Below are 288,358 nucleotides of genomic sequence, written 5' to 3' on the forward strand. Positions count from 1 at the left end.
AATGCGGTTAAACCTGCTCTGCTGTCAGAGCGCATGTAATCCAGTAAACACAGACACAGAGCTCTAGTGTTTTACTTCGCAGAATAACTATAAAGCAAAGAGGAAGAGTGCAAGATGCAAACTGTATTAGATGTATTTTCATAAATAGCCTTGCATTTAAATGTATATACATATACATTTATTTGTATAAATATATTTTATAAATATATATATATATATATATATATATATATATATATATATATATATATATATTTTATAAATAAATATATATTTGTTTATTTATTTATTTTATTTTTTTCTGTTGTCTATTGATGCTTTTACTGGAAAGCGCCTTGTGCACCTTTTGGCTGTTGTAAGGCGCTATACAAATAAAATTTGATTGATTGATTGATTTATGGTTAAATATTGCATTTGCACTAATGATTTCACCACTTTTATTTAACAAAAACCAACTGCATCATAAAAGACTCAACAGAAATATGACTTCACTGGGGAATGGAGCAGTCAACTTTGCAGTTTCACACACACCATTATATTTAGATATAGATATCGTATGACGTCATCAAAAGTTCCTATGAAATATGCTTCAGAGATATTGGTACAAAGGATTTTAAAAATGTACTTTCCCCCCACAGGATTGATTTCGCAAAGTTTATTTGTCCAACACTAATCCCATTTGGCTTGGCATTTTTTTTTAGGATATAAGGGTTTATAATGGATTTGAGGTCTGGAGGTGGAATAGGGCCAAAAATTCACATCACCAAAAAAATAGACGGGATGAGGCCTTCTTGATTGCAATGCAATTGAACTTGCATTTCCCATGTTAGCGCCACATCTCAACATTTCAATGTATGGCTCGGACAGAAACGGGCTTGTTTTGTGATCCATACACAAAGCTTTAGGAGGATCAGTCTTCCTGCGGTATGGAGGTAATCGGGAGCTTACTGGGAGCTTGCTGGTGACCTTGTTGTCAGGATTGGATGTGGGATGAGAGTTGTGTCTCTCATCGGAGACCATGTTGACCCCGAATAGCACCCGCACTTCAGTTCCTGCTGACAACACCCAGGGCCCTTACTGTGAAGATAACGAGACCTGAGATCACAGCGGGATGTTTTGCATATTTGCAGGCGGAAAGAAAAACAGTGGTGTTGCAAGTATGAGAGCCGTGTAGATGTTTTCACGTTTCTGAACAAGGACCAAATAGCCAGGGTAAGAGAATGTGCGTGGCTTAATCTTTTAAACATTATTTGCTGCTCTTCCCAAGGGTTGAAGCTAAACCAGCACAATGATTAATGTTTAAAAGACCCCTTCTCTTATTTAAAGTGTGCTGTGCCACTGCTAATGGTGCTGGCCTCTGTGGATCAACAGGATCATTCAGTCCTGATGAGAATGCTAAACACTCAAGACCTCTAAAACAATACAGGCATCTTTACACAAGCCTAGCACGTATAGCATGCCATAAAGACTAACTAGAGCATAATCAGAAGCATGAAACTACTACAACAATTACCTTATTTCTCCCCCATAACACCATAAAATGTCAGCTGTGCCGAGGCATACCCACCATATTTCAGCCAAAAGTTGCCTCGAGGATGGGTTAATGAGGTTTAGCAAGGTACATTAACATTAAAGCCCCTACACACTACAAGCCATGTCAGCGAACGTTGCCAAATCTATTGATTTTAATGGTGCGCGTTAGGGCTGGGTAAAAATATCGATTCATCAATGCATTGCAATTTTTTGCTTCTCAATTCAATATCGATTCATCAAATCCTATGAATCGATTCAGCCATCCAGGCCAGTGGCGGCGCTGTGGGCTACACTCTAGTGAGAGCGTTCTGCGTTGTACAAGTCGCGCTTTAGCCCTTAGCAAAACAGCGCGATGACGGACAGCAGCAGCACTCCGTTCAAGCCTGATTCAAGACTGCACCGCCAACAAGCTGACGTTTGGGCTCATTTTGGATTCCACTGTAAGCCGGGAACTATGGAAGCTTGTTTCCGCCACAGAATGGAAAATAAAAAAGGTAATTGCGACTTTTTATCTCACAATTCTAACTTTTTTTTTCTCACAATTGGGAGTTTACCTCTCGCAATTCTGACTTTATTTCTCAGAATTGCAAGATATAAAGTCAGAATTGCGAGATATAAAGTCACAATTGCGTGATATAAAGTCGCAATTGGGTGTTATAAAGTCAGAAATGCATGATATAAAGTCAGAAATGCATGATATAAAGTCAGAATTGCGTGATATAGTCAGAAATGCATGATATAAAGTCTATGAGATATAAACTTCTGAGAGGGAAAAAGGTTAGTATTTTTTCCCCCTTAGAATTGGCCTAATAACTCGCAATTGCTGTTAAGTGTGATCAGCTATTAAGTGTTATTGTTTACAAAATTATAATTAGAATATAATATTGCACTTTTTTGAGTATGCACATTTTGTGCTTCTGTTTACATTTCTTTTATAACTTGTATGTATAGGAAGAAATAAATATACTTTCTACTACTTAGTTACTTGCACTTTAGAGGTGTTGTTAAAGCACTGTACAGTGCTTGTCACAGTTGTGTTTGAATTCAACACATACAATATTGTAAATTTTTATTCTGCTGAATAAACCATGACAGGAAACAAACATGCTGGGGTCAATTTGTTCTTTAACATTGGTAAAACTGCGCACATTACTTAAAAAATATACTCAGGCACTTAATTACTTGTGTATTTACTTATTATTGAATCGATATCGAAGTTAATAAGTCAATATTGAATCGAATCGAAATCGAATCGAAGCCTCAAGAATTGAAATCGAATCGAATTGTGAAATACCTAACAATACCCAGCCCTAGTGCGCGTAGCAAGGATACAGATGAAAAATGCAAGGGTTTGTGAGAGCGGTGCCGATACACATCAATACAATATTTACACCATTTTCAAATAAACCCGATTATTGGAGCAGAAAATAATATTTCAGTATTTGTACTTCAAAGTCTTGTAGTTTCTTTGTAATTGTGCAAATTAATATTAATTTCGGTTTCTACTAAACAACAAAAAAAGTGTGGGTTTGTTTTTTTCAATAAAAAATGTTTTGCTTTCATAGTGTAAAGCGCTCATGTGGTCAAATAAAGGCAGGATTTATCGTCCGGCCGATATTAGGCATTTTCCAAACCATCATTATCAGCAGTTATAATGGCCGATAAATTAATATTTCAAAAATAAAATAAAAACGGACGAAACGCGCTTCAATCATCTCTCCTTGGCCTTTTATATTGAAAATGTATGTTTTACAATTTGCAGTATGACGTTATCTATTGCTAAATTATGGCTCATCATAGACTAGCTAACCACAAAGCTAGCCAACACCACTTTTTCTGCCTAAATAAAGTAATGATTACTGTATTTATAACTAGCATATCTCTAGTTACAGTCCCTGCATTGTAAAAAGGAGTGAACATTTAGACATAGAGAAAAAGTATCAAACGTATCTTGTGCAGAAAAGTTAGTTTGATGTAGCTTGATGGAAAGAATGGTTCCCACGTCAGCAGAAACAAAAGCTGATGCTCTCAATATGTTTTAGTCTTCTCTGGTCGCGTTTATACGTGAAATTTATTTTGTCCATTAGATAGAAATATCTGGAAAAACCCCATACATTCACCCCCCCATAAAATAAATCAAGACGGAAGTGGTTGAATGTGGACAAGAGGTGGAATAAAACACCAGGTATAAAGGTGTATGCGTCTCCCTCTTCTACTTGTGATCTGATCGACCAAAGCGAAATCTTAATGGTTTTACGAGTGTGTAAACAAGTTTGATTATGCAAACGGGGGGTGGGGACGTCTTTAACATGCGAGTGATTGAGGTTGGGCGACTCTGATCCTCAAAGGATCCAGTAACGATGTAAGCAGGATTAGGCTGGTGTTTATATCTTTAAACTGTGCATCATTTGAGGATTTTTTCCCAGCCCAAAATAAATAAATAGATGTCCAACTACTGGAAATAGTCGTTTGTGCTGAATCATTTTGCCGTACTGTAAACATTTCTTACATCTGGCACTCATTCATCAGCACTCTCCACAGAGGAACTATAAATATCTATTTTTGGAAGATGCACTTATACTAATGAAAATGAGGACCTGTCATAATAACAGACTACAGAAGCTAGCCTTTCCAATGGGCCGGCTCTGTGTCTTACATAAGCGGCTCTTCTGCATTCAGAGGCCTGTGCACGGTTTACTGCATCTTACGTAACAGAACAGCCAGAGATAGAATGGAAGTAGAGAAAGTGTAAAAGCCTGAGCAGATTTCTAGTCCTAGACAGGTGCTGAGGTGCAGCAGGGGTCGGTGCACGACCCTTTCTCATTCTTATATTTCCGATTCGGGATTAGCTTTTTTTTTAAATTGGGCTAAAGGAGAGTTGATTTATCCTTTTCATAAAAAAGGATCTTCCTCTTACAAAAAAGTAAACCTTGTGTTAAGAATGAAGTTTAATGTAAAAAATATCACCAAACTCTCGTTTTTAGACCCTCTCAGCTTCATGCTGGTCTGTAACGTCCCCTTGTATCAATCCAATCATTATATGAAAGATAAATCCTAGTTCTGCAAACATTTAACACAAGTTAAATACTCTGTTTCATTCATAAACATGCAAAATGGCTTATGAAGGTTCTATGTTGATTTTAAAGTATGCATGTTACACCATATATTTTAGGTATATTACCGCACCATTTCAATGCCATGTTACATGAAAATGGTAATCAAATGGTACTACCATTTTGTTACAGTAACTGAATCATGGGACTGTCACAGTACTGCTGTTTTTTTTTCGAGGCACAGGTCAAATCAGCCCCGCTTGTACCGGTTTCTAATGTGCATGTGCTCTCATGAGCCAACTAACTTCATCATAAATCATCACTTAGGTGCTCTGAATCAGTTTTACAGGGAAGTATGTAATATCATGGCTGCAAGATGTTGACGCAGTTTCAAGGATAACAAATCAAAAATACCAGACACAAGACAAAAAGAGAAAGACTGACTTCATGGGCATGCACGATTCCGCTTAAAAATTCCCTGTGGGGAAATTCATGTGGCTTCGGGTTTTTATTTGTATGAGTGTGTGGTAAACACATGGCACAACTCACTGCCGGTCGATGGGCAGAGGAACGCAGTGACGAAGTAGGGCAGAGGTCATTGCACAAACAAGGTTAGAGAACATGACCCTTGTAGCCAGAGGCAGGGCCGCATCATGCATGCATATGCGCGCACACACACAACAGTGCCAAAGAGAAAACAAAGGACTGTTTTCATGTGATAGCAGCCTGTGTTACACTCAGAAATGCCAGGCAGCCATCTATTTTTTGCCATGGGCGTCACTTTTTCTATTTAGTCACTTTCTCCATTTAGTCCAATACAGTTTACCAATCTAAAACCCTTCATGCTTTTGTGAGTGTTATTTAAAGGAATGCACAAATATTACAATTCGGGCTGATGCAATAAGTTGATAATTCTTTTCAAATGGCAGATGTCAAAATTTTATACTATTTTGTCTAAATGCATTCCAAGTAAAACAATAAAAAAACAAAAAAAAACATTTAAAATAATACAATTTATCACAGCATTACAAATGTACAGTACGGAAACACCAATACTGATACAAACAAAAACACACACACACACACACACACATATATATATACACATGTATACATATATATATACATATATATGCGTGTATATATGTGTATGTGTGTGTATATATATATATATATGTACATTTTATATGTGCATACATAATTCATAATTATGTGCATTTGCTTTTTCCCAAAAGTCCAGTATGTGTATATATATATATATATATATATATATATATATATATATATAAAAATATATATATATATATATATATATATATATATATATATATATATATATATATGAAGAGCTCTTTTCCAAAACGCGTTAAACGACATTTTTAAAAAAAATGAGTTTGTCGTGTCATTCTGCTGCGGACAGAACCCTTTCACTGCTCTATCAACGTTTCATGCCGAATCGCTATATTTCCTTGTTTAAAATGTACTGCAAGATACAGTTTCTTTCCAAACCACGATAAGCGCCAGCCCTGTTTTTAGCCTAAACACGATAAATCCTCAAATTCAATGAGCGCTCTACACAATCCAGCACGGCGGCACTCTGAACAGAGGTTTATTATGTTCATTCATTCCTCAAAATGAGTCCTAGTTTTCTAGTCGACTAGTAGTAGATCGTTTAAGCCATTTGTATTATCAGTAATCACATATATTGATTTAATTAAATGGGAGAGAAACCATATGAGCGTTTTTAATTGCATATTCCGCATCTCAACGTATGCATAAAGCTTGCCACAAAGAACCGGCAAAAGTAATGATTATGCATGAAACATTTGAATTGTTTATTAATAAACTAGTGTTTTCTGTCAGTGTCAGCAACAAAGATAAAGTTGATGATGCTTACTCGCCATCTTCGCAGTGAACGCGCATAGAGAAACGCATACTTCGAATTAGCCTACATACGCAGAGAGTTGCCAATTTATTTTAGTTTTTAATTGTTTTGTTTAAAAGTAGATATTTAAAGCTTTCTGTAGCTTAGTTCTCAGGCCTGTGTGAGGCAAGCATCGCGGTGTTTCGGTTCATATTATGAGACGCGCTCCGGTTCACCTGCGCGCCTCTGTGTCCTGATTATATTGTCTGATATTTACTTCTAATGTATTAATCCAGTCAATTTGTCGATGAAACATTTATTAAAATGAAGATACAATTTATATGAAACGAAATTTACAAGCTTTCTACAAAACAAAACTTAATAAGTGGTCAAAATCATGTCTGACGCACTCCAAATATTTTCCGATATTGGGCAGCTTTTGAATTTTGATCCTATCTTACTCATCTCATGCGGTTCCCTTTTCATAGCCTACTCAACATAGATGAAATAATAAAAATAAGTAATGTAATATTATTAAAAACAAATGTGAAATGTTTATTTTGTTTTTTTGTTTTTTTTTAACTTATATTTAAGCGTCATGCTGCTCCGCTTTGCTCACATGTTATGTAGCCTGTGTGTGTGTGTGCATGTGCTGGAGGGGTGCCCATCCCTTTTTTGAATATCGTTATCATATATTGATCATTTTTAATAATTCGTTTTTTTCATGCATATGTTGAAATTGGTATTAATAATTTGTTTTTTTCATGCATATGTTGAAATTGGTACTATTTGTTTGAGGTTTATTTCGATTTATAGCGTTTTGGAAAAAAATAAAATTAACTTTTAAATTATCATTAACAATATTGTTGTTTGATTTAATAATTATTGTTCAAAATGTTCAGACTGAACCAATAAAACATTTAAACAGGATAATTTGAATATTCACAAAATGTGTGGGTCTAGGTAAAAAATGTAGTTTTCCTGAAAACTATTGAAATGGATTTATAGCGTTTTGGAAAAGAGCTCTTCATATATATATATACTGGACTTTTGGGAAATATGTATATATATATATATATATATATACTGGACTTTCGGGAAAAAGCAAATGCACATAATTATGGCATGTGAAAGTGTAGCATACTACAGTTTGAAATGTTTCTGGTACTAGAACTACATATTTTCCAATACATGTAAGGAGTGTTCAGTGCACTGCACAGTTAGCAATATGCTAATATTCCATTCCGAACAGCTCCTCCCATATATACGCCGGTGTTCATTGTTATTCAATACGCTTTACATTTCCTCAACCAAATATTAAATCTCAGCCCGATCAAAGCTTTGCTCTCGTCCTGATGTCGGCTGATAAGTCTCTAACTTCCGGCATCTCAAATTTTCCAAACACATCTTCACACAGAGCAAGATGTTTTTGTGCCCATTTAGAAGGCTGTCCAGTGTGAATTAACAGCTTGAATGATATCACATGCGGAAGCTCTGGGGGTGTGACGTCCCCCTCATATCAAGAAATCTTGCGGAAAGCACCTGTAATTATTACTTGATTATCCCCCCACCCCCACCAAAAAAATCCTACCATCCACCATCGGTCAGTGACCCCAGCTAATCGCCCTCAGGTCACCAGAAGGCCATCTAAACCAAAAAAAAAGTGGCTTTTAAATCACAAAGCCTTAGAGAAGGACACTATCCAGTAACCAGGAAACGGAAGCAAGTGCACATGCACACGCTGCCCTGCCAGGGATTTTCTGCCCAGAGGGCGCATGGCTGTGGGAATGACCGCGGGAGCTGGCACGCAAGTCCACTTCATTTTATTGAAAAGGACCCAGCAGAGCTTGGAGCACACAAGCTCTGGGCTCCAAAACAGGACAGCTATCAAATAACATCACACAGCAGATAGCGGAGGAGAGGGTTCACTGTGGGCCTGAAGTAGTAAACACACACAAGCTGAAGCTAATGCAGTACGAATGAGCAGGTCACGGGAAACCCTATTTATAACATCAAACATGGAGAGAAAGTGGAAAAACAAGTCAACAAAAATGTTAACACCTGTCTGTGTCACTCTTTGTCAGAGACAGACATTTGTGGGACCAGCATCCTGACAAAAAGACTTAATTTACATGACAAGAATTCTACCCACTCAATGCTGACTGCAAGAGTGCTTAAATACATTGGACTGACAGCTTAATTTCACTGTTGAAGAACTTAAAGCTTTGGATGGGGCTCTGAATTTTATTTCCAAAGACACATTACATGTTAACAAGACTAGTCTGACCTTGTTAGTATGCAGACTGGGCCAGGGTTAAAATGCAAAGCTTTTATTTTTGCTGAAGCACTTGTATTAATTCTTACTATTATTATAATACTATATGAATTTTATTATATAGTAGTTAGTCTTTTTTTAAATCTTAATTTTAAATTTTTTGTCATTGAAATTGTAATTTTTTAAAGTTTAATTTATAGTCATTTTTTTATAAGTTAGTTTCAAAATTATTTTTAATTGGCTTTAATTCATTTAAATAGTTCAACTTAAACAAGTTAAAAATGCTGCTTTTGCAAATAACTGAAATAAAATAAGTTTCAATTATTTAATTTTATTTCTGGTTACCACTATATATATATATTTGTTTTATTGCATTATTTGTTTTTTTGTTTTTATATTGTATTATATTGAGTGTACTGTCTTGTCTGTCTTTTTATCTGGACCGGTGAGTCTGTAATAAAGTTTATTATTATTATTATATCAAATTACAAAATATCAGTTTTCCAAAATACATTTTATTTGAGCTTTAAAGACTTTTATGCAAAAATTCTAGTTTGCCATATGCATATGATTGAATGCATAAACTAGAACTCACCGTCTTTACATTGTCATGAAAAGAGTAGAAAATATATACGATATAACTAAACAGACAAGGATATCGCACTAGTCTCATCTTTACATATCCCGCATGTGTAATGCTTAAAGGGTAAGTTCATCCAAAAATAAAAATTCTGTCATCATTTACTCATTGTTCCAAAACCACATGTCTAGACTTACTTCTGCCAAACACAAAATAAGATATTTAAGGGAAATGTCGCAGGGTTTTTATTTTCGTCCATACAATGGAAGTCAATGTGGTAACTTGTATCCTTTAAGCTGTGCTCCACATTTGTCTCAGACAAAAAAAAGTAACAAAACTCTACAGTCAGAGAGTGAATAAAAGAGCATGATGTGGTGGTGGGGACGCTGCCAGTTCAGTCTCTGTGGGTAGGAGTGTTTGAGCAGCAGCAGGAAACGTGATCCCCCTGCTCACAGTCAAACGACCTATAGTAACCCTCAGGGAGCAGGGTTACTATAGGACAAACCACTGTACTGAGAAAAAAAAAAACTTTTACAGGCTACTGTGCAAAGTGCTCTTTCTCTGCGCAAGACACATGACTACAGCTGATGTGAGGCTGAAAGAACAGCCATAAAACCAGCATTGTTAAATGAATATTTAATATGTAACTTGCCCTAGATTTTGCTGTTAAATCTTAACACAGGCATACTCCAAAAACAAGATATAGCTCAAGTCGAGCATGGAATTTACATTAGACACAGAGAATGGAAGGAAACGCGCTTTACTTTCAGTAATCTCACAAACAAATTCACACACCCACAAGCTCTTGCGTTTCTTACTGCCGTTTTTCTGACATCTTGCACTGTTTTGAACGGAAGTCTACACACAGACGGCGATGAAATGCTCTCAGCCACAACTTCGTCAAATTATATGCGTTTTCTATTTTGCTGCTTCTACATGTGTTTGTGTACGTGGTACGTACCTTGTCTGCTCCTGCAGAATGAGGTGAGGCTCCACAAAGAACTTCACCCGGAGCCGTAGTCTGCACGGCGTGAGATTGTCCATCTGCTGGGAGATTCTGTTCCTCAGGTTCAGCCACAGGTTCTCCCCCTTACTGCCGGAAAACTGCAGCCCAAAGTAATCCACCTCAATAATTCCCAACTTCCGACATACCTGTCACCAAGAGACATATTTCATACTGTTAAACATTTGTTTTCTTGTCCCCATCAGCTTTCATTGCATGGCAACGAGCAGCTTGAACATTCTTCCCAAAATCTTTTGTGTGCCACGGAAGTGTCTTTTTTTTGTGTGTGTGTAACATGAGAATTACTCATCCTTTTTTGTTGGCGAGTAAGTCTTCAAGTTGAAATAATCTGTTCTACCACATTGTGATCTTTAACTGAGTGAAACGGCTTTTCGAACAAGAAGAAAAAAAGAGACAGAGAGTAGAACGGGACTTGATTTTGTCCACCGGGAATCGATCGTTGGATCGTGTGATCTCATGTGTTTGACAGGTCGTCCCATCCTTGCGCCAGTAAACATGTCACCAAAGAAGATGTGTTGTTGCAAGTGGGATGCAAAGTTATTTTAATTACTAGGACATATGAATTAAAAAAAAGTGATGATGTGCATGGATAATACTGAACTGATATATAATATAATACTAAAAAAAAATAATTTATGATCACATTACGCATAGACTTTACTAAATGTAGGCTATCTATTTATTTTAAAATTTTGCAAGCATGATCTTAAGATAAATTATAAGATGAAAACAAACTAAAAAATGTGGTTTAATTGAACAAACAAGATAAATAAATGTACTTGTTACTTGTAATACTTATTACTAATTATAATAAAAACCATTTTAAAGGGCAAATCGGAATAGGAAGAATTACACCTTTAAAACACTATTCAATCGTCATCTGTTTGTTTAGTTAACCAACTACCCTGCCTGTATTCATTGTGAGAAAGAGATTAAATGATTAAAATAGGTTTTTAGATTTTATCTTAGATAAAAATTCTAAAACTAGATCTGGTCTTAATTTAATTTTTTTTTTAATGAGAGTCAACTGAAAAATAAAGAATTCTAACATAGTTCAATCCATCACAGTCCATCAAAATATGCTTCAGTGATAATGGATTCTGGCATGAGGGTCTTTAAAAGAGGATTGTATGGTGTGTGTAGGTAATACAAATAAAATTTGTAAAGTTCATAAAAATATCCTGAGATTCATTGAACAAGAGTAATTAATTAATTAATCTGAGCCTCGTTGATATGAAAGGACAACTTTCACCTCTTATGCCAATTTGATTTCTTAGTTTTCTAAACTGATGCTAGACTTAAAACGTTTAAGTTGTGTAAAAATCAGATAATACAAGTTCAGAGATGTCCCTAAAACATTTTAGGACAATCATAAAGTATAAAATCTTGAAAAATTGTCATTTGCGTTGGAGGAAATGCAGAGCCTCCACGCACGAGCCAAACATCTGCTGCTGCAGCGAATGAACTTTAGTAACCTCGAGCATGCCATCACACATACACACTGTCATCTCTTTTTCTTCGAAAAAATAGTAAATGTAAATGTTTTATTTTAAACCTTCAACATACTGTCCCTGTTAATCACCATGCCAAATTATTTTGTTTGTTTAGGAACGATTATATATATAGTCTACCATTTGATTATTTGGCTTATACAGGCACTATTGATTCCAATCATTTAAATAGAGAAATTAATGTGACTCAAACACTCAAAGATTTTAAGAACATTCCAAATTTTTAACCAAACGCATGCAATCAGATTGATGTAATGATGTTGATATATTAAGTTTCCACGCGCCTCGAACTCATTCATCCAGCGCTCAGGCTAACTTACAACTTTTGATTTTCAACATTTGTGTTTATGTTTTGTGGATTAATGCACGAGCGCTAAAATTTCCGACGCGTTTAATAACAACCATCACAGACTTTCATTCATGATCTTACCTTATTCAGACAGTCCTCTCCGTTCGCCTTTGCGTCCACTTCAATCTCCATCACCACCGCATCCGGTCGAGTTACATGGCAGAGCATTTTGGAAAGGTGTTTTATCTTTGGTCTACCCGTCCTGTATGAAAAAAAACAATAAAAACAGCTCTCACTGTTGTCCTCTCTAAGCACCCTACATCAGCCTTCGCTCACTTTCCTCAAGCCTTCTGTTATCTGTTTCTCTCTGTGGCCCAGCGCTTCCTGCCCTATATAAATGAAGCACGATTTAAACCCCGCCCACTCCCACCACAGCCAATCACACGAAGCGTAACAAAGAGCAACAGAGATCCCTGCCCTGTTCATTTAGTAGTGAACACAATAGACACCACTAGCGTCCCCTACAGGTCCTTTACACATATCATGAGGATGATAATAATAATACATTTTGAAAAAAAGATAAATTAACAGAATATAAACATGAGCAGTATGCACACTAGAGTAGGCTATATTCAGTAACATCACATTACAGATCACATAAACACTACTTTCATCTGATATTCAGGGAATTAATTAAGGTACCAATGATCATTTATTTATTTATTCATTTATTTTCCTAATAGTCTAGGTATGAAATATAATGTTCATTGTCAGATCTATATTTAGTAAGAAAGTACGTAGCATTTAAAGGTTTTACCAAAAGCGATTTATAGTAGGCCTAGTTCAAATCATGATTAAAATGATCAACAATTATTTTCATTCACAAAACAAGTTTAACAAAATAAATAAATACACATATAACAAATACATATTTAAAAAATAATATATATAATAATAACATATGATATAATAATGTAAAATATATAATAAAAATATATATAAATATAAAATAATTCATAATATGTTTTAATAATAATTATATGCTCCATAATAATTGGTTATAGCGCTTTTCTGGGTATGTGGAAGGGGAAATCTCCTAAACCATGTTGGGGAATCGCCTACATGTTGTTTAAGAAAATAACTTATTTGCTTGATGCTTGTCCTTCTGATACACCATTTTCACTTGAGTGAGTAGCAAATATCTCTCGAGTGAGAACACGGCCCTGAGCCAGAGCCTGCAGTCTTGTCCGTCAGCGCGTTACTGATTTACACTTCACATGTACTATGCATGTTTGCCTACAACCCTCCCTTGAGGAGCACATTGACACTGTGAGTGACACATCAACCAAAAAGCTTTGATAATGAATATTTAAATTGCAGGGGGACCAGACCAGACCAGAAACGGTCCTCAGGTAAGTGACTCCATTTATTTTTTTTTTCAGTTGTCAGAATGACCTTGCAGTGCGAGACAGCCCCGGGACAGGCACCCAGCGTTCCGACACCTGTCCTCAAACTCCACACAGTGTTCACTGAATACATCAGGAAAGCAGTGTTCTTGAGGCTGGTGTGTAATGCCAAGACGGATCTGTTCTGCTCACTGTAGCCTGCCCACACGTTGCCAGTTCAAACCTCTTTCTCCCCAAGCATTCACAGATTTGACACCAGGATCACGAAAGTTAGTGCAAGTCTGCAAGCCACCGTTTATGCATTCTTAAAGTTGTCTAGAAGGTGATTCAATAAATAAAAAACAATTAAAAAATCCATTCATATAATTATAACAAACAGGAGACCGTGGTGTTGACGGTCCAGGTTCTTGGTATGACATTATATGGAGCCCTATATATGATTTTGGAAGAAAAAGGAATACAAATTTATTAAACGTTTCATAAAGGTTTAACAGTATTTTTAACCGAGATGTAAAGATGTAAACAACACTGGTCCAGAAGCACTTCCTGTTTCAGTTTTTTAACACTACATAAAAGCTGGGATAAAAAACAACCAACAGAACATTTAAAACTGAATCAAAAAGTTAAACAAACATCTTTAAGATGTTTTCTTTACATGTGAAATAAAGAAAACAGTTACAAACTGAAACAGGAAGTGCTTCTGGACCAGTGTTGTTTACATCTTGTGAAATGGTCTATAACCTTTGGTCACTTCACTGGGAGACCCGGGCTGTCTCTTAAGCAGGATTCTTTATTGAGAACACAAGCTGTTGGTAGCTGTACTCAACGAAATCTGGTCTCGAGTCTAACTAAAATCAGTATACACTTGGAGTTACATAGAGGAGGAGTCATTCTAAACAATGCATGTAAATGATTCAGCTGGTCACTTGAGTTCATCAGCATTGATGGTGATCCAATCAGCCTGAGTACTGTAGATCACTCAAATAACTATTAACACTATCATATAGAGACAAAAGCTGAGAAGTGACCAAAGGTTATAGTCAGAGTCTGCACTTTCTCAGTTAAAACTACTGTTAAACCTTTATGAAACATTTAATACATTTGTATTCCTTCAGTAGCCACAAAATTAAGAATGAACTACTAATCTTTTCATGATTAGAAATCACAACATTTCCTTGGTACCATGGTCCAGAATCCTTAATCTGATGCTAGACCACAGGGGATTTGGCAGTATTTTCTCTAGGGTTAGGTTTTCAAAATAAATTATTCTAATTGGCAAATGGTCAAATGTGCACTGAATGTCACAGAATGTCCAGTCCTCAATTATGCTTGCACAATGTGATTAATGCAGCACACGCTCCTGGCTCAACATTGTGTATTCAATCCGTCACTTCCCACTCATTTCAGGGTTAGGGCTGGACTCGTTTGCTATACACTCCCATTAAAAGGTGAACGAGTTAGTTCCATAGATATGTATATAAAGGCTAGATGTGTTACGGCGGAGTTTCCATCGTCATCACCGGCGGCCATCTTGTCACAGACAAGCTGATGTAAGATGAGTGGTCAGCACGAACACAAATACTCTTATTTCGTTGAAATCTTGACGGATTTACAAACGGTTTGGTTTCTTACAAACGTTATTAACGTGGCTATAATTATCTGGATGATTATTTATTTATACACTTTCAACGCATTCTCACCCCAAGGCGTCACCTTTGACCATGCTTCAATATTTGACGTTTTAGGCGCCCTTTAGCGTCACTTACATGACGCGATCCTACGGCGTCATCTAACTGACGCTAAAGGAAAGCGTCAGTTAGAGGACGCGGTTAGGTTTAGGTGTGGGGTGGGGGTAGGGTACACGCGATCCTAGGGCGTCATCTTACTGACGCTAAAGGGCGCCTAAAGCGTCAGATATTGAAGCATGTCCAAATGCTTCCCAAGGCGTCAGTTAAGTGACGCCTTGGGGGTGAGAATGGGCTGACACTTTTTATTCATAAGTATGCAGGGTCATAACTACATCTCTGACGTTCATAACAAAACAAAACGTTTGAAAATCAGTAGAAAATTGAGCAAGTTATGGTCATTTAAATAGTACATGTACCATTAACACAATGTTACAAGTGAGCGAGCTGCCTGTGACAAGATGGCCGCCAGGTGCAGACGTCGACCTCCATTGGCCAGCAGCATGGACAACATATCTAGCCTTTATATAGATATGGTTAGTTCACCCCAAAAAAATTAAAATTCTGTACTCACCCTCATGTCGTTCCAAACCGGTAAGAATTTTGTTCATCTTCGGAAAACACACGTCATTTTAATGAAATCTGAGAGCTTTCTGTCCATTGACAGCCTAAAGCCCCAGAAAGGTAAAGCCATTATGAACAAAACATCTGAGGAAAGACTTCTCCTCATGCTCCTTGACATTGAGTTTGTCTCTGTGAGTCTCTGATGCATCTTCTTGTGACAGTAAGTGATTTCTGTAAAAGCCTTTGGGGTTGCGTGAGATATTGCAATCCTATGTGCACAGATCTTACTCATATCATTCTGAGTTATTTTGACAGGGATGAGGCTCATTCTGACACAACGTCATATTTATCGGAAAGAAACACACTTCCTATGTAGCGTGGCTTTGCAGATTTACAAATAAGCTCTGAGGAATTTAGACTTGCTCATCCCCCCTCTGGCTCCACACTTCCAGCTTATTGAAAAAGATGGTCCTCTGTGTGAATGCAATTTTAGTGACAAACAATAGGGGGAGAGTGTAGCTGTGCCACTTTTTATTTATTATTGATTTATTTTTGTCCAAGGAGAATGAGACTGAGGTAAAACCAAAACTCCTAGTCAGGATGTCAATTTATCAATTAAAATAAAAAGAAAGTATGTGCATAAAAAAACAACAACTCAGCATTCATAAAGTTTGTAACGCATCTGTCTGTGTTCAAGGAAAGACCCATCCTTCTCTGCAACTTTATAGGCCATAATATATCGCAAACTAACCACAATATCTGAGCAGTTGCACAGAAAACATCACCTCTCTCCTTCTCTTGTTATACACACACACACACATATATATATACAGTATATATATAATGGTTTGCAGTGATGAACGCATAAATGTGTCTTGCATTTGTTAAAAAAGCATACCACCAAACATTCTCAACAGAATGGAGTATTTATATTGTGAACTGCATGAATAGTTTCAGTAAGACATTTCCCACAGAGTTATTTTTAAACCATGTTACAGTTTTTCTCAGTCGCTTTGGTGCATTACTCACATCCCTATTTACATTTGCACAACAGTTAGTTCAACCTCCACAACATTTAGTCATTTGTGCACATCATAGTAGCAGTTTCTCATTCCTTCCAACAAATTGCAAATGCTTTTGGACATGAATCAATTGCTTTCATACAACTCTCTGCTGTTTTATAGGATTATCATTTGCTTATGTCATATCAGTCCAAATGAACTATACTTGTGAATGCTGAATAGTCATTCCATATAAAACTAATAGTCCTCATTTCATTGCTTGAGTCATCACATACAAAAATGTTGAACTAGTTATCAAAATCTGTCAAGCAATTTTTTTTATCTTTAAAAAAAACTTTTTTTATCCTAAATTGAACAATTTCTCACAGGTGAACCTCAGCTTTCACTGATGAGAAGAGATGTGCATGAATGATTTACAGTATATGTATGTTCAGTTCCAATATGTACTGTGATATTGTTTACAGTTGTGCACCGATCTACCCAAAGGGAGTTTACAGTATGTTTGTTGTAAAAAAGGGTGTATTTTTTCTTTTGCACAACGTTGTGAACAAATTAGAATTGCAAAGAGCATGCAGTAAAAATGTGAAACATACATATTCAGTGTCTTGTACTCAATTATTGTACCTCACTACAGTAAATACAGTAATGTGAAACTTTACTGTAGTTTTCAAATGGCTGTGCAAATAGTTTATACCAAAGGAATGTCTTGAGCATTAGGTAGTGTCACCAAGATCTGACTTTTTTTGTATTGGCAAACACTTACAGAGGAAACTGTCATAATGAAAACATGACAATCATGTTCATAAACACTGGTGTTAGGACTTTTCATCTTGACGACACTGACACTTTCAATGACATGAATACTTGCTTTTGAGGAATGAGTTATCCATTTTGAGCAAGTGACACACTTTTGCAGGTTATCAACTATTTTACAATTTGTACTAATTGTTTTGAGAACTGCATTAACTGTTGTGCAAATGTAAATAGTGATGTGAATGCACCAAAGCGACGGAGAAAAACTGTAAATTGATATTTTAACAAATTATCGATATATAGTGTCATGCTCATTGAAAGTTCATTAAAGAAAATAGTAGGGCCACTCAAGTAAATGAAAGTCCATATACTTAACAGTATAGTCAAATTGATTAATATGTTATGTCAATTTTAAATAATTAAATTTGATAATCTTTTGTCATACTAAACAGGTATTTTTATTTTGATGTGTTGACTTGCATACTAAAGCACAACATACTTGATGATAATTTTATACATGGTATATAACGTTCAACGTATACTATAAAGTGTTAAGTATATTATTTTATGTTATTAGCCAAGTAATGTTCACTGATAATAAGTTATAATTTGTTAAATCTTGAAAGTTTGAGTCACGATGGTGGTAAAATTTCCCAGTAACTTGATTTACTTTCTTCTCAATGCTCATCCTGGAGCACATTTAAAAATGCTTTTTTGAAACTGAGGCACAAACTAATCAAATGAACTCTGGAGACAATTGAATATCTTACACGTGGCATAAGTGATTTATGCGTGATTCATACTCTGTTTAAAATTGCTAAATTATTCCCTCTAATTATACCTCTTTATGAGTAAAATGAAAAATCATAATGGTGAAGATCAGCCTGTTCTCATTAAATCGTATGCACATTTGTTTGTGTGTCTGTACCTGTGCTGTTCAGATCGTGTATTGGCTTGTGTGAGTTTGCCTGAACTTGTTAGCAGGTGCTGTGACTTGCCTGTGGCTGAACAGTCATGTTCCCTCAGGCCGTGCACACGTCTGCTCCTGCCTAACACCTGTATCGATCTGCTCTAACATGCTTCCCTTTGTTCATCTGTCTGTTTTTTGCTTATACTTGCCCAACACACAAACCTTACTCATACACACTTACTGTCCATGCCTACAGATTGCTGCATGGGCAATTTTAGCACTTATAAACAATGAAGATCATGCAGTTAACTGGAGCTCAGAGCCCTGATCTTCTTCAATTGTGACATTATACTTTCAAAATATCTAAATATCAATGTCAGTATTTGGTCAAATATACAGGCTTTTAAAATACAATCAGGGTTTTATATTGACATTATGAGAGATTTAAAGGGGCATGTAGCAAAAACATCTCTTCGGATTACATAAGAGTGACCAATAAGATGGCTTTGAATTTGACATGAGCAGATTCATTTTTAAGCCCATTACATAATCGTTTGTCCTAGGAGGAATTAAACACTCAAGGTGAAGAAGGATGTGGTTTTCTAGGGTAATTACAGAAGATGTTTAAACAGGTTTAAAATGGATTATGCTTCATTTTGAGCTATGATAGATAGATAGATAGATAGATAATACTGTGGATGGTGAATTATCTGAGATGCATGAATCTCTCATCTTTGCATTCTAATGCTTCTGCACTCAGCAAAAAAAAAACTTAGTTGCACAGTCAGGGGTTTGATATTTCATGTGCAGGTGAGTATTTGTGCAAAGACGCACAACACGGCTCAGCGAGACAGATGATCTGGTTTTATAAAGTGCTGACTCCTGACCACCAATAATAGCACAAACGTCACAAAAACTTACACATCACAAAATGAGAAGATGCTGAATGCAAAGAAAGCATTTAAACAGCTGTAGTGACGCTCGCCGAAGCTGACTGTCTGTTGTTATTTCTAGAGGCTAATTACTATTGCTCACTATATAGTGCTCCTTACATAGGGGGTAGGGAGTAGTGGTTTGAGTGGAGATTTCGGACACAGCAACTAAAATTGTGCTAACATAAAATTTCATCATGGCTGTGAGGTAATGATAGCACTATAAAAATAAGTTAAATAATCTGATAGTTCACCGAACAACCTTCATTTTTTCAAATTATTATTATATTTTTGATAGAATTCGAATCAGCATTCAAGTTTAGGTCTAGAAAGGCAGTAAAGACATTGTGAAAATCGATGTGACTACAGTGGTTCAACCTTAATGTTATGATGAAACAAGAATACTTTTTGTGCACAAAAAATTCAACAATCTCTTCTCTTCAACGCAGTGTTGTAGTACTCGAGACTCGGACTCGGTCTCGAGAACATATTTTAATGGTCTTGGTCTTGTCATGGACTCGTGTGCATTTGGACTCGGAATTGACTCGTACTCGAACATTTTTTTTTTAGGACTCGGACTTATTCCCGAGTCCACTCGTGTTCAATTCAAAATATTTTTCATGATTATTAATGTATGTTAATAAAATATTTCTTTAAATTGATTGACACGCCCAGTGATTGGTGATTTTCTAGTGCGCAACTGCGCATGACAAATTATAATAAAATTACTTTTAACACCACCTACTATGTGGCCTTTTTACCCTAAACTGATCATATTTTTTAAACTCTAAGTAAACTCAGTAAAATAAAAAAAGGATTTCACTAAGTAAATAAACGTAAATTAGGTAATCAACCCTCACTGGTCTCAGTCTCGACTTGGACTCGACCGTCTCTGGTCTCGGACTCGACTCTCTATGGACTCGGTCTTGACTCGGACTCGAGTGAGGTGGTCTCGACTACAACACTGCTTCAACGTCATTCTCCTTCACTGTTCGCGTAGTAAACATAATCCAAGTTCCACGTCAGAACGCCTACTCATTATTGGCCGACGCTGTTCACGTGAGCACCATGATGCTGACGCAGGAGCTGGCCAATAATGAGCCGGTGATTCTAATAATAATCATGAAGTCGGTACTCAAAATTAATATTTTATTATTTTACTAAAATAAGTAATACGTTTAAAAAGCCTTTATTTAAACTAGGCTATCCATTAAAAAAACTGAACAGCACCAAAAAGGAACACTTTCTCAACACCCAAGTAGCACTCCTATAGTAACTCGTCTGTGTTAATAATGCTCTAATTTTTAAACCAACCATCACAGAAGCCTTTATTCATTTTTAAATGTTTATACTTTATTTATGGTTGTTTATGGAGATCTACATTGTTCTTGTTTAGACTGTTGGGTTCAGGTTATTCCAAGTTTTCTTGATGTCTTTGTTTTCCTGATGTACTTGCTCGCAACCCAAGAGGAGCCACTGAGGAGCATAAATAATCAGGGACGTGTCTTTGATTTCACATAACTTATTGATAGAAGTGAAGTACAGTAACTTTTTTTCCATTAATTCACATTTAATGAGCTCTTGATCCTGATTACATGAATATTGGCAGTGTTTCATCACATCTTTATCAACTTTAAAGGTAGGGTAGGCAATTCCGGAGAGGCTAGTAGCTAGCTAGCTTTGAAAACACAAGATCCCGCCCTCTTTTCAGAGCGTCTCCAAAGGCACGCTCCCTCAAAAAGACATGAACCCACACAGCAGAGTCTGTAAAGCATCACAAGAGACTGCGCTAAATAAAGCACATAACATTACAATAATAATGAACATAAACAACTTATAGCGCTGATTTACACAGCTTGACTACTGCAGACTTGCCGTGAACGTAGCAGTACACATGTGACATGAAAAGTGAAATGGACCTGTAGTCCTGCTCCCCACTTAACATAAATCAGGGTTTGGATAAACCACAGCAGATAGTGTTACAGAATGAGAATGAAGCAGAGGGGAAAAAATATTCCCATTTGGGTATGTGATGAAGAAGGGTTAACAAATTGGTTTAAATGGTTAACTTGCATAATGCTGCAGGAACAAGTCTTAAATAAGGTTTTTTTGGACAGTTGTCAACAGTCATAAAAACGAAAACTTAAATTAATCCCTGGCTACAGTCTTAGAAGAAATGGTTCTATTTAGAACCAGAAATGGTTCCATCCCCCGCTTCATATATGGAACTCCAAAATGGTTCTATATAGAACCATTTTTTTTTTGGTAAAAGGTTCTATTGGCCAACTACGGAACCCCAGGGTTCTATATAGAACCCAGAGGAACCCTTTTTTAAGAGTGTATGGAACCTTTTAGAACCTTATCCAAATACATATCGCTGATAGAACCTTTTAATGATAGAACCTAGAACCTGATAGAACCTTTTCTTCTAAGAGTGTATATTTATGGCTATATTCAGTGTTATTTCCAAGGCTCTCCACAAATGATATAGTTATTTTCTAATCACCTTGAGTGCTGCTTCCAGAGTGACTGAGTAAATGCTAGACTAGCCTGGCCAATGGCCATCTTTATCTCACTCAGCTGGGTATCATACCCACTGCTTCTGCCAACACACAGGTTTAAAACACTTCAAAATAGCCCTTCATCTTGTTATGGTGCTCTGTCTCAGCTCATGCATGAAATAAATCATAAATATTCCTGTGTGTTTGTCTATGATTGCTACACTTGTCAAACTTAAAGAACAATGTCTCTTAAACATACAATTACTCCCACACATGCCTGTACTAGAACGCAGGCTGGTGTGGGTGGCTCTTTGCCAATGCTGCTGCTGTGGTGGCCCCACAGGAAGAGCACAGGCCCCTGGTGTATGGATGCTTCCTCCTGTCTCTCTGCTCGAGCAGATGTTCTTCAGACGTGGAGATTTGTATGACGCACCTCTCCAGAAAAGGATTATTTATAGCTCACTGGCAGCAACAACGCACTCTTAAAGGAGTTCACTTTTAAAAAAAAACTTTTGCTGTTAATTTTACTCAACCCCATGTCATCCAAGATGTCCATGTCTTTCTGTCTTCAGTCGAAAAGAAATTAAGGTTTTTCATGAAAACATTTCAGGATTTTCTCCATATAATGGACTTCAATGGGAACCAAATGGTTCGAGGTCCAAATGAGAGTTTCAGTGCAGCTTCAAAGGGCTTTAAACGACACCAGACGATGAATAAGGGTCTTATCGAGGAGTCATGACTCGAAAAAAGATTTGTTCATTTTGATGAACGAGTTCAAACAGGAGAGTCACGAACGCTCATCACAAAACAGAGCAAGGCAAGCATTTGTGCTTAAAAAACTTAAACTTTTTTATTTATTTTTTAAATGAGCGATCGTTTCGCTTGATAAGACCCTTATTCATCATCTGAAATTGTTTAAAGCCCTTAACAGTCTGCACTAAAACTGTCTTTTTGACCTTGAACCGTTTGGTTCCCATTGAAGTCCATTATATGGAGAAAATCCTGGAATGTTTTCATCAAAAACCTTAATTTCTTTTTAAATGAAGAAAGAAAGACATGGATATCTTGGATGGCATGGGGTTGAGTAAATTAACAGCAAAAGTTTTTTTTTTTTTAAAGTGAACGACTCCTTTAATTGTTAGGTTATTCCAAGCAAAAAAAAGACTCTTTTATACTTTTCTTTTAGTAATATAAATAAAAAGTACATACATCTGAAAGTAATTGTTAGGCAGTTAAATTGGTCATATTGTCTTTGAAATGTGGTTTAAGTGTAGTGCTGAATGAACCTGATAAGCATAAAATATACTTTAAACTGCTATCTCAAGGTGGATGTCAGGGGCCGTTTCAATGATGAGGTTCAACCAATCATTCTAATTCGTACAATTAGCCACCTCGTAAAATTCCCTTCTGAACTTTTAGAAGTTTATTTTAAAATGAAAAGTATTGAAAATCAAAACACTTTGTGCAAACACTTGCATTTTTGTGTGTCCCATCGGGTAATCAAAAGTTCTACACACACTTGCACACCTACTTGAACACTTGGGCTAAAACAGGAAATATGTCATGCAAGTAGACAAGTGGTCACGTCAAAGACCGATTTTGACAAAGATTTTGCCATACAAAGTTATTTTTTATGTTTTTATTTTTATTTTTTTCACTTATAACAAAAATCTTTTCTTAAAACCCATGGACATTCAGTTCCTGTTGTAAATAATAATGAAAAATCAATTTTTAAAACTGTTGTTACATTATGACCCTTTGAAGATTTTGAGTCATTTTCAAGTGAAACGGCTTCTCGAATGAGAAGAAAAATTAGGGCGGGACTTGGCTTTTGTCCATCGACAATTGATTGGATCATTGAGGTTCGATCTCATTTGAGTGACAGGTTGTCCTGCCTTCAAGTCGGTAAACAATCTATATTAAATGTAGCGATCCCCTCCAACATCATGCCTAGGAGCATCAGATGAGATTTGCATTCTCTAAGTGTTCTTGTTTCTAGGTCAGTTCAACAGACATCCAACCAAGCTGAACAAAACACTCATGCTCATCTGCGTGGCTGAGCGGGTCACGTATTCGTATACTTTATTCAAGATAATCAGACTACACTGTGGAGGTTTGTGTGTTCCTCAAAGGCATTTCTTATTTATCCCAGTTAACCACATATCTTATTTACCAGAATTAAATTGATTCATGTACCCTTTACATAAGAGTGTGCATTCAGATTACCTGAGGAATAATGCCCATTGTGACCACACATAGGCTAATGTTGCAGTTTGGGTCACCCTCAGGGAACAGACCTGTGCAACAGTACAGGCAGATGGCATAACTTACGCTATAATTAATTGTCTAATCAGAATCCTAATTAAAAAGCTGTCATTGGAAAATGGTATAATTGAATTAGCTCTCCAAGTGCATTCATCTGGAATTTTATTAAGTGGGCTAGATTAAATGTTTTTTTTTTTTCCTAAGCGCATAATGAGTTTGAAGAACTTTCAGAAAAAGCTGAAATATTTGTTCCTCTTAGACACAGAACACACCATGAGAGTAAAGGCACATTATGATACAAATTATGTAATTTCTTTTTTTTTTTTTTTCAAAATGAACTCATATTTTAACCGTTTAGATACTGTATATTTTGGCCTATTTTTCATGATAAGGTAATTTTGTATTCTTAATTATTAAATTCAAATTTATTTATTTATTTATTTTCATTACAATAGCATAGGATGAACTTTAAACCATTTTGTTGCTTTCGTTGGAGCAGATTTCTGAGTTCATGCATATATATATATATACATACTGTTTTAATTGGTTATAAATATAGCTTTTTTCTACGCCCTCGTCATCACTTTCCACACTAGTAGACACAGTGTTAGTCTTTTGTAAAATCCCTTTAACTACACAAGCACAAATATCAGTAAATATTATATTATTATAATATATTATTATATATTGGATGACTTCTGTGATGATTTGTGATAATAGCTGTTTGATAAAATTACCCAATTTAGTATGATAACAAACAACAAAAATTCAGATGATATCTACAGTCTTTAGCTCTTTTTTTATTGCAAGTTAACAAAACATTATAATTTATACAAAAAATAAGAGATCAGTGAATTATGTATACATACAAAAGAGAGAAAGACGTACATGGAGTACATACAAGGTAGGCAGAACAAAAGTAAGCAAAAGAAAAGAAAACAAAAGGAAAAGAAAAACAAAGACAAAAACATGTATGCAAGTATATTGGTATGTTTTAAGCAATGGGATAATTTAGAGATTTAGATTGAAGCAATATTGAGATATTCCTGGTAGTTGTGATAGAATTGTAGTAGAAGTAGAGGCAGTATTCGTATTAATAATAATAACTATAACATAGATAAGAATAGTAGCGATAGTAGTGGTAATGGTGTAGTAAGAGTAATAGTAATTATAATAATACATATTACAATTATTAATACATATAGATTATAGTAATTATAATAATACATATAGATCAGTAAATAAAATTATTGTGAATATACACTATTCTCTAGCTCTTTATTATTATTATTATTATTATTTTTTAACATTTTCATTTTCTTGCTATTTTATAAATAATCAGGTTTAAAATGTGTAAATCTGAACCTGAAAGAGTGCTACCAGTGTTCACCAGAGGCTCCTGAATTCTGAGTGTGTGCTGCCCTCATCAGGCGAACAGCCTCCAGTGTTGTTTCAGTGTGTCCTCCACAAATTCACAGATTGTCGCTTTTTTTCTTGCTCATGAATTGTGCATTTCATATTAAGGATCAGAGCACATCAGCTTTTGGCTACAAAAAGAGCTTAAGCAATCAGGTTTAAATTGTTTTTTATTGAGCACAAATCAAGCGTAGAGTCAGTTCTGGCAGGTCATGAGTCAATCTCGCACCAGCCAATCAATGTATCCCTGTCAGTATTATCTATTGTGTTTCTCAGGAGCTAATTACCCTCCTCCATCCCTCTTGTCAGTCAGGATTTGGCATTCTGATTCCCCTTGAGACAGAATAAATTCTTGAATTATGTTGTACTTTAAAATCATGACATGCATACATTCTTGCTGGTTCTGTTCTGTTTACCCTAATTGCTGCTCTTATCCATGCTAGGCTGCATGGATGTGGAGTTCTTGCCCAGAACAGAACCACTCCGCCAGTCCAAACTGTATGCTTTATTGTCAATCGTATTTGACGAAAGTGGTCCTGACAGAACTAGGATAGAATATAGAATGTATCTTGAGGATACTGAGGATCAGTCTTTATGAAATTCCATTACATTTCAATTTATTATAATTTTCTCACAATCTCAGAAGGCATAAAACCCATTAAGATAAGTGAGCCAACTAAAATGAATAAGAAGGTTACATAAAAGGCAGTAGTCAGAATTGGAAAAGGTCTTCCAGTGGAGGCTTCATGCATGTCTTTAATATTATTTTTGACCATCTCAGTCACTTTGATATTGACCAATGATGTTATACCGCTGAGGCAGTGTCACAAGATGGTAGCTTTGGTATGGTAGCTTAGCTTTGGAAATATATATATATATATATATATATATATAAAAAAACACTGGATTGATTTCTATTATTATATAATGATTGTGTACAGGCACTGCCAACACACATTTCAGTACAATCAACTAGTTCATGAACCATTAAATGACCCCTTTAAATTCGAGTGTGAATTTTACTCACCACAAGATGGCATAAAAGGCTGATGAATTGTGTCCTTTCACCTGCCTCATATATTCTCTAGAAGTTGATCTTCTTAAAGCGGCTTATAACATGGCTACTGAAACAAGATGCTCACATGCTCTGCTTGTTTTCTCATTAACGGTCTTGTCATTCAGATAGTAACATTGACCCAAATAAATCCAGTTTGAAGACACAAAGATGTCACAGGACAGCATTTCTGAGTCTGTTCAACACCATGATGCAGGAATCTAATTAGGGTTGGGTATCGAGAATCGAGTATAGATTGGAACCGAGACTAACTTTTCGTTTTTCCCGGAATCGTTCAAAAGTTAAAATTTCGATTCCTAGTTTCGATATTCACAGTCCGCCGAGCGGAAGAAGAAACCGCTGAACAACACCAACGAAGAAGCGTCTACCGGAAGTGTTGGCATAACCACGCGAGTCGAACATGAGTAGCTTACGTCGGCGATCCAAAGTGTGGCTTCACTTTTCTAAAAATAAAGAAATCTCGGCAAAATGCAAAATTTGTGACAAAAGGAGTATTTTTACAGAAGGAGTATTTCCTTCAGAAAGGCCGTTGGTTAGCAAGGCTAGCTAAACTTTTTTGACCCTGCCTCTTAAAAGAATCGGAATTGAGAATCGTTAGGAACCGGAATCGAAACAAGGAATCGGAATCGGAATCAGAATCGTTCAAATTCAAACGATACCCAACCCTAAATCTAATAGACTACAAAATAGAGAACATCTATTTTGACTTTTTCAAAACATAATCACATCTGAAAGATGCAAAGTTAAATATCAGAGGTAGTATTAGCAGTGTGTTTATTTACATAGCAACAAGACAAAAGAACACTATCAATGCCTAGCAACCAGGCCCAAGCAAGTTAGCAATGTTCCAACAACCGAGATCATATAGCAACACCTCAACCTCAAACTTAAAGATTTTCGATTAATTTTAAACTGTGAGGACAAGCTTTTTCCAGCCAGACCCATCCGTAACCCTTCAGCAAGGGCACATTACATTAACAGTAAAGACAATTATAATGTTATAAAACATTTTCATTTCCAATAAATGCCGTACTTCTGAACTTTCTATTCGTCAAAGCATCCTGAAAAACAAAGGATCTCGTTCTTTTTTTGTAGGCTTTTATAAAACTTAATTTACATGCAATGATGAAAGAGTACATTTCCACTTAAATACACCCCCAGAGAGTTCTGGAAGGTAAAGTATTAGGAAAACTAAACATCTTTAACCCACCTTCTACATGTAGGCAGGCCGTGGTTTCTATGCTCACAGTTAGATTATTATCATAGAGATTGGGTGATCAGGGCCATCACATCAGTGCAATTTAGCTTCCCATAGAAATGCATTAAATAATTTTAAATTTAATAATTAATGCATTATTAAAAACAATCAGGTGAGTGTTTATGGAAAAATACAGCTTTTTAGAAGTACCAGTTTGCTGCATGGTCAGTTGTTTCTTAGGTGTGGGTGGTGGATCATGGTCAAAGAGATAGATCCAACCAATCATAATAACAAAATGCTTCATAGAGCAGGATTTTGTATGATTTACACAGCAAAATCCCCAGTGTTAAATTCACACTGAGAGTGTGAATTATATAAACTCTGAGTTGTGTATTATGTTAAAACACAACCAATACCATCAGATCACCTCGTCCATGGCCACTTGGTTAATTTGTGCCAATTAGTACGAGTTCGCCGTGAGATAGGGTTGGTTTGACACAGCTTCCATCAGCATGTTTAGGTTACACAGACTCCCTGATGATGTGTGTAATTTAAATTTGCAATATGTGATAACAAAACACACGTAAAGACTGAGAGAGACTAAAGTCTATCACTGTTGAAAAGATAGAGATGCAAGAGTTAAAATATGGTTTAAAAAAACTAAACGTGTTTCCTGTGGTAACATCTAAATTAAAGCAGCACTTTCAACAATATCTCACGACCAGTTCGTACGAATTCGTACGAGTGATTAAAAAGTGGCTAATTCGTACTAATTCATACGACCTCACGGTTTGTCTAAACCCACATGATTTGTAGGTTTAGGGGTGGGGTCAGGGGGAGGTCATTCGTACGAATTCATACGAATTCACCAATTCGTAAAATATGAACGATTTAGCAAAAATCGTACTAATTCGTACGAGTGAGGTCGTACGAATTCCCGTGAGATCGGGTTGGCACTTTGCAAGATTTCCGTTTTTGTCAAACTGTGACCCCTAGAGTCGCTGTGGAGTACTGGTACTCCGTACATAGCATGTCTCTGCACTCACGGCCTGCGAGACGCACAACATTCAACCGGAAAATAATCATATAACCATTGCAACTCTGAAGCTATTCAGTTAAGGGGAAAAAAACTGCATAGAGCTGCTTTAATAGATTTTATTCAATACTGACTCAACCTGTACATTAGATTAGTGATAACATTAGACATTAGATAACATTAAAACATTAGATTACTGATAAAATTAAGTTCAAAGGTTATATAGGGTAGAAACAGCTTGCTAAGAGTTCAATTAAAGTTTCCCTTCTTTATAGTGTATATACCATAGATTTGAATATGTGTGTTTCCCAAATTAAAGTGTGACCAAATGCTCTACACACCCATGCTTCAATGATTGTTTTGTTTTTCTTCTAAAAATCCTAAATTTATGTTAGAACATTGCATGAATTTATGTGAAATTGCATCCCCGTAAAAGTTCTCATAAGATCAAGTTGGAATCTCTGTTTTTAGTTTATAAAATTTGTGAGCAGAGGCAGAGCTAATCTGCCTTTAATCCTCTAATTGAGTTCAGCAACCACTACACATGAGATTGAGTCTAATACACACACACACACACACATTCACACTCCTTTTAAAATGCAGCAGGCAGTCATGTGTATCTCTCCGTCTCTGTTGTAGTCTCTCTTCGGCATGCACTTTCTCATCTGCTTTCACCCCACAACTGCCCTGCTCTCTCTCCAGTTTCAATTCCCTCTGTCTGCCCCCTTCAGTTTAACTCTCACTTGACCTGTCAAAACATTCCTTTCATCTGCGTCCTGCCCTAGTGTCACCATTTATTCTTGCTCCTCTTAAAGGAACAGAAGAACAAATCCAAAGCCACCAAATAAAAACGAAAGTCATCATTCACAATTATAATTAGCAGGATATTTATGCTGCTCTTCCCCAAACTTTGAAAAATGATTGGCCACTGGACTGGTGTGTCTAAAAAAGCCTTAAAAGTAATCGCTATAATTTTCACTTATTCATCAAAGACCCTTAAATTGCAATCATAGTTCAATTCTAGACTGTTTAAGAGTGTGTTGATTCAAGTGAGACCCGTATGATGTGTGAGAGCCATGGTTTGGCAATGTAGTTCCAGACTGAGATTTGATCATGGCCGGCCATCAAAGCACAGTGTGTGTCTGTCTGGCTGAAGATGAAGGTTTTTGCTCCAGTGCTCCAACGGATCTATTTCTATGTTATCATTACAGCATACATCACACTCTCCTGTTCAACTAATGCTTTTGTGAAGGATAGCAGATGCAGTCACATGTTATCAAGCCCACTGAGCACAGTCCTGTTGTGCAACGAACAGAAGGACAGTGTTCACTGTTTTGTGAAATCCAAATGGACAATTCTTGTTTTTTTATGAAATATTGCAGCGCTGATTATTAATGATTTATCCGTGCACGTCATTATTTTCCTTTTACACTCATGTGCCCTTGTAATCTTCAATGCTCAATCAAAATAACTTCCCTGTTAACACACAGTGCAGCCCAAATCTCAGATGGCCGCATCAAATATACAGCCCTAGAACTTTTTGTAACCCTTTTGCTACATAATATTAACAAAACAACTTGTCTTAAGTAGTAATGATAGATCGAATCCAATGAGCTTTGAGACATTTACCCAGCAAACACAGAGCGTTCCCCTAACGTTCCCGAATGGTCCCATGAGGTTATTTTTTTGGGAACCAAACAAGAACGTTATAGGAACGTTGCGTGTAGGTTATTTTTACGTTTCATTTTTATAACGTAAGGAGAATGTTCTGGGAACGTTCTGGGAACCAAAAACTAACGTTCCCAGAACCTAAATTTGTTTGCTGGGTAGAATCTGTTGATGTGTCTTGACTAGCCCTGAATATTGTCATTTTTAATTATTTTTTTAAACAGTAGATTATTATAATTTGTGACAATGAAACCATTTCGCATATTCATGAACGCAAATATGTAGCCATGTCATAAATCAACAAAATCTATTGATGGATGCTTTGGTGTTGCCACCCTTTATAGTCCTCATGCCATCTCCTTGCCACCCTATAAATACATTTCTAGATCCGCCCCTGCAAATATTTTATTGTTTTTTTTATTATTTATCACAATAAATGATTCTCCCAACAAGTAATATAATTAATCAGCCAACACACATTTCAGTACAATCAACTTGTTAAAGTGCATAACCCTTTAAGAAAGAAACTGGATGTGTGTCAGTATATGCATGCGGTCTTAAAGTGACAGCAGCATAATATTCCTGCTGTTGTCTGTGTAATTATTGTTAATAAAATGAAAAAACAAAAAAACATTATATTATTATAACAACCTTATATTCATCATCTACCATGTTCAAGAGAAGATAGCGAGGAGAGCAGTCAGGATGAAAGTGATGACAACAGCTTGTAGGTTAAGTGTTGCCCGTAAAGTGTGTGTACCAAGCACCATCTTCAGGTGCTCCTTTGAAATCAGTCCAAAAAGGTTATGTGCACCCCTGACCATAGTCTCTTTATGGCTGCCAAATTTGGCACACAGACACAGTTTATATCAATCTCTTTAAATGGCTTCCAGCACGGCTCAAGCAATCAGAGTCAAAGCTGTTTTCCTAAGAAATTCTGGTCATATCAGGTCTGATTGAATTTCCACAAAGTCAAGAATAAAGCTGGCCATGGACATCATATGTTATGAACATTTCATCCCAAGCCTGGTACAAAGTGTGCATGTGCAGTATATTGAGAAGCAATTAGATTGCTGCCACACTGCATGTCTGATCACTCTTAAGCCTGCCATCAGCTTAATATGACAATCCTTGCAGTGAAGGTAAATGAATCCGGAAAGGCAGCTTTGCAGCCTACATAATTTTAGCTCATTAGTACTTAAAAGATCTGAAACCGTTTGCAACACTTGTGCAACACTGTGGTATTCATCAGATTTGTGATTTTGACAAAACTGGGTAACTAGGTTAAAAATTGCCTTAAGATGAATTACAGTAAGCCTGGCTTTTAATGTGGGAGACGCAAGTTAAAATTTAGCCTGTCAGTTCAGCAATCTTCTCCCTATACAGACAGTTTCGATACAAAGTGCTAAAAAAGTTGTTACAGTTATGTATGTTTTGACTGTTTCTGTTATTAAGGCCACGATTACACAAAGCCGGGTATTTAGCAAAACAAATATTTTCCGTCTCTCCGTTTTCAAAAATAACATAGTTTACACACCCGCATAAATACGCCGTCGAGTCGAGCGCCATCATAACTATGCCAAACCTATTGGCGGCAGTGTAGGGGTTAAGGATAAAGCCATTCAAGCCAATCAGAATCCTCAGAAACAACAAGAGAGAACCTAAAACGCCGTTTCTCCCAGTTCACACGACAACACATAAACAGCGTTTTCAGAAATCTCCACTTTGGCCGGAGTTTTTAGGAATAATCGTTTTCAGTGATAAAAAAACGGCGTTTTCGTGTAAATGAGAGGGAAAGCGCAGAGAAATATCTGTGTTTTCCCATCGTGTAAACGGGGCCTAAGATGTCAGGATCTATCATACTACATGACTAATATTTTCGCGTGAAAACCAGCCCAAATTTTTTCAATGTTCAAAGAATTGAATTATCCCCATGTAACTACTGTCAGACAGTCTGAAAATTACAGGCAGCGCAATACACAGAGCCATTACAGTTCATGATTTGCAGTCATGAAATTAATCTAATAAAAGCGAAAGAGACACTGTTTCAAACAAGAAACAAACAAGGCTGGTGAGTTACCCTGAAATGTATTTCTGGGTAAACCTGAATCACATATTCATTACGGCTAGTTACTGGTAATGTTGATAATGTTGCTTCTGCTAATGTTCTCGCCATTATTGTTTTTCTTGTTTTGCTTTTGTGCATGTGTGTTTGTTTGTGTGTTTCCAACCACTGAAGTTCCAGAAATTCAGGCCGCAAAAAGATGGAATGGCTTACCATCACAGTAGAAAAATATTCTAGACGTATACATAAACATCAGGGCGCAAATGACTTTGTACACTGATTCATACTACCACACTACATTTTTATTCATACTACCTTTTTAATGGTCACAAAGCAATGACTTCTTCAAAAGAAGTATACCTACTCAGAGAGTATATGCAATTTTAGGATTACAACTATTGTGTAAACATGGTTTTCTGTGGTAAATGACAGTATGACCAACCCGATCTCACGACCAAGTCTTACGAATTCAACGAATTATTAAAAAGTGGCTAAATCGTAACAATTCATACGACTTCACTCGTACGATTTTGCTAAATCGTACATATTTTATGAATTGGCCAACTCGTATGAATTCATACCAATGACCTACCCCTGACCCCGCCCCTAAACCCAACCATCACGTGGGTTTAGACAAATCGTACAAATTCGTACGAGTGAGGTCGTACGAATTAGACACTTTTTAACTATTCGTCGAATTCGTACGAATTGGTCGTGAGATAGTGTTGGTATGACACATATCTTGCCAATATAGCTTAGTTTGTTTGGAACTTAAATCAATCCCGTCACAAAAACACAAATATGTGTCTTATACAACTTTATAGGGTAGTAATGGGATGCACAATCCTATTCCTGGAGATCTGTCTTATCAAACACATCTGAACCAGCGAATTAAGAATTTCCGGACCACTTGATCATTAAAGACGTGTGTTGGAGGAGGGTTTGATCTAAACTCTGCAGGTATGTAGATCTCCAGGAACAGGATTGGGCACCCCTGGGGTAGAACTAAAAGATAAAAAAAACGTAGGTGGCATTCTGCATCTTTGAAAAGCAGAAATTCGTGTCTCTTCAAGAGGACTGTTGAATGAACAGATGGCCTGCAAGAGATACTGCAAAAACTTTCTCTGTGTGTGTGTGTGTGTGTACTTCTCATCACATGGCAGGAACACCTGCTGAGGAGTGTTTGAACTAACTCTGTCACCTGCTGCTGTAGGAAAGTCCATGTTTTCCTGATTTCATTGACATCAGTGCAGTACTCTTGTACATGTAACTGTAAAACCTTGTGCAAACTCTCGCTCACCTCAGATTCTAAGGAGAAGCCAAAGGGAGCTATGATTCAAAATTTGAAAGTTGCCCAGAGCATAGTGTTGCCTAGCAACAACCTCCTACCTTCACAGCCATGTAGTCGGTAGAAGGTTTCAGAGTAGTTCAACTTCAGGCCTGGACACTGTTGGGACACATGCCTCATTTTCATTTACTTTTGCTTCAAAACCAGCTATGTAAGATTGAGATGCTATATTCAAATCAGTATCTCACAAGCTTCTTGTTTCATGGAGACCTAAGCAAGGGTCTCTATGTTCAGAGCTCCAAATATTGCATAAAGAGCATGCATCATTGCACAAGTTTATAACAGACATCAAGTCAAGTGGAATTTATTATCCTACCAGCCACATATGTAATTTGTAATATGTATTTTATTAGTAAATTAAAGGTTGGGTTTAATTCACGTAAACAAATATTTGATCTGTCACACCACATAACATGTCACATTAGGTTGAAATATTATCTTACAATTCTGCATCTATATTATCTATGAATAATAGATTTAGCATTGCTGGGTGTAGTTGGACATTCTATTTGATCAAACATGTTTTCCAATATCTATCCTGAGGATGAACTTCTTAGATCTAGCTAGACTGTGTCTTCAAGCTTTTTGATCTCCAGAGAGACAGTGAGGTTGATCATGAGTCTGAGCTCTCTGAATAAACAACCCCCCCCCCCCCCCCCCCAAAAAAAATCAAGAAAAACAAGTTATTTTTGTTCCTGCAGACTTCTGGTGATCGGAAACAGCAGCGGGGAGGATATGGGGTTGTACATCAAAAGCCATTTATAGTGCCTGACTGGATTTTGCATTTCACAGAACAACACTTGAATGGGAAACGTTTTGTCTGGAAAACAAGAATTCATAATGAGCCGTTTGTTTCATTACACAATTTATGTGTTTGGCCAATATCAATATCATATCGCAATTCTAGTATGACAGCTATTGAATGATATTACTGTATGTTACACAAAAACCTTTGCTCATATGGTTTAATATACAGTATATCCCAGATCCCTCTGAGATCAGCAGTAGTTCTAATGCTATGGATGCAAGCACTGCAGACTTTAATGTTGGCTGCACCTAAAGGCGATTGAGAATCATAGCTGCTGAGGTCATTATTGACATTATGGTGATTGAGAGGCATTGCTTTTGCCTGGAGTGCAGCATTCCTGCAGACGTGGCTATTTTCCACAACTGCTGGGATTAGTTTGAGTGAATCCGTTGCTTCGCACAAATGACGCTTTCCTACTATAACCCTGAATGACCTCTGTAAGATAAAATAAGAATGTATTCTTAGTGTTAAGTTAGCATGAAAATAAAATTCTTTCTTCTTCTTTCTTCATTCTTATTGTGCAAAATTGATCAGAGCAGAGAAAAAAATGGCTCAGCTATGTCAGCTGCTTTTGTCTTGAGAAAGACGTAAGGGAGTAGCCGACAAAAGGGAGAATATCCAACTCGATCTCGTAGCAATTCGTATGTATTTTACGAGGTGGCTTATTCGTATAAATTCATACAACCTCACTCGTACAAATTCATAGGATTTTTGCTAAATCTTACGTATTTGACGAGTTGCCCAATTAGTACGAATTCATACGAATGACCTATCCCTGACCCCGCCACAAATGCATTATTATGGGCGCATCGAATTCCCTCGGGAGTTGAATAAGCTCCCAAAGAGAGTTTATACACACATACAAATAAACGGCTCCTGAAGACAAAAAAAGTACGTCATTGACTGTCATACTCCTGCTGATACCGTTGCCCACAGTGTCAATCCAAGACGCAGTATCACAGTTCTACTTCAAAAGGGAACATATTTATTATTCTTATTATTAAGACTTATTATTTTACACTCTTAGAAGAAATGGTTCTATTTAGAACCAGAAATGGTTCCATTCCCCGCTTCATATATGGAACTCCAAAATGGTTCTATATAGAACCATTTTTTTTTGGTAAAAGGTTCTATTGGCCAAGTACGGAACCCCAGGGTTCTATATAGAACCCAGAGGAACCCTTTTTTTAAGAGTGTATAGAACCTTTTAGGGGTTCCAAATACATAGCGCTGATAGAACCTTTTCTTCTAAGAAAGAAAGCATGAAACAATTACATATAAAAAAAAACATTTTATCTTTCCTACAACCTTATAGGACAGTGGTTTAGAGAATGGACTGATTTCATCTGTTTATAATACAACTATATGTTTCATGTACATGACTGTTTTGAATAACAGCAGATTTGTGTTTAGCTGTGATAATCTAATCTTCTGCTTATTGAGCTCTCAAATGATTCACTCAGGGATGGTGCTACATTTGGCGTCCAATCATTTGGAGAGGCAATCAAGAAGAGATGTGGCTCCCTGCCTCTCAAATCAATTACATGTATTCGTTATGCTATCTAATTAGCTTCATATTGACGGCCAGGGTGGATCATTCATGTCGGATGAAAAATAATAGCTAATCCATCTAGTACTGGCAGCTTTCATTTTTCACACAGTCATGCCATTTTTAACTGACAAATGTAGTGGCATTTTTGTGGTCCTTTGACAAATGAAACAAACTGTTGTGCAGAAGTGTTCAGCAGGTTAAAGGTGATTTAAAACTGTGAAGGCTCATTATATTTACATTTTGTCATTATAATTATTTTCTCATGTAGATGCTTGAGATTTGGTTGTACTCCACAGTCAATGATGAAGGTTTGATTGGCGTGAGCTTTTTAACTCCTGCTGGTAAATGCTGAAAGTACACCTTTCTGCTGCCAAAAAGCATTTCTCCATTGAAGGCTTTTGAAATACAGTTAAAAGTTGCTTTAAAAGCATGAGATCCCACCCTCCCTTTAGTGCATTTACAAAACCATGCTTCCTCCAAAAAACATGAACACACATAGCAGAGTCTGCAAAGAGACGAGAGACAGCGTTAGTAAGAGTTGTGTTGCTTGAAATGAGTTTTGCAGGTGATGTGAACGGTTTAACTCAGTAACTGTAGTTAGAGTTTTAGAGATGACCAACGAACACGATTTTCTTCGCACCGCACTTGGTCGGACCTTTGGGTCGGACCCGTTACGGACGCGGCCTGCGAATCTCCATAGGAAATGAATGACTTCTGGTCATTTCGGGGCCGTATCGGAGAGGATTTCAACTGCCAGTGGGAAGCCGGCGTTAAGGCCATTGCACACTGAGTGCGAAATTTTCGTATGCGTTTTTTCATGTTCGTCAGCCTAAAAATTCGTCACGCACAGAAACCTTGCACGCTGAGTCCGATGCGTATTTATTAAACATTTGCGGAAAAAAATTACAAAATGGATTTGTCAAGCAGTGAGGATGATTTTGTTGCCCTCCCTCTTTTTTAAGAGAGAAGAAAGAGAAAATATTGCGTGGGTCCATCCAATCCTGAAAGGAGTTGCGAATTTATCCCGAGCGATTCAAAATTTACCTCAGAATGTCATGGGACAGTTAGATGCTTTGCTTGTGATTCTGGAGCCACATATTAAAAACAAGACCTCCAATTTCCATGAACCAATCGATCCTGAACAGACACTGGCAGTATGTCTATGGACCGCATGGACACACACACACACATACGCGGCCCAGTGGAAGCGCTGGGCTGTTCAGGTTATATATTGTATCCAAATAATACATTAGTTATCGAATTGGCTGCTGCAATCACACCTTAATCGATCCGAAATTTCAATCTGATTGCGTTATCTCGATTTCATAATCCAATTGAGAGAACATATAAACACTTGATCGAATTGAAAACGAAAACTGAAAGCACTGCACATGTGGAATGATGTGCGGAACGAGCTCCTCCCAGTCCTGAATTGTCAAAAAACCTCTCAAAACGCTGGCTGTGGATGCGAAAAACCCAGAAAATGGAACCCAATCCGAATTTTTTTATGACGGACGAAAGTTTCGGAGGCGTGATTGACATAACGTGAGGTCGAATTTAGTTTTTAATGTGCGAAAATTTCGGATGCGAATTTCGGACTCAGTGTGCAATGGCCTTTAGGCCGTGTGTCCGCCAAAGCGGTTTTCCACGCGCCTAGCATATGTTTTCAATTGTTTTCAATGGGAGCGCCGCGTTTTTTAAACGCCATGAGCGTACCGAGGCGCCGAGCGCCCGGCATTTTTACTGGGCGCTGGGAGTTGAAAAATTTTCTACTTTGGATAAAATGCAGTGCCCATCACTGTCACTTTTTACCCAGCCGTCCAATCACAGTGGAGGAGGGGCGGGACCAATACCACACCGACCAACTGTCAACATTCAAACTGCTGCGGATATTCTGTATCATAGCAACGAAACGTCTCAACGGAAAAAACGCTGCGCTGCCAAAACGCTCTCAAGCGCCCAAAGCACGGCGTCTTCAGCAGAGCGTCTAGCGTTTTCAGCTGGCTAAAAACGCTTTGGTGGACACACCGCCTTAGAGTATGTTATGGTATTATTATTTTCAGATTTAAACACATTCTCTAGAATGTTACCATAGTAACTAAAAAAAAATACAGATTTTGACATTGTGAGTGTCCACGGGTGTTTGCCTGATGTGGTTGCTTATTGGCCCAATTGAAAAGGTTCACAGCCAAGTGAATTGAACATTGCTACTTTCTATTTGAAATGTTACTTTATAAAAGATTTCCTACCTACTAGCCAGTGGCAAGTGGTATAAGTCATTCTTAGTCTACAGACATTTGATTGGACATTGTGAATATTTTTGGTTTATTTCTCTACTTCAAGAACTCTCACTGTTTCTTTTTATCTTCTGTGTTTATCTATTTCTTCTATTCATGATTTCCATGCTCTATTAATGCAGTCTGTTTTTTCTCTCCCCTCCTGAGATGCTGAGTGGTACATTCCTATCTACTACTCACTGCTGCTCTGCCTCTCAGTCCATCAGACAGCCGAGCGCTCGCTGTACGCTGCTCTACAGCATCACTGGCCATAAGTAAGTGTGTGTGTCGAACCCTTCAGTGCTGCTCGTCTAGACGTTCAGGATGTGTGTCAGGTGGCTTGTGCTATAAACAAACAACAACACCCCCTGCCAACTCTGGCTCTCCCACAGTAAGACTCCTGGTCAGACTCAGCAGCGGCTCTGGGATGGCTTCCCCAGGATCCACCAGTGGCAGCAAGAGAAATTCCTGTAAGTGGCATCTCTCTTTCTTTCATTGCGGATGGCTTTTCTGACCTGCAGAATGGGTTGTTTGTAGATGTGCATGCTGGAACAGGGCAGCTGTTGATAAGGATCTCAAATAACGTTGTTTATTTTGGTGGAGTGCTATAATGTCTTTATTATCATCACTAAATGGCTTTGTTATAAGTTTAAAGTAAGAAATAGAGACGGATGTTTTAGCTCAATATCAGAGGTTCTTCGCAATTGATTTGGGCTTCAAGATCCAGATTTTACACTGGACTTCAGGTGGTGTCATATTGTCTAAACAAATGTGTCCTTAAAATCAAACATTGAAATTTAATCACATTACCATGAACTACATTTGTTTTTTATTATTTGCAAATTTCTGTGCTTCTTGAATTTCGATGCTTTCCTGGTTTTAGCAGCAGAACACTCTAGTTTGCAAAAAACGTGTTTATCCTTTAAGCATGAATGTATAATGTAGCTTGTTAATTTTGTCATCTGCTCAATTTGGCTAGCTTCTACCAAATACAAATTCATTTGCGATAAAGTTTAACAGAATTTGATTGGATGCACAGCCTTTGGCATCACAAAAGGTGTTGCTGACTGCTTTAACGCAACAATGACTATTAAAAATAAAATTTAAATGTTGATCAACCTAGTTAGCTAACAATGTATGCATTTTGTATTAGCATTTAACATTGTTTCTCCAGTTTAGAAGCGCTGATCTTATAAAGCTTTGTTGCAACCGTTTCCAAGCTGCAGCTTTATGACTTTGTCCAGTGCTATTTTTCCACAAGAAAGAACTTTAGTTAATATTTCATTGGGTTTGAAGATATTGGTGCAGCAGTGAGTGGAATAATAGCAGCATGTATGAGTCAGTGTGAAAGCTGTGTGATGGAGAATCCTCAGGGGACGAACTTGAGTACTGAGTATTGATGGAGCACAGGGGCACACCGTGATATCGCGCACACACATGCATAAACAAAACCTTGCGTCTCTATGTGCCATTTTCTAGTGCCTTTGAGTCTGTTTGGCTTTTTATGTTGATTATTACTGCAGGAGAGCTCTCGAAGTCTCGTTATTATGACAACCCCACCCATCCCCCCGTCCATCTCTCCTCCTCAGGATGTGATTTACAGTCAAGGCTCTCACAGACCCTGGAAACCGCATCCCAGAATAACATTAATTACTAAACCAACCAGCTTTCATTGACCCTCAATGTATTTAGACTTCAAATCAGTTTCAGATGTGATTGTTATTTGGTCTCTTCAGTGTTTGGATGCAAATAAGGCCATTCAGTTAATCTATTAATTTGGATCTTAAAGGGATAGTTATCAAAGAATAAAAATTCACTAATGTTGCTTTGAACCTGTATGACTTTCTTTGTTCCATGGAACACAAAAGTGAGAACTTTGAATGTTCATGCATGCACACAAACTCTTATTCTTAATAGAGTATGGTACATCAACAGCCTCTTTCACACAGCAATCCTGGGAAATTATCGTAATTTTTTATTTTCAAATATGAGACGTGCATAATAATATACAACGGCAGAAATGCAACGCTGATGGATGGAAAAGATGGCTAGATGGCGAGTGCGACACGTTGAAAAAGTACAATGGTTAAAGATGATTGTCTTGTGCATATCTACATAGAAAAACTATTAAAGGGGTGGTTGATTAATTATGATTTCACTTTTCTAACTTTAGTTAGTGTGTAATGTTGCTGTTTGAGCATAAACAACATCTGCAAAGTTACAACGCTCAAAGTTAAAAGCAAAGGGAGATATTTTCTTTCAAAGAAACTGCTTTTTAAGGACTACGACAAACGGCTCGTTGGGACTACACGAGCTTCCTCACTGGTTAGTGACATCACAAGCCATAAAATGTACAAAAACTGACCTCATTGGTGGGTACCGCTCTTTAGATTAGCTAATATAGGGGTAATGTCCCTCTTAACAGCGCTGCAAAACATAAAAATGATTTATTTACCAGTTAATACTTTGCAACTTAAAAAGTAAAAAAAAAAATCAAAAACACAATTTTACTGAATTTTTTCCCCCAAATATTTATTGTTCCCTGGGAAAGTGCCCAATAGGCCCGTGTGTTAATCCGTGCTGTGAGATGACGGAGGTGCTGATTAAAAGGCCGAGAGCTGGGCTCTAATCTCACCGTCTTCTCGCTTGTCTCTTGTCTGCATTTGACTCTATGCATGCCAGCAGGTTCACTTGCTTTTACATTAAATATTAATATTGCTTAAATTAGCATGCAACCGAAATGATTTGTGTGTATGGAGCTAATTTGGCAGTGTGCCGTATAGCCTTTGCTCTCTCTATCTCTTTCTTCCTGGCATTGCAATTATGTCATAAGGATGACAGCTGCAGACATGGGTGATTGTTTACCGACGTGTTTTTGACAGTAGCACTTCAAAAATTGAAATTACAGGTCAAGCTTCTCTTCATAAATAAGATGTGATTGTCATGTTTATACATTATCTACTATATGAGTTTTATTGTAAAGATCATACTCGTATAAAAAATCTTGCACATCTATGGCCCTTAAATCTTCTTTATCCAGTACAAATATTCTCTCTGGCTTGCTATATAATTTTGTGAGCCACACACTGTTCAATGTTTTGAGTCTTGGTTGTGTCTCACTAAGATCTCAGAGCAGATCTGACTCATATCATTCATCAGTGGGTTGCCAGATAGTCTCTGCTGCTTACAATGCTACTGTTATAATCAACAAAGCTGTTTATGTTGCAAGCATGTATACAACCACAACAAAACCAGAATGCTCTTGTTATAATAAATAAACAGGGAAGATGTTGCAATTTTTGAAAATTGAGTGTAATGCTACTAAGCATAGCCCATCTAAACTAGAATATAGTGCAATGCATTACCTAAACAGTAGTATATTACATTTTGGTCACATGCCCTCGTCATCTTGCATGTTTAATGACATAATAGAGTACATGGTCTCAAAATACTTTAATATTTGTAAACATTGCAAAATATTAGGGCGCGGCACAAGCCATTGAAATGAATGGGTTTCATAGCGCAGCGCCTTCTGCATCCTGTCTGAAAGGGTCTTTACAGTGTATCTTGGGTAAAGAATACTGCAATTACTGTAATTGTAATTAGTAATGACTGTAATACTGTAATTATTCATTATTAATCCTTGCATTGCAAACAAGCAGAGATGTGTGCAGCACTTTATTCAAGATTGATATGGATCAGTTTGAGGATCTTTCAAGAAATATTTGCAAAACCCACAGACAGACATAAAGGATGACCAATAGTAGTGATTTATAAAAAAATAAATAAAAATTAGCGTGAGCGACGTGATACCAGAAAGCCATAATTCTCCAGTCACAACAAACAAAAAAGCAAGAATGCAATGTCGCCTAAGAGGAAGGTGCAGGGAGGATGTCTTAATGTACCAGTACTATTATGTTCCCCTTTGTTCTTTACATAAAGGAGGATAATGTCTTTACAACATCGCTACAGGAGCAATCATGATGGGAATACAGCGTTCAGTGTCATGCAGCAAGTACAGTAAACAGTCTAGGGAGGTTGTCACACTCGGAGAGCACCTGGTTAAACAGGTGCTCGTACAGAAGCAAACAGGCCTGTGCTGCTCAAACTACTTAACCTCCGAGTGAGCAGTGAAGTGTGCTGACGGTTTCCGGAGGTTAAAGGGGCATGCAAACATTTGGGAATAATGGACATGGATGCTCCGAACGAAAGCTGGAGGTAAAGGAGCAAAAAGAGAGAGTGTTATTTAGATGTAGAAGCTGTGCTGCTGCTAATTGGTGGCAGATGTGGCTGAGAGCGCAAAAGGAGGACTCTCTCAGAGGGAATTATTATATGTGTGTGAGTGTGTAGAAGACACACATGGATATCTAGATATAATAGTTGAACTGGGACCGACCCATTTTCTATAAGCAGCTTCATATGGGGATAAAATGGAACTGGAGTGTGACTTGTGAATGAAGATGTGACATGAGCTATTGGTGTTAGCAACAGATAAGTCTTTTTTTATGCCAGTATTACAAGTCAAAGCATTTTTTATTTATTTTTATTTGAAAGTGTATTGTAAAGGGCCACAATAAAAAGGAAACATCATTAAAGGAGGATGGTAAGACTGCTGAGCCATGCTTTTCACAGTCAGATGAGCTAATGTCCCTCAGGCTTAAAAAAAACACACACTCTACTTAACTGTATCAATGTCTTTTAATAATTTAAGTATAGCTAACACTTAGGCACAGTGCTCTAACTCCTGTCCGAGAGAAAGAGAGGAACATTAAGGCTCTAGACAGGGATATTAAATAAAAGTACCAAGAGTGGAGGTTTCCTCCCAGTGGAGGTCAGTACAGTACATTTCCATGGGGGCAACTGTACTTTGTCAAATAAAAAAAAATCATAAACACGCAAAATAGTCATAAAAGATCACACATCAACTATAGAGGCCACATAATGGTTTATGCCACACTGAATCTCAGTGTTGTTGTTGTTGCCCCTCCAGAAGCTACAAAACCCCTGTCAGACCAACGGCAAATCCAAACTGACACCCGAGTCCCCAACATCTCCCTGAGCCTGTCTTTCTCAAAGACACGCTTGTATTTTCATTTCTGACATGCTCCCCTGTCAGCCGTCCCACTGACACCACGGCTAATGGAACGAGACTGAAGCACTTCTGCAAAAGGACAGGGATGAAGACTTTTTTTTCCAGATTAAATCAATGCTTATGATGTATTTCTCCATAATAGCTAAAGTATAAGTCAAGGCTTCAAGGTCCTTTTGAATTACCAGTAAGCTTAGCCATTTTGTGATTTATACAAAACCTCATTGTTTCGTGTTAATTCTAATTATTTTATTATTTCAGGTTTTTTTTTTTCATTCATCTGCTAGTAAAAGGTTATGCAAGTAAAATGAATATTTTCTGAAACATTTGTTTTTGATGTTGTTTTGTTAGAAAAAAAATGTGGAGTTATGACTGTTTTATAAGCTTATGTTAGACTGGGAAAATTTAACATTTCCATTTATCATGTAGGACACAGGACACATCCTATTATCTTCTGTAATTGCAGCATGTGTGTGCTGATGTCAGACAACATGTCAGACAACAGCCCTCCGGTGTGTGTCAACCGGGAGTCACATCTTCTGTCGTGGATGAGTAGGTCTGAGGTCACTATTGAACTCACCTCACAGTGAATGTCAACGTATGATCAATGAACATAGCACTGTGAGAATTTATTTGACCTGTGTGAGCTGAAATGGGATTATGAATCAAAATTTCTTTTAAAAAAAAAGCACTGGAAGACTTCTGTTTCAGAGGTCTATTTGGAGATTCACTCCTTCTTTCTTTGCATTGCATCATAGGTTTGACTCTCATTCAGCCTGACGTAAAACTCTTCCACTCGTTTGCACAAATTCCTTCTTTATCTAGGCCGCCTCATTAATAAGGCAGCTACACTAAACATAATAGGTTCAAATGTCCAACACTGGACTTTAATTATAACATTTTACATCACACTGGTCAATCTCATTATTTTTCTCATTGTTTCCATTTCGATGGCAGTTGTTTTAACTGAGTGAACAGTTTAATGGATTCCTGCAGGGTGTTTCGTGTGTTATTTGTTAGGAGTAAGACACTGGAGTTTATAGATATAATGAATAGTGGCATTTTCAGTGGGCAGGAATTCTGTGTATTCTCAACAACAGCCTGGGGAATCAAGGCCTTTTCATGTGCACTGATGTTCATATTGAAAACCCTGCATAATTCACTTTTTACAGGAGTAGTTCACCCAAAAATCTAAATTATATCATTGTTTACTGATAAAATACAGTAAAATATTAAGCTGACGCTATCATATTTGATGCACAAATTTTGGTCCTACTTTTTTATTAAGCATCATATACTCTCAGAAAAAAAGGTACAAAAACTTTTCAAAAGATACACTTTTGTACCCAAAGGCTGCATATTGGTACCTTAGCATATAAGTGGTATAGCACCTAAAATGTACATTAACTCCTAAAATTTACATATTAACACTTAAAATGTACATATTAGCACCCAAAATGTACACATTAGCTCCTGAAATGGACATATTAGCACCTAAAATTTACATATTTACACCTAAAATGCACATATTAGCACCTAAAATATACATATTAGCACCTGAAATGTACATATTAACACCTAAAATGTACATATTAGGCCATAAAATGGACATTTAGCTCCTGAAATTGACATATGAAGGCCTAAAATGTACATATTAGCACTTAAAATGTACATATTAGCACTTAAAATTTATTAGCACCTAAAATGTACATATTAGGACCTAAAATTCACATATTAGCTGCTGAAATGAACATATTAACACCTAAAATGTACATATTAACACCTAAATGCACATATTAGCATCTAAAATGTGCATATTAACACCTAAAATGCACATATGAGCACCTAAAATGTACAAATTAACACTTAAAATGTACAAATTAACACTTAAAATGTACATATTGGGACCTAAAATGGACATATTAGCTCCTGAAATTGACATATGAGGACCTAAAATGTACATATTAGCACTTAAAATGTACATATTAGCACCTAAAATTGACTTTATTAGGACTGGGGCTGTACTTTTTCAAAAATTCTTTTGAAAAGGTACAGCCCCAGTGACAGCTTTTGTACCTTTTTTTCTGAGTGTACTTACATGGAAATTAATAATTTGATAAAATTTACTTATTGTGTACATACATGTTTTTACATTACTTATATTTTGAAAACCCGCATGTGATTACAGCTGTATTTACATCGTAACCCATTCCCTTACACCTTAACCCACCCTTAAAACCACTCATACCACCACACCTGTCCTTAACCTTACCCGTATCACACCTTAATAGCAGCAAAAGTGTTTTACAATACAACCTGAACAAAGTACACTGTACATATTTTTCGATGCAAGTACATTCTTAAAGCCACTAAATATAAAGTGGGACCCAAATTTTAAAGGCCTCTAAATTATCAACATGATTAAAAGAAAAACATTGTTGTCTGATTGATAGTTTATACATTTTCTTAAGTAGCCTAAGTAAAAGTATTTTTAATAGAAATCGGAATATGTGCCCCATAATAACGTGTATATTGTTATTAATATTGATGAACACTTACTAAATTGAAGCAACTTAAGTTTACTTAATTAAAATAAGGGGTTGAGTCGTTGCAAATCATCCACAAAGCTAGGTTATTTTTATTTTAGGGGATGCTTCCCTACATAACTGGGCTGGCCTTGCTGTTTTATGGTTGAAAGCACTCTGATATGCTCATACCTGGAGAGAAGTGACAGAAAGAGGATGTCTGATCAATTTAAGGGAACTCTCTATGTTTAGAGCCTTCTTATCTAATCATCATCTTGTCAGGCTGCCCAGTCCTTTCAGACAGGCTCTCATTGCACCGTCAGACTACTTCTGAGACGATTATATCATATTTCAGGGTTAAAGTGGTATTTATAGCTTCATCGATACTAAGACACATGGCAGAATGCAGACAATTGTAATTGATACCCACTATGAGACATGCGTCTGATTTAGCCAGTGTTGTGCTAGCAGTACTCCCACAAATGGCAGTGTTTACTAATGACAGCCTCAAAGAAATGTATATGTTTTCTTATATTACTATTATTACTATATTATTAAAGTGGACTGTAATTACAATTTTATGTAATTCAAATATTGTAGCTTCAATGGTAAGACTAAAATACAGTAAAAACCTGTTCATTACAGTAAAATACTGTTACATGTATATTGCCAAAGACGATGGCAAACGTTCAAACATATCTGTTTGCTGAATGCCATTTTATATGTGCAATTAAATGTGCAAATGAAAACTTGAATCATTTTGTACATTCTTCAATCCTTCGTGTTAATTTGCATCCTTGACCTTGATATGTTGGGATTGTTACAGGTTCCTCTAACAATCACCCTGGGACATGTGTGTGTTAACATACCTTTATCAAAGGGCAAAACACACCTACAAGCCCATTCAGTCAGATCAAATCAACATAAGATGTACAAATCTTAAGGGTATAGAAAACACGACCCTGAGGATACACTTACATAAATGCTTGAATCTATTTTCATCCTTGTGTCTTCCACCCCCTTCATTCTCTTTCTCATGCTTGTGGCCAAAGGCATTTAATGCATAAGTGTGGCCTTTATTCAGGAGCTAGTTTGGGGTCAGAGCACAAGGCAACTACACATTTCTGCTAGCCTTGAAAAGAGAAAGAATGAAAGAAAGAAGCCAAGAAAAACACACACAGACACATTTAGACATTACATAATAATACCAATAGAGTACAGAAAGTGAGTGACCACATACTGTTTCAGTAGCAAGTATCTTTACTAGTATTTTTTCATAGAACTGTCCACAAATTATTTCAGTAGAGACTATTTGTATACATACACATGCATTACATTGCATAGAAATATATATCCTAGGGGAATGTAGTTTCATGCAATTTTATAAATTTATTTATAGTAAGATGTAAAATGCATGGCCCGTTAGATAGCCTACATTTCTTATGGGTATGCAGTTCACCTATTAAAGCCATTATATTGCCATCCATTGTTGTTGTTTTTAAACCATACACTCTCAGAAAAAAGGTACGAAAGCTGTCACTGGGGCTGTACCTTTTCAAAAGGTACACTTTTGTCCATTTTAGGTAGTAATTTGTACGTTTTATGTGCTAATATATACATTTTATGTGCTAATATGTACATTTTTGGTGCTAATATGTACATTTCAGTTACTAATATATACATTTTAAGTGTTGATATGTAGATTTTAGGTGTTAATATGTACATTTTATGTGCTAATATGTAAATTTTTGGTGGTAATATGTACATTTCAGGTGCTAATATGTACATTTTTGGTGCTAATATGTACATTTCAGGTGCTAATATGTACATTTCAGGTGCTAATATGTACATTTTAAGTGTTGATATGTACATTTTATGTGCTAATATATACATTTTTGGTTCTAATATGTACATTTCAGGTGCTAAATGTACATATTAGCACCTAAAATGTACATATCAAGTGTTGATATGTACATTTTAGGTGCTAATAGGTGCTAATATGTACATTTCAGGTACTAATATGTACAGTTTAAGTGTTGATATACGTTCATTTTAGGTGCTAATACATACCATAAGGTACCAATATGCACCCTTAAGGTACAAAAGTGTACCTTTTGAAAAGGTGACTGCCCCAGTGACAGCTTTTGTACCTTTTTTTCTGAGAGTGTATGAAGAAAATTAATGGAATTTTACTTCCCAAAGCCGTTCTGTACCACAGAGAGTTTCCTTCATTGAACAGAATAAAAAAAATAAAAATAAATGGCAAGACAAAAAGAGGATTATTAAAACTACCATGTCTCCACTTTTTTTTTAAAGCAGTTTTGTGCTGAAATTGCCAACACTGCATGGGATAATCAATTTGGAGAAAAGAGCAGACTATTAAAGAAATATCTCACACTGCTAATGAAAGTCCCAGTTGTTTTGTGATAAACCAATATTTATTGGTTCACTTATTCTCGTCATTTAATAAAATTGCTAATATTTGTGGGAAACAATTTCACACCTGCATGCATAATTGTAATGTTAAGCTTGTGTGTAACATCATGCATCAGGTTAGTGCACTGCACATACAATTCTCTATTGCTGTCGCACATCATCGGCTTAATGTATGATGGAAACCACCCCTGTCTTTCCATTGGTATAGTCTAATCGTATTGGTCTGCCCAGAGCTGACACCTCTGATTTTTCCCATGTGGATGTGGGAGGAGGATTATGAGTGCCGCTAGCTTTCACTAATGCACATGATTGATTGACAACTTAATGTCATTATCAGAATATTGCAGTTTTTATGCCATTGGATTTTCATTGAGCACGCTTACTCATGTGTAAATCTGATTCACACCACATTTGATCAATACATTAAAAGGAATCCCCTTTTCTGAGCTGTTTAGAAAATATCAAAAGACTTAGTAGTATTTTATAATTATCTCTAATGTTTAATATTGGTAATGTAGGTAAGGTAAGGTAAGGTGAGGTGAGGTAAGGTAATTTATTTATAAAGCACAATTAAAACAACGGGCAGTTGACCAATTGTAGAAACATGCATCAAGCGAAATGTACAGAACATTTATGCAGTGTAATACATATATCTGACAAATTTTACCAAGTAAACAAGCTACCAACATATCAGCAGACATAGAGTTAGACAGAACAAACACAGAACCAACATAGAGTTAGACAGAAAAGCCAGAAAAAAAAGATGAGTTTTAAAAGAGATTTAAAAGATACCAATGAGGAGGCAGTTCTAATATGCAAAGTTTCGGAGCCAACACTGAAAAAGAACGATCACGCCAAAATTTACATCTACTTTGGGACAGTTAAGAGTTTCTGGTCAGAACACCTAAGTGATCTTGATGGTGAGTATAGACCCTTTTTCAGTTGGTAAACATGGTGACGTTTTTATGTGGGCGGAGCTTAGGTGGAGGCAGAACGATCCCTCTGGCCGCTTCACTAATGCTAGTTAGCAAGTTTTATTAGCTTGTTTTTTAACAATGACTGAAGAAAATCATATTTTATCTTAATGTGTAAGATCACTCACTGTCCAGGACCGCGATTGTTATTTCCAAAAGTTATTTTTAACGGACAGAACCAGATTGGCCGACCCGTAGCCGCCTACACGCTCACTCAATGCATGGACGATCTGACAGGATTAACTTTACATTACCTCGGGTGAGTGGCCTGACTTCTAAACCTACCTTCGTAAAGACAAACTGAGGGCATATAAATCTTTAGATGCCTATAACTATGTGCTGAATGGCTGCCTCCAGTTTTCACTTTGTTTTGCCTCCAGCTAGCGCCGTGACGTAACTGTGACGTCGGCGCAAAAGGGGTCTATAGGGTCGTGCCATACCGTTTAGAGATTTAAAAACAAACAAAATCAATCCTGTAATGGATTGGCAACCAATAAAATGAAAGCAAAATCGGAGTGATGTGGTTCCGCTTTCCTGTCAGCAATCTAGCAGTGGCATTTTGAACAATTTGCAAGCGTGTCAACATCAGCTGATTAATCCCTGCACACGGGGCATTACTGTAGTCTAGACGTGAGGTCACAAATGAATGTATCACTCTCTCTAAATCCTCAAATGAGAAAAATGGCTTGACTTTTGTCAAGGTTCTTAATTGAAAGAAACCTGATCGAACAACAGCGTTAACTTGTTTGTCAAAGAGTTATCAAAAATTACCCTTACCCTTTTCACATGGTAAAAAATTAAGTTTTTCACCATGGATTTACCATAAATAGATAAAGGGCCTAAATCAACACAGGGGAACTCAGATACATTAGACGGTGCAAACACAATAATCTCGCTTTTGCATTCATTTAGATGCAGAAAATTAGCTACCAGCCAGGTTTTCAAATCATTCAGACATGCTAAAAGAGGCTCTATTATCATTTTTTTTTATGGCACATTAAATAACACTGATCGAACACTGATTAAATTTTTATACCCGGTTTAACCGAGACTTGTTGCTTGCATACATTGCTTGATGTATGCAACATCAAAGTTAAGGCTAAGATATCAGTTATTTGTGTGCAACGCCGTTTTAACAAACTCATAAGGGTATGATGAAGTGGGCGAGCGCAGGGGCAGCTCGTGGCTGCTGTGTTTTGTTTTTTGGTCGTTGCTTGGTTACCTGTTGAACATCATGCTGTCATTCCCTGTCTCTCTCCTACTCAAACCTACAGAATGCTCTTCAACAGCCTTGAAAGCAGTCAAAAGAAAAACATCATCTAAAGTCATGGCAACAGATGCACCTGCAAAACGTAAATGCTGTGACAAAGTCAATTCGTATTTTTGGAGATTTCAATTCAACTTGTAGTAAACAACGTATCTTTTTACTTATTTGTCTGTCTTACATTTTGTTTTAGCTTTTCATGGCACTGCCCTTAATGCTACGTCATTAATGATAATGATACATCAATTGAATAGTCCGCTAATCATTGGTAGCTAATACATTGTGTCGAAAGTAAATGGGGTCAGAATTAAAGTTGAAACAATTGCAAACACTGACAAGAATCATGAGAATCAAAGGACCTTAACCTTCCAAATGCATTTAAAAACTTGCATTCCTGGGTCATTTTTGAGAGCTTATTAACCAAAACTTTGAACTAAAAACACATTGAAAATGATCAATAACTTCATTGTTATTATTAAATATAGAAATTCTGTGACATTTCAAATTTTACATGAACTACTAAACCACTAACTCAGGATTCCCCCTCCCCCTCCTATAATAGTTTATAATGTTTGTAATATGCACTCTTTTAAAAGTATGCTAAAGTGTTCACATTTCTACTTTTCATCCTTTCACTTCCATTGTAAGTGTCTCACCACTATATAAATTATATATATTGTTTTGTGGTAATCAACATTATTTTTCAAATGCTGTAATTTGAGCTTAACCTGTATTGAAGCCAAACTGTTTCCTTAATGGTTGCACTCACATGATTTTGCAAAAGCAATGCTTACAGCTGGAGGCCTTATGATGAGAAGTGTAGCAGCCAGTAATTCTGAGGGTAGGGAAGCTGTCGTCCTAAATGTAAGCAAATTATTTGTTTTGTTCTTTCTGTTCCTCTTCAACAGCCTGATACCTACTGGCTTTGGGGCAGGCATCATGAATCCATTACACATTTAGACATAACATGCTCACCGCTTGTATAGCTCTGACAGAAAGGTGAAGTAATAGTCTGAGGCAGTCCTTTGATCCTGGGCGGAGGCGTTTACAGCTGTTCGGCATGGATAATGCATTCTCTCAGAACGGCACATTAAATAACTCTGATCGAAGCGCTAGGCTGTTAAATTTTTATACCCGGTTTAACTGAGACTTGGTTAAGATGTCAAAATCCATTAGCATAGGTGAGATGTTACATTTTTCGGGTGGTGCAGGCAATTCCACTTCATATTTTGAAAGACTTTGGTGAGTTATTTGGCTGATGTAAAAGTCTATGATACTCCATCAGAGTAGAGCCCGACCGATAAAGGTTTTGAAGGCCGTTACCGATACAAATATTTTTTGGTTTTAAAATCCGATATGCCGATATATCGGCCGATATATATATATTTTTTTTTCGAAACGCGCAACAAAACATTAACAGATTTCCTTAACATAAGTTATTTGTAGTTATTTATGAGTTTTAACTAAAATATTATGATCATGCATTTTAAAAAGAAACTTTTTTTCTTTTATTGTCACAACAGAACAGACTGATGATAGTGGCATAAGCTAGCTTTGTGATTAGCTAGTCTATGATGAGCCATAATTTATAATATAACAGGCCAAGGAGAGATGATACGTCTCATTGCTATAACTGTCACGTGCTATTAAAGAAATACTTCAGTCACATTGTCAAAAGTTAAAAGGACAGTCAGTCAACTACACTGTAACAACGTAACGTAATTATTACTAACTAATTCCGCTTCACTTTCGGCTTATTTAACAGCAGCAAAACTGGACATGATAGTCACAAATTTTGTCATGCTTATTTGAGTTACGAGAGCTGATGGGGATGTTCTTTTAATTGTTATTCAAGCAATTTGTCTCGTGACCAACTCAACAAGTGTTGCTAACAGGAACGATGTAGAGTGCCCTCTGGTGGACAAACTATACAACTCCAACACTCATGACATGGTTCAAGCATGTTTCGTCCGTTTTTATTTTATTTTTGAAATATTCATTTATCGGCCATTATAACTGCCGATACCGATAGTTTGGAAAATGCCAAATATCGGCCGATAATATCGGCATGCATAAATATCGGTCTGGCTCTACATCAGAGTGATTAAAGGTGCTCTAAGCGATGACACACGTTTTTTGTCACATACAGCAAATGTCTCCTTACTATCCGCTAGCTGCCTGTTCAATGAACACACCGTAAGAAATGCGGTCTCTGTAGACACCCCAGGTTCCACAATTGGCAACAGGGCCAAACCACACCATGAAACATAACAAACAGTGTTCCAGCCAATAAACGACAAGAAGGATTTTGGTGTGGGGTTTGGATGGACGGACGGATAGATAGTAATAACTACAATGTGGTCAATACACCTGCAACTTCTTGTGTAGTGTAAATGGTGTGCTTCGAGTGGACAGTAATGGTGATTTTGTGTTCTTTGATGGAAATCAAGCTCTTTCTTCAAGCAAAATCTGAGGTTTCTTGCATGATGTAAATGAATATGACCTATTTCTCAGCACTAGATGGAGAGCGGTCCAGACAGGAGCAGTGTGACTCAGTCCGCTATGCTTCACACTCCTACGATCCTACACTGAAGAGTGCTGGCATGCAGGAATGCTGGGACACAACAGCAGACACATCAGGCTAAATGAACAATGGCAAGATGGAAAATACAGCCTGTGGACTTCCTTGTGTGTGTGTCCAATAAAATCTAAAGTTTTGTAGGAATCTTATTGGTACAGATCTCCCACTCGCACTATTATGGTTAATTGATGTGTGAAAGAATCACAATATGTCCATATATTGACAGGAAATTAGTACCGTGCTGCAGCTCACCTGGGAACTCTCTCTGCATAGACTTCATTTATTAAACATCTTCTATCTCTGTCTGGAATCATTAAAGACAAGAGGACAAGAGGAACAGCAGCAGTGAAATCCGGAAGAACGCTTTTATTCATTCCATGAGGAAATAAAATCAGTTTTTTTTCTTATCATTTTTCATCATTTTCTCCAACATCCATATGTCAGCAATTAGTGTCACTAACACCATTTAATAACCTTTTCTTTTCTTTATCAGAACAGTTGTATCAACTTTTTTACTTAACTGCCATTACAAAAAAAAAAAAAAAAAAAGAGGAGGCAAGGCGGAATCCAAATGAAAGACCGGTCCCACTTTATATTAAGTGGCTTTAAGTACTATGTACTTACATCGAAAAATAAGTACAATGTACTTATTTTGTTCAGATTGTATTGTAAAACACTTTTGTTGCTATTGAGGTGTGATACGGGTAAGGTTAGGGTTAGGTGTGGTTGTATAGGTCGGTTTAAGGGTGGGTTAAGGTGTAAGGGAAGGGTCAACTGTGTAATTACAAATGTAATTACATTTATTAATTACAGCTGTAATTACATGCAGGTATTTTCCAAATATAAGTACAATGTAAAAACATGTATGTACACAATAAGTCCATTGTATCAAATTATTAATTTCAATGTAAGTACATAGTACTTAAAGCCACTTAATATAAAGTGGGACCGAAAGACCAATAGTTTTAATAATGATAATAAACGAACAAAAGGGAAATCCCCGGAAAACAAAGAAACTAGAAACAGGAACTCGGAACAAAACTCAGAACCAGAAACTCAGAACAAAACTCAGAAACAACGCTACAGTGAAACATCGACCGACACCCAACAACTGAAACACAGGGATTTAAATACACTGACAAACAAGCTAAACGAGGGAACAAGGGGGCGTGGTTAGGGTTGGGTATTATTTGAATTTGAACGATTCTGATTCCGATTCCTTGTTTCGATTCCGGTTCCTAACGATTCTCGATTCCGATTCTTTTAAGAGGCAGGGTCAAAAAAGTTTAGCTAACCTTGCTAACCAACGGTCTTTCTGAAGGAAATAATCCTTTCTGAAGGAAATACTCCTTCTTTTACAAATACTCCTTTTGTCATAAATGTTGCATTTTGCCGAGATTTCGTTATTTTTAGAAAAGTGAAGCCACACTTTGGACCGCCGACGTAAGCTACTCATGTTCGACTCGCGCGGTTATGCCAACACTTCCGGTAGACGCTTCTTCGTTGGTGTTGTTCAGCGGTTTCTTCTTCCGCTCGGCGGACTGTGAATATCAAAACTAGGAATCGAAATTTGAACTTTTGAACGATTCCGGGAAAAACTAAAAGTTAGTCCCGATTCCAATCGATACTCGATACCCAACCCTAGGCGTGGTAAATCAGAAACACCTGGGGAAACTCATAAACAAGAAAAACTACAAAGGACTACAAAACATGGCACAGAACAGGAAATAACTAAAGTCCACACAAGACAAGGAAAACACAAGACAGGAATCGTGACACTATCTACTGACAAAAAAAGTAGTCCTAACCCTGAAATCCTACTGGTTCGGTATTGTATTGTATTATGCAATACAGGCCTAAAACCAACCCTCATATAGTTTTATTGATTTGCAATTATTTAATTTAGTGGTGTAAAAAGTCAGATTTGTCACAGTAGGTTTGCTTTGCTTTAATTTCTCTCTTGAACAGCCACACTTTCCCCCTCACTCTACCTTAACAGTGTCAATCCTAGCCACTTCACACTTAAAAACCCCTCCCGTATTATACTAAATGGCTTGCGAACTCACGACGAGCCATTACAGAGCTCTGAATGAGGCTACATTAGATGGAGCATGGCGTAGTAAGAGACGCAGGTGTTGCCTCACAAAGACTGAGACGTGAACTAAGGCTGGTGTGAATGAGTCTTTACAACAGCCATATGGCAAACCAAGCACATCGTCTTCCACTCAATAGTGCTCACTCCGCTTGCAGCACGAGTATCTGTTGTTTCCACATCCCTACAATCTGTCATTGCAATTACACACAAATGAATCCATTACAAGAACACAAACCAAGATAGATGGAGTGTGTGTAGGGGTATCTGCGGGCAATCATTCATGTGCTCATTGGGGAATGACGCAGTCAGTAAGTGGATCCAATTAATCGGCATTAAATCACACAGCCAGATGACTGCCATCAGAGTGATGACTATTAGGCGTCCTTTGCTCTCCATCTCCCTTTCTCTGGGGATCATCACATTATAGTCTTTAGGTCAGCACCTGCTCGCTCATTCCCTCGTCTCACCTCTCGTCTTTTAACAAATGTCTTCTATTTATATGGCCACAAGCACCAGCACACAGAGAAACGTCATGGAAAATGACGCTGAAAATTAAACATCCTTTTCTGAACAGTTGAGCATTCACAGCCCTGGTGAGAAAGAAGTACACTTAATTGTATTGAATATACACTTGTGTATTACAAAACTTACAAGTACAAAGAAAAAAAGTGCAGGCTACTTAAAGCGAGTACACCTTCATGACTAGGTTTCTTAACACACTAAAGTACTTTTTTGAAAAAAGCGTATTTGTAATAATATCAAATGCAACTTTTTACTTTAAAGTACATTTTAAATCATGGTTTTAAATAGAGCCAGACCGATATATCGGCCGATATTAGGCATTTTCCAAACTATCGGTATCGGCGGTCATAATGGCCGATAAATTAATATTTCAAAAATAAGATAAAAACGGACGAAACATGCTTGAATCATGTCATGAGTGTTGGAGTTGTATAGTTTGTCCACCAGAGGGCACTCTACACCGTTCCTGTTGGCAACACTCGTTGAGTTGGTCACAATATATATATTGCTTGAATAACAATTAAAAAAGAACATCCCCATCAGTTCTCTTAGTCACAAATATTGTCATGCTTATTTGAGTTATCATGTCCAGTTTTGCTGCTGTTAAATAAGCCGAGAGTGAAGCGGAATTAGCTAGTAATAATTACGTTATGTTGTTACAGTGTAGTTGACTGACTGTCCTTTTAACTTTTGATAATGTGACTGAGGTATTTCTTTAATAGTGCGTGACAGTTATAGCAATGAGACGCATCATCTCTCCTAGGCCTGAAAATGTATGTTTTACAATTTGCATTATGACGTAATCCATTGCTAAATTATGGCTCATCATAGACTAGCCAACCATAAAGCTAGCTAATGCCACAATCATCAGTCTGTTCTGTTGTGACAATAAAAGAAACAAGCTTCTTTTTAAAATGCATTATCATATTATTTTAGTTAAAACTCATAAATAACTACAAATAACTAATGTTAGGGAAATCTGTTAATGTTTTGTTGCGCATTTCTGAAAAAAAAATTTAAATATCGGCCGATATATCGGATTTTAAAACCAAAAAAAATATTTGTATCGGTCTTCAAAATCCTTTATCGGTCCGGCTCTAGTTTTAAAGAAGTACACTATTCTGATGTGTTGAGCTATTTTTAGCTATTTTCCCTTGGTGTGGATAATATGCAGCTCTCAAGGATTAGGCAAAATGAGATCTCAGGACGACAAAATACACTCATAAAAATAAGAACCAGAGTTCCCACTGTCTTGGAAAACCTAAAAGGGATACTTCAGGATTTAGCATTAAGCTTTGAGTTAGTAGAATAGTTGTATTAATTGAATTTGATTTTTTTTGTCTGGAAAAAATCCTCCGATGACGCAAAAATCGCCATTTAAAAGAAATAATAATAAATTACAAAAAACGCCACAGCGATCTGCATTGATTTCTACGGAGAACACTGAAGCCCGATTATTGCACTTCCTGCCTGATGTTTGAGTCAGTCTGTTGAATTTCCTTTTATTGAAACAAAGCACATAAGCACAAACAAAGACTGTATTCTCGTACTCTCGAAACTCTTTATTATATTTAATATAAAAATAAACAAAAACCTCTGGAATCCTGAAATGTAGTTATTTTCATTTTCTTTTAAATTTAGTAGTATTTAGTATTTAGAGTATTTTAGTAACTTTTGAAAATAAGTTTCGAAAACAAAACTAGGGCTATGGAATCTTTGCATTTTATAGTGGACAATGAGGGGCGGAGTCAAAAAGGTTGAGAATCACTGCAATAAAAGTTTAAGTATTCTCTAGCCCCGTGTCATTAATGTACTCTCAAAATTCTCTGGCCCTCTTCAAGACTCAGTATAAACTGGGGAGGAGGAGGTTTGGTCTCAGGTCAGTGCATCTGGACAGCAGCAGCAAAGACTGATTCATCTCTCAGGAGAAATAACAGTCTGAAGGAGATCTACACTTCAACTAGACAAGCTGAACTGTCTTTCTGAACAGCGCTTTTCTCAGGCGGCATTTTGGGTGCAAAATCAGCATGGATAGGCTGAGAACCAATATCTCATGTTTCTCGTCACATCACACAGACTTCTTCAATTACTCAGCCATAATCAGATTACAACATCATCTAAACATAATATGCACAGAGCATCATTAAATTAACTGTAATGAGGCATGACATAATACTAACTTGCATTAGTATGAGAGAATGAATGTATAACAATTAGTACATGGAAACAGGAAAGATTGATCATGTCATACACATGCAAAATGATAACTGTGTGGTATGTGTACTCTCATGTAAACCACTGAGACTGTGAGTCTAAACAGAGAAAAGTTAAGTCAGAAGTCAGTGTATTGCTGTGTGTGTGTGTGTGTGTGTGTGTGTGCGCACGCTCTATGAACAGCCCTTTGGTTAAGGTAAAGAGCATGTGTGATGGAAAATGAAGAGAAGACATGCATGCACTGCAGCACAACTCTTTGATGAAAGACAAGAGACCAGAGCTGCTTCCCTCAGGATGACCACAGGCATTAATTAATCCACTGACAGACCAAACAAAAAGACACATACACACACGTAGACACGTGCAGTGCTTCATCTGTGCTTTATCCTAGCCCGAATGAGTCGGTCAGGTCTCTGGCCCAATAAATGAGCAATAGCTTTCCACATTCACTCAGCCCACAGGGAAGCTAAAAGAGCCAGTGAAATTGATGGAACCACAACAGATCATGAGAAATTGAGACAAAGGATAAGAGAAGCATACAGATCCCTGGAATTTCTGGAATCTGGTCAATGAAATCTTCACAGAAACACTAAACCAGCACAGTCATGAGATATTAATGAATACGTGGTTAATTCTTACAGTTTGCTGGACTGTAAAAGCGCCACTACTGTAACAATGATCAAACTAAAACAATATGTAAATAAACACTTTAAAAACAGACCACTAAATGTCCATATTAAATATCTAAATCAATTTTTTTAAATATAGTTAAATATAACCACAACACACGCACACACATTGATCAATTCCACTAAATTGTTTGTTTTATTTTTTTTAGAGTTTTGTACCCTTAGTTTTTGTCTATTCGCTAAACTGTAAGTTAAAAAAAACATCTCTTTCTTTGTTTATGATTTATCTTGCAATCACAGGCATTACCATTTTTGTTATTATTTATTGCAGTTTCTTTGTTATTTCAGGTACATTTAGTAGTTTTTAGCTACTTTTTACCTCAATAGTGTTAAAGGGATAGTTCACTTCGAAATTAATTTTTGATATGTTTTAGCTTACCTCAAGGGCATCTTTCTTTCCACAGTATTTTCAATCTTGACATTTTTCAGTCAAACTGTTGTCTGTCAGTCATCGTATAATGCAGGTATGGGTCCACCTCAAAGAGCATGCACAGAGAAGTCCAAATTAAACATGATTTAATGACTCGTAAATGTAAGTACACATTGATTGCCCAAGACACGAAACGACCGGTTTGTGTGAGAAAACGAACAGTATTTATATAGTTTTTACCTCTTGTTAACAGCTATGTGTCGAACTCATCTGAATCAGAAGTCCAACTGAACCGAACTGAACCACGTTACGCCGGAAGTGATCTCTCGCGCGTCTACGCATTGTTTACACGGAGATTTCGGAAGTTTTACCTTTCACTAGTTTAGTGAAAGGTAAAACTTCCGAAATCTGCATTATATGACTGACAGACAACACCAATCATATAGTAGTCTTCAGTTTACACGATTCAGATCACTCTTCACAAAAACACAATATTTCTTAATGTGCAAATCTATTTAAATTATCCCAAAATACTCAATTCACCTTGAATAGGCATATATATATATATATATATATATATATATATATATATATATATATATATATATATATATAAAATATAAATATTTTTTAAAAAAAAGCTATTCAGTTATTATAACCATTAGACCCATCAGCAAGATTTACAGTAAATAGCACATGTCACTGGGCCATATGACAGCCAGACCCAGTTTTAGGAAATGTGAGCTATAGTTATGTCCTGTCAGGAGAAAACCTCTTTACTTGTGAATATGCTGATTGCTGATTCAGTTCAGTTCAAGCTGCGTAGAGATCTGAAAAATCACTGCTGGACAGCCCTGACAACCCCCTACTGTCCTGTCCGGGCCAGCATGCTCTTGGGAAATCTCACAGTGTACAGTTACCCTCAGAATTTTGCCTCATGGTTGTAGCTCAGTGCGAGCTGACAAATTTGTACAATGAAATAAAAAAAAAAGACTTGTGATTTAATCTGAACCATTGTTTTTTATATCCTTTGAAGCTATCTTTGAGAACAGTTTGACACTTTTTATGACAGGGTTGTGTTTAATGCAAGTCTTTTGAAATGCTAGTTGACACCCCTGATCTCTAATATCCTGCCAGGTTGACTAATATTATCACCTCTTTCTTCTTGTCCTCCAATCACAGCGGAGATGGAGCATGCTCAGAGAGTACCGGAGGCGGAGCCTGTCCAAACACAGGTAAAACTAAAGGACAGGCAAAAGTTCTTTGAAGAAGCTTTTCAGCAGGACATGGAACACTACCTGTCCACAGGATACCTACAGATTGCGGAGAGAAGAGGTGAGCTATGCCCATGTCCTTGGCTCAAACCTAAACCAGATCAAAATGTGCCAGACACTAATAAACAGCCCATTCTCATCCCAAGGCGTCATATACGACGCTTTTTCCAAAGTGTAGACATCCAACGCACAAAGCACCCTTTAGCATCAATATGAGACGCTGATATATATATATATATATATATATATATATATATATATATGACAGAAGGCGCCTCCTAGTGGTCTAACCCTAAACCTACCCATACTCTGCTTGTCATATTAACGCTAAAGGGTGCCATTTGCCATGTGCGTTGGATGTCTATGCTTTGGCAAAAATGTCGTATGACACCTTGGGATGAGAATGCATTGTAATACAAGCAGATGCTGTTTAACAAAATGCGCATGTAAATTTGCTCTATCCCTATGTACAATTGAACAGACCTTTTATATCCCTGGGAAATCTCTCTTTAGATGATCTGGTACAAAAAAATGAGCTGTCATTATTACAAATGAGAGTGCCAGCCCCACAGCACCCAACATATTCGATTGGGAAAGCCGTTCCCAGCCCTGAAGAGTTGCACCCGGTCAATTTGTCTAAAATTACTCAGGAGATAAATGGTGCATGGTAATGTACAAAAGCAGCAGAAGGGAGGTGGAAGAAGAAGTCCAGTGGGTAATGCTAATAACGGTAGATAAACTATAGTGAAATAGCAAATGGAAGGATAGAGAGGTGGGAATAAGATCAGCCAGTGGGTCATTTAGACTAGAGGGCGGGCTAACAAAAGCCATCCCTTCATTAGGTGCGTTTGACTTCATACAGCTTTATCATTTTGTCCGACTTGAGTCAGCGCTGACACCGTCACTGAGATGTATGCCATCAAAGTACCACAAAAATGATTTGTAAGTCTTGGACTGGTTCAGATGCAGATGTTTCTCCAGAGTGGCCACACAAATCTTGGCCACATTTACTTATGACAACAATGACATTGGTTTTGTGTTTTCTGACACCTTCTGATCTCCTACTGCTCACAAATCTGTATTTTTATACCAGCAAAAACTCTTTTCACGTGCCAAAATAAAACTGATATAAATATAGATGCCACTTAATTATACAGATTGAAATCATTGAAATATTAAAATATTGACCTTCTTGGCAATGTATTAAGCATTGGTCAAACCCAATAATATACAGCAAACCCAGATATAGTACTGAAGGAAAATAAAAATTTAGCGGAAGTACGTAGGAGGGCGGAGCCAGGCTAAGATCACCAAGCAGATTATTAACAAGGCAGGGCTAGAATCAGCCAGTAGATCACTTCCGGTATGTTTATACAACCACGATATGCTTAAGTTTTTCATTTGAGTTTTCTGCATTCAGACAACGCCATTGTCAAAACAATCGCCTTTCACATGGATTAGAGAAAACGAATAAAAACCCTGTATTCTGCTGCCAGGCCATTAGGTGATGATGAAACACTATGACATGTAAATTACGCATGTGCGTATTTTTGTTGTTTACATGGAGACTGTTTTCGAAAACTTGCAGTTTGAAACCAGTTTCCGAATGTTTGCGTTTTCAGGCCACGAAAACATCGTTGTTGTATAAATGGCCAAACGGCCAAAATGCATTGTTTTCAGTTGAAAACAGTGTCGTGTAAACAGCCTCTCAAAAGGCAGACAGAAGATCTGCTATCGGGTCATAAAGGAGGCAAGGTTTGGACCAGACAGTGGGCTATTAAAAAGAAAGTGCAAGGATCAGCCAACAGATAGAAAAGAAGGTGGAGCAAGGATAACCCAACAGGTCAAGAAAGCAGACTATAATTGGCTAGCAGGTCATTTAAAAGTGGGACTAGGATCAGCAAGTGGGTCATAAAGGATCATCCCAAGGGTCATAATGAAAACAGGTTTTGAAAGGGGTGCAAAACTCAGTTCTTGGAGGTCCACAGCCCTGCAGAGTTTAGTTCCAAATCCTGCACCAAAAAACATCCTTGAAGTTTTATTTAAAAAAAGGACTTAGGAACTAGGAGTTTTGCACCCCTAGGCAAGGATCAGCGAGTGGGTCATTAAGAAAGCGAGGTAAGGATCAGCCAGCTGGTCATTAAGAAAGTGGGGATAGGATTGGTCATCAGATCATAAAGAAGGTAAGGATAGGACCAGGCAGTGGGTACTTAATAAGGCATGGCTTGGATCATCAAGCACAAAATAAAGAAGGTGAGGCTAGAATTGGCCAGGACGATATTAAGAAGGCGGGGATAGGATTGGCCATTGGGTCATTAAGAAGGTGGGGATAGGATTCGCCATCAGGTCATGAAGAAGGTAAGGATAGGACAAGGCAGTGGGTACTTAAGGCATGGCTTTAATCATCAAGCAGGTAATAAAGAATTGGGAAGGCGGGATAGGATTGGCCATTGGGTCATTAAGAAGGTGGGCTAAGAGCAATCATCAAAGGATCAGCCAATGGGTCATTAAGAAGGCAGGGCTGAGGGCAGCAAGGTGAGAATGTCAATCTTTATTTTAAAGGCTATTGTTTTTTGAGTATGGGCTGGAATTGTGTTGGAATAGTGCTTTGGTGGAATTTCTCTCAAAGTGAGAGTCTGAGTGTGCAGTTGTGTTTGTATCTCAGTACTGTAAAAGGGGGCCTAACATGTCTCTCTCTTTGTTGTCCATCTCCCTGTGCCGCTGCGCTCTTACACAACCTTGAGGTACGCAGCTCACCGCTCTGCTTACTGATGTCACGCTCACGCTCACACACGCACATGTGATGGGCATGCCTCACGCTGCAGTCTGTGTTTGTGAAGCATGTGCTAAAGACATCACAGAGTCGACATGACTGCAAGGTGACGAATCCAGGACATAACTCACTGCATCAAATGAGATCTGACATACTGTAACCAAATTTGCTGTTCTATCTGACAAAAGTTGACTCGAACTCTTTCCGCAGAAATGGAAACTTCTTGTAACATTCATCCTGGACTCAAATCCTTGATACGTATTAATGATTGAAGTGTGAGGTTGCAGTTATTGATGCTGTTGCTCTTCCTTTGGTTCACAGAGACAATAGGAAGCATGTCATCAATGGAAGTGAACGTGGACATGCTAGAGCAAATGGATCTGATGGATATGTCTGACCACGAGGCGTTGGACGTCTTTCTCAACTCTGGTGGCGAGGACAACAGCGTAGCCTCACCGATGCTGGGTATAAATACACAGTGATATTTCACAATCATCAATCTTTAGATTTACTAACTCTGTACTGTATGTGTTTTGTCCTCTTTTGGTTTTCAAGCGGGGCCCGATTGAGTTTGATAGATCTAAACCAGTCAGCTCATGACGAATGTGGCTTCTGTTGTGGCAGATTTAAGTCTCTGTTCAAGTCTGAAAGAAATCTTTCAGAGTCAAATTTCCAGTACATTCGTCTAAGTGAGATGCCAGCTGTTCATCTGACTTATGGTCAGCCTTCAGGTCTTATACCTTTTTCTTATCGCTTGGTAAGAAATGAGCATCTGTACAGTTATCTTTTTCTTTTTGCTCTTCCTCGAGATATCGCTACCGTTAGAAACATCTTCCCGAGGCCTTCTTTCTATTGGTGGAGAATCTCCGAGCATGCACCTTTTTAAAAAACATCTCATCTTACATATTTTTTAGTGCCTTCTCAATGAGAAGACATGCATGAGAAGTTCTCATGCATGTCCACCTTCCGTAAGATATATTATACAGAGCTTTTGGGTACTTTTCCATTCTTATATACCCTGTGATCTAGTTTTCTGTTTGGTATTACAGCACATATGCTTTTACATGAGACAGATTAAATTCCAAAACACTTCATGGTGTGGTGTCCTTGTGTTTAAATAACTCTTTTGCTTCACTAATGCTGAGATGCTATTAAATTAGAGCTGACATTTACCGCTACCGTCAGCAGAACACGCTGAGATGATGTCTGTAATGATTTGATTGCATCCAGAGAAGAACAAACAGGTTTAACGATTCTCGCTAATTACACTTAGCCGCACTGAAAGCCAAGTTCTCCTGACTATACAACACCAATGTAAACACCTTATATGACTTTATATAAATACCAAAATAGACTTAAAACAAAGAAACAATTTTCAAACAGTGTTACAAAAACACCCAGCACACAAAGATGTATATATATGAGTTAAAGTTCCAGCAATACATACTTTCAGTCCTTATAACATTCAGCATTGTAGAAAGTTAAGGTGAAAGTCAGATGCAAGTCTTAACTGTCTTTAAGGAGTCGAATTATAAGGAGGTTTGATGGAAAATTAAATCCAACAAAGCATGACCTTGTCAAAGCAAGTCCATAATGGTAATCCAACTGTAGCTCCAACCATGAACCTCGTATAGTACTCAAATGTGGAACAATCCCAAACAGGACCACAAAGTTGGCACAGATATTGATTCAGCAGATTCTGAAAGTCCTTCTACAAAACACTAAATGTCTCCTTAATTATCTGTATTATAGCCACTATATTCGATAAGCACAAAAATAATCTTTCACCAGATTGTAAACTTCAACAAATACATTTTACTTACATGAGCTTGAAACTGGAAGTTTCCCAACTACTTTGACCGAGAATGTCAACCATGATAATTTTGTTTTATACTGCTCACCTGGCTCTTTATCTAAGCACATAGGTCTCACTAATACCCCTAGTGGTGAGGAGTGTAATGGCAGATAAAAACTTCCTGTTCCAAAAACAAGTGCACTGTCTCGCTGTCTACCATCTACTGTATGCAGCTGCCTTTAACTCACCAAAATAAGACAATTTTTTTGTTATGCAGGATTCAACTCATTTTTTATGTCAGTAATGTTATTTAAATTGAAATGACCTAAACATCCAAGTTGATTGTACTTTAATTTAAGGCAGAATCCTTTTGTTTTGTTTTACAGTGTGGGGTCTCACCTACAGTATGCATTGCTGCCTTAAAGTCCTTGCAAACTGAGCTCGAAATTTTCGTATGCGTTTTTTCGTATCCATCATTCGGTGGGTCTGAATTGTCAAAAAAAAAAAAAAAAACTCAAAAAACTCAAAATGTTTGCTACGGATGCGAAAAATGCAATTTTTTTTTTAAAGATGGACGAAAGTTTCGCAGGCAGTTTGTAAATATGATTGACACAACTTTTTTTTTATATTTATTTTTAAATATAAAAGGTATTTATTTTTTATCGTGCGAAAATTTCCGACAAGAATATTGGCCTTTATTGTGCGGTCACATTTACCTTTGAACTGCTAAGATTTCAGGGGTGAAATGCAGTCATCCCATCAGGAATCTACACTATTTGGAATTTTGCGTGAGGGACACATAATGCAAATGTTTTCCCACATTGTTTTACTTTTAACATGCAAATTTTCCGGGTTTACGCGTATAAAGCTACTGGGTTTGGCAATGACCACTATAAGCAAGCTTCATGCATCGATATCCGAATGACAGTGGAGAATGGAATTTGTGCTGTTTTGTAACAGATCTCCTGTCTCCCAGAATCCTGAATGTTGTCAGACCAGTCTCATTTTTAAAGAACAATTTGAGATTTTCTAATCCCTTCTGTTCTTCCTGTCTAAATGATTCTCTCTCAGGTCCAGATGTGGAGTCGTTCACTACTGAGATCACTCTTCAGGTGCCCACACAGGCGGACCTGAGACACAAGCTCGCATCGCTGTCCTCCACTTGCACGGACTCGGCCAGTCAAGACACAGAGGCGGGGGAAGAGGAGGAGTACAACGATGATGATGATGATGATGATGATGAAGATGACGAGAGGGAACAAGCAGCCAACCGTGGCTCTCTGCTCATCCAGCCAGATTTAGAAGAGGTCGAGGAGGATGCCAGGTTACTCGAAAGAGAACAAAACTGGCCAATCAAGAACTGTGAGAGCAGCAGCTCATCCTGAAAACACGGAGGATGAATGACAGACTGTAAGCGGAAGTGACGTAATTAGCAGGAGTGCTGTTCATCTGTTTTATGACGCCCTTTTGGTTTTTGTAAAAAAGTTCTTTGTCGTGTGCTGTGCAGTATAAGCCCGATCCTGTGCCTGCCCTCACAAATCAATAAATATCTTTTATTCTGTTCTGCATATAGCTGGTCTACCATTTGCCCCCCTCTGTGCCATTGTTGTCAGTCACAGCAATATAAAAAATGCACACTATAATCTAATTATATAGCTTGCACTCTACAAGAGTATTATTTTATGATTAAAATGATTTAATATTTTAAAAGAGAATAATTATTTTTATTAATTTTATTTTTAATAATACAACTACTTCTAAAAGTAAAATACTAGTAAAAAATTAATATTTTTAATAAGTATATAATTTTTACCAATTGTTTTTATATATAACAACATTATTATTAATAATTGTCATTTGTAAAATGAATATTTAAATGTGGTTAATCAGTAAAATCATTTTATTAGAAATGTATAAAAAGAAAACATTCCAATGAAGAGACATTGACAGTGAATTGTCCATGAGTTTTTATTAAACCTTAAGTACAAATTGAAAAAGTAAAAAACAAAATAAAAACAAAATAAAACTGGCAATATAACCAACATGAAATCTTTCCTCGTGAGAGGAATAGCTGAGACGCAGTGCTAATAAATTAACTCATCGGACCGTGAGCAAATCTCTCATATTGTAGAAAAAGGAACCAAAAACAGCAAAAAATTCTGAGTAAAATACATTGTAAGGCCATAAAAACTTGACAACCGCCATTTTTTTGTTGAAAACACCAGACTTGGTTTTCATTAAATACTCCTAAAACAGTTCAGTCTTCTGTTAAGGACAACAACCAACAAACTGAATTATAGTTTTTTTCTTTTTCTTTTCTTGACAGTCACCACTGGCAAGCTCAGTGCAACATGAGTAGCTACTACAATGTTGAATTTTCAGTAATGAAAATGTAAAAACCTTTTTTCTTTTTTTTTTGTGAAAGTATTTTCCCTTTTCTTTAAAAAAGTAAACCTAAAAAAGAAAACTAGGGGGAAATCGCGACTCCTTATCTTAGTCCTCAGTGATGTAAGCAGCACTTAAAATGTATACACATTACCAGAGCAACCCTGTATGCATCAAACTCCCACAGCTGAAGAAACTGAAATGTAAGGCTTTTCTTCATCTGACATCATCCATCTATCTATCCTTTCCTTCCGTCACTCCAACAAAGGCTCAAGTATTAAAGACATTTACAGGATTATGTACAAAAGGTGATTTTCTTAAGTTTCTTTAAATCAATGATACTTCCGCAAAAAAATGAAGAGACAACAATAATAATAACAACAAAAAACTAAAAAAACTTGGACTTGCATTTCACATTTTACACCCTCTGAATAGTGGCTCTAATTTGAGATAGCACATCAGAACAAAAGATCAAATAAAAAGGCAAAAACACAAAATATAATAATTACAATAATATAATATAATAATTAATGTTAACTGGTACAGATGAAAGTCTGGAAGAATGGAATGTTGACACGATTGCACATCTAGAAGCGGAAAAAGCCGCTGGGCTCTTCCGTCCTGTGGGATAAGAAGGCTAGCGGACAGCACTTCTTTCTTATTACCTTTTTGTATTGATATACAATAAAAGGAAACGAAAAGAAAAAAAAAGCACCAAAAATAAAGAAAGATCTCCCCGCTAAACATCAGGCACAGTTATCGCTCGTAATCGCTCGTCAGCGTGGGAGGAACCCCTCTCACTACCGGGACCGGACCCACTCGTTCATTCCCAAACACCCACTTCCTCAAGTACAGCCCGACCCGCTGCCATGGAGACCACCGTTCCCCGAATCCACAGAGGAAAGTGTGAAATGAAAAGCAGATAAAATAAAAATATAACAGTACTTCCTCTTAAAAAAACACATTAAAACAAGACAAATTTCAAGTGTTTACCATCTTTAGAGCTGCGTCTTCCGCAGAGGAGCTGCATGGGGAGTAAATGAATTGAAATCAAATGTCATAAAAGCGAACAAAACATTCTTGGGCAGCTCCATCAAGCACCAACATTCAAAGGAAAGGGGCCAGGACAACTGAGGAGAGAAGCACCCATTTTGTCCCAAGGTTCACAGTTCAGGAGGAGCATGTGTGCAGTCAATGGGGCCGGAGGCGAGGGGGAAGAGGGTCCAGGCAGGAAAGATGACATCATACTCACACCTGTCAGTGAAATGCACACCTGGGACCATGTCTCTTAATGCTATCAAACATCTGGTGAATAAAAACTAGTGCGCTAGTGCAAAAAAAAAAGGCAGCCTGCTTTCAACACAGGAAACTCTGCCCTGCTATGAGGGTGATGAGAGACAGAAATCAAACGGGAGAGGGAAAATGGATTGTTTGACGTAGGCAACCGGGTGGCGTTTCTCACGAGACGGCAGCGGCGGCACTTTTGGACAGGTGGGTCAGGGACAGCTCCACTGTGGCTCTCTTGCGGGGGCCGCGCTTGCCTGGAAGTTTGGTGGGGCTGGAGCCGTTACAGCCGTCTGCCACGCTTCTCACCACGGCTTTACCGCACACCTGATTCACCAAACTGTTGATCTGCTCCTGAGGGACAAACACGGGAGACCATGGTGAAAAACCTGCTCAATCCTTTAAAAATCCTATTTAAAAATATATATAAAAGCAATATTCGAATAGTATTGTTGTTTTTTTTAAATATTCGAATTATATTCGAATTTTGGAATTCGTTTCAACAGCCCTAATTTAAACATTTTCTTCAATGACTTTTTGTCAAGTTTGAATCCCTTAGGAGCCTATGTAGCAGTGATCCACCTCTCAAATTGAATCAAAAATATCTTCATTTGACTTCCGAAGACGAACGAAGGTCTTACGGGGTCATTTTTGGGTGAACTAACCCTTCAGATTCGAGCGTGAATGGATCAAGGTCCTGAACTGACACACAAGTGCAAAAGAACAATAACAAGATGGCGCAACACGGTGTCATGGGTGTAAACATGGAGGACACTAAAATAATAAGCAGGTCATCGTATTGCATTATTCATGCAATAAGCAGGACAAGGATGAAGAGAAAGAGAGCACGTTTTTTCTATTTTTTGTTTATAGTTTGCGATCGCTCTTACAATAAAGGACTTTGGAAGTTGTGAAGAGCTATGACAACTGCAAACCGTTTAGATAGTGTGCAAATTGTAGACATTTGCACATATTGTACTCTTTTGCACACATGTGCTAAAATTAATAGGAAAAGCAAATCTGGTGAGAGCAATAAACTAATTTTTAAGAGATCTAAACATATTATGATTTTGAGGAGGAAAACAAAACAACAGTGATTAAATGAAAACTGTAACAGAACACTGAATCCACTGACGCTCATTTGCATGTGGAAAATATATGAGCTTGCATCAGATTCGTGGTAATGTTTCCCCAAGCGTGTGTTGCTAGCGTTTGCCAGAGCACAACGTTTTATGAAGGGTAGAGTTAGAAGGGTTGTTGAACACTTGAGGGTCCTCTAAGCAAAAGCATGACAACAGCGCCCCCTGCAGGTGTGCATGTGTCTTACCTCATCGTAGCGGTACATCATCTTGAGGCCGCGGCAGCTTTTGTTTCTCTCCACATAGCGCAGCGCACACTCCAGACAGAAAACAACATTTTCATTCTCCTGCACCACCTGCAGAATTAACAACCATTCGCTACATTAAGATCATAACTTAAACTCTCAGTAAATTTAACTGAAAGTGAATGATCAGCATTGGAAGTAAATTACAGTTATGACTGAACTAACTACATTGACAAATATACTACTATGACAATTAAAATAGCGTTATACAGTATACAAAGAAAAAATAATCGAACAAAACTTTAAATGACATTAATTATTAATGACAAAACTGCTCATTTTAATTTGAGCAAATTCTAATCTATAGCCAGAACTCAACAAACCATCTAACTGAACAAATCTATATTCATTATTATAAAATTGCCCATGCCTTTAGACAGTTTTATTCATTTACACGGTTTAGAAATCTCCCTTTTAAAAATTCCTCACAGGTTTTTCCAAGATCTTGAGAACCAAAATGATAGTTGTAGAGGGAACACTCTTTACATTGCATTTGAGATGTTTTAGCTAATTTTAAAGTTTGTTTCGTCTTATTTTTAATCATTTAAAATGAAAATTTCTGGTTGAGAACGACTGGCATGACGTACAGAGCGCTAAAGTATTGGGCCCTGTCCCAAATGGCAGACTTCATACGCAGTTTTGGTTTTGTGGACTTGCAAAGGCTGCTGATTGCGGATGTCCATTGAGAGTCCATGAGACCGTTGGGTATCCCATTTGTCAATTTAGGTGTCTTTCCAAAAGTGCAGGTCATAGGAAGGCTTCGAGTGTTTAGGGATCCATTTGGGACAGGACCTTAATATTATCATAGTATAGATTGTACTGACTGCTAAAGTACAGTATAGTTTTTACACTACGACCCAATAAGATTACAATTGATTCTACACTGTAAAAAAATATTGCTGGTTTAACTTAAAAAAGTAAGTAACCTAGTTGCCTTAAAATTTTAAGTTGATTGAACTGGAAAAAGTGAGTTAATACAATGAAGGAGATTGATTTAATCATTAGAAACTCAAAATAATAATAATAAAATAATAATAATAAAAAAACTTAAAATAATAAAATAATAATAATAAACTTAAAATAATAAATTATTTAAGTTGATTTGACAAAAGAAAAAATGTTGTGAAAACAATTTTTTTACAGTGTAAATAGCGTATGAGAAATTAATTAATGCATCCCAGATCAATTGGGCTGTCAAATGTGCCAAGATGATACAGTACACTATGATGGAAGTTTTTGGGCTTGATTATATGGACTAATCTGGGAGTTTGTGATGGTTTCAACTTCTAAAACACAAAACAAACATTCAAATTCAGGAGTCAGAGCCTTAGTTTGTTGGTATAGCATAAACTACACTGAGCTTAACCGAATCTCACCATAGATAAGTAGCAGAGGTGCTGGCACGTTTGGCAGCGTCTCTCGGACGACTCCAGCGCCAGCCACTTGCGTGGTTTCTTCCTGGTGTCAGCGGGCGATTGGTTGTTGTCGTGAGTGCAGTAGCGTGCGGAGGAAAGCAGCCCTGCTTCATACAGCTCCTGCCTTTGCTTCATCTCTATGTTCCTGTGGGACACCAGCACACTCTCTTCATCTTTCATTGGTTATAATGTTTAACAAGGCCGTATTATGCCCTTTTACAAAGTCAACTAGAATAGGTTTTCATGCTTGAATGATATAAAGGCGTAATGGCATATTTTTATGAATGAAGTCCCTAATACAGCTACTGATGTCTCGTGAAAATGTCGTGAAACATCTTAAACATCAATAACAGCCATTCAACATTACAGTGTGATGGAAAGATATCTTTTTTTTTTTTACATTAGGCTTCAAAAATATATGACAAAGCCTAAGTTCTTTTAATTTCAGTGAACAATCTTCACATAAACCCATAATAAATGTCATATTTACCTGTGCCCTTTCTACCGGTCTAACAAGTAGGACATAAGAAATTGAATAAAGTTATCAAACATGAACAAACACATCATAAATAAAGCTAGACAATAGCGGCGCGTAAGCAGAGAATAATTTACTGACAGAATTAGTGGCTGCTGTCACTTTAAGACCTGCCGTTGCTGACAGAGACGCAGATCTCACGTGGAACTCGTTACGCTCATTTAACACTGCTCTTATGAGGAGAGTCGATAAAACAGATTTTTTTTGTGTTATTTTTCATTCAAGTGTGAAAGCGAACTCGATTCTGGTGCGCTGTCTGCGCAACACTGGTGCTATACTTTCTGTGTGTCGTGTGTTTGTTGCATACAGCGCGTTCTCTTTTGTATTGTGTTTGAATTGTTTAAAACATTTGCATCATGTAATGCTAGCCAAAGGATGACAGAAAATATGGATGCTGCGGTAATTGCATTAGATATTCTAACGAGTTAAACTGGACGAAAATGTATCGCATGCATTAATGTGTGTGTGTATATATATATATATAAATATATATATATATATATATATATACACACACACACAGTATGTTTTACATTGCACCACCTCTCTTCCCAGTCTGTCTGTATCTCTCGGTTTAGTTTCTGTCTCTATGAATCCCCTCCTTTTGAACAGTGCAATGTGCTCTTATTGGTCGGCTGGACCAGTTTGTGATTGGTATTCAGTATAAACATGCCGTTTCAAGCATGTTTCAGAAATGTCCAGAGATGTATAAAGTACTAGAAATCCGGACTTGAGTAAAAGTACAAGTGCTCTATCAAAAAAGTGACTTGAGTAGAAGTTGAAGTGCTCTTTAAGCACCACACTTAAGTAGAAGTACTAAAGTATTAAACATTTTTTGTACTTAAGTATTGCAAGTAGTTTATTTTAAAATTCACCATTTAAGTGCTAAAAGTAAAATTACAAGTATTGTGTCATGTAATTATTAAAGAAAGCAGTCAAAAGTATGAACTAGCAATCAAATAAGGCGCTTTGGCGGGATACAAATTTGCTTTGGCGGCCGCCAAAAAAAAATGTCATTGCAGGAAAACCCCTGCATTAGTTGTCAATGTGTGTGTCAATCAATACCATTACCCTATAAAACTGGTGTGTGATTTAGGCAGCATGAAAGCCAACTTGCAACAAATGATTCGTAAAACTTTTACAATTGTAACGAGTAACTAGCAGAACATTAAAAAAACATTGAAGTAAAATTATTAAATTAATTGAAAATATCTACTGAAGTAAAAGTAGAAGTATGAGAAAAAACAATACTCTAGTAGAGTACAGATACAGCATTTTAGTACTTGAGAACATTACTTAAAGGAGTAGTTCACTTTTCAAAAAAACTTTTGCTGATAATTTACTCACCCCCATGTCACCCAAGATGTCCACGTCTTTCTTTCTTCAGTCGAAAAGAAATTAAGGTTTTTGATGAAAACGTTCCAGAATTTTTCTCCATATAATGGACTTCAATGGGAACCAAACGGTTCAAGGTCCAAAAGACAGTTTTAGTGCAAACTGCAAACTGTTCAAAGGGCTTTAAACGATTTCAGACGATGAATAAGGGTCTTATCAAGCGAAACGATCGCTCATTTAAAAAATAAATAAAAAAGTTGAAGTTTTATAAGCTCAAATGCTCGCCTTGCTCTATTCTGTGATGCACGTTCATGACTCTCCTTTTCGAACTCATTTATCAAAATGAACAAATCTTTTTTCAAGTCATTTGGTTCATTCAAAGAACGAAATGAACGAGTTGACGTGGGAAAAGATTTGTTCATTTTGATGAACGAGTTCGAACAGGAGTCACACAGAACAGAGCAAGGCGACCATTTGAGCTTATAAAACTTAAACATTGTTGTTGTTTTTTTTTAAATGAGCGATCGTTTCGCTTGATAAGACCCTTATTCATCGTCTGGAATCGTTTAAAGCCCTTTGAACAGTTTGCACTGAAACTGTCTTTTGGACCGTCTTGTGAGTAAATTATCAGCAAAAGTTTTTTTTTAAAAGTGAACTACACCTTTAAGTAGTTCTACTTTGTTACTATACATCTCTGGAAATGTCACACCCCTTACCATAACCGCAAGTTTCAACAAACCACTTATGCAACTCAACCAGGACTCGTCCGTTTTTTGTGCATGTTTTAGGTGGGAATTATTTAAAATGAGGAATATTGTGATGTGTACATTTCCGGAAGAAAACTCAAGACTACAATTGAGCATTTCTGGGAGTTCAGAAACAGCGTTTACTGATAACAGTCCCTCCAATTGGAGTTGGAGTGGCTGCTCCCCCATTGGAGTGACTGTGCATTGTAATTTAGCAGACCTTTTTCAAGGTTTAAACAGGAACACAGTTTTTCCACAGAAAATAAAAACATCCTATATTTATATAATATATTTATATAGAGGTAATTTCGGAAAAATCATGACTTGGCCGTTTCCACATCAGGATGGGATGTGCAGTGCTCACCTGAGATCTTTTAAAAGAGAAGAGATTGTACCAAGCACAAGTCTGTTTTCTCGTTTGGCCTCGGCTGTGGCGATCTGGTAGAGGAGCTTCTCCATGGAGAAGGGTTTTGCTATGTGCCTGCATTTCAGGTCCTGCGAGAGAAGTGCTCTTAACATCTCGTATACGTCTATATGTTGTCCTGCAGGTGGATGTGGAAAATGTGAAAATGCCTCACCTTAGCAGCCTCATAGCCCAGGTTCATCCACTGTGGTGTGGCAAAGTGCACAGTTTCTGACACACTGTAGCCACAGCACACCCTGGACACGAACGCACCGGGGAAGATCACCACGAACTGCCCGCTCTGCTGGACCGTACGGTGGACCTTTATCCCCTCGCGACAAAGCACCTCCGGAGAAATCTGGAGAAATACACACTCCTAAGTTCTTTGTGCAAGAGAGCATTACATTCAATACGCAATGTCAGCAGACTCAGCAAAAAGGAAGTTATTTTTCTTCACAATATCTTACCATAACATTCTTCTCCAGCATTTCCAGTCCCGGCGTGCCGTTGGCCTGTAGCAGTGTATGCACCACTTTATCAAGCTTTGTCTTTTCCTCAGCAGGAATAGAATACCTGTAATGGGACAGGCAAAATTTCCTGTTAGTGTCAATGTTTGGATGACATAACACGACAGCCCTGTCTGCTGGCTCCTTAACCAGCTTTGTTGCCATATTGAGTCATACATGATGTAAAAAACAAAAGCAAAACCACAGCTGACACTAGTTTGAGTTGAATGCACACGGTGATAAATGATGTGTTTAACAGAGTACAGCACCCTCTAGAGGTGGAACATTATAATACAGCGGAGTAAGGAAAGAACATTACACTTTTACACTGATTATCAGTGTAAAAAAAAAGTTAAATTACTAAAATCACTAAACTGAAATACAAAATAAATCAAATCTGCATAACAATATTAAACAAAAGCTATGTAGAAAAAAAATACACATTTAGAAAAAAGGTAAATAGCTATACAAATAAATATACAAACAGAAGTGAACTCAAACTATAAACTAAATAAATTATTATGAATATATACTATAATAGTAGATAAATATTAAATCACTATTTAATGCATCTAAATATATGTTTCAAAAGAATTCAAATTCACTCAAAACAATTGTATACAACAGGATGTTCTGTTATATTATGAAATATTTTCAGATTTTTTAATTACAAAAATTAAAAAAATATTTGCATTGTTAAAATAACAATTAATTATATAATAAAACATTTTATAGTGTAAAACCAGAGTAACATGACCCATATATACATTGTGTCCACAATTTCTTCTTTTATTTTATATATATATATATTTAATTTGAACCTTACCAAATGCAATCAGCACCAGTGTGTAAGTAATCAATGTATGGAAGGCGGTTTTGGTCTTGCGACCAGCATGAGGTAGAAAAGACCATGCCGATGTTCAGCCAGGGAATAGTCACCCCTGAACAAGAGAAAGAGAGATAGAGAGGGGGGTGATGACTTATTCAACAAAGGAACTTTATATGATGTGGGGAGAAGTGTACTTCCTGCTACAGACGACAATAGTGAACTCACCAGGCACAGCACCAAGATGGCGCAGAATGGATCCAGAGTTATTGGGAAGGACAGTGAGGTTCCATCCATGCCTGCAGCGACGGAGAGAAATAGAGATTACGGTAGTCTCATTCTTATAAACAGTAATACATCTTCCCATCATGCCTGCTAATTCATCTCAAATAAATGCAATGCTTACTTGGAGAAGGGTTCAGACTTGCCCACAGGGAAGCCGCTTCCATGTGTGTTTGTGTCCACTTTCCCATAATGCACTGCTACATGGCAGTCCCTCTGCTCCACTATCCGCCAGTAATCTTGCTATATAAAGAAAACCAGGACAGATGGAGATAAAGAGAAATGGCAGGATGAAGGTAACAAGGAAATATGACAGAAAACAAGGATGCAGCTGTCATGGGACATGCTTATAAAATATCCAACATGGGAAGTGCATGCTATTTAAAGATAGATTAGTAATAGAACATCTATTATTATTATTATTATTATTTTTATTAGGGCTGTCAAACGATTAATCGCATCCAAAATAAAAGTTTGTGTTTGCATAATATATGTGGGTGCACTGTGTATAATTATTTTGTATATATATATATATGAAGAGCTCTTTTCCAAAACGCGTTAAACGACATTTTTAAAAAAAATGAGTTTGTCGTGTCATTCTGCTGTGGACAGAACCCTTTCACTGCTCTATCAACGTTTCATGCCGAATCGCTATATTTCCTTGTTTAAAATGTACTGCAAGATACAGTCTCTTTCCAAGCCGCGATAAGCGCCAGCCCTGTTTTTAGCCTAAACACGATAAATCCTCAAATTCAATGAGCGCTCCACGCAATCCAGCACGGCGGCACTCTGAACAGAGGTTTATTATGTTCATTTATTCCTCAAAATGAGTCCTAGTTTTCTAGTTGACTAGTAGTAGATCGTTTAAGCCATTTGTATTATCAGTAATCACATATATTGATTTAATTAAATGGGAGAGAAACCATATGAGCGTTTTTAATTGCATTTTCCGCATCTCAACGTATGCATAAAGCTTGCCACAAAGAACCGGCAAAAGTAATGATTATGCATGAAACATTTGAATTGTTTATTAATAAACTAGTGTTTTCTGTCAGTGTCAGCAACAAAGATAAAGTTGATGATGCTTACTCGCCATCTTCGCAGTGAACGCGCATAGAGAAACGCATACTTCGAATTAGCCTACATACGCAGAGAGTTGCCAATTTATTTTAGTTTTTAATTGTTTTGTTTAAAAGTAGATATTTAAAGCTTTCTGTAGCCTAGTTCTCAGGCCTGTGTGAGGCAAGCATCGCGGTGTTTCGGTTCATATTATGAGACGCGCTCCGGTTCACCTGCGCGCCTCTGTGTCCTGATTATATTGTCTGATATTTACTTCTAATGTATTAATCCAGTCAATTTGTCGATGAAACATTTATTAAAATGAAGATACAATTTATATGAAACGAAATTTACAAGCTTTCTACAAAACAAAACTTAATAAGTGGTCAAAATCATGTCTGACGCACTCCAAATATTTTCCGATATTGGGCAGCTTTTGAATTTTGATCCTATCTTACTCATCTCATGCGGTTCCCTTTTCATAGCCTACTCAACATAGATGAAATAATAAAAATAAGTAATGTAATATTATTAAAAACAAATGTGAAATGTTTATTTTGTTTTTTTGTTTTTTTTTAACTTATATTTAAGCGTCATGCTGCTCCGCTTTGCTCACATGTTATGTAGCCTGTGTGTGTGTGCATGTGCTGGAGGGGTGCCCATCCCTTTTTTGAATATCGTTATCATATATTGATCATTTTTAATAATTCGTTTTTTTCATGCATATGTTGAAATTGGTATTAATAATTTGTTTTTTTCATGCATATGTTGAAATTGGTACTATTTGTTTGAGGTTTGACTCTTTACTAAAAATGACTTTACTAATAATGATACAAAAAATGGATGGATTTATAGCGTTTTGGAAAAAAATAAAATTAACTTTTAAATTATCATTAACAATATTGTTGTTTGATTTAATAATTATTGTTCAAAATGTTCAGACTGAACCAATAAAACATTTAAACAGGATAATTTGAATATTCACAAAATGTGTGGGTCTAGGTAAAAAAATGTAGTTTTCCTGAAAACTATTGAAATGGATTTATAGCGTTTTGGAAAAGAGCTCTTCATATATATATATATGTAAATACACACACATGCACGTATATTTAAGAAAAAAATATTATTTATATATAAAATATTTATATTTTTATATATATAAATCTATATACAGTATATAAATGAAAATATTTCTTAATATATACAGGTATGTGTGTGTATATATAAATAATTATACACAGTGAACCCACATATATTATGTAAACAAACTTATTTTTTACTTATTATTAAATCAAATTATTACATATCCCCCCCCCCCCCCCCCCGAAATATATATATATATATATATATATATATATTTATTAGGTTTTAAATTTTGACAATAAACACACCAAAAAGAAACTGAACAAACAACAACCTATCTACAAATCCCTCCCACACACCCCGCGGTCTCTTTAATATATATATATATTTTTTTTTAGCATGGATATTTGTCACCTATGGGGATCAGAATCAACATTTTACACTGGTAATAAAAGTAACATACTAAACCTGTACACATTTATCTGGTGAATGGTTAAAATACAGGAAGTATGTGTGTACCTCAACTTCAGCAGCCCCAGGCTCTTTGTTGAAGCACATCATCATAGTATTTCTTGCTATTCTGTAAAAGGTGGTCAAAGATACCGATCTCCCCTGTAACAAAAAAATAAAATAAATAAATAACAGTACACAGTTGCAAAAAATAATCTGTGACAAGCTCTGTCTGTCAAATTGGTAAAAACAAGTTTACGATTCAATTGCCTGTTCTTTATGTCAGTCCAGTTAAACGCACATTATGTGCTTTTTGACATACTTTACTTTAAAGGCATTTCCTTATCCATATCTATTCCCCCCACATTCCTAAACATAGATATCAAAGTAAGAGTTGCAGTTTACTCATTCATTTTTATACACGTTGTCTATTTCCTCAAGCACTACACACACAAGTGAGAAAAGAAAAAAAACCTCACTCTCCGACCGCATGACAACACAGATAACTATAGACAAAAGACAATTGCCAGGTACCGCACTGGAGATGAACAAAGTGCTATGTGTGTGTGTGAAGCTGAGCTCTGACCTATATTCAGGCACCTTTCTGTAAAAAGACCCACTCTCTCAGTATCACCCAGTAGAGAGTGTTACCTCAGACAACAACACACAGACAGACAGACAGAGTCAGCGGGGTATTTTTATAGGGCTAGAGAGGCAGACGGAGTCACCTTACATCGACTATGGCTAAGAACTCAGCCTCACGTTCACCAGGAGCTGAGGGCCTGGGAACAAGCCCTCTCACAAAACAGACACTCTCACCGATACCCACCCACCCACAGTTATAGTTCTCTCTTTTTTAACCACCAGTCCAGGAACCACACTAGTTCTGCCCCATAATCACTTTCTACATTAGCAAGCCTTCTAGAGCAGCATGCAAACCAAAATGAAACGAAACCTCATGAGTGACTGACTTTAAACGCAGCATACTAGACTAGGCAGCAACTGAGAAATCTAGTTTTTTTTTGTTTGTTTTTTTGCTGTGGTTGAAGAGCGCATGAGAAGCGCCTTTCACATGTCTATCTTAATGCAGTCAGATGCTAGCATGTTGCTAAGCTAACTTGATACTCTAATAAAAACAAATGCATAGCATACACAGTTGCTGGGTGAAATTGTGTTTTAAATTCGATGGAACGATTTTCTTTTGACATGTTTTTGTACTGAGGAAAAGTCTTGGCAGATAATTGTAAAAAAAAAAAAAAAAAAAAAAACGAAAAAAATCGAGCACAGCCAACACTCCTGGGATCTCTAAGCACCATAATTTAGCTTCAATTCAGGAGCACATCTAAAATATTGCCTAGGCAGGCAGCTCACTAAAGTTTGAAAAATATCTACAGTGTTGAAGAGCGCTTGAGAAGTGCCCGTGGTCTATCTCAATGCAGTCAGATGCTAGCATGTTGCTAAGCTAACTTGATACTCTCTAATAAAAACAAATGCATAGCATGCACAGTTGCTGGGTGAAATTGTGTTTTAAATTAGACTGAACGATTTTCTATTGACATGTTTTTGTACCGAGGAAAAGTCTTGGCAGATAATTCTTGTAAAAAAAAAATAATAAAAAAAAAACGAAAAAAAACGTGCATAGCCTACACTGCTGGGACTCATTTTGGCCAGAATGAGATCTCTAAGCACCATAATTTAACTTCAATTCGGGTGCACATCTAAAATATTGCCTAGGCAGGCAGCTCACTAAAGTTTGAAAAATATCCACAGTGTTTTGTACCTGTAAATCTGTCTGAGGAACAAAACAGATGCTCATACTGGTGGCTTAGCAAGTCAAAAAAATAATACATGGCTCTGAAATAAAGCTTAGATCTTTGATGCAGAGACACATCCATCACAACATCGGCAGCATCAAAACCCAAAACACATCGCATATTAAGCTTTGCTCCTTTATTCCCAGCGGTGTGGCACTGTGTTCAGTTTACAGACAAACATAGTCATCAGGCTTGATATTCTGGCACATTCTCTGGCAGCTCGGTAGCGCTCTCTCTAAACACTTCATTACCTGAGGAAATGGCACATCTGCTAGTCTGACTGAATAAAGTGAATAAAACAAGTTTGACACATATTACTGCCGTTTCAGAAAGGAAACAATAACGTTAGCTTGCAGATGAGCTATTCTCGCTATATGTGCCTCTATTACCTTGTATATACATTTGTGCTGGTCACTGAGAACACCTTCCTCTTCTTCCACTTTTGCCTCCTCACTGTCCACTTTTCCCCCTTTCTTTTCCTGAGCAAACAGTCTGCGTCGGCCGGCCTGCCGCTGGGCGTCTGGCTCTTTGTTGTGATTGTGGAAACCGTTGCGGTGGTTAAGGCCGGTGAGTCCATTCTTGGGTTCGAAACGGGGAACAACCAGAGACCGCTGGCCGCTGTCCGAGTGGCCCTCCAGGGGTCCCCGCTTGCGTTCCAGAAGCTCCTTTTCTCCCAGAACCTCTTGCTCCAGTTGACGGTGCTCATCGGGAGAGAGCAGGTCGTAAGAGAGCAGGTACTGGAGGTAAGCCTCCTGGAGCTTGGCCAGACGATCCTGTGCTGATTTGGGAATGCGAAGCAGGTCCGCCAACCGGCTCCATTTTTTCAGGTCCATAACCTGCTGCATTCCACCCATGTCGCAAACAAGCTCAGAAAAACGAGCCAGGTCTACTTCACAGCCGCCTAAAGGAGCGACAGAGAGAAATTATTGTTAATGTTGAACGCAATTTTGGGTCAAAACCAGCCATTGGGTTACATTTTTAAATTACATTTGAGTTTGTCCATATTTGACCCAAAATTGGGTTAAAACAACCCAGCATTTTTAGTTCGAAGTGTATATTAACAGTTAATGTATCGTTTCCAAACATAACTCTGCACCTGACCCACTGAATCATTTGCTGCCGAATGAGTATCGACAGTGCCAGAATTCATTTAATTTCACAGCTCATTAATTCTCTAAATATGTTGAAGGAAAAATGGTGACCTATCTTTATTTGTCTTTTGAAACATAATGACTGGAGAAAGTGAGCTAAGAAACCGACAGAAAGTGAGCACCAAAAGAGGTCAACAACTACGTTTAAAACACTCAAAGGAATTATTGCAGCATTCTAGCAAGCTCGCTAAACATTGTATTCAGACTGGATCCTCAAACAGAATTCTGAAGCAAAGCAATGGCTCAAAGCTGTTTTAAAACCTTGTCACGGTGCTGGAAAAGTTCTGGAGAAATGAGCAATTTTCAAAGGTTACACTTTATTTCGATTTAGACGCTTTAGACGTTCTACTAATTATAAGTAACTTTTCAACTACATGTCAAGTAACTCTCAATAGAGTATTAGTTAATTGTAGTAGACTGTTAGGTTATGGTTAGGTGTTAGGCTTTGGGTTAGGAGAATAAGTTTACTTGTAGTCGCCAAGCTACTTCTAGTCAGTTGAATGTCTGTTGGGGGACCAACAAAATAAAGTGTTAGCAGATATTAAAGGATAATTCCGGTATTTAACACCTTGAGTCGATTTTGTTGTTTGTTTTGAATGAAATAGAGTGGTGGACGTAGAAATTTTGACATTGGGTCCTGTCTCGACTTTTTTAGAATCGCCTGTGACAGCGTTAGACTGGGTGTCTATGGGCATGCACAAACATGTCCATAAAACAACCCTTAACGTTCATTTTCAAAACTGTGCAACTCACCGAGTGGTTGGTGGTGTTCGTTGATGTTCTGAAACAAGTAGCGTAGTGAAATACCGTTTCTGTCGTGTTTTATTTGTCATTTTTTAAAATCGCATTGATGTCTGCTGGAGGACTCAGTGCTCGTTGATATTACTGCGCTAGCTACCGGAAAAGGAAAGGGGTCTGTTTACATTTGGTTGTAGTCTTTTCGCTCAGAAGGCTAGCGTGAGCAGGGACTTTTTTTACGGTGCGCTAGACACCGTGTTCCGTACAGCGTCCTGGTTGTCGCCATCAAGTGGTCGGGAGTGTGCTAACGCTTCAGACTCAAATATCGAGCGGAAGTTTATACGCGTTTGTTTCATTCAAAACAAACTACAAAATAGACTCAAGGTGTTAAATACCGGAATTATCCTTTAAGTTGATAGTCTACTTATACTCAAATGACAGCTAGTTGACATGTAGTTGAAAAGTTACTTATTGTTAGTAGAATGCCTAAAAGGGACTATCGAAATAATTACCTTTTCAAGCTACCCTGATTAAATTGTTCAGGTGTGTTCGCTTAGGCATGGAACTAAAATCTGCGGCCATCCATGGCCGGATTTGAGGAACTCTGGCTTATACCGACAACGAAGCAGTGTTCAAAAGATCCAGAAGAAAGGGACTCACCTATAAGAGGCGGCTCGTCCATTGAGATGCCCTGAGATTTGAGGTGCTTCTTAATGCAGGCCAGTTTCTGAACATTGGGGCCCCAGCGCCGACCCAGCTTGTGGATGCGCTGAACCTGCGTCACAAAACGCATCTCGTCGTTGAGTTTGCACTCCGGCCTCCAGTCAGGAGGCGGCAGCACTCTGCACAGTCCACACGACTCGGCCCGTTCCCGTACCGAGTCGAGATAAATCAAAGGGTCCTGGAACTCTCTGGAGCTGGGCTTAAAAATGGGCACCTCCTCCCCCAGGGTCGCCCAACCTGCCTTGTTCCTTTCGCGCTCCCTGTCCGGCCGTGTCGGAGGTGCGTGCGTGGGCTCTGCTGGTTTGAAGGACTTGCTGGCTGAGGTAGTGGATGTGGTCCGATTGAGGGCGGGGTTAGTTTGGGCCCTCTGCTGTGCTTGTCTGATGAACATCAGTTTGCCAGCAGAGGCACGCTTGGGCCGCTGGCGTGCCGGCTCAGGGGTCGCAGGGTTCTGGGGCATGCCTGGGGAAGCAGGAGCAGCAGGGGGAGATTGAGGAGGGGCAGAACCCGTTTTCTGAGTAGGGGAGGCAGCCATTTCAGTGATACTATGTGCAATAGTGACAGTGTTGGGGAGCTTGAACTGATTCAGGGCCTTCTTGCTGCGAGTTTCCAGTGGGCTAGTCTGCAGCTTAGCTTTCTTAACCTCATTCACAGGCAGCTTAGTTTTAGCCTCGTCGCTCTCAGTTCCAGCTCCAAGGACCGTAATGGCGTCACTCCTGCGTTTCGAGTTCCGCAGTCCCTGCCGCAGTTGTCGGCCATCTTCCTCCTCTTCCCTGGCACTGTGGCGTCCATTAAGCCTGCCGTTAAGCCGGCCACCGTTATGCACCCCGTTCGATAATAGCACCTGTTTGCGGGTTTTTGCATTGATACTTTTGGCTTTTCCTGAGTGAGAGAGCTGAGGCCGGCCATGGCCGTTGCTGGTTGGATGATGAGAATGATGTTGGTGGTTGTTGCTGTAAGCACGGAGGCCAGCCGAAACAGCGTGTTTGCTGTGGTTGAATTTGGCTTTCTTTACCAGTTCTCGTTTTGCTTTGGTGTAGGTGACGTGGCCCTTGGTCACGGTGGCTGTGTACTTCACAGTTTTGGACGGCAGACGGAAGTCTTTCTGCTTTTTGGCACCGGCTGTGTGCGTGCCGGCTGATGATGCCCGTGTGACTCCGTTTACTTTTGAGACCTTAAGTGAACAGAAGAAGAAAATTGTCATCGTCATGATATGTAAAAAAGTGGTTCAATGCAAATTTAAGGAACTGAGATTCTCAAACTTGACCGCAAAGAATAAGCTCCTAACATCTATTTGCATACTAAGACACTCAACAGTGCATGTCTCCACAACAGAGCTCCAAAAAACCCAAAACAGAGAAAACAGCAGGGGGGAAATGTACTAGTTGGATGGAGTAAAAAGAGGAATGTTCTTATTCAGTTCCGACAGATGCAAAAAAAAAAAACTTTAATCATAAAACCTCATTCAAACACCAATTCATAGTTGGCTTTATACAGGCACACACTACACTAAAGTTCTTCAAATTTGGCTTTAATGCCCAAATAAAAGGATTTGTGCTTCCAGCTGATCTGAGGCCCCCAATAAACTTCACAGCAGAGCAGATGCAGCTTGGGTTACGCCCGGCCTCTCATTGTTTAACAGCCACCATGGGAATTAGACTATGCCAGGCAACAAACATAGTCAGCCTCGACTTCTCTATTCACATTGTTTTCTTTGGCTCTATTTTTTCTGGCAAGACAGAAAGGGTTTCGTTTCCTATGTGTGCGTTCTCACAGAAGCAAGAAAAGAAGATGCAGCCGGAGGATTTTAGTAGGCTAAAATAAATGCATTAGAGGAATCTCATTGGACAAGAAGGATGAGTCCTGCCATTAGGCTTAGAGTTCTCAACAAGCCTTTAATCAAAACAATGCAATAGCATAGCACATGAATGTTGCAGGTCCTGCCACTGACTTTATTTCTCAGAATTGTGTGATATAAAGGTAGCAATTGCGCGTTATAAAATTGGATTTGAGAGATATAAACAATGCAGAATAACAAGTTTATTTCTCACAATTCTGACTTTATATCACGCAATTCTGATATAAACAAGCTTCCATATAAATCCAACCTATCAACTGAAGAAAAAGTTAGAAGCTAAGAAAATGTGATGATTTGTTATAAATTTTCTCATCTTTTCTTAAAGAATGTACTGCAGATGTTTCACTCCCTAATAAAGTTACAGATATTTAATAACGTTTTCATATGCATTTATATGCCATTTGGCGAGGACTAATTTTGTATTGCGTCTTACCGGTCAGTTATTTACCAAACAAAAGAAATGAAGACCTACACAAAGAAAAAAATTAGCTTTTGTCAGTCACAATATGAATTTTAACACCTGCTCTGAAGGGGTTTGTTTAATAGGCTTTATGCACAACTTACTTCCGCATTCTCTGTAAAACAGGTCGCATTTCTTCCGGTTCAGGTCTTTTGTATGTGCTTCATGAAATTTTTTGCGGTTTTACTCAAGATAACTTAAAAGGAGCGAGCAAAGATTAGCATAAACAATATCCCTCACATGTGCAGATTAATATTTAAACGTTTTATATTTTTTTATTCTTCACAGTAACGTTTAGATATTTAAATGGAATAAAACGCCAATAACAAAGTGAACTAGTTAGGTTAGCTGATTACCTTAAAGGGTTAGTTCACCCAAAAATGAAAATTAAGTCATTAATTACTCACCCCCATGCTGTACCAACCCCGTAAGACCTTCGTTCATCTTCGGAACACAAATAAAGATATTTTTGATTAAATTTGAGAGCTGTATAACTACCACATTGGCTCCTAAGGGACTGCCTCTTGACGGCCCAGAAAGTCAATGAAGAAAGTGTTTAAATATCCCAAGTGACTACCGTGGCTCAACTATATGTTTATCAAGCGACGCGAATACTTTTTGTGCGAAAAAACAAACAAAAATAACGAGTTTATTCGACTATTTCTTTTCTTCCTTGTAGGCCAGAACGAGACTTCCTTAGATTTCCACGACGCATGCGCGAGAATTGCGATCTGAAGTGGTGTAAGCTGGTGTAAGCAGATCGCAATTCTCGCGCATGCGTCGTGGAAATCTAAGGAAGTCTCGTTTCTGGCCTACAAGGAAGAAAAGAAATAGTCGAATAAACTCGTTATTTTTGTTTGTTTTTTCGCACAAAAAGTATTCGCGTCGCTTGATAAACATATAGTTGAGCCACGGTAGTCACTTGGGATATTTAAACACTTTCTTCATTGACTTTCTGGGCCGTCAAGAGGCAGTCCCTTAGGAGCCAATGTGGTAGTTATACAGCTCTCAAATTTAATCAAAAATATCTTCATTTGTGTTCCGAAGACGGTCTTACGGGGTTGGTACAGCATGGGGGTGAGTAATTAATGACTTAATTTTCATTTTTGGGTGAACTAACCCTTTAAATATCCATAGATATCGTTGTCAGTTCTTACGGCCGTTAAGACTTTCTCTAACAAGCGGATGCGATGAGACCCGTTTTCCGGTTTGGTCACGTGACGCACGGCAAAAAAGCCTATTGCTCGGTTTGAGGCCTGTTGTGATAAATTCATTCTCTGTGAAAAGGTTTTTAGATGTTGTGCCACACCCTCTTCCAACCCTCCCCATCTCTCTCACTTTAAAATCTCTGAACGCTCTAAGTTGATGAGAGGCAGTGTTGTGGGGACTGCGGTGATCTCTGGGCCAGAGGTTCGCTGTCGGACAGAACAGGAGATTGCTGAGTGTCTTTGAAATAAGACATCGGCTGTATTGTATTCCTATCAGGTGCAGCGGAACAACAAAGAGAAGCTATTAAAAGATAAGGGGGACTGAAATGTGACCTCCTTCATCAATCGCTTCCCCTTGTCGACGGTGGAAAAAAAAAAGCAGCAGGAGGGAGAGGGGGAGAATATAAAAGAAAGAGACAGACTCCAGCCCCAGAGGCAGGCATGATGGATGCTCTCTGCAGGTAGAGTAAGCAAATGTAGCATGATGTCAGCTGCGGCCATCACACCCGCCCCCTTTCGAAAGAACACGTCAGTGGTCTACGGCACGCCCAATCCCGTCTGCAGGGCTCTGAGAGTGCAGAATGTGATTGTAATGATAATCCCACTCAGCATAATGTCCAGAGTGTGCTGGATGCTGAGTAGAGCTTGTGCGCAGCACAAATTCCACGCCCGGTTCGGTGTAATGAGCGCCATGACCACTAGAGAGCTCACTGATCCCAGAACACAGCCCTGCCGGCTATTATCTCATTCTCTCTCTTCCACCTGAATAGAGAGAATGAGAGAGAAACCGCGTAGGCGAGAGAGCACAGGTCACTGGACTGTCTCCAGTGGGCAACCCCTCGAAAACAGGGGAAATGGAGGAAGAAAGCAAGGACAGGGAATAGAAGGAAGGATGAAATAGTTAAAAGGCCGGCTGGCCAGAGACGTGCAATTAAACCCGCTTAACAGCCAGAAAGGAAAACAAGAGACAGGAACAGACAGACAGAGGCCGGGCCAGCTCTCTGAAGTGGATCTCGTTCACGTGTGAGCGTGAGGGAGGACAGATGACATCATGTGTTGCTATAGGCCAGCTGCAGCAAAGCAAAATAATTAACTGAGGACATCTGCAGCCGGCAGATTTGTCGTTTTTGTTTTGACAATATATCATTTGTTTTATTTGGTCTATAGATTTATTTACTGTATATTTATATTTGTTCGAAAACATTACATTTCAACACACTTTCTCTTTGGAGACAAAGTACCCACAGCCAAGTACCACAAGAAAACCACAAAATCAAAAAGACTCCATGGATACAATTAAACAAATGAATATAGCTGTAACTTTGGATAACAATTAACACAAATGTTGTAAAAAAATCAGTTTAATAAAAACAACGCTGCTGAACCTGGCAAACTCTCATAATAACTAAATTATAGATTTATAACTATAAAAACCTAGATTCCACTACTTTTTCTTTTCACAGAATTAGTTGCTGCACAATAATGACGTACCTTACAAAGACTATAATGCCGCTCATGATGGAAGAGTTTATGTAAATAAATACTTTAAAAAAGTGTTTTTTAAATGTTGTTCAGCACAAACATAGATGCCGGCATGATAAACATTCAGCTCATGCGCAAAGGGTCAAGCACAGGCCATAGCTCTTCAACACCCAAATTGCCTTTTAAAGAGAGACAGAGGTCAACAGCTGTCTAATAGATTCTCAAAATAGTGGGCTATGTGGCATCTGTCAGTGTTGTTTATTGTTTTAAGTAAATCAGATGAGTGCTAGTGTGTTTATGTGCATGTCACAATAATAACGGGGTTTATCTGACCAGGTGTCACTGCTAAATGAGGATTCATCACAATGATCTTTGCCACATCCACTCAAAGCCAGAGCTATCCCTATCCGATCGGTTTTCCCCGCCGTTTTAAACAATTACGTAAACACGGCGTCGTCTCAAGAAATATCTGTGTACACATGAAAACGCTGAAACCTCAAAACACAAAACAATGTAATCTACATGCCAGACCAGTGTATGGCACTGTAAGTAGGCCTTTGCCACAGAGATGCGCTAAAAATGGATAAGATGATTTTGGAGCAAGTGCATAAACCTGGTTCGCTGTATACAATAATAATAGGCTCAGTAGTTTCTTTCTCTTTTTTTTTTTACCAATAACTTCACTGAACAAAATAAAAAAACATAAATGGCCTGGTACAAATTGTGAAATGTCTAATGCTACGTTCACAGAACTTCACACCGGACGCAAATAGCACGTCAGGCGCGAATGATTTCAATGTAAAATCACTTTATGTGCGTAAAAAATTCCTGCGGCGCGGTAGACGCGAATATGCCTCATTCACGCATCAAGTTCGCACTAATGGCGCGAATTGAGTGTCTGAGTTGAGATGTTTTTTTCTTGATGCGCCGCGGGTGAGCTTGGAAAAAACAAGCGTGTCGCACCGCAACCGTGTCGCTTCCATTATGAGCGCATATACCACACACCTGAATATTAAATAACGAACTTGAGAGCGCAAACAACGCCATATGTGAGCAGGCCCTTAATCAGACAGGCGGCATAGCATAAGAAAAAAATACATAAATAAATAAATAAAATAAAAATATTTTTTTTGACACATGGGAAGATGACATCCTTGTTTCAAACAATATATGGATTGGCTGTACAAATGAAAACACAAGGGTGTCATTTTCAAATGTATCCACTCTGGGATCTGTTTAAAAAAAAAAAAGCGGTTGCAGGCTCCCAAAACGCTGGATCCATCTGGATGAAATGTCAATACAAAACAAAAATTTTAAAGCTACACTGTGTGATTTTTACCCCCATCTAGTGGTGAAAAGGTATATGACCATCCAGTGAATATTAGTTTCTGTTCCTCTCAATTCCGATTTCGTTTTAAATCCTACGGTGGCCAGTGTAGTCCAAGATTAACATGGCTTCCAGTTCGACCTCGTCCATGAGTGTTAACGTAAATGTACACGCGAAAGGCGAAGCTTGAATTGAACAGGTATGTCCCCTCTTTGGCTAATGTACTTTCAAGATGGAGGGGCAACATGGCGACCGCTTACCCGTATGTATTTTCAATGGCATATTACACACTCACGAGAATACTTTATTACTTGAACGAAGTAAATATACATTAATGAGCACATATATTTTTGAAAGAACTAAGTGTTTTTAGCTAAAAATAAACTAAAAGAGTTACAGCTAAACATGTCTCCGTGTCTCAAAGCTAGCCCTACACTTCTCGGTTACTACAAGTCATTTTGCAAGAAAGAGAGGCTGATGAGCAGATCTGTCTCTGGGGTTCATTGTTCACTTAGTCAGTTTTGCTCGTTAATGCGGGAGATGGTCTGATTGTCTGAGGGCCACATCAGGATCGATGTTCCCAAATGAATAGCACATTGTCAGCGTGCAAAGCCACTTACATGGCCAATCATTGTACAATCCCTTGATCTTACTGACTCTGGGATGGACAGAAGGGTGGTACCTGCTTGCGGAGTTCCTCTGAGGCTCTTCTGTAGTTGTGGCCGTTGGTGTTGTGGCTCTTGGCGGTGGCCGCCGTGTGCTTGTGTGAGATGTCACCGGACGCATCACACCTCTCGCTGCAATCTCTTCCCAAAGCCAACTCTCTGCTTCTTGTTCTGGGAGTGAGCTCTTTGTCCTTATGTACCTTATGGCCATTTAGCACTAGGGGACAGTAATAACAGGGTTATTAAAATACACACAAATATTCTGTAACATTATTTTACAGTGTCACTACAGAAATAACTATAAATTATCCATTTCTGGTGTAAGGGATGAACCAAATAGATGGCCAAAACGGACAAAAGGTCATAAATAAAAGTAGCAGGAAACATTTATCATAGGCGGAATAATTCCCTATTATTCCCTATTCTATTAAAATAAATAAATAAATAATATACATATGAATGTACTAAACACTAGCATTCTATTGTGTAAATAGCTACTTTATAAAACACCAAAAGATGCACAGGCAGTGACAGAAACAAAACCATAACAGAGAAAGAGCCCTTTACAGACATGTGAGTGACAGAAAGTAAAAACTATCAGGAGAAATAAATTCCACCGAACTGTCAGCACTTTTGTACATATGAAGAGTTAAATGCCATTTGAAAATTTTCTTCTTTAATGATGATTTTTATCAAACTTGTATATTTAAGTTCAGTAATTACACTTAAATGGCAATGATAATTACCTATTAATTGTTATTTAAGTGAAATTACTGAACTTAAATATACAAGTTTGATAAAAATCATCATTAAAGAAGAAAATTTCAAATGGCATTTAGAGGCTTTTGCATCTAAACTGTTCATATAAACATCTACAGTAAAAGTAAAAAAAAGGAAAGAAGGCAAAGCAAAAGTAAAGCATAAAACCAACCCAACACAAAACTGGAAATACATCTGTAAGTTTGTTTTTAATATGCATTTGCAGATGTTTTCTATAGATGAGGCTGTGGACAGGGTCGTCTGTCTCTGTCTGTTATCCAGACCGTCTGGGCTGCTCTAATTAACACACATTCAAACTGCTCTCTGTATTTATGACTGCTCACTTTAATTTTACAGTGTTTAAATATCAACAGGCAGCAGAGCGTGTCAGCGAAGGGGAAACGGACGGGCTTTCGCGCTGTAAGGCTTGCACTTGGAACTGCTACCGACAGCTGAACTCAATAAAAGGTGTTTAATTTAGAAATGTAAACACGCATCTGGGTTACTGAGGTTCAGCGAAAGAAAGCCGAGCACTGTGGTTTCTCTCGCTCCGAGACACACACACAGAGAGAGAGAGACTAGAGCTCTGCCTGTGCTCCATATTAATGCGTCACATTTGACATGGGACAGCTCAGACAACGGGATGTCTCCAGTCATCGGATAAGCTGAGGACAGAGAGAGAGAGAGAGAGAGAGAGAGAGAGAGAAAATCCTTTTTCTGAACATGGGACAGTGCATTTCACGCATTCGACCACCTCAGGCGGTCAAGGTGCTCTACATACACAAAACTTTAGGACTGTAATGAACAAGGTGATAAACATCTGGAGCAATAAACATCAATTTGGATAGGAATAAAAATCTGGACAGCATGTAATCAAATCAGTGACGCTTATACGTGTGCGTTTTAAATGTTTCAAATAATGATTTCATATTTTTGCAATTGAACAATTATGTCAGTCTATTGTTCTAAAATTACAATACATAATAGTATTAGCATTCGCTCAAATTATTTCAAGTGCATTAATGCATTAAATCGAATAGTAAAATCAAGCATTGTGAAAAATAATGAACTATATGTGGCATTAAAATGACTCAATTTCATCCCATGTGCTGAACACAAATATAAACGTCTTTAGATCGCTGACAAAGCCGTGTCTTTCTCGGTTTGGATGTGGAAAGGTTGAATAGACAAGTGAAGGTTGTGAATGAATGATTTGTAGATAATCACTTGGATCACGCTGCTCAAATTGGCCTCATATCAGAAATGTTCTTTCCTTTCAAGACGCTTGATTTATTGATTTATTTTAATTGGAATTAGGGTTTTCATGAGCGTATATATATATATATTTATTTATTTTTTCTCAAGGGAAAATTACGGAAAAATGATAGCTGCTGCAAATAACACACAGTTTGCTTGCTTATGCATTAAATTCTGCAATCATGAAATCTTGGAGGAACTGTTCAGACTATTTATGAAAAATAAATTAAACTGTGAGCTTGAACTACAATACTTAGAGACAAATGCTTCCACAACTAATGTGTGTATTTGTGCTTATATATAGATGGCAGCTTGATCCTCTGATTGCCGTCAAAGACACTTCAACACACTAAATGAAACAAGCCTTTTGGCTTTCAATTATCTACTGACAGACTATTTTTGTTTCATTAACACACATGCTCCCCCAATACCTTGCCGCCCTTCTTTAAACTCACACAGCATCTATTGAGAGTCTCAATAAAGTGCTCAAACTGACTTATAGGACTGTTTTTCCTTCATTTGATGGGGGTGTGTGAGAGTGTGTGTAGCGAAAAGCGACACGTTGCCAGCCGTTACTCGGCACAGCTGTGGACTGAATGCATAAACACCTTGTTACCGCCTTTCCTACTAAAGTGATAATTGGAGTGGAAAGATGGAAGCGTCATGTCCCACTCCAATATAAGATTCCCGTCCGCATACAAGCAACAGCAATTCTCTCTCTCTCTCTCTTTCGAAATTTGGGGTCAAAAAAATTTAATCTCTTATGCTCAGCAAGGCAGCATTTATTTAAGCAAAAATACAGTAATAACAGCAATTTTCTGAAATAGTTATTAAAAACTGTAATAAATGTTTTATTTTTTAATATATTTTAAATGTAATTTATTCCTGTGATGGCAAAGCTGAATTTTCAGCACCATTACTCCAGTCTTCAGTGTCAGAAATCATTCTAAAGGCCATTGCACACAGTCCGAAATTTGCATCCGAAATTTTCGCACGTAAAAAAAAAAAAAAAAAAAAAAAAAAATTCAACCTCATGTTATCTTAATCACGCTTGCACACCGCCTCCGAAATTTTCGTCCATCATAAAAAAAATTCATATCGGGTTTGATTTTCTGCGTTTTTCGCATCCACAGCCAGCATCCGCAGCATTATTGCATCCTGAAGGAAATTATGAATCGCTCGGGATAAACTCGCAACTCCTTGATGAGGAGGTGGAACTCTCCTTCCTCTCGGCACAATTTCGGGATTGGATGGACCCAAAATTTTCTCTTTCTTCTCTTTTCAATAAGAGAGAGGGCAACAAAATCATCCTCACTGCTTGACTAATCCGGGTTTTTTTCCCGTAAAGGTGTAATAAATACGCTTTGGACTCAGTGTGCAAGCTTTTTGTGCGTGACGAATTTTTAGGCTGACGAACACGAAAAAACGCATACGAAAATTTCAGACTCAGTGTGCAATGGCCTTAATACGCTGATTTGCTGCTCAAAAAAACATTTCTTATTATTATCAAAGTTGAAAACAGCTGCTTAATATTTTTATATTTCAGTATTATTTAATGAATAGGAATAGATTTATTTGAAATCTAAATAATTTATTTAATAAATGCACTTACAAATCACATTTGATTTTCTTTTTGCAAAAATAACTAGGGTTGTCAAACGATTTATCACGATTAATCGCATTTAAAATAAAAGTTTGTGTTTACATAATATATGTGGGTGCACTGTGTATAATTATTCTATATATATATATATATATAAATACACACACATGCTTGTATATATTTAAGAAATATTTTCATGTATTTACTGTCTATAGATTTATATATAATTTATATTATATATAAATATAAATATTTTATATGTAAATACTTTTTTAAAATATACATGCATGCGTGTGTATTTATATATATATACAAAATAATTATACACAGTGCACCCACATATATTATGTAAACATGCGATTAATCGTGATTAATCATTTGACAGCCCTAAAAATAACTTATAAATATTTGCTAAGAGATCTCCTAAATTAAGATACTATTAACCAGACAACTAAATGCAATTTATAATAATATTGCATATTTTTTCATGCTAATTAATCATGTAATTGCAAACTATAATCATAAAAACAACCACACAGTAAGTTACAGACAAAGTCTCTCTATTTTGCTGCGATTGTAATTCATCCTCTGTTCTTACCGAATCCGTTGATCTTGCCAGGAAGTTTGCCCTTCTTCGGTGTAGACTGACATGACGTGGATGCCACACTGGGTGCTTTCTCCTCCTCAATTTCATCTTCATCATCCAGTTCCTCCTCATCCTGAGAGGTGCCGAAGTAGGCCACGTTACTGGGTAATGCCGGTGAGCCTAGGAGAGGCGGGAAAGAGACAGAGAGAGAGAAAGCGTTAAGGGCCGTTACATAGTCAACGCGAGCTACGCGAGCAAGCAACGCGAGTGACGCGAGCGACGCGCTCCCTTTCATAGTGTAAAAGCAGACGCAAGCGTCACGGGCGATGCGTAAAATGCAATACACGGGTCACGCAACAGGGGGTAGTAGATTTTTCACTGCAAACCTGAAAAAGCGGTGAAGCTCGTGAAGGCGTGCGTGGCTCTCCACAACTTTCTGGCATCCACTGAACGTGCCAGATACATGCCCGCCGGCTTTGTGGATGCGAAGTCTGACACCGGAGAGGTCCAGCCTGGAGAGTGGAGGCAGCACGTTGTGGGGGACCAGAACATGGTCGACGGACCACGGTTTTCGGTCGGCAGCAGCAGACCCTCCCGGAGAGCGGCACTTGTCAGGGAGCAGTTGGCTGATTACTTTTTATTAGATGCTGGCGTGTTTCCCCACCAGTACAGTGTGCTACGATTGGGTGGCACTGACAAATAAATTGATAAAAGTTTGATTTGAAGCTTGAGTTTTTTATTATTATTTAACACTTTACACATTTTAACTTATTTGGTATTATGTGAAAACCATTACACATTTTTTTTATAATTTGGTATTATTTAACTTTGTAAAAACCATTACACATTTTAACTAATTTGGTATTTTAATTCATTAATTCATATCCATAAACCATTAATTCATATAACCAGGCTGGTAAATTTGTCACGGGCACTTTTCCAGTCCATTTTCACCCGTCTTTCCCATCGCGATTGCAACCTCTCTCCAGGCATTTTCCAACGCAATTTTATTTGAGTGTACTAATTGTGATGAACTGTCGTATAAATGCGGATGAACGCGTATAAGCTTGTATAATTTTTCTTCCTCGCCCGCCATTGTATTCAAACCTTCTTCTTCTGTTAACATGATATATTTGAATTAATGTACAATTCTTGCAATGTCGCCCCCACCGATACGCATAGTATTGCGCGCATCAGTGCGTCGCGTATCAAAAACTAGGACGACACATTTGGCTACGCATCGACGCATAATGGCGGCCAAAGCGTAGCGATGCATAGCCTTGCGGATGCGTATGCGTACCGATGCGTTGACTATGTAACGGCCTTCAAGGAAGCCACAGGCCCAGCAGATTTACCGAGAAGTGGCCGAAGAAAATGGGATAAACCCAACCGACAACTCCGTAACCTCAGTTTCTATTGCAGCTGTAGGCCAAATCCTCTGAAAATCACCTGCTGCTCTGGGTGAGATTAGTCGAGACTGTCGCAGCCGTAGGAACGCTCCTCAGAAGCCCGAGTACATTACACTCTGTTTCTGTCTGTGCTGAGAGGAGATTTGCAGCCACAAGTGACTGTGTCTGACTGACGTTTCTTATTTCAAGAGAAACTACACTTCAAATCACACCAGAAGCACACTGAAAGATTACAGCCCTGTGTGAAGAGCAAGAGCCACATAGTACACCACTGCTCCTGGATCAGACAAAGCCTGACAGATAAAAAGTTAGGCACGGTATACAAAAAAAAAAAAAAAAAAAAAAAAGGAATGACATGAAACCTTCAGAACAAAACAAAAAAACACAAAGTTAGGCACGGTATACAAAAAGCACTGTATACAAAATCAAGGAATGACATGAAACCTTTGAAACAAAACAAAAAAATAAAAACAACGGAATGACGTGAAGCAATGAAAAAATTAAAAATAAATAAATAGATGTAAATAATTCCAATGTATTGATTATTGATTTGATTTCCTTTATGAAGTTATTATAAACATCTTAACCATACTGTAAAAAAAATGTTGGTTTAACTTAAAAAAAAAAAAACCTTGTTGCCTTAAAATTTTAAGTTGATTGAACTGGAAAAAGTGAGTTAATACAATGAAGGAGATTGATTTAATCATAAGAAACTCAAAATAATAAGTTATCTGAACTAAAAATATTTAAGTTGATTTGACAAAAGAAAAAATGTTGTGATAACAAATCTTGAAAATATATATTTTTTACAGTGCACGGTAAACTCACTAGAAGGTTGTTGTTCTTTTTTTTTTTTTTACAAATTTCACGAATAATTACAGAAGCAGCAAGTAACACCGAACTCAACAACATTTTAAAGTAGAAAGACTAAAATAATATTTTCTTGTAAAACATACTGTAATAATCCTTGTTTTATTTACAGCTTCAAAATAGTGTGGAATGGATATTATTTACAGTGACACCACATTACACAGATGGTCCAGCAATAGCCACACATGCATAGGCAACAATAACAGTGCAAGTGACGCATGTCAAATGCCTGTTGCCCATAAGCTGCCAAACATGCCCTCTCCAGCCCTATCAGCGCACAAACCTGCGCTACTGCACGTCCGCACTACACCGGGCAACAATTATCATTATCTAGTGCTGTTCTCCGCCAGCCTCATGAATGAAACATGAGTGTGTCAGCCACGGCCCTGCAAATGTGCTCTCATTAGTTCTCTATTAACGTGAAGCTGCAGCCGGCGTGGCTGCGGTGATGATGTCACTGCATACATGTAGCATTTGACATGTCACATTAATGGTTATGGTCCGTGTGACAACATTTATAATAGCAATTGAGACATGTTGACTGTTCGGGGAACAAATAAAATGACTGAATGAAGTAGAAATCATAACGAGATAATATTAAATGAATTCTAGTGTTCACTTCAGAGTGGTTAAAAGGTTTCTTGTTATTGGCAAACTACAAATATTAAGAAAATATTTTCAGAAACTGCAATAAAATTAAACAAATTTTACAAAAAAATTCAACTAAACATTGAAAATAAAAATAGAAATGTATCTTTAGTAACTAATTTAAATAAGCTTCAGATTAAGTAATACAATTACTAAACTTAAATGATTAACCACGATTAATCACATCCAAAATAAAAGTTGGATGAACTGTGTATAATTATTTTATGCTTGTAAATATTTAAGAAATATTTTCATTTATATACTGTATAGATTTATATATAATTTATATTATATATAAATATAAATATTTCATATATAAATAATATTTTTTCTTAAATATACATGCATGTGTGTGTATTTATATATATACAAAATAATTATACACAGTGCACCCACATATATTATGTAAACACAAACTTTTATATTGGATGCGATTAATCGCGATTGACAGCCCTACTTAAAACGTAAACTGAAATAAAAACTAAAGCAAAAATAAGAATAAACAAAAAAAATCTAGAAAATAAAATAATGAAAACTTAAAATTAAATTAAAAGGAAAACTGATAATATTAATAAAAGCTAATAAAATACAATAATATAAAAATAAAATATGTGTTTTTGGGTTATTAGCATGTTAATGCCAGTGTTAGGTCTGGTGGAATATTGATAAATAGATACAATTTTGAAGTAAAATAAAACCCGAGATGGTGGGGTAGACGGATATTAATGGATGGATATTATAATACTTTGAAATATTGGCTCTAACAACCTCACATTTACAAATCACATTCTCCACTTCAAGGATTATTAGTCATATAACCTGCATGATTGATGACCTTCGTGATATCCGTGAGTTGCAGAAAGAAACTCCTCACAAACACATGTATAATGTGACTTCTATATGCTAATGTACAAAACAGGACTACAGCTTGTTTCGAAACAAAGCATGATGGTTAATCCATATGGAACTAGCCAAATTCCTAAAATCACAAGCAGAGATTGAACAAAGGTGCCAACAAACAAACAAACCGGGTCACTTAATGTCAGCTCAGCTAATTAAGAAAATGACTGCCATTATCATTATCTTGCGCTCCCATGCTGTGGGAGGAAAAGGTCAAAACGCCAATAGCTCACAGACTTGAGGGTCAGCCTGGGTCATGAACGGGGGAGGGAGACCGCTGGCATTGGAAGGCAGCCATTTTTTCCTAGTTTTAGATGCTCTGCAAAAATGATGTTATTGTCATGTAATCGGTTTCAGGCTCATAAGGTTTAGAGATTGCTGGGTAGGGAGTAGCCCAACTATAGCTCCCGGTCACTGGCGTCAGGGGTGCACAAACCAGATTTTTGATCGCAATCATTGCGCCGTCTGTCACGGCTTCTTTCTTTGGAGCCGAATCTAAATCTATCATCTCCCAGAGAGAAAGAAAATAAAAAACAGACCTTCCTCAATCCCCAATTATATGTGCTCTCGTATTCACAGGCTGACACAAATCATAATTAAAGATGAAGGCATCCATTACAATTGTCAGATATAATTCAAGCACAGACATAATTACAAGCAAAGTGTTCTACTTCGGAAGCTCTGCTTTTGTCCCATTTTATAAATCAAAAGAGATTAAAATTGAAGCTCAAGGAGAGCCAATCAGATCTGCCCGAGCAGATGTCCTCACTCTGATTGGATGTTCGGTTGCCGTGCGGACTGTTTTGATCAGAAACATGGTTGGGGGGAGTGAGGAACTATTCCTAAAAGGATCGTTCACCCAAACTGAAAAGTCTGTCATCACTTACTCACCCTCATGTCGTTACAAACCTGTATGACTTCCTTTCTTCCGTGGCACACAAAAGGTTAGAGCTTTGAAGTACTTTCCGATCTTTTTCTTTCCATACAACTAAACCACACCCTTGTGAAAATGTATATTAAAACAAAAAACTGTACTTGCAGATAACATAATATTAAATTATTTTGATACATGTAAAGAGCTTGATTATAATTTTAACTCTACACTGTAAAAAAATATTTTCAAGATTTGTTATCATAACATATTTTCTTTTGTCAAATCAACTTTATAATAATTTATTTAGTTCAGATAACGTATTATTTTGAGTTTCTGATGATTAAATCAATCTCCTTCATTGCATTAACTCACTTTTTCCAGTTCAGTCAACTTAATTTTAAGGCAACCCAGGTTACTTACTTTAAGTTAAACCAACAATATTTTTTACAGTGTAGTAATCACATTTTTTTCTCGTCAAATCAACTTAAATAATTTATTTAGTTAGTTCAGATAACATATAATTTTGAGTTTCTGATTATTAAATCATTCTCCTTCATTGTATTAACTCACTTTTTCCAGTTCAATGAACTTAAAATTAAGGCAACCAGTTTACTTACTTTTTTAAGTTAAACCAACAATATTTTTACAGTGTAGTGTGCTCGATATTATTCTATTATTAATTTTAAAATGTACTGAATTGCAAAAACATTACACATTTACGATTATTTTATTATATGACATGCACGTTTTAATAGAAGTTACATTAAAGTATGTTTTAGTTTAAATGCTTGTCAGTTCATTTGGCAGTACACACTGTAAAAATGAATATGCTTTATCTAATCAATAAAATTGTGGCAACAAATTATAAGCAATATTATTTATTAAATGTAACAAATTAGAATTGATTAATAATGAATTAATAATATTGCTTGTAATATGTTGCCACAATTTTATTGATTAGATAAAGCATATTATTTTTTTCAGTGCATATCTCAAAAGACAATAGAAGTAATTTTGAAATTCCATATAAAAATGTACTTAAAGGAATAGTGAAAATACGGTCATCATTTCCTGAATTTCTTTCTTCTGCTGAACACAAAAGAAGATACTTTGAAGAATGTCAGTAACCAGACAGTTGATGGACCCCACTGACTTCCATACGATTTTTCTTCCCACCTATTCACTGAAAAAGTTTCCATATTACAAGTTAATCCATTATCCTTATTAAAATTTGGCATGTGTGGCATGTGTGGACTTTCTGTGAACAACTTCAAAAAAGCCATACCGGTTTGAAACAGCTTGAGGGTGAATAAATGATGAGAGAACACATTTTTAGCTATCTTTTACAGCTTGATTTGTACGGGTCGCCCATCTTAACCCAATGTTGTCAGGGTCCCTGTCAGGTTAACAGGTTTTCAAACAGGTCGAGGTGCATGTCAGTTGAGTGGAGAGATGTTAGACAGTTAGCAGCCCCCCTGCCTGGCACTATATCCCCTCTACGTGACAGCATATGGCACTATGGAGTGAGCTGGAGAGCGGCGAATAAGAGCGGACATTAAAAACATTGTCTCTGGGCTATGGTGACGGCAAGAATGCGAGGGGATTATGGATTATATCTCCACTAATTTACATTCCTGAAAGTCTGCAAATCCATTAACCCAGTTTTACCCTATGCTTGAGGAGTCAGCGGGTGAATTTAATCAGCCTGCTGCCCCACCGCCAAACCACACACGTCAGCGCACTTAATTGAATTGAAATCAGCTATCTTTGTTCTTTCGTAGTGCAACAGCTTCACGGCTGTGGCTTGAATGCGGCGGCTGTGGCCTGAGAGACATAAATAAGGACTTTAAGACAGTCAACGATATCCAAGAGACACTGGAATTGAACTAAATGCTCATGAGGACATTCAAATCCGCATTAAAATACAGTTACAACAGCCTCTTATGTCACACGGGCAATGGGGTACATTATTCATTTACCCATATCTCCTTACCATATTATGACGAGAGGTTCTGAACAAAATTTAATATCACTTTCTAATAAAATGTTTTATTTTTGAATGTATTTATCACATTTTTTTTTAAAGAATTTAGCATATACACTCTCAGAAAAAAAGGTACAAAAGCTGTCACTGGGGCTGTACCTTTTCAAGGTAAACTTTTGTCCATTTCAGGTGCTAATATGTACATTTTAGGTGCTAATAAGTACATTTTAGGTGTTAATATGTACATTGAGTGTTAATATGTACATTTTAGGTGCTGATATGTTCATTTTAGGTCCTAATATGTACATTTTATGTACTAATATGTACATTTCATGAGCTAATATGTCCATTTTAGGTGTTAATATGTACATTTCAGGTGCTAATATGTCCATTTCATGAGGTAATATATACATTTTAGGTGCTAATATGTCCATTTCATGAGCTAATATGTCCATTTTAGGAGGTAATATGTACATTTTAGGTGGTAATATGTACATTTTATGTGGTAACATGTACATTTTAGGAGCTAATATGTACATTTTAGGTACTAATATGTACATTTTCGGTGTTAATATTTACATTTCAGGTGCTAATATGTACATTTTAGGTGCTAATATGTACCACTGAGGTACCAATATGCAGCCTTTGGGTACAAAAGTGTACCTTTTGAAAAGGTACAGCCCCAGTGACAGCTTTTGTACCTTTTGTTCTGAGAGTGTATATATATATGTATATATATATAAGAATTAAGGCATATTTTGCATTGTCCTTAACGTAAGTGAATCTTTTGAATAGTCTCAAAAAGTTTTTTCTCCATGCAATGAAACACTCATCAGGTGTGAAATCAGAAAACGGTTAAGTCAGAGGATAATTCCTGCATTGTGTGTTGTACTTTACATTGCATCAGAGCACATATTTAATGCAATACTGATCCATAGAAAAATCCATTTAAAAAAACTAAACCATGCTTATGTCGTTTCAAAAGGCAGACTATAAATTACACCTGTTCAAGACTCAAACTTTCTTTTAAGAAGACCGTCAGACACATCACATCACCTTTTACACAGCAGTCGCTCCCAGCGGTCCGGTTAAATACTTTTTCTATGCCAGATAAGAGCGCGTTTCACTGGCAGTCAGCCATAACTGAGCTATTGTAGGACTGCCCATTTGACCCTGGCTATATTTACCCAGAATCCATTGATCTGTATTTACCTATCCTCTCTACCTCCACCCCCCTGAAAGATCAACACCGCCTGCTTACGACCGCCTCTCCTGATGGCTGGAACAGACATGCCAAAGTAAAGAGAAAGTCAGGGGTTCTTTGAAGGATAAAACGACACATGGCGTTACGACAACTCTTTACTTCTCATAACACCACTGTATTGTAATACCATTCGGACAACATTACGCTCCACACACGCAAATATACACACTTCAGCAGGGGAGTATCATCTATAAATAATGTCATGGCTGGTGCACAATTATTGAGGTGCAGCCCATCATCTAATTGCCACTGTGGAAAAAACTGCTAAGAGAGTCACTGAGAGTTGAGGCTGATACGCAACACCCTCAACACGTGGATTTGGCCTCTCCATGAACTCCAACACCAGGCCAAGTCAAGTTACGGCCAATTCTGAGGAGACCTGAGCTGACCACACCGCTTACACGGGGCATAACGCATCTGATACAACTAGATAACATTTCACACTGTACCAAAAACCGTGCCCAAGTGATTAAAAGGCTACTTTTACAGAAGCAGTGAATGTTCAAAACCATATATTTTGGCTAATGAATGTCTTGTTTTTTGGAAAACACTGTTAGAGGATAGTTCTGGTTGCTATTTTGAAATCCCGGTGAGGAAAGAAAGTTTATAGGGAAATAAAGCAGTCTAAACCCTCTCCCACAAGGTTTAAGTTATTATTATGCTGTAAAATCTCCAGCCAGAGAATAAACTCAAAGTCCAGCAAGTCTTTGACTTTCTGCTTCCACTTTTCCTACATTTTACACATCTCAGGACACGCATGAAACAAGAGAGAATTTTTTCATTTTTGGTCATTAAGGTCTGATACTAGTAAATGAATTTAAAGTTAAATATTAATGTAAAATAAAAAGGGCCACACAAAGTCTACAGACAGAGCTAAGGGCAGACACAAAAGTGTCAAAAAAAAAAACAAAACAGTGGAAGGCAATCCAGCAAGTCCAAGCTAGCCAAAACAAACACTTGCGGTCAAGGTAACAACTTCGTTAATAATGTGGACATTGACACCAATGTCTCTCAGTCATTGGGGTGTGAGGACGAACCTTCACCTACACTCTTAGAAGAAATGGTTCTATTTAGAACCAGAAATGGTTCCATCCCCCGCTTCATATATGGAACTCCAAAATGGTTCTATATAGAACCATTTTTTTTTGGTAAAAAGTTCTATTGGCCAAGTACGGAACCCCAGGGTTCTATATAGAACCCAGAGGAACCCTTTTTTTAAGAGTGTATAGAACCTTAGGGGTTCCAAATACCTTTTAAGGTTCTATATAGAACCTTTTCTTCTAAGAGAGTAGGGCTATTCTTTCGGCCATTAGAAAGATGGACTTTTTCATGACTGCCCGGTTTAACGACCAGGAGTGAAATCAGCACTGTCGGCCAACACATCCTGTATCGCTGATCTGGAGGAGGCTAGCACTGACTATGAAGGCCGCATTTCACATTTGGGGCAGCTTTGCTCCAATCTATCGCAGAAGAACACGTCTCAGAAGACCAAGGTAACAGACTTAGAGACCAGATCCTGCAGACGAAATATCAAGATGAAAACGCTGAGCAAAAATCTGGCCTGTTGCCTTTGCCACTGGGCGAAACTAACTTTCCGCGTGGTGTAAAGGTTGACCGTTGCTCACCGCATTGGCCCCATCGTGAACAACAGGCCGCAAATTATGATTGCCAGGACTCATCAGGATGCTGTTAACACTAAAATACTCCCTTTTATTAAAGATAAAGCAGAATACAAAGCGGTACATGGATCGCACTACTCTTGTACAAAATTACATTCTATATATCCCCCTGTCTCGCATTTGTGTATCAAGTGCAAGTCTAATGAGGGTATATTGGCGCATTTATTCTGGTTCTGCCCAAAAATATGTACAACCTGGTCTGAGGTCTTTTGTTTTTACTCAAAGGTACTTAAGACTGATTTTCCTCATGATCCCAATCCCAATTTTGCAATATCAGGCCGGGCCCCTTCTTTAATGACCTACAACCTTAATCAAATCCAGACTATGCAATATGGGATGACAATAGCTAAGAAGGCAATTTTGTTGATGTATACCTAAATTTGAGACGTGGATTGCAGAGGGTAGCAGTGTGTTACATATGGAAAATATCAGATTCGAAATTGCTGATAAACCGAAGAGATTTTTGCAGATTTGGTAGTCCTTTATAGAATTTCTGGAAGGGGATCATGGAATTGAACATGTTGGACATATGTTCTAAGAAGTGCGGAACTGTAGATTATATAGCGTCTTGCAGGGTGCAATAACTCACTTTATTTCCATAATTGGGTAATCACTGGTATTGGCATTTAATTTTAAACATACTTTTAATATATGTGTATCTATCTAGATATACATGTAGGTATGGGTATCGTATGTTTGTGAGTGTATGTACTTATACATATGTATATATAGGCATTTATCATTATTATTTATTTTCTTGTTACTTATATGCTGGCATGCGGTGGGGGTTTGTTCTGTAAAAATGTGAAAAGCTTTAAATAAAATATTTAAATGAAATATCTTTCTCTAAACTCAGATTCAACATGAATAGGCTATGAGGCTCTATTCTACCCTGGAGCCTTTAGTTATACCTGTTTCTGTGGTAAAACTAATATTTGAGATTCACTCTATAGAAACACTGTGTACCGACCTTGAAAGCGAGAGGTACCCATAATCTCTTGTGAAAGGCATAGCCTGGTTCACAAAGGTGGGTGTGTTTGTAAAAGTGTGTGTTCATGACACTTCAGGCTGATAACACCATTTTCAACATGAAACAGTTGGCGTTGATACCTCCAAGCTGTGAGAGTCAACATTTGTGCAGCATTGGAGTTTAGATGCCAGCCCTGCCATGACCCCAGTGCTACGGTTCCTGGGCACCAGGTGAGCATGCCAGAGGTGTTAGGTGAAGGCTGTAGGAAAGTTTATCAAGAAAAAAAGACAAAAACTAGCAATGAAATAACTAAAAACTAAAGTAGCCAAAAGGAGAAAACAAGAATTTCATTTTTATCTTTAATCAATGCTGAGTGGTTTGATTTAACTAATTTCCCATGCTTGAATTCTGACTATTGCCATATCGCACGTGACACTCAGGGGCAGGTAAATCTGACAGTGTCAAAACCACAATAAGTAACTGTGAAAAGCCAATGCAATACAATGGCTCAGCTTACTTCGTAAAACATTGCAAAACTAACACAAAACACATTAGTCTTCTTTAGTTAATCTGAACTGCCACGGAACAAAGTGTATAAACAGCCTCAACATCAACTACTGAATATTTTCCAAAATGGCATGCCGTAACTTGGCAAATTCAGCAACTAGTTGTTCCTCTGACAGGATGCAGTCCATGCGGCTGGATGCCCTATAATGATGGTAGTTACAGTTAACTGCTATATGTAGAAGCAATTACACATGTATCACACTTTTAATTGTTCACTTGGACTGTAGTGTGCAGTGTTAAATCTTTAACTTTGCATTTAGTGCAGTTTCTAAAGTGTTGTTCGTCATCATAGTTAGCAGTTACTAGAGGAGGAAAACTAATCCTGAAACTATTTTCAAAAAAAAAAAAAAAATCATCAACCTAATGCACCTACAGACTAAATTAAAAACCAAAAATACAAAAGAAAATTTAAAATAAATAACAAAGTCAAACTATTTTAACTCTGTGAGGAATGGAACTGAAAAATGAGGAAATACCTCGAAGGCATATGAAGGTGAGGAAGTCTTCTGTCTTGGGTTTGCGTTTGGAGAGGAACGTGATGTGTGTGAGCGGCGTGGGCAGAGAGGGGTCGGCCATCTTCACTGGAGTGGTGCTGGGGGAGTTGGGTTGAGACTGTGCAAACTTCCTCTGTGCATGCAGTCTGGGCCTGAGAGAGAGAAAATAGAAACAATAGACTTTAAATACACATGCATTCTATCATTTAACAGAGATTTTATGGATACATTATAAAAAAACGTTTCTTCTGCAAATCCCACTTGGCACTGGGACTTGGATAACGTTGCCCAGAGCAATACATTTCTCTTAACGCATTTGCTCTCGTGATTGTAAAACTTGCTGTTGCCATGACTTATTCAGTCGCTCTGGAACCCTTTCAAACACGATTTTTTGTTCGATTAGCACACAAGAGCTGCTATTTCTGATGGTTATTCAAACTCTGATAACTGGGCTAAGTACTGGAACAGTAAAAGCTACAAGGAAAAATCAAATCAAATGTATTCACCCATATTTGACCTTGTTAATGAACTGATAGCGGGAAAAAAATGAAAAGGTGCCCTTAAAGGAGTAGTTCACTTTAAAAACAAAACAAAAAAACCTTTGCTGATTTACTCACCCACATATCAGCCTTCAGTTGAAAAGAAATTAAGGTTTTTGATGAAAACATTCCAGGATTTTCTCCATATAATGGACTTCAATGGGAACCAAACGGTTCAAGGTCCAAATGAGAGTTTCAGTGCAGCTTCAAAGGGCTTTAAACGACACCAGATGATGAATAAGGGTCTTATCAAGCGAAACAATCGCTCATTTAAAAATAAATAAAAGTTTAAATTTTAGAAGCACAAATGCTCGCCTTGCTCTGTTCTGTGATGAGTGTACGTGACTCTCCTGTTCAAGATCTTTTTTTGAGTCATGACTTGAATGGTCCAAGATAAGAGCCTTATTCATCGCCTGGTGTCGTTTAAAGCCCTTTGAAGCTTCACTGAAACTCTCATTTGGACCGTTTGGTTCCCAATGAAGTCCATTATATGGAGAAAATCTTGCAATGTTTTCATTTCTTTTCAACTGAAGAAAGAAAGACGTGGACATCTTGGATGACATTGGGGTGAGTAAATTATCAGCAAAAGTTTTTTTTAAAGTGAACTACTCCTTTAAGGACAAGGATTGACTTTCAATTTTTTTACTAAAAACTGACAGTGTTTTAAAAAATTATGGAAACAGTTGTTCATTTTTGCAATTAACCTTTTCTCTGTCAGCACACAGCAGTAATTAAAAAAAATTAAAAGACAAACTTACGCATTAGTGTTCTTAGGGACATTAGTGATCAAGTCATACTTAATTATAAAAAAATAGCAAACATTTAACCAAATGATATGGTTAATGTGTTACACACTCTATGGTGGATAATCTCAGATTCATTTCAAAGTGGAAAAGCTGCTATTTTTGTCACATATCTCTAGAATCAGAGTAGACAGTCTCTATGAGTGAGTGACTTGAGACGACACTCGTGCTTCCTTTTTTAGCACTTGCAAGATGTTGTCTAACTCGACCTCTGAATGTTGATTCACGTCAAGGCTTCGAAATGTAATTAACTTCTCCATTACGTGCCGCGGAGACTTCAGCAGGAGCTGATGACTGATAAATAGCACTAAGGATAAATCAAACTGACAACATTCAAGGCCTCACGCTCACTCATTACGGCTTCTCCTTTTGGAGACATCCAGCTCACGGACTCTACATTTCAGTTCGACTCTCCACGGGAAACAGCATGGAATACTAAAAACAGTGGAAAGTTGTACGTCTCAATTCCTCCTCCACCCTCCGTGCGCTGCCAGAGGAGGCACGCGTGTACGCACTTTCCATTTCAGCTGCATTTCATCATTTTACCCACACGTACTCCCTTCGGTCCACGCCTGATGTTTTCTGCCAAATATGTTCTCCCCACACAGAATTAAAAGAAAATAACGGGGGATGGGTAAAAGACAAACATCATTCACTCCTGTACAAATTAATCTCATTCAATCAGAGGACCGTGCCTGAGATGGTTTGCCAACCGCCAGCAGCTTTGACGAAGCTGCAACGGCATCGCTAATCAATTTTCACCAGCGCTATGTTTTGCAGACAGATTGTTCCTTCCATTTTTTTCTTTTCCAGTCTCTCACGACTGTGACTGATGGCACGGGCACCTCCATTATGCCGCAAAATAGGAGAAATGCTGCATCTACTGTTCAAGTCAATTTTGAACAAGGTTACTAATTTGTAATCTTAATTTTGTGGTTCCAAAACCATTATTGAATCACTTATGAAGAATTGTTCGGTTATCTGCTCATTAAATCTGTACTTTTTAAAAGACACCCCTTCTGTAATAGCAAAGACTCCACAAATATAGCAAGGACCAAACTGTGATAATGAACCATGAGAGTCGAGCAATTAAATGTGCTTAAGTCTGAAAGAAGACAGGAAGGAGGAGGAAATAATGAGACTGAAAGCCTCAAAGACATGGATATACTTAAAGTGAACTGTGGTTTATTTACAGAGCAAACTAAAAAAAAGTGGACAAAATTAAAATACAACATGTGTTATGTTTCAAAAAGACACATAATCACCCTCTAAACCAAATCATCTGCACAAAAGGGAACTCCAGCTCCACACTGACATTATTTAATGGAGATTACACAGGGAAAAAGTTCATAGAAACATTTGAGATAGCTGGGGGACTAAATGACAGCTGAGTGAGATTTCAGCCAAAACACACAAGTGTAAAAAAAAAAAAAAAACCTTGGCTTTAAAACATTGCAGCTAGATATTCAACAAAACACTTACAAGCCGGCCAACTTCCCCATTATTTATTGATTGCTAAAGTGTTTCAGGCAGAGGTTTAACCTCATTTAGAATGGTCCAGGGGAGGATTGTTACTTCGCAGGAGAAATAAAGAAAACAATCTCCTTTTCTTGCCATGGTTTTCATAAGAAACCTAAATATTTTTAGGAGCCGAGAACTGCTGCTTTAGAAGTATTAACGCAACCAAGTACCAGAGTAGTTCTGATGCATTAAACCAAAGAAGGATGTCACAGTTCATCGAGTCAGTCTAGACTGCTCTCCTGCTTTTATTGGACTATTTATCCTATCTGTTCCTCATTAAAGAGTATAATGGCCAACTGTTTGACATGGAAGTATCCAGTGACATGCTGGGATAGGCGACATGATGTAGTGTAATCCCTACACATGATGTAGAACGCGATTTTACAACTTAATGCACGTTTCTCACCACATCTACAGTCTAAAAGCAGACCTCACATGATAAGCGGACAAGCGGTAAACTTAAACAGATGAGAGAGAAACAATACAGTGAGTCCAAACAGAAATGGGAATAATCCAAGGAAGATTCTATGGAAATGCCTTCATTGTTGCCTTCATGCAAATGTGTGAGCTCTCTGAAAATATAATGGCTGTGGAAGCATTAGTTTTAAGTCTAATGCTCTTAAGACTCCGACTCTAAACATTAATAGCTTAATTAAGTGAATTCGGCTGCCTGGCTTTTAAAAGCATTGAAGGCACACGAAATGCAAAAGCTCTTTCCAAAAGGTAGGAGGGGTGGTGATGGCGCAGTGGGTAAGACACATGCCTTTGGTGTGAGAGACACTGTGAGACACCAATTTGTCCCTGAGCAAGACACTTAACCCCTAGTTGCTCTAGAGGCGTGCGACCTTTGACACATTTAGCAATTGTAAGTCGCTTTGGATAAAAGCGTCAGCTAAATGAATAAATGTAAATTTGTGTCGAGGTGTGTCACCAAGTGTCGATGGTGCCTTGCATGGCTGACACCGCCGTCGGTGTATGAATCAGTGAGTGAATGGGTGAATGTGAGGCAGAATATAAAGCGTTTTGGTGGCCATTGGGTCTGTGAAAGTGCTATATAAATGCAGTCCATTTACCATTTAAATGTAAAAGGTAGGACACAATATTATTCAGCCTTCAGAATCACATCTATCTTTTGGAGGGAAGACAAACCCAGAATGCATTGCATCAAACTCAGCGAAAAGATATTTCACTGACCGAATACTGAAGATTCTCTATAGAAATAGTGACAACTCATTAAATATTTGTTCACAATGCCTCCATGCTAATGTCAAACTGTATTGGAATCATTCACGTTAAATTCCATTTGTGTGGCATAAGGTATTGTTGCATATATACAGTGTTCCAGTTCAGCAGCTTGTGAAGGTTCATGACATTTAAGATGTTGTCCTTGAAGGTAATTGCCTAAGGCAGGAGACAGCACATAAACTTGTTGGGTTCTAGAGTTCCAGAGTTTTGAAGCTCTGCATATTTTCCCAGGAATAATTGCAGGAGTTGTGGCTGCCCCCAATTATAGCATGTCTAAACAAATTAACGACACACTCCAAAAATAGCCAGGCTCGAAAGGAACTTAGTTCCAACTTCAAGACACTCCTGTCAACCAGGGAAAAATAATATATTAACACAGTCTCAATCTCCATATCCACCGTCTCCAAATTTGCCTTCAATCTCAATGTAATTACCTTCAAATCAATCTAAAGATTTCAAAGTCTCAGTCTACAATGTATCCATAACGTATCAAATTTGCTTCAAATATATCGAACAAAAAGAGAGTCTTTAAACTGCAACATTAGTGATGGAGAGTAGGAATGGGATCCAACCACTTCCTCCAGACAGGATGGGTAAAGAGGGGCCATGGGATTGACTGATCTGGGCATTCCGGTTCTGCTGGTATTTCCCTTCCTCAATGAGCGAGAGACACTGCAACACAATAGCCCCATGGAGCTTCCCAGCCTGTGCACTCCTTAATGGGACTGATATGGGTTCTCTTACAATGCCAGTCTTTTAACAAGAGGCTCATGCATAATTTACAGCTGATAAAAACCACAGCAGGGTAAGGTCACTCCAGGAACTAGGGCTATGATCCAATTACCATGTAGCTCAGGGAGGCCAAAAACCTATGATGAAGAGCTGTGACTGAGGTCAAGTTTAAAGGGTATTTAGTGCATTTATGTAAATCTAAAAATGGAGCAGACTGGTATAAACAGAGATCACTAGAAGGCATCTAGGGGTTTCGATATATCTGTCTCTAGTGTCCAAGGCCACTAGAGTAGAATTGATCTCCGTCCACATTAAAACGACTGAAACACGGATCACGTGACCATTCACCAACACTGGGCATGCCAGTGTAAAAAGGTGGCTGACGAATCAGGGAAAGATACGTCATGACTGTTGACACCCAATCATAGAGCCGAGCGTCAGCCTCTGCGTCATCGTTTCTAAACTCCTCCGTTTTGTCCCATCTTCACTAAAACGCCCTCCGGAGATTCAAAACGCAAAACGGAGATGTAGCGTTTCTAAAATTCTCCGTTTTAGGTCTTCGTTTTTGCCGTTTTAGTCTGGACGGGAGGTGCAAATGTAGCAAAAGGTCTTCGTTTTTAAACTAAAACGCAATAGTGTGGACGGGCCCCAAGTCTCTACCTCCAAAACAACCTCCAGCTTAAAATGCATCTGCCTTCAAATTTTGTCTCGGCCTCCAAATTCGCCTCCAGTTTCAAAGTATTTGCTTTCAAATTTCAGTCTACATCTGACGACATATCTATATTCAGATTTGCCTCAGGTTTCTAATATATCTGTATACAAAAGATGCCACTATTTTCAAAGTATCTGCCTACAGGTGCTGTCAAATCTTCTTGCAGTTTCAAGGTATCTGCCTCCTAATCAATCTACAGATTTCAAGTTACTACCTGAATATCAAATTGGTCTACAGTTTTGGTCAAAGTACCTGCATCCAAATCTGCTTCCAGATTTAATGTATCTGGCTAGTACTCTCTCTCTCTCTCTCTCCTCCACCTGTGTGTGTAAGGGTGTGCTTAAGATAGAGGGACAACAAAGAGGTCAGAGCAAATTAGGCCCCCTGGAGATCAGCCCAGCTGGCCAAGATGTGGAGAGAGCCAGACAGAGGCGGAGTGGAGGGGAGAAAAAGTGAAACCAAAAGGAAAGAAAAAAAGCAAGGGGTGAGCACCTGCTGGGAGGCGCGGAGGGAGGGATTATGGCAGGATGTCCAGATTCATCCTCTTCTAATCCCTGTGCCTCGCCCTTCAAAGAATGCCCCACTCTGATGTTACATGTGGAGCTCTTCTGTGTCACTGATTAGCTTTTAGGACAGCAACAAGAGAGGAGTTGTGTTTGCCCCATCGGAAACGAAAGGAAAAAGCGATCGGATCCCTGGGGCTTAATGGAGGTTCGGAGAGGAGGTGAGGGAGACTGACAAAATGCTTTGGTAACCTTTATGTTACCTTGCTTTACAAGCAACAGCTGTTGCGAGCTGGAGTGAAGGGGACACAGGTGTATTTCACTGAAATATATGCATGGAGTCTAACATGATGGTGGCATGTGGGAAGGGAACATATGCGCATGCACAATGAGATAGTGTTGCAGTACTCGAGACTTTTTGATGGTCTCGGTCTCGTCTCGGACTCAACCGCATTTGGTCTCGGCCTTGGGATTTTTTTTCAAGACCATACAAGACCATAACTGTGAAAATATCACTAATTTGCCAGCATATTGAATTATTAAATTCTTTGTTAATATCCTTGCTTTTATTGTATGTAAAGCGTATTGATTCAAATCCAATCAATAACGTGACTCATTGGTCATTGCTAATTATGTATTTTTGTTACAGCTGCTTGTCACCCATGTATTCATGTTCATGTATTGTTAATAAAAGGCGGAGAAAAGTGAAGACTTGTTTTACATTCTGTTCTAAATGATGGAAGTCATCCAGGAGTATTGAATAAAGATGGTTTATTTCCGCTATGAGTGTTAAATATCTCTGTTTTTATGGGAATGTGGATCTTTCAGATCAATCTGAGAAGATTTCAGATCAATCTCTTTCGATCATGTTTCACATTTTATTGTGTCACGTAGTGTGGGGCGCTGGTCTTGGTCATGACTCGGTCTCACCCTCCCTCAGTCTTGGTGTTGTCTTGGTCTCGGCCCCTAAAAGTCTTGGTCATGAATCGGTCTCGCCCTCCCTCAATCTTGGTCTTATCTTGGTCTCGGCCCCTAAAAGTCTTGGTCATGACTCGGTCTCGCCCTCCCTCAGTCTTGGTCTTATCTTGGTCTCGGCCCCTAAAAGTCTTGGTCATGAATCGGTCTCGCCCTCCCTCAGTCTTGGTCTCAGCCCCTAAAAGTCTTAGTCATGACTTGGTCTCACCCTCCCTCAGTCTTGGTCTTATCTTGGTCTCGGCCCCTAAAAGTCTTGGTCATGACTCGGTCTCGCCCTCCCTCTGTCTTGGTCTTGTCTTGGTCTCGGCCCCTAAAACTCCCTCAGTCTTGGTCTCGGCCTCTAAAAGTCTTGGTTTGGACTTGGTCTCACCCTCCCTCAGTCTTGGGCTTGTCTTGGTCTCGGCCCCTAAAAGTCTTGGTCATGACTCGGTCTCGCCCTCCCTCAGTCTTGGTCTCGGCCCCTAAAAGTCTTGGTCTTGACTTGGTCTCGCCCTCCCTCAGTCTTGGTCTTATCTTGGTCTCGGCCCCTAAAAGTCTTGGTCATGACTCGGTCTCGCCCTCCCTCAGTCTTGGTCTTGTCTTGGTCTCGGCCCCTAAAACTCCCTCAGTCTTGGTCTCGGCCCCTAAAAGTCTTGGTTTGGACTTGGTCTCACCCTCCCTCAGTCTTGGGCTTGTCTTGGTCTCAGCCCCTAAAAGTCTTGGTTATGACTCGGTCTCGCCCTCCCTCAGTCTTGGTCTCGGCCCCTAAAAGTCTTGGTCTTGACTCGGTCTCGCTCTCCCTCAGTCTTGGTCTTGTCTTGGTCTCGGCCCCTAAAAGTCTTGGTCTTGACTCGGTCTCGCCCTCCCTCAGTCTTGGTCTCGGCCCCTAAAAGTCTTGGTCATGACTCGGTCTCGCCCTCCCTCAGTCTTGGTCTCGGCCCCTAAAAGTCTTGGTCATGACTCGGTCTCGCCCTCGGCCCCTAAAAGTCTTGGTCTTGACTCGGTCACGCCCTCCCTCAGTCTTGGTCTTATCTTGGTCTCAGCCCCTAAAAGTCTTGGTCAAGACTCGGTCTCGCCCTCCCTTAGTCTTGGTCTTATCTTGGTCTCAGCCCCTAAAAGTCTTGGTCAAGACTTGGTCTCGCCCTCCCTTAGTCTTGGTCTTGTCTTGGTCTCTGCCCCTAAAAGTCTTGGTCTTGACTCGGTCTCGCTCTCCCTCAGTCTTGGTCTTGTCTTGGTCTCGGCCCCTAAACGTCTTGGTCTTGTCTCGGTCTTGATGCACTTTGGTCTTGGTCTCGGGTTAGGTGGTCTTGACTACAACACTACAATGAGATAAAGTTAAGCTGCTTTTACTGGTTTACCTTAATCATGTTAATGCTTAATCATTTGCTTGTTGAGAAGTTGTCTCTAGTTTCCTCCACTTTCAATGTATCTGCCTCCAATCACAGGGTGCAGTTACAATCTCCAACATTAAACAAACGAAGCTGTCCCATCTGGATACTAAACAAACCTCTTTCTGGCAGGGTGGCTAGTCACATTCTGTGATCTCTGCTGGCGTTGTGTGTAATCTTTGGTAACATGAGCTCTCCTCAATCATAAGCGTGCAGAATGACAATAAAGTAACACAGGTAACTGCAAGAACTCTGGGAATCTACCCAATGCTTGTATACTCTGCATTGTGTGATCGTTTTGAAGGACGGCGCTCCTCTTAAAGAGCATCAAATCGTGCCGAACAGGAGGAATAGTTGGAGGGCTTCCACAAACAAAAGCACATTGGCGGCGCCATGGGTAAAAGGGACAACCCCTCTGGTGTCAGCTCCTCCCCCCCAGATCACGGAGCATCAAAGCATTCCACAGCGGCTGGAGTCACTCCTAATCTCAGCAGCAGGCTCTGGCTCTCTCCGGATAAGATGAGTGGAGCAGGGGAGAAGCTCACAGGGAGGGAGAAAGAGATGAATGATTGCAGGAGAGAGATGGATGGAGCCATGAAGAGAGGGCAGGCACTGATAGACCCCGGGGGCAGAGATGTTTGAGTTTTAAGAGGGAAGAACGGGGAGGAGGGGTGTATAAAAACCCTTTGTGTGCAACACTGATTCATTCAGCTTTTCCGGCATGTGCATGTATTAAAATGGAGGAAACTTTAAAGGATTGCTATCAGACGAGAAGCACAGCCCTCGTGGATCCAACATAATGATCTGTAGAAAAAGAATGAACTGGAAGACACAGTTAATAAAGGTATCTTGTTGATGTGTTGGTATGGATCATATCTAAAACCTACGCTAGGCTAAACATTTTCATTATTATTATTATTAATATATTTATAAAAACTCAATCTAATTAAATACCTACCTTAAACACCTAGCCCACAAATAAAGACAGAACAGCCAAGTACTCTGTGTCCATAGAGATGCATTTTAGCATTTTAACTTAAAATATATATATATATATGTGTGTATATTGTGAAAACTGTAATTTTAAGCCTAATTTTAAGCCCTGCTTGACTGACAAATCCTTTAATTTGTTGATATTCTGATAATGACCATACCATGATGTCACACTATGATGTGACTGCAGAACAGACACTCATAATTCTCAGCATAGAGCATGTGTATGTGTAACGTGCCATCTATTTGATTTGTATTGTTAGAGATAAACAAGCTCGGTAGATTGACTGTGATCTCCAACATAGTTTACTTTGAATCTACTCATTCAAATCTGCTCAGTACATATCCCGTCATTGTTAAATCCATCTTCTGTCATGCCCAGCTGCTCTAGGCTTCATTAAAACTGCCTAGAGGCACACACAAACACCTGTCAATCAAACAAATTAACGGCATACAAAGCATAAAGATAATAAAATACCCTTATCAATAGAGTCATGTCTCAGCATTTCAGTGTAGACCTGAAAAAATTGCATGTTGCTCTGATGGCAAGTAAATCCCTTATTGTGGTGGTATGATTAATACCATTCATTTTTAAATCACTTTATTTTATTTATAATTGATCACATTAAATAAACATTTCGTGGTAAAATAACAGCTGTAATTTAAACTATTCTTACTGCTATGCTACCAGACAGAGAAGGGAGAAAGTAATGAATGATAAGGAGGAATGGCCGGTTTTTCCGTAAAAGTCAAACATCTTTCATTTTCTCGCTGGCTTCTAGTATACATGCTAACTCTCTCTCTCTCTCTCTCTCTTTCTCGCTCTCTGCTAAAACTAAACAGCTCCAGATGGGCCACATGGTCCTGATAAAGTCTCTCAGCAGCCTCTGCCAGTGCGGAGCAGCTGGCTCTGAGAGAACGGTGAGGAGCCAGCGGCACATGTGCCGGGCAGCCAAGCGCAGGGGGATCCCTGATTCTGGGTCATTCATGAGCCTGCTCCAATAAACTGTGCTGAAATGATAATTGCTACAAAATGGTGACAAAGCAGAAAAACAAAGCATTGGGTTGGGTTAGATGGTCAAAACAAAATAGGGTAAATATTTGTAAACAAATTGTTCTTTCAAATGAGTACTTTTTAATTTATTGAGCCGAGTCATTTTGCTAAACATTTCTAAAATCACTCAACTGTGAAAGTTTTATTTGAGGAGTAAAACGGTGAAGTGGAAAATGTTCAGCAAGTTACATGGATGTGTAAATACATTTTATATTAGCATAAGTGAAAATTAGCTTCAAGACATATTTTTTTAACAAAATGTTTATTTTATTTGTGGCGATGTTCAATAAAATGAGCCACCTGAATGAACTGATTCACTAAAATGAATATAAAATATTGTGTACAGTTTTTCCTTTTCGTAGAACGTTCAGTTTTTAGGCAAATGGTGAAAAAAAGAAAAGAAAAATACACTAACATACAAAACTTGGGGTCAGTAAGATTTTTTTAAGTGTGTTCACAATTTGCAATTATTTGAAACATTAATATTGTGAAATATTGTTATAACTTTAAATATAAAAATAAATGTCTATTTGGATACATTTATTCCTGTGAAGGCAAAGCTGAATATTCAGCATCATTACTTCAGATCCTTCAGAAATCCTTCTAATGCTATTTGCTGCTCAAGAAACACTTATTATCAATGTTAAAAATAGCTGTGCTGCTTAATGATCAGCATTTATTTGAAATCAAAATATTTGTAACATCACTTTCACAGATAAGGTAAATGAATGCAAGTACACATTGATGGCCTAAGTCTAAGACACGAAACGAGCAGTTTGTGTGAGAAAATGAACAGTATTTATATAGTTTTTACCTCATGTAACCACAGCCACAAAGCGCCCAGGGCCTCAGAGTACTTGGACGTGGCTGTGGTTACAAGAGTTAAAATTGATATAAATACTGTTAGTTTTCTCACACAAAACCGCTCGTTTCGTGTCTTAGGCCACGTGTACTTTTTCGAGTCATTAAATCATGTTTAATTTGGACTTCTCTGTGCATGCTTTTTAAGGTGGTGACCATAGACCTCCATTATATGACTGATAGACAAACGGTTTGACTTAAAAGTATTAAAATTTAAACTATTGCAGAAACAAAGACGCTTACATCTTCGATGCCCTTGAGGTAAGCTAAAACATACCAAAAATTAATTTCAAAGTGAACTATCCCTTTAATGGGTCCTTGCTGAATAACAACATTGAACATTCATTTCATTACTGACCCCAAATTTTTGAAAGGTAAAAGAAAATATTAATTGAATCTCAAATAAACTTTGTGCTAGCCCTCTGAGAGAATACAGAGAGCTAAGACAGTAAAAAGACTAGTGAAAGATGCTCTCTGACCCTGGGCTGGAGAATAAATGAATGTGATTTTGAAGACTCTCCCTGTAGAGCGCTCTACATCAGAATAAACTGTAGACCTGCAAATACACCCCAGTATTTGATTTCTTATTGCTTTTCTGCCTATCTGAGTCAAGTTCTCTGCTCAGAACCATGAAAGATGGTTTGGTATTGGATTGATCTTTCACCTTGCACCCTACGGCTCTGCCTTCATACATCACCACATTAGTCAGGTAAGCCCAAAGACGCGGGGTCACAGAGGTCACGAGGAGAAAAATACAAACCTGACTCAGGGGTAACCTACAAATGCCACCGTTCATCACAAAAAATACAGCTATGACATTAACGTAAATCTCAAGGGGAATAAAAATATGGATTTGTGCAACAAAAAGCCCTTAGCATCTAAACACACATGAGATTTAATTATAAAGCTAGATATTTCTAAGCCATCATGTTTTAGCTTAAGTGCACTGCATCACCATTAAACATGCAACCACTAAAAGCCTAATATCAGCTCTTCGCTCAGCACCACAATCATTTTACATCAGCTTCTAAAAATGTCAGCCTGACAGTAAAAATACTTAAGCCTTGCTAACTTCTTCACATAAACACTTGAAAACATGTAAACTTGAATGTGTAAACTGGGAGGACAAAATATGCGGAAATGATAAACTTGAACTCTTGGATGGTTAAACTTCGCAAATCACATGAGTGCCGAACCGTGGAGCCAGGTCCGTACAGATCACCAATCAACTGCGATCCATTACACGCCCCAACACATTACAGAAATAAAATGGGCTGCACTCTCAGAAAAAAAGGTACAAAAGCTGTCACTGGGGCTGTACCTTTTCAAAAGGTAAACTTTTGTCCATTTTAGGTGCTAATATTACATTTTAAATGGTAATATGTACATTTTAGGTGCTAATATGTACATTTTAGGTGTTAATATGTACATTTTATTTTCTAATAAGTACATTTTAGGTGTTAATATGTACATTTTAGGAGCTAATATGTACATTTCAGGAGCTAATATGTCCATTTTAGGTCCTAATATGTACATTTTAGGTGTTAATATGTACCACCAAGGTACCAATATGCAGCCTTTGGGTACAAAAGTGTACCTTTTGAAAAGGTACAGCCCCAGTGACAGCTTTTGTACCTTTTTTCCTGAGAGTTCACGTGGACTTGTCAGGAAACATGCAGAGGCCAAGCCAAATTCGAGTCAACATCAGATTTCAGACTTAAAAAAAAGAAGAGAGCAGGACTTGACTGATAACAGTAATGAATTCTGTCATTTAAACCAGCTAAGTGTAAAAACAGGAATTTCTAAATTTACACTTCAGCCATAAACTGTCTTTTCTATTTACAGGCCTATTTTAGCACTCTATTGCTTTAAAAGCGGTCACGAGTGTGTTTATATGACTTGTGGGCTTCAGGAGGCCTTTGCCACCAAAGCGGCGCTAAAAAACATATTTTCAAGAATTGTCATCACAACATTTGTTCACTGTAAAAAAATATTGTTGGTTTAACTTAAAAAAGTAAGTAACCTGGTTGCCTTAAAATTTTAAGTTGATTGAACTGGAAAAAGTGAGTTAAAACAATGAAGGACAATGATTTAATCGTCAGAAACTCAAAATAATAAGTTATCTCAACTAAATTAATTATTTAAGTTGATTTGACGAAAGAAAAAATGTTGTGATAACAAATCTTGAAAATATTTTTTTACAGAGTTCTTTTGTCAAATCAACTTAATCGACTTTGTCAATCAACAATAATTTAGTTCAGATAACTTATTATTTTGAGTTTCTGATGATTAAATCAATCTCCTTCATTGCATTAACTCACTTTTTCCAGTTCAATCAAGTTAATACCAACAAGATTTTTTTACAGTGTATAAAGTTCCTGAACGATAACGGCCGACCAGAGCCGCTGCTGGACAGGTGCCAAAATGATACCAGTTTACATAATTAAATTGCTTGTGATTTCACTAAAGGCTGTTTGTTACGTAACAGAAAGCGTAAGCTGCTGAGGCTGCAGAGTGAGGAGAGAAAGAGACAGACAGAAACCAGTGCTCCAAAAAAATCCCTGTCTAAATCCCGTGTCCCCACTTAAGATGTCTGTCACTCTTTATATAGGGCTGCAACTTAACCCAGCCGGTGTGCTTTAACAATAGAGCAGACGTGCTGCGCTCAGACAGGTGGTCTCGACTGGCACCGAGCCAGATGCTGAGGGCCCACGCCAGCCTCTCTTCCATTTGAACACATCCGTCTGCTGCTCATGCGTGATGTCACACCGATGCACCCGGACGCTGTCAATCACTGCTGGGCATCATTAATGCTGTGCGCAGCTAGACCGCTTCCAGACAAAAAGATGAAGGGAGTCCGAGAGAACAAGGACAAGGGGAGCTTTTCATGCATAAAATCAGAAAGATTTCTTCTGGATCATCTCTAGTGTTACAAATACAGCTTTTTTATTGGCCTGCACTGCCATTTTAAACACAAACAGGCCAGTTGACAAAGCAACCACAGTGCCCTTTAAGGGATAGTTCACTCAAATGAATATATGAAAAATCTTTCATTTACTAAACCTGCATGACTGTATTTCCTCTAACAAAACATATCTTGAGAATGGAAGTCAACGGTCATCAAAGCTGGTTGGTTTCCAACATTCTCAAAATAACTTATTTTGTGATTGACAGAAGACAGAAATCCATTCAGGTTTGGAAAGACTGGAGGGGCGTACAGAATTTTCAATTTTGAGTGATCTATCCCTTTAAGAGCAGGTAAATCTACTGTAAAATCAAATTACACCATAGTAGACCGACATGCAACAAATTGGTAAAAATGGTAGCTCATTTAAATAATAGTGCATACATTTAAATAATTAAAATCTTTTTGAACTTTATGTTCTCTGATGTGAACTTTATGAAATCTCAGATGTCTGCAGAGTGTGTGTATGTGAAATTTTAGTGCACAATACCCCACAGATATTTTTACATAGCATGTTAAAGTTGTCACTTTTTGAGGGTTAGCAAAAAAAAATGCACCGTTTTGTGTCTGGCCCTTTAAATGCAAATGAGCTGCAGCTCCCTAGCAGTTCCAACATGCAGACAGACTAAAATGACAGAAACTGAAGAAGTGACAATGTAGAATGCAACAGGACATCTCTGAATTGTTAGTTGATGAATTTATGTTGCTGATGTGGATTTAACCATCTTCAATTAGCATATTCTGTCAGGATATTATATAAAACTGTTGTGAGATGCACACAGAGTGACTATAACAGCTCTTCCTCTTCTCAACATGGACTGCGTATTCCCGGGGCGGGGTTATTGATGTCACTAACCCGGGAGGAAGCTTGTGTAGTTCCTACCAGACGTTTGTTGTAGTCCTTAAAAAACAATTTCTTTAAATCAAATATCTCTCTTTGCTTTGAACTTTGAGCGTTGTAACTTTGCAGATGTTGTTTATGCTCATACAGCAACATTACACACTAACTAAAGTTAGAAAAGTGAAATCATAATCAACCACCCCTTTAAAGAACAATTGTAGAAAATATGTACACTCAGTTTCCATTGGTCCAAACGTAATGTATTTCATAGACAGCAAAGTATAACATCCAGTTCTGTTCGCTGATATCCAGTTTATTCTAACTCAAACAAAAATTAGACTCTCTTTAACAGATTCAATGCTATGACCCTCGTAAACCTGGGCAAAATATGTAGACCAGGCAAGTTACATAGTGTTCTTAGCTCATCAGAACAGCCTGGCACCTTGTGAACATGATTTGTTTCACGGTGGACTGACAAAAACCTGTGCAACATGAATCCTCAGTCGGAACAGAGTAAAGCCAGACAATCCGTGCTGTGTTTGTTGTCAGTATGCATCAAATGGTTCGTGAAGAGTGAGACTATTTACCTGTTTACACCTGGACACTTCATGTGTTTTTACTGATCATATAGCTATCTGGTTTGTTAAAACGGTTCCATTTACACCTGGCCACATAAAAGTGTCTCCACAAAACAAATGCTAGGGTGTTCTGTGTGTTTGCTAGACAGTTGCAAGAGTGTTGCTATGGTGTTTCTAGGCAATTGCAAGGGTGTTCTGGGTGCAGACTTTTAAAAACTCACCCACCTCACACGTTTTTGAACGATAGTGTACACATACACTGGTGGAGAAAATTGAGATGCTGATGTGGAAATGTTAAAATAATACACATTAAATCTATTGGCTTTATCAAAGATAAAAACAATCAATCTAATCAGGGTTAAACTGATAGGCTCTTGTGTCTTTTGCAAGCTGTACGACAACAGTGGAAGACAAAAGGAGAAATTTTGCAGAATATCCAAGCTGCTTAACATATAAAAGTGAATGGGAACTGGGCCAGTCGAGCAAGAATTTCAGTGAATAAAGACTCATATTTCATTCAGTTCCTCATATGACTTTAAATATAGTGCACAAGTCACTTGGACTATTTTCACGATGCTTTTTTTCGTCCTTTGCGGCACTCAGCCCCAGTCCCCATACACTTTCTTTGCATGGAAAAGAGAAGTAAAGAAAGACATTCTGCTAAATATATTTTTTTTAAATATCTTCTTTTGTGTGCCAGGGTAGAAGAAGAAAAAAAAAGTCATACCGTTTTGGGACAGAATGAGGTTTATGAATGAGTTAAATGAATTCAAATGACTAGATTTGAATTTTTTGGGTTAATATCCCTTTAAGAGCTGTGTTCATAACTCGGAGGCATTGCCAAAACAAACGCACAGCTAATGGAGCATGGCTGCCATTCAACACTGCTCTCAACATGGCAAAATGTTTTAGAGCAAATCAAAAGACAGGAATCAGAACGACGATGTAGAAAAACACAAGTGCCGATGTGTATTCAACTCAAACCATTGAGCATTATCAGTTACATTAAAATAACATGCCCTAACATACACACCTGGCCACAGCAGGTGAGATTATGGCCCATTGCTTCCACTTATCCAGCCCCAACCAATCGGCAGCCACAATTGTCTGCTGTGCAAATACCTCAGCCTGAGACCTCAAACACAGGACATTCCTGCCCTGTGAATCAACCGGAGTTTGGAGCCAAACTGCCTACCTGAGAGTCTTCTTCTCACGCTATAGCTCTCAATTCATCTCCGAAAACATGCGTCACACTCCAATCATGTTTAATCGCTTGCTTATCGCAGACATTGATCTGCTGTACCATTAGAGTGGATTGGAGTATGTAGCGCAACCAGCAGATTTAGAGGAAAATCAATGTGGCTATTATAGAGCCATATGTACTGTAGGCATGATGTATGCATGAATATGACATATTTAAAGTGAAAGTAATAAAAGTAATACATCTGAAAAGTAATGTAGTATGTGCCAAGAGTGCATGGAAAACTCCACACCAACAACTCACTAACATAAAACTTTAAAACACTGCTCAGAATACTTTATTCTTATAATGTAATGCTCTCACCTACTGTAGAGGTATCAAGTGGGGCTGTCAAACGATTAATCACATCCAAAATAAAAGTTTGTGTTAACATAATATATGTGGGTGCACTGTGTATAATTATTTTATACACATATATAAAAATACACACACATGCCTGTATATATTGAAGAATTATTTTCATGTATACACTGTATATGGATTTATATATAATTTATATCATATATAAATATAAATATTTTATAAATAAATAAAAAAAATTCTTAAATGTACATGCATGTGTGTGTCTATATATATATATATATATATATATATATATATACAAAATAATTATACACAGTGCACCCACATATATTATTTAAACACAAACTTTTATTTTAGATGCGATTAATCACGATTATTAGTTTGACAGCACTAATATCAAGAGTGATTTTATACTATATTTTAATACTTTATTTAATATAGACTACCTTTCAAAAGTTTGTTGGAAAGACGTTTACATTTTTTTTCAAATAAGTCTCGTATGCTCAACAAAGCAGCATTTATTTGACCAAAAACAGTAATATTCTGAAATAATATTAATACCATTTGAAATGTTTTCAATTACATTTTAAAAAGTTATTTATTCGTGGGATAGGGATCATCTGGAATTTTTCACCAGCCATTAATCCAGATTCTAAAGAAACGCTAAAAATGTTGAAAATAAATAAATTAATTAATTAATAAAAAAATTATATATATATAATAAATATATATATATATATATATTTTTATTTTTTTGGAAACGGTGACATTCTTTTCATGATTCTTTTACGAATAGAAAATTACTATTTAAACATTAGAAAAATGTTTTTACTGTCACATTTGATCAACGTGAATGCATCGTTAGTGAAAACTATTTGAAATTTCTTTCCAAAAAAAACAAAACACAAAATAATCTTACTTATCACTTATAAATCTATAACTTGACTTTTTCAACACATTTAAACATTGAGCGTTGTTATAACACTTGACCTAGGGGCAATGTGCTGCCTGTAGAGTTGCACTGATGAACACTGACACGAACAGTGTGAAAGGACCTTAAGAAATACGCTAGTATTTTATTCTCAACACAGCAAAGAAATGTTTGTAAAGGCGGCATTGGCCCAACACAAAAGAGTAATTTGGCAGCAACTAAGCAGCCACTACACAAACAATTCAAACGATTCTCTCTTTAAGAAGGGTTCTCAAACAAGTAAACACAAATACACACTAAAAAGGACAGGCCTCTTCAACGCCTGCCACATTTGGCGGCCCCTTGTCTCCTCTAACTGGGGTTTTGTGTGCATTCAGCACGTCTAGGCGACAGATTTTAAACGAAGGATGGGAAGTCGCTGCTTTGACACTTGGCTGAGCTCGGAGGCCTCTCTATTTCCCAATCCTGGGAATGCAAACAGCAGTCTTCTCCCAAACGTCTTTCCACGTCCCTCCCCTTGCAACCTGGCCAGCCCCTGCACCTGTGCCTCTGGCTGTCTCTCCTCCCTTTCGTTCCCTCTCTCTCTCACTTTCTTTTTTGGGTTTATTGTAGGCCAGGTGTGACAGACGTTGGCACTCCCTCAATCAGACTCCTTGTTGTCGTCTTATGTGGGCACCAGATGCCTAATAAGTTGCCCAGCATGCAGACACACACAAGTACACAGACTTCCAACACATTCAAATGTCCAGTATAGGATGCCAAATGTGATTCTTTAAAGGAAACGTTCTCCAAAAAAATCACCATTCTGACAATTTAATCAACCTCATGAGGTTTTAAACACAAAATGTGGAACACAAAAGGTATTTTGAATAATGTGCTGGACGCTCTTTTCCATGCAGTTACAACAAATAGGGAATTCGGATGGATGGACGCTCATAAATATCAAAAGGATGGATGCGCAAAAGCTCCATAAATATAGTGATTTTCAATCTGTGAACAAATCATTCTTTTGGGTCATTTCAATTACGTAGAGAACAGATCTGAATTATTAATTCATGAATCGCATTGTTTTTTTAATTAAATTCTTTGAATCAAGATAAGCCGTTCTAGAGTTAAAGGGATACTCCAATTTTTTGGGAAATCGGATTAAGATTTAAACAGTTGGGTTTTACCGTTTTCGAATGCATTCAGACAATTTTCTGATATTTAGAAGAATATCAGTAACCAGACAGTTTCTGGTCTCATTGACTTGCATAGTAGGAAAAAAAATATTTACTATGGTAGTCAATGAGACCAGAAACTGTCTGGTTACTGATATTCTTCTAATTATCAAAAAATCGTCTGAATGGATTCGAAAACGGTAAAACCCAACTGTTTAACTCTTGGGAAGTGGTAAAATGAGCCGATTTCAAAAAAAAAAAGTTGAAGAACTTGAAGTTCACTCTGTTCCTCAAATCTGTCATATGGCTTCAGAAGACTTGGAATATGATGAACAAGTTATATGGACCATTTTTATGATACAGCATATTTATGGTGCTTTTGTGTCAAGCTTTTGAAACTGTACATTCATTATAATTACATGAAAAATCCCCAACATTGTTCTTTAGGAGTCATGCTGGATTGGAATCACATGAGGGTGAGGAACTAAATAATGACAGAATTATTATTTTTGAATGACCGGTCCCTTTAAGACTCTTAGCGGCCCACAATGCTTTAGCGATTACACTGCATCTGCTGCTCTTTGTCCTTACTTGCATCTCTGCACTGCCCATCTCAAACCGTTCCAGCCTCTTTTTCGCCTCCCACTCGATCTGTCTCTCCACAAAAATCCGTTTTAATGATGATGTCTAGAGGACAGCGCCCTGATTAACTATTATAACAGGGTATTAAGTGACAGGTAAAGCAGCAGCAGGTGCTGCACGCTGGTTTTCGCCCGCACACACGCCATTACTCTCTTGCGTTCTCCCATAGGTGCTTGTGGCTTGATGGACAGAACCCCCAACAGAAGGTCTCTGTGAATGTTTCTTTCAGGAGGGGGTTGAAACGGACATCTGCTGGGGTCTGGCCGCTGCGATGAGGAAGTGCGGCGTTGTGTGGCGTTCGCTGCGTCGTCTTTGAAGCGGCGCCTGCGCTTAGAGCGGTTTTGTTCCCTCGAAGCCGGTGGTGGGATTAATTCAGACTCTCGAGAGGAAGAAAAGCCTCTTCAGCGGGCCTACGCAACTGTTTGTAAGGGGGTTTATGGCACGCCATGAAAGTTGTGCCATTAAACAGTGGGCTTGATGAATAGGTCTTCCATAATGCTAATGCCACCCATCTGAATGTGTGGCCATACACTAAGATCAAAGTCAAATCCTGTTTGAAAGGAGATGAGCAATTGAGCTCAAATACTTAGTTATAATGCCAAGTACAACATAAAAGATGGGAATTACAATGAGGTAAACACTTAGGCAGCTGTTTCACAGGTAAAACATATAAATACATACACACGGATGATTTTATTTCACTGAGATTTCGACAATGCTTCTGGGATTGAATTATCTGAAAACTATAGCTCTGATGTTGTAGAACTGGCCAAACAAAGGCATATTGTTCTCATTAAACTACACATTTGGACAGTCACTTCTTTCATGAACGTGCAAATACAGGAGATATCAAGATTTTTTCACAGAATAAGAATTAAAATGTTGGCCTGTTTCTCCTACAAAGCAATAAAATGCATTCGCGTCCTTTTTGAAACTTCATAATTCATTGTAAATTCAGGGAAATGAAGGATTCTCATTTTGTCCTGCACGTAAGAAAAGATACAGGTTTGAAATGATGATGTTTTAATGATAGAAGTCTCATTTTCTGTGCTCCACTCCACCAATAAATATCACACAAATCACAAGACGAGCTGCTTTGCCGGAATCCAAACACAACTAGGTCATTTGATGAAAAATATGAATCGACAGCACTAAAAGTGCATTGCAAGCTCAGTGTGGTCGAGGGAAATTAGCAGTTAATATTTTTTCCGATTAAAAAAGAGCCATAATTTGTCTCTCCCCATTTTCAAGCCAGCGTCTGCCTCAAAGGCACAAAAAAAAAAAAGCCTGTCTATTACGTTTCTTCCCCGAGCTGCTTGCATCCCCATCCTCTCTCCAAATCACAGATTACAACATCCTAAAAAAATTACACGCTGAATGGTTAATTACCGACTGCACTTGGACACATTAACTCTCTTGCTTTTTAATTAATAATTAAAATGTTTAAGCGCGTCTTAAAGTGACTAATTAAAAACGACCATGACAGCAATTCATTTCAAAGAATTACCACTTGTTATAAGGTCCTCAGACTCCTTTTAATGAAGCGGCTTCGTTTTTTTTTTTTTTTCTGACTGTCATTTTCTGCTAAATAAAGCCAGAAATAGAAACAAATGGGGAAATTAAAGACAGGAAGTCAGGAATCTCAGTCTGAGAACGAACTCCATACTTGGGTCCTAATAATGGCATCTCTTTTAATACTCTCTACAACAGCTGTCTTTAAAATTGTTGGCGCAGCTGGATTTACCCACCAGGGATCCAACGGACTCTTTAACACTGACCTCTGAGAGAGCGAGAGTGGGTCACTAACCTCTTTTTGGCCGGGCCGCCCTCGCTACCTCCATCTGTGCGAGAGAGAGACCCATCCTCTTTATGTCCTCCCTTAGACCCACATCCATTCAGCTGCCCATTTGACAAGGAAGCTGTACAGAGAGAAAGAAAAAGCAAAAAAACATGAGAAACAGTGACAACTTATTTTAATTTTCACCACAGCATGGTTTTATTTTAATCATGCAATGCATAATGGTTTACTTTAGAGTTGGAAATGGTTTACTTTAGAGTCCATCAGTAGAAGCAAGAACATTTTGTAATGCACGAGTATTTCATCTGACAAAAGTCAACGTGAGACTTTGAAATTGTGCTTTTACCAATGAGTTAACTTGTGCAAATTCAGTTTTGTAAAAATGGGACGGTGCACCTTTACACACACAATTAGGGAGAAAGTTGGTGAAGTAAGCAGGCTATCAGCAGTAGTATGGGTTATAAATTAGTTGCAATTAATCTATTTAATACAATCATTTAAATTTATAGCTGAAAATTAGGTCTCCGCCTCTCCAACTGGAAAATAAACACTGATTAATAACATACACTTTTGTTTCACGTGTCTGGAACTGATATTGGACTCAAAAACAATAGACATGATAATTCCAATTAAATGAACGAAAAGAGGTGAAAAGGAAAATTATTCAGCAGGTCAGTACTCAACACTGGGAAACGGGTTATACAACATCTAAAGAGCTCTGGCCATTAATGCTAGAGAAACCAGGATTACGAAGTTAACCTTCCTTTAAACGGCTCAGCTGATTTAATTTCCGTGTTTAGTAACATTCGTTAAACGAATATCCAGAATCACTAAACCTTCCCAGGGCTGGACATCAAATCTCCAACAAGCTGGAGAAGAAAAACTACAATAAAGCTGAAATCCAAGACATAGATGAAACGCTATAAAAATGCTTCTCTCTCATATATGAACCAACATGGCTGAACTTCAAAGCATTCAAGTGAAGTCTTAAGAGCTAAAGCAGAAAAAAAAAATTATAAAAAAAAAAATCATATAACCCACTTGTCTTACATTCAAAACGACTCCTCGAGTGCAAGAGCAAACAAGCTCGGGAGCCTCTGCCTTCATCACGACACGGGAAGCCAAAACCCGAGAGAGCCGGCCGAGCCAAGCCAACGTGGGTGGAGAGGGATCAGATGTAAACAGCTTAACGCGGGCTGCTCGCTTCCCGCGCTGTGTTTTACATATGTTGGTCTCACTTGAGTGGCTGTGTGAAAGACAGTCGGAGTCTCGCGGAGCCAAACGTCCTCTCTCCATAGGCCGTGTGACGGTTTATCAACCGTCTGTCCTTCAGGGCCTCTAATCTTTTATGCGTGTTTAACTAAGCCCATAGCGTCTACGTTCACCTCCTGGTTTCCGCTGAGAGCGGGATGTTGCGTGATTATGGTGTTATGATGTGCAACCCATTAGTTCATTTAGAAGACGAAAGTAACGAAGTGCACCGTGTCGGATCTGATGCTCAAAATGTAAATCACAACACAAAGCACATCAAGACTGAATTACGACACTAAAGGAATTACGACCCTGGAAACGTGCCATATCATTCCTGGTTAGGAGCATTTCAGTGGCCTTCGGTGACCTTGGCCGCCCAGCCCTAAACTGGTCTGAGAACTCAAAAAGACATGTACCATTATTCATTATTAAACTTCTTAGTTTCCTTAACCCTATTATATTTGATGCACACATTTCTAAGGCCTCTAAACTGTCAATGTGATCAAAACTTGAATCTAATACATGCCTGTTCTACTACATACTTGTTTAGCAAGTAAATAGCCTTTAAGTTTAAATGCCCACCATTCTCTTTTGCTTTGAAATCTTTATGAAAACTTGCCATTTAAACAATAAACTACACCAAATTGCATATTTTTGATCAGTCTGAGGGTTTTTTTTTTCTTCCTCAAGAATGAGCTCCATAGTCACTTTATAATAATGTATGTATCATAAAGACCTGATGAATCATATTATTCTCAACAACAACAACAGATATTGTCTAAAAGGTTCAATAAACTGCTCCATTAAAATTCCTGACTATTATGTTATTCTAGGAACAACATATCATAGAAGAAAGTTGTTATGTTGACAATGTATTTGGCATTGTTTACCTCCCAGCATTGACAGGTGTATTGTAACTTAGTCTTAAAGAAAAAAAAATTCAATACTCACATGGTTTAACTTTAAGGGTTGTAGAGAGGTAAGAAAAGGATCCTGTAAAACTAAATTACAACTGCTAGACTAATATTGCAAGTGGGTTTTGGTACAAAAATAATGTAACAAACGTGTAAAATACATTCCCTTTAATGAGAGGATGTATGGTCTGTTGTGGCAGATGCAGTTGTTTTGGCCAAAAAAAACTGTTTTTATCCTCTTAACGTTGCCACAAAATGGATGCCAGAGCCACATTGTTTGGAACACAAAAGCTAAAACATGTCCTCTTTTGTCTGTTTCAGGAGCTGCCATCACATGGAGTTTGGTTCCTTTACACGTGTGAAGACTCTCCCAGATCACTCCCGGATCTGGGCCTTAACTATAATGAGCTTCATTTAAAATGATCTGAGACTGAAAAAAATAACAAAAAAAAAAAACACAAAACAAAAACAAAGCAGAAACAAATAGAAAACAGAAAATAAACCAGAAACAAAGAACTATGGGCTTTTTCTTGAGATAGAGTTGTTAACAAGTCACAAAATGCTGACAGGCTGAAAAACAGTGATTCAACAGACAAAAAAACGTGTCCAGACAGACAAACAGATAGACAGACAGAGAGTCAGACAGACAGATAGTCAGATAGACAGTAAAATAGACAGATAGACAGACAGACATATAGACAGACAGAAAGTCAGATAGTCAGATAGACAGATAGACAGACAGAAGGCAGATAGACAGACAGATAGTCAGATAGACAGACAGATAGATAGACAGACAGACAGACAGACAGACAGACAGACAGTCAGATAGATAGATAGACAGACAGATAGTCAGACAGACAGACAGACAGTCAGATAGACAGACAGATAGACAGAAAGATAGACAGACAGTCAGATAGATAGATAGACAGATAGTCAGATAGACAGACAGATAGACAGATAGTCAGATAGACAGTCAGACAGTCAAATAGACAGACAGATAGACAGACAGATAAATCATATAGACAGACAGAGAGTCAAATAGACAGATAGACAGACAGACAGTCAGATAGATAGATAGATAGATCGACAGACAGATAGTCAGACAGACAGACAGACAGATAGACAGACAGATCGACAGACAGATAGTCAGACAGAATGACAGACAGACAGATAATGTGTTATTGCTAATGTACGAATAGAAGCCAAATCTGATGCTGATCCTTTCATGTCAAAACATGTTGAGCTTTCGCATCTTTGAACAAAGACTTTGTGCATCACCCTTCATTAAACACCAATACGTTCAAAGGGATTACTGCTACCCTGAGGTAGCAACGCAACGTTAACGCAAACGACAACAAGAAAACAAGATTAAGGGCTATTGTGATACGAGCATATTATCAGTTTAAGAGATTATTCAAGAGAACATAGTCATAGTCTCAACAGAAACCCCTTCAGCATGATCTCTGCATGTTTACGCGGGGGTGTCTGAAATGCTGTTGATAGTGCCACCGGGACGTGCTTCACCCGTCACCCGTCGACCACCACATCAGACACAACAAACTTTACTCAGAGTAGTTGAGCAAATGGTTTGCAAACAAAACAAGAATGTGAGAGACTACAGGCCATTTGATATCGACATCAATCGTTTAGCAGACGAAGCACTTATCGAAAATATTTACATTAGACAACAAACTCTGTTGTTAAAGCAAGACTTGTTCTAGGAGCATAAAAGGAACATGAAACCATGTTTGCAACAGTTCTACCTCTGCGATCTCAAATATTAGCGAAACATAATACTTTACTAGAATGTTCATTTTTATATATTTTGACATACTAAGTAGACACAGCCTTGTTTTGTTAACATCAATTAAAATGCGCTGTCTTCTCCAAGTAAAAGTCTTTGAGAAGCGTCCTCTCGCTTCTGAGGGAAGCCATCGAGTGGTGAAAGGGAATAAAGTCTCCCATCTGTTGTATTTCTTTTATTTTTCGTTCTATTTCCCAACTGAGTGATAAAAAGGGTAAGCCCATATCAAGAAAAGGCTTTCCCCCTTGTCTCTGTCTGGCTGTGCAGACTCGTATGTATGAGGCCTGTTCTTTGTTCCCTTTAGAGTCTCAGAGCTCTTTTTAGTGAAAGCTCTGGCTTTCTGAGGCCGTGTGAAGTGAAGTCCCAGCTGCAACGTCAGACACACTGCTATCAGACGACTTGGAAAGCTCTGAAGTAACCTGGATCATTTGGCACTTTTACACATATACTCACACTGGAAACCTCCTTAGGAACTTCCTTTCACCAGACAAAAGTAGATGTTTACACTGTACTAAGAGGTAAAATAATAAACCAACACTAAAATATGTATATTTGCACTCTACACTCTAAAAAATGCTGGGTTGTTTTAACCCAATTTAGGGTAAAATATGGACAAACCCAGTCATTGAGTTACATTTTTAAATGCCATTTTTAACCCATTGGCTGGGTTTGTCCATATTTTACCCAAAATTGGGTTAAAACAACCCAGCATTTTTTTTACAATGTAATAAGGGAGATTTTAACATCAAGAGATGGTACCAAACTGGTGAAAAACTGAACAAAAACGTACAGTTTGACCCTAAAAATGCATTCTGGACAAATGTGGGCAAAATAGTTTTGATTTATTTTTAAAAAATACTTCCCTTGATCTGAGCAGTACAAGACTTGGCTACAAGTTTGCCTCCTGAACACACACAATTTTTTTTGGACTCAATTCTTCAATGTTAAGTGGGTGAAAAAAAAACCTCCTCAATCTTGTATTTGGGTCAAAAATGGGCACCCATAGAAATGAATGGGAAAAACTGTAATTTAGAGCACTCTAAAATAAGCCAAAATTATTTTAGACCGCAAAGTCGCTTCATCTTTAGGTTTTAGCTCTAAGAACTGAGAATGACATTTTAATCTAGTTAAAAAAAAATAAATTAAAAAAAAATAAGCATAATTTACATAGAAAATATGGTACTTTTTGAAGTAAATAAATTCAAAAATACCCCCAAAATTAAAAACAACACTATAAATGGATAGACAAAACTTTATCGAAGACAGTGATATAACATTTATAATAAATAAAAATTAGGATCACACCTGAGCCCTCTGTGCCCACATTTATCCACAATTACAGGATTAAGGGCTATAAAGTGAATATGGTTTGAGGGCTAACCTAAGTGTTTTATGCTCAGCGAAGAAACCATTGAAACTGTGTCTTACCATTAGGTCCCTTTCTCCCATTGCTGAGGCCGTCACAGAGCTGGCGCTTTTGCGAGCTCTTGAACTCCTTCAGTGAGAGATAGAGCACCTTCCGCACCACTCGCTCCTCCGACCACGGCATCCCATCATTATCATCCTGTAAAGAGAGAGAGAGAGATGATCAGCACTATAGTAGAGAAAAACAATGCAGCTGTTCGAGTAAATAAATAAAATCAATCTACAGCACTTTTCCTGTTGTGTCTCGCACTTAAATGTCCACAAACACGCACTTCTACACCAAATATCAAATTGTGTTATTGTGATAGGTTCATGATGACATCATTTCCCCTATTCTTTAAAATCCATTATTTGTTTGATCTTGGACTATTTCAAAAAGTGCATCATCTTTTGGAAAGATTTTAAGAATGGAACAAAGACAAGAGCTTCCTTTCCAAAAAAAATACAATTTCCTTTCCAGACAACAATCCTCGATAACAATTCTGGATCTATCTATAGAATCATTTGGAAGAAGACTCACACAGGTCAGGTTCTCACAGGCATGCTATAAATAGCAAAAGTGTGCTAGAGAAGTTAATCTTTAAACTGCAAACCTTCCCCAAACAGTACTATTACTTAATATATAATTAAAACTGTAGTGCGCTCGCCAAATTTAGTGTCATCGCGATTCTTCTCTTAAAGCAAGGTCTTAAAAGGGTTAGAAAGCTGTGAATAGCCATGTTATAAAAGCTGTACAAAATCCTGCACAAAAGCTGATGGCAACAATTAAAATTACAATTAGTGCCAGGAATCATCACGATTCTTCTCCTAAAGGTCTTAAGAGGTTCAGAAAGCTGTGAATACCTATGTTATAAAATCCTGAACGATTAAAATCACACTATCATTAATAGATTAAATATTTAAAGCTTTGACAGCAACTGTAATACATTAGCTACAAAATGACTTGGTCATAAAACTGATGTACAAAAATTACACTTTTTGAAGAAATGGTTCTATTTAGAACCATCCCCCGCTTCATATATGGAACTCCAAAATGGTTCTATATAGAACTATTTTTTTGGTAAAAGGTTCTATTGGCCAAGTATGGAAGCCAAAGGTTCTATATAGAACCCAAAGGAACCCTTTTTTAAGAGTGTATAGAACATTTGAGGGGTTCCAAATATGTAGCACTGATAGAACCTTTTAAGGTTCTATGTAGAACCTTTTCTTCTAAGAGTGTAGGATTTGACAAAACAGCAAAGGTGAATTTATATGGAAGGACTTGAATAAATTACTAAGTTGCGTATATTTTAGTAATGATTATTAACGTAATGCACTATCAGGACAAGGCAACCAAAACAGACTCAATCATTCACTTTCAATCTGCTCGATTTGACACTGTAGCAAATTATGAAGTTATTATATAAGTTTCAGTGGAATTCATCATAGATGAGATGAAAGACACTATAGGTGGCACATGCACTTGTTAACATTCGGAGAAACAGTTAAATATTACAGTTTATTTCCCACACAGACAATAACAGCTTCCTCTCTCTTAGAGCGCTCGCCTCAAGAGGGGAACTTCAGACATTCCCTTGCTGTTGTGTTATTCACAGTCATTGTACTAAAAGAGAAGCATGTCAGACACACGCACACACACAAAACAACATTTTGACCTTTGTTAACAGTTTGACCTTTGTTAACAGTTACTAAATTAAATCTTTGAAAAAGAGAGATCTTTGTGTGATGCTTTGATGTCCGACAGAAAACAAAAACACCAAACAAGACTCATTTTCAGGAAATGTAAGTGGTGACTGCATGTGCTAAACTTGCTTCCACAATGCTAGGGTGTAGATGCAATGCCAGGAGATGCCAATGCCGTGGTGTTCAGAAGGATTTTCAGTAAAAGAAATGGATGACCCCATTGATTTAATGGAGAAGACTGAAGCCTGATTATTGCACTTCATGTCTGAGCGACTGCGCAGGCTCAAACTGAGCGTGATGATAGTCTGACGCTTGTAAATCTGAATCACCTAATTCCTCAAAAACGTTGTTGAGATATCTTGTCCCCTTGCTTTTATGGACTCTCTATCTATGGGCTTCTCCCTTGACTTTATGCCTCCATGCCCCCTTGATTGCCTCATAGACAGTAAAAGATTGCCTGCGAGCTTCTATACGGTAATGTCTCTATTGTGCGACAGAAAGTTGCGTGGTTATGACGCAATCGTTAGCCTATTTTTTACAAAAACGGCTTCTACGGGGCCGTAACGTAAGATACAAAGTAATGAACCCTTTTATACATTGTCGTGTTTCTTTGGAAATAAATAACGGACAAATGAAGTCTTTGGACGCCTCAGATGTAAAGGTATTCGCGGCAGGTGAATGCTAACCGCAGGTGACGTTTTGCTACAATGGCGGCTCCCGTGAGGCTTCAGTTTCCGGCTGATGGATGAATTTCCCCCTTGTTCCACACACATCGTTAAAGACAGCCGGGAAGCAACATATAGTCATGTTTCTTGTCCAAGACATGACAAGAATTTAGGAGTCAAAACCGCGACAGTGACAAAAAAAATATGAGATAAATATGGATTAGGTAGCTAAAACAACTATTGAACGAACACCAATTTATTATAAAAGACATAAAACATTCAGAAAGCACCGCTAACTAACTTTTTTTGCCAGTTTATTGATTTCTAAACATAAATCTGGCCAAATCTTGAGGAAATGCCCAATTAGAAATGTAAGGTTTGCACTGTGGCATTGTTTCCTGTGGGGTTAAGAAGGCGGGGCTTAGTGAAACAAAAGACATGGGAGTGTGTGCATGTGCATGAGTTCCTGTGCGGGGGCTGACACTGACAGGTGAACATCAGATCTCCCAGCAGACATGTCAACAAACACACACACACACACACACCTCGATACTCTACGCACTGATGCGCTGCAAAAGCCTGACAGCAGCTGATTGGGCGTGTGGTGTGTGAAACCACCAGAGCACCTCGTTAGAGACACACACACACAAACCTGCACACAGACAGAGCGTGTTAGCGCGACACACACACACACACACACCTGCACACAGACAAAGCGCGGCTCAAAATAGCCTGCATGCAAAGCCGCAGCTCAACCACAGCACAGTTCTCGGAGACACAAGAATTAGCAAATGATTCCAAGAGTCAGTTTAAAGAATCAACTACATTGCTCTAATGCGCCGTGGGCAGGGTCCAATGATAACAGCGTGCGAGTGTGCGTACAGACGGCGCGGTGGGCTGAAGCGCTCAGAGGCGTGATGCTGTCACTGGATCCCAAGAGCACAATCCAGCAGGCTGCTGGGTAGGCAGCAATTATCCCGCGCTCACTATCACCTCGCAGTCTGGCGTCGAGCCAGCGCTGCTCTCTGAATAGAGTATTACTGCTCAGAGCACACACACACACACACCTCTCCGTCTGAAAATCTCCTCTCTCAACTCTGGGAGCCGACCACGAACCCTTTGCCTTCAAGTTTGTTTTCTTTTCTCCGTTCCACCCTCCATCGCCCCCCTTTTCTCAAAGCCTGGCAAACCGCCACAGTTATTTCCTTCTTGCGCTACATATAGCATTCCAGCTCGGAAAGAAAATGCTGAGCTGGATACTGGTGTTAACAGAGCGCAGTCCGACTCAATAGACTGCAATGAAAACAACGATTTCCCTCAATGTTAAAACAAAATGACAAGTCTATGCACAACTAGCTATTCGGTGTTTTGTAGCGTCCATTGATGTGCAAACTGACAAGGCTTCTAGGAGTCAGAGTAGAAGCTAATTGCAAAGTTTTGATATGAACAAATGGCAATTAAACAGGCTGATCTCAGAACAGATCTCTCAGGAACATATATACACAATTTACATTTAGTGCTAATTTTACACGTCTCCTTTACAAGTGACAGTTTGGCTTTGGAATTCAATGAACTGGGATGAATTGAAATGGCCATTTACTATGGATCCTGTCATGATTCTAATTTTAATGAATCTTTTACAGTATGAGAGTATATTGAAAACTGCTTCTATAATCTGAAATGTCATAAAACAATTGAAGTATTGCGCATTAAAAAAAGTTTATGTGCATAATGTCAATGTGTCACATTGTTATGTCTAGATGCAGTGGCCTTTATAGCGGGTGTCTGCATAAAATGTTCGACTTGCTTTCATCAACTCTAGTCATCTTTTGTAGAGAATTTTACTGAGCAAGTAAGCCAAACTTTAATAACACTGTCAACATGTTATAGCTAGCTAACTGAACACAAAATTCAGTTCAACAGCATTTGAAGGTCACTCTTACGCTCGTTTCACACATACTACGTGTGCAGTGTGTATGCGGTACAGGAGCAGCTAACTGACCACAAACACATAGGCCTACTCACTATTTTTATTTCAAATGCAGAAGTTATGCAGAAACTTGTTAAAAAAAAATTTAAAAAAAGTTGTCAGCATTGCTATTCTCTTTGTACACGTATACAAACTTGAATGAACGCACGTTTAGACACAATTTAAACAACTTACAGTATGCCTATAATTCCATGCATTATTTCTGTTAAGTAGCTCAAGTAAATGCACGGTCAAATATTTAACCATGTACTTATATTAAAATCGCAAACATTTTAAAATTTAATTTAAATCGAGGATGGTAACCCTGTCCGCCGAACAAAAAGTCGCTGCAATAGAAGCACTTCAAATCCGCCGAGTCGTCTTGTGTGACCATCACCCAGTGTTGTATAGCGAATGCAAGACAAGTTAACTTGACCTCAATACCAAAACTATGTAACTCATGGGAAATAATTGGGCACAAAAATTTTGTTTTTCCACATAATCACGGGACATACTGAATTGAGATTAATGTGTTAAATCTTACCAGTTTTAAATCCATTTTGTACAGCGTACAAAACAATCGTCCAGACAAGATGATCACAACAATATTATAAACTCTGTAAACAATAAATTTACTAAATTTAAGAAATCATTTTCAAAACAATCAAAAACAGAAGACGCAAGACGGCAAGTTGTAGTAGGCCTACTTGAATGAAACTATAACGTCCGTCCGTTGTGATGCATGGATGTGCGCTGTGTAATAATGTGTTTCTATTGACGACAGGCATTATAAAGAAGGAAATGCCACAGAATTGAATCTTGCTTATAAAACTGCCTAGATCTGCTTATTTGTTTGTTGATTTTCAAAAAACATGATAATATTGATAATCACGATAATTTTGGACACTATAATAGTGATATGAAATGTTCATACCGTCCCATCCCAGATAGCAAACTGACATTGAAACAAAGTGGAAACATGACATCGCAACAACGTTGATCTGGCATTGTTTTGCTCATCGAATTAACGTTGAACCAACGTCAGACGCGTCATTCTTCAAAACTAACGGAAAATCAACTTGAAATCAACGTTGTTTTAACGTTAGCAAAGCAAACGAATTGCGGCGATTTTCATTTAGCTTTGAAGAATGCCACGTCTGACGTTGGTTCAATGTTAATTCGATGAGCAAAACAATGCCAGATCAATGCCAGATTGTTTCGATGTCATGAGAGACGTCGTTTCCACGTTTATTTAAATGTCAGTTTGCTGTCTGGGATCCCTGGTGTTCAGCTGTACACTAGCGTCCGTTACAAAACTTGGGTTAAGGATCATAAGGATTAAAACCAGACCATTCTCAGTCGTAACTGCGATATGGTCTAGCAAAGCGTCATAGACAAATCATTTCCAGAGGGGCGTCACCAGCGGACGTCACGGGTAGACCTAAAACCAATCAGAGCGATGAAGGAGATGACGTTTGCGGAGAAACATCTCCGAGTGTTGTTCTTTGCTCAGTTTTTAACAAAAAGGAAACGTTTAAAACACTTAAAAACAGACGTGATACCTGATTCGAGCGAGTGATGTCTGACGGCGGCGTCCATCTTTGTAATGTAGGCTACAAAATCTGCTTCAAAATCCCCGCGCTGTCATCATCGTGTAAAGCCCGCCCCAACGTTTCTGATTGGTGCCGCGATTTTTGCGCACTGGAAATGGGTTTGAATGAGCTCTTTGGCAGACTAACTTTCAGAGCAAATCTAAATTTGCCAGAAGTTGTATTTCCCAGGCTAATAAAGGAAGCTAAGTTTTATTTGACAGAAGCAAGTTTGTAAGACAGACAAGCATCAGAAAACTGTTCCTGGCAGTTACCGTGATGATGCCAGGCTCATTCATAGACTGGCAGAGCTGGCTGGCAGCACTGGTACTCAGATGTGACGAGAGACAGAGAGCTGGCACAAACTCAGAGACGCCACTTACCCGCGCTGCACGTACGAACACTCACCCTGCTTCCCAAAACCCCCTCTGCTCCATCCCGGAGGAGCTCTGAGCTTCGTTAATGAGCACCAGGAGCACATGGGTGTGTGACAGAGCGAGGAGAAGTGTCTCTCATTCACACACACTCATGCATACACGGACCCATCACATAGACGGCCCAAGTGAGACTTGGGGCTCCTACTTCAAGCATTCCAATGAGGGCATACGCAATGAGGATACAAGATCCCCACCAGCCAACAAGACACGCATCACTTGCTTTAGGTAAATACAAAGTCTCGTTTTCGAAAGGTTTAAAGACCCAGTCGAGGTCAGATGAACACAGAGCCGCCATTGAGCATGCATTGTACAGCCAGAGAAACTTCCCTTTTTATTGCAATCTTTTTTGCAAACAGACAGGCTGTTCAGCAACATTAGCATATCCTGAGAGCGACTGAATCTAGAAGCACGTGCACACACCACAATAGACAAGGCAAAGCTCTGTTAGTCTCAAATTAACAAGGTGATTTAAAAAGTTGACTAAATATTTTTAGCAGGAGTTATTTCAAGGAAATTCAGTGAATTCACAGGTTTACTTTGCTGGATATGCTTTAATGCGTTAATCTGCTAAGCATGCCAAACCATCAACACTAAGTTTATGACAAATCAAAACAATTTTCAGCAAAAATTAACCGACTCTAAAAATCCCACGGTTCTTGAACCTACATATAAGCATGTAAGATAGCTTAAAAAAATAAAAAAACTTTTCCAGAAACTATCCAATGACGAAATCTTTCCTTTAGAAACCTGAACACTGAAGAGTTCTTCTACCAAGCATTAGTCAATCAGATCGTAGAGTGAATGTACATCATATTAACATTGAAGATAGACAAATTAAGAATTCCTCCATCTGCATGTAAGTTCATTCGTCTTCTTTCCCAGATGAATATGTAATGAGAATGGATTCATTAGCGGACTATACTCTCGCGAATGGGCTCTTTTAAAAATGCACTGGAAGCCTGTTCAGATGAAAGACGCTAAACATAGCCACACAGACCTGGATCTTATCAACAAAGAATGTAGGCCAAGCGCCAACTGAGATCTTTCTCTTAACATCCAGAAATTTGTAATAACACGAATTCCTTGAAAAGGACAGAGCAAGAGGGGGGGACGGGTCCGGGGGGGGGGGGGGGGGTGAGATGGCCTTAAACAGCCAAAATATTAAAGCGCTTCTTCCTCCCTCTACACGTGTCCTCCAGATGTTGGAAGAATAAAAGAAACAAGCACACATAGCAGTGCCTAAGATTTGGGTCAGCGCTGCATAAGCCTATGCTTGTTTGGTCTGCCGTAAGCAGATTGAGGGTGATTGGTTTGAGAGTGAGGCACAGCTAGAGTCAGCCATGACAAAAAAGTGCTTTTGTTTTGTTTGCTCTGAGCAAAAGCAATGGACGGGACGACAAAGAGAGGGAGAGAGGTGATCCGGTGCGGGAGGCCAATAGAGGCACCCCATTACACCCTCTACTTCACTGCATTGGAATGTCTGCGCAACACACACTCTCTACGGCAGAGCCAAGGGAACCCAGAGCGAAAGAGTGGTTCAGCTGGAGCATGTTCCTCCGGAAGCAATTTGAAAACCTTGCAACTTTGCTTATGCTTCTACATCCATATTTTAGCAGAAAACACGGCTCTTTCAATGGAGAAAAGGCCCGTACACACCGGGACGAATATCAGCGCACGTTATTCGTCAGCGTTTTTCAACGCATTTTTGTGTTCACACCCAAGCGTGTCATCAACGCGTGTCTAATGTCAGTCTCTGACATTAGATGGCACCCATTTGCTCTGCAATACCACTCCATAACAGTTCTCTTTTCTCAAGATGTTTGTAGTCCCTGTCGCCAGTGTTGTAGTACTCGAGACTCGGACTCGGTCTCGAGACCATATTATAATGGTCTTGGTCTTGTCATGGACTCGTGTCCATTTGGACTCGGAATTGACTCGTACTCGAACATTTTTTTTTTAGGACTCGGAATTATTCCCGAGTCCACTCGAGTTCAATTCAAAATATTTTTCATGATTATTAATGTATGTTAATAAAATATTTCTTTAAATTGATTGACTCGCCCAGTGATTGGTGATTTTCTAGTGCGCAACTGCGCATGACAAATTGTAATAAAATTACTTTTAACACCACCTACTATGTGGCCTTTTTACCCTAAACTGATCATATTTTTTAAACTCTAAGTAAATCCAGTAAACAAAAAAGGATTTCTCTAAGTAAATAAAAGTAAATTAGGTAATCAACCCTCACTGGTCTCGGTCTCGACTCGGACTCGACTCTCTATGGACTCGGTGTCGACTCGGACTCGAGTGAGGTGGTCTCGACTACAACACTGCCTGACGCATATAGTTATTTATGTTTTAGCACCAACGAGAACAGCGGCTCTACATTCATCTTGCCTTGCATCTTCCTCGTCTTATTTCTTCCTGGCTGTGTAGATGGCGACGTGTATATCTTCTTCGCCGTATCTTCACATATGTGTGCTCGGCAAGACCGTTTTGTGTTTGAGCGCCCCCAAGTTGTGTTTTACTGTAACTTCAGAAGCGGCAAACGCGTGAGCAAAAGCGCCAATCTCATTGGTCGGATAGTTTTTGACGCAGCGCGTCAAACTAAAAAAACGAACCCGAGGCGTTTTTCTTTTTAAACGACGCTTTTACGCATGGCGTTTTACGTTTTAAACGTTGGCGAATAACGCACGAAATTCGTCCCGGTGTGCACAGGCCTAGAGACGCTTTTTAGAAAGAAAAAAAAAACATGGTACATGGACACTGTACATCAGGGTTAGGCAACTCTGGCCCTTGAGATCCACTTTCCTGCAGTTTCACTCCAGCCCTGACCAAACTCATTTGCTTGTAGCTTTCAGGTAATCCTGAATACGTTGAATTGCTTATAACTGACGGAGTTCATCGCAAATTTAAAGATTGGGCCCCTGACTCCTCTGCATTTCATTCTGTCCGGTGGGTATGCTTGCAAAAGCAAGTCTGTGTCGAGACAGGATAACAGTTATTTCAACTTCGCTCCGCTGATCAGCTTGGCACGCAGATGGACAGCACAACCAAGCTTAACATGCTTGAGTGACAAATTGTCATCGGCAGACACTGCAGTCAAGTGCGGAGACCCGACCAAAATGTATTAGATTTATAAGAAAGCAGTTGGTTTAGTTTTTTACAGAAATAAATGCCAGAGTGAATTACAGGTTATAGGAGAGAGCTGGCCACCTTCAGTGCTACTGCTGGTCCAATAAAAAGAGGCTTTATCAACAAAACCTCCATACACGACAGACCCGGAACTGGGGCCCCACGGTTTTCTCTACATCAGGCTTTTGCTGATGAATTAACACAACAAATCTGTACCTCAGCAGCCTCCTGAAAAGCAGACCAAGATAAAGAGGGGAAGGAAAACAAGATGGAAAGGTACACGGTCAGAGATAAATCTAGATGATGATCAGTCATGTGGCAGTAAATCAAAGATCATATAGGCCAAGGGTGTCCAGTTCTGCTCCTGGAGGGCCACCTTCCTGTGAAGTTCCAAACCTAATTAAAAACACCTGAACAAGCTAAATAAGGTCTCGTAGGCTGCATTCGAAATTGCCCCCATGCCCTCACTCATGCTCCACAAATATAGTCAACTAAATGACTGAATGAAAAGCACTGCAAACGGCCTCTTTTGACAAGACACAGCAATTAATTTGGCGCAACGCACACAGTACATGGGTATTCTCTTGTGGCTAGCCGTTGAGTGTACATCAAATATACACATTATTTAGGGTGCTACCCACTATGACCAAACGGTTCATGGTCCAAAAGACAGTTTCAGTGCAAACTGCAAATTGTTCAAAGGGCTTTAACGATTTCAGACGATGAATAAGGGTCTTATCAAGCGAAACGATCGCTCATTTAATAAATAAGTAACAAATTTAAGTTTTATAAGCTCAAATGCTCGCCCTGTTCTGTGATGTGCGTTTGTGACTCTCCTGTTCGAACTCGTTTATCAAAATTAACTACTCTTTTTTTCTTGTCATTTGGTTCATTCAACGAACGAAATGAACGAGTTGACTCTGGAAAAGATTCGTTCACTTTGACGAACGAGTTCGAACAGGAGAGTCACGAACGCGCATCACAGAACAAAGCAAGGCGAGCATTTGAGCTTATAAAACTCAAACTTTGTTATTTTTTTTACAATCGAGCGATCGTTTCGCTTGATAAGACCCTTATTCGTCGCCTGGAATCATTTAAAGCCCTTTGAACAGTTTTCACTGAAACTGTCTTTTGGACCTTGAATCGTTTGGTTCCCATTGAAGTCCATTATATGGAGAAAAATCCTGGAATGTTTTCATCAAAAACCTTACTTTCTTTTCGACTGAAGAAAGAATGACATGGATATTTTGGATGGCATGGGGGTGAGTAAATTATCATCAGCAAAGTTTTTTTTTTTAAACGAACTACTCCTTTAACAGCATATAAGGCTAAATGCAGTGTAATAATGCAGAGTAATTCTAACCAAATGCTCTCCTTCAGTGTGAGGCTGAACAGGCCTGATATCTGTCACATGCTGCAGCGGACCACACACTTAAATAACTTTAAACATGAAACAAGGACCATGTGTTTAAAAGGATAGCATCAAACAGTCATGAGCAATTAGGACTGATCAATATTAAACCATACGACAGAAACAGGAAGGAGAGCTCAGAATCAGCTAGTGGTCCTCCTGAACGCTCTCAAATCTAACAGACATGTGACCTCTTGAGCTGGACATGAATGGTTGTTTGCATGTGATGAAGGGAGTTGTGTGTCTGATGTAATGTTGAACTTAGCACAGTGACCTTATGACCAAATTTCTCTGATGTGATGTCATAAATTGACTGAACAGAATTCAAAACCATAAACCAACACACCCACCAAACACGCAGAGTTTTCCAAGCAGGCATGTGCAAACGGCTCCAAAGACTCCCAAAAGGGTTGAAGCACTCAAATCAGTCTAACTTGATTATTAAAATAGCTCAATATTTGAAGACACCGACCACACTGCAGTAGAGCCTGCATTTTATAATTCCCCACAAAAATCACATAAAAAAGTATAAAATCTCATTGCCACAAAGCAAACAAGACTGACTTCAGTCATTTTGTAGGACCAATGTGATATATATTTTATATAGATCATTTAGACTGCTGACTCCACATTTTGTGGGGGGATTTGGGGGGAAACGCATCAACTCATTTTCCAATTAATTAAAACAGCAAAAATATGCAATAAACACATAATTGGGTTGAATTTTGAGGAATTCTGCTGATATCTACACGGCTTTCTGCAGATTTAAGCAGGAGCAGATTCACTGTCTAAGTCCTGTACTCACAAACCACACAGATCGTCAACGAGCTGATCGCGCGAGTACGTGCGTGTGTGCATGCACACACACATTAGGAGTGTGAGTGCTCTGAACAGAGGCAGAGACGTGTGACTGGAAGGAAACCCCACACATTAGATCAGAGCTCATCGTCTTACTGGATCAATACACTCAACACCAGCAGAATAAAGGGAGATTAAAATGTAGCTTTGACTAACATAAAGCAATGTATGCATACTGCATGTTTACCTATATACATCAAACGAGGACACATCAGACTTCTATTGTTTTTATAACATAGCCTAGTTACTAAATCGTAAATCTACCCCCTTTTTTAGATGACATTTGTGGAGAAAACGCCTCGTGGAGTTGGTTCAGAGATCAGCCTTATGAAACTGAAGAGTTCCTGTCGGCATTGTGTGAAGTCTTAACGAAGCTCTGCTAAACGCGTTTATAGCACCACGCCGTAACCAAACACCCTAGACCCCCATCTCTCCATGCCTTTAGCACCCTTTTTCCACAATTTATAAAACCTCTCCTTCACATTCTTTCTTTTGATGACAGATCGTCTAATGGATGCGACATGTCGCCCTACAGCCTGTGCAAGCCTTTAATAAATAAACACCGAGATTTCTCCACTCCGGCAGCAGTTGGAGAGGAACAAAGCTAAAATCAAAGAGCGTAATCAACATGGAGGGATTTAAGAGGAAATGCAACTCTTGTTTCTCCTGGGTGGCACAGGAAGATGTGTACAAACCCACAACAGCCATGCCACCCACCATAACACAAACACACACAGATGGAAGGAAAACAGATTTTCAAGTGTGTGAACCAGTTTGTGCTTAACTGATTGATAAAAGCATCCTTTAAAAACATTTAGCTGAAAGCCTTTGGAAAATGCTCCCTAAATATTAATATATTCTGCTGAAAAATAACAAACAGAAACAATGGTTACACTTTATTTCGATAGTCACTTTAGACGTTCTACTAATTATAAGTAACTTTTCAAATACATGTCAACTCTCATTAGAGTATTAGTATATTGTAGTAGATAGGTGTTAGGAGAATAAGTTTACTTGTAGTCTCCAAGCTACTTATAGTCAGTTGAATGTCTTGGAGGACCAACAAAATAAAGTGTTAGCAGATATTAAGCTGACCGTCTACTAATATTCTAAAGACAGTTAGTTGACATGTAGTTGAATAGTTACTTATATTTAGTAGAATGTCTAAAGTTTTACCGAAACAATTATCAAATTTTACAAGATCTGATCATACATCCCAATACCTTAAATCCAACTATAGCTAACGCAAGGTAGTTGCCGTTTTCTTGCTGGTTTAAACTGGTATTGACTACCAGCTGGTGGACCTAGTTTTGACCTGGTAATATGCTATCTGGATCACACTGGTTAAAGCTGCTGTGTGTGTGTCACCTAGGACCACAAAAGATTTCAAATCTTCAAATCGTTTTATCTTGCAACATCTAAACTTCTAGAGCGGTCAAAAGTAATTTAACTTCATGTATCCTAGAAAGCCTTGTTCAGTTTGGGCCTCTAACGAGCACGTTAGAGTTAGTGGAAGCTCTTAAAGGGACAATGTGTAGGAATTTCTCCCATCTAGTGGTGAAAGTGTATTTTGCATTCAAACGAATTGTGCTTTTTCAAATGGGCGTTGTATCTATGGTAGCCATTATGTACCAAAAAACCTTGACAGTATGTCTTCTAATAGCACTTAGTCGAGTGTTCCTTTAGGTGAACAGGTTCGTTATTTCACACAAACAGCAACTTGACCTAACGAACAAACGAATGTTTCAGTATGAATTATTGACTGTGAAAAACATGAACTATTGTAATAACTTATGCCTTCTTTATTCGTTATATTTTCTGAAGTACATGCATCGTTAGATATCCTCAACTTTTAACTATAAATGTTCATCTGTCAATAATATAAAGTACACAACCAAACAATGAAAAAAAAGCTTGTAATTAAGACTGTAACGTTGACCTGTCGGGAAGAAAGCAGGACAAATCCTTCTCCTGCATTAGTTCTATCCACCTGGAAAAAGCTATCTCCGGTCACGTTTCCGTTTACGATCTATTTTGGACTTTTCTGGCGATGAGGATTTGCAATGCCGCCTTTTAAACTTGCCGGGCCAGTGACAAAACGCCTCTCACTGCTCTGCTCCTCCACTTCTGCTGCGTTCAGTCACGTCACGACGGCTCGGAGCGAAAGCGAGCTGTGGAAACTCGTTGGCCTGGTACTTTATGTCCCTCTCTGCTATTATAGTTTTTCAAGATGGCGGATCTACATGAAAGCCTCCGTGGACTTACCCGTCCCATGTGTAGATAATAAATCCTTCGTTTATGAGGACAAGTCAGATAATTGGCAGAGGTATTTGTACACCATTGATGATATATTTAGAAATAAAAATATTGATTTTAAATAATAAAATGCACAAAAAAGAAGAAGTACACATTGTCCTTTTAATGCTGAAACACACACGCAGACAAACATGACTTTCTCCGAGTCACATGTAAGAGTTTAAGCTGGCGGCGGAGGGTTTGGGTAAGGAGAACACATGGTTTTGCTAAAATCACAGTAACTACAGAGAAGAAGACAAAACAAGTAAACAGCATGCTTATTACCGCTTAGCAAAAGTCAGCTGTTAAAACACTCCACTTACAAAATGCATTATTTTCAGAAAGAAAGTGACACATCCTCCACAAAGCAATTTAACTTTGTCATTCTAATCAGGAATACAATACAGTGAACAAAATGATACATTATTGAGTTGGGGGCAAAATCAAAAGTGTTGCATTTATAAATTTGTTCAATGCATAAGACGAGAACTTCAAAAAAAATGAGCAAAAGTCAATTCAGGAACTTGAGGGACTCCGAGCGCTCAAAAAAAAAAAAATCCATATCATGTACAATCAATACATTTGTGCTGGGCAGTGTATATGTTAGGCTAAGTGCAGCCATCAGCTGGCACACACGGCAGGGGATGTTCAGCTTAAGTGGATGACAGGGAATTGGACTGCTACCAGTTAAACAAGATGCTGAAATCTCAAATCTAAAAATGTTCCTCTAAAGAACATGGGATAGTTTTACTACAGAAGATACAGACTACTAACAGTGACATCACATTTAGGTTTATTATTCAATTATCTAACACTTATTATCTAAGCTGACAAAACATGGGAGATGTGTCATGCTCCGTTATAAATGCACACACCTTTTAAAATTTTTGTAAAAGTCAAGCCGCCAGTGTCCTGCTCACAGCAATATGTCTTACACGCACTTGTCAATGGCGCTGACCTCCCCTCCTCTCAATATCTCCTTCTGTCCTCCCATTGTGTGTGTGTGTGTGTAGAACGTGAGGGGACTAAAAAGCAGGTTTCTACTGATACTGGCCAAAGCTGTCTCAGACAGTCAGAACTCAAAAGAAACGTCTCTGCTAAAACATCTCAGTTCCATTTACAGAGTAATAACAGAAGAACTGGACCATTATTTCAGTCTATAAACCAGAGTCATAAAACGTATGAAATATGCTCATAACCACTGCAAATCGCTAGCATTATCAGTGAGTGCTGACAGTTCAGCGCTAAAAATACTGGGGGATTCGCATTTAAACACTTGGGACAATTGTAAAAAAACAAAAACAAAACTAGCATCAGCAAAATACAAGAATACGCCACTGCAAGCCAACAATATAGGGAATATGCCTGGAAACTCAGAAGGCTCAATCTCTATTTCTAGACCACCCAGGTGTACGAGGGGTATTTATTCAAATATGTTTTTACCAAATATTTCATTTCATTTCATCAAGTTTTTTCCATCTAATGTTTTTAATTTTAATGAAAATTAGAAAAGTTGCCTTGCCAACTAAATCAAATAAGTTGAAAGTAAAGCTAAACAGAAATATTAAAACATGACACATGCATAATATATATATATATATATATATATATATATATATATATATATATATATATATGAAGAGTTCAGATGCAAAAGCCTCTAAATGCCATTTGAAATTTTCTTCTTTAATGATGATTTTTATCAAACTTGTATATTTAAGTTCAGTAATTTCACTTAAATAACAATTAATAGGTAATTATCATTGCCATTTAAGTGAAATTACTGAACTTAAATATACAAGTTTGGTAAAAATCATCATTAAAGAGGAAAATTTCAAATGGCATTTAGCTGTCACTGACAGCTAAGTGGGACCTGAGGGTGAGTGGTTCTAGCAAGTGTTTTTCAGAGAAACGATTATGTGAACTTGTGAGCATGTTTCCTAAATATCTGAAAACATATTGTGGTATCTTTATGCTTTTAGTAGAGTGAAAAGGTTACATACATGTATGCATGTATGATGTGTCGTGTATAACTATGTTCCCAGCAAACAAATTTAGGTTCTAGGAACGTTCTGGGAACGTTAGTTTTAGGTTCCCAGAACATTCCTAGAACTTTCCCTTAAGGTTAAGGGAACGTTCCCGGAACATTCTCCTTACGTTATAAAAATGGACCCTAAAAATAACCTACATGGAACGCTACAAGGTTCTTGTTTGGTTCCCAAAAAAATTAACTCATGGGACCATTCGGGAACGTTCTGTGTTTGCTGGGTTGCCATTTAAACATCTAGTCAGTGATGCAGATATTAATTAATTACTTGTTGGACTGATGCAACCGTGTTTTCATTTACAGTCTCATCAATCTCAATCTCATCACACTTACTGCAGACTGCAAACACAACAAAACTCAAGCAAAGCGATTTCCTTTGCCATGCTGCTGACATCAGCCTCTGTAGGTCACAGCGTGCCGGCAGGCATATCTGAAGTCATAACTTACACTTCAGGGACAGAATTGGAAACCATTTTAAACAAAGTCATCAGACAAAGAAAATGCTAAGAGTTAAAGGAGAACTCCGGCGAACAATGAACCTTTGGTCTAATAAAACATCGGTACATAGTCAACCGTTCTCTGAGATTTGTTTTCATGATAATCGATTGTAAAGAGTTTTATCTCTAAAAACTGTTTAGCGTATAATGCTAGTACTGGGGGCATTGACTAAGTAAAAGAAATCGCTAGTTTATACCACTAATAAGGCTCAAAATAGCCCCACACTCACACAGTAATATAATGAGGCTCCATACATGCAAAACGAAGCATTGAGAACTTTGTAAGTGTACAGACCGTTTAATAAGAAGATACTTTATGAAGACAGTTCACTTCGCGTATACAGACAGCAGCCATCTTAAAAAATAGTCTCGATAAGTCGATCCCCGAACGACGTGCTGAGTGATCTGAGCTGTATGAAGTTCAGCGAACTTCTGAACTGTATGAACCGCTTTCGGGGATCGACTTATCGAGACTATTTTTTAAGATGGCTGCTGCCTGTATACACGAAGTGAACTGTCTTCATAAAGTATCTTCTTATTAAACGGTCTGTACACTTACAAAGTTCCCAATGCTTCGTTTTGCATGTATGGAGCCTCAGTATGTTTCTGTGTTAGTGTGGGGCTATTTTGAGCCTTGTTAGTGGTATAAACTAGCGATTTCTTTTACTTAGTAAATGCCCCCAGTACTAGCATTATACGCTAAACAGTTTTTAGAGATAAATCTCTTTACATTCGATTATCAAGAAAACAAATCTCAGAGAACGATTGACTAGGCACCGATGTTTTATTAGACCAAAGGTTCATTGTTCGCCGGAGTTCTCCTTTAATGGAAGCAACGTTTTTTAAGTGTTTTTAAGAAAACTACTGATCTGATGAACTTGGAGAAAAACATTTTGCAGCAGGAAAAGAGAAAGACGAAGAGCAGCGAACAGACAGGGCAAGGACAATGCGTGGCCTGTATGAGAGCGCAGCACGGCGTTAGAGGATTAGCTTCTCTGCTCACAGCTGCTGTAAATATTTTCCAAACCATTGGCAAGAAAGCAGCAACTGCAGAGCAGAGAGCGCTAGCTAACACCATGATGTTGCTCAGCGAGAGGTTTATGGCAGCGGGGCAAACAAAGCGCCACGTCCTGGGATGCCCTCCTGAGGTTGGCACGATCTCGTTAGATTTCCGAGGTGTTTATGCCAGGCCACACTCCTGACTCATGCGCTGGGAGACAAATTGCACAGCTGGGGGCTGAACAGTGAGAGACTGCACATTATTAACTCTCAAGACTGCACTTCTACAGACTGACACAAACCATCTGACTCCAGAGATCCTGAACTAGCGCTGTAACTTAAACCAGAATACTCCCTGTGGAAAACCAGCTAAAATTAGTGCAACATAAAATGGTTTCTAGTTGGTCAACTGGTTATTTATGATCATCCAATAGATGATTGCATTTTCAGTGGGGATTTAAAGCCAGTATGAACTGCTTTAGGGATGCAATCATTTTTTACCATACTGCCATTTACAATGCATGCAATGCAACTGAATATTCAGTTTAAATTAGGACATAACTTGATTTTATTAGTCAGGAATCAGGATTTGATCGTGACAAGATAGGGGAGGAAAAACCTACTGTGGCAGAGTCTTCAAGAATAAACAGCTTGAGGTTACATTTCCAGAATAAAAGAATAAAAATTAAGGTCGTAAACAGCACCAGCTCAACCATAAACATTAAAGATGCGCTAAGAAGTCCAACCCAATCCTGGGGAAACATTATGACAATCTCCCAGCCCTCTTTCTGATCAGACACTTCCGCTCTCTCACCTCCATTTTCTCGCTCACTCCACCTTTAACAAGCTTCATAAATATACATCAGCTTTGTTATTTGGACACCTTGGCAGAGCGAGTGGTTCTTTAACTGTCAGGGAGTAACAAGCGATCCCTTCAGGAGCGTTTCCCCGCTTCATTACCTACATGCCTGGCACGACGCATCACACCGGGCCACGTGTCAATCACAAGACAAAGAAGAGGGCAACTCGGCTCGGCGTCGAGGCACCTAAAACACCCTTCCCTTTATAGAGGAAACATTGCACCAAAGACACATAGCAAGCGTACAGGAGGCGAGGATTAATGTGAGAGATATTTCGGTTAGGGTGACTTAGAGCAGTGCGGTATGACGATCATACAAGAAAAAAAAAAGAAAATAGAAAATCAGCTATACTGTTTATAAAGCATTGCATTCATGTAAATAATGTTGCAATGATCCCAGTCTTTTCATTTTTGATTAAAAAATAATGGTTTGTCCATGACAAAGTATTATAATATTAGGGACCCATATATATATATATATATATATATATAAAATGAAAAATGAAATGCAAAAAAAACAAAAAACAAATAATAAATTATAATTTTAGGGACCCCTTTGTATATATATATATTAAATAAATAAAAAATTTAATACAAAAAACAAACAAATAATAAATCTAAAATAAATGCATAAATAAATAAATGAGATGAAGTCTCATTTCTTTATTAAGCATCTATGTAACTAAATAAAAAGACATGTTGTGTAATATAGGCTACAACACTAGAGGGATACATTTTCAATTTGATATAAAATTACTCGCCGTGATAAAAAGGTATCAGGTATTATCGACAAATATATTAATGAAACTTTTAGCAGATTTACTAATTGATTGCATGAGAAAATACAAAATGTAGATTAAAAAATGTATTTCTGAAATTAAATTAAAATGTTGAACTTTTACAATTAATAACTTAAATTATATAGGCCTATATAATACTGTAAACAAAATGCACAAGATATATATGGGCATTATATCAGCCATCACCCATCCTGCTCTGCAACGGCATCCGCCATTGAAGAATTCGTATTGGTGTAATGGCAACGGTGACATTGTTGTCAGTGCGCCAGGCAAAGAACGGTTATTATCCACCAATAAATACACAATGGACACCTTACACAAATATTACCTCACTGACATGCTAATTACTTGATTAGCCTCACCAATAATTAGCAGGGAATCATCTACACTCCATGACCTCTATTTTTAAATGCAAATGAGTCTACTTTATGAGATAGTTACAGCTGCCACAGAAGTGTTTTATCACACAGGACTATGGTATCGTTGAATAACCCGCACAGCGTGTGGTAGGTTAAACGGGCATGATCTTAGTCATAGATGTCTGAGATCAACTAACCTTTCCTGTTCCCTTCAGTTAACCTGAGAGTGCTGTAATTGAATCCACCATGTATGCACACACTCCATAACCACATCTAGGTCCTCCATTCTGTCCTTTACGAGTGTTGTAATTAAATTCTCTCTTGCCCCATCAACCCAGCGCAGGTCAGACTGCAGAAGCGCCAGCCAGATCCTGTAGAGTTCATGTGTGCTCACACACACACACACACACAGATATGAAGCATTTCCTGACTAACACAACACACATGCTAGCAGCTTCTATTATTCACCCTGGATACATATGGGCAAGCATTAATTGAGACCAACAGGGGTCAAGGTAAACATATGTCGGCCACACACACAAATGGACAACAATCTCTCTTAATAAAAACAATCTGTGGAAAGACTGAACACACATTAAAACCAGCCTTGAACAACTCTGAAGATACTTGTAAGCGCAAGTCAGATCGAATACAGCTAGAAACCATTTTCAAATCCTGTCCTCTTTTCTCATAATTTCCTGTTCTCTCTATCGTCAATATTCGATAAAAAATAATCTACATAAAAAAATAAAATAAATAAAAACCTAATAAAGCAAAAAACACACAAAAACATAAACAAAAACACAAAAACACAATGAAAAAAATACTTTACAAAATACTTTTATTTAATCATTAAGGGTAACTTTACATACTTGCGACTACACTGTAAAAAAATATTGTTGGTTTGACTTAAAAAAATTAAGTAACCTGGTTGCCTTAAAATTTTAAGTTGATTGAACTGGAAAAAGTGAGTTAATACAATGAAGAAGATTTATTTAATCATCAGAAACTCAAAATAATAAGTTATCTGAACTACATAAACTATTTAAGTTGGTTTGACAAAAGAAAAAAAACGTTGTGATAACAAATCTGGAAAATCTATTTCTTTTACAGTGTAGCGAGTTCACAATCACAACTATTAATAAAGTTGACATCAAGCATCCCAGACAGCAACGAAACCAAAAACATTATTGACCTGAACATAAAAAAGGACCAATACTGCTGAATGGAGCAAATGAATAATTTTACGAGAGAAACGCACCAACATAAAAACGCTGGTACTGGGTGAGAGGGAGAAAATAGCAGCAGCTGTGTGCTTTATATCGCCGTTGTGGCCATTTTATTATCACAAACCAAAGAGATGACTTTATTCTCTGTGACATAACAACCCAATTTCAGTCCAATAGAAAATAAAATCTGCCTCTCTCAAGTACTGTGGCTTTTTCGTTCATCTATTAAATTGTCAAAGAAAGCGGTTAGTTACAAGACACGACAAAACAAATTCACAGCATGCCAAGGGCTGCAAGATATAGCGTTATGTGCAGAAGCACACAGGGAGAAGGATTCGAAGAACGAGTGAAGAAAGGAAAGTCCCCGCTGGGTGTGAAGTCTGACATGCGTCTTGTAGTTACAGTAAGGCTAGTTTAACTGTTTAAACTAGACTAACTTAGTAAAACGCCATACTACACAAGTTCAATATAACATCATAATGGGCATCATATTTTTATTAGATAATGATATCTTCGAATTTCGTTTCCACGCCATGGAGCCATTACCACCTCAATACTTATTTATATTGACAAATTGTGTACAACAAAAACCGATATCTAATGCAAGACATGCACTGGTCAGTTGTGAGATTTGGGTCTTTTTGACTTTTCATAATGCGTTTTATAGTGGAAAGAAAATCTCTTTAAAGGGCATTTTTCCCAAATTATTATTTTTTTTTCTTTCTCCATGCACTAAGCCAACCTGGCTTTATCCAGTGTTCAGATTCCTGTTCGGAAAATGTAAGCAAATTAGAGCATTAGATGATGCCTCATTTGCTTATTTAAACCAAACGTTTCAGAAAACCTGTAAAAAAAGTTAACAATTCGTAATCAATCAACTGGGTTAGTAGGGATTTCTGTTCACCTGAGGTGTCTTGCCTTTAGAAAATGAATTTTTAATTTTAATAAATTTTCATTTAAAGGAGTAGTTCACTTTAAAAAAAAAAAAACGTTTGCTGATAATCTACTCACCCCCATGTCCTCCAAGATGTCCATGTCTTTCTTTCTTCAGTCGAAAAGAAATTAAGGTTTTTGATGAAAACATTCCAGGATTTTTCTCCATATAATGGACTTCAATGGGGTCCAAACGGTTCAAGGTCCAAAAGACATTTTCAGTGCAATCTGCAAACTGTTCAAACGATTCCAGAAATGAATGAATCTTTTTTTGTGTCAGTGAATGAAATGAACAAATTGACTCTGGAAAAGATTTATTTTGATAAACGAGTTTGAACAGGAGAGTCACGAACGTGCATGACAGAACAGAGCAAGACAACCATTTGAGCTTATAAAACTTAAAACTTTCGTTCAAGCGATCGTTTAGCTTGATAAGACCCTTATTCATCATCTGGAATCGTTTAAAGCCTTTTCAACAGTTTGCAGTTTGCACTGAAACTGTTTTGGACCTTGAACCGTTTGGTTCCCATTGAAGTCCATTATATGGAGAAAATCCTGGAATGTTTCTTCTTTCTTTTCGACTGAAGAAAGAATGAGATGGACATCTTGGATGACATGGGGGTGAGTAAATTTTCAGCAAAAGTTTTTTTAAAAGTGAACTACTCCTTTAATGCTGACTTTACTGTGCAAGAATTTTAGCGTTGGATATTTCTTGTTTATTCATTCCCTGGAATCAAATGATCAGTACATTTACTTAAGCAAATATGTTTGGGAACAAACAAAGCATGATTAAGCAGGGAGGAAGTAGCAGTCACGTTCGTGTTGGGGTGTCCATGTGTGGGTGTGAGGGGTCAGGGCAGCCAGGTGGTCCTGGTGTTAGAGGTCACGCCCACCAGACAGCTTGCAGCGAATGGCTAAGCTCCAGTGCTCAAAGAGCCTGTCAATCAAGATTGATTGTGAGGAGAGGGTGAATTTGCCCCTCCACTCCAGGCTGATCTCGCCCCCCGCGGCCCTCTCTTCATCCCCCGCTAAAGAAAAGAACCTTTGCATGACAAAGTGGTGTGGATTTCATGAAGAAAGAAAGAAAAGAAAGAGAAAATGAAATAAAGAATCCCTTTGGGGTCTCACAAACCCCCATACATCCCAAAAGGATGGACTTTGGGAATAAAAGAAAGGTTACCCCAACCCGTCCTTTAATCTATAGAGTTCCCCCCACAACATTTATCCAATATATTACGTGGTCGCATTCACACTTCAAATGTCAGAGAAAGTCACCGCACTGCTTTCTAATAAACACAACGGCATTTGTTGATTTTTAGAAGCTAAACGAGGAGGATCTGACGGTCTCAGCGGAGGGTGCGATCGCCAACGCTGCAGGCGTTAACTTCAACTAAATATTCAGTGAGAGGAAAATCGGCACCTTTAGAAAAAAAAAACAAATACAGTGAAAAAATGTGGTGTCATACGTGTGATTAGCATATGAAACGCACACACACACATTACTTGGCTCTCTCACTCTACTACTGAACCAATTACAATAACACTGAGTTTGAATTGTGTCGAAGCCCCCCTGACAAGAGAGATTACGCTCACCTTGTTTAAACAACGGTGCTTAATTAATACCAGTGTGTGTGTGTGAGGGCAAGCCAGACCCGATTCAGATTCCGTGAAATCCGCTTGATTTCACTGAAGAACAAATGGCCACGTTACTGCACTGTAAAAAATATTGATGGTTTAACTTAAAAAAAGTACGTAACCTGGTTGCTTTAAAATTTTAAGTTCATTGAACTGGAAAAAGTGAGTTAATACAATGAAGGAGATTGATTTAACCATCAGAAACTCAAAATTATATGTTATCTGAACTAAATAAATTATTTAAGTTGATTTGACAAAAGAAAAAAATGTTGTGATTACGACACTGTAAAAAAATATTGTTGGTAAGTAACCTGGGTTGCCTTAAAATTTTAAGTTGATTGAACTGGAAAAAGTGAGTTAATACAATGAAGGAGATTAATTTAACCATCAGAAACTCAAAATAATACGTTATCTCAACTAAATAAATTATTATAAAGTTGATTTGACAAAAGAAAATATGTTGTGATAACAAATCTTGAAAATATTTTTTACAGTGTGAAGATTTGCTGCCAAACTGCGTTTAATATACATACATCAACTGGGTCATGAAAGTGTATTCACTTTAAGTACACTTAAGTAGTGTTATATTTCATTAACAATTCTGCAATATTGCATAAAAAAGTCAATTTCGATTCCATGGTGACTTTAAGCACACCTCTCTTCAGTGTTTGAGTTATCACTTGGTTATATCTGCTCAACTTTAGTATGAGTAATAGTATTAATAAGTTTACTTATTTTGGATAGAGCTCTCATTCAGTGCTTTAATAAGTGAACAGGACCCTGATGATTATGAATGACTGGCAGAAAAGACCTTCACTTCCTATGTCTGAGGTTATTCTGGAAAAAAGCCCCACCAAACAAAATCCTTTCCAACATGTGGCAGAAAGAGCCAGTAGCCGCGTTTCCACTGCCGGGCCAGGGCCGGGCCGTGCTAGTGCGTGCCAGGGCCAGTCGCGTTTCCACTGTCACTTCCGGGGCTTGATCGGGGCTTCCTCAGGGCCAACGGCCAGGATTTCTGGCCCGTCGAATACCTTGGGCCAGAGGGGGCCAGCTCGGGCTAGAGGCGTGCTCAAGGTAAAAGGCGGAGTTTATCGGTGTTATGGAACGTTATGATCTGAAGCAAGATGCACATAGGGGTGTCCATGTTTAACCGATTAACCGTTTAAAATTGCATAACATTTTAATTTGAACTGTAGGCCTATGCCAAATGCTGCGCAACAATATATAGGCTATATATAGCTACATATCGACGAATTTTCAGATATTTGTTTGATTTTTTTGCCCCTTAAACATTTAAAATATTTGACAAATTAATATGAAAAAATATATATATTTTACTGGTTTTCTGAGGCCAAATTAGAACCTGGAAATGATATTTTCCCCGCAGTGCTGAATGAGAAGAGCCGTAACCACAGCCTACAGAAAGGGGATTTATGGGTGATTTATAGGCTATAATAAATGTGTCTGATAATAAAATAATATAAAATAACGAGGCATTAATTGTTTATTAATAAACTATTGTTTTCTAAATGATTTTCGGCTAAAAACATATCTCCATCTCCGGATGCACATTTAGAGAGAAATTAAGCTACATAAACATAGAAGATATGCTTTCGATTCGAATTTGTTCGTTTTTAATTGGACATTTAAAGCTTTAATCTACAAAGGATATAACCCCTGTAGACTAAAGCTTTAAATGTCCAATTTAAAACGAATAAATTCGAATGCGGTGGCTGTTTCAGGTCTCGCGCTTCAAACACGGAGATCATGAAGCGCGCCTTGATTAATTGTTAAAGCACAACGTTTTCTTGTTATAAATAAATGTATTTGCGAATAATGTATTATTATTTTCTGTATGACCAGAAATTAAAGAGTATTAAGTTGTTTCCACTGAAAGAAATGCAATGAAACTGTTCACATGGGCGTCTCAGCCATCAGTGCGTGCTCCACACACACTGGATATGCGCTGATATTTGTCAAAAATATTGTGTTTATTTGTGCTCTGTTCCTTTTTTGGATAAAGGCGTCTTCTACATATGCAGCCTAATAAAATGTTACAATAATGATGATGATAGTTATTATTATTATTATTATTTGCAGACACGGAGTTTTTGTGAAATGGACGTTTTGCTTATTTTCAATTGGCAATTTCAGTTTGAAGGGTGATGGAAATGGGGCTTTAACTGCTCCGTACTTGCTGCGTTTTATTTCTATAAATTAATTTAGTTTCAAATGGGGTCCAATCAGTTATTAAAGGTGTTAAAAATTGACTCTGTATCTCGAGGTTGCGGCGCGCACACTATGCACCGAGTATTAACCGATGGGCCTCGGTTAACGATTAATGAATAACTTGAAAACGTGCCCGCAGCCCTACTTGTTATATCGCGCAAAAAATCGCTGCTTGAAATGGAGAATCGCCTGTACTGGTCTCGGGACACTATTGCAGCCACTACGGCAGGTGAGTTAATATAACGTTACATGCTATCTTCCTAATTTAAAAAATAAATTAATTCATAATACCCGCTGAAATGGGTTGGGTTTTATGACGTTTGATCCTGAAAGGCGTGTTAGGGGTGGGGTCTGGGGCACCGCTGTGGGGCTACTGGCCCGGCAGTGGAAACGCAAGCCCGGTGCTTGAGGCCCGAGGCCACTAGCTCGGCCCGGCTCGCTGTTAGCTCTGGCCCAGCCCTAGCCCGGCAGTGGAAACGCGGCTAGTGAATACAAAAATGATAGTCGACTATGACCCGAATGTGCCAGACTTCATAATTCATTTCATTTTTATCTCTCTCTCTCTCTTCAAGGTTGTAAAAGGAGACGCCTTCTGTGTCACCCTAGCTCGCATGACCTCTGACCTCTCTTATCTGGAGCGGAGCATTGACTGATGATCTGTGTCAGAGCTTAAATATTCCACATTTAAACAAGAGCTTGTGAGCAAATAAACCATTTTCTTGGTTTAACTACTGTTGGAAGGGAGATATTCTGACTGGCTTTTTCCATAAACTCAGCAACACCCTGGTAACAACCCACAAAACTAGCTATAGATTACAGCAAATAGCTTTAAATTTGAAAGTCCTCTTCTCTCAGTTTCACACTGGCATTATTCCACGGCAGCAGGGCCGAGCCAGTAGCGGGATAAGCAGGCCACAGCCGTACCAGCATGCTTTCCACTCGCTCGCAGGTGTCGCGCATGGCTGCCATCTTTTTCACAACGGGGAAGGCTGAAAGCCTGCAGTGTTCAAGAGCAAAATGAGGCTGTCAATATCTGGTCACCCAGAGAGTCACCTCTTTTCAGGGTCTTGCATGTGTCTCTTAAGCAAAGTGAAAATGTTTATTTTAATGGCTGGGCTGATACACAAAGCATTTATAAATCACATAAAATGTAAGGAATAATGCTGGGCCTAAACTATAACATAAATAAAGTGTAATCCAAACAACGAACAATTTAATTTCTCAATGCACTCCTTTGACCTTTAATTTAAAGACCTTGCGGCGTATTATAAGAATGTCCTGTAAGTTTCAGAACTGAAAACGTCCTTGTTAGTCCAATAAAAAGCTTTTATTGACACCAGGCTCTGCAAACGATTGTTTTTCAAAGTGGGGAACTATGACGTCAAAGAGGATAAAACGCCACCCCTGCAGACGAAGATCAACGCGGCCGGTCTTCCCTGTGGATGACCTGTGACCTACTTTCTGTAAGACCTGAATTTTTGACATTGAATTTTAGAAAACTGAATTTGAAGATCCGAATTTCTTCAACTTGAAAACTTGAATCCGTATTTTTTTAAACTGAATATTTGCATTTCAATTTAGAACACAAAAACTAGCTGTTTGAAAATACATGTCTATAACATTCAGCCATAAAAACCTTTCGTTTTGATCAATTTCATTCGTTACAAAAAAATTCAAATTCAGAACTATTTAAACTGCCACCTAAAATTCAGTTTTGTTAGATTACACTTGCAAATAACTCGAATTTACAAATTCAAATTATTTTGTCAGATTAATAGCTTCATAGTTTAGCTCCGCCCACCGATTCGCACATTACACGCATAGCTAAATAAAATCTTGTAAAAGGCAAACCGGTAGCTGACGAGTGAACTCATTATAATATGCAAAACCGTTTACTTCCAAGTCTTCAATGCGAGACGCCCATAAAAACCGAGCATTTTTGAGCTAGGCTCACAACTAGGGTACAAAATAGCCTATTACTTATTCATTTTGACGTTTTTGAATGTAAAAACCAAGCAAACGTCATAAGTTGACCTCAGACAACACAATAAAAAAAAATTAAAAAGCCAGTTCATGACTCCTTTAAAACCAGTGGAATAATGTTGATTGCACCAAATGTAGGCTAAAGTTAGTTACTTATTACATTAAAAGACACCACTGAGGGGTTTCAGTAAGCAAAACTGATCCACAAGGAAGATTATAATACAGCAGTGCAGTATGAATGCACAACACACCTTCATTATATAGCCTACATAACCTGCCAAACCAGTCCAGGCACAAGTTCAATGTCAAGACAAACTGGGAAAACTGGGAAACAAACACGCCTAAGAAAAACTGTTTAAACCACGTGCGCAAGTTAATTATTTAGTAATCCCAAAAGGAATTAAATTGAACAATAATGGTCTCAAACATGAATTTTCCAAATACTCTCATGTCTGCTATTGGTTGGACAAACAGATTAATGGTTACAATGGTTAAGCTAATGTTGTCATGTTGGGCTGGTCACGATGCAGTGAAAATCTATGAATGGAGAGGTAAAGTTGTTTTACTTAAAACTATTTTAACATTAAAAAATGATATAGTAATTAAAAATCTGATTATCTCAGTACCTAAAACTTAACTATTTAATGTTTGAAATGATATTTTCTGCATATTTTAACTTGGAATTGGATCATTTATATCCACCATTACCTCACTATCGGCAATCATGACACTTCAACCAAAACTACAAAAACAAACCCATCTCCAAACACAATCACTTTGTCAAACCCGTACAGCCTACTGCTGATTTAGCAAAATTACTCCTTGTCACTACATGTCTGTGCGTCATGTAAACCATGAACAATGTTGCACGTGGGCTAACCACATGCCATTCCTATTAAATTCACACGTTAGCTGTTGGAACGTCTCGGTGTGACGTGACGCGTTGATTTATGAGTGTAGTGAAAGCCAAACGTTGAGGACGAGGCCAGGACCTGTTAGCTGAAATCATACAGGGTCTCTGAGTATCCATGCTGGGTACACACCGGCCTCCACAACCCTCTCAGTCATGGAGAGGTTTCTACTTCAGAAACAAACAGATCAGCAAAGTTGGTCGGAAATGAACAGATGAGATGTGGTTGGAATTGCACCCAAACTTACACATCTTTGGAAAATCAACACTTTTTTTACATCGTTGTCTTTTAAGATAGGGTTGGAGAAAATTTCAACTTCAAACGAAGGTCAAGCTAAAAACTAATGTTTAGCTGAATGATTATTTAAATACTCATTGACATAGTATGGTACTATGAGCAAGTTACTATAGGCTTAAAATGCAGTTGGACAAAAAGGTGCAATATCCTTGTCCCAGATTAAATCCAATGTTCATTAACTATTAATGATGTTTGTTTAGCCAGCAGAGTTCATGATTGGAAGGGTATAATTGTACTCTACCAGTCTTTACTTCAAATCTAGTCTTTTAAAATGTGTTCAACGTGATTTATTCTTCACCATAAATCAATTTTAGTTCCTTTGTATTGATTTTGTTCTGAAACCAAACTTTGCAATAACTTTGATAAAATTGTTTGCTAACTGAGCTGACAGTAGTTACAAGCACATATTTTTAGTTCAGCATTTAAGAAGAAAAGTCTTTGGGGAAAATTGTATAGCAGGCTACATAATCCAGCTTTGCTCGTGCAGATAAAAAAAAATAAAAAATGTCAGAGATATGACAAGCATTCAATAACGGCATAGCAGAGTCATGCTGGTAGCTTGTCAATTTCCATTACAGAAAGATTAGCTGTTAAGACAGCTGGTGCCACTGCTCTAGAAAAAGAAAAAGAGCCTCTGTTTACTCCTGAAGAGAAAGCGAAAAAGTCCACACCGACACGGATGCTATTCATGGAGGATCCGTGTAAGCAACCTCTTAGCACTGATGCCAGTTTATTAGGATTTGTAGGAACTAGCAGAGCATCTTAGGAAATAATGCACTCTATAGTCTGAGCACTAAAATGATTTTTTTCCTAAGGGATAAAAAAAAGCTTCCAGCCTTATAATAAGCCATTAAACAAACAAATCAGCTACAAGGTGAATGACAGCATTACAACATTTAATTTGAAGCAAAAAAGCTTCAAAAAAGACTGTTCTTTACAGTACTTTACTGGGAAACTACAATGCATGAACCATTGCGGAAGACAATGACAATTAAAATGATGGAGAAATGCGTAAGCATGAATTCATCAAGTATTTATAGAAACAATTTTTAGTTAATTGCAAAATATGCATATAATTACAAATATTTAATTATTTGGCGAGCATAGCAAGAACGACCCGATCACTTTATTCAGGGGGTTTCATGGGAGAGACAGAGCTCTGATTCTCTGATTGGTGGAATTGTCCTTACAACATCACAGGTCATATAGTTTCTCACTAGCGGTTAAACAATTTCAACCTAATTTTAAAATAATACAAACTAATGCCTTCAACGTGCCTTTATACCATAGATTTAGGTCTGTCTTTTATAGGTTTATACGTTAAAAATCTATTTAAGTAGGCCTACATGTAAAAAACAAAACAAAAAAATTTCAGAACCTGACTGTTGCAGTCTATTAAGTATTGTTTTTTGGGAAAAAAAAAAATACACTCAATTGGTAGCAGGATATAAATGAGGTGAAAATGACACAAAAATATTAACAAATGCCATATAGAAGTGAAATATCTTTGAAAACTCCAAATAAACGACAAACCACCACTAGTTTTTAATGGGTCAGTCACACTCCTGGTTAAACCACGGCCTAGCCATAAACCAGCACTAACAAACCTAGAAACACTATTTACACTGACGGTTTTGTACAAGTCAAAGCTCCTCCCCTTTCCCACAATGCTCTACTGTGCCAGACATCATCCCACAGGGGTCACATGGGATACTCGACTCCCAGATTTCCGGTCCACAATTAAGCTAGCCAATAATGTAGCCGGCGCCTGCCAGGACTGTAGGCGGTCCCGCTCTCTGGGTCCTGCCAGTCTTTTACAGAGTGCTGTTCTGCTGATGGTGCACTGGAGTGAAAGGAGGGTACTTTAGAAAAACAGCCATCCATTCAGCACAGCCAGGAGACAAGGTCTAATGAGTTTACAGAGGCCAGGAGAAAACACACATAACTCAGCATACATATCTACTCTGGACAGGCGGCCAGTGATGGGATGGAAGGATTGAGCTGTTATAAGAATGAAAGCGGTCCACTGCCTCTTTTTTGATATGGCTATTTGACATGGCTATACACAGCTATTCAATGTTATAAATGATTGAGACACACACTGAAAGAGACGACAGGCAAAAGGGGAAAGATTAGTGTATAGCCGCCTTGTCACTGAAACACAGGCTTCTGAGAAGGCCCGTTGGACGCTTTGAATAAGACTGAGGTCATCAAGCCACATCCTTTATTTCCTATACCTTTATTTCAGAGAATGCTCTACTTTCCACTTCCAAATGAGTGCAAAACATGCAGATAAATTCTATTTAATTTAATTTAACTGCCTTTAAAAAGGGACAATGAATGAAGCTCGTGAAAGCTGCCACATGATACATATAGAATGAATGAAAATATAAAAATAAATCACCTGTTTTGTGAAATCATTTAAAATTTTAAAGTGCTTTATCTGATTGATGGATTTGACTCAAAACAACCGCTTGATGACAAATAATCTTACATAAAGTAGTTTTTTTTTCTTAACTTAAATATATGAAGTTTGAGGTAAGGAATTAAAACTCGTATTCAGTATATTGATCAGTAAAATGACAATAAAGTAACAATATTTATAATGAATGTTACAAAAGATTCTCAAAAAACGCTGTTCTTTTAAACTTTTATTAAATCAATGAATCCTGAAAAAAGAAAAAAAGTAATGAGAATTTTAAAGTATGTTACAAACTTTTCATTTAGACCCTAAAGAGTCGAATTAACTTGTATAAAAAGGAAATTAAACATTTTACAGAAATCCCAAACTTTAAAACAGAAGTGAACATTAAAGCTACAATCATTTCATTATGAATATATTGCATGTTACAACTATCAATAACTAAATTATGTAATAATTTAATTATCATTCAACATAAAAGTATAAATTCACACCGTCTGCCTGGTCCAAACCGAAATGAGCCCTTGTTGATGTAAATCAAGCATTGACAGACAAGACCCTGAGCATGAAATAGAGAGTAAACAGAGAGAGAGCAGGTACAGAGTATGAAGTAGTCCTTGCAGCCCCTTTCTCTCTCTCTCTCTCTTTCTCTCTCTCTCACACACACACACCTAATTTAGCCCAAGGATGACAGCATGTCAGTCTGCAAGAGAGGAAAGAGGGGCTGAAGGAAAGACAGAGAGAGAGAGAGAGAGAGAGAGAGAGAGAGAGAGAGAGAGAGAGAGAGAGAGAGAGAGAGAGAGAGAGAGAGAGAGAGAGAGAGAGAGAGAGAGAGAGAGAGAGAGAGACAACTGCAGGTCATAAAACAGGAACACCGGTCCTGTTTATGAAGGACAAGGATATAGAAGAGATAATTGGAGATAATTATCTGTCTTTTTTCCCCTCACAAAAACCTATGGCCTCAGATGACTGAATAAAGCACGAGATATAAAGAGTTGAGTTATTTATTTGAAGCTTTTAGAGTCATACTGAAAAGAGATGTATGAAGATATTCAGAACTTCTTTAGAGATAAAAAACAGCATTAGATTTTGGATCGATGAGAGAGAAGAAAGAGAAGGCCTGGGAGAGAAAGAGTGAGAGAAAAAGAGCGAGACACACAGAGAGGTAGCCTTTAAGTCAATACTTTATTTGGGTGAGCATGCAGAAAATCTAGAGAGAAAACCATGAGACGCAGTGAAGAAAAAGCTGAGGTGATAAAAAAAAAATGCTTAGAAGTCAGGAAGAACAACCAAGAGTCAAAACAAAAACATTAAAACACTACAGTGGAGACAATATAGGACAAAAAAAAAGTTCAAAAAATAAAAATGACATGGAGAGGGCGGTCAGGTTAGGACACATCTTCTCCAATACACACAGTCACTGTGGCCTAATCAAAGCCATAGAGTGTCTGGCAACCTTTTCCCCTCACAAAATCACTTCTCTTCCAGCATGCTGGCCTGCGCCGCGCACTAACTGAGAAACACCTCTATGGTCAGTGCTCGCTGTGCACGGCTGATCGATGACGCCGATACGCGAACAGGATTAAAGTCTGTCCCTTAAGCCCAGAAGGTCACCGCAAATAATCTGCCATCGATTATTCTTTATATCCCGGCTGAGCTGGCAAGAACAGTAGTGCTAATGTCAGCTGATTAAGGTGCACGGACACGTCCCATCCTGTCCCGTGCTACTCAATACTCAATAGGCTTGAATCAACAGACCTCTACACACGGCCTGAGGTGCAAGACACAGATGATCAGATGTTCGGCTAATGCTAATGTAGCAGTTTATGTAATGGCTTCATGGAAGGCTTTGGTTATTTATAGAGCCAGGCCGATTTATCGATATTACCGATATTAGGCATTTTCCTAACTATCGGTATCGGCAGTTATAATGGCCGATAAATTAATATTTGAGAAATAAAATAAAAAACGGACGAAAAGCGTCAACCATGTCATGAGTGTTGGAGTTGTATAGTTTGTCCACAAGAGGGCACTCTAAACCGTCCCTGTTGTCTCGTTGAGTTGGTCACGAGACACACATTGCTTGAATAACAATTAAAAGAAGATCCCCATCAGCTCTCTTAACTCAAATAAGCATGACAATTTGTGACTATCACGTCCAGTTTTGCTGCTGTTAAATAAGCCGAGAGTGAAGCGGAATTTGCTCGTAATAATTATGTTACGTTGTTACAGGTTAGTTGACTAGCTGTCCTTTTAACTTTTGACAATAGTGTGTAACAGTTATATTGAAAATCTATGTTTTACAATTTGCAGTATGATGTTATCCATTGCTAAATTATGGCTAGGGTTGGGTATCATTTGAATTTGAACGATTCTGATTCCGATTCCTGGTTTCGATTCCGGTTCCTAACGATTCTCGATTCCGATTCTTTTAAGAGGCAGGGTCAAAAAAAGTTTAGCTAACCTTGCTAACCAACGGTCTTTCTGAAGGAAATACTCCTTTTGTCACAAATTTTGCATTTTGCAGAGATTTCGTTATTTTTAGTAAAGTGAAGCCACACTTTGGATCGCCGACGTAAGGTACTCATGTTCGACTCGCGCGGTTATGCCAACACTTCCGGTAGACGCTTCTTCGTTGGTGTTGTTCAGCGTTTTCTTCTTCTGCTCAGCGGACTGTGAATATCGAAACTAGGAATCGAAATTTGAACTTTTGAACGATTCCGGGAAAAACGAAAAGTTAGTCTCGGTTCCAATCGATACTCGATTCTCGATACCCAACCCTAATTATGGCTCATCATAGACTAGCTAACCACAAAGCTAGCTAATGCCACTATCATCAATCTGTTCTGTTGTGACAATAAAAGAAACAAGTTTCTTTTTAAAATGCATTATCATATTATTTTAGTTAAAACTCATAAATAACTACAAATAACTAATTTTAGGGAAATCTGTTAATGTTTTGTTGCGCGTTTCTGAAAAAAATAAAATAAAAATCGGCCGATATATCGGAATATCGGATTTTAAAACCAATAAATATTTGTATCGGTATCGGCCTTCAAAATCCTTTATCAGACGGGCTCTAGTTATTTACACACAAACAACTGTTTGTCAGAGACTGCTGTTAAGCTACAGATTTCAAAGAGAGTGTTGCATTGCAACCAACAGTCAGTTTGCATTTCTCTTTTCACACTTTCCTGAAAAATAACGTAAAAGATGATTTCAAGGAAAGCTTCAACATGTTCTGATATCTGATATCAAACAGCATCACATAAACCTGCTAAACATGCTAGGAATCTGGTAGAAACAAAATGGCTTCAAAAAGTACAGCCACAATACCATTAGGATGAAAGAAAGCATGTAATTATATTCTGCTTCTGTTTGGAAACTCTGCTTTGAATACACACTCAAAGATATGGGTGTGTCTCACAGACACACACACACAAACGCTAGGATGTGTACATATACAGTCATGTGCATATGAGAGTGTGTGTACAGACAAGCCAATACAGGCAGCAGTATTCATGATGTGCAGAGAGGTAAAATTAGGCTACTTCAAAATAAAAGCAGCATTGTGAATTATGGAAGCATCCGATAGCTCTACACTTATATGATATGAGCTGGCATGGACCACTTCCCCTCGTACTGACCTACATTACTCATTCAGTGTCTCATGCACAAACAAACACACGAAGAAATCCATTAAAGCACTATTAAAATATTAACTATGTGTCACCCACCTCAACTAATTTTACTAAAAGAAATAGGCCATGCCACTTGGTTGAGATTATGGCAAAGGCTGATCTGAGAACAATGACATAATAAACTCTCAACAAAACCTTACTTTTTTTTTTTTTTTTTTACATGGCTCCTTCAGTAAAACAGACACTCTAAAAGCCTGAATCCAATGAATATCTAATGGAAGGAAATATGTCCTCAAAAGAGTGAGCAGTGGCCCAATGCATTAGATACACTGGCTTAATAAAAGATAGAGTTTCTGTGCTTACACTCTTGAAAGGATTTCTAGTGCGGTGAAGGGGGGCAACTGTGGGCATTAATGTGTTCAAACAACTGGATAACTTCCAAAACAGCAAAAATAAAAAGGTCACTATACTAAAGGTTGGAGGGTTTCTCTCTCTCAAAGGTTTTTGTGTGTGTGTGTGTGTGTGTCTAACCGTGCAAAAAGGGACGCAGGGCAACATTAAAGGATTAGTTCACTTTTGAAAAATCTTTTGCTGATAATTTACTCACCCCCATGTCATCCAAGATGTCCATGTCTTTCTTTCCTCAGTCGAAAAGAAATTAAGGTTTTTGATGAAAACATTCCAGGATTTTTCTCCATATAATGGACTTACATGGGAACCAGACGGTCCAAGGTGCAAAAGACGGTTAATAACAGTTTCAGATGCAGCTTCAAATGTCTTTAAACGACACCAGACGATGAATAAGGGTCTTATCATGCAAAACGATCGGTTATTTCAAAACTTATTCCAAAAATGTAACTTTTCTAAGGACAAACGCTAGCCTTGTGAGGCGCGTTTGTAACGTCACGTAATACGTAATTACGTTCAAAAGGTCACGAGCGACGTAGCCGGAAGTACAGAATCGAAATCGTCCGACATCGTTGTTTTACCTTTTAATTCCTTTTATTGTAAACGGTGTTTGAGTTGGTTTGCGCGTTCAACTTGTAAACACTGACTCTGTACTTCTGGCTACGTCGCCCGTGACCTTTTGAACGTAATTACGTATTACGTGACGTTGCAAACGCGCCTCACAGAATAGAGCAAGGCTAGCATTTGTCCTTAGAAAAGTTGCATTTTTGGAATAAGCTTTGAAATAACCGATCGTTTCGCATGATAAGACCCTTATTCATCGTCTGGTGTCGTTTAAAGACATTTGAAGCTGCATCTGAAACTGTTATTAACTGTCTTTTGGACCTTGAACCGTCTGGTTCCCATGCAAGTCCATTATATGGAGAAAAATCCTGGAATGTTTTCATCAAAAACCTTAATTTCTTTTCGACTGAGGAAAGAAAGACATGGCCATCTTGGATGACATGGGGGTGAGTAAATTATCAGCAAAAGATTTCAAAAGTGAACTAATCCTTTAAACATGGTCCAAGTTGTTCTATACATTAAGACCTCAAACGGGCCTTTCGTCAAAATCCCACTCATCTGCAGACATTCAGAATGAGGAGAGGTAGTGAGGTTTGAGGGAATGGTTAACCACACACAGAAATAATGAGGGGAACTGTTAAAACATCTCAGTTCTCACCACTCTCTCACGTTACACAGCTCTCTGTGGTCTCCGGCTGGACCATGGAAGAAATAAAAGACATGAAAGAAGAATAAAGGAGAACAAGGAAGAATAACGGAAAACTAAAAGAACCAGGAAAGTATAGAAAGGAGGACAATAGGAGAATGATGGAGACTAAAGTACAGAACATAATCTGGAACAATGTAGATCAGAGATGAATAAAGGAGAAGACGTGTGATAGGAAAAGACAAGTAGTGATAATGACAAGTAGAGCTCGTCCATAACCTCATACTTGCTCTTCACGATCAAGTGCCAGTCTAAACATATATATCTTGCCCATTTCAAGAAACATCTGAAGCTGCTTTTCTCACGGAGGAGGTATCTTGGACACGCACCTGTCCACAGTCATGTTGGCTGAAGATGCACTTTCTAACATACATCTGAGCTCAAACATACTCTGTTCACTTTTCACTGAACCCAAGCCCACGGCTCTGCCTTGGTGCGGCGCTACTGTGTGGAGCTGTCATGGCGAAACCACTGTGTGGGCTTAAATATACATTCACTCATCACTGGGGGCTTTTTTCCGGTGGAGTGGGTAAATAAATGACTGTGATTAAATGGAACGCTGTCTCCAGGTGGCCATGGGTGGATTCACTCGGCTCACTCAGTCATTCAAGGTGTACATGACCAGTTTGTCGTTTGGCGTGACATTTTATCATTGAGGATTCGTCCAATCGGCACCAACATCTGACTCATCTCCTCAATCCTATATAATTCTGCCCAGCCAGACGTCTTTCTCCCAGTCACCCTACTCAAACTCAACCACAACCTGTGACCAAGCCACCCAGGGATAGCGTACGGGAGGTCTATCCAGTTGCTTCGTGCAGACTTCCCCTCATAAACAAGTGGAGACACTAGCAGTAATGAAGTCATAGCCTCAAACACTGAACCACATCACACAAATCATTTCTATGCAACTAATGAGTCATATCACTGTAGCGGACATGAAAGAAACCTTTTTTGTGATGAGTCAAAGAACAGGAGCGAGAGTTGAAAAACATCATGCACTTGATGTCATGGAGCAGTAAAAGACTCAACATCTGGAAACATATCTTCCCACTTTTGCTAACAAACTGACACAACAATTTAACCAAGCACCGATTTTGTTAAGATAAACATCTGATCATTTTAATCAATTTCAAGCAAATAAGAAATCATTCCAAATTAAGCAAAAATACACATGACTTATAAACATTATTTTCATAATCAAACACCGTCACACTCAAACTGAAGAACTGAGCCCTGGATTATAAGGATATTTCCCCATCTGAAAAAGAGAATTTAATGGTTCAGAACTTAGGGTGCTCATGAAATCCCCATGTAGCTGCTATGATGCCTTGATCCACCATTACGTTGAGCGTGCACTGGTGTGGACTTCACAATGGACAACTACCTGAGAGGTAATGCAACATTACATCACCAGTGAGTGAGAACTCGAACGAGGATTGCAAGGGCTGAGGGGTGACCATTTAGGATAAGATTATGATTATCAGCTCGATGTCTGAAAATAAACATCATAGGTCTACATACTATACATTTCACAAACCAGATATGCAACATTTCAGACTGACATCATGAGTCGCCAATTCGTATTTCCTTTTTTGCCGTGCTATCAACACGCATAATTGCTTTTCAGCGCGTTTATGAACGCCATTCACTTAACGTTATTACTGTATATATTAATATATGACTAACCTCAACCCCGTCCTTAAACCTACCAGTCACTGGGGTTAATGGCATTTATGAGTGTTCTCCTACCATCCAAGAAAAAAAAAAAAAGAGATAGCTCCCCAGATGTAGATTTTGCTTCATTTCGCTCGGACTTTTGACGGCGTGTACTGACACGCAGAATCACTCGGACATTAATGGCGTAGACGCATACACACGCGGATAGCTCAAAATGCGTAGAGATAACACGCCACTTGACGTCATGATGTCATGTTGAACATTTGAAAGACAACCTCAAAGAAGTGATAACATTTACAACCTCAGTTTCAAGTGACTGAGTGCTCAAACAATTCCTTGGAAAAGTCTTTTTACATTAGTTAGATAAGTACATTAAACTAAATATCATATGTGCTTCCTTTCTATTTCCGACCATTGTCCACTTGAGAGGAACTCTTCAGTGTTTTCAGACAGTCTTTACCGCTGGCTTGCATCCACACTGTTCCCAAAGGGTGGAGTTTGGCCACTCATCCAACTTCCCTAAATTACACACTGGCTTATCTCAACAAACATCCCTCCCCTCCGTCCCCACCAGACCTCTAAGTCCCTGTTTTAATTCTTGTTCTGTCCTGGCAATGTGTTGATTGGGACGACTCAAGTTTCAAGGTACTGATAACCAGGTCTGGGCGGAACCATGACTGGAACATTCACACAACTGTTGGGAGTTGGAATTGGACTCCAAACATTAGCCTTATCTCCAAGCAACCTGAAAAGTAGCAGTAAAGGTACTGATCGGAATCTGGTAACAGGGAATGCCCATTAAGAATCAGAGATGTATTCCTCTAGGTTTAAAGCGTACAGAAATGTGGCAGCTTGGTGGTCATACACCAGATAGACTTTTTAAAACGGTCATTGAAAATTTAGTTGCACATGACTTGTACCCTTTCAGTCTTAAATATCCCAATTATAACCATTAACAGGTTATTATTTAATATCCGTCAAGTTTACTTCTTACTGGGCTAAAAATATGCTGTGTGCCACTAAGGGAGCTTGAGGAAGCTATTTTTAAAATCATTCATGAGGTCATGGGTAACATCCCAAGTAATTCTTGAGGTTACGCTGACACACTCCAAACTCTCATTCCAGAAATTCCTAAAGCCAGACGCTAAGCATTAAATACCAAAAAAGTGAAATTTAACGCTGAACAATGTGTGACTAGCACATTTTATCCCATTCAAACTGGCACAATGACACTAGAGTTGTGATAAAAGTTGGTTGCGGAAGTAACACAATCACTGTAGTGTCTTGACTAATTGGATTATTTTCTTTCAACCTCTCCCTCCCCCGGGCACATACATTAAAAAACATCACACAATCGGTACCATACGGTCTTCTGTTTTAAGGTAAACTGAGAACAAGGGCTCTATTACCGACTGAATAAAGTAACAGGAGCACTGTTTCATGCTTCTGATGATCAGCTCTACCTGCCAACCCACAACTCTTATTAGATATTTCATGCTATGCATGAAAGTGTTTATAGATTATTTGTGCATGCTTGTTTCTTCTGTGTTGAAGCTGTTGATATGGCATCACCAGACATTCATTCAAAAGTAGTAGGTTACAGTAAATGGTTAAACCATTGTTCCTTCTCCACAATGTATTGGTATAGCTGACTGTCTGATTTACAAAGTTAACTATGGCAGTAAGAGTGAGACTTGGCCAAACATCTGCTGTCATTAATCTCTGCCACTGTTTTACAGAAACCAGAGGACACTGGGATTTCAGATGACCAGATATGCTGGTCACATGTTTGGCTTGCACACACAGCTCTTAAAATTGTAATTCTCCCTGGCTACTCTACTGGTGTACCAAAGTCCCAAACCTCAAACACATTTTTCTCACCATAACTCTAATCCTGCTATGAAATGCAGGATTAGATTAAGATTCATACAAGTCACAACTTGCATCTCAATTGTTAAGGCTCTAACATAAGATGCAAGAGTCTTACAATGGTGCAAGATGAGAATAGATCTGTAATGCACCAAAATGCAAGTCAGACCACTGGAATTGCAAAACAGCCCGCCTATCTCACCAAAGACACAGCGCTATTCAGCAAGCCGAGTCGGGGGAGAAATGGATCACACGTATCAGCCAGCCTTCCCATCCAATCTCTACCTCCTTCAGTGGCAGGAACTACAGAGTTCTCTGCTGGGAACCAAACCTACAGTGTTCCCATTGTAAGGGCCAGTCACCCACACGTGATTGAGGGTGAAACTTGACACAAATGCTCCCATTCTGCAAGGACTTGGAAAGCTAGAGGATGTGGGGGGTAAACGGATGCGCCATCACCACTGGCTGAACCTCTGAACCTTTAGTGGGAGGGAGCTGGCCAAGGTATGAGAGGGATTGTGGTAAAAGAGACTGATGTTTAAGGCAGCAAGTGGACAATAACCAACTGGATTTGTACAGAACATGTCGACGTTACTTCTGATCAGCCTGATCAGCGTTTGTGCAAAATATAGAAATGGAATATTTTCAAAAGGAACATCCTATTCCAAATATAATGACTCAAATGAAAAAGGTTAAACAAGCCTTACCATTTAAAGCAGCGCTCAGTAAGACTGGAAACTTCTTTGCTGTTTTCTCGCAGGTTTCTCTCTCGAGCTCCCCCTACAGTTTCGGAGTATATATACATGAGAAAACTGTCGTAAACTCGTTGTCAACTCCCCCTCCCATCTCGTTCAGGCAGGCCATGTGAATTTGTTTTCAGAGAAGCCGGCGAACAAACGGATTTTGTCCCCACCACTTTTGAAACATCTCGCGGCACAGATGTACCAATGCAAATAAAACATCTCCAGTTAACAGCATTCGTTTCATTTGTTTGTTAAATAACAGGCGATCTAGCACTGAAATGTGTTGGCTTCTCTCAGAAACGCGCTTCACTCCGTTGCGGAGATTCTTTCCGGTGAAATCACAAATAAAAATGCACACAAACGTGTCCCTTTTTCTCATGGTTTCTAATTCCTCTCTCGTATATTTTCCCCCACTCATCAAAACATATAAAACCACTGATAAACATTATATCAATTCAACCACTGATAAACATTATTGGTTTTGATGAGGGGGAAATAAAAACTATTCGAGTGCGGAACCTCTGGCCGGACCATCACTGTATTGTGCTCATTTTTATTTATGTGCATCAGGAAGCTATGGACATCGTCGTTCAAAATATTACCTACTCGAAAGAGAAAAAAGAATGAATGCGTTACCCAGCACTTTTGAAAATGCCCTTCCGAATGCGTCTCTCTGTCCCCAGCACATTTCAAACCAAACTGACGCCCGAGCCATGTCCACTGAGGTATGATTCTCAGAACAATATTATTATGTTGAGATAGTGTATATTTTTATTGTGTTACCAAACGTTATCAGTAACATTATGGTTAAAAATCAATATACTATAAGAAATATTTCCGCTATTTATTTATTTTTAGTTTAGCCTACAGCTATAGCTACTTTGATTATGCATTATCAAAATACATGTTACGTTACATTCATCATTTTTCTGGTGATCCGAGTTGTCTATCGTAACGATTGACCAAAGAAAGTCAAACACGTTTAATTTGTTTATTACAAGTTTGTTTATTTTATTATTGAAGCTTGAGACCGGTGGTACTGGTGGTCTGGGGTGCCACGGAGTTGATAACACTTGCCAACGCTTGTAGCTAAAAAGGAAAAAGAAAATGTATCAATCTTTTATCAACATATCATTTATAGACAAGGTCAAAATAGCACAGATGGAGTTGCATGTGTGAAGTTGCAATGCAATTTCTCGTTTACTTATAGTTCTGTTTGTGTAAATGTGGGTAAATAAATATAAAAAAGTTGCATTATTAGCTAGAAGCTCTCGTGTCGGTTTATGCATTATCAAGTCAGCAGCACAGTATAACGTTACTAATTCTGAGGCTGACGACAAGCTAAACTAATGCATAATTTGTAGAATTTCATATCGATTTATAGGCGATCTGAGAAACACAAATAAACCCTGATAGAGGAACGGACAAAACACTTACTTACAGAAAACAAGCAAGTTTGTTTGCTAATGAAAATGCTAACATCTAAGTTACAGTATCTAACGTACTAGTAAGCCGGTAACAGACAGCGAGCATAATATAATAAAAAAAACAGACAATAGCAAACATCCCGACTCCCGAGGTCACAATTACAAGAAATACAAACATTAAACACAGTTTATTATAAAGATACTTACAAGTGCAACAGCAAGAAGGCCAGGTCAGCATCGGTTTTGCAGGCTTCGCTTTCTTTCAGTTCTCTCTATTCTGAAAAAGCCGGTCCGTTTCTCTTCTTTGTTTCTCTGATAAACACTTCCGAGCTGTCTTCTTCTTCTTTTACATCAGCCATCACGAAAACTTGAAGAATTCAATATCTAGCGTTACCTTTTTCTTATAGCTAGCCGGCTCCTGGATGGCCGGGGGCGTGTACGCATGCGTGTGCGCGTATAGTGCCGTAAAGCAATTCGTTACCTCGCGAGACCTGAAATCTCACGATACTTCCTAACACTGAGGCCGGCGAGCCGCCGGCCCAAAGTTGCAAGGGTGGTTTTGCGGCTCACAGGCACCAGGGGGGTGCGAGATGATCACCATTCAACACGAAATCAGTAATATTAACATTACAATGACTCCAAAGCTGTTCAGTTAAGGTAAAAAAAGTTACTTAGTTCTGCTTTAAACGGCAAAAGTTTACCCAACCTCGGTCGGAAACTGCATTACGCACACAGAGATCCATTTAGATATTTCCCCCAACGTGAGCCTCCAAGAAAATCAATGAAACGGCAGGAAGCCGTGCTGATTAGATTCCGCGATTCAGCTGCGTGCATGAGCCTTTCATCATGTTTACTCCTACTCACTTCCACCTAAACATGTGTAACTGTACTTTTTAAATCAGCTAATACACAGCGGCAATGAAAGCTTCCATGAGAGGTTTTAAACTTCATAAACCTCCCACAATCATCCATGTCTAATAGTAACAGTAGCAAAAAAGTGTCGAAGTAAAAATGCAATAAACACATCTCCAGTACGCCCTGTAACTTTACAGTTGACATGGTGCCTTTTAACATTTTCCATGCTAATATATTTATTTTCTGCCATTTTATTTTATAGATTGAACAGGAACTCACGAAGACCTCTAATCTTGGTGTATACAGTAAAATTGGTTTTGCTTTGCTCATCAAAAATAAAATGGAAACTCACGTTTCTAGGCTACAGCCTCCTCAACCCAAAACTTCACCTGTGATCTGCATATATTTACAATCCGTACAAGTCAAAATGAAACTGATCTCAGACAAACAACACAGACTTCCTGGTAAATGTCACAGGCAGGGAAGCGCAGAGGGAAACCCCATTTCCTTAGCATAGCTTACAGCAGGCTAACCTTAAACACGAGTACCCTTCACTCCACATACACTCACCACTTGACTTGAGGTGCGCTACAGTACACACTTACAGGGAACCACGGATTCATTTTAGCCAAGTCAACCGTAACAGATGTTTAAAACAATATCCCATACCCCTTTTTGTATAGGAGGTGCAAGCATCCATTTCAGTGAAGGCTAGGTTATTAGATTAACATCTGAAACTAGCACAGGATCCCAACCTGTTTCAGTGGTTCACAATAACATTCTCAATACAACAATGTGGCAACAAGGAAACACAATGTTTCTCCCCGAAAACAGGCACTTGCTTCAACTAACGCCACTCTGAATTTAAATATCCAGGTTAAGCAGAGCGGTCATTCAGGTGCAGGTGACTCAGACACTTTCACTGAGAGGAAACAACAGTGACTGTAATTGAGAAGCAGATTGAAAATAGAGGGAGGGGGAAACACAGATCATCAATGCTCAGAATTTACCATCATTCTCCACTCTCTCCTTTTAACAGTAGCGTCACGACACCGAAAAACACGAGGACATCTGAATGAGTTTTTCCTGAGGTATGAACAGTTAAATCCCATGGAAACTACTGCGAAATGACTGAGCACTGTAGTGAAACTATTTTTTCTTTCTTTTTTTTTTTTTTTGCTGAAAACATGAACCTTGCCTGTGCAGAAGTCCTTATCACAATGTTGCTAACATGTGGTTTATGAGGTTGTTTGCTAGAATGTTGTCAATTAGTTCTTTGTGGTTGCTAGTGTTAATATAAGTTTACTTCAATCAAGCTAAAACACCTTGGCTTCAATTCTCTAGATATGGCTTGTGTTCCTCCTTTTATAGGTAAATATAAGTCTTTGGAATGTCCCCGTTTTTATTATGAAAGCTAATTTTAACATTCAAGCTTTCGGCATGTTTTAAAGTGTCACTCGCTCACTCTCTCTACACATTGATAGCCTTTTATTTGGGTGCATTTATAGCTTCTGTCTAGCCTGACTTCGTCTTACTCATATTCTAGTCAGAGTCTGACACCACAACGACCACAGGGTTTTCATTGCGTCCCATATTCTTAGCGACCATCGGAGCCAGCAGATAAATTTAACTTTTGCAGAATCCCGTAGGAAGGACTGCAAACATCTTTCCAATCAACAAATGCCTTAATCCCGCAATCTCTGTTCGCCTTTTTAAAATGAATGCGCTGCCAATTTCTTTTACACCAGACGTGATAGGGGAAACTATACATCTCAATTCTCCAGATGCAGTCAACTTTAAGGGAAAACAGTTCAACCCAAGCGCTCTTTGATCACGTGATGAAAAACTGCACATCTGTCCATAATCGTATAAAGGCTGCAATGGCAATTTGATCGGCCCGACGATTTCTGAACCGATCATAATTACTCCTCAATGGATCGAGTCAGACCGAACTTTCCGACCAAAAAAATGTTGTGGGCGGGGTTCGGGCTGGCATCCAGGCAAGCTTCTGTCTCTACTGTGTGAAGATAAGTGTTTTTTATTGGAGTCAAATGAACTGAATGAACAATGTTTATAGCTGTTTAAAGAAAATTTCAACAATGGCAGATGGTTTGGCACGGGGGAAAAGTGTTGAGTGTCAAAAAAATACAAAGACAAAGCAAGAAAGCAAAATTGATTTGTACGTGCTAACAGTGAGGCCAAAAAAAAGGCAATTTTGCAACATGTAAACTGGCAGGAATTTCAAAGTTTGCTGCGGCATTGAGCTCAGTGAAAATAAGATGCGGAAAATGGCACGGCTTCAAAAGAATCCCTCAATACTTGTCAAATAAGGAACAGTACATGCAAATAAGGGAGATTTATTTTTAAATGTAAAAACTACGGCCCCTGGGCCAAAAAGCACTGTGTTCTTGGATTGAGCACCTGTGCATTTACCAGTTTCTGTTCAAAATGGCAGTGCACAGTATAAACAGAATATGGCGTACTATTTTAACAATACACTGGGTTCACTAGAACTCATGTCGTAAAAAGTTTAATTCTGTGAGTGGTGCCCAGTTATTATCCCTAAAATAAATGTGGTTATTTTGCATGATCTAATAATGTATAAAAACTGACTTCACAATCGACATTGTTTCTGGTTCATTAGTCGGAATTTGAGCAGTATACTTTTGTTCTAGACTCCACTATGTTTTGTGCATACTGTATCTGTACACTGCAGAATGGTGGCATCTCAAACATTTCCCCGTGTGCAATTACCACAGCAATGCTAAGGCCTCTTAGCAGCCAGCTAATGGCGGGACAATGCCACACAGCACCCCAGACCACAGACTTGGCCAGGCATCTTCATAGCTCCGCCTATCGCTCTCCCCCTCCTACAGCCCGACAACAGCAGCATGCTGCTCGCTTTCACAGCCATTCATTCGCTCGCTCACACACTCTCCTTCACTGCTGCGTGAGTAGTTAACTCTTTCCCTGTGTAGGAGACACGGTGACTCTGCTTCTTAACCTCTCTGAGCTTTATGTTTACTCACAGGAGGTAGCCAGCCATGTGGCGACACAAATTTACACACGGGAGACTGAGGGACTCACACACTTAACGAATACACAAATAACACACGCTCGCACAAGCTGCCACCTGGCCGTCTGGCTAATGTGGCAGCAGCAGCCGTGGGAGGTAAGGCTGGAAGTAAAACACGTTCTCTCTTCAATTGACAATTAAACAAGTCCTGCAATTTCTCTCATGACCCTTAAAAACACCTTTAAATGACCCAAAGAAGTGTGTAAATTCGATTTGCTAGAAATGATTAGCAATCCAAAACGCAAATAGCTGATTAGAGGTCAAATGGTTTTGTTGACTCATAATGTAAAACTCTCTTGGAAAGTTGAATCTTTAAATGCATCTCCTTTAAAGAAATGTCCATTTAAAATAAGTCTTCGAGACTCTTGCACTTCTGTTCCCTGCTGCATGTCTAGCCATTTTTTAAACCTAAATTGCCCCTATGAAACGTGTCCATTCAGAAGCCCAAACAAGCCTAATTATATCAGCTGTGGTCAACTAGTTGTTCAGAAAACCCACTGACTAAAGCACTTCCTTAATATACAAGTCTGAAAGAGGAAAAAATCTTAATGATGTGATGGACATGAGCCGATGCATCATTCTGAAGAAGTGTGGGTTTGGGTGGAGTGATGGGCCTGTCATCGTGGCTCTTATCGCTTCGGGCTCTGTATACTCCTTCCACTTTTTCTTTTTCTCTTGGTGAGCTGCAACAAAGAAAGCCCCCCGCACCCCCTATGAGCAGAGGAGAGGTGTTAACAGCAGCCTGACAGGAAGAGAGCCTTCAGAAGCCATCTTAAATTCAGCTCTGACAACAGGCGAGTATGCAAATGATTCCTTTATAATGTGAATTCTTGTTTGAATTCACACCAGCAATTTGTTTTTGAGTAATACACACTCCTCCCCAAACATTCTTTCGGCATCAGTGCTTCTTATTTTTCAGAGGGACCTTAAATGGACCTCAGAGCATGACCTTACAATCATGTTAAGAGTCAACACACACTTGCTCATGGCCAAGAACACCAATTCATTTTCCTGTTCAGGGAAATTTAACAAAGCTGGTGTTGTATTTTCTAGCCTTATACATTACGCATGCTAAAAAAAAAATGCAATTATGCCATTATGCCATTTAGAGTGGTAATCATGTTTCCTGTACTATTTTTTAGTGTTGCAATGAGTAAAATTCTCATCAACCTGATATTTTTTTACGTTGTGTACCTGCGCCTCGTAAACAACGTTATCTATAAAGCTCGCTGGACAACTTGGTTGGCATTGCCTTTTCAGCGTAAAGGCCCGTACACACCGGGACGAATATCAGCATGCGTTATTCGTCAGCGTTTTTCAACACGTTAAGCCGAGTGAACATGCAAATTCATTCCCTGACATTAGATGGCGCCAATTTGCTCTGTAAAACCACTCCATAACAGTTCTCTTTTCTCAAGATGTTTGTAGTCCCTGTCGCGTTTGTCATATAGTTATTTATGTTCTAGCACCAACGAGAACAGCGGCTCTACATTCATCTTTCCTTGCATCTTCCTCGTCTTATTTCTTCCTGGCTGTGTAGTGTAGTAGACGGTGACGCGTATATCTTCTTCGCCGTTGCATATGTGTGCTCAGCAAGACCGTTTTGTGTTCGAGCGCCCCCAGGTGGTGTTTTACTGTAACTTCAGAAGCTTCAAACACGTGAGCAAAAGCGGCAATCTCATTGGTCGGATAGTTTTTGACGCGGTGCGTCAAACTAAAAAAAAAAAAAACGAACCAGAGACATTTTTTAAAAAAATTGTGTGCCGTTTTACGCGTCGGTGTGAACGCTCACATTTGCGCCCTTTGTTTAGTCACAAGGCGTTAAACGTTGGCAAATAACGAACGCGAAATTCGTCCCGGTGTGAACAGGCCTTGAGAAATACACGGTGTGGCGTCTAAGCGTGTGAACTGGTTGATTTGCGTGCGTCTCACGGCCAACGTGCAAGACTTGAGAACCCAACAAATCCTTAAATGATATGTGATAAAAAGTTTAGAGAAACTAGCAAATCCAGGTAGTTTCCAACCCATGAAAAATGATCTGTACAAGAATTGATTCCTTGACGCCTGCAAACTGATAGCGTTCAATGTCCATGATGTTAACCACGGTAGTTTCCATCATGACAGGTACCGCTCTATGATACTAACTGGACGTTAGTGGTTAAAACGATGGAGTGATTGAGGCGCTCACATTACAGGATGTCTCTACACAGTCATGCACGGTTGACCTGACAGTTAAGCTGCCCCACCTGCGAATCCCACCTTACAAGATTGCCTCACAACAGTAAAGAAAAGCAGAGTTGGTTTGAGTACGCTCTCTTATTTTAGCATTACAAATTCCTTTGTTGGAGAAGACATGGGAAAACACTAAGAATTAGTCCAATCTTTCCCTGACAGACAAAAACAAGTAGGCCCTGAAAGTGTGCCAGTCATCTCCCAGAAGAGTCCATCAAGTGAAAACCTCAAAACCTCCGCACTCAATTTTCTTCTGCTATAAGCCTCAATTTAGCCATCAGTAAAAATACACTAAAGGAAGACTTTATGGCTTCTCTTCAAAATAGACCTTCAGTGTGTCATCCTAACTGTATAAATCTGGTCTCCTGCCAAGAGAACAGCAAATTAACAGTACATGAGAGGGAATCCACTCAAATTTACAAACCTTGGTCAAACTTCACAACTGAGGTATTGGTTATACCTGGGGTTGGGGAATTCAGTCCCTTAAACCTAGCTGTTAAATTTTAGTGCAAAACTCATATTGCACCATTTGTGCCACAGACATAATGTTACCTAAATGTTGTTGAGAAGTGTGCTCTTACATTTCTTTGTGACCACCAGATTATATTTTACCGGGTACATTTTTTTTTACAAGTTTACTCAATTACATGCCATTGCAAACCGGTATGACATCCTTTCATCAGTGAAACACTGAAGACGAAGCTGAAAAAAAAATTTCTGTGTGGATTTCTATATAACGAAAGTCTTAACTTACACTGTATGAACAAAATGACACATTCTTCAAAACATCTCATTTTGTGTTGAACTGTAAGTCTTACAGGTTTGGAATAGCATGAAGGCGAGTACATGATACATACATTGAAGGAGAGGGGCAAACATCATAGACACAGTGACCAAAACTAGCCAGGGTTTGGAGAACACACAGTTCCCTCTCCACCTCAATTTCCCATAATGCAACATTGTGCCCAGCCAGGCCATACTGTGGCTTGAAAGCACGAGATGCCTTCATCTAAACTGCTTAGACTAGAGGTAAACACCCACTAAAAGGTCAACTAGTTCAAAGGTACAAACCATCATTTTTTCAGGAACTGCGGTATGAACGCTCAGCACAAATTCAATTTGCGCTTTTCAGGCACGTCATCAAGCATGAAAGCTCAAGCCATTGTGACCATTTGTGTCACCACAGTGCCTGGTTGATTTATGGTCTTTCACCCATGAGAGGGGTTGATGGTTTGCGCACTGCACACGTTATGCAACATCAAGGGGTCAGTCGTGACAACAGCATTCATATCCCAAAAAGAGGCAGAGAACGTTAACCATTCTCACAGAGACATCATTGCATTACATTACACCAAATATAAGTGCATACGCAAGAGGAAGAGGACAATCTGGTGGGATAATACAGAACCAAAATGATAGGCTGAAAACCGATCTCAAGTTTGGAACGGGCTCTCCGCGACAGGATTTCAATGCCACTGGTCTGTGGCTGACAAACCACTAGCGATTAGCTGACCTGCTATTAGTTGACCATCTTTATTTTAAGAACTTTAAAAAGTACCGTTACAATACAAATATATAAAAAAAAAAACAACCACAGCGAGGAAGTTTTTTTTATGTTTCTAAAAATACACTCTGAGAGAGCTTTTATTTGCATTCTATAAAAAGACCTAATGCTGTGCTAGCATCACGTCAACGAGTTAGCTTGCCAAACGCAAGACAAAAAAAGAGAACATCTCTACTTTTATGATCTATAGCTTTGATTGTATGCTAGCATATCATTTAAAAGCCATCCCACGCTTAAAACCAACCAGCCTACATGATTTAAAAGGACGTCACTGCTAACAAAACAGCTAAAGCCAGGCTAAGATGGTTAGCTAGTCTTTGCTTCAATCTGGTTTCTTGGAAATGCCCAAAACTCCTAAAAAAAATCAGTCAGCAGACCACCTTAATTTAGTTTAAGTGTGTCTTTCAGTAGAGATTTCTCAACGTAATAACACTTTTCAGACCACATACAAAGTGATTTTGTTTTTGCACTGAATAGATTATCCCTACTTTTGTTGTTTTGTTTTTTTGACATTGTTGGGGGCGGGAGGGGGTTCCTGGAGTGACGGGACACACTTTTTCCTGACAAAAGCACTAAAATCCAATTGGATTAGGTACGTTTCAAAATGTTGTTTTTTTACAGTATACAGGTTATTCAGTAGTTTACATTAAAAAATGCATTATTTCCTTATATTGTAATTTATATAGAACATTACAGTTATTTTACCATAGTTGAGTGCTATGCTTGCCTAATAACTGCTTTGATAATCAATTTTAGACCAGTACAAACAAGATTGAGTCAGCGCAGCAGAGCTGCATTTATTAGTGTAGAGACTGTCAAAGAATAATAAGGTCAAATATGGGAGTTCAACGTGTGTTCATTCTCTCAATCTTTCTTCGTAAGACAGAGGGGAGGTGACAGATTGGCGGCAGCTTGAGGTTCGAGGGGTTAAAGGGGGCTCAGAAGGCAGGCAGAGAGTAAGGCGAACTGACAGTGAGATAAGATTACCAGTTACTCCGGTGCTGAAGGATGCAACCACAGCAGAAAGTGACAGTTGACAGGAGCACAGCGGCCGGGTGGCCACAGAAAGGCACTGCGCAAGACCTGCTGTCTCTCCACCACACCAAAATAGAGTTGCATGCAAAAAAAAAAAAAAAAAAAACGGTCTCAAATTTTCCTCTTTTCATCCCTCTTCATATTCTACAAGTACAGCTTACAAAGACCTCAGCAATGCAAAACAGTAGATTGATACTTGACATTAACGTTTTACCCATATATAGTTGAAATTAATATATTATTTTTAAAACTCTTTATTATTTTAATCATCTACCATATAGTCTCTCAATTAATTAACTACCATTAAACAAGTTTGGAGACTTTGTAGATTTTGTAATGTTTTTAAAAGAAGTCTCTTCAGCAAGGCCTCACTGATCAAATATAGTACTGTTATAGAGTGGAAAAAGTATTACAATCTACAATAACATTTGTTTTAATATATTTTATAATGCATTTAATTTATTCCTGGGATGGCAAAGCTTAATTTTCACCATTATGCCACTCTTGTCACATGATTCTTCATAAATCATTATATGATGATAATTTGGTGCTCTAAAAAACATTTATTAGGTGTTCATGCATTAAGTGCTGAAAAACTATTGTATTTGCTAGAAAAAAAAAATCCTCTAAAACGCATCGTACGGCCCAAACCGTAAGGCCTATACAGACTTGAAACTCTTACAGATGGTAGGGCCTCAAATTGAGGAGATCCTATCAGAGTATGAGCCCGATTGGCCCATAGGTGGCGCTACAGAAACCAAAAGTACTAAATTGCTCATAACTCCTAGATTGTTTGACTTCGTTTTTACACTACTGTAATCCGTGGCTCAAGGCGGACAAGATGTATATCTACGATTTGGATTTAGAGCCAAAAACGAAGTGCTGAAAAACTATTGTATAATTTGCTATTAAAAAAAAATAAATAAATAAATCCCCTAAAACGCATCGTGCAGCCAAAACGTAAGGCCTAGAGACGTGAAACTCAGCCAGATGGTAGGGCCTCAAATTGAGAAGAACTATGGCAAATCATGCTAGATTCATGGTAAATCATACTGGAACATGATAAATAATGAAAAATCACACTGAAATGTGGTATATCATGGTAAATCACGCTAAAACATGTTCTATTCCATCTATGATCTCAGTGGTTAAATGCTTGCTACATAAAACCTAATGTATTTTTATGCTTTTGTGCTTAAAGGCCTAAAAGACCTGAACACCGCTAAAGGCTGCTTGCAGCTTTAATTATTATTATTAATGTTTAAAAAAAAAAAGTTGTGCGTGCAGCTTAATATATTTTTGTGGACAAATTTTACATTTTTATATTTTACATTATATTTTTTTTTCTTAATCAAGAGTCCATGATGAATAGAAAGTTCAAAAGAACAGCATTTATTTGAAGTAGAAATCTATTGTAACTTTATAAAATGTCTTAACTCACTTTTTAATGTGTATTTGCTGAAAAAAAAAAAAACCTATTAACTTATTTAATAAATAATCGTACTAACCCCAAACTATTGAGCGGTAGTACATAAACACTTAAAAAGAAAAAGAACAGCAATAACTCTACCATTAAAATACAAGACGACCATAAAGAGAGGAGTAGAAAATCATTTGAAACGGTGACTGAAGTCTGTGAGCCTGTTCTGAACATGTATGTGCCATTGAGGCGAGTTAAATAAAGAAGAGCACGAGATTAAATTCCACACATTAGCCATTAATTATCACACCGCAGAGCAAAAAATCCATACTGTCTGAGAGGAAAATAGATCATAATGTGCAAAGCCACCCATTTAACACAAGCTATACAGCCAAACAAAGCATCCGATGTTTTCCTCCTACCAGGCCAGTTCTCTTTTTTTGGGCCCGATTAGGCAGTGTGTGCCTCAGACAGGTGTTAGAAGCTCGCTCAGGGCGTTTTCAGATCAAACCAAACCCATTCTCACAAGCAGGTCACTGCCTAAATCGCAGCAATTAAGAAATGATTTTCACCTCGTGGATTGCCGTTACTTTCTCACAGATGATTTCCCTGCCAGTCTGTCAGCAGGGAGGCGCTGGAAAGGCCAGTTAACATAAGAAAACAGAAAACGAAAAGAACAATAAAGAAAAGGTGAGCAGGAAAGTATGCTAGTAGAGCAATCAGCGCATGTGAAAAGTAATTATATACAAAATGAAAGAAAGATCCCTGACAGGGAGGAGGAATAAAAGCACTAAATAAATCCAGCATTCATTTGTAAAAGGCGGCTCATTGTGGAGAGGGGAGATGATTTTTCCAGTCAAAATGCAAAAACAAATCTACAAAAAGGCATTTACATCCCTCATTTTGAATACAACACAAATTCAAGGCCAAAAACGAGGTGATTTCCCACATCTGTGCATGAATGAGGCTGCATAAAAACAGAAGTCGTTTTTTTCTCTCCTAGCCTGTCGCAGAGACTTTCCACAGGAAGAAGCCAGCGGACAATCTCGGGACCCACTAAATACAAGACTATGACTAATTTGACACTTCAAAATATTCGCATTCCTGCTAAATCGCAGCAGTTAAAACATGATGCCGTCACTCAATATTATTGGATTAACTGCTACAGGATTGACATCACATAATATGCGTTTTCTCATAAATCTGTCAGCGAATACGAGGCAACTTCACCTCGACTCCTGCCAGTCCGTCTGAATTATATTATGGTTTTTATTGGGGCTAACTTTCCTACAGGTAATGCTTTGGATTGAGGTTCATGTAATGCAAGCAAATTGTCTTTTAGTGACTCATGCAGAACAAATTTATTTACTAAATACATTTTACTAAATATTTTAAACCATTGCATGCAAATGAAATGTTAAATAAAACACCGTACTTTTTGTTTTGATTTTCATTTGGGTGAGGGTTCATTGAAAGTCAGTGAGGTCCAATGTTGTTTCAGACCCAAATGATTTCTATTGCATCAACGAAAAAGGCTGAAACAAATTTCAAAATATCTCCTTGTTTCATAGAAGAATCAAAGTTTTATTTATGGCAGTCAAACCCTCACTAGTACCCACGTAATGCGTACCCAGATTGGCAGGGAGCTATAACCGGCTACATGTGACTTCAAACACAAAGTTGCTGAGACCGATAAGTACATGCACATCCAAAGAGAGAAACACTGATTCAATTGCTGCTCTCAGTGGCCAGTATGCAGCAGTGAGATGAAATAAAAACAAGAAAGACAGGAAGAGCAGAGGAGCTTGCAGCTCACGTCTGCCGGCAGACAAACAGCTAACAGACGCTGCCATTAACCACAAGTCTGGACTAAAGCACCACTTATCAGCAACAGAATCAATATCAGCCCAGCCTTGTTGTTGAGTACCTGCATAAAAACAGACGGCATTATGCACGCATTTAGTGTTAACATACACGTGTGCATTTGAGTGTGAATAGGCCCCATTAAAACGAAACTTCAGTCGGTCTGGTTGTTAAGTGTTTTTACTCCTTTCACGTGTTGCAAAAAAAAAAAAAAAAAAAAAAAAAACATGGACACATGGATTTGTTGAAAATATCTGATTTACGAGTGAGCAGTTAAGAAGCTTGTTCTGTCTCCCCCGAAGCAGCCAGAGCTCATTATGAGCTCTCAGCATCTGCAGAGCACCACTATTTTTAAGACACTCAAGTGGTGATTCAAAGAAAAAAAAAAAAAGGGACGCCGTGTTCTGGCACCGGGGTGGTTACTATGGAAACATAGTGGCTAGGCCCCTCGGATGGCAAAGTGCACGTGTGATCAATGTTCCTTTATTTCCAAGACACTGTTTTTAGCCACTGCGGAAACGCTAAATTATACTTTCAATTAGGCTATATTTACTTGTAAAGTGATTGTTTGTTCCATGCTAATTAATTTGAAACTTCTGTCTTGAAATAACCGTAAGTAGCTCATTTAGAGAAGCTCATTTGCAACCTGACAATAAACGTGAGAATCGGAAAAGTTCTGAATAAACATCCACTAAATACACGGCCGCCGCGTGTCAAGAGGACTGGAGCCGATGATTTTGATGAGCTTATTGTGGTGTAAAAAGTGATTTAAATTCAGATCACTTTACAGAGCTAACAGCACCATTAGTCAACATGGCTGAAACTCTATCTGGAACTGGATTTAATGATATTATCTGGATCCTGTCAGATTTGTCCTTGACTGTCAAAAGCTTTTGTGCGTTAAACAAGAGACTGTCATTAAATCCATGGACAGGTTTGCCTTTCGGGACCTCAAACAGTGTTAAACAGACACCGGAGATCCTTGCCATAAGGGTTAGCTTATGCTTAAAAGCACTTAGACGCATGTAAAAATATTTTTTTCTAAAAATGTTTCTTTAAAATGTCTGTTTTGTGCATTCAAAAGGAAAATGCAATTGTTATATATATATATGTATAGGGTCTAGCAAAGTGTAAAATATGCCTTTTTTTCCATTGACTTATTTATCGTCTTTTACAAACAATAAATTGCTTGCTAAATTAATGCACAGTCAGAAAGAATGTTCAGAGGGGCAACTCTGTCTACCCATAAAAGTATACACACCCCATAATAGTAACTTAGTAGTAACTAATTATGGGGTACACAAACATACTACTATGATCCTACAATGAGTCAATAAGGTACAAAGTTGTCCCTTTAAAGATACTACCTCAGTGACAAGTACCTCTAAATGGTACATTTTTAAAAAATAAATAAATAAAAAGGCAAATTTAGACTTCATTAAGGCCCATTTATTTTAGAGACACCATTTTATTCAAAAAGGACAACAACAAAAATAAAAGAGCAAAGGCCATTTTTAGAAACCATGCCTACCATTTCTTAACAATTTACTCTAGGTGCAAAAACCAAACCACTATTATTGAAACTTGTGTGACTAGCATCCATCTGGCACTTAGTGTAAAAAAATATGCTTTTTGTTGCCATTTACATTTAGCTGCAAACATCATCTACTCAGTGTAAATAGCTGGCATATCTTGTATTAAACTATTAAACATCCAACATAAAAGCCAAAGCACCCATGTCTCTAAAATAACTAGTAATAATTCCAAATAATAAGTGCACAATAGGGATGGGCAACGATTAATCGCGATTAATCGCATCCAAAATAAAAGTTTGAGTTTAGATAATATATTTGTGTGTAGAGTGTATAATTAATTTGTATATATAAATACCCACACATGCATGTATATATTTAAGAAAAATTTGTTATGAATATATAAAATATTTATATTTATATATAATATTAATTGTGAATAAATATATATATGCACATATTTCCTAAATATATACATCCATGTGTGGGTATTTATATACGAATTAATTATACACACACATACATTATGTAAACACAAACTTTTATTTTGGATGCGATTAATCGTTGCCCATCCCTAGTGCACAATTTTCAAAACGGAATCACAATCAATATTCTATAATTTTCTAAAATCACATCTTTAGCTATCTTGCTAATACAGTATTATCCCAGTCACACTAATGTGGAGATGAGGAGGATGAATTCAAATGGGTGAAGCTTTAGCTCACCAACCAAATAAAGTCACCAGGCCGACAGCAACATCCAGCACAGATGTCTGGCAATCCAGATGAGCCACAAAACAAATGAATAATGCTGTATACAAAGCCGAATGTACACAGTGTAAATAGTTCAACAGTGGTTTCCACTGTGCTGGTGTCTTCACAACAATACTGTGCTAAACAACACCTCCAACAGATCTGACACCCTTTCCTAACATAGTAGCAACTCTGCAAAATTAAGCACACTTTGTCATCATAGCAAGTCAAACACTACACGACTGCATGTTGCTAGGGCCCTCGACACTAAACAAAATGACTAACCCCAGTGTCAGGACTGAGAGGCCCCACTGGCCTCTCTTCAAGCAGCTGAACTTGCACAAAAGCAGCCACATGGCTCCCAGTGGCACGCATCTCGCCGGCTAATGAGAGATGCAGCACTGAATTACAAATGTTCTGGCAGGAGGGTTAGCGTACCCAAAGACACTTCCATTACATCGCTCTTAGGGGGAGGTCTTCCATCTAAAAGCGCTCTCTCTCTCGCTCATTCTTTCGCTAACACACACACACACAAAACCACAGAGGCTGATTTTTTAAAAGCCTGAAATGATTACGGTATAAGCCACTTCCTCATTACAGTAAATGTTTTCAATATGGCTGCTTTCACAACGTACTGTCGATTCCAGTCCGCACCTGATCAGCGCATTCGGAACGTATCGGATAATATGCTGCGATTCCGAAGACTAAATGGCACAATGATTCATAAAAGAAGAAAGCGGAAAAGACAAAAACACCTCCAGAGAACAGAACGATCCGTCAGCGTCACAGAGGGTAACACAGTTGTGAAAGGGAAGTACTACTGCCAAGAGTTCTGCCTGTTGCTGCCACGTCTTGGCCACATGTCAGCATTCACGACAACATCAGTGAGGTTACCCTGCCTTGAGCCAAGTGCAAGCGAGACCAAATACAAAAGGAACTGAGAAAGCATGTCTGGAAATACAAATTGAAAGGGGAACAAATCATTGTACGTTTTTGATGGGCCAATAATGGCTTTTACTACATTTGTCTCAGATGATTGCAAAATGGTATAGTGTGAATCTAGCTTATTTTATTTATTTTTTAATCTATTTCAGATCTAGTTGAAGGCCTAACCCTAAAATCTAGACCCAGCCCAATTTAGAAGTAAAAAGAAGCTTAAATGAAAGCTGCCAAGTTGATGTTGAAATCCTCTGAAATGGGCAATTCTCACCTATTTCACAGAACTGTCACATTTTAGCAGATTAAATACATTTCAATAGAAATCCACATAATCAGAAACTACACAGATTTTGTTAACCCTAAAACTGTATTCTGGACAAATGTGGGCAAAATAGTTTTGATTTATTTTAAAAAAATACTTCCCTTGATCTGAGCGGTCCAAGACTTGGCTACTTTTACTAAGTTTACTCAATTCTACAATGTTAAATGGATGAAAAAAAAACTCTTTAATCTTGTATTTAGGTAAAAAATCTGCACCCTAGAAATGAATGGGAAAACTGTAATAAGAGCACTCTAAAATAAGCCAAAATAAGACCGCGAAGTCACTTCATCTTTAGGGTTTAGCTCTACGAACTTATAGAAATTATATTTTAATGTAGTTAAAAAAAATTTACAAATAAAACTACATGGTAATTAATTTACATTGAAAATATGGTACTTTATGAAGTAAATAAATTCAAAAATACCCCCAAAATAAAATAAAAAAAACACCATAAATGGATAGACAAGACTTTATCGAAGACAGTAATATAACATTTATAATAAATAAAAATTAGAATCACTCCTCAGTCCTCTGTGCCCACATTTGTCCACAATTACAGGATTAAGGGCTATAAAGTGAATACGGTTTGAGGGCTACGGGTTCACGGATTTGCCGTGTCATACAATGCTACACTATTGACAATGTGACCTCACCTTCAATAAAATGGAAATTAACAGCGATCTTCTAAGAGACCTTATGCCAAGACCCTGACAAAAACCAATACTTCACTTTGTTCGGTACAAAACAATACATCAAGTAAGGAAGCGTAGATGCAAAGGCAAAGGCGAGTTCGTGCAGTCTTCCATTAAAGCCCAAGCCCTATCCAATGCATGATTTGCATGATCCACCACAGCTTACTAACCACTGACTGAGAAAGCCTCCATCTGATAGTCTGGCCTGCCCTCTTATCTCATCATAATACAAAGTACAGGACGGGGGAATGAAACATTCTTTTTAAGCGCAAGACTTAAGCAGTACCACTTATCAAAGCGCTGCTGCACCTGTTTTTATGTCAGCAGAGCAAATTCCTCACATTACGTGGGCACATCCGCATGCAACCGCCCGTGCATGTTTGCTGATGTGGGAGTGTGTCCTGTGCAAGCAGTCACGCATTGACCAAGGAGCCCAACACTTGTGAAGGTTAGATCACATATGATTGTAAAGGTCGATGAGTAAAAGGTCACATTGCATAATGTACCAAGCTGGTGACGCAACAGCCATAAAGGAGAACAGCAACACTTAACCATGGCTGCACCAGGCAGAAATAGTTCTATTTAGAACCAGAAATGGTTCCATCCCCCGCTTCATATATGGAACTCCAAAATGGTTCGAACCATTTTTTTTGGTAAAAGGTTCTATTGGCCAAGTACGGAACCCCAGGGTTCTATATAGAACCCAGAGGAACCCTTTTTTAAGAGTGTATGGAACCTTTTAGGGGTGCCAAATACGTAGTGCTGATAGAACCTTTTAAGGTTCTATATAGAACCTTTTCTTCTAAGAGTGTAGATTCTCGTAATGATGGCGCGAGGACATCGTCACTTGGCAGAGAACTATGGCAACCTCCTTTGAGGAAATGCCCATCTGGAAAATTCAAAGGATTAATATAAAATGAATAACCTGTCACAGGTGTCAGCCTCTTTCTGCCCAAGTGATCTGGCATTTTACATTAAGATATTCACACATACCCACTTTTGTACAAAATTTGTACGCTACCCACAAAAAAGACATTTATACAAATGAGTGTACATTAATGTGCATTACGATTACAATTCTGGAGAAAACCCCCCCCCCCCCCGAAACATCAAGTAATCACACATTTGATTAACTGTTATTAACGAGTTTGAGAGTTGTTATTATTAAGGGTTGTTTATCTCTATCCCCTATAATCAATCAAATATGTTCTTGCTTTCCCTTGACATTTCTGATTATACCCGTGCAAAAACAGTTTATTTGCAACTAACTTGTAGTTCATTAAATCACTTATAATATCAGAAGTAAATATCAGAAATCAGAAGATAAAAAGGCTTTTTTTTATCATATCAGAATTTATATTATTCGTATCGATCATGAGTCTCTGATGAAGTAACGCAAAGTAGGTTCAGATTGTTTCGAGATATTAAAAGTGGTTCATAATTAGGGCTGTCAAATGATTAATTGCGATTAATCGCATCCAAACACATAATATATGCTGATTTATATAATATATAAATAAATATTTTATATATCAATTATATGTTTTTCTTAAATATACATGCATGTGTGTGTATTTATATAAAATAAAATAATTATACACACATTTTGGATGCGATTAATCGCGATTAATCGTTTGACAGCCCTAATTTAAATGCATCCTAAACTACTAACAAACTCACAAAATAAAATCTTTTATAACAGCTGGCCTCCTGAGGTATGATCCATGAATTTTGCTAAGTCACATCCTTAGAAAATGCAAGGGGGGGAAGATACTATTTGCATTAAAACAGAGGGTTTAATGAAGCGCAGTGGTGCTAGTGGCAGGCGCTGAAACACAAACATACAATCTCTCACACACGCAGAGCCTCGCAATGGACGAGGTGTCCGCATTTACATTGTAAAGCTGGAGGACTCGGAGCGGGGGAAGGGGTCAGAGGGAGGGCTCGGTGAGCCTTGGCCCTGTTCTCTATTTTTGTTTCCAGCTTTTTTTGTGCGCCACACACTGCAGTGGATTTTTCAACTTGGCCCTCATCAGTTGTACGCCTGATGAAACAAACACTGACAGCTTCTTTACATTTGTAAAGGCCCCTACAGCAGCTGTGCCTATCTCACCACACGTCTATGAATCAGGGCCCGACCCCAGCTGGGCCTGCAGAGAGAGAGAGAGAGAGGGATAGGGAGAACGAGCGAGGAAGAATAGCCATGGGTAACCCCCCGTTCCCCCCGCACCATGTGCCATGTTCACTTCAACAGAACAGGAACACAAACGCGAGTTGTGGCTGCATTCATTAGCCAAAGTCTGAAATCAAAACCAGCGTAACTCTTCGCTCTAAAAACAGCCCTCAAAAAATAATTATACAGAGAAGTTGTTTCAGAGAGTGTGTCAGGATGGCCTGAAAGCCATTAAAAGGAGCTTGTCTGAAAGCAAAAGTGCTTACTTGCCCCCCTTCTGCTTTCCACATCTATCAATCAGGGATGGTCTAATTGCATTTTCTTGTTTGCTCTTATTAACATCTATTTTCATATTTTTTTTTCTCTCTCTCTCGTTTTCCACTAAATGAATTTTAATAATATTCACAGCACATGAGGAGGAAAATAAGGTAATAAAAATTTAAAGAAGAAGAAAACAACACAACAAAAACCTTGCACTCATGTTCCAGGGGATATGGTTAAGCCAAGCATGTATAATTGTCTTACGCTAATTAAGGGGAGGCTGAATCCAAGGGGCCAAGAGTTGTGCAGGCCCGGGGGACAGATCCTTCAGGTTGTTTTTGTTGTTTGCCTGAACAGATTTTAGCACAGCTGCCTGCACTGCACAGATGTGACATGATCAGCCATGTTCTGAACGGTTCAGGTCCATTCCCACACATAGCCTATACACAGAGGCTCCTGACCCTGACCATAGGCTACATGTGGTCATTATGAGATGAAGCAGATCCCAGTCAGACATGCAACCAAACATAAATCAAGTGAACTTGCTAAAAATTAATTCTGGCAACAATACAAAAAGAGGGTCCCTGAACACATACAGTGTCCACACCCTTTTGACCAATGCATTGATTTCTTTCACATTCCCAGTCACTTTTAAAAAAATAATTAATCAAAATAGAGAGCTCTAAACTGAAATGTTCAGCCAAATAAATATTCCCATTATTTAAGATGTTATTCACTTCCAAGTTATGTCCAGATTTAAATGACAGTGGGATCCCTATATACAATTTGTTTTTAAAATAAAAATTGGTCACAAACCAGACAACTAATAGAATACAAAACATGGCTACATTATAACAGCCTACAATCCAAATGTTTTGACAATTTATACAAGGAAGGCTTTTTAAAATAATAGTAGTAGGCCTTCTACAGTGGGTTGAGCTGAATTATACTTCTCGAGAATAACAAGTCACCACGTGGTGTAATCGGCTACTTTTGTCATCACTTTCATTTCCCTTGTGCTACCACATTGAGATGTCAATATGAGACGTTGCACTACAGCTACACTGAACAAAAGTACACAAAGTTAGATAATTTCCATCACATTTATGGAAAGCGATAAGATGTCACGGAACTCGAGCACTGCCGATAATGTGCGTGGAAACTGCCCCCGTGTTGCGTCATCATAACCTATACCTTCCCGGTGTTTGTTTGTTTCATTCCTGTTAACCTGTTGCTGAAGAACTGAAATAACAACAACAAAAAATCACTAAAACATAAATGTAAGGCGCAACAAGATAACTTCCATGTAGCAATTCCGCTCGAGATGTGGCACTTTGACAAAAAAGTTCAATTTGAGGGCACGTGACAAGCCTACTTCAGGCTGCAGACAAAATTGGTTGCACGAGCTAACCCGTTCACGCTCCAGCGGGAAATTATTTCTCGACGCAGGCTTGATTTGAGAAGAAACTAAAGTAAAAAAGCGGTCAGTGAGAGATGTAACACACCAGTACCACAAACTCTGATAAAAAAGAAACTTCTCAACTACAGGTAAAGCGCCTGGAAAACTCGGGTTAAGTCAGTCAGTACTGTGAGGGTTAACAAATACGGGGTTTGGTCGGCTGTCTCTGAGGAGACAACAAGGTTTTTTGTTATGGTAGCCTTACTTAATTCCGCTCCTGAGGAGATAAAATCCCCATCCAGAAAAGTTCAAGCCGTATATGTTCTCCAATATAACACGACAAGCTCGCCGGTTCACTAACCCGTCGTATGATACTGGTGGAGATAGTAAAATGGTCGGTTTCTTTTGCACGCGAACCTCTGCAATGCGACTGTATATATCTTTCACTATTAAACGACATTCCATGCGCTTAATCTAATCAACTATGTACTATTACGATCTGTTAACATTCAATGTTTAATCTGCTCAAACAATAAAAACGAAGAAACTCTCAGAGAAAGCAGACCAAAAAAAGAGAAGAGTTTCAGGAACAGTGCATAGGCTGCCCACAATACACAAGCTTGTTTACTAGTTCGGCGTTTGTACTTACAATTGTAAGATTGAGGACAATCCATTATTCTGAATCTTAAATAAAATAACTACATCTACCACCAAGTTCGAGCTTTCTCAGTTGTCAAGTTCCCTACACAGTTAAGTTAGCCTACTTCAAATACATTAAAGAGTCCACTGCTTACACGAAGAACTAGTTAAATCCAATAAATCCAAATACACCGGGGTATAGTTGGCATAGTTGAATTTATGAGCGTGTTCCTGCAGATTTCAGTTCGGGAAAACAATTAAGTCTCGGGATAAAAGAAGGCGATGGTTGTCCTCGCGGCTTAGAGAAGGAAAGCAATGAAGAGCAAACAAAGCCATTCTAGTCACAATTGTGTTTTAACGCTGGAGTTTGTGTACCAACAACAACGCCAAACAAAATACATCCATGTTTATAAACGAGTTCTGTAAGATAACATCTGTTGTGCAAAACATAAGCATTCCCAATGAGGATACCAAGGCAAAAGCGAGGAAAAATCGACGTCTGGGGAAAAATACCCTAACCCTTTTTAATATATTAAGTGTTGTGAACCGATTTACGCCTTGTTTTGAAGCCTAAACACAACAAGAGCCATCCGTGATCAAAGTTTACACATTTAACATCGACACAAGCGCGAGACAATCAAACAAACTTAAGGTCAACCGCATGAAAACGATCAATAGCCTACTTACGTATTTCTTCTGAATGATATTCCTCTTAGGTCTTTCCTTGCTCATTCTGCAATCCAAAATGATTTACTGTTAAGGAGAGAATCGCCACATGAATTTTCTTCCTGCTTCTTTTCTTTTTCCCGGAGCAACGCGATTTAAATCCCCTGTAGTTTGCTTGGCCGTGCAGAATTCCCTCTTCGGTCGGTGAAGATTCCTAGTAGAATCGCGGAATTACCGATAATCCCAAAATTAGGGATCCATCGCCAAGGGTAGAGGGCAAAATAAACAATCGCATCGGCATACCATAGTTAAAACCATTCGCCACAATAACTTCCATCAGTGATGTTCATCCCGGCTCTTTAAAATACGTAACGTTAGGGTTATTCACGTGAGGATGTAAATGTTCGGTGGTGAGTTACATCTTGTTTTTAAAAGGCTTATCCGATGATAGGATGAAATAAATACAATTTTAAAAAAGGAAAAGGGTTCGTGGTCCGTTTTGGCTGGATCTAGCAGACGGTAAGTGAACTCTCCAGCAGAACCACGGGCTCATCTGAACACAAGGCGAAGCTTCTTTCTTTAAGCAGCCTATCACACACACCCGACAGCACGCTCAGCGGTAACTTTAAAGGGACTGCCGCTTTAGGGATCGTCGCGAAATGACCCTTCGTGCAGGGGTACGGAAACGAACACCACTTCAAAGTCACCCAATAGAAGAATGAGCGATTCAATCAACATGTGTTCAGTAGGGACAGGGAAGAGAGTTCGAATATTTTCCAACTCCGAGCGATTCAAGACAGCTGTAGATGTACGGTTTGTTTCGAAACGTTTTTGAATAGCTAGAAGAATTTTCACTGCGCCCCTTGCAAGATACTCATTTGGTCTCTAGAAATGTTTGTGTTCATCGTGGGGGAAAAAGAAACACGCGGGCCGGGTTTTCCTCCACGTTAGGCCCGTTATCATATTTTAACAGTTTTTGCTAATTGTTACAGAATTGAGAGAAATATTTACCCACTAGATAACTACGCCCTAAACTAGAACCTATATTTTATTTTGCAACTTTACCACTTCATAATGATTTTGTAATTGCCTGACAAAGTCCTGTAAAGTCTTGTAATGATTTTGTAACAGTTTTGGCGAAGGCCTTTTAATTATTTATTTGATTGACTGTTTTAAATGTATTCTTCAAATACTCAAGCTAGATAGAAAGACAATAAAGCACACATTTTAAAGACTTACTGTTTTCAGTCATTGGTTCATACATTGAACAACAAATACTAGACTTTAAGCAATAACAAACAAACAAACAAAAAATATCCTGATCAGTTTTTTTGTTTGTTTTTTTTGCAGATTTTTAAAACGTTTATAGATGAAACATAATTTTGGAGTTCTGTAATTTCATGTGTTTAGTTATTTCAATTAATTTAATTTGCATTTTATATTTGCTCTCAGTTCCCTTTACCCTCCTGCCGTTCTTTCATTCTCTCAAAATTTCATTTGCTATACAATGTGCACACCATGAGCAAATTAATAAATAAGAATTTTAATGCACTTCTGTGACTAGTTGAAACATGTGTCACAGGTACACATGTAACTATAAGAACTTGGCTACAATCTTGTGGTCACAAACTGGAAAAAAGGCTACATGCTTTTTAGTGTGCACTGGTTTTACAGACAGGGTTTAGATTAAACCAGGATTAGGCCTTAAGTAGCTTTTATAAACATGCCTTAGAAAAAAAACATGACTGGTGTGGATCTTGAGACAAAACAATGACACTGACATATTTTAAGATCTTTCAGTGCAAGTTACTTTTAGTTAAAACTGCTCAAACACTCTGGGACTAGGCTTAAGCCTCATCTGTGAAACCAGGCAATAGTGTATTATACTAAAACACTTCTGGTAATTGGACAAAAGTGAAATGAATCTTTAGAAATGAGTCACTGAAGAAGAACTGCAGAAGTGATTCACAAAAAACAAGTTTGTCACACCAAACGGAATATTCACATTTTTCGTCATCATGGGTGATGGTGGAATAACCCTTGTATGGGAACAAAAACAACATGACAGATGAAGAAAAAGTGCATAATGCAAGATATTAGCGTACAGCTGCCTTCCATGATGCCTGAATGTGTATTTATTTATTTAATAGCGTACATTAAATCAGCCCAGTCTGTAGTAATCAAGCAGTTTATAGATAAACTTCTAATATAGGGTTCCTCTTGTTCCTCAATGTTGTCTTAACTTGTTATGGATAGAATATATCAGTTGGTGTAGCTTTATCATCCATAGTAACATGAGACGCATGATTCATGCTTTAGATTTGTTTTACAAATCCTGCTGATCAAAGCCTCAACTTGCCGATGAATTGCATTAACAGGGATCATGGTGAATCAATACATAGGAATGAATAATGAATGAATTACTAATTAAATTTTAGCCTGGTTTTTCACATATATCACATTTCATCGCCTAGCCTCCCAAATTTGAATGGAGCACTCATTTTTTTTTTTTTTTTTTTTTTGACAGGCTACACATTGCCTTGAGGAGAGCTTCAGGAACGTTGCTCTGTGCACTTCAGAAGTAAGCCCGGAACATAGAAATATACAATACACCCACAATGAGGACAACTGTCATGTGAAAAGAAACAACAGTTTAGTCTTATACAACAGTTTAGTCATTATATTTAAATAAAAAGCACAAAAGTCACATAATCATATTTCCCCAATCATGAAATACACATTTTGGCAAATTTCTTTGCTTTTTTTTTTTTTAGCTGGTAAAGAAGGCGGTTAATTAAAAGGCATGAAAGATAATATTAGACTACTAAATTGAGCACTGGCCCAGACAACTCAACTGTGATGTCTTCATTTTGATTCTCAAGAGAATTTCAGATGTCTTTTAAAGAGAAACGAGTTATAGCTTGGGTAAACCATTAAAACGACTTTGTTTCAAGAAAACACATCACAGCAACTCCCTTTAAACCTTAGGAGCATTTGTAAGGAGCAAATGTTAGCGTATCATGCCTACTATATAGTACCATATCTAAAAAGACCATTCAAAGTGTACTCTGAAAGTGTAAGCTGTGAAGATAATTTTTTGATTTTTCTGCCCACCGTCTTTGTCACAGTATTGTTTTCGAGGAACACCAATGTAATTTTCTTCCTCCTTTGTTGCTTGTTGTTTGCTGTGTTCTCTAGGGCTGCCCAGACTCTGTTGTGAGTGACATTTAAACCCAACTGAATCAATGAGACAGACTGCTTTGGGGCTCCCAGGTACTGCCTGCTACACACACACACACACACACACACACACTATCACACCCAGAGGAGTTTACCAGCATTCTGGTTGCAGCACATTTCACTCTTTTTTTTTTTTTTTGTCTTATCAAAAGTTGCCACTATGACACTGCACAGGCCTGTTAATCCAAAGCTTAAGCGTGGTGTTATTGCCTGTGTGCATGTTTACGGCGGCTGTAGCCACAGGGCTCAGTGAAGGACAAGCCAGCCATTGATTAAAGCTTTCAGTCTCGATAGAACTAATTGTACGGTGAGGCTGAGCAGACTGGCTAATTCAGGTTGATGTTCGCTGACCGGGAGCAGGGCGAATTACAGAGACTGAATCAAGATTGATTTATGAGCTAAGCATAAAATCTATATTCATGTTAAAAGATTAAATTGAAATAAATTGCGGCATAAATCAGGCTCACCTTGAAGCACAACTTTTTGTGTGGGGAAATATGTCATCAGTTTTGGTGGCTGTCTAATTAGATAATACATTTTGGTTTGGAAAATGTCATTATGCATGGCAAACTGTTGCTTTGAGGATACTAGGGATAAGGCATCCTTTGAGTAACTGCTCAACTCCTGTAGACTGCAAATGTAAAAACAATGGTGTAAGAAGCATGCAATGATGTAGTGCTGACACTGAACTCTCTCTACTTCTTTCATTAAAGTGGTGTGCACTGCCGAGACCAGTCAAGATCACAAACATGCTGGGTTGTTAGCACAGCTCACCGCCCCTGCACAGGGGACTCCAGTCCTAGTGTATGATAATTGGACACCTTGAATAAGATCGTACCCTCTGGAAATATATTCACCTTGGGTAATTGCATCATCAAGTAAATGAAATGCAAACATTTATGCAAACATAGATAAAGTGGAATACGAGTTGAAATGCGCAATATTAAATGCATTCATAAAACCATTGTTACTTTTTATCAGAAAAACAGGAATTGTTTTAATTGATGTAATCCATCACCAAGTGCTGATATGTAAATCACCATTTATAACTTAAAGGAACTGTACGTAAGATTGTGGCCCAAACTGGTACTGCAATCACTTTTTAAATTACTGTAGAGTGGAGGATCCCCTCCCCCCTGACTCGAGGTTGCCAAATAGGCTGCAAGATCCATCATATTTTTCTCAGTTTTCAGCTGTCTTCATCTTTTAAAGGCATCTCCTAGATAGATCAGGTAAGCTATTTGAGAATCTATCTATAGTGGTTGGAAGGATTGTTCTGCCTGGTCGATAACGTGGCGCTACATGACACATTTCAGCAGTATGTAGTAGTGCAAGTTACCATGTATCATGATGTTTCATCAGTGACAGCATCACTTTGCGCTATAATATCTAAATCGATTGGATTGGTTCCATATGATATAATTAAATCTAGTGTAGGATTTAGACGATGAGTTTGACCTCTGACATTTTGCTTGACCCGAAAGGGATTAAATAAATCTGTAAACACAGCCTTAACGCATCATGTATTGTAGACAATTGATCCTTTTAATATATATATATATTTTATTTTTAACCAAAATTGTGATTTCATTAAAATCTTCCGGGAAGATTTCCATCTTCCAGAAGTCCATTTTCCGGGAAAAATGGCAGACGTCACTCTGGTGACATATGCCAGACTTCCATTGACTCAAAGCTCACATTAATTTTTCAAACTCAGTAAAAATATATATTTGCTGCTAGTTGCTATTCTTCCATTTCATTGCGACTTTAACATGGAAAAGATGTTTTTAAAGCTTTATCTGCCAATAGCATGCTGTGAATAAAAAAAAAAAAAGATAATTTTTGGCATGATTATAAAAAAAAACTGACCATACTTTAATGACATTGGATTATTTTGCTTTTTTATTATTGTGCTTATTATAGTTTGAGGAATTTAATGGTTATAGTTATTATTCTTGATGTGAACAGGTGAACTTGACTTACATTTGGTACTGAAACAGTGTTAATTTTAGGCCCTGTTTATCATGGCATGCCTGGTTTAGGATGAGGATGACGTTTTAATGCTTCATTACCGTCTGTGACCTTATAACTTTAGCAACTTAACCGAAGCCCCGCCAAATTATCTGTGCCAGATTAATGAACGGATTCCACCCCCACAAGTAATGGGACCGGCTGTCTGTCAGGAAGCGTTTTGAGCCTGTAAAAGAGTGACTCATCTGGGTCAGATTGTCCTACAGGTGGGTGTTTGGGTGAATGGACCCCTCAGCTTTCCCACTCTGAGCCCGAGTCCTTTCATGGCCCTGGACACCTGCATCAGGCACAAAGGCCAGCTTGAGCTTTTGTTGGAGTTACTAGAGAGAGAGAGAGTAAGTTGGGGAAAGGAGAGAGAAGAAGGGGGTTGGGGTGTTTCTGACCTTAGCCACAAAGAAACAAAGTAACACAAATGGGCCATAGGCAGGCCACAGCTGGAGAGAAGAGTGATGGACACCAGTGTGGGTGGTCCAAGAGAGAGAGAGAGAGAGAGAGAGGTAAAGATACCACTAATGACAAGAACAGCCAAGAAAGCGCTTATAGTACAGTACCTGATGAAACCTTTTATAGGCTTCAGTACCAGAGCTCTTCAAGTCAAAATAAAGTCTGAGACGGTATGGTACATATCACATACTAAATTCAGTATGCTATAATGGGAAATTAGGTCAGTATAACACGCTTTCCATTGTGTGCAAAGTTGAAGCTGAAGTGTCATTTGTTTTGTGATGTTAAAATACTTCCTCATAACCCAGCTTAATATGGAGAGACCAAATGTAAATCATTTGTAGGTTGATTTCCCTAAAAAAAAGTGCTATCCAAACATTGCCCTATTTGTTTGAGTGTCCCAACCATCCCAAAAAAATCAACATTGACTCAACCAATGTCATGACTTTATGGGGAGACTATCTGTTTTCCCCAACAATGGTAGGCGGAGAGAATATTGAGGAAAGCAGTATGAAAAATCCAGTGTGAGGTGTGTTATCTTTAGATTGACTGAATCTGCTCGAGAACTTCAGAACGTCGGAGCCGTCCTCGATCTTAAATCGTAAATATTCAACATGTTGAATATTTATGATCAGAAATCCTGTAGTGTGGGGGAACCTCGATGACAAACACGTCAGGAGATCACGTGAAACGAAAAGTGAGCTAAAAGCAAGCCGTCCATACAATATAAGCACCATTTTTTCTTGTCGTTCGTCCGCCATGTTTGTTTACTCTTAAGTAGGGCTGCACAATTAATTGAATTTGTAATCGCAATTACAATTATGATGCCACAATTATGTTATTATTATTAAAAGTCCACTTATATTATTCAGTGTGCTTAAAATGTGTTTTTTTTTATTTACAGCTTATCTTAAGGGGTTTTTTCCCCATTGTTTTAATTTTAGTTAGTTTAACATTATAATTAGCATTAAAGCAACACTATCTAACATTGTTTACTTAAAATAATATTTCCAAAATCTTATCAGTGGTTCATCAAGTCGTAACAGGGTGAAAGGCACTCCTGCCGTCGCCTGACGGGGTCTGTATCACTTTTACTGGCTCTATGTAACTTCAGGAACCCGACCACAAAAAGAACTACAAAATTCGACTGCTTTCCATCAAGCACTACAATAGTCATTATTTCGTTTTTCTTCATTTCCGATGTCGCAATACATCATCCTTTCATGAATTCATGTAACATACTCTACCTTGACTGTGGACATCGTTCATTCTAAAGCCGCTGCTGGATGAACAGCGAGCGTGCGTGCGACGCATTTACGACAGCGGCAATGGACAATTTCGTTTCCAACCAGTAGGGCGACCGAAGAGGAAAAGTTTGGTGTTTTTTTAAACCATAGAAAAGCATTGAAAGTTTTTCAGGAGTTTTCAGCCGTTTTATTTTGAAATAACAATTTGCATGCAGTCACTTCAAACAATGGCATAAAGCTGTTCAAAATATCATTCAATGTAAATTGTGATAATCGCAATTATAATTTAAAGGCAATAATCGACAATTACGATTTTTGTCATAATCGTGCAGCCCTACTCTAAAGTCACGTTTAATGCGAGAGATTTCGCGAGATTTGCCATGTTCCCAGACGGGACTCTGGTTGTTTGTGAATGGAATCTGTTGGTGTGTGTGTGTGCTTTTCTAGTCACATCGCGGCTCAATCGTCATGCCTGTGTTCTCTCACGTTTCGAAAATCGTATAAGATTTTAAAAGTCTTTTAGTGTGGCCCCAGCTGTTGGGACATTTAAATAGACGTTTGAATTCAACTGTTGTCCTCAAGCATCAGGAGCAGTCATGTTAATTAATCCTCAAGGATTGTTAATGGTGGGTCAGTCGAGTGCGTTCTCTGTGAAGACTAGTTTATAACTCTCCAGCAGAAAAGGGGCATTGACACACAGGCCAGTCCTCACTGTGTTTCTTCTACACAGGGCTTATCTGAGCAGCATGGTCTGCATAAGAAAAAAAGTAATTCTTGTGGGAGGTCCCTCTCATTTGCATATCCTCAGGGCTCTTGTAATTTAGCTACATATGTCCTTTTTCTTATAAGCTGTTCCCCCCACCACCACTCTTTCTTTCATTACAGTAAGAGTTGCTTTTTTTTTGTACATACCCCGTTTGTCTCGTCCATGGCTGTACCAGCCTGATTTGCAATTGAAAGGGACTGATTGTACTTGAACTAACTGAATAAGCACAGGGTTGGTTTGAAGAGAGGAAAGGTGGCGTTTGAATGTCCGCCATGCCATTGGATTTGGGAATCTCTCATCTTATTGTGACTGTCATAAGCATTCACTGAGCAAAATGGTGGAAATTGTTGGTGTTGGCCATTATTGCCCGCTCCCTGCAAACTTCGCTCTCTGTTCACATTTATTTTAGCTCGGGATTTATTAGGACTCTGCTAAGTCCACTCTTGATGGTGCTGTTAAAATAATGAATGTTAATCAAACTGATTTCACATTAATTATGGTGGTCAATCTGCAAAATGATCTGGATTGGATTTAAATAAGGTGTAATATGTTAGATTAGCTTAAAATGGAAAGCTTAATGGTTATGTGTGGAACTACCATCAACAAATGTATGTTTCTTGTTTGTTTTTTTTAAACCAGTGTTCGTTGTATGTTTCCCAAATACTCCTGTCTGCCATTTTTGGGATAAACAGATGGTTCTGGACCAAACTCACACCATTGGTTGGGCAGTTTAGTTTGGTTTAATCATGATTCTTATACAAAAAAGTAGTGTTACCCATTGTATTAATGACTTAAACTGAAATAGGCCAAAGTATTTCTAAATCAATAACATTTTCATCCACTTCCAAAACTACTCGTTCATCATTCATCATATAAAAGACAAGATCTGCAGTAAGTTCAACAGAGGTCATAGTCATAGGCCTCAAGATTTCTGACTCAGTTACACTTCCTATCATTTACAAGAGGAGCGTGAGAGTCATTTGCCTGTCAAATGTAGTTTTGACGTGCTATCAATCCTCATGAGCTCATGAGTGCATGTTCAGAGATATTGCTTTGTCCTTTGCTCCAAAGCATTTCCATGTTTTCAGAACGTATTCTAATTCAAGCTCATTAAAGCAGATATCAGTCTACATTTATCAGGATTTATCTTTGTCACACCACCCCAAAGAGAGAAGCCGGCACTGAATACAAATTACTATCTTACTTTCTGCTCACAGCCCGTATGGAAGTGTTGCTCCAGATGCTAAATGAGACTGCAGTAAGCCAAAAGGTTAACAAGAGCCATTTTATAAAGTGCATCCTCATTTTTCTGCCACAAAAGCCCATAAACATCCTCAACAACAAACTGTGATTATGATGATATTAATTATCATTACTTTCAATTAGAAACGTGGCGAGCAGACCCATTCATTCTGAGGCGGAGCTCCCTGCAGAGAAGAAGGGTCTGCGGAGCATCATTAAGCATGGCGTGATTGCACGGCGCTATACCTCGCCTCACGCCCATTTATAACTAATCAGATTCTCTAGTCCATTACTGCCGGCAACACTAAATAAAAACTCAGGAGTCTAGCAGAGCACTGCTCAACGTGGGGAGTGTAGAATATGTGTGTGTGGGTTGTCTGGAATTGGTTTGATTAAAGGGACAGTTGAAAATATGATAATTAAGTCATTATTTACTCACCCTCATGATGAATTTTTAACCTGTTATTTGTTTATTGATTGTAGATTTAGAAATGAAACATTAAAGAATCTCCAAAAATGTTGGGCATCTCAGTGGAATAAGATTTTGTGACTTTTCATACATTATACACACACACACAAAAAATGGACTTGATTCGGTTGTTCTTGATAGGTATATGTAAAAAAAAAATATTTACACTTTTGGTCTTCGGGGTCAATATGACCACACATGTGAAAAAAAACAATTACATTTTCTTCATGTGTCAAAAAATCAGGCATAAATCTGAATGTTTTTACACAGAAATGAAGGCCTACTACAGCATAAATGCAATGTATCACAAAAAATAATATTTCATATGCTAATGCTAAAGCTAATTGTGTAGTTGAGGAATTGTGTGGTATATGGATACAAAAGTACTTTATATCTCCAAAAACACAGCATTAATGAATAGATAAGAATTAAACAAAACAAATACTGTAAGATATATTTGTTTTATAGGCTGAGGCCACGTTTACATAATCGTGCACACGTATAACATCGTGCACACACCCGCATAAATGCGCCGTCGAGCGCCATCATAACTATGCCAAACCTATGGGCGTCAGTGTAGGGAGAAGGATAAAACCATGCAAGCCAATCAGAATCCTCAGAATCGATAAGAGAGAACCTAAAACCCTGTTTCTCCCAGTTGACACGACAACACATAACCAGCGTTTTCAGAAATGTCCTCTTTGGCCGGAGTTTTTAGAAATAATCGGGGTTTTCGTGTTAATGACAGGCCAAACCGCAGGGAAAATCTGCGTTTTCCCGTCGTGTAAACGGGGCCTTAGTAATTTATGCACAGCTGGTGCAACCAGCCCCTAGAGACCCCTGCCCTGCAGAGTTTAGCTCCAGCCTTAATCATACACACCTGAACCTGCTAATCAAGGTCTGATCACTTAAAAATAACAGGCAGGTGTGTTGAAGCAGGTTAGTACTTGTATGAAGAATAAAACTTTGCATGATAGTGGGTCTCTTCTGCAATCGACTGCAGTAATAAGATAAGATGAGATTTATTGATAAGAATGTGTGGATAGGTATGGAAGCGTATTGCATTCACTTGAGGAAACAAAATCTACTCTGTTTTTCTGAATTAACGAGTTCATTATTTTTAATTTTTCATGGAAAAGAGGTTTGTGCTCTGTTTTTCTGAATTAACGAGTTAATTATCTCGTAATTCTAAGATAATTAACTAGTTAATTCAGAAAAACAGAGCAAAAACCCTTTTCCATGAAAAGTTATCTCGTAATTCTGAGATAATTAACTTGTTAATTCAGAAAAACAGAGCAAAAACCCTTTTTCCATGAAAAATCATCTCGTAATTCTGATAATTAACTCATTAATTCAGAAAAACAGAGCAAAAACCCTTTTTCCATGAAAAATAATCTCATAATTCTGAGATAATTAACTCGTTAATTCAGAAAAACAGAGCATAAACCCTTTTCCATGAAAAATTATCTCGTAATTCTGAGATAATTAACTCGTTAATTCAGAAAAACAGAGCATAAACCCTTTTCCATGAAAAATTATCTCCTAATTCTGAGATAATTAACTAGTTAATTCAGAAAAACAGAGCAAAACCCCTTTTCTATGAAAAATGATCTCCTAATTCTGAGATAATTAACTCGTTAATTCAGAAAAACAGAGCATAAACCCTTTTCCATGAAAAATTATCTCGTAATTCTGAGATAATTAACTCGTTAATTCAGAAAAACAGAGCATAAACCCTTTTCCATGAAAAATTATCTCCTAATTCTGAGATAATTAACTAGTTAATTCAGAAAAACAGAGCAAAACCCCTTTTCTATGAAAAATGATCTCCTAATTCTGAGATAATTAACTCGTTAATTCAGAAAAACAGAGCAAAAACCCTTTTCCATGAAAAATGATCTCCTAATTCTGAGATAATTAACTAATTAATTTAGAAAAACAGAGTACACTTATTTTCTTCAATTGAATGCAGTACGCTTCCGTGGATGGGACTTACTAAACGCTTGCTGCTGAAATTGCAAGGAAGTTATTGCTCAGAATTACAGGGATTGCACATTACAAATGTGCTGCTGCTGCAAGGAAAAGTCGGGAGAACCCTGGAGCAGATCTAGACAGGTGGTTTTGGGGAGGAGGAGGGTATGGCAACATACAAGTTAGTAACTCGTTTAATGTTGCAATCAGCAGAAATCACAGAAATCAGGACCTTGAGACTCAAAGAAAAAACATTTTCCCCACTGGAAATATTGCCATTCATGCCAAGTTCATCTCTCAAATGTGATCAGTCCGACATAACTTTATTAGAGCTACTTGCATATTCAAAATTAATTTCTTTCCATTCTCTTGTACAGCTATTCTCTCTCTCTCTCTCTCTCCTTCTTTTGCCATCATATCCTGCCCTACATGAAACATCCATCTCTGCCCATGAAAAATGGAGTGCTCATGAATAGTTTACAGGCGTGTGGTGGGGTTTGTGTCAGCGGGTTCGGCGGTGAGCTCTCCAGCAGGGAGCGGCTGCTCTTAAGCTTGACACAATGGGAGGTGAAAGGAAATGCTAATCTCCAAGCTGCCTTTAACATAGTCCAGTGTTAATGGCGAAATACAGGACTTTATATGCAACTCATAAAGAGAGTGGAGGGGAAGAAAGCCACTGTATACAGTACACCACACTACAGAGTTTGTGTTTTCTACGCATTGGCGCTACAGGTGTCCACTGAGAACTTGCTAGTACTTGACTATGTAATAGTTGGTGAGTGCATGATGGATGTATCATCCTAGGAGTTTTTTTTTTCAGCCTGGGAGAGAAGGGCAATGACTGAGCATTTCTGAGTAAGGTTTGTGGGAATGGGCCTGTGCAGGCTGATAGGCTCTGTAAGAGGGTTGAGTCACATGAGTCCCTCAGTGTGCTGTGACGGGTCTGTGTAAGCTCTTCCCACTGCAGTGTGTGGTGTGCAGAATGACTTGTTCATGACAAAGCTCCCACCTCTTCAATCTGATCAATATTCTGCTCCACACACAGCTACAGACAGTCACCAGTACATGCGCTTTCTTGATCACCCTCGCTCATTCATTCATTCAGTTACATACGCTCTTTATCAAACGCTTGTTTATTCCCTCGCTCATTTATTCAGTCACGTATACATAAATTATTCATTTACACATTGTTTATATTTACATGCTCATATTTTATGAGTGCAATTATATACTCATCACTCGGTTCAGTTCAATACACAATACTCATATCATAACAAAGCCAAAATAAAGAAGAATTTTTTAATTACTTTTAAGACATGACTTGACTTGAATAGACTTGGACTCCTGGTAACACTAGAACAGAGATATTAATATTTTATGTATAATATAAATATTAGGGCTCTCAAACGATTAATCACGATTAATCGTGTCCAAAATAAGTTTGTGTTTACATAATATATGTGGGTGTACTGTGTATAATTAATTTGTATATACTGTACATAAATACACACACATGCATTATATTTAATAAAAAAATAGTATAATATATAAAATATTTATATGTAATATAAATTATATATAAATCTATATACAGTATATATATGGAAATATTTCTTAAATATATAAGGGCTGTCAAACGATTAATCACGATTAATCGCATCCAAAATAAGTTTGTGTTTACATCATATGTGGGTGCACTGCGTATAATTATTTTTTATATACATAAATACACACACATGCATGTATATTTAAGAAAAAAATAGTATTCATATATAAAATATTTATATTTATATATAATATAAATTAGATATAAATCTATATACAGTATATACATGGAAATATTTCTTAAATATATACAAGCATGTGTGTGTTTATATATGAAGAGTTCAGATGCAAAAGCCTCTAAATGCCATTTGAAATTTTCTTCTTTAATGACGATTTTTATCAAACTTGTATATTTAAGTTCAGTAATTTCACTTAAATAACAATTAATAGGTAATTATCATTGCCATTTAAGTGAAATTACTGAACTTAAATATACAAGTTTGATAAAAATGATCATTTTAGAAGAAAATTTCAAATGGCATTTAGAGGCTTTTGCATCTGAACTCTTCATATATATATATATATATATATATATATATATATATATATATATATATATATATATATATATATATCAAATAAATAATTATACACAGTACACCCACATATGTTATCTAAACACAAACTTTTATTTTGGATGCGATTAATCGTGATTAATCGTTTGACAGCCCTAATATATATGTATATGTATGTATATATCCTTTTTTCTAAGCACGTAAGTACGTTCGTAAAAAAGTATGGTCACTTATGTTCACTTATAAAAAGTTTACTTGCAGTGTATGATTATCCAGTAAAATAATGTTACTATTTTTACTGGTAAAAGACATTAGGAGTTAGGACCAACACATATTGCAATTCTACCCATTGCATTATCATATATCATATTTAACACTATATACAGAATTTGAACAGTCACTGAAAACACGTCTTCTTACCAGGTGGAAACAGCTTCATTGACATCTTTCCAGCAACTCCAGCAAGTAGATCTTTCCTAAAAAAGCAAAGTTTTGCTTCATGATGGACTGATTAAAACCTGTAAACCTTGATTCCCAGAAAATGCACAGCTGCCAGACACATTGGGAACAGGTGGATTGCTCCAGTCCTTGGCTTGTCATTTTAGTGTACAGTATACATTGAACGATGTGTGAACAGTCAGTTGGCGTGAAGTGTAGCCTTGAAGATGCATTTACAGCTGGTTCTCTGAATTAAACACTTTCTCAGTGTCCACAGTTTTCTGTTTTACAGTTTTCAGAAGAATCATCGCTTTGCTATTATACTCACTGATGATTGTGTAGTTCATGTAGAGATGTAAAAGAAAAGTTGACCAAAACCTGTCGATCTTCCCTGGTTTGCTTCCCTGAGTTGAATAACTCTGTCTTTCTGTCTGACATGTCAGATTTAGCAGGCAAACTCGAAAAATCTTGCATGCTGGATGAGTCATATTATCCAACACTGCCAATCTGCTTCTTGAGGCTAATGTGAGTTGGCAGTATTTGTTGATGTTCATTGAGTAATAGAGTGGTGTGAAGAGACTTAGATAGGAGCAATTACAATCTTGAATGGTCTGAATCATGATGCTGTCAACGTTTTCTCAAAGTCTGACTTTTTCAATCCAAAGCCTTTACAGTGATGTGAGTTGTCACAGCTGACTCAGCAAATTGAACAGCAGTAATGTGAGAAGTCCTCCAGAAGTTTGAAACTTTATTGAAGTCTGACTATGTTATAATTTCAGAAATGTCAGTGCTGATGCATGCTGTCATACCTCTGTGTGCTGAGTTTGAATAGGAAACCAGGGTTTGCAGAGTTCAGTACCTTAGGTGAAGTGATGTCATTAATAATGTACAAGTTCGGTATTTTACAATTAAAGCCCTGTTTTAAGATCGTTTCTGATGAAATAGAATGGTTAAGAATGTTTTTTAGCCAAATTTTCAGTTTCTGTGGTTGCACCCCCACACCTCTACACTCTTAGGAGAAATGGTTCTATTTAGAACCAGAAATGGTTCCATTCCCCGCTTCATATATGGAACTCCAAAATGGTTCTATATAGAACCATTTTTTTTTTTTGGTAAAAGGTTCTATTGGCCAAGTATGGAACCCCAGGGTTCTATATAGAACACAGAGGAACCCTTTTTTTAAGAGTGTATAGAACCTTTTAGGGGTTCCAAATACATAGCGCTGATAGAACCTTTTAAGGTTCTATATAGAAGAGTACAATGGTAGCATAGGTGCCAAAGTATAGTTTACAACGACGTAAAACTCACCGAGTGGTCTGGGGTGTTCACTGATATGCTCACACAAAAATCGCTGCAAAAGATGACCGCAAAAAGACCGCGACTGCGTCGCTTCCCCTTATTTGACACTGACACAGCTTTGCAGGTCATGCAGTCTGCTTTACACAGATCCCGACCGAGACAAAAAAACAGGAATTTTCTCTGTAAATCATCTGTGAATTCACATTTGGGCTTATTTTTTTTGACACATGCTGTCCAGGAGCCATGTGTCACTGCTGACAAGCAAACACTGCTCTGTCTCTTGGATGGCGTGGTGCTGAGGGTAGACTAATGACTGAGATGTAGTTTGACCAATGTTTGCTTTATGTACCGACCGACCAATGGTGTCGTGAGAGAAGGCGGGACCTAAAGCAATGCAAAAACAGCGACTGTAAAAAGCAAAAGCTGAATCTTGGACTTTTTGGTCGATCCAGAAATCCCGGCCAGACGCATTTTTTAGGTCCAAAAAGAGGATGTATGGTAACCCTAGAATAAAACTGTGCTTGTCATGCTATTTCATGGGGTTTTTAGTCGTCAGTGTGATGCACCTCAACTTTGTGCGGAGATGTTGTTTTCCAATGTTTGAAAATATGAAGTCTTTTGTGTGTGTTTATAGTGGTGTGTGAGTGTTAGTGGTATCCGGTGTGGCTGGACGGGTGTTAACCAGTTTCATCCCAAACCTCCACCCAACATAGCTGCTGCCCAGAGATTAACTCTACCACATAGAGTGAGTCCACACATCTCAACACACACATCCTGTCCTGCCCTGACTAATGTATCATTTATCTGTGACATCCAGACCAAACGTTTCTTCTGAAAGTCACACAGCCGGTTCATTGTGTTGTGGCCACACAATAGTTTTATGAGAACAATTGGCACTCTACAGATCTACTGATACAATATAACCAGGGAAGTCTAAAGCATTATGAAGCTGTAATGATAATAATTCATAAATGCTTACTGACAATTCACTAGTACCTATTGTGTTTCTCTATGGAGGACTTAAGAGGCATGATCACAACTGGATTCATTCACAGGCTTTGTGAGGTTCTTACAATGAATCTTTACTAACTTTACTTTCTTTCTTTGTCTCTGGAAGCGATTAAACCAGAGGGGCAGCCTGAAACGATTACAGATAACATTGATGAAGTCCCGTCGTTTGAAGTGCAGCCTTTTCCTGGGTCTCATATGCTTGTGCAAATGTTTCTTCTTCCTCCTTTGGCTGAGTCTGTTAGGCTTAAACTTATGTGGTAAGGAACTTGGAATAAACTCATAAGGAAACATGAACGCTTTGAAGATGGTGGTGCTCTGGCTTAAACCATGAGGGTCATCAAACAAATGTCATTCACCACCACGATTATAAAAGACTTCCTCTCGTGGGCATTTTCCATTGCTGTTAACCCTCATGCAGTGACATGATAACACTACAACTTTTCTTGTCCCTGACATATTTTTGCTACAGTATGTCAGACAGTAAGTGTGCCCCCCATTAGGATTTTTGTTGCCAATCAGTGAAAGCAGTATCTTGTTAACATGAATAGAACTAGTGCAGTGTTCACAATGCAAAAATAGATAGCTTGACTGAGTAATATATACATATATATAAGCACACACCAGTGAGCCATTACATTATGACCACCCCCAGCCTAGCGCCATGTCCAAACTAATACGTTTTACTTTGAAAACTTATATTTTTCTCTCCGGTTTGGCCTTCTGTTCACATTGAGACAACATTTTAAGTCAATGAAAGCTTAGCTTTTGAAATGCACTCTCCAAAGATACCAATAGATATTCCTGATTACCAATAGATATCCAAATACATATACAAACACACAGCTCGAAAAGAGACCCAGATAAGCACATCAAATGTGAAAACTACAAAGCAACTGAAATGGTGGGTGGCAGTATTACAGTTTGTTCAGCACTTTGATGGCGGTGCGGACACTGAACGACCAAAACGCATACAAAGTTTTCTGTTTTCAGTGGAAACCGGGGTTGTGTAAACGGCACCCTAATTTTTTTTAGGAAAAGCATTCTGCTTCATATAATATCTGTGAAGGGTTCATGACATTGTTTACACACCAAATCATGTAATTACATGGAAACTTAGCCATGATGCACATTCACATCCTTAAGTCATGCATGGCTGTAGAGCAATTTTTCATTTAACTTCATTTTATTTGTGTGAAATCTCCAAAAAAGGCCACAACAAACATTCAAGGTAAAGCCAATGACTTGTCTTCGCAGGACCTGGAGACATGGTGTGATTTGCAAATGATAGCTTGCCACACAGCCCAGGGTAAATCAAGCTTGCTGTTTAAACCATGTAAAAGCCTGCCACTTAACCCCCTTCCTACCTCCCGCTGCTAGCCTCAAGATTGCCTGCATTTTTATTCTAATCACAGGGTCCGTCACGTATCCCAGGAGCCTCCTGTGCATCGGCCTTAAACGCCTGTCTATGGTCCCAACAGCCCCTCTTTTTTCCTCCTAAATCTGTCTTTGTCAAACCCTTCCCCCTCCATCTCTTTGGGGAAGAAGGAGTGAATAGCACTGACTCCTCTAGTCTCGGTGCATTATTTTCCAGCATGAGTACTGGCCAGGTCAGTGGCCTTACAGGGCTGTAAAATGCCTTGCATTTGTTGGCTATGTCATTAAACAAGTCAATTTGTCTGTGGTGACCCAGTAAAATTCATTCATCCACTGGCTGCACATTACTTTACCTCCCATCCTCTCATCTCCAAGGTCTTTGTGAAGTTGAAGATTACCTCAAGACCTGTAAACCAAGAGGGTTACAAACACACTGAGCCTCATATCATTGGCTTGAGTGTTGAATGTGCTTGGATATGTAGCTTGCTAAGCTTCAAGCTACTCATCATTTGCAGTAGTTCAGCTACAGTCAAGTTACTCTTTTGTAGACGTTTCTACACTGTAAACTAATAGTAGATAACTACCATAATAAAGATGTGAACGTTACTTTGAAGACTGAAGTAATGGCTGCTGACAAATTTCTTGAAGAAACTGAGCAAACCAATTTACCAGCAAACAAATTTAGGTTCTGGGAACGTTAATTTTTGGTTCCCAGAACGTTCCTAGAACTTTTCCTTGAGGTTAAGGGAACGTTCCCGGGAACTTTCTACTTACGTTATAAAAATTTAACCTAAAAATAACCTACATGGAACGTTCCTGTAACGTTCTTGTTTGGTTCCCAAAACAATAACCTCATGGGACCATTCGGGAATGTTAGGGGAACGTCCTGTGTTTGCTGGGTTACTAGAATGAACAATTATTGTTACATTCAAGAATTTAGAGTTGGGAACCCTAAAATGTGGCTGTGATTTTGGTGCTTTAGGCACAATATGACATGAATACATAGCCTATATCACCTCTACAGGAGTCTGCTGCTGATATTTTTGGACAAGTACACTCTTAAGTCTGTATTGGAGCATACAGGAAAGTTGGTAGTGCACCTTTACCTTGCTTTCTTTTTGAAATCCCTCAGGAGACACATACAGTTCTCCCACGCCTTGGGTAATCTTACCCAATGTCACCATGTCCTTTGTCCTGACATCAGTCTCCACAATCCATAAAATGAGCTTTATAGACTAAAAAGTGAGCATGTGCAAGGTCCTACAAGAACTGATTGATGGGTGAGCATGGATACAGGTGAAGCCAACAGATAGAACGAGTGGAAATGGGTTCAAGTAAATTCATTGACAGGCAGGAAAACAGGATGGTGGGCTGAAGTCTGAGTTAGAGTTAAAAGATATTTGTCCGAGCCATGGACTGTGCTGCAGATATTTTGAGCCTTGGTGCTTTTGCAGAAAATGCAGATTCAAATTTGGTCAGTGAAAACACACTCCCTTCTCTTCCCCTCTTATTTTGTCTTCATTGCTTTTAAGTCTAAGATTCTAAGGCCCTGTTTAGACGAGAACGCTCGCGGGTGAAAACGTAAAAACATTTTATCGGATGAGCCTTTCGTTTACACGTCAACGGCGTTTTTGGGGCTTAAAAATGCAAAAAAGTGACACCACCCTCCAGAGTGGAAATCTTAAAAACGATACACCGCCGCGTTCCCGTGTAAAGGGTAAAAACGCAAAAGTCTGCTAGACAGTGAAGTTTGTAGGCAGTCGCAGGCACGCGGACTTGGTGTTGTTATGTGGCAGTGCTCCACATTGCCACCTAGCCGCCTGGAGTGCATACTACATTAATGCACACACTTTTCCGTCACCATATGCATGCGGATTTCCCACCCAAAACGCTCGTCTAAACGCAGACTTTTGCGTTTTGTCTTCAGATAGTTTCCGTGTGAACATAGCCTTAGTCTCTTGCTTCTGTTCCTATTTGTTCTAATGGTTTTTAGGAGACAGTTGACTTTTTATAGAAAAATAACATGCACACCTTTTTTTTTCTAACAATAGTGTTGACGATACAGCTGTTGAAGCCATCTTGGTTTCATTTGTTTGTGATCAGAATAGCGAGTAGAGAGTAAACCTTTTTAAACTCTCCTGCCCTGGCTTGTTTGATCATTCACGTGCCACAGCTCCCTTTAATCAGTGGCAGACAGCAGAGCATTGGGCCCATATTAATGGCTCCAAACCATAAACATTGCATTTTGTAAGATGGCAGTTTCCTGTTTTCCCAGGCACACAGGTCATGGAGTGAGATTTGGGAGTCACTGCAAGGTCGTCCTTCCTCCCAGATAACTCTTTACCCCCGGGGGGAGTGAGAGAGAGAGATACCGGTACTCTAAATCACAGTGCGCTGCAACCAAACGCTCATTGTTCAAACAGCTCACACTGATACCTTTTTAAGGAGTAACTAACTCCGGAAGTGTGACTGCTGGAGGTGCCAAAAGGTTTACAAAGTGTATGACTACCCTACTAACACCCCCACACTTGCAATTTCCTGTGCAAGTCTCATGATAGCACAGACCTCAACACACAAGAGAAACCAGTATCAGCGTGCCCGGTTTCTGTTAATAATGCGCTACTACAGATCCAGCAAGTTGGGTTTTTGATCGAGATTACTTATTATATTGGATTATTTCTGTTTCTTTTTAGCTCATAAGTGAACTTAGTTGTGTTCTTTACTTGCAATTTCACAGCCTTGTTTATGGTAGAACTGATTCAATGCTAAGTAGTGGTTATAGCTTAGGCTTTTAAGGCTCACCTTTTGAAAAAAGTTTGCTTGGTTGAATTAAAAAAACTATTTGCCAATATTAATGAAATAATTGAGTGAGTCATTTAAAGTGAGTACACTTTCAATGTTTCTTAACACTTGTGTAAACTTTTTACTATAAAGTGCATGATGATCTTTTGTCGTACTTTAGAGTAGTACTCTTATTTAATGTGTTCACTGACATAATAAAGCAAGTAACAAGTACTTGATTACACTTTCAACTCAAGTGTTATTCAGTATTACATTTAACCTATATGTTTCAAATTAACTAATTTGCAAACTATTAAATCATTACAAATTTGTTAATACAAAAATACAGTATCTAAATACATGACTAATGAAATGCATTAAATACAACTTTCAAATTAAATGACATTTATAGTTTACCATACATGCTTGTAAGTATATTTTAACCTTATTTTAAAAACAATTTATGTATTTATGAAATTACATGTAAAGATGCACTTACAGTACATCCTACTTAAGTTGGTCAAATAAGGCACTGAAAAATGTAATTTAAATTTAAATCTTAATACATCTTCATTTAATTGGTGTTAACATTACATTCAAGCATATTCTTGTAAAGTATACTACAGTATTTCTGTAATAAGTACTATTTTTAAGGGTTAGGGATTTGAACACACTCCTAATACTAATATTTAACTTAAAGTTTGTAACTCATCCCACACCGTTTGACCATGGATTTTTACATCTTATAACTTTTTAACATGACTTGACCATTAGACTGATTATTTTTGCCTGGTGGTCCATAAAACAGCTGACACTTACATTTAAAACATTATTACATTTCTTGTGTTTAATTTTATGCCTTAGCATGATGTCTGGATGCATGTTGAGAATGAAAATTAAATTTCTAGGATTGTAAATTAAATTCCTAGGCCTGTAAAAATGAGCATTTTAATAGCAAACGAGCTCTTGCATGTTCTCTGATTGGCCTGTTTCTTCTACTTGCCATGTTCTTTAAGTTGTCATGGAGATGCAACATTTGCTGAACTAAAAGTGATCCTGTGGAAGTCGAATCATTATCAGTGCACACTTGGAAAATTACAACATGGCCTCTAAAAGGATTCATTTGTTATTCAAATTAAAAATGAATTTGCACCAGGGTGCTTTGCATTAGCTGTGGCTAATGCTGTCAAATATATTCAATTTTGGTTTTGATTAGTGAAAGGACAATGGATTGGACAACCTGTAAGTGCTGTTGGTGGGCTTTATGTGCTACAGGTTTGAAATGAAGCTAAATTTATCAGATTTTTTATATAAGCGTCTATAGAATAGTGACTCCAGTGCTCTTCAGTCTCAGGAACATTCTTCTTTCTGAGCTTAAACTTCAGCATGAAACCCGTTTACAAGCACTTAAAATGGGCATTTGGAAAATATATTATATACTGTGTGTGTATATATATATATATATATATATATATATATATACATACACAAAACACTTCTTTTAATAATATAATTTACTGATGCACTGATTAAAGGAGAACTCCGGCGCAAAATGAACCTTTGGTCAAATAAAACATCGGTACCAAGTCAACCGTTCTCTGAGATTTGTTTTCATGATAATTGAATGTAAAGAGTTTTATCTCTAAAAACTGTTTAGCGTATAACGCTAGTACATGGGGGCATTTACTAAGTAAAATAGAAATCGCTAGTTTTATACCAATAACAAGGCTCAAAACAGCCCCACACTAACACAGTAACATAATGAGGGTCCCTACTTGCAAAACGAAGCATTGAGAACTTTGTAAGTGTACAGACCGTTTAATAAGAAGATACTTTATAAAGACAGTTCACTTCGTGTATACAGACCGGAGCCATCTTGGAAAAAAGTCACAATGATTCTTGAATCATTTTTGTAATAATATTACATGTAATATTATAGGCTATAGTTGTTTATGATAAATCAAGCACAGTCTGAGAAAATGAAATAAAAAGAACACATGAGAAAATTTCTGGGTGTCAGTTATACGCTGTATTCTGTCTGTCCCTCTCTCGCTGTTTACAGTCTGTCATTGTGGGCTGTAATGGGCAGGAAGCTGCAGGAGTTGGCCCAGTGACAACCTACACAAGAGCCCTGACCCTCCCACACACACACACACACCCCTCTGTCAGGCCGGGCCATGAAGAAAAGCACTTCACTGAGAACAAGAGGGAGGAAAACAGAGAAAGAGTGAGTAAGATAAAGGGAAAGCAAGCCCAGCTGTAAGCACACAATGCCAGCGAGAGCTTGGCTGAAGCTCAAGGCTGCTCCAAACGAGTGCCTCCATTTCCCCCTTTCCACCCCCCTACCCTTCTCTTTTTGAAAGCGGGTTGCACCCACGGAGCTGGAGGTGAGGAAGGGGGGTGCGCAGAGGAGGATTAGACATTAATGCATTTCTTCACCAGCTTAATCCTTATGATTACACCACAAATAAATACAACTTAGGCCTATTTTATCTTCTCAATTTAATTCAGTGTGCGCTTGTCAGTGAGGTTGTGCAGAAATTAGGGTGTAAATACTGGCACCTACCAGCAAATATTTACAACAAACAGACAAGTTAGTCCCTGTCATGCATGGTTAATGCAAAGATGTCCCCTCCATCGCATTGCATTCATAAGAGGCTTTAATGTCAAAATGAATTTTCAGCCCTGCTGTACAGCTTTTGTATGAGAAGACTGTGTGTATGTGTGTGACAAAGATTGGCCACGACTGGACTTGATGTTCAAAAACGCATGCTACTATACTGTTCATAGAGTGTATATATTTTCTGCAGTATGTAGTATGCAAAATGTATGCAGTAAGTAAATTATATCTATGCATGAAATAGCCAGATGACGTAGTACATTTGCCTAAATGTGCAGTATACAAACGAACATACTGCACTAGGCACTCTGTCCCACAATGCAATGCATTTGCCTTAAAAAATAAAAAAATTAAAAAATGCTTTAATATTTGAAGATTTGATTTTAAAAATACAAAATAGGCTTTTTTCCCCCTTCAAAATGATAATTGGACACTATCTGCTGAAGCAAACATTTCCATGCTAAGGTCAAATGACTGCAATGTAGCACAGTACTGTTAAGAATTGTTGTGTTATAAATGATCCACATGACAGGTTACTGTTAACGATTGTTTAAAGTAGGTACCCCGTAAATGCAGGGCTTGGGACACCCCAAACATGGGCCTTAAAACGCATCCAGACCATTACCATACTATTTAAAAAAAAATAGTGTTCAGTGTATATTCCAGAGTGAGCACCAGAATTAATTTATTAATATTTACCATGGCCAAATTTACAATAGCATACTAGTATGGCAATATGCTCTAAACTAGATAAACTAGCACTCTTAAAAATAAAGAATCTTGGTAACACTTTACAGTAAGGCTCATTAGTTAATATTAGTTACTAATAATGAACAGCACATATGGCGTTTATTAATCTCTGTTAATGTTAATTTCATTTCAATATTTACTAATACTTTATTAATCTTGTTAACATTAGTTAATGGGCTGTGAACTAACATGAACAAACAATGAACAGCTTCATTTTTATTAACTATACTGTAACATCAACAAATGTCCTGCTCATGGTTAGTTCATGTTAGGTCATGTTACATTAACGAATGGATCAATGACTAACTAATAATAATAACTAATGCATCTATGATTTCATGCATAATATTAAAAAAAAGTTCTACTGTATATAGTGCAAAAAGTTTAGATTATTAAACCAATCTTCACACTAAGAAAAAAAAATGGTTCTTGGCAATGTAAAAATCCCCTTTTGGGAAAAATCATAATTAGGAATACTTGTTAGAATGCCCGGCTTTAGAATATGCATTATGGGTAACTAGAGATTTTAGGTGATGTGAGAGAAAGGGGCAATTTATGATGTCACACGAGCTAAATGCAGATAAGTGTTGCAATATTGAGTGTGAGTTCCGTGTTAGCTTTAGAAAAGACAGTTGATTTTGTGTTAGGGTACATATTGTGCTGTCTTTATATTAATAATGTATGATATTTCGTCTCTTCCCATCTCCTTTGGCTCCGTGAAGCTGCAAATTGTCGGGGGTGGGGTTCTGGCGGGTTGCAGACAAGTGTACAAAAGCGTGAAGTCACAATCGATTTCTGCTTTGTTGTTGTTGTTATTTGTGACGGCGTGTAGCACTCTGATAGTAATCATGGCTTTATTAGAGCAGTCAGAGTATTCCCTCCGCACATTCTCCACGCGCACGTCTGCCTCTCTGAAGCCAGCACGTAAACATGCTTTGTGTTTACACAATTATTTATTGTGTCTCCGGTAACTCTGTACCATAGACTCTGTGTGCACAAGACTTTGTGTTCAGATTGATTTGCATGGCAGGCGCTACACTCGCTGAGACTGTATTAACGTGGAAAGAAAGGCTGAACAACTGACTGGATCTGTTCCAGCACCGTTAATGTTGAGGTTGATGTTATTAATAGCGTTCCATAGATAATTAGCTCTCTGTCTAAAGGAGAAAAACACTAACAGTTTTTGTCTCTTTAGGCTGTTTCGTTTAGGAAAACAGTGGGCAGTAATATATTTCCTCGTGTTTTAGCCCTCAATTGTTTAAAGTGTCTGATGACAGTGTGATGATTTAAGTTGGTCTCTCCAGAACTTCTGAGCGCTGTTGGGTTCCTGTCTGCTGTCTGTATAGCCTGAATTGAGAGATGCATCACGCATTGTATGAGGAGTGAACCAGTAAAAAAGTCAGCTAGTTGCTTTTTAGTACTAATGTTTTTAGGAGGTACTGTTACATTAAATTACATTTACTTTAATAGGTAAGAAAATACCAAAGTATATTTACCTAGGCCTGAAATGGCAAGATGTTTCAAAAACACTCTACCTGTATTTAATTTTTCAGACAAACAGTGTTACTGCTTCTGTCTCACACCACTGACAGAAAACTGCCTTTACCTGGTTAATTTGCATGGACTGTGATCATCATTGCATTTATTATTTTGTTAAGACCTGTCATTTAATGTTAAAGGAGTAGTGCACTTTTAAAAAAATGTTGCTGATAATTTACTCACTATCATGTCATCCAAGATGTCCATGTCATTCTTTCTTCAGTCGAAAGGAAATTAAGGTTTTTGGTGAAAACATTCCAGGATTTTCTCCATATAATGGACTTCAATGGGAACCAAACGATTCAAGGTACAAAAGACCTTGAAAAGTTTCAGTGCAAACTGTTCAAAGGGCTTTAAACGATTTCAGACGACGAATAAGGGTCTTATCGGGCGAAACGATCGATCATTTAATAAATAAATACGATTTATTAAATACGCCTTGCTCTGTTCTGTGATGAGCGTTTCGTGACTCTCCTGTTCGAACTCGTTTATCAAAATGAACGAATCTTTTTTCATGTTGAAAAAAATTGACTCTGGAAAAGATTTGTTAATTTTGATGAATAGGAGAGTCACGAACACGCATCACAGAACAGAGCAAGCTTATAAAAACCATGAGCTTATAAAACGTAAACTGTTATTTTTTTTAAATGAGTGATCGTTTCGCTTGATTCATCCCTTATTCATCGTCTGGTGTTGTTTAAAGCCCTTTGAACAGTTTGCACTGAAACTCTCGTTTGGACCTTGAACCGTTTGGTTCCCATTGAAGTCCATTATATGGAGAAAAATCCTGGAATATTTTCATCAAAAACCTTAATTTCTTTTCGACTGAAGAAAGAATGACATGGACATCTTGGATAATATGGGGATGAGCAAATTATCAATGAACTACTCATTTAGCTTAATGCAATTAGCTATAAAAATGTCGCACTTAAAATAATGATTATATAAAAATGAAAATTCCTTCAGAATGTAATTGTCTGAAATTCAAATTTATTTGTTCTTACAAGCATTTATTAATAGAATATGTACTATGAGCTAGAAAGTAGAATTTTAGAGTCAGAAATGTTCAGAATCAGAAAGAGATTTAAGGAATGTATGTGTGTCTATTGTGTCCCTGTCTTTTTTTCTTTCTTTAATAATCTTTAAAGAAAATAATCTTTTTTTAATCTTTTTAGTCCAGTTTTCTCTACCTCCTCCTTGTTTTACATGTTTCCTCCATCCAGCACATGGAGTGTAATGGTATATCTGGCTGCCTCGTGCAACTAGAGCTGCATTCTTTTATTGCACATGACATGCTGTTTCTCTTCTGACAACACAGTCAGTCTAGTGCGGGCCTCAGGTTTCAGTCCAGAAAATCTGCCCTGGTCTATCATCAAACCTTTTTTCTAGAAAGCAAATCTAGAACTCACCTGATTGAGATACTTAACCACTTTTCCCTACAGCTCCACCCATCTGCTCTATTCTAAAGTTACTCCAGATGAATTTCTCAGATATAGGCTATGTTTACACCCAAACGATCTGAAGAGAAAAAGCAAAAGTGGCGTTGCGTTATCACTTTTTATTCTGCGTTTAGACGAGCGTTTTGGGTGGGAAATCCACATGCATTTGTTGATGCAAAAGTGTGTGAAATTCGATGTAGTATGCACTCCAGGCCGCTAGGTGGCAATGTGGAGCACTGCCACACAACAACACCAAGTCCACGCGTCTGCGTACAACCTTCACTGTCTAGCAGACCTTTGCGTTTTTACCCTTTAGACGGGAACGCGCCGGTTTACCGTTTTTAAGATTTCCACTCTGGAGGGTGGTTTCACTTTTTTTGCGTTTTTGAGCCCCAAAATCGCTGTCGCCGTGTAAACGAAAGGCAAATCCGATAAAATATTTTTACATTTTCACCTGCGAGCGTTCTCGAGTAAACTGGGCCTTAGACAGCCCTTCAACTGCCTTGGCAATTATAAAGTGACACTCAACTTGGCGACAACTGGCAGAGCCTCTGTTAGGGTGGTGTGAACTTGGGGATTTTTTCAATTTGTTTTACCCCTGCAGGTGGTGAAGGGTATCTATTACTTCTCTGAGCTGTTATGTCTAGCATTTAGAGGAATTAGTGGACATTAGTGACACTGCGGGGCACAGAATATACACACAATTCCCTCAGTGGGTTGAGAAATGCTTTCAGTATCATAAGCATTGTCATATTTAGTCTATGCATGGTTATCATGTTTTAATTAAAAAAGAAGTGTGATGTCTCGTTTTTTTAATTGCCTGCTTTCACAGGCTTACGAAACCACAGTACGTCAAGTATCAAGAATCAATCAGGAGTAGAGAGTGGGGCCCTTCATAAGGATTGACGATATTTTGTTGGTCATGGAACAGTCCTGTTCAACAAACAGTGATCCCGAAGAAAACTCTACAATCCTGGTCCTGGGAATGGTCATGGAGCTCTCGTCTAATGAGCTGATAATCTGAATCAGGTGTTTTAAAGAAGGGAAACATGTCCCAATTTGCGTACTAACTGTCCTAAATAGAATTCGGAATTAGAATTAGTGTATATAGCAGGATGTTGAAATGAGTAGGCCTGTTCCAAAGATACACGGATGGTCTACTTTTTCTGGTTAGAATCCAAAGACACACTAACGGCTAATATTGCCCACAACCCATTGCACGTTGGATGAGGATTTGATTAGAAATACAAACATGAATAAAAAGTCTTATTATTAAAGTTGGTTTCGATAAAAGGGTTTGAGTGATTAACAATCTAACCTGATGAAAAGATATTTTTTCAATGTTATCCATATAATTAATCGGCAAAAGCATTTTGAACTTTTTTAGAGATATATTAGTCATTGACTTTTAAATGCAGCGTTATGCAAACACATGTGGAGACTAGTTTCCTCATGAAAGATCCATGACTGGCAGATCATCGTGCTACTACATATCTTTCTACGAAACGGTAGGAAATTAAATTAAATTGAATGTGGAGGATGTTAACTGTGACAAGATGATTGACAGGGTAGTTTAAACGGTGACAGAATGCGCATAACTTAGAGACAGAGCGGTTTGTTAAAGACGCAATTATGACGTAGTAGTCTATCCAAAAGCTTGTCTACTATTCTGCTACACATTTAAAGGGATACTCCACTTTTTTTGGAAATAGGCTAATTTTACCACTCCCCCAGAGTTAAACAGTCGAGATTTACCGTTTTCGAATCCATTCAGCCGATTTTCTGATATTTAGAAGAATATCAGTAACCAGATGGTTTCTGTTCTCATTGACTTCCATAGTAGGAAAAAAATATACTATGGAAGTCAATGAGAACAGAAACCATCTGGTTACTGATATTCTTCTAAATATCAGAAAATCATCTGAATACATTCGAAAACGGTAAAATTAGCCTATTTCCAAAAAAAGTGGAGTATTCCTTTAAAAGTATGTACAAAAACTGTTCATATTTTTATTGCGTAGTATAAGTAGGCAAATTGGGACCCATTCACACAGCAATAGAAAATTTGCAGAGTGGTGGTTCCCTAGGAACAGGATTGAAAACCACTGCCTTAACCATTAACTATTAACCCATAAAGAAATGATTGGTTGATAATGTATTCAAGTGCCCAGTCTGACATAACCTAAAGCTAACCTTGAAATCTGATAATTTCAAGTTTTTCCAGGGCAAACTAGGATGTTACATTATTTACAATTCATAATAATTCATAAAAGATGGCAAAATTGAGCGATATTTTTAGATCATGTATGTAATGGTACAACTTTTTTGTTTTTATTTCATATTACTGTCATGACATTTAGGGTTTGAGTAAGATGCTTGAGTTTTTGGTTAGGTGTAGTTGTGGGTCATTCATTTTGTTTGACCCAATTCAACATTTCCATCTTATAAATATTACGTCTCAGCGAGTCATAAATCTCAGCGAGTGAAAGAAAAAATTCAAGGATCTAAACGAGGTGCAAGACACAAGGTCAGATGGACAGATGTTACGGCCTTTGGTCCTCACTAAATTTATGTTTTTCCAATACAAGTAGGCAGCATGCGATATTAATGAGCCTTAGACTTGTTGAGGTGATTGAATTCAGCTTCATTTTGCTGTGTGTCACCTTGAACAAATCCAGATGATTAGTGACAACTGTTCCCATAAGCCAGCCTTATTTCCCAAGAAACTCAAGCATCCCATGCCCTCCAAATTACGAACACAAATTTGAACTACTGCTATGGAAATTCGATTGCCCAACCCCACTCGTTTTCTTCTCGCTGCATTAATTGGATTCCTTAATTAGTTCCAGTAATAATTGTAAGAGATTGACAGTGGTGGTGAGACATGTTCCCTGGCTTGTCTAGTCTCTAATGCATGCTGTTAAACTGGGTCATTAATGAAATCTATCCTGCTCCAACTGTCACTCAGATCAACAGTGACGTCTCGAGTCACATGACTCTCTATTTCAATTCTACTGCCTCCCCGGACGGTGCAGCTTATACACGAAGAGGAAAATCAGGGAATGGGAGATTCATTTAAACACCCTCACAAAGGATAGGAGGAGGAGTATGCAAATTTTGGGGGAATGGAGGCAGACAGTTTTAATTACCTTGTTAAGTAGGCCCGTGAAGCTTGCAGCAGTCTGAGGGATTTGGGAGATTTGTTTCAGTAGCTGCAGAAAACAAGCTGATATGACATCCCACAAAACAATACCAGCTTAACCACAGCGAGCTTCCTCTACATTCAGCCGTCATGGTTACTGTCTGCACTGTATGTGCACTGCACTTACACATCATAGTTCACGTCCCCATGGGAAAGACAAATCACAAATTAGTTTTCTTTTATACCTCAATTATTTCTGCTTGTTGCTAATATACTGTTATTTTTATTTTTGTATAAAATATACATCTTTCACATATAACACATGTAGGGCCCTATTTTAACGATCTCAGCGTATGGTCTAAAGCACATGGCACAAGTGGTCTGAGCTTGTCAGAATCCACATTTGCAAGTTTATCTGTGTGCATGGTCTAAAAGTGTTGTCCCTTTTCTCTTCATGAGTATTGGGTGTGTTTTGGGCACAGCGTACACAAACCAATCAGTGTCTCATCTCCCATTTCCTTTAAAAGTCAGTGCCATGGAGGATTTCTATTTACATGATTGGTTGGTTGTCCAAGAAGGGGAAAATAAGAGTGATTTTAACTATGGGGTCTATTCTAAACCTTCACTTTGAAATTACACGCATAATTTTTCCTATTTTACGGTTCTCTCTCTCTCTCTCACACACACACACACACACACATTATGAGTATATAAATTCTTTTTATTTTATTTACCATGCTGTTAATTTCGGCTTAGAACGATAAAAATTGTTCTACTCTTTCCAATTACACTGATTGATGGCATGTCTATTTAAGTGGTGGTTTGAATGTTGGTTTTAGTGTAACAAACATGGAATCAAAACCAAGAAGGACGAGAAAGCTCGACTGGACAGAGAAATAGTGTTTACTGTTAGCCCAGTTCGTGGATGATCTTTAAGGCCATTCTTAAAGGAACATTCGGGCTGGTGTCAATCTATAACGTCTCATTAACTCATAACTCAAGGTCATCCATTGTCAGCAACACATTTCTTCTACCTCTTCGTCTTTCTGCCATTTCTTCCTCTGCTAAAGAAACTCTTAAACCTCTTAAAAGTCTTCGTCCGTACTCCCAATTTTGACCTTAAGAGCTCTTTTAAGGGTTAAGATAATCTCTGAATTACTTTTTTTCTTTATTTGGATTTTTATTTTTAAGAGTAAACGCCCACATTTCTGAGAATTTGCTTAGAATTTTGTGACTAGGAGCTACTCTTTTCATTAAGATTCTTTATGAATATGGGCCCAGGTTTTTATTGGTCAATGGCACAGTCTTAGCCTGGATGCCAGCCCGAACTCCGCCCACAACATTTTTTGGTCTGGAAGTTCGATCTGGACTCGATCCATTGAGGAGAAATTATGATCAGGCAAAAAATGATCGGGCCAATCAGATTGCCAGGGCGGGCTTTATACGATGATGGACAGATGATCTGCAGGGACGTAATCCTCACGTTATCAAAGAGCGCTTGTCAAAGATGACTGCAGATGGAGAATTGGGATTTATAGATTCTGCTGTCGCGTCTTTTGTAAAATAAATCGACAGCACATTCATTTTAATAGACAAACAGAGAACTGCAATCAAGGCATTTGTCGATCGGAAAGATATTTTTGGCGTCCTTCCTACATGATTCGGGAAAAGTGTAACTTATCAGCTGGCTCTGGCGGTCGTTAAGAAGATGGGACGTAATGAAAAGCCTGTGGTCGTTGTGGTTTCTCCTTTGGTGGCACTCATGGAGAAGTAAGTAAAAGAAGTAACACTCGTTATTTAACTTCTAAAATAAATAAAGTTAGGCGACGTTCTGCATTTGAAAACTGCGCTATGCAAAGGAGTTGACTTACTGCGTTGCTGATTGGTTGTAGGTCTACCAACTATCCAATTGAGTGCAGAGGTTTTTTTTTCCTGGTTCGATTACGACACGCCTCATAATCAAAGCCCAACGGAGGAGTTTCAGACTCATATTCTCTCTTGAATATGAGTATGACGAAGTCAGGCTAGCACAGTCTATTTTGGTTGCCTAAAAATAGAAAGGCGCCAACAATGCGCCTGAACATGCCTCGTTTTCAGACAATGCATTTGCTATTTAAACAACGTAGCGCAGGACATGAAAATTATAACTGCGTCGGGCTGAAACTTGCAAAAAACAATTGTGTCGCGCCTGGCACCGTATTGCGCTGGGTGTATGATAGGGACTGTAATGTTACACATTAACAAGCAAGGAGAAGCATCTACATTTTAAACTCGCTTGTTGGCAGGTGCATCAGTGCATGCTCCAGATTTGAATGCAAATTAATGCTTTTTTGGGACACCCCAGAGGTATTGTCGTGTGCCCACATGCCCAAATCTTCCATACGGAGACACAGCGCATTACCATTAGGCTGACTATGGAAGGGCCAGTAACGGTTGACTGTGCAACACAGCCGTAAGTCTAAAGGCCATTGCACACTCAGTCCAAAATTTTCGTATGCGTTTTTCCGTGTTCGTCAGCCTAAAAATTTGTCACGCACAGAAACCTTGCACACTGAGTCCGATGCGTATTTATTAAACATTTGCGACAAAAAAACAAACAAACAAAAAAAACCAAAACAAATGGATTCGCCAAGCAGTGAGGATGATATTACTGCCCTCTCTCTTCTTAAAAAGAGAAAAAGAAAAAAGGAAAAATTGGGTCCATTATCCATCCAATACTGAGATTGCGCCGAGAGAAATGAGAGCTCCTTATCAAAGAGTTGCGAAATTATCTCGCATGATTCAAAATTTACCTCAGTGGAACAGTTTGATGCTTTGCTAGCGATACTGGAGCCACATATTAAAAAGAAGACCACCAATTTCAATGAACCAATCGATTCTGAACAGAGACTGGCAATATGTCTAAGGTATACACTCTTAGAAGAAATGGTTCTATTTAGAACCATTTTTTGGTAAAAGGTTCTATTGGCCAAGTATGGAACCCCAGGGTTCGATATAGAACCCAGAGGAACCCTTTTTTTAAAGTGTATAGAACCTTTTAGGGGTTCCAAATACGTAGCGCTGATAGAACCTTTTAAGGTTCTATATAGAACCTTTTCTTCTAAGAGTGTAGACACACACACACATTGTGTTTTTCATACAGTAGCCTATTTTGTGCTGCGAGACAAAGCGTATCAACTTGTTCAGACGCCATTCTGGATTTTGTTCTTTCGCTTATACGGTGGATCTGAATTGTCAAAAAACCTCTTAAAATGCTGGCTGTGGATGCGAAAAACGCAGAAAATTGAACCCAATCCGAATTTTTTTATTATGGACGAAAGTTTCGTTGACAATGTGCAAGCGTGATTGACATAACGTGAGGTTGAATTTTTTTTTTTTTCCGTGAGAATTTCGGATGCGAATTTCGGACTCAGTGTGCAAAGGCACACTTAATTTGTTTATCAGCCACTTTGTTGGCTAAATCAAATGTGCTTATTTTATCTTCTGAGACACATCTACAAACACACTTTGAATAGAGTAATATCGTCACGACAGGTACAACATTTTATCAAACTTGTGTACAGTAGAAACCAGGTGCTCTGCAGGTCCTGTTGAAATTCTTTAACCTGGAATGTGAAACATGTAAAAAGGTAAGGATTAAAATGTCAAGTGGATGATAGGTTGTGTTCTCCAAGGTGAGATCAGGTTGAGTTACGGCATTCTACACAGACCCCTTTCAGACACCTGCTAATGCGTCTAATTTGACTGCGTCTGATCTCTTTGAACTCCCTTCATTTTGCATGCACCTGGAGATTACACAGAGCTGTGATCTGATCTAAAGACAGAAACTGAGAGAAAGAGATGTAGAGATAGAAAAGGCGATCTTGCACTTTGCTCTAAACCTCAACAGTTGATGACAAACGTGTTGCTATTAAAGAAAATGTGTTGTTTTTAGCACTTTGCAACAGCTCATTCACATGTATTCGTGCAGGAGACGAGAGTGCCTGTGAATTGGTTCCTCGTCTGCATGTGTATGCACGCTTGCTTGCTTTTCAGTGAGAAAATGAAAAGCTGCACTGTTGGTAAATAGCTGCCAGTTAGTGGTTGGTGGTGTCTGTACAGTTGGCGGTGGTTGACAGCCTGGACCACGGCCCGTAGCCTCCCAGGGGTGTTTGGAGGCAAAGAGTCAGGTCTTCCCCCTCTGACTGGGACCCTGCTGGCTGTTATCAATTAGAGAGCTGGCGAGCACAGCCTGGCCGCAGCATCTCTGGGCTAACAGAGGGGAAACAGGACAGGATAGGGGGTGAAGAAAGAGACAGACACTTCAGACCTGTAGACACAGACTAGGTTGCTGAAAACATATCGTCCACAATAAGCTTTTAGTGAAGAGGATAATATTAATGTGTGTCTGCTTTCTTTCATATACAGTAGTTTGTGCTCGGTCAGCTGCATTGATGTGTTTTTAATGTCTTTACTGCCTATAGACACACTGCAGCTATCATGATATTAACAGCAGATATTTGTTTAAAGTATTTCCTTTCATCCGAAACATGTTAACTTACTTGCAAAACGATAAAAGATAAGAAACGGCACATGTAATGATAGGGATCAAGAAAAAAAGAGTTTACACACTTGCAAATAGCAGCCATCTCTAGGACTTAAGTGGGCTGATAGAGGGGCCAACTGGGCCAAGCTTACTGAGAACGTGAATTAGCCAACACAAAAATGAACTCAGTTTGAATTAATTTATTAAATAGGCTAACCACGGGAATCACGAGGAACTTGGTTCTGTTCCCACAGAGAGAAAGTGCATCCATTCTCGTCTTGTCTCATCTTCTTTTCTTGTCTCTTCTCTTCTCTTCTCTTCGACCTGTTCTTGCCTTGTCTAGTATTCAGTGTTAAAGGACTTGAGACTGAACAAGACCAGACATTGTGTCTGAATCCACGACCACGATTCATGGTCTTAGTCTTTCCATGGTCTCTTAAAGGGATACTCTTTTTTGGAAATAGGCTCATTTTACAACTCCCCTGGAGTTAAACAGTTGAGTTTCACCGTTTTCAAATGCATTCAGTCGATTTTCTGATATTTTATTTATTTATTTATTTATATTTAGAAGAATATCAGTAACCAGACAGATTTTGGTCTCATTGACTTCCATAGTAGGAAAAAAAAAATATACTATGGAAGTCAATGAGACCAGAAACTTTCTTGTTACTGATATTTTTCTAAATATCAGAAAATCGACTGAATGCATTTGAAAACGGTAAAACTCAAATGTTTAACTCTGGAATAGTTGTAAAATGAGCCTTTTCCCAAAAAAAGTGGAGGATCCCTTTAAGCATTGGGGTTCTGTCTTGACTCTTAATCTGAGTCCTTTTTAAAAACAGGCTTTATTCACCCCAAAGGAAAGCAAATGGTTAAATGGTAAATGGACCGCATTTTTATAGTGCTTTCACAGACCCATTGGCCACCAAAGAACTTTACATTTTTGCCTCACATACGCCCATTCATACACCGACGGCGGTGTCAGCAAGGCGCCATCTCGCTCGTCTTTGTAGACAACCTACATGAACCACTGAGCCACTGCCACCCTGCCTAGTCCGAACCGTTCAAAACCTCTCTGTCTCTGACCAAAACTAGGGCCCATGGGACATTACACTGCTAAACTAGTATCATCTTTAAACTTTCACAACTGTATCTCTTTTGAAAATAACTTTTTCCCTAAATGGAGTGCAAAACAAGGCCTATAAACCCCAGTAATCTCACACATAGATATCCTCAAACTGCTCATATTTGCCTAGATATTCATAGACTTCAAAATGAATGCCGACATTTCTCATCCAAGTCTTTCCAGAACAAATGCTCTAATCTATGTTACCCACATTCATTTTATAGCCCAATAACAACAATTGTCTCATTTGTGTCCATTTCTATGTCCCCGAAGGATGTTGGGAGAAGCATCTGAGACAAATTAAATTTAACATAACTTAGAACTCCATTAAGTTTCATGAGAATGCAACTTTTGAGCAATAAAATGCTCCTCTTCCTTCCCATCATAATTGAGTGAGTCAAACACAGACGCAAAATGAATGTGCAGTACAGGTTTGTCAGACGCTGTAGGTCGTTTAAATATACCTCTGTGCTGTGATGCCTGCCTTTTCCCTTCTCTTTATAGAGCTAGTGTGAGTGCAGTTGTGTGTGTCCTGGCAGGGGATGAGACAGTCGTGGCCAAACCTTACCCTCGCCACAACTCCATTCAGCTGCATGACAAACCAGGCGGAGCAGCGTGGCCCACTGCCATAATATTCTGCCTTTTATCTGTCCAGACATTACGGGTGCCTTTGTGTGTGCGAGCGAGAGAGAAAAAGAGAGTCAGTTTGCCACAGTCCGCATCAACCCTGTGTTCTGTGTGTAATGTTAAACTGCACTGGGGGGCCTGTGGGAGCCGGACAGACAATGAGGCTGGGCATGTGGCGCTTTTCTCCACTGCAGATGACGTCTTTGGGGGAAACATGATGTAGGGCATCTGGCTTCTTGGCATTCGGAGCCTATTTCAGCCTTTGTCTCCTCTAAGGAGAGGGAAAAAATTGAGGTTAATTTTACAGCTCTTTGTGCTCTTTGTACGTAATGAATGTTTTGTCATGTAGTTATGTCAAAGTCCAGACGCCTCACACAAAATAACGAATACTTTGGCCAACTTGTGAGCAAATATTATCATCAGATTATCAGTTAATTAAAGAGCAATTAAGGATGAAAATAATTAATAGGCTGCCAATATCTTCTGGATCATGGCAGTAGTCATTCATTTTGCACAATGTTGGTTTGCAATACCAATGGAGATTACAGTGTGATGCTGAAAAAAATCTCTTTCGGCTTTTGAGTGTGCGGGCTGCCAAGTACTTAAGTTTTTCTTTAATTAGCACCTTTTGCAGAGGTGTGAGAGTTTCATGAAAGACTAATTCCTTCCTGTTGGAAAACTACTGTGAAAACATCTGTTCTTTTGGCAGATCTCTCTCATTGAATGAATGACTGAAGTTCCAGGACTTTCAAACAAAACCATCTGATTTGGTAGTAGGGCTGTCATGATATCTGAACACAGTTATCGTGGCCAAAATAATTGACGATAGCGATATATTTTGATATCTATAGAAAAATAATAATAATAATAATAATGTTATCAGTCCAATATAAATAAAAAATAAATTATATGATTTTAATATTTTATACAGTGTTAAAGTCGATTTTATCCTCATCCTTATTGTCACGTTGTGGGTTTTGTTTTGCTTTGTGTATCACGTGTTTCCTTGTTTGTCATGTGATCCTGCCATGTGTCTTGTCTTTTGTTATGATTTTGCTCAGTGTCCACAGGTGTTTCTTATTTACCACACCCCCTTGTTAGCTTGATTAGCTTGTTTGTCTGTGTATTTATACCCCTGTGTTTCAGTTGTTGGGTGTCGGTTGTTGTTTAATGTCACTCGGTTCCTGCCGGTTTCTCTGCCCTGTTCTAAGTCCCTGGATTATCTGTTAGTGGGATTAATAAATGCTTGCGATTGGATTTGCATATTTGCTTTCTGTCTCGTTCCTGACGCGATGTGACAGAACAACCGACCGCAAATGAATCCAGCAGCACAAATCCGGGAGTTTGCTGGTCAGATCGCGGCCTTGGCCCTGAATAGTTGTGATTTGTTCCAGTATACCTGGGGGTTTGTTCCTCTCGCTGCCTCCTGCTCTCTCGGTGATGAGGCTATTAAGCTGTGTTACCAGCTAGGGGCTAAGGAGGTCAACCCGAGGGAGCTCCCCAATCTCTCGGGTCTGAACTGGAGAGAGGCGATCTCCGTTTGTGAAGAGAGTTTCATTCCAAAGCTCACCGTCAGCCCTGCCGAGCCTGCGCTCACCGTCAGCCCTGCCGAGCCTGCGCTCACCGTCAGCCCTGCCGAGCCTGCGCTCACCGTCAGCCCTGCCGAGCCTGCGCTCACCGTCAGCCCTGCCGAGCCCGAGCTTTCACCGCTGGTTCCGTCCAGCTCTCCAGAGATTGAATGCTCTTCGCCGCTGGTTCCGTCCAGCTCTCCAGAGATTGAATGCTCTTCACCGCTGGTTCCGTCCAGCTCTCCAGAGACTGAATGCTCTTCACCGCTGGTTCCGTCCAGCTCTCCAGAGATTGAATGCTCTTCACCGCTGGTTCCGTCCAGCTCGCCAGAGTCTGAATGCACTTCACCGCTGGTTCCGTCCAGTTCTCCAGAGACTGTATGCTCTTCACTGCTGGTTCCGTCCAGCTCGCCAGAGACTGTAGGCTCTTCCCTGCTGGTTCCGTCCAGCTCTCCAGAGACTGTATGCTCTTCGCTGCTGGTTCCGTCCAGCTCTCCAGAGACTGTATGCTCTTCACCGCTGGTTCCGTCCAGCCCTCCAGAGACTGTATGCTCTTCACTGCTGGTTCCGTCCAGCTCTCCAGAGACTGTATGCTCTTCACTGCTGGTTCCGTCCAGCCCTCCAGAGACGGTAGGCTCTTCACTGCTGGCTCCGTCCAGCTCTCCAGAGACTGTATGCTCTTTACTGCTGGTTCCGTCCAGCCCTCCAGAGACCGTCCAGCCCGTCCAGCCAGAGACCGTCCAGCCCGTCCAGCCAGAGACCGTCCAGCCCGTCCAGCCAGAGACCGTCCAGCCCGTCCAGCCAGAGACCGTCCAGCCCGTCCAGCCAGTCCGGCCAGAGACCGTCCAGACCGTCCGGCCAGAGACCGTCCAGACCGTCCGGCCCGAGACCGTCCAGACCCTCCAGCCCGAGACCGTCCAGACCGTCCAGCCCGAGACCATCCACTCCCCATCTGCCCTTCACCCGGGGACTCAACCCAAATATTTTTTGGGGGGGGGCCCAGTGTCCCAGCCACGGCCGCCTGAAGGGCTCTCACCGCCGTGGCCGCCCGAAGGGCTCTCACCGCCGTGGCCGCCCGAGGGGAATTCACCGCCGTGGCCGCCCGAGGGGACTTCACCGCCGTGGCCGCCCGAGGGGTCTTCACCGCCGTGGCCGCCCGAGGGGTCTTCACCGCCGTGGCCGCCCGAGGGGTCTTCACCGCCGTGGCCGCCCGAGGGGTCTTCACCGCCGTGGCCGCCCGAGGGGTCTTCACCGCCGTGGCCGCCCGAGGGGTCTTCACCGCCGTGGCCGCCCGAGGGGTCTTCACCGCCGTGGCCGCCCGAGGGGTCTTCACCGCCGTGGCCGCCCGAGGGGTCTTCACCGCCGTGGCCGCCCGAGGGGTCTTCACCGCCGTGGCCTTCGCCTGGTCCTGCTCCGCCCTGGCCGTCGCCTGATTCTGCTCCGCCCTGGCCGTCGCCTGATCCTGCTCCGCCCTGGCCTTCGCCTGGTCCTGCTCCGCCCTGGCCTTCGTCTGGTCCTGCTCCGCCCTGGCCTTCGCCTGGTCCTGCTCCGCCCTGGCCTTCGCCTGGTCCTGCTCCGCCCTGGCCTTCGCCTGGTCCTGCTCCGCCCTGGCCTTCGCCTGGTCCTGCTCCGCCCTGGCCTTCGCCTGGTCCTGCTCCGCCCTGGCCTTCGCCTGGTCCTGCTCCGCCCTGGCCTTCGCCTGGTCCTGCTCCGCCCTGGCCTTCGCCTGGTCCTGCTCCGCCCTGGCCTTTGCCTGGTCGTCTGCTCCAAGTCTGGTCCTGTTCCCCTGCACAGACTTGGCCCTCCTTCCCTCCCCCAGGACCACCTCCGCGTCACCACCCTCCTGAACTTGTGTTTTGGGTTTTGTTTTGGGTGTTACACTAGGGGCGTCGGGAGCCGCCCATAGGGGGGAGGCTATGTCACGTTGTGGGTTTTGTTTTGCTTTGTGTATCACGTGTTTCCTTGTTTGTCATGTGATCCTGCCATGTGTCTTGTCTTTTGTTATGATTTTGCTCAGTGTCCACAGGTGTTTCTTATTTACCACACCCCCTTGTTAGCTTGATTAGCTTGTTTGTCTGTGTATTTATACCCCTGTGTTTCAGTTGTTGGGTGTCGGTTGTTGTTTAATGTCACTCGGTTCCTGCCGGTTTCTCTGCCCTGTTCTAAGTCCCTGGATTATCTGTTAGTGGGATTAATAAATGCTTGCGATTGGATTTGCATATTTGCTTTCTGTCTCGTTCCTGACGCGATGTGACACTTATGAAGGATATATATTTATATTTATATTATATTTACTTTGTAAGTGCACAGACCATTTAATAAGAAGATACTTTATAAAGACAGTTCACTTCGTGTATATAGACAGGAGCCATCTTAGAAAATAGTCTCGATAAGTCGATTCAGCTCACTCAGCACGACGTTCGTGGTTCGACTTGTCGTGACTGTTTTCCAAAGATGGCTCCTGTCTGTATACACGAAGTGAACTGTCTTTATAAAGTATCTTCTTATTTAACGGTCTGTACACCTACAAAGTCCTCAATGCTTTGTTCTGCATGTAGGGACCCTCATTATGTTACTGTGTTAGTGTGGGGCTATTTTGAGCCTTGTTAGTGGTATAAACTAGCGATTTATTTTTACATAGTAAATGCCCCCATTACTAGCATTATACGCTAAACAGTTTTTAGAGATAAAACTCTTTACATTAGATTACCATGAAAACAAATCTCAGAGAACGGTTGACTAGGTACCAGCGTTTTATTAGACCAAAGGTCCATTTTGTGCCGGAGTTCTTCTTTAAGAACAATGTTAACTAACAATTCTAACAATTGCAATACAACATTGTTACACTTCGGAAACTTGAGTGGTGCATACCAGTCTAAAACAGCCAGAGTGTTTGAGTAGTCTAGGAAGTCATAAGTGGTATTGCTATGTGGTTTCTACGACGTTCTGAGCATGTCGTCTGTGTTCTCAAGGGCATTGCTATAGGAGGTTGCTTGGGAGATCTGAGGATTGTTGTTACTAGGGTTTTCTCACTCCATTTGGCTGTTTTTTTTCCTTTAAAGCCACATATCATTTACTCCATAAGCATACTCAAAAATGTAATCCGAGCTTGTTGTGTGAGCTATGGCTTTTTTGAAGTTTGAACATTCAGACTCCATATTTTGAACTGCTCATGCATGGTAAATGCTATGTCAATTGTAGTTAACTATAAACTAAACAGAATTTCCACCTGAATGGCTTTGAAAGTCGTCAGCGTGACGGCCTCAATACCATGAATAGTCATTCCTCTCCCTGGAAAAGAGACTGTTGTGTAACACAGAGGGGTGGTGTCAGACAAATTTAAACATGGTTAATGAGGAACAATATCTTTTGTCTTATCTTATCATCATGTTACTTACTCTGCTAATACCAGTTCAATGAAGTTAGCGTTGAAGGGCTGTTAGCTTGTGAAGCATGGAGATGAATGCAGTCTAAGGGGCTTTATCTTCCTTCTGTGGCCCTGCTCAAAGCTATTGGTGCGTAAACTCTGAAATAAAGAAGTTGACGTACATTTAAAGAAGTTATATAAGCCAGGCTTGTGTTACATTTGTTTGCTAGCCACCGCGTCATCTTTGAGATCGAACCATTGAAGGAAAAACAAGAAAACTGGTTGTGTCTTGTCAGATATGTTGCGATGAATGATCCCTGACCTTCTAACCTTTTGTTGGGGCTGTGCAGCAGATTCTAAAGGAGTAGTCCCATTGAAGACCTGCATTATCTGATACGCCCTGCCCTCATTTGTATATGAAATACTGGCCTGTAGAGCATGACGTGAAGGCCAGGCTCATTTTCTTAACCATAGTCCCTGATCACTTCACTGATCATAAATCCCCTGGGCCTTCCCTTCCTAAGGCTCATTGAAAAAGAGGCTCCGTTCCACTGAATCATCGTGTCAAAAGCCATCAGCTCAGAGGAGACTCCACTGCTCAGTCCATCGCTCCTTAAGCCGAGGTCTCTTCAGCTCGCTGTGCTCCGTGGGACACACTGGGCATGATCTCAAACTCATCAGCTGAGAGCGAGACGGATCTCTCAACCTTCAGACAAACAGCCGGGGTTCTGTGTTTATCGTGAGGGCAGAATCAGTGTAATCTAATAGTCTGCTGCCCAGTGGGAAATTGAGGAGAGCTCTGCAGATTAGAGCCTGTTGAAAGACAACAAGCCCAGAGAATACCCTCACCGACCCATTTTTCCTGTCGGATTGCGGCGTTCCATGTATGGACACAACCACAGCCATTTGAGGAAGTTCTCTGAATGAGAACGGTTTAAGGAGTAATCCTATCTTTAGTCCCTCTGGGTGAAACTCTCACAACTCACTTGTAACTGTAATGGCCTTGTTTGGATAAGCCCTGCACAGCTTGTGAATATTTGCCTCTATTCTTAACTGCCGTCACTCTATGCTGGTCTGATAGCACTCAGACCTACAGGGGTTGGACAATGAAACTGAAACACCTGGTTTTACAACACAATAATTTGTTAGTATGGTGAGGGCCTCATTTTGCATCCAAATACAGCACCAATTCATCTTGGGAATGACAGATAGAAGTCCTTCACAGTGACCAGAGGGATTATGAGCCATTCCTCTTCCAGAACAGTGTCCAGGTCACTATATGATGCTGGTGGTGGACTCGCTCCTCCAAAACACCTCAATAATATTCAGATCTGGTGACTGTGCATGTTCAACGTCACTTTCATCTTCATCAAACCCTTCTGTCACAAGTCTTGCTGTGTGTGTTGGTGCATGATCATGCTGATACACGGTTTGAGCATCAGGTGCTCATGATCCTCCAGAAGGGTTTGGTAGTCCTCGGCAGTGTCGTGTCCATCAAATACAATCAGGATTGTCATGATATTGGAGCTCAAACCATCACTGATCCACCCGTGCTTCACTCTGAAGATTGGCCGCCAGGCATATAGATGTGAAACCTCCAACATTGGCCAGTGTTTCAGTTTCATTGTCCAACCCCTGTAGATAGTGTGCAGTTTTACCGTGTAATTCAGTGCGGTTAATGTCCACCGGGGTTGTTTACTCTTTATGACTGCAGTGCTGTATTCAGAATCAGTGTTTAAGTGGATAGAACTGAACAAGTTGAATTCTGAAGCCTCATCACTAGCTCACACACAAGTCTCCATCAATTGCAATGCATCAATTGATTATTTGATCCCAAGAAGACATGCAAGCATTTTGTGATTGACTACTGTTTGTGCTGAATGTGAATGTTCTCACTAGATTGACACCTCAAGATGAAGTTTCTGCACTTGCTGAGCAAAGGTTCTCTCACTTCAATAATTGGCCATTACAATTCTTTTGGTTTTTCCCCAATATAGCCTCATGCTTGTATAATTCATAGCATGGCCATGTGACCAGAATTTTGCCAAATATGATGTTTAATCGGGACCCACACCCCAACTCAAACTGTTAACTAGTCCTCAAGTCAGAGGGAAGTGATGATGAAAGTAAAATTACTCGATTGACATTGTTGAATGCCCAACCCCAGCCACTAAAACTACAATCTAATTGGTTGATGCAAATATTGTTCTAGAACCAGCAAGGATGCTGAACCAGAAAATGAAAAGTAAACTTTGGTTTTGACAAATAATGCATCGTGGGTTTTAAAATGGAGGAGGCACACTAAATTGTAATGCCGAGGATGATGATGACGATGACGAGTATTATTATCATTATTTGTTTAACCGCATTTAATGGCTTTTTAGTCACATTTGGACAGAAAATTACACATACACAGCTTGATAATAATTTTCACTCACCTACCCCTAGCACTTTAAGAAAACATCCGTCCCTTCTTAAATGTCTGTGTTAAAGGAGTGCATTGTAGCCTATGCAAAGCTGTTCAAACTAATTCGTTTTTGTTTTTACTGTGTAGTGCCTTTCTTCCAATTTCACCTCAAAATCTTGGGTAGGATGTGCCTCCACTAACGAGCCGCCACTACATACAGCCAAATGTACAGCCTAAGTGCAAAAAGTACTTGCATATTATGTGCAACTCAATATTTTAGTACATTATAAAACAGTATGCAATAATAAGATATATATTGAGTATATATTTATTTAAAATAAATGCCTTTCCAATCTGTTATGCAATGGGAAAAAGGAAGAAAAATTAGTTTGGCAAAAGGTGGATTCAAACTTTTTTCGATTTTGTTTTGGCCTTACTCTCCATGTTACAGGTGTTTTTTGTACTTTTGTCTGGACATTGATGGGTGGAGTTAGTGTAAATAGCCTCTGCCAAGAATGCTACACTAGTGTAAATAGATACTACATTCAAAGTACTGTATACTCCATTTGATAGCATGCACAAACACAGACAGTTCATCCTTGTCCAGTTTCTCTCCAGAAGATATGACTGATAAAAAGTCTAATTTAAAGTGGAGTTGCAGATAACCCCCTCTCACAAGCACTCATCAATGTGGGAGACTTTATGTTGTCATATCCAGTAGCCCAGGCCAGTGTTTACATCTTGCAAACAAAAAAAATTAGTATGGAGAATCAAAAATAAAATGATCTTTAGCTGTAAATTAGTGGATAAAAGCATCCATTTGTGAGTAGTGCTTTATTTTTTTAGCCACCGGATCACGTTTTTGGACATAGCTGTAGTGGTCAGCTAAATCTTGTGAAGTTAATTACCAGAAATGACTGCGCTACTTTTTAGAATAGAGTAAAAGGTTTTTGATAAATTTAGCGAGCAAATTGAAAACGTAAAGATGTGTTTTGTGGGTCAAGTGAGATCCGCACAGCTCTTGTGCCCTTTTCTAAATGGGTTTGAAATAAACAGCATTGTCTCAGGAGCCAGCCTGGGTTTCAGTCTGTCGTCGTGCGAAGAGACGTCTCGAAGTGAGACTGAACGGGCAGCGTGCCAATGCCCTAAACGGTTAAGAGCCCAGAGTGCCAAAGCGCCTGGCACAAAGACAACTGGCACACGGCAGCAGTCACTGAATTACATTACTGTCAGTGTGAAAATTATAAAACAGAATGCAGTGACTCAAATTATGCTTTTATTTGGACATTAGAACTGGGCCACTACACAATGAACTTGACGAATGTGAAGTTCCCCAGGTGGATACTGGGAAGGGTATAGTAGCCTATTTAAAAGTGAGGGAAGAACATGTTGGTGATATATATATATTGTGTATTTCATGTATACTGATCAAATCAAAAAGGTATTAGTTCTTGTCTGTGATCTATAATGAATGTAGAATTGGATTTGAACAATATCTATCGTTATTAGCTGAAAACATTTTGACAACATTATGCGTGGCAATCTTGAAGAGGTATTGAGGTATTAATTTTTATCATATGGATGCCTCATAAACTATTAGTATAATGTGATTTCTCATCTTTTGTTCGACACATTTAGCTAATGACTTGTATTGATCATGTGAGTGTTCATGTCTGCTTTTCCTCGATTTGGAGAGTCTGACATTTGAAACCTGATGCTGGAGGCCATTTTGTGCTTTATCACATGACAGCCATAATTGGAACAAGGTTTCCACTACTTCCACATCACACACACACACACAGATGTCCAGGCGTGGATCATTAAATCTATAGAGCTGTGCAGCTGACCAGAGTAGTCATGTGTAACCTGCTGTTGTATGTATGCATGTGTAAACAGTTAAAGCAGACACATGCATTTTGTGTGAGAGATAGAGTGAACATGGAATTGGAATGAACAATGTCCATTTTTGTCTTCTTGTCCATTTTTCCTATGTATGTGCGTGCACGATCTACAGGTGCACGGGTCTGGGTCTCCACGGAAAAGGAACATTAGCTCGGGGCCATGGACGCACAGTAAGAGAGAGAGTGTGTGTGTGGAAGAGTGAGAGCTGTTTCAAATGCAAATCAGCTGCTCCACTTCAGACAATACAGCCCTCTATCAAAGCAGCTTGTAAAATATCAGCACCCTGTGGTTCCATTTATAAAACAGGCACCCCAAACAGGGCCGGAGGAGAGAGGGGCCCCCACTACGTAAGTCTGATGGGGTCAAACTTCCAGGACAAGCCTTTCTAAGGGCCCTCTCTCCAAGTCTGCTGTTAAACACGCAGGCTTTAATGAGAAAACCAAGCAAGCTGCATTAACGCCGCACAAATAAATAACGATGATGTGATGGTTTTAAATCATTGTGTATCTGATATAGACCTGGACACTTTCTGATGCCAGAGCCAGGCCATGAATCTGTATTTAAATTAGGCCTCAGTTCAGAGGAGCTCCGTATTTTCATATTATTTTAATCGGCTAGTTTATCAAACGACTTCTGTGACAAGACGACTACCATAACAGAAAGCCAAGTATCAAAATTACTCTTGCTTATATTCAGGGTTATTGATTTTTACTCCTTGTGTTCACACCAGACGCGAAGAGTGCATCAGGCGCAAATGATTTCAATGTTAAGTCAATGCAAATAAGTGTTACGCGCGTAAAAAATTCCTGCGGCGCGAATGAGGCGTAGAGGGCGGTGCGGAAGATGGGAATACGCCTCATTCGCGCGTTAAGCGTCTGGCACGTTAAGCGTGAATGATTTAGTTAGTGCCATTTGTGCATTAATTCGCGTCAGCCACCCGAGTTGAAAAATCTGAACTTTGGCGTCAATTTGCGCAGCATTAACCAATCAGGAGCCTAGCTGCTTGCTCACGTGGTGAAGGATCTGGATGCTTCAATAAATTATTTTGTAATATGACTAAATGCCTGGTGTGGTTCTAATGCACAACAAAGCAAATATTTTATCACAAAACTTTATTTCTATAGACGAGACATGGAATAAATAACATTCAATACAAAATTAACATATCTATAGATGAAATGGTATTATGAGGTAAAGACAACCAACATAGGCCTACATGTGCATAAGCTCGTGTCTGGACGTGAGAGAGAAAAAAAAACACAGGACAGGTTAATAACTTTTGAAGGCTGGCTCTATTTATCATCAAAAACAAAAATAAATGACTGCTAGATTAGTTGGATGAGGGCGAGGGTGATCCTCGCTCCGATGCGGGACAACAGGTCATCAAACTGGGCACGGGACAGGCGGAATTCCCGCTGACAGCGGCCATTATCCAGCGCAGCTCCTGGAGCGAGCAAATGGTGAAACTCGCCAAACGGTTCGCCTCCGAAGGGTCCGGTGGACACAAATAGGGCTCGATGATCCCCACGCCGCTGTTCTAACCCGTTCCGTCAACGGGTTTCGATTTTGACGCGTGAGACGCGTGTAAAATTCACTTCAAACTTTTGATTTTATGCACGTCAGTTTCGTTCTTGACACGCGAATTAACACAAAGTGGTCAAGCGTCAAACTGGACGCGGTAGACGCGAATTTGACGCGCCATTTTAACGTAGGAATTTGAACGAACGAATTTGACGCGCTTATATATTTATTTGAACGTAGCACATTACGTTTTAGTGCAAAACTATGTGTGTTAGGGTAGCCCCCAGCGTTGAGACTATTAAATCACGACTTAAACCTTTATTCATTGGCTTTTAAACCAGACTGAGAGTAAATCTGCTTTTTGTTTTGTTTTGTCTTGTCACTTGTTTAATTGTGTCATGTGCTTTTGTCATGTGTTTATAATTTTGTCTGAAATTATTTCAGTGTTCAGCACTTTGGCAAACCTCGGTTGTTTTAAATGTGCTTTACAAATAAAATTGTATTGTATAGTATAAAACTGGTCTAGCACCATTTGGGCATTTGGACATTCGGAGTATTCAGACTTGATTAAAGATAAAACATTTACAAACCACAACAACAACAAAATCCCATAGAGTTACTTTGAATAAGAGGCTTAAGACAGATAATGATATTGATTTATAGATAGAGAGTGTGGACAGTCACCACATAGCAACTGCATAGCAACTCTCTGGCAACCACCCTGAAGATCATAGCAACCACATAACTCTCTAGCAATCACACACACACACACACAAAAAAATCATATTAACCATGTAACAACTCTCTGGCAACCACTCAGATGACCCTAGCAACTGCATAACAACTCTATCTCCAATCCTGAATACACTAGAAACCATGTAACAACTCTCTGGCAGCCACCCAGATATCTTAGCAACTGTGTAGCAACTACCCAGGGTTGCAATGGCCAGTTTTGCATAGTAAAGCACAGCTCACATTTTTCTTCATGTAGTTTACTTATTTATTGTGCATGTGAATATATGGTTGTCACAGTGGAGTTGTAGTGGAGTGTATGATGTAGTGGCCCCATTGTGAAGATTTATGACTTGAATCACTCATTCTAGACCTGTCTTTCAAACAGAACATTACCATTCACAGCTGAATGTGACTATTTTGGCATCCACTTACAGAACTTTCCTTTGTCCAGTGTGTCAAATCTATTGTAAGGCAAATCGAACTATGGTTCAGAAACTAGAGCTTGCACAATAGACTGATGATTCAGTTGTCCTAAAAAAAGAACTGATGATGGGTGACAATCATTTTGGCACGTATTGTTTTGGACGTTAAAAAAAAGAAACAAATCTGTCAGGGACTAAGAGCATGTGCAGTCTGCTTCATAATGTTAACAGAGCTCTCACATTGTAAACACTTACTGGGAAGCCGTTCAGACACTTGACTGTGTGTTAGACTCATTGCCGGAGCCAGCACGCTGAAATGTTATCTTCTTAGTGAAGAGCCCCAGCGGACAGCCTCCTCTAGGTACACATTATGTGTTTTTATGTGTCAGATCGTGTATGACCCCCCACAGCACATTATCAGCCATTAGTGGGAGAAAACGGCACCTCTGAGGGGGGAGAGTTTGCCAGCGGTCTGATCATGTTGACTGATTTTGATTAGGTCATGTTAGGAGCATTAGTCTGAGAGAATGAGAAAATGTGTTGGGAGGGATGGAGGGCTGTGGGGTTATTTATACATCAGGCCCCTGAAGTGCATGTAATGGCAGCTCAGAGACAACAGGCTTTCCCATGCATTCCCGGACTGTTGATGGAGGAAGCATATGCTCTTCTTGACGTCCCCCTGACCTAAGTATATGGAGGTATCGAAAGCTTTGTCTCAAATCAAAATAATATTAAAGCTATTTAAAATGCATGAAATCAAAATGGACTCTCTCTATTGTTGAAATATGCACCTTAGAGATCGGTTTTCACAATCTAACCAATTCCCAGTGGATAAAATCAAATCCTTCATTTTTTTTTCTCTCTCTCTCATTGAATATTCTGTTTTATAAAAGAGAATCGCAATTCTGGTGATGCATCATTGATCATATAAATTTACACCAAATGCAAATTATAAAACTGAAAATGCATTCAAATTTCACTGTGAAAAGTGATCAGTTGACTTAAGGTGAGACACGGCAGGCAAAAACATTTTTTTTTTTCTTTCACTGGTCAATTTTGAGATTTTGGGCTATTTATATTCACTAACATGTCGTCTTTTAGACTTGTGCTGAAAAAAAGTCCAATATACACATTTAGGTCTTTATTTTACAACACTTGTCTGTTTGCGTGTGTAGATTTCACCTAAATTTGTCAAAAGTTGGCATCATCCCGCTGCTACGTGATCGCGATCCGCACCCTGCCATCACACACACCGTTAGAAAGCACTCTCTCTCCTCTTCAATGCTGTCGGATCCAAATATGGTCATTTCCTGTTTTAACAGCAACCAATCATGAAAGTAAAATAGGCCGTTTAACTCAATGCGCAATCCCATAAAAAATCTTTAAAGGCCGTTTTCTCAAAATGAGTTTTTTCTCACACTTCCAGTGACGATTTTCCACTTCTATAGCACTTACTGTACATACACCAAACTTGCCGTATTCCTAACTATATTGTGAAGGTTTGTTCAGAGGGATTTGTTGATATATCATTCTTGGCCTGATTTATATGACATTTTATGCCTAAAAATAGGGCGGAAATCTATTTTTTGAGGCTATTGGTGGTATTTTCTGATTTACAGGGTAAGAAAAGGAGATCCCCTCTGAAAATGTCTTTTCATTGAATTTATCAACAAAATGCAAACATAATTTTGAACCTCGTTTTTTTTCAATGGTCAGATTCGTCACTTCAAAATATATGCAAATTAGTGCATATTTAATTAGATATAGCCTGATTAGCATATTTAAACATAAAATTGCAGAAAACTTGAAATACATTTGTTTTCTCATATTTATGCGAGTAATCAACAGGTAAAGTTTCATGGTGACATCTGTAAATTAAAATTATTATCCTATTCACCTGTAGTGTCTCGCCTTAACCTTTAAAAAAGTGAGGAAACCCATTGCCTTAAAATTATTAAGTAAACTGCATGCGTTATTGAACAAATTAAACCTCACTTTTTAAAGTTAAGATCACCTGATCAGTTTTTACAGTGGGGTCGGTAAGATTTTAATGTTGTTATTTTTTTGTTGTCTATTATGCTTACCAAGGCTGTGATCAAAAATATTTTGGAAATATTGTTACAGTTTTATTCCCTTTTTTTCCTGTTTAAAATGTTATTTTATTGCTTTAATGGGAAAGTTGAAATGTCAGAAGCCATTACTCCAGTCTGCAATACCACATGATGAATGGAGTTATTTAAAACAAAAAATCTTAGTTAATCCAAGCTTTTGAATGCATTTTATGCATTTAACCAAACATTTATTTTACTATATCATCTTGGTTAGTATTGCTGTTACTTTTAGTGACTCAAACCCTGCATAAACCTACCTAGGTTACAGCACAGATCAGCTAAAGTACATCCACACGCCTGCTTTGAAAGAGGCTCCTTCCAAGGCGAATCTTTTGCAAACAACAGTAGAGTGATATGCATGATTTATTGGTTTCTTATCATCTCTGAATCACCACCTATGCCTCTCGTTATTAGAATACGAAAAGGAAATCTGTTTGAAGAATAAAGCCGGGCTCTCTCTCGGGGTTTAATCCAATAGGGGGTGATTAGATAGGCCTGCTTACTTCTTATAAGAGCCTCTTATAAGAAGCTCATTGTATAGCAGCTGAAAGGAGCACAGAAGTGTTGCCTCCAAGAAAATCACGGGACCGCTCTAAATGCATTCCTCTATATATTGCGTGTGCTAATTTGTAGGTCATTTAAACATACTGAGACGCATCTAGAATGGTGGATGCAACATTTAGTCTTTTTCAGTGGTTCTCAAATGGTGCGTCACATGTCTATTCGCTTAGGGTTTCTAAATAGACTAAGCAAAATAAATGGCCTTAAGTTTTAAAAGGGAGCTGGAAACGTTTGCCATGAATTTTGTTGCAGATGTCAAAGGTTATGGGTTCTGGTATAATCACTTGCTACTTAGGGAGATATGCCAGTGTGAAGTGTTGCATGACATGCCCTCGGCCTCAAAGATTTTGAACAAAGCATAAAATGCTTCATCATCTCTGCTGTCAGATATCATAACTTGCCTCCGTCTCTTCCTGAACCAAATGTACAATTTTATTTAAGTGTTGTATATTTTAGTTTTTAAGAAAATCATGCTTATGGCCTCAGGGAATCATTTGGAAAATGAAACACTTGATTAAATGTGGCACAAATGGAAAAATAAGAATGCAAAAAAATGCATATTGCTAATAGGAAATTCGCTAAACGAGTTACTTAATTAAAAGCAATTAGAATATCCATTTGCAAAAAAAAAAAAAAAATTAGAAGCTTTACAGGTTTTATAAATATACTTTGTGATTAGTGTTACATATTCGTGCATGTCTCAACGTAAGTGTCTTCAAGTCGCAGTAGCAGGGCAACATGTCTCAGGTCAGCGGTTTAATAAAGAATGAAACCAATTAGAGACAGGCTGTCTATTTCATGTCTAATGCACAAGGGCCTAATTTCAAATCATAATGCTCTTAGGCAGCCAATCTAGACGGTTTCCTGACAGTAATGGCCTAGTCGTGATACTCTGAACTGCAAAACTCTGAGCTGCGTATGCACTTCCCTGAGTGTTGTGAAACAATCAGACTTTTAAAGCAAGAAAAAAAAAAAAAAGATATCAGACCCTGCAGTTTGGTATGATGTTTTCTTGTGGAGCATGTACTTGGACTCATTTTTTTACACTGAAAATTCAACAATGTTTATTTCTATACTGAAAATATCTTTTTTTACTATTATTTTATTTTTTATGTTGGTCCAGCACTCTATTTAGAACCAGAAATGGTTCCATCCCCCGCTTCATATATGGAACTCCAAAATGGTTCTATATAGAACCTATTTTTTGGTAAAAGGTTCTATTGGCCAAGTATGGAACCCCAGGGTTCTATATAGAACCCAGAGGAACCCTTTTTTTAAGAGTGTATAGAACCTTTTAGGGGTTCCAAATACGTAGCGCTGATAGAACCTTTTCTTCTAAGAGTGAGGGTTTGATTTTACTTTTCATTGTCTCTGTGAGATTCACAGTCAAGTTCAGAAAACACTGCTGTTGTGTTAATGGGATAAAAATAGAGTACAGTTTGAGCTGTGAGTGAAATGAACAGAGCGAACAGTCCCATGCCAAGCCTGATGAAAAAAGCACTTTTTTTCTTTCGACATCCCCTGAAATCCACTTCAGTTTGGAAACAAAAAGTAAGGAAAAAGCAGAGACGGAAGAGATGTCATTTTTTCTCTGCACCCCTCCACAGAACGGTTAAGAGACGAGCCTTTTGTGGTTTGTGCTGAGCTAAATTTAAGCATGTGGTTTAACAGGTTAGCATCAGCAGCTGTATGTGTTTTCACTTTTGAAATTGTGGAAATGTTTAGTTCATTGAGGAAGACATGCTTATAAAAAGATGAAAAGTACTGAAATTCAGAGAGGTTTTTTTTTTTTTTGTGGTTGCTTGGATTTACAAGTTACAATTGGCATCGTTAGGTTTTATTGGGGTTATGCCTATAAACTTGCACCTGTCAGGCGAGTGATGTGGATTATTTTAAAGGCAATACCAGTGCTGGCATGAACTGTGTGCATGGAGGAATGTGTCTGGTAATGTGTTGTGCTAGAGGAAGTATATTAAAATTTCAAAGGGCCAGGAGCACATCTTTCAAAACTAACAGTGCACAGACACTGTAAAAAAAATATGTGATCGTTAAGTAATGACAACATATGTTTTTACGTTCCTTTAACTCATCAAAATGAGCTAAGAATTTTTCAACCTTTTTATAAGTTATGCAAGATTCAACTAATTTTTTTAAATCAGTTTTATGTCATTTAAGTTGAAATTTCTTTAAACAATCAAGTTCATTGTACTTAAAAAATAAACAATTATAAATGGTTACTTGTTGTAGTACACATTGAAGTGAACCAAAATAAAATGACTGGTTTAATAATTGGTAAGATTGCTCTATTTACAAAAGCCTAATACATCTATTTGGCTATTGGCGACCTAGAAATGTAAGCCTGTTTCAGACTCAAATAATATTAAAAGTAACGTTGAGATAAAGTTTGATTTAAGAAATGATGTGCATTGGAAGAAATACAATTGTAATTGTAAGAAATAGCCCCAATTGTGAGAAATAAATTTGCAGTTATGAAATAAAAAAGTAAAAATAAAATTAAAATTGCGAGAAATAAAAAAAATAGAGGCAGTATTAAAGATATGAGGTACCAATTACAAAAATATCTCATGTAAAATAGACAAATTTGTACAATATATTATCGCAATTACAAAATAAGTCTCACTTGATATGAAGTCACAAGTAACGTTTTCTTATTTTCGAAAAAGAAAGTTGCAATTGTGAGATATAACTTTTTAATAACAATAAATAAAGATGAAATTGTATGAATTCACAATTGTAAGAAATAGCTCCAATTGTGAGAAATACATTTGCAGTTGTGAAATAAAAAAGTAAAAATAAAATTAAAATTGCGAGAAATGGAAATAGAGGCGGTTTTAAAGATATGAGGTACCAATTACAAAAATATCTCATGTAAAATAGACAAAAAATTGTACAATATATTATCGCAATTACAAAATAAGTCTCACTTGATATGAAGTCACAAGTAACATTTTCTTATTTTCGAAAAAGAAAGTTTCCATTGTGAGATATAACTTTTTAATAATGAGAAATAAAGATGAAATTGTATGACTTCACAATTGTAAGAAATAGCTCCAATTGTGAGAAATAAATTTGCAGTTGTGAAATAAAAAAGTAAAAATAAAATGAAAATTGCAAGAAATGAAAATAAAGACCAATTACAAAAATATCTCACGTAAAATTGTACAATATATTATCACAATTACAAAATAAGTCTCACTTGATATGAAGTCACAAGCAATATTTTCTTATTTTCGAAAAGAAAGTTTCCATTGTGAGATATAACTTTTTAATAATGAGAAATAAAGATGAAATTGTATTTACAAGAATAAGAAATTTATGACAAATAACAAAATTACGAGAAACAAAGATGCTCTTCTATAACTTAAAATCGCAATCTGAAAGAGAAATAAGTCTCATTCACCAGAAATAAACACAATTATGGCAAATATATAGCTTAAAATCTGTAGACGTTAGTGTCGAGAACTGCTAGGCAGAAAGAAGAGGTTTTAGCTTGCATGAAAACCACAAGTGTGCCTTTCAATACCACGCACTTACACACACACAGACACATGCATGCTCTCACAATCGGACTCATTGTGGTTTTAGCTGAACTAACAGTGGCTCGCCTTTGATATTAACTTTTAACGCTGGCATGCAGTCATCTGGTACCGTACCACTGCCAGTGATCATGTCATGTGACGTGAAATTGCCCTTAACCCTTCTTTTCTATCTGCGTTATTTTTATTCCCTCGTAGCTGTCGGCAAACAAGCCAGTCTTTGTAGCTGTTTTTGCACCAGAGACACTAAACTGCCAAAACATCACCAAAATCCTTCTTTGCAACCAGCAGCTTGGGGGCAAATTCCTCATGGTGGCACCTACTGAATAGAGCAGCTTAATTGTGGCCCTGATCAATATGTCAGTCTGATTTTATGGGGCGTACTAGACGCTTCTGAAGGCCTTGTTCTCTGTGCCAATGGATAAGAGGAACCCGATTAGCATTAATATCCTCCCTTCCGTTCTCTGGTGTTTCAGACAGTCAACATAAGAAGGCTTCTGTCTTTTATTAGCTAAAATGTAACCTTAAACGCTTTATTTCCTTTAGAGGAAGCAATCACGGGCTGAACTCGTGCTAGCTGTCCATGTCTGAAGCTTTTTTTAAGCATATTGTTTATTGTTGTTGAGCCTACCAGAAATAATCCCAATTTAATGGTCGCTTTTCACTCGAGTGATGTATTGATCGCTTTTTTTATCCTCTCTCTCTCTCTTCCTGAGTGAAACCGATACACTCGCACAGTTGTTTCTGACTGTCATCTGTGCGCTATAGCCACTCTTTGAGTGGAGTTGCTGTTGACACACAATCAGCACGATATTTGGAGCGTTAGGACAATTCTCGCCTGTTTTGACGTAGCCAAGGGGTAAACTCTTTGTCCTGTAAGTAATGATGGGACAACAGGAGATCAGAATCAAAAAAACATACTATACTAAGAATTCTTACAATGGAAACTAAAAAAAATAAATCGATAGTGATTTTACTTATTTTTAAAAACATGCCCTCCTTTTTATTATCAACATGACATCATGACTTTTGCGTAAACATACACACCACTTTCAAATCAAGTTATTCATGTTATCTATACGCATTTTGAGCTATCCGCGTGTATGCGTGTATGTCTACACCATTAATTGTCCAAGCGAAATGAAGCAAAATGTAGATCTACATCTGGGGAGCGATATTTTTTTCCTAGGATGGTAGGGGAAGACTCATAAATGGTTTTAACCTCAGTGACGGGTAGGTTTAGGGACGCGGTTGGGGTAGGTCATATATTTATATATACAGTAATCTAACGTTAATCAACGGCGTTCATAAACACGCTGAAAAGCGATTATGCATGTTGATAGCATGCCAAAAAATGGATATACGAATTGGCATCATACACACGCCATTTCAAGAGATCAGTCTATTACTATAGGTTTTTTTTCTTTTTTTTTCTGATTTAGTTTAGTTATTTCTGGTTAGTAATTTTAGGTCTTGAAATGAAACTTATTTTTTGTTTAATTTATCCTCTAATATGTACATTTTATTTTATTTCAGCTTTTATATATATATATATATATTATTTAACTATAATAACACTGCTCGGAAAAAAAAAACATGGTAAAAATTATAAAGTGTAAAGTTGTAGAACCATATTCTTTATAGTTCTGTAACAAATGGCTTTGTGCACTAAAATAATAACTAGGGCTGTCAAACAATTAATTAATCGCATCCAAAATAAAAGTTTGTTTTTACATAATATATGTGGGTGCACTGTGTATAATAATTTTGTGTATATAAATACACACTCATGCTTGTATATATTTAAGAAATATTTTAATGTATATACTGTATATAGATTTATATATAATTTATATTATATATAAATATACATATTTTATATATAAATAATATTTTTTTCTGAAATATTCATGCACGGGTGTGTATTTATATGTGTGTGTGTATATATATATATATATATATATATATAAAATAATTATACACAGTGCGCCCACATATATTATGTAAACACAAACTTTTGTTTTGGATGTGATTAATCGCGATTAATCTTTTGACAGCCCTAATAATGATAAAAAAAAATAGTTTGAAAATATATTCTATCATTCCAGAGACATGTAGCTGTTGCTGTGTGAAAATCTTTACATATTACTGATCAGTATTTATTTCAAGAATCAAAAATTAATGTTTACACATAATCAATCACATGACAACTTTCATGTGTAGATGTAACTGTAAATAATAAATGGAGAATTCTTATCCCTTTCGTTGTCATAACAATGACAATTCATTACAAGTTTGAGTACATGTGAATAATGAATTGCACAAATTGCATGGAATAGCATCAACTTATTAAGTTCAAACACTCACAAAACAGACTGAATGAATACTGAATTTTTCTGAAGAAACCGAGGTCAGGGGTCACTAACCACTCGTAGGCATATTAGCTACTTATAATACATTATAACTGAGTTCCCATGACAACAAGCACTGTTTTACGGTTTGTGGCAATATTTACACACTAATACAGTTGGAATAAGTTTAGAACGATGCACTACATATAGACTCCACCAGCCTAAATCACATCGGTACAGTCATGATCAGCTCAGTGTTCCTGGCCGTGCCCGAAACTCACCAGATTAACTGTTAAACTCATCTCATCATTATATGCAGTCCGGAGAGAAGAATCAATTTTCAGAGCTGAAGATTACAGAGGGTCTTTTGTTGGAAAAAAAAAGCTTGCAGTGTTATTGCCCACAGGGCTTGAGTGTATTTTTCTCTTCATAGCTCACGCTCATGTGCTGCTGTGGCCTTTGTGTCAAGACACAGTGTCCAGTAGAGATCATTCTGGAATATGTGGCCTTTCAACCACTAAAAACAACTGAGCAAAGAAGAAAAAAAACTCTGTGATGTTTGGATTATCTTGTCTGTGTCTAACCACACGATATGTGTGTGATGGTAGTGAGGAGTAATTTAGCTGATACTTTCATCCAAATCCACTTACTTAACTCAATTAACCACTCATAACAACTGAGGTATGATGAAGAGCATCTCTGAACACATCAAGACTTGAAGCTGACGGGCAGCAGAGGAACAACACCGGTCAGTTAAGAACAGGAAACTGAAGCTACAATTCTCAATGCACCAAAGTTGGACAATTAAAGAGTAACTAAACCCTAAACCAACTTTTTTTTAGTTAGTGATCTGTAAGAATGGATCTTTATTAATACCAGTCATTGATTCGAGTAACTTTTTTGACATTTGTGTATAAAGTGTTTTATTTCTACAATATATGGTGTAAAAACGTCTTAGTGCTGCCCTCTTCAGGTTGAACGGTAGCTACTGCAGTTCAATTTTCCTATTGGATGTTAGCAGTTCTTCGTGACGTATGCACGGTTTAGCTCACCATGCTCTTGGTACAAGCGGCAGTATAAATATATTTCGTCAAAACCACTGTTGCGAGTCAGGAGTTGGAATTGCGAGGATTGAAAACGATTTTAGCATCTATTTCGTCCCCTCTATCTCCGCTGGGGTCTGCCCACTTTTTCAGCATTTATCAAATATTGCCAGTGGGTGGAGTCAGGCTGTGACCAGGGGTTTAGTTACCCTTTAAAGATCGGAAAAACGTTGCCTGATCTTATGAGTCTCGATTTCAGCTGCAACATTCAGATGGTTGGGTCAGAATTTGGCATAAACATGAAAACATGGATCCTTCCTGCCTTGTATCAATGGTTCTGGCACACTTCGGGCCCTTAGTACCATCTGAGCATCATTTGAACACCACAGCCTACCTCAGAATTGTTGCTGACCGCATCCATCCCTTTATGACCACAGTGTACCCATCTTCTGATGGCTACTTCCAGCACCGTCATAAAGCTCAAATAATCTCAAACTAGTTTCTTGTATAGTTTACGATTAAAGAAATTGGCCTTATATTTGTTTATGCGAAAGATAATTTCTTATTTCATTTGATTTTTGTGTTCTTGACAGGTTTTGTTGATCCATTTGGTGAAAATAATCTGCATATTATTGTTGGGTCTGTTTTCGTCTCAGCATGCTGAGGTGTGAAGAGTTCGAGATTTGATTTGATCTGTATTCCCACCATTTTTACTGATGTCCTCATTTAACCACTGCTGAGAGAAACCAGTAAGAAAGAGCAAAACACAGGGGGTGGGGGTATCTTTTATGGCCACACATCCTGTAGCTGCCCAATAAAGCTGTGGCATTTTTACTGTCTCATTTTGCTTAAACGGTCTCTAATATAAAGGGGCCAAAAAACCCTCCCTTTATTTCCTCTGTCTGCTTCCACTGGCTCTTTGTAGTTCTCTTTTTCTTTTTGGAGCAGGAAACTCTCGCTCCCCCTGGCTGGTGATGTAAAAGCAAGCCAGGGCCACTAAGGTGCATCCTATTGATCACAGCAAGCTGAGAGGAAAGCAAATAAAAACAACCTGCAGCCAGAGATGGACAGAAGTGTGGAAGAAGAGAGAGAGAGACCATTTGATCATCTTTTTTTGTTATTTTTCCACTTGTACAGTTCAAAACCTCAGGCTCAGACAGACTTGTACCACAGTTTCCTCTAGTCAAGCTAGATCCTGCTCCTGAACGCCCAGAAACAAGACCGGATTAAACACTTCAGTGGCTTCAGACTGAGCCTTGAGAGCTTTTGGAAGGACGATAGGCTGTAGCTGTGGCCTGGTGGTTAACTAATGTGCTTTGACATTGATCCTTGTTGCTCTCTTGTTGGCTCAGGTTCTAGTCAGGCTCATGTCAAACCTCGACCCTTTTCCCCACGCTGCTCCTTTTCATTTCCTCTGTCTATCAAAAAATATGCAGAGACAAAGTACATAGTCACACTTTCTGCTGAAAAGGATGAGTGGTTCCCAAGCAAGAGACGTATTTTTTATTGTGCAATGGTTCGTTAAAGCAACACTAAGTAAGAATTTTTACCTTAAAATAATGTTTTCAAAATCGTTTCTGTGCTTCATCAATTCGTAAAAAGGTGAAATGCACTTATGCCACTGCTTTGCGGTCCTTTATCTGATATATCCACGTTATGTAAGATTGCCAGATCGGGTCGCGTTGCTGTAGTGCCTAGTTAACCGTTTTCTGAGATTTGTTTTCATGGTAATCGAATGTAAAGAGTTTTATCTCTAAAAACTGTTAAATGGGGGCATTTACTTAGTAAAAAGAAATCGCTAGTTTATACCACTAACAAGGCTCAAAATAGTCCCACACTAACACAGTAACATAATGAGGTCCCTACATGCAAAACGAAGCATTGAGAACTTTGTAGGTGTACAGACCGTTAAATAAGAAGATAATTTATAAAGACAGTTCACTTCGTGTATGCACAGCAGAAGCCATCTTTGGAAAACAGCCTCGATAAGTCAAACCACGAACGATATGGCAAGTGAGCTGAACTGTATGAAGTTCAGCGAACTTCTGAACTGTATGACTTGTCGAGACTGTTTTCTCCTGCTTTTATACACGAAGTGAACTGTCTTTATAAGGATTTTCTTATTAAACGGTCTGTACACTTACAAAGTTCACAATGCTTCGTTTTGCATGTTTGGACCCTCATTATGTTACTGTGTTAGTGTGGGGCTATTTTGAGCCTTGTTATTGGTATAAACTAGCGATTTCTTTTTACTTATTAAATACCCCCATTACTAGCATTATACGCTAAACAGTTTTTAGAGATAAAACTCTTTACATTTGATTATCATGCAAACAAATCTCAGAGAATGGTCGAAAAGGTGCCAATATTTTATAAGACCAAAGGTTAATTTTGCTCTGGAGTTCTCCTTTAAGCTGAAAAGCAAACTGCACACTGCAAAAACTAGGCTAAGAGATGCTTAATTATGACCTGACATTGACCGACCGTTGGGTTGGTGTTTGTGTAAGCCTTCACCAACTCAGAAGAGCCCATCTTCAAATCTCCAATAATCTGTTCACTAGATGACGGGTTCTCTCTAATGACTGGCTGGTGTTCCTCTTTCAGTCTGAGGAATTCTTCACCTGTTTTATGTCTACCAGGCAAGACCGATCTTGTAGAAAAGAGCACACTTCTCTTCAACAAGCCGCCTGATTTGAAGTATCATGCATGTCTGTAGCACAAACAGAGTTTAATACTTAGGGTTGGGGGTTTGTTTAGTATCACGACGGAGAGGGATTCGCTTGCTTTCCAGGAGCAAAGCTCTCAGGTAGACCGAGATTCTCCCAATCATAGAGACAGGACACGCCGAGCCGAGGGAGATTAAGCGTATCTCAATGTCGAACAGACCTTGTAGCCCTGAGGCGATTGTGCTTCACCCCAGGAGGGCGAGAGCTCGGAGCGAGAGCATGAGATTGGGATGTTCCGAGACAGACGGTTCTCATGTCCAGTGGCAGGGAAGCCAAGAATCCCTCTCTTTCTCCTTATCCTATCTGTCGGGACCACCTCCAGCCCAGACCTGGAGCAGGGGAAGGGGTGGAGCAGCCAGCTTTTTAGCACTTGTTTCCACACTGTGCTGATTTTACATACAGACAAAGGAAGGTGGGGGCTAGGGGACATGTGTGCCTGGGGTGGGGTGGGGAGGGGGTAATGGGGTGGTATTGGCTTATTGACTTGCCCTCACAGCTGGCAGGCTTCAGATGAAAGGGGTTGTTCCTCACATCAGAAGAGAGGCTAAAGGAAACAAAAGAATTCCGAAGCCCCTCCCAGCACATATAGAGCCCCCCATCAATACATACACACACACACCCAAAGGGCCCAATCACCCTCTCAACAACACTTGCCTCAGGTACAGATGAACCCAGATGAAGTTTTTAACTGATTTTGAATGGTTATAAATTGCTATACACATTAAATAATCTATTCATATGATATAAATAATGATTTGAATATCTTTCGATTCCAAATGTACTCCCAAAAAAAAGTTTAGTTCACCCAAAAATGAAAATTCTGTCAGTAATTACTCACCCTCATGTTGTTCAAACCCCGTAAGACCTTCGTTCATCTTCATAAAAACACAAATTAGGATATTTTTGTTGAAATCTGAGAGCTGGATCACTCCTGCATACTAGTCCATAGGCTTCTTGAGGAATCGAAACTTGCCGGCCTCGAAAGTTATTAAAGACATTGTTAAAATAGTCCAAGTGACTTCAGTGGCTCAATCTTAACTTAATAATGACTTTATTTCAACTATTCACTTCCTTCTCTATGGGTCAGTTAACGTAGTGTGATAGCGTAGAGCTACGTCACATGTAGGCTCACTATTGGCCGACGCTGGTCATGTGTGTGATGCGTGTGACGTACAATAACCTGACTCGAGGCAGAGAGAGAAGTAAATGAATAGTTGAAATAAAGTTGTTGTTTTTTGCGCGCAAAAAGTGTTCTCGTCGCTTGATAACTTAAGATTGAGCCACTGTAGTCACTTGGACTATTTTAACGATGTCTTTAGTAACTTTTCGAGGCCAGCAAGTTTCAATTCTATATCACTAATTAAATTGATAGGGATCAGCACATTATCACGTAAAATCTTTGAATGAAATGTAATTCCGGTTAGTGAAAATAAAGTAGCTGGAGAAGGTCTGCAGCCCAAATACAGTATCTGTTCATTTTTGCTGTGGGTAGAGCTGCATTAACTGTAAAGACACTCCTAGCCAAGGCTGCAATGTTCAACGTAAAACACAAGAAACAATGTCGTATGTGTGTTTCCACTGAACAGGTTTATTATTCCACCTTTTTTGCTGTTAGGAATGATTCTCATTAACTGCCAACAAATGCTGCTCATCTTCAACTGTATGAAAATTGTTCCACTGCGTCTCTCAAAAGCCCCTTTTTCCCATTTGACTGTTGATTTATTGAGTTTACATTTCCGCCATGAATTTTAATGTTGATCTGGCCTGCATTCAAAGCTTTGTCATCAATATTTAAACATCAATATAAACTTCACAATCGCTGACAAATTGTCCCGAGATTTCCGCATTTTTTTGACAGATTTATTAAAATGTATCAAATACTCTGGCGGGAATCAGAATCAAGCCCTTCAGCCTCGAGAGGAAGGGTTAAGCATTTATTTTGAGTGGCTCCCACTCCACGTACATACTCTGTGTTGTTGTTGTTAATGATAGCGAGTCTGATTAGAACAGAGCACTGGGGAGCACCAGTCACGTAAATCAGCCCCCCAATGTGCCGCCTGTCGGTCTGGAGCGCTGTGAGAGCCCTCCTGCTCTATAATCAAAGCTCTGAGGGAAATCAGTAATCACACGTATGCTCCACAGCACAGCCTTCTCTCTCTGTGTAACAACCCATTGAAACATTAACACACAAGCTGATGCAGAAAGCTAATAGGCAGGTGAGATGGTACTGTCTGAAAACAGAAACAAGAGTTAGCAAATGTTTCTGTTTTCAAAATCAGTACTGTGTAGAAGGGTGCTTGCTTTCATTATTGTATGTAGCATTAAGACGGATTTGTAAAATATGGTTCAGATTGTACAATCTGAAAAGATGAAGCCATTGTGTAATGTATCAGAAAAATGCACATCTGAAACACCGGTTGAATTGATATAGCCTATTATTTAAAGTCCCCATGTAGTCAATTTTCATCCTTTAGAACTCATCTTTGATCACAAAAATTACATTTTAAAGTTTTTTTCTGAAAATTAATGCCTTAAAATAGCTGGATACACCCTTGCCTCATTTAGTATATGGGGTTCTATGAAAATGCATATTAGCCCCACCTCCACTCACACTCACCAGCTCAGAGATCCTCTCGTTGACGTTGATGTGATTGGTTACAAAGTAGTTTGTGACGTCAAAAACACCATGATTTCAATCCGTGTTTTGAGGCTGTCTTTGGTTCACTTCAGTTTTAAAGAGAAGAAAACTTAATTATATATGAATAAATAAATGTAAATAAAATTAGTTTTAATTCTTTATTTAATATTAGTTAGATTAATGTACTACATCAATTAAAGGAAGAATATGTGCTTTTGTGAATTTTTGTATTTATTTATTTAATACTATACTAATATAATATTAATACTAATATATATTAAATACTATTAATACTAATATATATTAAATACTATTATAATATTAATACTAATACTAATATAATATTTCTATTTAACTCACATTTATTTTTATTTCAGTTATTTTATTTAAAAAAATTGTTAGTTAGATTTTTTTTTTTTTTTTTTTTTTGCTGCTTTTGCTTTTGCTGGTATTTTATAAAATGATAAGCCTGCTTTGAATCATTTAACCACAGTTAAATCACTGTAATGCACAACCTCGAGTGACTTTTTTTTTCCTATAAGTTTTGTGTTAAGAAAAAGAATACAAGAATAAAAAATATGGAGTTCTGAATGAAAAAAAAGAATATTCAATTCAAACCAATTACTTAGAAAAAGACTGAATGAGGAGTCCTGTTAAAGCTTCATTCAAGACGTGTATTCTAGCAGCAGAGCTTTATACCAAAAGAATGTTGTTTAGACCTATTTTAAAGCTAAAACCCTGGGGTTAAAGGTCATGGGCAATGACGCCCTGCTCTTTAGCGCTGTCACATCCCATCATCCAGAGAAGCAGAATGGGAGGATCCGTCATTAAGCTTTAGTCACATATTAATCAAGCACCTTTTTTCACTATTACATTCCCACAGGATTTAGTTAATGAATTACTATCAAATCTCACCTATCAAAGTCACACGAATCCTTAGAAAACGAAACACTCTCAGTCCACCAAGCATCACAAGCTATCGACCCCATGCTCGCCATTGTGACCCGCTATTGAGAAACTGAAATCCAAGTTAATTAGCTCATTAAACTATCAGGATGTTTGTATTTAAAGGCTTGGGAAGGACGGATGGCTCTCTGCTCGTATATTTTAATAGGGTTGGACTGGGCAGAGGGGGTGCTTGCAGGGCTCAGGTATGTACAGGTCACCTCCCTGCATATGGGAGTGTGATCCTGAAGACCCCTCTAACCGCGTGAAGACTGAACGCCATCTGCGCACCATTAGAGACCCAAACGCGGCGGGAGGGACAGAGAGAGTGAGAAAACAAATCCGACTAGATTTTACTTTTTCGGAGAAAAACGTGAGTGGTGCAAAACGCCAGTGTCACTCGAGTGCCTTGGGTGTTTGTTTGTATAGTGTTAGAGGTGTTCTGGATGGTCGCTTGAGTGTTATGGGTGGTTGCTAGGGTGTTCAGGGTGGTTGCTATAGGGGGCTGTGGGTAATAGCTATTATGGGGCTATTTTCCTGGACAACTAGGGTTTCTTGTACTGTGGCATTTATTTTCATGATAGTTAAGCACAAGAAAGTATGGAAGCTTGTTTCTGCCACTGAATATAAAACTAAAATAAACAACTTTTTATCTCACAATTCTGACTTTTTTCTCACAATTGCGAGTTTACATCTCGGAATTCTGACTTTATAACACATAATTGTGAGTTTATATGTCGAAATTGTGACATCTTTTCTCAGAATTGTGAGATATAAACTCGCAATTGTGACTTATCAGGCCAATTCTAAGGGGAAAAAAAGACTAACTTTTTTCCCTCCGAATAGTTTGAATCTCACAATTCTAACTTTATATCTCGCAATTCTAACTTTATATCTCGCAATTCTGACTTTATATCTCGCAATTCTAACTTTATATCTCGCAATTCTGACTTTATATCTCACAATTCTGACTTTATATCTCACAATTCTGACTTTATATCTCGCAAGTCGCAATTGCAACTTTATATCTCGCAATTCTGACTTTATACAGTATCTTGCAATTCTGACTTTATATCTCGCAATTCTGACTTTATATTTCGCAATTCTGACTTTATATCACGCTATTCTGACTTTATATCACGCTATTCTGACTTTATATTTCGCAATTGGGACTTTATATCACGCAATTCTGACTTTATATCACGCTATTCTGACTTTATATTTCGCAATTGGGACTTTATATCACGCAATTCTGACTTTATATCACGCAATTCTGACTTTATATCTCGCAATTGGGACTTTATATCACGCAATTCTGACTTTATATCTCGCAATTCTGACTTTATATCTCGCAATTCTGACTTTATATCTCGCAATTCTGACTTTATATCACGCTATTCTGACTTTATATCTCGCAATTCTGACTTTATATCACGCAATTCTGACTTTATATCTCACAATTCTAACTTTATATCTCGCAATTCTGACTTTATATCTCACAATTCTGACTTTATATCTCACAATTCTAACTTTATATCTCGCAATTCTGACTTTATATCTCACAATTCTAACTTTATATCTCACAATTCTGACTTTATATCTCGCAAGTCGCAATTGAGACTTTATATCACGCAATTCTGACTTTATATCACGCAATTCTGACTTTATATCTTGCAATTCTGACTTTATATCTCGCAATTCTGACTTTATATCACGCAATTCTGACTTTATATCTTGCAATTCTGACTTTATATCTTGCAATTCTGACTTTATATCTCGCAATTGGGACTTTATATCACGCAATTCTGACTTTATATCACGCAATTCTGACTTTATATCTCGCAATTGCGACTTTATATCTCGCAATTCTGACTTTATATCTCGCAATTCTGACTTTATATCTCGCAATTCTGACTTTATATCTTGCAATTCTGACTTTATATCTCGCAATTCTGACTTTATATCTTGCAATTCTGACTTTATATCTCGCAATTCTGACTTTATATCTCGCAATTCTGACTTTCCATCTCGCAATTCCGACTTTCCATCTCGCAATTCCGAGAAGTAAACTCGCAATTTTTTTTTTTTTCGCAAAAAAAAAAAGTCAGAATTGTGGGATAAATTCGCAATTACCTTTTATATTTTTCATTCTATGGCGGAAACAAGCTTCCATAAGAGATGGTCTTGGCATTACCTCAAACAGTGTTCTTTTATAAAAAAATATCCAGAGGAAGACCTCTGACCCTGACATTTTTACGAAAGTTGCCTTGAACGTAGCTCACTCTGGCTCCATGACCTCTTGTATCCCATCGTTCTCTAGCCTTTTCTCTCTCCATTGAGTCTTCCTTCACTATTTTCTTCTGTATTTACTCATTCTTTGTCTTTTATATCCTCTAAATTAGTCTAGTTTAATACAGACCTGCTTGCCTTACGCTCAGTAGGTCAATGTGTAATATTTTTCTGTTATGTTCTCCGATAGCTTCAAGCACATAGAGCGACCTTGAGGTTGAACAGAGAGCTGAGATGTGAAGCTAAACAAAGCCCTCTCCTGCTCGTTCCTCCAAGGCTTTTCTTTTTGACACTATTTTTATATAAAATAAGCTATTCTAGGGCAGGCAAACTCAAGAATTTCCTTTATTATTAATGTTATCCGTCCAACGAAACTCAAATATGAGAGTGTAATGGAGTTCGTTTGAAAGAAGTGCCAGTGAAGTTGACTAATGCCACGTTTAAGAGGTCCTTGGATTTTTAAAGACATTAAATCATATAATCCCTCCCTGTCTGCATTACAAAAACCATCACACGCCTCTCAGTTGAGATAATTCAACAGGTTTATCGACTCATTATTTCTGTCTTGATCTAATACGGATTTATATTGGTTCCCCACACTGATGCTGGATTGAAGCGTGAGACATCTTGACAGCTTTATGGAATTTTCCAGGATGAGATGGCTTTATTATCACCGTGAACACGTTTTTCTAATTTGTGTTTGCAGATGGATTCCTGCGCAGGAGATGCCAACTTCTGTGTTTACGTGGCAGTGTGCCCATTGCGACTTCTGCCTACTGTATAGTTTGAGAATACACGGCTGAATCTAACATCTACTCTATACTCTAACTGATCTTCATGTCATCCCATAATGACTCTTTACACTTCACTTCAAGAAACATAGATCTAATTAGCACCTAATAATTCTCATTACTTCTACTGTAATGCTTCTGAATTGTTAAAACAAACTGGTGGCTCTTTAAGCAGGGAAAGGCAGCGTTTTCAACAGTTTTGGCATAATTATAATGAAACTATGAATGCTCTGCATACCCAAAACCCATAAAATAAAGAGATTAGTGAGTTGGAGAGGTGCACGGCGGTTATTTGACTTTGAGAATGAACAGCATAAGTTCATCTTTTCAGTTAGGAATAATCTATTATTTAATAACTCCATCTCATCTTTAATTAAGACATTCCTCAGCGTTAAGCCACAGGTAGGCTTTGGCTTTGAGAAAGTATCTCCCTTCATCATTGTAGGTGTTAACGCTGCGTGTAGCTCAGCATCTCTCGTTTGGCCAGCCTGACTCTATTCTTTCTTTCTGGTTGACTGGCGTCGCTGGTGGTGTGCTGCGTATCATTAGGCGGTGGTGTTCTTGATCCATGTCATTTTCAGCTTGTGCCATTTCCTATCGCTCCCAGCTGCCGGCTCTGGCTAATTAGTGACAGAGATGGGAACAGGAACAGGGAAGAGAGCTTCAGAAAACAGGCCCTGTAATGTCGTCCTGTTATGTTCTTGGACACAATTCCCTATTCCAGCTATAACGTCCAGAATGGAGGCTTCTGGAAGGCACACATACTGTACAAACACAGTTTCTGGAAACGCAAAAAATTATGCATTTCCATAGGTTTTCTGACCACACTCTTAGAAGAAAAGGTTCTATATAGAACCTTAAAAGGTTCTAAAGCGCTACGTATTTGGAACCCCTAAAATGCAGTGCATGTGAATGATCACAAAATTCAAGATATGGTAGTTAATCAATATCACACAAAGAGTGCCATTTCAGTTTTTATCCTCCAAAAATCTGCATGATTAAAATGTGATATTAAGTTACTACAACAGTTTAATAAACAATAATTTAATAACAACAGAATAATGTGATATATGAATGAATAATAGCCTTCAAAGAACCTTTGTGCCAAAAGTGTTCTTTCTTGTCATTGTTGAACCTTTTTTAGCATAAAATGTCCTTTGGAGTTGAGTAAAGAACCCTATGCTGCACATATAGAGCCCCTTTTTCTAAGAGTGGCATTGTACTTACCAGGAAAGTGGCACATATCTCATTTATGCTTAGGGTAGGATTGTCTCGACAAATTGTAGTAATGACAATACACAATACATATTTAATCCATATGGAGAAGAGGTTTTAGTGCTTTAGTGTTTGAACCTTTTTTAGTGGATCCCAATCCAACTCATTGCTTAAAAAAGACATCTGTACAGAAGTATGTTTTATACAAATAGATAATTTAACTTAATTAAGATTTATTATTATTTTATTTTTAACTGATGGTCTACTTTGGCTAGGTTACAAGTAGAGCCAGACCGATTTATCGGTAGACCGATATTATCGGCCGATATTAGGCATTTTCCAAACTATCGTTATCGGCAGTTATAATGGCTGATAAATGAATATAAATAAAATAAAAACGGACTAAACACGCTTCAACCATGTCATGAGTGTTGGCTCATCATAGACTAGCTAACCTCAAAGCTAGCTAACGCCACTATCGTCAGTGGAAGACCGCTAACGTTAACATTAATGAGCTTGGAAACCAAAACAAACTTTTTCTGCCTAAATAAAGTATTGATTACTGTATTTATAACTAGCACATCTAGTTACAGTCCCTGCATTGTAAAAAGGAGTGAACATTTAGACCTAAAGGAAAAAAAGTAAACTTTTCTTTTACATGTGTGTGAAATCCAACGACGCCAAGTGTGCGTTGCGGACTGTCGTTCTGTAATGGATTTACAATCGCTAAATAGGTTTTAGAAGGCAGGCAGCAACTGATGATTGAAAATGGTTTGATGTAGCTTGATGGAAAGAATTTAAAAAGTGCAGGTAAAGGGATAAACAAGCTGACATTGTAAACATAAGGTAGCTTATAAGGCAATGTAGGGACTAATTATTATTTTATTCATCAGAACTTTAATATATTTTGATGTTCCTCTGTTCTGTTGTGACAATAAAAGAAATACGTTTCTTTTTAAAATGCATCATCATATTATATAAAAAAAGAAATATCGGGCGATATATCGGATTTTAAAACCAAGAAATATTTGTATCGGTATCGGCCTTCAAAATCCTTTATCGGTCGGTATTCTTTTGGCTATGGACAATGACAGCTTACATTTATTAGCTTATTTTAAAATTGTATTTATGAACTCATAATAACCTTTCAGGTGCTCAACACGTACACTGCAAAGCTTCATCTTTGCTTCATCATCTGTACTAATTATGAAATGTACATCATGCACTGCACACACCCTAAAAAATGTGTAAAAACAGAGCAGAGTTTCAGCTTTAGCCTTTAGGATCAACACATAATCTATGCAATTATGTGAACACAAGCTCAATTTTAAGTATGTGTTGCATTTTTAGCATAGTGCGCACTATTGCGGGCGTTAGCATAACATTTCAGTCAGCTTTAAAAGAGTTTAGTAGATTAGCACAACTGTCAACATGTTTATATAACTATTAGAATAATTACACATACAGCACTAAAATTTGAAGGTAAATTGCACTACAGCAATGGTAGCAAGTTTTTTGCACTTTTCAGTGTGTTAGCCAAGCATTTACGTGTGTGTGTGTGTGTGTGTGTGAGGGAAGGAAACGAAAGAATGAGAGTAGACAGAAGGGAAATTGTCTCTTTGACATTGTAGAATATTCTTCACAGATTCATAGTTTCCATCCTTGACCTGTGGATCCTAGTGGATAACGCGGAAGGGTGACCGCACAGGAAGTGATGCGATGTCCTCCCATCAGTCTCTGCACCTGGAGGAACACCTGGCAGAGCACAGATGGATCAGTTAATAACTTTACTGTACTCTCCGCAAAGACAAATAACTCCCCAGAAACAGACTATCTGCCTCATGCTCATAAGTCATACTGCATTCATTGCTTATCACCACTGTAAATAATGTGAGCGCTTAGCTTGTTTTAATAAGTGTGTTAATGCGAGTTAAATGAAAATTTGAAAGTATAGGCTATTAAATCGGCTTTGCAAATGATACATTGTGTTTCTTTTTTTGGGGGGGGGGATTAACCGTTATAATTACACATTCAGTAAATGCGCTCATCAAAGTGTCATAATTTCTTTATAGTCACTGTATTTCTAACCCTCCGGTGTAAAATTAAATCATTACGTTTTCCATCTCCGTGTGATGGAGTACGAGTGATGCCGTCGACACTGAACCTTTATGGAATAAGAATTTATAACTGTGAAGTGGAATCAATATTATCTTTCATAGCGCTGACTCGTGAAAACTGGCTGTGTTCAGACTCATGGCAGAGTCTCAGATGGAGGCCGTTGCGTTGACAGCTCCCGGTTTGAAACAAGCTTTTACTGTACGTTTCATTTATCATCCGCTCCTCAGTTGTTGTTGTTTTTTGTATGCGAAGCATTACATCTGTCACAGATTTCAGCATGACTCCTGAAGCATGTCGCCGTTTCTTGATGTTCTGCCCGAAGAACGTTTTTTAGATCTCGGCTCATCTCGAGTCTGTGTTTGGTTTCACATCATGTCTGTGTGTCTCTTTTGGCCTCACATCACTTCGCCAGACTGAGCTAGAGGGGGTCGTTCACTGTCATCTCATTCCTCTAAACACTCCCGCCCTTAAATCAGTCAAACCCCGACAGAGATGTCATGTTTGTAGGGTGATGCCACACAAGCTCTAACTTTTCTTAGCTGTGATAAAGACTGTGTGTATTAGGGGTGATTAGGGTTAGTTGTCACATTGTACCAAGTGTAAACAGGGCCTTACTTGCATTTGACAGTCAATTTTATTTATTTAATTTCATGCCCCGGTTTGGGTGCACAAACACGCGCCTCACCATTACTTCACCTCTTTATACACTTGAATGTTGTACACAATGTTGTACACAAAAAAAAAAACTTGCACTTTTAGCCTTGTCTTGGCCAGGTCGCGGTTGCAAATGAGAACTTGTTCTCAACCGATTAACCTGGTTAAATAAAAGGTGAAATAAAAAATAAAATAAAAAATTATTTCTTCATGTAAGTGGGAAGTGTGAGACAACCCAAATGTTAGTGTATCACACTAAAGTGAGTGAGCAAGACTGAAGCAAAGCATGCTGGGAAATTATTGTTCACATAACATTTTTCTAGTAAGTAATACTTGAGTGAACTAAACTTGTTTAATTAAGTATATTTGACTTTTAGATGTAATTGTGGTTTATGCTGGCCAAAACAACGTTTGACATTTTAGTATTTTCTATTACTCTGTTACTCTGTGTTTACAGAAACTTTAAGACTTTAAAGCAACAGGAACTTTTCCTCTGCGGTCGGAAGCGAAGTTGTCCTCATTATAACTATAGAAACGAGACCCGATCTGGCAATCTTACATAGCGTGGATATACCAGATCAGAGGACCGCAAAGCGGTGGCATAAGTGCACCATGTAACGACTTGATGAACCACTGAAACGATTTTGGAAACATTATTTTGAGGTTAAAATCCTACTTAGTGTTGCTTTAATTACCCAACTGAGAAATAAAACTGGAGTAGAAAATGACAACTGTCTTCCTATTGAAGCTCTAAACTAAATATTCCACTCGCTCTCCTTTTTGCCCCCAATAACATCACATATTTTCCTTTAATAAATTTCAAACCATTGGGGAAAAAAGTAAGACCAGCAAGCTGTCAAACGAGCATGAAAGCTCTCTAGCTCCTAAACCTGTGATCATTAGATGTGCTGTAAACACAAAGGTACTTTAATCTGTCTGTAAAACAACAGCAATGGTTGACAACTGACAACAGAATCAGTCTGCAGAATGTTTTTCCATCTTGTATTGTACGTGTTGTCGCTTTACTCAATGAATAGACTTCATTAAACACGTCTGGGCCAAATATGATGTTATAAATAAAAACCAGAGCAATGTGTTGGAAACTAAATACATTTGTCACTGTCTATGAATAGTTTGTAAACCATTAAAATGATTCGCTTTATACTGCTGTCAAGCATCTAGACTATCAAAGACACCCTTAGCAATCAACAGCATGATAGAGGGTCCTCTCAGGGAAACGTCTGAATAAGATGCCTTATTCAGTTGGATAAATTGTGTACAACAAAAATAGTGCTTTGACACCTCTTTTGGAGTCGCAAAGCTTTTACTACAGTATGTCAATGCAAGAGCTGTATTAGTTACGTCAGCTGGGTTCTTGAAGTGGGGTGAGAAACCTCAGGAATGCTCAGGACCCTCAAATGCTGAGCCTTCCCTTCAGTCTAAACTCGAGTGGCCCGCATGTGAGATTGAGGAAAAAAGACTGCATGGTTTAAAGAGTTGAGAGAAAGATTTTAAAGGAGGCTAAGAAGGGGGTGGCTGGCCATTGGAGTTCAGCGGGGGTCTTTATGGTATGGGAGACTCTGGAAGTCATTAAGGTGGAGTGAGATTTGGTTTGAAAAGCATGACTGCTTTATCGCTACCCAGGGTTAATTAAGCAAGGCTGGAATGTCAGTTCAGTCCCCCCCCCTGGATTGAGTAGTTGTAGTTCGAACCACAAAGGAGCCTTTCAAGAGGACCGGTGCGGTATGCCGATGAAGCGCTTCATTTGAACAACGGTGCTTGCTAACATGTTTACGGCTGTTGAAAGTTTGAACACGCAGTTGTGCTGATGGGCATTGTTGGAGAAGTGCAGTTCACAAAGGTGCTGAAAAGTTCAACTAAATCTGCCCAGACTCAGTGTCTGTAAATATTTTACCTGCCTTATGAAAAAAAAAAGGTTTTAGTTTGTGTTGTTTTGAAACCTGTTCACATGTTGCTAGTATTAGTCCAGTCATTTTATGAAAAAAGGTTGAACAAATTGCAACAGAAGCAAACTCAACTGATTTTGTATCCTTAATATGTCCTGAGTAAGGGAAAAAAAAGCCCAGAAGAATCCCATTAGGGGAAATTTAGAAAAAGACCCAAATATATCCCATTCATTCGCATATTCATTCTTTTTCTCACGTGAATAGGGTAAAAATTTTAACCATTAGATATCATCATGAAAATCACTGAGTTGATTGCTTACATCAAGTCAAACAAAAACTGTATTACAAGTTTTTCGAAATTGTTTGTTAACATGGACAAACGGTGCTTAATATAATTACGTATTAGCTCATTTGCATAATTACCCAAACAGATTTGAACATTGGGTATAGCAGGTGAAAATTTGTATTTATTTTTTTAACCTTGTTAACATATAAAAGTAAAAGACTTAATGTTAAGGTCTGAATGGAACCCATTTATGCTACCCATGAACATTAATACAGGAAGAAGTACTATAAAAACAAGCCTTTATTAATCATTATGGCAGAGATGGGGTTTATCGGAAAATCAGCTGAGTTTGTTTCAATTTGTTCAAGGTTGACCCCTATTTTGGCTTAAAATGACTGGACTATATAGGCAAACCAGGTGATATATACAATACTATAATTCATTTGTGGGTCCACAAGATTTAAACAAACATTTTTTTTTTCAGATTTAAAGGGGTCATGACATGAGAAATCAAATGTGCCTTTATCTTTTGACATATAAAAAGTATTTGTTCCATTAAAACATCCTGAAAGTTTTATAGCTTAACATGTCTTCATTATAATAAAGCATTTATTTAAGCAGCAGAAATGGTACGTTTTGATATTGCGCAATCTGTGACGTCATTGCATATGCCTGCTTCCAGAGCAAGACGTCGACGAATAGATATACATCATCCCTCCCACTAACAAATGACATGCCTACACTGGATGTGAGCGTTGCATCAAAAGCGAATTTAATCCATTATAATAACTGATGCTGTCTACACTGACTGGATACAGTATTCAGATGTGTGTTCAGTTTCTGACATACTGCACATACTTGAGTCTATCAACAAGAGGACAAATGAAAGAGTTACAGAACGTTCGCTTTGACACGTTTAGTTTAAACAGCTCTTTTGCGTCACTGATATCGTGGAATCAAGTGGATGGTTCATTTTAATGGCGTCCCGTTTTAATGGCAGCTGGAACATTTATTTTTAAGAGTGTAGCCACTAGAACACCCTGGCAACCACTAACAACCAATCATGAATTCTTAGGGACTGCATAGCAACACCCTGGAAACCATATACATGCAACGTCATCACAGCAAGTTTTGCAAGGGCAAACACCACTAACTTTTCTTCATAAATGTAAAAATCGAGTTCTAGTTCACATTTATTAAAAAAAAAACATTGCTTGTGCTGCATAAAAATACACAGATCATTGATTTAGTCAGTAGATTTACTGTGAATGAGCTTCATTTCCCCAGATGTCACCCCTCATCAGGTTGTCACGGTGTGAAAGGAAGAGGCTGACCGTGCTTCCTGTAGCAGCCCAACAAAGGAAATGAGGTCACAGCCTCAGTCTGGTGAGGAAACTCCGTTGTTATTATTAAAAATGAATTTGGCTGTTTCTGGGTTTGAACCAGAGCATGTGTAAATTAAACACAAAACCAATGCATTCCCTCAGCTAAACGCTTCAAGCCACGTGCTGTTTGTCAAGTGTAATTAGGCAGACAAAAAAGTTTTGAGTTTACGTGTGAAGCATTGGTCTTATGTCAAAATGGCCCAGGGATAAGTGACAATACGAGGCGTTAGCGGCTGAATTAATGGGATTTTTCACAGTTATTATAACCAGCCCCGCACAGCCGGTTACAAAACATGCTACACTCGCTACTGTTTGACGTCCAAATCAGGATCAGCCCCCATATGTCTTTCCTGCTCACACTCTTTATTTCTTTTTCTTTCTCGCTTAATTTGCTGTTTTTCACTGTTTCAGACAGACAAACAATTACTGATACATATGCCTACTGTGAAAACTGATTAAACGGGCTTGCAAGCAATTACTTATTCACTTGTGCTTAGAAACGAGTGCAAAAGGGTGAATCTTACAAAACCTGTCAAAAATATGCCTGGGATATTGTTTCATCCCAAAATCAAAAGGAAAAAAATGGAAAATTATATTTTCATGTAAAAACATTTCATGTAAAATGTAGGAACATTAAGACATTTTTTTTTCCAATTGTTATATTATCCTCATGTAATGACAAATTCACATTATAATGTGAAATGAAACATAATTATATTACAATATCAAAATTGTACATGGATTTATTTAAATTAACTATATAAATCAGTATCTAAATATTTTAATATTATTAAATATTAAAAATTATAATTTTGTATTATTATTTTTGCTTAAGAAAAAGTGCAAAGTCTACTTTTAACATGAGTGGTGAATTTTTACAATGATGTGTCATGCACGAGACGCTAAGACGCGAGGGCAATGGTTAAGAAATCCGTCTAGGGCGTGTTTACATTAAAGACACATTGGAAAAGTAGATATACATAGTAGACTAATTATACATTTAAGTGTATTTACTATAGGGTTAGGTTTAGGATTAGGGTTTGGTTTAGGTTGATTGCATGTAATTCTGCACAACAGTGACTACATGTAACAGGGACACTGTAAAATAAAATGTTACCGAATGGGGAAAAGGTGAAACATTTTAAATTTAAAGAGAAAAGTTCTTAAACTGTCATGAAAATGTCACAATACTGTCACAATCTCCGATTACATAACCTCTCTCTCTGGCCATCACAGGGCGCCCTCGCCCGAATATTGATGCTCAAATCACAGCCCGGTCTCATCCCCAAGGCGTCATATACTGATGCTTTTGACATTGCGTCTACATCCGAAGCACATGGCACCCAATATGAGACCAGGGCCAGAAGGCGCCTCCTAGTGGTCTAACTCTAACCCTACCCCAGACCTAAACCTACCCATAACCGAAGCATGTTATATTGACGCTAAAGGGTGCCACGTGCGTCGGATTTAGACGCAATGCAAAAGCGTCACTATATAACGCCCTAGGATGAGACAGACTGATCTCATGAAATGGTGTGTGTATTCCATTTTTGGCGTGCTATCAACACGCATAATCGCTTTTCAGCATGTTTATGAACGGCGTTGACTAAGCGTTACATTGCTGTATATATAAATATATGACCTACCCCAACCCCGTCCCTAAACCTACCCGTCACTGGGGTTAAAACCATTTATGAGTCTTCCCCTACCATCCTAGGTAAAAAAAATATCGCTCCCCAGATCTACATTTTGCTTTGTTTCGCTCGGACATTTAGTGGCGTGTACATACACATGGAAACACTCGGACATTTAACGGCATAGAAGCCGTATTGAAAGTGGCGTGTATGTTTACGCAAAAGTCATGATGTCATGTTGGATGAGAATGCGTTCCAAATCACTACGTTTCCCAGCTAACCCCATTCCTGACTCTGGTCAGAGACCAGCCAACCGCGCTTCGCACAAGCTTCCATTGCGAAGTCTTGTTTTACTACAGTGAACATTTCTGAGCGTTTCTATCTGCTATTGCCTGTTCGGATATCTTGACCCTTTTCAGCCTCGGTTTGCCCCCCGTTCGCCACCTGCCTGGATTTCGGATCTTCCTGTTCTTTTGCCTGGACTCCCTCTAGCCTTGTCTATACTGCTGAGCCTGCTGACGTTGACCTTTGCCTGTTTTGACCATTCTTTCAATTCTTATCTATCTCTCTGACTCCGTTGATTCACAACAAATACAATTCAGACTAACTGTCTAAAACAAGTTTTGTTTTATTTATGCAAAATATAATTTCACTTTTTTTTTCAGTGGGTTTTGGAATGAAATGTGGGCATGTTTTTGTAAGATTCACTCAAAAAGCAATATAGGAAAATTGAGACATTTCATTACTATAAAGAGAAACCGGGTGACATAGATCTGCTGGAGTTCATAAGGATTTTATGAAGCCTCATCCAGGATAACAAATATTAATGTCAATTTTCATTGGTTCAGCTCTAGCAAACTCTTTCCGTGTTATTACGGAAAATAATCACACATTTTTCCTTTAGAATTGAATTGCTGGCTCAAAATAGGTTGACTGTGGTCAGTTAGTGACCGTTGGTTGAAAGCAATTACTCTTGGAAAAAAAATGGAAATGAATCTGTCAGCTTACTTAATCAAATAAAACACTCTTTTTTTTCTCCTGTCGCATGTATATAAATTAATGTGCCAGTACAGGTAGACGTCAACTACCCATTTATTGGATTGTTGACATGAAATGTCAAGCAGTGCATTGTAGTGTGACACGCTATTTATTGAGCATTTTCTAATTTCCTTTTTTTATGACCCCATATTATTTGAGTGATGAAATGGTGACTTCACTAAAAAAATACACACTTTAATTTATACATATAAATTATAAGCTAAAAGTTGCCATATGCTGAATATGCTTAAAATATCTATATCTTAACTCTTTTTAAGAAATTGGATATCATTAGGCATAATTAACTGTTAAACACATACCTCGGGTCTTTAGTGACCCGGGACATCATTCATTTGCCTACTCATTAATTTTTTAAGAAAGTAAGAAAACAACCTTCTTAGTATTCCTCAATCAATTCATTATAAACAATATAACAAGAAAAAATAATAATATCATTTTCGATGGCATTAATTACAGTTAATTATTTGAATCTACTAAATTGTGGTTTATAGATTTAACACAGCAAAACTGAAATCTTTCCAAGCAAGTAACCCACTGACTCTTTTAGAAATGTTACTTTGTAAGGCACAAAAGCAAAACTGTACAAAGAAGATGTATAGCCCCACTCTGAGAAGATCACACTCAAATATATATGTTTTCTCCACGTCTCCTTTTCCTCCCCAATCCATCCATTTTTCATTCAGAATTCCTCTTGACACCAAAAATAGGGGTCCCTTTAGCTCCCCTGACGACCTGAGCCCTCGGGGAGAATCTGTGAGGTCACAGGGCACGACCCTGTCACCGTGGAAACGCCACTCTAACAGCAAGCGTTCCCAGGCGTGTGAGGTTACGCAGCCTCTGTGTGCCATGTAAGGTGTAGTCTCACTCTGCATATGTTTGACAATGTGGCCTTATTTCGAGGTTCCTCTCACACCAAACCATTAATTCTCTTTAATTAGCTCTAGCTGTCCACTCCAGAAGGCCTCAGATGTAACGAGAGCTTTTAGGCAGAAGAAAAGGGGAAAGAAGGAGGTGTTGTTTAAAAAAAAAAACAGTCTGGCAGTCATGTGACAGGCCTAACATATCTGAAGTGATATATGACATTCAATTTAACTTTGACATTAATTTTTAATAGGATAAAAAAAAATATGGAGACTGTTTACTTTAGGATACTTTTCTTTTAAAATTATAATTTAAAAAGTTATTGAGTATAGCTCAGTGTCTTTTTATTTTTATTAACATTTTAATTCAGCAAGGATGGCTTATCAAAAGTGACAGTAAAGACATTTATAATATTATAAAATACATTTTTAAAGATACGTTTAAATTATTTCTGTTCTTTTGAACTTTCTATTCATCAAAGAATCCTGAAACTACACAAGTACACAAAAATATTGGCAGCACAACTTACAACATATTAGAATGATTTCTGAAGCATCATGTGACACGGAAGAATAAAGTAATGATGCTGAAAATGTAGATTTGCCATCACAGGAATACATTACATTTTAAAATACATTCGAAGAGATACACTGTAAAAAAAATCTTTTCATGATTACTGTAGTAATCACAACATTTTTTCTTTTGTCAAATCAACTTAAATAATTTATTTAGCTCAGATAATATATAATTGTGAGTTTCTGATGATTAAATCATTCTCCTTCATTGAAATAACTCACTTTTTCCATTTCAATGAACTTAAAATTTTAAGGCAACCAGGTTACTTACTTTTTAAGTTAAACCAACAATATTTTTTTTTACAGTGTATCAAAATATAGCACTATTTTACTGTTTTTATGTCACGGTGGCTGTAATGAAGCGCCCAATGAAATAGAATAAAAATCGAAACTTTAAAAAATAAACTAGGAACATTCAGGAGATTCGCTGGAGAATAAATAACAACCACGTTGTAACCACAACCGGATACATGGGGAAACGACAGGCAAAACAGGAACACAGTGAGAACGAAAAGTCACATAATTTACAGGTTTTTTTAATTTTTTTATGCAACCTTGGAGATTCTGTGGTTATTGTAAATTAAAGTGCAGCAGTTTTGAATTGTTCAGGACAGCAACGTAGAAAACTCCTGCAGAGAAAGCTTTTACTGCAAAACTTGTCACTATAAATAACTTTATAGAGCCATTGTGACAACTTCTCAATGGGCAACTAGCCCCATTCCTCCATCCTTCAATATTTTCCACACGGATGACTCATTTTCCTGTCATTAGTCAGTCATTTCAGTGCTTTGAAATGACCCATTACCAATTACTGAATAAAATGGACATTATTGTCTGTTTTATGCACAGCTGGCTCAACAGTTTGACATTGTATCTTACTGTATCAGAGTCTTTTTGCAAATGTGTGTGTGGTCAGCCACATGAGCACCATCCCACCTAAAACCACATAGTTGATCATGTGACTCTTGATATACTCTTTTCAAATTCAATAATCTTATTTTAATTCCTTCTGAGAACGAGTGAATACAGGCAATTGTTACATAAAAAAACAAAACAAGAAGATGATATTAAAATGAGAGGTTTGTGTTATTTTTTCCACGTATGTACGCAAAGATACGGTGCTTTTTTTCAGGTGTACGTTTATACACTCTTTCTCTTCTGGGAAAACAAAGCACACATGTCTTATTAAATTTGGGTTAAAATAACAGTATTTTTTGAGTGTAAGCATTTAATGAAAATATTTACCACAAGAATCATATTTTTAGGCTCCCTGAAAAAAAAAAGAAGCATTACAGCATCTGTGTTGAATTAAAATAACTAAGTGCTCTGCTATTTACTCACCAACAACATTGAGAGCCATGAACCTGTTGTGCAGACACAGAAAATGTCTTATACCAAATCAGTAGGCTACTTTTGTGTGAGAACACGAGCGTTTGGTCTCACTTCTCACATCTCGGGCTGATTCATGCTGCCTCATTGCGGGGGTTTGGAAGGACAGATGGCCACTGTGGGAGAGAGAGGAAAGAGTCTTGCGGGTGGAGGAGGATCTGTCCACCTCTCTCCCTCTCTCTGCCAACACCATCAGTCATGAAACACAGCTCCCCCCTTTCAAGATCAGCCTGCATTAGAAACATTTCACCGTGAGTGACACGAGCACGTTTGCCGTACGGTTTTGTCCATCTACTCCCACTGAGTGCACATAAAAGGATTAAGGAGTTGCGTTTTTATGTTCATTCTCAAGACAATTGGAAACGATGATTGAACTTGTGGTGACCCTGATGTGTAGAAAACGCCTCATCGTTTATTTTCTATGCAGTTGTGAGCTTGCCTTGGGGTCCTATCTTAAGGGGAACAGAGACATTTTATTAACTGTCAATCTGGCACACTGCACACTTCTTTGTGGCGCCACAGCAGTAGGTTACACTCTTTATCAAGCATCTAAAATCATATATGAATTAAGAGCATTTAATTAACTTTTGTATTGTATCAGAAAACAGACTTCCCAAAAAGACACAGGTCAAAAGATGTAACTTTAAAAAAAATTTAGCTTTTTTGATAATTTTTATTAAAAACGTTATAATAACGTCTCATTTGTGTACAGTTAATGTGATGAGCAATATATATATATTTTTACAGCATTTATTAACCTTTGTTAATGTTAGTTAATAAAAATGTTCATGTTAGATTGCAGTGCATTAACTATTATTTATGTCCCCCTGTGATGAAAATCTAGCTTTTAATGTTGTTTATATGTCTATGTGGTGTTTTTAATTTGCTTTAAGACAAACCATGTACAATTTTTTTTTTAAAACCTTTATTTAAAGCACGTAGAGAACACTTTCTCAGTTGAAACGCGACCTGGCCAAGATAAAGCGAGGGTGCATGACATACAAATAGTCACACATAAATTATACAAATTACACTTTAAATACACAAGGTTTGATGATCGTCAAAGAGTGGGGCTCTCAACTGGTGTAAGTGAGTGGAGGCGGGGCTAATTTGCATATTCATAGAAGAGTGTATGCTAAATGAGGCAAGGGTGAGGAGTTACATCCAAAAGGCATGAAAAAAAAAAACGTTTTTTTTGTTCAGTGTTTTTTTTTTTTTGCATTCAAATCTTTATTTTTTTGCGAGGAAAAAACATTGTTTTGCGTTCAGGTGCCCTTTTTTTTAAGAAAAACTGCTGCCATATTACAAAAAAATAAACATTGAGTGCATGCATGCATAATAATTTGTTTAATGAACTATCTTCATGAAAAAGGTTAAATATTATTATTTTTAATGACATTCATGTGCAATGAGGAGAGTAATACAATATTTTCCTATGAACCACATCGTGTTTAACACGAAAAGTTACGTTCAGTTAAACTATGTGAAATGTTTTGACAGGTAGCTTTATTATGGTAGCTTTACCCGTCGAAGTTTATAGTTTGAATTGATTTGCCATAAGTTTTTGTTTGTTTCCATCTCTTATCCACACTAGATCACTTTCTGTTAACTTATGTAAGCTTTCATGCAGGGTCTGGGTGCTTGCTGTGAGAAAAATCAATCGATAAATGCATATTATATGGCAAAGGAAGTGCATTCAAACTCACTTCAGCTCTGTTCAGTTCTGTATGTGTGCTCTTTAGTGTGAGAGAGAGAGAGTGGGAGAAAGAGAGTATATGTGCTTTCCATACATGATAAAATGTAATTTTGTGGCAATAAACATGGAAATAATTTGTCGATTTTATTCTATTGTTTACTCTATTAATTTGCTTGGTCAGTGTCGTTGTGGGTTTTGGTTCTTTTGCTGTTGTAGGCTGTAAGGACCTTTAAATGAAATAATTCGGTGAAATGATATAGACATGTAATGCATGTAATGCGATATTCTTCAGAACATCTCCTTTTGTGCTCCATGCATGGAAGAAATTATGACAGAATGTTAATTTTTAAGAAAACTGTCCCTTTAAGAACATGACTGCATGTTGCAACATACTCTGACTGTGACTGAGTCTCACTTAAGCCTTTCTATATGAGGAAAATGCTGAAGTTGACGTTGTAAGTATGTTTTATGCCTATGGGCGAACTGCCAGAATGAATCTCTTTCTCTCGCTCTTCTTCCCCTTTCATAAGGGTACCGGGTGCATTGTGGAAATCCATTTATGTTGCCCTATCCGGTGAGTGATCTGCGGATAACTTAATTGAATAATTCTATTGAAAACGTGCCATCAGGGAGTATAAGGTTTCCCTTTAAATCAGTGAACTTTAATCGGGTAAGTGGAGGCACTTCCTGTTTGGCCTGTGAGCCGAGCAGAGGCAGTGATGGGCTCTTCCTCCCACAGGGCCAAAGGCGGCTTCACGTTTCTAACACAGGAACACGCCGCCACACACTTTAAAAGCCACAGACTAAGACCTTATAATCTAGCAGAACTCCAGCATTTGACACAGATTTCGATACAGGTTGTTCACTGAGAAACAAAAGCAACTGTATGAATGTGTTGAGACTTCACAAACACTTTGTTTACAGTTCATCTGTATGGGCTGTCATGATTATCCTAAATTCTGACCTACAGGCCTATTTAAAAATAACGCAATCTGATAGGATGCCATATGTTCCGTAATGGATGTTGAAATACTCTGCACCAGGTGTCGCTAAAACCTGTCTCTCCTTATTAGCAGGTACTGTATAGGTGATTTAAATTTGTATTATTTCATTATTTCTTTATTTTTTGGAATAGCATGCATAAAAACCCATTTTACCTGACAAAAATGCAGAAACCGCTATCCTGACAAATCACAACTCACTCTGTAACCGCCCTAGACTAGAAATGTATGGTGGCCCATGCAGTAGTGCACAACACAACGCAATTTAAAAATCAGTGTAATAGGTGATTTTGAATTAATAAATGTCGATATACAATAGTTAGCTACATACGGTTGACACTAATCGTGGCGTTGATATATTTTTTTATTTAGAGACTGCCAACTCTATAGAACAATGGCAAGGAAAACTAACTTTATCTGTGTTGCGGCTTTATTTTGTTGTGTTATGGCTTATTGCCTTCGTGTTGCACATTTTCCGTTGTGTTGTGGCTCATTTCCGTTGTGTTGCGGCTTTATTTTGTTATGTTATGGCTTATTTCCGTCATGTTGCACATTTTCCGTTGTGTTGTGGCTCATTTCCATTGTGTTGCGGCTTTATTTTGTTATGTTATGGCTTATTTCCGTCATGTTGCACATTTTCCGTTGTGTTGTGGCTCATTTCCATTGTGTTGCGGCTTTATTTTGTTGTGTTATGGCTTATTTCCGTCATGTTGCACATTTTCCGTTGAGTTGCGGCTTTATTTTGTTGTGTTATGGCTTATTTCCGTCGTGTTGTACATTTTCCGTTGTGTTGTGGCTCATTTCCGTTGTGTTGCGGCTTTATTTTGTTATGTTATGGCTTATTGCCGTCGTGTTGTACATTTTCCGTTGTGTTGTGGCTCATTTCCGTTGTGTTGTGGCTTTATTTTGTTGTGTTATGGCTTATTTCCGTCATGTTGCACATTTTCCGTTGAGTTGCGGCTTTATTTTGTTGTGTTATGGCTTATTTCCGTCGTGTTGTACATTTTCCGTTGTGTTGTGGCTCATTTCCGTTGTGTTGCGGCTTTATTTTGTTATGTTATGGCTTATTGCCGTCGTGTTGTACATTTTCCGTTGTGTTGTGGCTCATTTCCGGTGTGTTGCGGCTTTATTTTGTTGTGTTATGGCTTATTTCAGTTGTGTTATGGCTTATTTCCGTTGTGTTATGGCTTATTTCCGTTGTGTTGCGGCTTTATTTTGTTGTGTTATGGCTTATTTCCGTCGTGTTGCACATTTTCCGTTGTGTTGTGGCTCATTTCCGTTGTGTTGCGGCTTTATTTTGTTGTGTTATGGCTTATTTCCGTCGTGTTGTACATTTTCCGTTGTGTTGTGGCTCATTTCCATTGTGTTACAGCTTTATTTTGTTGTGTTGTGGCTTATTTCCGTCGTGTTGCACATTTTCTGTTGAGTTGCGGCTTTATTTTGTTGTGTTGTGGCTTATTTCCGTTGTGTTGCACATTTTCCGTTGTGTTGTGGCTCATTTCCGTTGTGTTGTGAATTTCTGTCATTTATTTGTGTTGTGGCTTAATTTCGTTGTGTTGTGAACTTATGTTTGCTTTTTAATTTTCGTTGTGTTGTGACATTATGTTTGCTTTTTAGTTTAACACTCACATGGTGAAGGTTTGACTGCCTTTGTGAAAAAGAGTGCAGTCAACTGTAATGAATGTTCACGTATAGTGCACATCAAATCTTAAAAGTATATGCAGGTAATAAAATATTCATTAAATTAAAGGCCACTAAGTTCACTTAAAGAGAGTACACATTCATGACTAATGGAACTCTTTTAAAAATTTCACTTTGTGATATATAATTAAAAGTTTTATTTACAGTACATTTGAATCATGCATTTAAGTAGTATACTTAGTTTGGTGTGTTAAAGGGTTAGTTCACCCAAAAATAAAAATTATTTCATTAATGACTTCCTCCATTTAAAATGTGTACGGTATACTGTCCTTGTCCAGAAAGTAAATACAGACATCATCAAAATAGTACAAAATAATAGAAAATGCATTTTGCTCCAAAACTAACAAAAACTACGACTTTATTGGATCATTAATGACATAATTTTCATTTTTGGGTGCACTAACCCTTTAATAACATGCATCACAAGTAACTGATTATTATTTAACTTGTGCATTATTATTTGATATACATTTAAAGTTAATATATCTAAAAATGCACTAAACTTCATCATAAAAAACGTGTAATTATATATTTAGATACATTTAATAAATTAATATAATTGAAATTCAAGGAAGCATATAATCTACCAAATCGGCAGTACACTTTAACCACTTTAACTTAAAGTTGATGTAAATATGATGAATTTAAAGGCTTGTACAGACTAACCAAAATGCTTTGTATTGCCTTGTCATGTGTAACTACATATTGCTCGAAATAAACAAATAAACAAACAAATAAAATAAAAATAACTTAACAAAAAGATAATAATGAAATTACATATAAAGATGTACTTAAGTAGGTAAAAAAAAAACCACTCAGATTATAATAAATTGGCCTACTTTAAAAGTATTCTGAAGTGCATTTTTGACATAGGTGGTTAGTGTTAGCCTCTGCTGGTAGATTTCATAAGTACACCACATACACACAGATTTTATATTTTCAAACTTGCACCATATTTTTAAACTTTTATTTCTTGCACTATATGAGCAACTGCTATTTAGATAAATGGGAATGTTAATCATATTCTCCAGGTTTTTATAGACCTCCCTGGTTTTAATTTGCTGACATGGAGGACAGGGTTTTGAAAATATGTTTGTTGTTAGCAAAATTTAAGTGAAATGTGTACTACCTTAGCTTGTCTTATGGTTTTATCACTAACTCCACCTGCCTCCGAACTCATGTTATGCAGGAAACAACAATAATGCCTAGCTAACTATAACTGAAATAAGTGATGCTAGACCTGCAACAGCATTAGCAGGTTTGCTAGTCTTAAAAAAGCCCAAAAGAATTCAATTCGTTTATTTTCTGGTGAAAGATTTCTGTAGGACATAATTGTGTTTGTCTTTGAGACCCAAACAATGTGGATCCTTGATTGTCTTTTAGTTGTACACAGGATGTGCTAAGCTTGTGCAGCTAAGTGTTATTGCAACTCCGCAGTTCATGTAAATAAAGCCAGAGAGAGAACCTGCAGTTATTGTGTTCTTTGAAGATTGAGAGATTATGAGACATTAAAATGTGCCATATTCAAGTACCCCGTGTAGTGTACGCATGAAAGGTTGATGGATCTCTCTCTCCGCCAGTTAACAGGAGCGAGCGTGCAGCAACGGGAAGCGGTGATCAATCGCAGGCAGCCTCTCAGAGTGCATTTATTAACATCTCCCTCGCAAACCAAATTAATCCAGCAGTAATGTGGATTAATGGGGCTGTGTGCACAAAGCCACAGACAGATTGGGCCTCCGGTAAGCGCAGACACTGCAGTGCCGAGTATTAACTTCACAAACGGCTTCCTTTGTTTCCTGTTTCTGTCGTATGTGTTAAGATCCAATTACTGTGTTTTTGTGGAGTTGAAGAGAGACAGGTGTCCTGCGAAGACAAAGGCTGAAATACTTTAAACAGCTTAGAAGTGGATTCACTGTTGTTATGACTCCTTACTGCTGTGGTTCATTAGCCACAGCTAGCATTGTAGCATTTGTGTGTGTGAGTGTGTCTGTGTGTGTGGTCCAGGTAACCCTTAAAAACTATCGATACAAAAAAAACTGGAATATAAACACTTCACAATGAGGTTCCATTAATTAATAGCATGAATAGCATGAATATTATTTTAGCATGTTAATATTATAATATTATTATATTCATGCTAATATTATATTAGAATATAATATTAGCATGAATAGCAATGGAAAATACTTCTTACTAAGAACTATTCTTGTATTAATCTTTGTTAATGTTAATTTCAACATTTCCCAATACATTATTAAAGGGATGGTAAAATGCCATTTTCACAAGATGTAAAATAAATCTCTGATGTCCCCAGAGTGTGTATGTGAAGTTTTAGCACAAAATACCCCACAGATATTAGCATGTTAAAGTTGTCACTTTTTGAGGGTTAGCAAAAACGCACCCACCGTTTTGTGCCTGGCCCTTTAAATGCAAATGAGCTGCTGCAATCAAGAGCTAATGTATGTTAGCAGCTTCGATTAAAATGACAGATAAGGTTCTCCTTTAATGTTAAAATGGAGTCAATCAAAGATGGAGAGACTCAAGAAGAAGTGACAACATGTAGACTGCAACAGGACGTCTCTGAATGGTTAGTTGATGAATTTATGTTGCTGATGTGAAGTTAAATATCTTTAATTAGGATATTCGGTCATGTAATCTATAAATTGCTGGTATAGGAACTGTTGTGAGATGCACACAGAGTGACTTTCTATTGCATGTGAAAAGATGGATGATAAAGTTTGAACTGACTCACAAATGTTCTCTTATACAAACACTCTGTTCCCGGGGGCTGGGTTTATGTACATTTTAGAGTTGGTGATGTCACTAACCCGGGAGGAAGCTCGTGTAGTTCCTACCAGCCGTTTGTTGTAGTCCTTTTCTTTAAAAGCAAATATCTTCCTTTGTTTTGAACTTTGAGCGTTGTAACTTTGATAATGTTGTTTATGCTCAAACAGCAACATTACACACTAACTAAAGTTAGAAAAGTGAAATCATAATCAACCACCCCTTTAAAATAAAAATGTATGCTCATATTAATTAATGGACCTGACCTACATGAACTAACTATGAACAGTTGTAGGTAGCCTATATTTTTATTAACTAATGTTCACAAACTAAACAATAAACAATACATTAATGTTAACTAATGTGACCTTAATGTGAAGTATTAAAAACAATTCAGAATTAACTAATACAAATATTCTCTCTCTCTGTCTCTCTCTCTCATATTGATTGTCAGTCCTAGGTATGATTAATAATTTAGCTTTGTATAAAACAATCAAAGTCTGTTTCATGTGCTCATTTCGAATACCATTGCCTTGGCCAAAGATGGATCTATTTTCTATATTCACAGGATGTGTGGCAGCTTAGAGATCATGCTTCTCTTCTTTTAGAGCTTCCCACAAAACCCTTCATCACTACGGTTGTACATGTGCATCATTACAAACACACATTAAACAGCATTAAAAAGACCAAGTTATTTCCTAAACCACCGTGTCTATACAACATTTGAGCGATTCAGTTCCAGAAGTGTAAGACCTACAGCAACCCAAGCAGAGAGGCATGGGTTTCTATGGGACTTGCTCATTAAATGCTCATTAATGCTGCTAAATTGTATCTGCCAAATCCAATGAAACAAGCACCGGGACGGACTTGCCGGGAAATTTTATTAATCTATTAGGGAGAGCTGATATAATCCCTGTTCACTTCCAAAATAGTTATCTGGTATTTTATGAAATGGGGTGAAATAATGGAACATGGATTAAAGGCTAATTGAGGTGTAATGTAGAGGTTGTCTTTCAGATATATATAGCCTGTGTAAAAAAAAGCCTCACATCATTAAACTAATTAATATCTATGAGCTTAATAAAAAGAAGACCAGTAACTACACAGACTGACTCACACTCACACACACACACACACACACACACACACACTGATACATTTTCTTTGATGAATAGAAGGTTTAAAATAACTTGCTGAGTTAAACTGTTAATTTCTTTAAAAAGAAAAAAAGAAAACGATAAATAAACGTATAGACCGCAGACTTTAGAATGGGTTGAAATCTTTGACTTTTTATTAAACTTTTGTTTGAAGAATTTGTCAATGTTGCCCATAAAAGCAACTGAGATATTAAAGTTTTCTCATTTGTGACTTTTATTTCCTATGAGTGTGACTGTGTGTCTGTAGTTTTTTTTTTTTTTTTTTTGTAGGAGAGGAAACAGAAGTTTGCTTTCCGGTGCTCTCCACTCAGCTCCACAGACTGAGCCTCTAATTAAAGTGATTTGTGACTCATTTGCAGTATTACAGGTTACAGATGGAAGCGTCTTGATCTGCCAAAGCTTCCTTTCGGCACAGAGCGATCCACTGAACAAGGATAGAGAGAGAAGATAAAGAGCTAGATTTGTACATTTTCAAGGTGAGTGGGGTTTGCTCATGTAAAACTGGTTGCCAGGGTATCGCTATGCGGTTGCTAGGGAGTTCTGAGCGCTTGTTAGTTCGTAGCTTCAGATATTAGCAATAAGTGAATCTTTGTGGAAAGCATGAAAAAGTACACTTAATAGCATAGTTTTAAGAAGAGTAGTTCTTATTAGGAAAATAATATAGGGAAAGTAATGTTTTTGTACTTATTTTCATGTTATTTATAATTAAATGAAAATGCACTGTTTAAATGTATATTAAATATTAGTTGAACAAAAATTATTTGTTCGGACATAATTAGGACTGTCATGTTGTTTTTAGGTTTTTTTTTTTTTTGGTGATCATGTCTTTTATTTTGAAATTCTTAGTCATGTGTCCTGCTTCCTGTTTTCTAGTCTGTCATGTGCTCCCCCTGTGTGTCTTCTTCTGATTGGTAGTTCGGGTCATGTGTTTCTCAGTTCTGTTTTGTCATTGGTTCATTGTTTGATTGTTCTCAGGGGTTCCTTGTCATCATTAGCCCTCGTGTTTCCATAGTTCTGCTGAATGATCTGACAATAATTTAGGTTAAACTAAAATATGCTTTATGTCATTTCTATTAAAATATTGAATGTAAAATCAAATTGAACAGTTACAATTATAATCAAGTTCTTTACATGTATGTTTAAAAATTATTAAAACAACTTTTTTAAAATGTACTTTTAAGTAAAACTTTTAATTTGACATTGTTACAAAGTGTGTTGAGAAACTGTCATGAATGTGAACTCTCTTCAGGCCACTTAAGTGTACTTAATGTGCTTTGAAGTACACTACAGGTGCACACTCTAAACAATTAAGTCCACTTTTTGACAAGGGCATGACTAAGAAGAAATTACTGACACAAAATGCAACAAAACGCACAGCACAACAGATGCAAGGAAATCATAGAAACGGCACGTAAACGAAATGCCATTCACTGTCGAAATCATTTTCTTTCCATTAGAAACCCCCCAGGGTCGGCCTCTCCACTCAAGAGCGCACGCAGGCCCTCTAACCTACTATCTACACCACAACGTATGTTCAGTCTCAGTGAGGTGAAGAGAGCAGACGTGAGAGAACGACTCTTCACGGACCGCCACATCCTGAGGAAGAGAAAGCAACATGCTCAGCGCAGGCCATGAGAATGTCAGCCACTGGAAAGAGCTGGGCTCTCACACACACACACAAACCAGACACACCACAAGAGCAAATGAAAGAGGTGGAGGTGATAAAATGAAAAGGTAGCAAACAGAGCCATGCTTCAAAGACCAGAGCGGAAGGGTGCAGATCGCTGCAGGGCAGACACATTATAGCCACCGTGACCAACCTCTCTCTCTCTCTCTCTCTCTCTCGGTTGTGAATGAGGTAAAATAACATACAGTGACAATGATACATTATACTACAGCAATATAGAATTGTTCGAACCATTGGTACATTTGCTCAAAGGCTCAATTAGCCTGCTTGCTCTCGCTGTGACTGAACCCATTTGTCTGATAAGGGGGTGGAAACTTGAGCAAACAATGTTCCCTTCTCAATCGGGTCATACAGCAAAACTGAAAACCTATACGGCTAAGACATGAGGCGTATCGGTGATCGCTCTGGGAATTGTGAACGTTGTGATACCAACTGGTTATTGTATTAACAGTTCGCTCCACCTGAAGGCCCCTAGAAGCAAAAAAAAACGTTTTTGAGTATTGTAATGTTGCCTAAACTTAAGCAGGCACTTGTTGCGGAGAATTGACAAGATTGTGTATCGTTGACTGGAATATTACAAGTCATAAGCCATTACAATCTTAAAGTTACTCTCAACATAACTGCATATTTTAATCAGGCTGTGAACAGATGACTTACTATTGAATAATGTTTGGATAATTAGCAGTATCATATGCTAATGTGTGTCTTCCTGCTGTACAAAAAATTTAGTTAGTAAGTTTATTTTTATATATTTGAAAATCAGAGATCATTCTACTGTAGTTATTTAATATATATATATAATAATACAAATAATAATTATTTATGAAAATCAGGAATAAAGAATATAGTGATTTTTCAATCATTTCAAAACTTTTTTAGTGTTTTATAAATACTGATAATATATAATAATTAAACTTTAATAATAATATTATATGACAAACACTTAACAAATCAATAACAAAGCAATATAGCAAAAATCATGCATAATTTTGGAAAAGAGACGATTACAAAACACTACCATTTTTAATGTGTTTGTAATTGTC

At 38.3% G+C, this 288,358-nt stretch overlaps 3 protein-coding genes across 3 annotated transcripts in view; 1 reads left to right on the forward strand and 2 right to left on the reverse strand.

The window, feature by feature from the left end:
• The window catches only part of mylipa (myosin regulatory light chain interacting protein a), a 23,889-nt gene extending 11,381 nt beyond the window's left edge, over positions 1-12,508 (reverse strand). The window contains exons 1-2 of the mRNA XM_039680843.2: positions 12,271-12,508; positions 10,267-10,457 (exon numbers count right to left, since the gene is read on the reverse strand). Coding sequence (XP_039536777.2) covers positions 10,267-10,457; positions 12,271-12,357 — 278 coding nt within the window. The 5' untranslated portion in view covers positions 12,358-12,508. The remainder of the gene's footprint in view (positions 1-10,266; positions 10,458-12,270) is intronic.
• Positions 12,509-38,792: 26,284 nt separating this feature from the next.
• On the forward strand, positions 38,793-66,778 carry dtnbp1b (dystrobrevin binding protein 1b). Its single transcript, XM_089123393.1, has 5 exons — positions 38,793-38,884; positions 39,002-39,079; positions 60,551-60,703; positions 63,737-63,880; positions 66,282-66,778. The coding sequence occupies exons 2-5, from the start codon at positions 39,037-39,039 to the stop codon at positions 66,593-66,595; spliced, it is 654 nt and encodes a 217-aa protein (XP_088979519.1). The 5' UTR covers positions 38,793-38,884; positions 39,002-39,036; the 3' UTR covers positions 66,596-66,778.
• Positions 66,779-67,160: 382 nt separating this feature from the next.
• On the reverse strand, positions 67,161-197,670 carry jarid2b (jumonji and AT-rich interaction domain containing 2b). The gene is made up of 18 exons (XM_039680609.2): positions 197,093-197,670; positions 133,375-133,510; positions 127,987-128,098; positions 106,176-106,345; positions 94,547-94,714; positions 90,347-90,546; positions 83,267-84,503; positions 81,107-81,618; positions 78,973-79,065; positions 76,436-76,554; positions 76,258-76,328; positions 76,030-76,144; positions 75,165-75,270; positions 74,873-75,055; positions 74,659-74,789; positions 71,640-71,823; positions 70,207-70,314; positions 67,161-69,233 (listed from the first exon to the last, which is right to left on the reverse strand). The coding sequence occupies exons 1-18, from the start codon at positions 197,135-197,137 to the stop codon at positions 69,054-69,056; spliced, it is 3,870 nt and encodes a 1,289-aa protein (XP_039536543.2). The 5' UTR covers positions 197,138-197,670; the 3' UTR covers positions 67,161-69,053.
• Positions 197,671-288,358: the final 90,688 nt, after the last annotated feature.

Source organism: Pimephales promelas, chromosome 18 (genome assembly GCF_988280905.1).
Source record: "Pimephales promelas chromosome 18, fPimPro1.hap1.1, whole genome shotgun sequence".
Lineage (NCBI taxonomy): Eukaryota > Metazoa > Chordata > Actinopteri > Cypriniformes > Leuciscidae > Pimephales > Pimephales promelas.

Coding starts and splice junctions, on each gene's coding strand:
- dtnbp1b (XM_089123393.1), top strand. CDS start 39,037: ATGGCTTCCCCAGGATCCACCAGTGGCAGCAAGAGAAATTCCT. Junction 39,080..60,550: donor TGGCAGCAAGAGAAATTCCT/GTAAGTGGCATC, acceptor CTCCAATCACAG/CGGAGATGGAGCATGCTCAG. Junction 60,704..63,736: donor ACAGATTGCGGAGAGAAGAG/GTGAGCTATGCC, acceptor TTTGGTTCACAG/AGACAATAGGAAGCATGTCA.
- jarid2b (XM_039680609.2), bottom strand. CDS start 197,137: ATGAGCAAGGAAAGACCTAAGAGGAATATCATTCAGAAGAAATAC. Junction 94,715..106,175: donor CACCTTCATATGCCTTCGAG/GTATTTCCTCAT, acceptor CGCCTCTCCTAG/GCTCACCGGCATTACCCAGT. Junction 84,504..90,346: donor CAGAGGAACTCCGCAAGCAG/GTACCACCCTTC, acceptor TGTTCACTTAAG/GTCTCAAAAGTAAACGGAGT.